Consider the following 288,358-nt stretch of genomic DNA (forward strand, 5'->3'; position numbering starts at 1 on the left):
AGTAGTTGTGGCTTGCGGGCTCTAGAGTGCAGGCTCAGTAGTTGTGGTACATGGGCCTAGTTGCTCTGTGGCATGTGGGATCCTCCCAGACCAGGGTTCGAACCTGTGTCTGCTGCATTGTCAGACAGATTCTTAACCACTGCACCATGGGGGAAGTCTGAGGGGTATAGTTTTCTATGTTTGTTTTAGTTATATTGCCTAGAGGTGATGTTTTTATCCCAGCTATTTCACTGAATTTCATGTTCTTTAAGTATTTCAGGAAAAAGAAAGTTTTTCTTCCTTTTACTGATTATTTCATTGGTGAGAGAAATGATACATTTTTGAGTTATAATTATATACATGTTATATATTTAAAATGCTTTGGGATAGAAGGTTTTATGGAAATTATATTCTTAAAAATTTTAACTTTTCTACCCATTTGTTCTCACTGTCTATTAGAAAGTATTTTTTTCATATAGATTTATTTTTGAAAGTTGAAAAAAAACGTTCAAAATTTCCCATTTTTCCTAGATGTTTCATGGAACAGTCACAGAAGAGCTAACCAATCATAGAGAATGGAGTCACTATAATGAAAATATAATAGAAGATCAAAAAGATTTTGTTTTTGTGAAGTTCAGTGGCCTTCATTTAAAATCTATGGAAAGTTTTCAATCTTGTATCTCTCTTAGAGTGTGCATCTTCTCAAACAATTTTATTACAGATATTCGTCCACTTCAGAGTTGTATAAAATTAGTCAAACTTGATCTCCATGGAAATCACGTAAGCAATAGCCGTTTCAGTTATCTGCATATAAATGAAGTTGATACTTAATAAGCACTTATGTTATCTATGTACAGTATTTCTCCCAGGTAGTCTTATATGTGAAATATAAACAATTCAAAACTAAATAAAAAATATATATAAGCACAAAAATTTTAAGTATAAGCAAACATTTTTTATTTAAAATATCTAGACCAACAGTATGTGATTTGGTTTACTTCTTAAATCCATAGTCTTAAGACTGCTTCTTGACTTCTTAATTTTTTAATGATGTATAATTGACATATAGTATTACATTAATTTCAGGTATAAAACATAATGGTTCAATATTTGTGTATATTGCAAAATGATCACAATAAGTCAAGTTAACATCCATCACCAAAGAGTTACAATTTTTTCCTTGTGATGAGAACTTTTAATATCTGCTTTCTTAGCAACTTTCAAATATATAATCCAGTATTATTAACTGTACTCACCCTGCTGTATATTATATCCCCAGGACTCATTTATTTTATAACTGAAAATTTGTATCTTTTCAGCAACTTCACCATTTCACCCACCCCCTCTGTCTTTGAATCACCAATGAGTTCTCTGTATCTAAGTTTGGTTTTTGTTTGTTTGCTTTTTTAAATTCCACATGAGTTAGATCGTGTGGTACTTGTCTTTTTCTGTCTGACTTATTTCATTTTGCATAATGCTCTCAACATCCACCATTTTGTTTCAAATGGCATGATTTCATTCTTTTTTATGAGTCAGCAGTACTCCACTGTGTATACACACAAGATTTTCTTTACTTATTCATCTATAGATAGACACTTAGTTTGCTTCCACATCTTGGCTATTATAAATAATGGTGCAGTGAACATGGGGATGTATGTGTCTTTTTGAGCTGGTGTTTTCATTTCCTTGAAATAAATTCCTGGAGGTAGAATTGCTGGATCATATGGAAGCTTTATTTTGAATTTTTTTTTTTTTTATTGCAGTACGCTGTTGTGGTCTCTCCCGTTGTGGAGCACAGGCTCCAGACACGCAGGCTCAGCGGCCTTGGCTCAAGGGCCTACCCGCTCTGTGGCATGTGGGATCTTACCGGACCGGGGCACGAACCTGTGTCCCCTGCATTGGCAGGTGGACTCTCAACCCCTGTGCCACCAGGGAAGCCCTTTATTTTGCATTTTTTGAGGAACCTCCTTGCTGTTTTCATAGTGGCTGCACCAATTTACAATTGCACAAACACTGCACATGGTTCCCTTTTCTCCTCATCCTTGCCAACTTGTTATTTCTTGTCTTTTTGATAATAGCTATTCTAATAGGTTTGAGGTGACTGAATTTGTGGTTTTAATATGCATTTCCCTGATGATTGGTGATGTTGAGTATCTTTTCATGTACCTGTTGGCCATTGGATGTCTTCTTTGGAAAAACATTAACTTAGATCCTCTTCCCATTTTTTAGTTGGATTGTTTGGGTTTTTGCTATTGTGTGAATTCTTTATGTATTTTGGATATTAGCCCCTTCTCAGATATGATTTGCAAATATTTTCCCCCATTCAGTAGGTTGCCTTTTTTTTGGTAAGATTTATTTATTTTTGGCTGCGTTGGGTCTTTGGTTGCGGCACACGAGATCTTTGTTGAGCATGTGGGATCTTTCATTGTGGTACGTGGGCTCCAGAGCACATGGGCCTGTAGTTTGTGGCACATAAGCTCTCTAGTTGAGGTGCGCGAGCTCAGTATTTGTGGCATGCAGGTTTAGTTGCCCCGCGGCATGCGGGATCTTAGTTCCCTGGCCAGGGATCGAACCCACGTGCCCTGCATTGTAAGGTGGATTCTTTAGCACTGGACCACCAAGGAAGTCCCAGTTGCCTTTTCATTTCATTGATGGTTTCCTTTACTGTGCAGAAGCTTTTTAGTTTGACATCATCTCACTTGCTCAGCTTTGGTTTTTTTAGCCTTTGCTTTTGGTGTCAAATCAAAAAAAAATATTGCCAAGACCCATGTCAAGGAGCTTACCACCAATGTTTTCTTCTAGGTGTTTTATGGTTTCAGATTTTGTGTTCAAGTCTTTAATCCATTTCGAGTTAATTTTTGTGTGTAGCATAAGATAGTGGTCAAGTTTCATTCTTTCACAAGTGTCTGTCCAGTTTTCCCAACACAATTTATTGACAAGACTCTTCTTTTCCCTTGTATACTCTTGGTTCCTTTTTTGTAAATCAATTGAACATATATGTGTTGGTTTATTTCTGGGCTATCTTTCTGTTCTATTGACCTATGTGTTTGTTTGTTTGTTTTTAAATACCAGTACCATACTGGTTTTTTTTTTTTTTACTATAGCTTTGTAATATCCTTGAATTCAGGAAGTGTGAGGGCTCCAGCTTTGTTCTTTCTCAAGATCATTTTGCCTATTTGAGGTTTTCTGTAATTTCATACAAATGTTAGGATTATTTGTTCTATTTATGTGAAAAATGCCACTGAAATTTTGGTATGGCTTGTGTTGAATCTGTAGATTGCTTTGGGTAGTATCAACGTTTTAACAATATTAGTTCTTGCAATTCACAAGCACAGAGTATCTTTCAATTTATTTATGTCTTCTTCAATTTCTTTTCAATATGTCTTATAGTTTTCAGTGTACATATCTTTCACATCCTTGGTTAAATATATTCCTAGGCATTTTATTCTTTTTGATGCAGTTGTGAGTGGGATTGTTTTATTAATTTCTCTTTCTGATAGTTAATACTTAATGTGTAGAAAGTCAACATAATTTTGTGTATTGATTTTGTATTCTGAAATGTTACTGATTTTATTTATTAGTTCTAATAAATAGTTTTGCGCAGTATTTAGGGTTTTCCATATACAGGCATACTGCATTTTATTGGGCATCATTTTATTGCACTTCACAGATACTGCATTTTTTATAAATTGAAGGTCTGTGGCAATCTCACATTATCAGATGATGGTTAGCATTTTTTAGCAATAAAGTGTTTTTTACTTATGTACATTGGTATTTTTAGACATAATGCTATTGCACACTTAATAGATTACCGTACAGTGTAAACAACTTTAATATGCAGTGGGAAACCAAAAAATTTTTGTGACTTGCTTTATTGCAATATTTGCTTTATTGCAGTGGCCTGGAACTCAACACACAAAATCTCTGAGGTATGCCTGTATATCATGTAATCTGCAAAAAGTGACAGTTTTACTTTTTCATTTCCAATTTGGTTGGCTTTTGTTCCTTCTTCTTGCCTAATTGCTCTGTCTAGGACTTCTAGCTTCCAGTGCTATGCTGAATAAAAGTGGTGAGAGCGGGCGTCCTTGTCTTACTCTTGCTCTTAGAGGAAAATATTTTATCTTTTCACCACTGAGATTGATGTCAGCTGTGAGCTTGTCAGATATGGCCTTTATTATGTTGAGGTACAGTCCCTCTATACCCAGCTTGTTGAAAGTTTTAATCATAAATGGATGTTGAATTTTTTTTTAACATCTTTATTGGGGCATAATTGCTTTACAATGGTGTTTTAGTTTCTGCTTTATAACAAAGTGAATCAGTTATACATATACATATGTTCCCATCTCTTCCCTCTTGCGTCTCCCTCCCTCCCACCCCTCCAGGCGGTCACAAAACACCGAGCCGATATCCCTGTGCCATGCGCCTGCTTCCCACTAGCTATCTACCTTACGTTTGTTAGTGTATATATGTCCATGCCTCTCTCTTGCCCTATCACAGCTCACCCTTCCCCCTCCCCATATCCTCAAGTCCGTTCTCCAGTAGGTCTGTGTCTTTATTCCTGTCTTACCCCTAGGTTCTTCATGACATTTTTTTTTCTTAAATTCCATATATATATGTTAGCATAGGGTATTTGTTTTTCTCTTTCTGACCTACTTCACTCTGTATGACAGACTCTAGGTCTATCCACCTCATTACAAATAGCTCATTTTCATTTCTTTTTATGGCTGAGTAATATTCCATTGTATATATGTGCCACATCATCTTAATCCATTCATCCGATGATGGGCACTTAGGTTGTTTCCATCTCCGGGCTATTGTAAATAGAGCTGCAATGAACATTTTGGTACATGACTCTTTTTGAATTTTGGTTTTCTCAGGGTATATGCCCAGTAGTGGGATTGCTGGGTCATATGGTAGTTCTATTTGTAGTTTTTTAAGGAACCTCCATACTGTGCTCCACAGTGGCTGTACCAATTCACATCCCACCAGCAGTGCAAGAGTGTTCCCTTTTCTCCACACCCTCTCCAGCATTTATTGTTTCTAAATTTTTTGATGATGGCCATTTAGACTGGTGTGAGATGATATCTCATTGTAGTTTTGATTTGCATTTCTCTAATGATTAATGATGTTGAACATTCTTTCATGTGTTTGTTGGCAGTCTGTATATCTTCTTTGGAGAAATGTCTATTTAGGTCTTCTGCCCATTTTTGGATTGGGTTGTTTTTTTTTTTTGTTATTGAGCTGCATGAGCTGTTTGTAAATTTTGGAAACTGATCCTTTGTCAGTTGCTTCATTTGCAAATATTTTCTCCCATTCTGAGGGTTGTCTTTTGTGGATGTTGAATTTTGTCAAATACTTTTTCTATATCTATTGTGATGATCGTATGATATTTATCCTTCATTTTGTTAATGTGGAGTATCACTATAACATTGATTGATTTAACCCCTTAAGTTTTTCATGTAAGGAAAATATTTTATAAAAGTTTAAAGAGTTTGCTTATTACAAAGGGACTTTTATTGAATGGAGTATATATGTTTGTTTATTTAATTACACTAGTAATTACAGATACCTAGTGTATTTTGCTTTACCCCAGTCATCATTTGGGTAATTAGAAATTCTGTTTTTGCTTACTAATGAGAAATTTGCCATTTGGGAAAATATTGACCTATAGAAGATGTTTAATATTTTTCCTTTTTCAGTGTAATTCATGGAAAATTTATATTTGTATTTAACATATTATTATTAATGATATTTCAGATCAAGAGTCTACCAGATACCAGATTTTGGAGTGGATTGAAGAACCTAAAACTTCTCTATCTACATGACAATGGGCTTGCAAAGTTAAAGAATGTATGTATGTTATCTGCTTGTCCAAGCCTCATTGCCCTCACTATGTTTGATTGTCCAGTAAGCCTTAAAAAAGGATATAGACATGTTCTTGTCAACAGTATATGGTCTCTCAAAGCACTGGATCATCATGTGATTTCTGATGAAGAAATAATTCAGAGCTGGCATCTTCCTGAAAGATTCCAAACATATAACCACCGACTTTTCTTTAATTTCTGCCCTGCTTTGAAAAAGGTAATTGGCTTCATTACGGTTTCATTTTAAATAAATGTATAGAAGTAAAATTTTAGCTTCTAAATTCTTTACCTAAATTATATAAACCAGTATTTGTTATCATTTACATAAAATATAGTAAACTAGTGAATATATTAGGAATGTCTTATAACTAAAAAATTATAAAAGCCTATATGCCTACTGCTAAAAATTATTGAGTTTAGGATTATCAATTGTAGAGAAACAAATATTTGACTTTTTTGGGTCTCCATTATGTTTCGATAGCTTTAAGGAGGTATAGCTTACATACTGTATACTTCACCCATCTTACATGTATGATTCCATAATCTTGGTAAATTAACAGTGCTGTATAACTATCTTCACAATCCAGTGTTAGAAATTCCCACCACTCTACCAGTTTCCTTCCTTCCCATCTGCAGTTAATCCCCACTCCCAACTTGGTTCTAGGTAACCATTGATCTCTTTTCTGTCTCTATTAATTTGTTTTTCTAAATATTTTATAAAAATGGAATCATAGAATATGTAGTCTTTATCACCTGCCTTCTTTCACCTAGGGTGGTGTGTTTGAGCCTTATTCATGTTGTAGCATGTATCAGTAGTTTGTTCCTTTTGATTGCTGAGTATTATTCCATTATGTGAATATATTACATTTTCTTTGTTCATTCACCAATGGACATTTGGATTATTTCTAGTTTTTGTTATTATGAAAATGCTGCTGTAAACACCTACTTACATGTCTTTGTGTAGACATATATTTTCATTTTCTTTGGGTAGATACTTAGGAGTGCAGTTGCTGGGATGTATGGTAAGTTTATGTTTAACTTTTTAAGAAACTGAATTGTTTTCTAAAAAGTGTAAACCACTGATGCATGAAGTTTCCATTTTCTGTATGTCCTTGCAAACAGTATTTTCTGTCTTTTGCACTATAGACATTCTAGTAGGTGTAAAGGGTATTTCACAATGGTTTTAATTTGTATATCTCTAAAAAGTAATGATGATGATAAACATCTTTTCATCTCCTTATTAACTATGCATATATCTTCTTTGGTCCAATGTCTATACAAATTTTTTGCCCATTTTTAAAGTGGGTGTTTGTCTCATTATTGATTTGTAACAGCAGATATCTGGGTATAAGTCCTCTATCAGATAGAAGAATTGCAAATATTTTCTCCTAGACTATAGCTTGTCTTTTCATTTTCTTAATGGTCTTTTTTGAAGCAAAAAGTTTTGAGTTTTATGAAGTCCAATTTAGAATTTTTTGTTTTATGGATCATGCTTTTGGTGTTATATCTAAGAACTCTGCCTAATTCAGGGCTAAAAAATTTTTCTTTTATGTTCTAAAATTTTAATAATTATATCTCTGAAATTTATATCTATTTTTGATCTTGAATGAATTTTTTTACATGGTGTGAAGTAAGAGTCTAAGTTCATTTTTTGCATGTGGATATTCAATTATACCAGCCCCATTCCCCCAGTGAATTGCCTTGATATTTTTTGTTAAAGATCAGTTGGCCATAAATGTAAGCATTTATTTCTAGACTCTCAGTTATATTCCGGTGGTCTATATAGCTGTCCTTATGGCAGTACTACACAGTCTTGATTACTGTAGCTTTGTAGTTAAGTTTCAAAATAGGAAAGTGTGAGTTCTCCAACTTTGCTCTTCTTTTTCAATATTGCTTTGGCTATTCAGGGTTCCTTGCATTTACAAATGAATTTTAGGATCAGCTTGTCAGTTTCTACAATGATTCCTGCTGGGATAGTGATAAGTATTCCATTGAATTTACAGATCAATTTGTGGAGAATTACCATCATTATAATAGTATTCTTGTCCTTGAACATGAACTGTCATTTTATTTAAGTACTCTTTAATTCTGTCAGTTTTGTTGTTTTCAGTGTACAAGTCTTTCACTTAATTTTATAAAATTTATTTCTATGCATTTTATTTATTTTTGTGATATTATGAATGGAATCATTTATTAATTTCATTTTGGATTGTTTTTTATTAGCATATAGAAATACAATTAAAATTTTATTTAATCTGATATTCTGCCACTTTGCTATTCTCATTTCTTAGTTTTAGAAGTTTTTGGTTGACTCAGAATATTTGTTTTTTAATTGAAAGTGGATCTGTTTTTTTTTTTCCATATTTGAATGATTCCATTAGGAAATAGTTTATTTTTTTTCAATGTTTAATTCCAGGCATTTGATTATTATTTGGATTTTTAATGGAAGAGGATAAAATATTCAATTTCTAAATAGTTAACATGGTGACATTACATGTTCAAATCACCATTGTATGTTGACTTTTAAAATGTTGAAAGAAGTATTTGGGAAATTTGATATCTAGTTGGAGGTTACAAAATACTTAAATGGATAGACAAAAATAGAAGAAAACATGCTTCATGTCATATGAATATTAGAGCAAATAAGTCATGTAAGTATTCAAAATCAGTGGTTAATTCTGAAGGTGTTAGACAAGTCAGGTACATGATATAGAAAGTAAAGATGTATGTTTCAGAACAGTGCTTATAATATGTTGTAAGTATATATAATTCTACATATATAAACATTGAATATTGATGAAAAATCTAAAAGCATTTGAATATTAATCACATCTGAAAGGATATATAAACAATAAACAGTGATTATACATGGGAAGGCTGGAGATTAGAAAGTTGAAAGACTTTTTATAGCTGCATATGATTCTTTAAAAATTATGAGTATATTAATGATTCTATAATAATAGTTTAAAAAACGTAGGGAAATATAAAACAAGGCAGTATTTAAGTATGGTATCTTAACCAGGGCTCTAAAGGAAGAATTTCATTTAGGTATTCTAGTTGTGTGGTATGGTGTAATCAAAGGTAGGAACAGACATGACCCTTTTAAGGACAATCAAAATGACTGAGTTTTGTATAAGGAATTAGTTGGAAATTAGAGACGGGGGGGGGAGTACTGAAAAGAATCTTGGATGATATACTAAGGAGTTTAGACTTCTTAATAAATGTTATGAAGAGCTGTTGAAGTAGTTTGAGTAGGAAATTAAAAGACGTTCTGTCATAGTTGGTATCTATGAATAACTTGTTTTTATAAATAAAAAGTTTTTTTAAAAGAGATTAATCCAGATTTTACTAGCAGATTAATGGGGATTAAGAGACAGATGAGGGCAGAGAGACCAATTATTGTAGGCCAGAAATGATGTGATTAGGGTTGATACAGGAAGATAGCAGTGGCAAAGAATAAAGAAGACAGCATAAAGTAGAGGACAGACACTCTAGAAGCCATTGTGTCAGGCACTTCATGTATTTTATTCCTTCATTCCTTTATCAAATATGTATTGAGCACCTAATATGTGAGAGGGATTATTTTGGATTCTGTGGTAAATAATACTGACAAAGGTCCTGCTCTCATGAACTCCAGTGGAAACACATAGGGAATAAACTTGTAAGCAAAAAACAGTCAATCAGTCAACCATAGAATGTCAGATAGTGTTAATTTCTAAATAAAATAAAATGGTAACATAAGATGAAACGGGTAGAGATTTAGGCTAATACTTCAGCTAGGGTAGATGGGGAAGGACTTTCTGAAAAGTGTTTTATCTATTCATCATATCCTTTGATTTGGAAAGGTATTACTCTTATTTTATGGAAGAAAATTAAATATAGTGGGGTTTAGGAACTTATCTAAGACATCTAGACAGTCATGAAGGTGAGATTTCAGGTCTGTCTTGGTCTTAGTCCTACAATCAACATTACATTACAAAGGACCAGTACAAAGATTTGGCAAGATTTTTTAAAAAAATTGATTGAATGCAATAGGAGAAGAATAAGTGAAGAAAGACTCCTCTGGCATTTTGAACTTTGGGAATCAGTAATCAGGGAAATAAATAACCTAGTTAACAGAAATGGTGGCATTTGAAGAGTTTTGGTAGAAAGTTAAGTTTGGTCATGTTTATTTGAGGCAGGATATTGATATTGAGATATCAGCCAGGCATTGGAAATGAAGAAATAAAAATCAGAAATAGTGTTCTAGGTCTAAGATGTAAATCCAATAGTCATTTGCTCGAGCTCATAGTTGAAGCCAAGCTGTCACACAAAAATGTAGGGATCAATAAAGTCTAAGAGCTAAGGACAGAGCCTTAGAGTGCAGTCTCATTTTGTGCATAGAAAGCAGTGGAAATAATGAGGAAAACAGAGATTGATCCAATGACATAGGGGGAAAAACAGCGGCATGGTTTATTACCACTTAAGAGAAAAGAGTGATTTAAAATAGAATAATGTTTTTAAAGAGCCAATAAAAGGTAGCACTGATGCAAAACTATTTTGAAAGTCTTTTTGATAGTGAAGAGGTTATTACATCTTTGGAATTTCACTAACTTGTAGGGGTATATATGAAATTGTAATGGTTAATACGTGATTGCCAAGTATAGAAACTTTTCTGAGAAAATTTTGGACAAAGGAAACATAATGTCTTAACTGTAGACAATAAGATTAATGGAAAGCCTTAAAAAAAAGTGACATGATACTATAATGTATTTTTAAGCTGAGGGAAATTAGTTTTAATTTTTTAAAAAGAGGTTAAAAAGGGAATAATTGAAGAAAAATGTTGTGGAGAAAGCATTAATATAATGCATCACAACTGGAGTAAGCCTGAAAAAGATATAGGTACACCAAATTCCAGAAAAATTTTTATGAGTTGTAGAGATTTAAAGAAATCTATTTGAATAAAAGTTTTTCAGTTTACCTATAAATTTTTATTCATTATTTTTGATAGAAGCAATGTTCTTTTGGTTATTCGTTGATTATTGAAAGATTTTATTTAATTTATAGCAGTATAAACAAACACTTGAGAAAGTAATAAATGACAACCTATGGGGATATTTATTTAGTAGTGTTTGAAATACATTTTCAAAACATTTAGTTCCACTTATTGAGTATAAGAACGTTATGAAAACTGAACAATTATAATGAACCTCATAATAGTTCACACAATTTTTTCAGTAAGTATTATTCTTTTATCAGAAGGGCATGGACGTAGAAATTTAAGAAGTCTATGTTCATTCTAAAAGAACAAATTAATGTGATTAAAACTTGTGCCTGTTCCCTGGTGGCGCAGTGGTTGAGAGTCCACCTGCCGATGCAGGGGACACGGGTTTGTGCCCCGGTCCGGGAAGATCCCATATGTCATGGAATGGCTGGGCCCATGAACCATGGCCGCTGAGCCTGCGTGTCTGGAGCCTGTGCTCCGTAACGGGAGAGGCCGCAACAGTGAGAAGCCCACATACCGAAAAAAAAACAAAAACAAAAAACTTGTGCCCAGAAGAGGAGCTTCAAGATGGCGGAAGAGTAAGACATGGAGATCACCTTCCTACCCACAAATACATTAGAAATACATCTACATGTGGAACAACTCCTACAGAACACCTGCTGAACGCTGGCAGAAGACCTCAGACCTCCGAAAAGGCAAGAAACTCCCCACGTACCTGGGTAGGGCAAAAGAAAAAAGAAAAAACAGAGACAAAATAGGGACAGGGCCTGCACCAGTGGGAGGAAGCTGTGAAGGAGGAAAGGTTTCCACACACTAGGAAGCCCCTTTGCGGGCAGAGACTGCGGGTGGCTTCACAGCCGCGGAGGAGAGCGCAGCAACAGGGGTGCGGAGGGCAAAGCGGAGAGATTCCTGCACAGAGGATTGGTGCCGACCAGCATTCACCAGTCCAAGAGGCTTGTCTGCTCACCCGCCGGGATGGGTGGGGGCTGGGAGCTGACACTCAGGCTTCGGTCGGATCCCAGGGAGAGGACTGGGGTTGGCTGCATGAACACAGTCTGAAGGGGGCTAGTGCACCACAGCTAGCCGGGAGGGAGTCCAGGATAAAGTCTGGAGCTGCCGAAAAGACAAGAGACATTTTCTTGCCTCTTTGTTTCCTGGTATGGGAGGAGAGGGGATTAAGAGCACCGCTTAAAGGAGCTCCAGAGACGGGCGTGAGCTGCGGATATCAGCGTGGACCCCAGAGATGGGCATGAGATGCTAAGGCTGCTGCTGCAGCAAATAAGAAGCCTGTTTGCAAGTACAGGTCACTATCCACACCATCCCTCCCAGGAGCCTGTGCAGCCTGCCACTGCCAGGGTCCCGTGCTCCAGGGGCAGCTTCCCCTGGAGAACGCATGGCGTGCCTCAGGCTGGTGCAACGTCACGCCGGCCTCTGCCACCAGAAGCTCGCCCCGCACTCCATAACCCACCCTCTACCCAGCCCGAGGGAGCCAGAGCCCCCGAAGCTGCTGCTTCTTTAACACCGTCCTGTCTGAGCGAAGAATAGATGCCCTCAGGTGACCTACACACAGAGGCAGATCCAAATCCAAAGCTGAACCCCAGGAGCTGTGCGAAGAAAGAAGAGAAAGGGAAATTTCTCCCAGCAGCCTCAGGAGCAGTGGATTAAATCTACACAATCAACTTGATGTACCCTGAATCTGTGGAATACCTGAGTAGACAATGAATCATCCCAAATTGAGGAGCTGGACTTTGGGAGCAACAATATATATATATTTTTCACTTTTTCTCCTTTTGTGAGTGTGTATGTGTATGCTTCTGTGTGTGATTTTGTCTGTATAGCTTTGCTTTTACCATTTGTGCTCAGGTTCTGTCTGTCCAGTTTATTTTTTATTTATTTATTTAAAAAGTTTTAATAATTATTTCTTATTTTTTATTTTAATAACTTTATTTTACTTTATTTTATTTTTTTAATCTTCTTTCTTTCTTTCTTTCTTTCTTTCTTTCTTTCTTTCTTTCTTTCTTTCTTTCTTTCTTTCTTTCTTTTTCTTTCTTTCTTTCCTTCTTTTCTCCCTTTTATTCTGAGCTGTGTGGAGGAGAGGCTGTTGGTGCTCCAGCCAGGCATCAGGGCTGTGCCACTGAGGTGGGAGATCCAAGTTCAGGACACTGATCCACAAGAGACCTCCCAGCTCCACGTAATATCAAATGGTGAAAATCTCCCAGAGATCTCCGTCTCAATGCCAAGACCCAGCTCCACTCAACGACGAACAAGTTACAGTGCTGGACACCCTATGCAAACACCTAGGAACACAACCCCATCCACAGCACAGAGGCTGCCTAAAATCACGATAAGGCAACTGACACCCCAAAACACACCACCAGGCTTGGACATACCCACCAGAAAGACAAGATCCAGCCTCATCCACCAGAACACAGGCACTAATCCCCTCCACCAGGAAGCCTACACAACACACTGAACCAAACTTAGCCACTGGGGACAGACACCAAAAACAACACAAACTGCGAACCTGCAGTCTGCGAAAAAAAGACGCCAAACACAGTAAGTTAAGCAAAATGAGAAGACAGAGAAACACACAGCAGATGAAGGAGCAAGGCAAAAACCCACCAGACCTAACAAATGAAGAGGAAATAGGTAGTCTATCTGAAAAAGAATTCAGAATAATGATAGTAAAGATGATCCAAAATCTTGGAAATAGAATGGAGAAAATAAAAGAAACGTTTAACAAGTACCTAGAAGAACAAAAGAGCAAACAAACACTGATGAACAAAACAATAAATGAAATTAAAAATTCTCTAGAAGGGATCAGTAGTAGAATAACTGAGGCAGAAAAACGGATAAGTGATCTGGAAGATAAAATAGTGGAAATAACTACTGCAGAGCAGAATAAAGAAAAAAGAATAAAAAGAATTGAGGACAGTCTCAGAGACCTCTGGGACAACATTAAACACACCAACATTCGAATTATAGGGGTCTCAGAAGAAGAAGAGAAAAATAAAGGGACTGAGAAAATATTTGAACAGATGATAATTGAAAACTTCCCTAATGTGGGAAAGAAAATAGTTAATGAAGTCCAGGAAGTGCAGAGAGTCCCATACAGGATAAATCCAAGGAGAAACATACCAAGACACATATTAATCAAACTGTCAAATATTAAAATCAAAGAAAAAATATTAAAAGCAGCAAGGAAAAAACAACAAATAAAACATAAGGGAATCCCCATAAGGTTAACAGCTGATCTTTCAGCAGAAACTCGGCAAGCTAGAAGGGAGTGGCAGGGCATATTAAAAGTGAAGAAGGAGAAAAACCTTCAACCAAGATTACTCTACCCAGCAAGGATCTCATTCAGACTCGATGGAGAAATTAAAACCTTTACAGACAAGCAAAAGCTAAGAGAATTCAGCACCACCAAACCAGCTTTACAACAAATACTAAAGGAACTTCTCCAGGCAGGAAACACAAGAGAAGGAAAAGACCTACAATAATAAACCAAATACAATTTAAGAAAATGGTAATTGGAACATACATATCGATAATTACCTTAAATATAAATGGATTAAATGCTCCCACCAAAAGACACAGATTGGCTGAAACGATACAAACACAAGACCCATATATATGCTGTCTACAAGAGATCCACTTCAGCCCTAGGGACACATACAGACAGAAAGTGAGGGGATGGAAAAAGATATTCCATGCAAATGGAAATCAAAAGAAAGCTGGAGTATCAACTCTCATATCAGACAAAATAGACTTTAAAACAAAGACTATTATAAGAGACAGAGAAAGACACTACATAATGATCAAGGGGTCAATTCAAGAAGAAGATATAACAATTGGAAATATTTATGCACCCAGAATAGGAGCACCTCAATACATAAGGCAAATACTAATAGCGATAAAGGGGAAATCGACAGTAACACATTCATAGTAGGGGACTTTAACACCCTACTTTCACCAATGGACAGGTCATCCAAAATGAAAATAAATAAGGAAACACAAGCTTTAAATGGTACATTAAACAAGATGGACTTCATTGATATTTATAGGACATTCCATCCAAAAACAACAGAATACACATTCTTCTCAAGCGCTCATGGAACATTCTCCAGGATAGATCATATCTTGGGTCACAAATCAAGCCATGGTAAATTTAAGCAAATTGAAATCATATCCTGTATCTTTTCTTACCACAATGCTATGAGACTAGATACCAATTTCAGGAAAAAAAAATCTGTAAGCAATACAAACACATGGAGGCTAAACAACACACTACTTAATAACCAAGAAATCACTGAAGAAATCAAAGAGCAAATCAAAAAATACGTAGAAACAAATGACAATGAAAACACGACAACCCAAAACCTATGGGATGCAGCAAAACCAGTTCTAAGAGGGAAGTTTATAGCAATAAATCCTACCTTAGGAAATAAGAAACCTCTCAAATAAACTACCTAACCTTACACCTAAAGCAATTAGAGAAGAACAAAACAACCCCAAAGGTAGCAGAAGGAAAGAAATCATAAAGATCAGATCAGAAATAAATGAAAAAGAAATGAAGGAAATAACAGCAAAGATCAATAAAACTAAAAGCTGGTTCTTTGAGAAGATAAAAAAATGGATAAACCATTAGCCAGACTCAACAAGAAAAAAAGGGAGAAGACTCAAATCAATAAAATTAGAAATGAAAAAGGAGAAGTAACAACTGACACTGCAGAAATACAAAGGATCATGAGAGATTACGACAAGCAATTGTATGCCAATAAAGTGGACAACCTGGAAGAAATGGACAAATTCTTAGAAATGCACAACCTTCTGAGACTGAACCAGGAAAAAGTAGAAAATATGAACAGACGAATCAGAAGCACTGAAATTGAAACTGTGATTAAAAATCTTCCAACAAACAAAAGCCCAGGACCAGATGGCTGCACAGACGAATTCTATCAAACATTTAGAGGAGAGCTAACACCTATCCTTCTCGAACTCTTCCAAAATATAGCAGAGGGAGGAACACTCCCCAACTCATTCTACAAGGCCACCATCACCATGATACCAAAACCAAAGATATCACAAAGAAAGAAAACTACAGGCCAATATCATTGATGAACATAGATGCATAAATCCTCAACAAAATACTAGGAAACAGAATCCAACACCACATTTAAAGGATCATACACTATAATCAATGGGGTTTATCCCAGGAATGCAAGGATTCTTCAATATACGCAAATCAATCAGTGTGATAAAGCATATTAACCAATTGCAGGAGAAAAACCATATGATCATCTCAATAGATGCAGAAAAAAAAACTTTTGACAAAATTCAACACCCACTTATGATAAAAACACTCCAGAAAATAGGTGTAGAAGGAATTTACCTCAACATAATAAAGGCCATATATGAGAAACCCACAGCTAACATTGTTCTTAATGGTGAAAAACTGAAACCATTTCCTCTAAGATCTGGAACAAGACAAGGTTGCCCACTCTCACCACTATTATTCAACATAGTTTTGAAAGTTTTAGCCACAGCAATCAGAGAAGAAAAAGAAATAGAAGGATTCCAAATCGGAAAAGAAGAAGTAAAGCTGTCACTGTTTGCAGGTGAGATTATACTATAAATAGAGAATCCTAAAGATGCTACTAGAAAATTACTAGAGCTAATCAATGAATTTGGTAAAGTAGCAGGATACAAAATTAATGCACAGAAATCTTTTGCATTCCTATACACTAATGATGAAATATCTGAAAGAGAAATTAAGGAAACACTCCCATTTACCACTGCAACAAAAAGAATAAAATACCTGGGAATAAATCTACCTAAGGAGACAAAAGACCTGTATGTAGAAAATTATAAGACACTGATGAAAGAAATTAAAGATGTTACAAACAGATGGAGAGATATACCATGTTCTTGGATTGGAAGAATCAACGTTTTGAGAATGACTCTACTACCCAAAGCAATCTACAGATTCAATGCAATCCCTATCAAACTACCACTGGCATTTTTCACAGAACTAGAGCAAAAAATTTTACAATTTGTATGGAAACACAAAAGACCCCGAATAGCAAAAGCAATCTTGAGAAAGAAAAACGGAGCTGGAGGAATCAGGCTCCCTGACTTTAGACTATACTACAAAGCTACAGTAATCAAGACAGTATGGTACTGGCACAGGAACAGAAATATAGGTCAATGGAACAGGATAGAAACCCCAGAGATAAACCCACGCACATATGGTCACCTTATCTTTGATAAAGGAGGCAAGACTATACAGTGGAGAAATGACAGCCTCTTCAATAAATGCTGCTGGGAAAACTGGACAGGTACATGTAAAAGAATGAAATTAGAACACTCCCTAACACCATACACAAAAATAAGCTCAAAATGGACTAAAGACCTAAATGTAAGGCCAGACACCATCAAACTCTTAGAGGGAAACATAGGCAGAGCACTCCATGAGATAAATCACAGCAAGATTCTCTTTGACCCACCTCCTAGGGAAATGGAAATAAAAACAAAAATAAATAAATGGGACCTAATGAAACTTCAAAGCTTTTGCACAGCAAGGTAACCCATAAACAAGATGAGAAGACAACTCTGAGAATGGGAGAAAATATTTGCAAATGAAGCAGCTGATAAAGGATGAATCTCCCAAATTTACAAACAGCTCATGCAGCTCAATATCAAAAAAACAAACAACCCAATCCAAAAATGGGCAGAAGACCTAAATAGACATTTTCCAAAGAAGATATACAGATTGCCAACAGACACATGAAAGAATGCTCAACATCATTAATTGTTAGAGAAATGCAACTCAAAACTACAATGAGATAACTTCTCACAGCAGTCAGAATGGTCATCATCAAAAAATCTACAAACAATAAATGCTGGAGAGGGTGTGGAGAAAAGGGAACCCTCTTGCACTGTTGGTTGGAATGTAAATTGATACAGCCACTATGGAGAACAGTATGGGTGTTCCTTAAAAAACTACAAATAGAACTACCACACAACCCAGCAATCCCACTACTGGGCATATACCTTGAGAAAACCATAAATTAAAGAGTCATGTACCAAAATGTTCATTGCAGCTCTATTTACAATAGCTAGAACATGGAAACAACCTAAATGCCCATCAACCGATGAAAGAATAATTAAGATGTGATACATATATACAATGGAATATTACTGAGCCATAAAAAGGAATGAAACTGAGTTATTTGTTGTGAGGCGGATGGACCTAGAGACTGTCATACAGAGTGAAGTAAGTGAGAAAGAGAAAAACAAATACCCTATGCTAACACATACATATGGAATCTAAAAAAAAAAAAAAGCTCATGAGGAACCTTGGGGCAAGACGGGAATAAAGATGCAGACCTACTCGAAAATGAACTGTAGGATACGGGGAGGGGAGAGGGTAAGCTGGGACAAAGTGAGAGAGTGGCATGGACATATATACACTACCAAACGTAAAACAGATAGCTAGTGTGAAGCAGCCACATAGCACGTGGAGATCAGCTCAGTGCTTTGTGACCACCTAGAGGGGTGGGATAGGGAGGGTGGGAGGGATGGAGATGCAAGAGGGAAGAGACATGGGGATATATGCATATGTATAACTGATTCACTTTGTTGTTAAGCAGAAACTAACACACCATTGTAAAGCAGTTATACTCCAATAAAGATGTTAAAAACAAACAAACAAAAAACTTGTGCCCTATAACACAATGAAGCTGTCTAGAAGGAACCTGTTTATTCTTAACTGTGACATATAATTTATAGACTTTGGTTTTTTGGTGTCTAATTGGAAATTACTTATATCTTGAAGAAATGGGAAAACACAAGTACTTCTTCACTATATGAAACCAAAGTAGCTAGAAATTTGAAGTGCTTTTTAATCTAAAAATCTAAAAACATATAGTAGGGGATATATAGTTATAATTTTAAGATAGGAGTGATCTGGGCAAGGAATCAGTGCTATCAATTGGCATTGTTTTTTGATTGCATGTAATAGAAAGCAAGCTAAATGGATTTTATTTTTGTTGTGAAACAAAGAATTTAGAGGTAGGCAGTCCTTCTGTGTAGCTTCTCAAGGAAGTTGTGAAGGACCAAGCTTTATTCTAGCTTCCTGCTATGTATCTTTAACAAATGAACATTTTCCCTCATAGGAAGTGAGCTTTTTCATGTCCAGGCATGTGCTTACATCAGGCGGAAGGGGATTGTTAGGAACACAAAGCACATGTTAGCTAAGTCTACCTTTTTGTATTAGGAAAAGAGTAGCTCCTCTAGGTATTCCACCTGAAAGACTTCTACCACCAGAACTAGATCACATGGCTAGCATGAGAGAAGAGAATCTTCTATGATGAGTATTTTTACTTGGGCATATTTAATTCTTAAACAAAACCAATGTTCTATTTTTGTTGTTTTGTTTTATTTTTTAAATTTTATTGAAGTGTAGCTGATTTCCAATGTCATGTCAGTTTCAGGTATACAGTACAGCGATACAGTTATAGATACTGTATACAGTATGTATTTATATATATGTATAAATGTATATTCTTTTTCAGATTCTTTTCCCTTATTTCAAAATGTTGATTATAGTTCTCTGTGCTATACAGTAGGTCATTGTTGGTTATCTTTTCTACACATAGAAGTGAGTATATGTTAATCCCAACCTCCGATCCTCCCTCTTTCCCCATTGGTAACCATAAGTTTGTTTTCTTTATCTGTGTTTCATTTTCTTTGTTTTCTTTTTGTATTTTTTTTGTAAATAAGTTCATTTTTTTTTATTTTTTAAGATTGCACACATAAGCAGTGTATTTGTCTTTCTGTGTCTTACTCTGTCTGGCTTACTTTACTTACTTTACTTAGTATGATAACTTGTAGGTCCATTCATGTTGCTACAACTGGCATGATTTCATTCTTTTTTTATGGCTGAATAATATTCTACTGTATGCATGCATATATATATATATATATATATACACACACACACACACATACACACACCATATCTTATTCACTCATCTGTCAATGGAAATTTAGGTTGCTTCCATGTCTTGGCTGTTGAAAATAATCCTGCAGTGAACATTGGGGTGCATGTACCTTTTCAAATTATGGTTTTCTCCAGATATATGTCCAGGAGTGGGATTGCAGGAGCATCTGGTAGCTCTATTTTTAGTGGTTTAAGGAACCTCTATATTGTTCTCCATAGTGGCTGTATCAATTTATATTTCCATCAACAGTGTAGGAGGGTTCCTTTTCCTCCACACCAACTCCAGCATTTACTATTTGTAGACACTTTGATGATGGCCCTTCTGACCACAGTGAGATGATACCTCATTGTAGTTTTGATCTGCATTTCTTTAATAATTAGTGATGTTGGGCATTTTTTCATGTGCCTGTTGGCCATCTGTATGTCTTCTTGGGAGAAATGTCTATTTAGGTCTTCTGCACATTTTTTGATTGGGTTGTTTGGGGTTTTTTTTGATATTAAGGTATATGAGCTGTTTGTATATTTTGGAGATTAATCCCTTGTCGGTCACATCATTTTCAAATATTTTCTCCCATTCTGTAGGTTGTCTTTTCATTTTGTTTATGGTTTCCTATGCTGTGCACAAGCTCTTAAGTTTAATTAGGTCCGTTTTGTTTATTTTTGTTTTTATCTCCATTGCTCTAGGAGATGTATCTAAAAAGATATTGCTGTGATTTATGTCAAAGAATATTCTGCCTGTGTTTTCTTCTAGGAGTTCTTTGGTTTTACACATACCTTTTTGATCCATTCTGAGTTGATTTTTGTATATGGTGTTAGAGAATATTCTAATTTCATTCTTTTACATGTAGCTGTCCAGTTTTCCCAGCATCACTTATAGAAGAGACTATCTTTTTTCCATTGTATATTCTTGCCTTCTTTGTTGTAGATTAATTGACCATAGGTGCTTGGGTTTACTTTTGGGCTTTCTATCTTGTTCCATTGATCTATATGTCTATTTTTGTGCCTGTACCATACTGTTTTGATTACTGTAACTTTGTAGTAGAGTTTGAGGCCACGGAGCCTGATTCCTCCAGCTCTGCTCTTCTTTCTCAAGATTGTTTTGGCTATTCAGGGTCTTTTGTGTTTCCATACAAATTTTTAAAATTTTTGTTAAAATTCTATGAAAAATACCTTTGGTAATTTAATAGGGATTACATAGAATCTGTAGATTGCCTTGGGTAGTATAGTTATTTCAGCAGTATTGATTCTTCCAATCCTAGGACATGGTATATGTTTCCATCTGTCTGTGCTGTTTTCATTTTCTTTCATCAGCGTAGTATAGTTTTGGGAGTACATGTCTTTTGCTTCTTTAGGTAGGTTTATTCCTAGGTATTTTATTCTTTTTGATGCAGTGGTGAATGGGATTCTTTCCTTGATTTCTTTTTCTGATCTTTCATTGTTAGTGTAAAGAAATGCAACAGATTTCTGTGTATTAATTTTGTATCCTGCCTGCAACTTTGTCAGATTCATTGATGAGCTCTAGTAGTTTTCTGATAGCATCTTTAGGATTTTCTATGTATAGTGTCATTTCATCTTTAAAGAGTGACAGTTTTACTTCTTCTTTTCCAGTTTGGTTTCCTTTTATATCTTTTTCTTCTGTGATTGCCTTGGCTAGGACTTCCAAAGCTATGTTGAATAAAGTTGGGAAGAATGAGCATCCTTGTCTTGTTCCTGATATTAAAGGAAATGCTGTCAGCTTTTCCCTGTTGAATATGATATTAGCTGTGGGTTTGTCATATATGGCATTTATTATGTTCAGGCATGTTCTCTTTTTGCCCACATTCTGGAGAGTTTTTATAATAAATGGATGTTGAATTTTGTCAGAAGTTTTTTTTTATTGAGATTATCATATGGTTTTTATTCTTCAATTTGTTAATGTGGTGTATCACACTTATTGATTTGTGGATATTGAAAAATCCTTGCATCCCTGGGATAAATCCCACTTGATCATGGTGTAAGATTCTTTTAATATATTGTTGGCTTCTGTTTGCTAGTATTTTGTTGAGGATTTTTGCTTCTATTTTCATCAGTGATAATTGTCCTGTAATTTTCTTTTTTTGTGATATCTTTGTCTGTTTTGGGTATCAGGGTGATGGTGGCCTCTTAGAATGAGTTTGGAAGTGTTCCTTTCTCTGCAATATTTTGCAATAGTTTGGGAAGAATAGATATTAACTCTTCTCTAAATGTTTGCTGGAATTCATCTGTGAAGTCATCTGGTCCTGGACTTTGGTTTGTTGGGAGTTTTCCGATCACAGATTCAGTTTTAGTACTTGTAATTGGTCTGTTCATATATTTTATTTCTTCCTGGTTCAGTCTTGGGAGATTGTGCCTTTCTAAGAATTTGTCCATTTCTTCTAATTATCCATTTTATTGGCATATAATTGCTTGTAGTAGTCTCTTATGATCCTTTGCATTTCTGTGGTGTTGGTTTTAACTTTTCCTTTTTCATTTCTGATTTTATTGATTTGGGCTCTTTGGCTTTTTTTCTTGGTGAGTCTGGTGAAAGGTTTATCAATTCTTTTTTATCTTTTGAACGAACTAGCTTTTAGTTTTTTTGATCTTTTCTATTTTTTTTAACATCTTTATTGGAGTATAATTGCTTTACAATGGTATGTTAGTTTCAGCTTCACAACAAAATGAATCAGTTATATATATACATATGTTCCCATATCTCTTCCCGCTTGCGTCTCCCTCCCTCCCACCCTCCCTATCCCACCCCTCCAGGCGGTCACAAAGCACCGAGCTGATCTCCCTGTGCTATGTGGCTGCTTCCCACTAGCTATCTACTTTACGTTTGGTAGTGTATACATGTCCATGCCTCTCTCTCGCTTTGTCACAGTTTTCCCTTCCCCCTCCCCATATCCTCAAGTCCATTCTCCAGTAAGTCTGTGTCTTTATTCCTGTTTTACCCCTAGGTTCTTCATGACATATTTTTTTCTTAAATTCCATATATATGTGTTAGCATAAGGTATTTGTCTCTCTCTTTCTGACTTACTTCACTCTGTAGGACAGACTCTAGGTCTATCCACCTCATTACAAATAGCTCAATTTCATTTCTTTTTATGGCTGAGTAATATACCATTGTATATATGTGCCACATCTTCTTAATCCATTCATCCGATGATGGACACTTAGGTTGTTTCTATCTCCGGGCTATTGTAAATAGAGCTGCAATGAACATTTTGGTACATGATTCTTTTTGAATTATGGTTTTCTCAGGGTATATGCCCAGTAGTGGGATTGCTGGGTCATATGGTAGTTCTATTTGTAGTCTTTTAAGGAACCTCCATACTGTTCTCCACAGTGGCTGTATCAATTTACATTCCCACCAAGAGTGTAAGAGGGTTCCCTTTTCTCCACACCCTCTCCAGCATTTATTGTTTCTAGATTTTTTGATGATGGCCATTTTGACTGGTGTGAGATGATATCTCATTGTAGTTTTGATTTGCATTTCTCTAATGATTAGTGATGTTGAGCATTCTTTCATGTGTTTGTTGGCAATCTGTATATCTTCTTTGGATAAATGTCTGTTTAGGTCTTCTGTGCATTTTTGGATTGGGTTTTTTGTTATTAAGCTGCATGAGCTGCTTAAATTTTGGAGATTAATCCTTTGTCAGTTGCTTCATTTGCAAATATTTTCTCCCATTCTGAGGGTTGTCTTTTGGTCTTGTTTATGGTTTCCTTTGCTGTGCAAAAGCTTTGAAGTTTCATTAGGTCCCATTTGTTTATTTTTGTTTTTATTTCCATTTCTCTAGGAGGTGGGTCAAAGAGGATCTTGCTGTGATTTATGTCATAGAGTGTTCTTACTATGTTTTCCTCTAAGAGTTTGATAGTGTCTGGCCTTACATTTAGGTCTTTAATCCATTTTGAGCTTATTTTTGTGTATGGTGTTAGGGAGTGATCTAATCTCATACTTTTACATGTAGCTGTCCAGTTTTCCCAGCACCACTTATTGAAGAGGCTGTACTTTCTCCACTGTACATTCCTGCCTCCTTTATCAAAGATAAGGTGAGCATATGTGCGTGGGTTTATCTCTGGGCTTTCAACCCTGTTCCATTGATCTATATTTCTGTTTTTGTAACAGTACCATACTGTCTTGATGACTGTAGCTTTGTAGTATAGTCTGAAGTCAGGAAGCCTGATTTCTCCAGCTCCGTTTTTCATTCTCAAGATTGCTTTTGCTATTCGGGGTCTTTTGTGTTTCCATACAAATTGTGAAATTTTTTGTTCTAGTTCTGTGAAAAATGCCAGTGGTAGTTTGATAGGTATTGCATTGAATCTGTAGATTGCTTTGGGTAGTAGAGTCATTTTCACAATGTTGATTCTTCCAATCCAAGAACATGGTATACCTCTCCATCTATTTGTATCATCTTTAATTTCTTTCATCAGTGTCTTATAATTTTCTGCATACAGGTCTTTTGTCTCCTTAGGTAGGTTTATTCCTAGATATTTTATTCTTTTTTGTTGCATGGTAAATGGGAGTGTTTTCTTGATTTCACTTTCAGATTTTTCATCCTTAGTGTATAGGAATGCCAGAGATTTCTGTGCATTAGTTTTGTATCCTGCTACTTTACCAAATTCATTGATTAGCTCTAGTAGTTTTCTGGTAGCATCTTTAGGATTCTCTATGTATAGTATCATGTCATGTGCAAATAGTGACAGCTTTACTTCTTCTTTTCCGATTTGGATTCCTTTTATTTCCTTTTCTTCTCTGATTGCTGTGGCTAAAACTTCCAAAACTATGTTGAATAAGAGTGGTGAGAGTGGGCAGCCTTGTGTTTTTCCTGATCTTAGTGGAAATGCTTTCAGTTTTTCACCATTGAGGACAATGTTGGCTGTGGGTTTGTCATATATGGCCTTTATTATGTTGAGGAAAGTTCCCTCTATGCCTACTTCCTGCAGGGTTTTTATCATAAATGGGTGTTGAATTTTGTCAAAAGCTTTCTCTGCATCTATTGAGATGATCATATGGTTTTCTCCTTCAGTTTGTTAATATGGTGTATCACGTTGATTGATTTGTGTATATTGAAGTATCCTTGCATTCCTGGAATAAACCCCACTTGATCATGGTGTATGATCCATTTAATGTGCTGTTGGATTCTGTCTGCTACTATTTTGTTGAGGATTTTTGCATCTATGTTCATCAGTGATATTGGCCTGTAGTTTTCTTTCTTCATGACATCCTTGTCTGGTTTTGGTATCATGGTGATGGTGGCCTCGTAGAATGAGTTGGGGAGTGTTCCTCCCTCTGCTATATTTTGGAAGAGTTTGAGAAGGATAGGTGTTAGCTCTTCTCTAAATGTTTGTTAGAATTCGCCTGTGAAGCCATGTGGTCCTGGGCTTTTGTTTGTTGGAAGATTTTTAATCACAGTTTCAATTTCATTGCTTGTGATTGGTCTGTTCATATTTTCTATTTCTTCCTGATTCAGTCTTGGCAGTTTGTGCATTTCTAAGAATTTGTCCATTTCTTCCAGATTGTCCATTTTATTGGCATAGAGTTGCTTGTAGTAATCTCTCATGATATTTTTTATTTCTGCAGTGTCCGTTGTTACTTCTTCTTTTTCATTTCTAATTCTATTTATTTGAGTCTTCTCTCTTTTTTTCTTGATGAGTCTGGCTCATGGTTTATCTATTTTGTTTACCTTCTCAAAGAACCAGCTTTTAGTTTTATTTATCTTTGCTGTTGTTTCCTTCATTTCTTTTTCATTTATTTCTGATCTGATTTTTATGCTTTCTTTCCTTCTGCTTATTTTGGGTTTTGATGGTTCTTCTTTCTCTACTTGCTTTAGGTGTAACATTAGGTTGTTTATTTGAGATTTTTCTTATTACCTGATATGCAATTGTATTGCTATAAACTTCTTTCCTTCCACAGATTTTGAATTGTCATGTTTTCATTTTCATTTGTCTATGGGTATTTTTTGATTTCCTGTTGGATTTCTTCAGTGATTCGTTGTTTGTTTAGTAGCATATTGTTTAGCCTTCACTTTTGTATGGGTTTTTTTTCAGTTTTTTTTCTCATAGTTGATTTCTAATTTCACTTTTCTTAAATTTACTGAGGCTTGCTTTGTGGCTCAGCATGTGATCTATCTTGGAGAATGTTCCATTGTTCCATGTACACTTGAGAAGGATGTGTATTCTGCTGCTTTCTCCTTTTATGTTTTGTTAATATTTGCCTTATATATTGATGTGCTCCTATGTTGGATGCATATATATTTACAATTGTTATATCTTCTTGGATTGATCCCTTGATCATTATGTAGTGTCCTTTTTTGTGTGTTGTAACAGTCCTTATTTTAAAGTCTATTTTGTCTGATATGAATATTGCTACACCAGCTTTCTTTTTATTTCCATTTGTGTGGAATACCTTTTTCCATCCTGGCACTTTCAGTCTGTATGTGTCTCTAGATCTAAAGTGGGTTTCTTGTGGACAGCATATATGTGGATCTTGTTTTGTATCCATTCAGCCAGTCTTTGTCTTTTGGTTGGAGCATTTAAACCATTTACATTTAAGGTAATTATTGATATGTATGTTCTTATTTCCATTTTGTTAATTGTTTTGGATTTGCTTTTGTAGGCCTTCTTTTTCCCTTTCCATCCTCTTTTGTTCTCTTCTTGTGATTTGATGACTACCTTTAGTGTTTTGTTTGGATTCCTTTTTCTTTTTTGTGTGTATATCTATTATAGATTTTTGGTTTGCAGTTACCATGAAGTTTTGGTATAGCAGTCTATATATTGTTTTAAGTTGCTGATCTTTTAATTGCAAATGTATTTTAAATATCCTGCATTTGTACTCTCCTCCTCCCATGCCTACTGGTTTTGATATCATATATATGTGTGGATGATTTCCTGCCTTTAGTGTATGTTTGCCTTTACCATGAGATTTCCCATGTCGTAATTTTCTTCTTTCTAGTTGTGCCCTTTTATTTTCCACTTAGAGAAGTTTCTTTAGCATTTGTTGTAAAGCTGGTTTGGTGGTGCTGAATTCTTTTAGCTTTTGCTTCTCTGTAAAGCTTTTGATTTATCTGTCAAATCTGAATGAAAGCCTTGCTGGGTAGACTATTCTTGGTTGTAGGTTTTTCCCTTTCATCACTTTAAATGTATCATGCCACTTGCTTCTGGCCTGCAGTGTTTCTACTGAAAAATCAGCTGATAGTCTTATGGAGCGTCCCTTGTATGTTATTTGTTGCTTTTGCCTTGTTGCTTTTAAGATTTTCTCTTTGCCTTTAATTTTTTGTCAGTTTAATTACTGTGGGTCTTGGTGTTTTCCTACTTGGTTTAATCCTGTATGGGGCTCTATGTACTTCCTGGATTTAGGTGACTGTTTCCTTTCCCATGGTAGGGAAGTTTTTAGCTATTATGTCTTCAAATATTTTCTCAAGCCCTTTCTCTTCTCCTTCTAGGTCTTCTATAATGTGAATGTTGGTGTGTTTAATGTTATCACTTTTTTTTTCTTTTTTCTGTGCCATGGCAGTGATTTCCACCGTTCTGTCTTCCAGCTCACTTATCTGTTCCTCTGCCTCATTTATTGATTCCTTCTGTGTACTTTTCATTTCAGTTATTCATTTGTTCACCTTTGTTTGTTTGTTTTTTATGTATTCTAGCTCTTTGTTAAACATTTCTCATATATTCTCAGTTTGTGCCTCCATTCTTTTCCATAGTTCTTGGATCATCTTTATGATCATTACTCTGAAATCTTTCTCAGGTATATTGCCTGTCTCCACTTCACTTAGCTGTATTTTTGCTGTTTTTTCTTGCTTAGTCTGGACCATATTCCTTTGCTACCTCATTTTGTTTAAATTTCTAATTGTATTTTTATTTATGTAGTAGGTTATTTATGTTTCTCAGCCTTGGAGAAGTGTCCCTCTGGAGGGGATGTCCTAGCAGTACACTCCCTTCTTGTCACCCAAGGGCCAGGGACCAGTTGGTCCTGTGGTAGATTCTGATCTGTTTGCGGACTCAGTTCCACGGGCTGTGGGATTGTAGTTTTCTTCCTTCTGGTGTCTGCCCTCTCCTGGATGAGTATGGTCTAGAGCCATGTGCAGGCTTCCTAGCAGGAGGGGCCCATGCCTGCTGACTGGTGTATGAGTCTGGGTCTTGGCCCTCTGGTGGGCAGCACCATGTAAAGGAGCATGTCTAGAGGTGGCTGTGGGCTCAGGAAGTCTTTAGGTAGCCTCTCTATTGATGGGTGGGGCTGTGTTCCCACCCCATTGGTTGTTTGGCCTGAAGCGTCTCCACACGGGAGCCTATAGGCTGTTTGGTGAGGCTGGCTGTTTGTGTGAATGATTCAAGCAAAATATCTGTCTCCAGCAAGAGTTCATGCAGATGCACACTTCTCAATATGTCCACCCCAGCTTTTATGACCCCAGAGAGAGCCACAGCTGCCCCCCATCATCCCATGAGACCCTCCAAGACAAGCAGGTAGGTCTGTCCCAGGCTCCTATGGAGTCACGGCTTTTGCCCTAGGTGCTGGTGCACATAAGATCTTGTGTGCCCCCTCCAAGGGTAGAGTCTCTGTTTCCCCTAGTCCTGTGGAGCCCCTGCAGTCAAGCCCTGCTGGCCTTCAAAGGCAAATTCTCTTGGGGCTCCTCCTCCTGATGCCAGGCCTGTAGTCTGGGGAGCCTGACGTGTGGGAGAACTTCTGCAATATAATTATTCTCCAGTTTGTAGGTGCCACGCAAGTGGTATGAGATGTGATTATATCGCAAGTGCACCCCTCCTACCATCTCTTTTTGGTTTCTCCTTTATATCATTGGATGTAGAATATCTTTTTTTGGTAGGTTCCAGACTTTTTTATTGATAGTTGTCCAGCAGTTAGTTGTAATTTTGGTGTGCTTATGAGTGGAGGTGAGCTCAGTGTCCTTTTACTCCACCATCTTGTCCCAGGACCATCAATATTCTATTAATAAGGAGGAAAGGAATATAGATTCTTAGAAGGCAGTTAATACTTTCTGTCACATGGTGAAAAAATTGAAAACGCGGTACAGGATTGATATTCCAAGGTAGAGATATTTAGCTCAAACACTTAACGTCTCTTTATTCTTAATTCCAATGTAAATTTCAAAAGAAAACTAAAACTGCATATATAGACATATAGTATATATAATTACCAAATTAATATTTTTAAATGAATTCATGCTTGACTTAATAGAGTAATATAGATTACATAATATTTGTAAATATTTAAAATGGTTTTGCTTTCCAAAAAAAAAGATAAAAGAGAAAATACAGTCAATATGAAATACAAAAACATTGTAAGACAACATATCAAAAGTAATACTATAGGTGTAAAAACTATATATTTACATTTATGAATGTGATATACATATAAGTAAATGTACATCAATTATAATTTTATTATAAATAAATGTAAAAACCAAAATCAAGATGTTTATTAGCAATATCATGTCCAAAACCAAAGTAATGCAGTAAAAGTAAAATGCTAAGCAAATATATATTAATTGGAATAAAGCAAAAGACTTAACATTAATCTTAATGTAGGATTCAGTACACAAAACGTTAAGTGGAATAAATAGGAACTGTTTCAGTTGATATAAAAAATAACAGCTACAATAAAGTTATTTTTGTTTGGGCATTAATGTACAAAATTGTATTATACAAAATATATAACAGAAATATTTTTGGAAATGTAAGACTAGATAGATAAAAAATAGTATAGGGCCAACATAACATATTTATCTTAATAAATTATCGTATTCAAAGATAATCATACTGGGCTTCCCTGGTGGCGCAGGGGTTGAGAGTCTGCCTGCCGATGCAGGAGATACGGGTTCGTGCCCTGGTCCGGGAAGATCCCACATGCCGCGGAGCGACTGGGCCCGTGAGCCATGGCCGCTGAGCCTGCGCGTCTGGAGCCTGTGCTCCGCGATGGGAGAGGCCACAACAGTGAGAGGCCCGTGTAACGCAAAAAAAAAAAAAAAAAAAAGATAATCATACTGTCATGGGGATGAAATGTACAGCATGGGAATTATAGTCAATAATAATATAATATCTTTGTGTAGTGACAGATGATAACTTGACTAATTGTTATGATCATTTTGTAATGTATAGAAATATTGAATCACTACATGTGTACCAGGAATTAATATAGTGTTGTAGGTCAGTTATACTTCAGAAAACAAACTCATAGAAAAAGAGAGAGATTTGTGGTTACCAGAGGCAGGGGGCTTGGGGGAGAGGGAATTGGATGAAGGTGGTCACAGTGTACAAACTTCCATTTATAAGATAAATGAGTACTAGGAATGTAATGTACAACATGATTAATATAATTAACACTGCTTTATGTTATACATGTTATAAAAGTTGAGAGTAAATCCTAAGAATTCTCATCACAAGGGAAAATATTTTTTTCTTTTTCTTTTATTTTGAATCTATATGAAATGATGAATGTTCACAAACCTAATTTTGGTAGTCATTTTATGATGTACATAAGTCAAATAATTGTGCTGTACACGTTAAACTTATGCAGTGCTATATGTCAATTATATCTCAATAAAACTGGAGGAAAAAAAATAAGGGTACAGGATTTCACATCTGGGAAGACAGAGTAGATGTTTCTCTTGTAAAGTACTGCTCAATTCCCTGGACATTATATACATTATATAATTACTATTTATTATATAAGGTATTATATAATGTTATATATTATAGAAATTCCTTGGACATTATATACAGAACAAACATAAAAAGACTATGAGTAATGAAGAGCAGAAACTTGTTCATTAAACAAATGAACCTGAGGAATGAAAATGATGGAGTGAGTTTGCTGTTTTTGTTTTTTTTCCTTTATATATCCTAAAATTTTAGCTGAAGAAGGCAGTAACCCAGAACGGCCAAAGGGTGCAAACAAAAAAACAAAATACCAGAAATACAAATAGAAGTATCCTTTCTATCCAAACAACCAAGAAACATTCAGTTTAGTAAAACAGATAACTTTTAGTCAATAACCACAGAGAGAAAACTGGTCCTTCCTGCACCCATCCCAGTAAAGCCTGAATGGAGATCCTGGACTTCCATCCTTGTGAGGCTCTAATGAGGCAACCCAACACCTATTGGGTGGTGTCAGAGGAGTCCTAATGGAGATCAGGACTTTCACAGTTGCTCAGCTATAACAAGACTACACCCATAGCAGTGTCAATGAAGAGCACATAGAAGTTGAAACTCCCACCTACACACAGAAGTAACAATGAGCTCTCCTGCCCAGCTGGGGGTTAGTAGGGGCTTGAGTGGTGAGGAACTTGGACTTCTACCTCCCGCTTGAAGTAACATGATAATGACTCACATTTCCCCTGCTGGAACAGTGTCAGACAAAGCCAGCTAAAACAGAAATTTTAAATAACAATGAAAGTATTATAATACAGAAATATCTAGGTTTCAGGCAAAAGTCACTCAACATACAAAGAACTAGAAAGATCTTAAACTGTGTGAAAAGAGACAATCAATAGATGCCAGCACTGAGAAGATAGAATTGTTAAAATTATCTGATAAATTTTAAGTAGCCATGATAAAAATACTTCAATGAGCAATTATAAACATGCTTGAAACATGTACATATAGGAGGCCTCAGCAGAGTAACAGTAGCGGTAAAGAAACAAATGGTAATTTGAGAACTCAAAAATACAGTAACCAAAATAAAAAGCACAGTAAATGAACTAAACAGCAGAATGGAGGGGAAAGATGACATAATGAAGGAAAGGAAAGATAGAAATTACCCAATATGAATAACAGAGAGAAAAAAGACTGAAAAAAAAGAACAGATATTCCACGCAAATGGAAATATATTCCATGCAAATGGAAACATATTCCATGCAAATGGAAACTGAAAGAAAGCAAGTGTAGTTATAGTAGACAAAATAGACTGTAAGCTGAAGACTGTAATAAGAGACAAAGAAGTTCATTATATAATGATAAAAAGGTCAGTACAATAAGAGGTATAACATTTGTAAATATTTACATACCCAAAATAGGAACACTTAAATATATAAATATTAAGAAACTTGAAGGGAGAAATAGACCGCAATATAATAATAGTAAGGGACTTTAATATCTCACTTTCAACAATGGATAGATCATACAGACAGAAAATCAAAAAGAAAAATTGGACTTAATTGTTAGAGCAGATGGACTTAACAGACATAGGAATTCTATCCAAGAGCAGCAGAATACACATTCTCCTCAAGCAAACATAGAACATTCCCCAGGATAGATCATATGCTAGGCCACAAAATAAGCCTTAACAAATTTAAGAAGATGGAAATCATATTAGGTATTTTTTCTGACCATGATAGTATGTAACTAGAAATCAATTACAAGAAGAAAACTGGAAAATTCACAATTATGTGGAAATTAAACAACATACAACAGCCAATGGATTGAAGAAGAAATAAAAAATATATATCTTGAAACAAATGAAAATGGAATGACAGCATAACTTATGGGATACAGCAAAAGTTGTTTTGAGGGAAGTTTATAGTGGTAGATGCCTATGTTAAGAAAAAAAAAGAACTCAAATGAACAACCTAACTTTACACCTCAGGGAGCTAGAAATAAGAAGAACAAATTAAACCAAAGTTAGTAGAAGGAAGGAAATAAAGAAAGATCAGGTGGAAATAAACAGAATAGAGACTAAAAAGACAACAGAAAAATAAGTGAAACTAAGAGGTTTTTTTTTTTTTTGGAAAAGATAAACAAAATAGACCAACCCTTTGTTAGACTTAAGAAAAGAGAGAGGACCTAAGTGAGTAAAATTAGAAATGAAAAAGGAGACATCAAAATTGATACCACACAAATACAGAGGATTATAAGAGACTGCTATGAACAATTATATGTTAACATATTGGACAACTTAGAAGAAATGGATAAATTCCTAGAAACATACAACCTACTAAGACTGAATCATTAAGAAATAGAAAATTTTAACAGACTGATTACTAGTAGGGAGATTGAGTCAGTAATCAAAAACCTCCCAACAAAGAAAAGTTTAGAACCAGATGGCTTTACTGGTGAATTCTACCAAACATTTAAACAAGAATTAATACCAATTTTTCTCACACTTTTCAAAAGAATAGAAGCTAAGCAGACACTTCCAAACTCATTTTACAAGGCCAACATTACTCTGAAACCAAAACCAGTTGAGGACACTACAAGAAAAGAAAATTACAGACCAATATCCCTGATGAACATGGATGCAAAAACCCTCAACAAAATATTAGCAAACCAAGTTCACCAATACATTAAAATGATATACACCATGATGAAGTGGGATTTATCCCTGGGATAAAAATATCCCTAACAAATGTAAGCATAAAAATCTATAACAAAATATTAGCACATACAATACAGCAATATGTAAAAATAAGTATATACCGTGAGCAAGTGGGACTTATTCCAGGTATGCAAGGCTGGTTCAATATTTGAAAAATCATTTAATATAATTCACCATATCAAAAGACTAAATTATATATATATATATAAAATATCATATCAATTCATGGAAAAAAAACATTTGACAAAATTCAACATCCATTCATCGTTAAAAAACTCAGAAAAATAGGTAGAGAGGGATCTTCCTCTTCTTTATAAAGAACATCAAGATAAAACCTACAATCAACATTATGCTTAATGGTAAAAGACTGAATGTTTTCTCCCCAATACTGGGAGCGAAGCAAAGATACCTGTTCTCATTTCTCTTGTCAACATGCTGCTGGAAAGTCTAGCTAGTGCAATAAAGTAAGAAAAGGAAATAAAAAACATACAGATGAGAAAAGAAGAAATAAAACTATTTGCAGATGAAATGATCACGTATGTGGAAAATACCACAGAATCTACCAAAAAAATCTCTTAGAACTAAAAAGTGAGCTTAGCAAGGCTGCAGGGTTCCAGGTAAACAAACAAAAATCAATCATATTTCTATGTACTAAAAATGAATACCTGGTCACCAAAATTAAATATATAATGTCATTTATAGTCACTCAAAAGTGAAATACTTAGGTGTAAATCTAACAAAATATGAACAGAACCTGATGGATAAAATATAGCCTTTTCAATAAATGTTACTTGGAACAATTGCGCGCGCGCGCGCACACACACACACACACACACACACACACACACACACAAATGAGCCTCAATGTAAGTTTCACAGCTCATACAAAAATTAACTCAAAATAGATCTTGGAGTTAAATGTAAAACTTAAAACTAAAATCTTTTAGGAAAACAAAACTGAAAGAAACCTTTGAGATCTAGGACGCGGCAAAGACTTAGACGTGATGCTAAAAGCACAGTGTTTAAAAAGAAAAAATGGTAAAGTGTACTTCATCAAACTAAAAAAATATATATATGTGCTCTGTAAAAGACCCTGTTAAGTGAATGAAAAGATAAGCTCAGAGTTGGGAAAAGTATTTGGAAGTGAACATTTTTTAAATGATAATAGGTACTTCAAGTGGTGGAAATTTGTGTAAAGTTTTTGTTCTTGTCTATGCTTTTCTTCTTTTCTAAAAAATTTATTGTGTTTTATTATTATGGTTCTAAATTTTATTTTGTTATCTAATGTTGCTTGATTCAGGTGAATTTTTTTTTTTTGATTTGTGAATTGACTATAGTGTGTTCCCAAAGTGTTTACCAGTGATCCTTAGAAATAGTTATAAAATAATAAAAAATCTTCCTAGCTTTTGTGGGGAGTTTCACACAGGTACTCACCATTTCATGTGACTGTTAAAGTGAATATATTACAGATGGAATAAAGAAGTGAAAACTGCATGTGTTAATTCTATTTTAAATAAATACTTGTGGGATTAGTATGATTTACATTTTTCAATTATGCTGAGAAAATCTGTGTCAAATTAGGAAATTCTGATACAAAAAAAACAAATGGAATAGAAAAAGGTAGACTTTAGGGACTAGATACATATAAAAGAAATAAAAACATGGAAAAAATAAAGAAAAAATTAAATACGTACAAATGTACTGAGAATATCAGATTAATTGGAAATCTCTTTATGTAATTACATGCAGTCTGAATGGAACGTAGTTTTAGATTTTTTTTTAAAGTACTCTTCCTGTTGGAACACAAAATACTCTCTTCCATCTGAGTCATTTTTACAAAAGTCTTTTCTTTTGAAATGCCTCATTATGCTTTATACCAGGGTTAACAGTAGCCCTATTTTCATCCCAGGGTTACAATAGCAAGTGGTAGAGTATAGATATTTCATTATTCTATCATCTGTTTTGTTGATTCTTGATAGTGTTTTGCCTAAGCATGCGTTGTCCTTCGTTAAGCTTTTACTACAATTCTTTAATTCCTTTCATTGGATTGAAAATATTAGTACTAATCATCTTTTATAGTTAATTTATTAATTTTTAAATTTTACATTATGTTAGTTTGGATAAATTGCTTAGTATATTCCTCTACTAATTTTTTAAGTATCAAATAAGGTATACAGAAGTCCTTAAACTGTTGACAGATAACGTTGTTTGGATGCTTGGAATGTTTTAGCACTGTTCTAAGTGCTTTACAAATATTTTCTCACAAAAACCCAGTGAGGTTATCTCTGTTTTACAGATGATGAATAGGGGACAGATGGGTTACTTACCCTAGATCACATAGCTAGCAAGTGGTAGAACTGGAATTTAAACCCAGGCAGTTTTTCTCCAGAGTCATCACTCACATAGTGGAGGAAATGCATTACTTTCCCTTAGAAAGTAGATACATCCATTTGTCCTCAGATATCAAATGGTTATGCCATTTTTTCAAGTTTGCAGTGATATCTTTATTGGCATTTTACTGGATAATTGTTCTAGGACATCATAAAACTTGAGTATTGTCTTGAGGTTACTTGTTTTCTGGCAGGGACACTAACTCCACCCACAGCTGATGATTATTCGTTTATCTCTTTAAAGAGATGAGTTATTCACACATTGGTGGGAAGCAGGACTCTGCTGTAAACTGCAGTGTGAGCTTAATGGTTCTCTGCTGGTGAGAACTGCAGCATCTGACCAGGACCACTTAAACCTAGTCATCTAAATTCCCTCCTGTATTCTTCTCCCTCCCTTCTTACTTATGCAATCAACCTCCCTGCTCCCAAACTACTATAGGGGAGCAAAAATAATTTTCTCTCTACTCTTCTGAGTTCTTGGCTGAGACCCCTGTAATATAAGACAGATTACAAGAGAAAAACAAACAGAAGTTTACTAACATTTATACCTCATGTATACTGAGAAGATACCCAGGGAAAAATGAGTAACTCCCCGAGGTGAGAATTCATGCTTATATACCATCTAAATAAGGAAAGGGAGGGAGGGTGTAGGCCTCTTATGAGCAAGTAAATTATTATTATTTTTTTTGGTACGTGGGCCTCTCACTGTTGTGGCCTCTCCCGCTGCGGAGCACAGGCTCCAGACGCGCAGGCTCAGCGGCCATGGCTCATGGGCCCAGCCGCTCCGTGGCATGTGGGATCTTCCCAGACTGGGGCACGAACCCGTGTCCCCTGCATCAGCAGGTGGACTCTCAACCACTGCACCACCAGGGAAGCCCCTATGATATAATCTTTTGTTTAAATGTTATCCTTTACTGGTTTCTGGTATAGTTGTGATTTCCTGTAATTTTATGGGTTTTTTTTTTTCATCACATTTGATCTCATGGTGTGTGTGTGTGCATGTGTGTGTATGTTTTTGTTTAGGGTAACAGGCTGAGGGTGGGGCAAAGTCCAGGGGACTAGGGGAAGGAGAGAGAATCTTAACCAAAGTTTGGTTAACAAGCGTTTTATTCCGACTGCTCAGTATAGACAAAGCAGTTAAACTAATCATTAGCAGGCAAAGAATGTGAATTTAGAAAGTCTGTGTCAGGGCCTTGTCAAAGACGAACAAGAGGGACGTTCATGGGTACAATCTAAGTAATATGGTGGAAGCGTTCTTCTTTGTATAAAACCATTTCCTGAAATAAAGGGTTAAGGAGATTTCTTAACCTTCAGTGTTTTCCAGGATCACAGGGCTCAGATAAAATTCACCATTGCCAAGTGTGACAAATAAGTTATTAACACAGGATAATATTGTAGAAGGATATTAAACTCAGATCAATGTCAAGAAAGGCTTCTTGGAGGAAAGAACTGAGTCTCCAAAAGACTAAGATAGTAAGATAAGTAATTGAGAAGGGCAGTCAAGAAACTGGAATGGCATGCAAAAAGCATTGAGGTTTGATTATCAGGTAGTTTTCAGGAATGCAAGTGGTTGAATATTGCCAGAATGGAAGGTATTATATATAGGGTGAAGGAAGATGAGATTGAGAAGGTAAGAAGGGACTAGATCAAGGATTTTGTGTGCCAAGTCAAGAAATTTGTAATTAATCTTTCAATCATATACCAGCAAAAATGCCATATCATCATATCATATCATTGCATTTTGAAAAGTTCGTTCTAGCAATAGTGCATATTATGATTTGAAGGGAGTAGGGAGTAGGGATTATTTCAGATATCAGGACATTTTTAGTAAGTTAGAGAAGTGATAAAGACATGCAATAAAGCAATGGTAGAGAACAGAAGAAAATGTAGAGATCAGATGCTTAGGATGTTGAATATATTGGATCTAGCAATATTTGGATATGAAGAAGTGAAAGAGAAAGATAGCCTGGGATGGTTCTAGGGTTTCTGGGTTAGGTTCATATGGGCAATAGCACCATCCACTAAGAGCATGTGAGAAAGCAGGTTAGGGAAGAAGATTCATGTTTGGGCAAGTTGAGTTTACAGGAATATCTTGTTTTATTGCACTTCACTTTACTGTACTTCACACATAATTCATTTATCACAAATTGAAGGTTTGTGGCAACCCTGCATGGAGCAAGTTTATAAGTGCCATTTTTTTTGACAGCATTTACTCACTTCATGTCTCTGTGTTACATTTTGGTAATTCTCACAATATTTCAAATGTTTTCATTATTATTATATTTGTTATTAGGATCTGTGATTAGTGATTTTTGATGTTTCTACCGTAGAAAGATTACAACTTGCTGAAGGCCCTGATGATGGTTAGCTTTATTAGCAATAAAATATTTTTTAAATTAAGGCATGTACATTGTTTTTTTAGACAATGCTATTGCACACTTAATAGACTACATTATAGTGTAAACATAATTTTTATATGTACTGGGAAACCAAAATATTCATGTGAGTTGCTGTATTTCAATATTCCCTTGTTTGTGGTGGTCTGGAACTCAATCTGCAGTATCTCCAAGGTAAGCCTGTAATTGGATAATCAGTATGACCATATTGTTCTGTAGCTCCAGAGAGAGTTCCTGCTTAAAGTGAGAAATCTGAGAGATAGCAGGACATAGGTGAGTGTTGGAGCTGTGGATTTGGTTGCAGTCATCTGGACAGTGTGTTCAGATTGAAAAAAGACAAAATGGAGAAAATCCTTTCAGTGTGACATTAAGTAGGGTATGGATAGGTCTTTAAAAAGTCCAGAAGTAAACATTAGTTATAGGAAAACCCAAGAGTGTGGTGTATAGAAGCCAAGGGAAGTGCTTCAATGAGAAATGTCCAATGATAATTTTGTAAAAGTATTAGATAGGATGATAGGGATAGACGTCAGTGGATTGAGATACAGGAAGAGAGAAGGTGGGACAGCAAATATGGAATTCTGTTTCAAGGACTCTTAATAAAAGTTAGATACAAAGGATGGAGGGTTGGGATGTGTATGATTATTTGTGTGTGTGCATTTTACAGATGGGTGAGACTACATCATATTTATAGGTGAGACATAGGGACAGTAGCAGGGAAGTAATTGAAAACAGGGAGATTAAACTTAACCATGATGGAGAGCCAATCTTGGACAGGAAGTGAGATACTTCTTGATTTAAGATTAAGTAGAAGTTGCTTCTATTCAGTTTAGATATATAAGAGTTAAGTGGGAATATAGTTAAATTTGTAGGGAAGGGAGGAGTGTTAGTTGATAAAGTTCAGACTTGATAGTCCTATATTCTCTATGAGAAGGAAGCAAGATGTTTAGTTAGTGCTAGGGAAAAGGCTTTATAGAGAATAGTACTGAAGGTTTACAGTAGCTCCTGTTGGAAACAGAAGCAAGCCAGGGCCAAAAGTAAAGGATTTGCTAATTAGCAATGAATGTTTGTAAGTATAAATCTGAAGTAGTATTAATCTACAAGGCTTTGTGATTTTTTTTTTGGAGCTGATTAAGTGTATATGTAGTAAAGGTATATTTTTTTTAAACATGATGGGGTTGATAATTTTCAGAGTAGGTACCTTACAAAGAAATGTGTTAGGTTTTTAATGCATAATTTTTACATTCAAGACATAACTAGAGTGGCTTTTTCTAGCCAGTCAGATGATCAGTAGGATATGAGGAGTCTATGATCCCCCAAAAAAATTTGCAGGAACAATAATCTTAGAGATAATTTCTTTAAAGGCAATATAGAATATCTTTCGCCAGGGGAATGTGCTGTCTTCCAGTAAAAGTGTGCAACATTCTAGTTAAGATGCCACAAAGTTTTGAACTACTGTAAGTTGTTTTATAAATCCATCATGCATCAGTTTCCTCTGTGATGATCCACAGAATACTTTTAGAGTTTCATTGGATGTCTATTCATGCCATTATCTTTCAGAGATCAATGTGATTATGGGCAAAATTTTATAACTATGATAGCAGATTGTGAGAAGAATCTAGAATGGAGAAAGTTATCCTCATTGATCTTGCATTTTTTTTGTAGAGAATTAAAATTATTTGGTGCTACTAATTCTTGGTCTTCTGATCTAATAAAAATAGATATGAAAATAGATTTATTATTTAACTGTTATGTGTATAATAAGATACCCATGAATGTTTTAATAGTTTATACCATCAGACTACCAAGTTAAACTATCTTTTGGAAATACTTTCATGAGCTATAAATATTAAATATATTTTCTTTATACAGGGATCAACCTATGAGAATGAAATTGATAATATCAAAGTTATTATTTCAAAAATTAATGAAATTCTGGCTCATAACTCGCCAGTTTTGATTGTTCAAAGATGGATACGTGGTTTCTTAGTTAGGAAAAAAGTGAGGTATGTTTTATTTTCTTCACTATTTGAATATTAAAAGATGATAAAAAGACATTTCTCTAATATATGCTTTTTTGTATTCCCTGTCAAAATGGTACTTTATAGACTATTTAAACTAATTTTTAGGAACACACCACAGATTCTATAGTAATATAATATTCAGCATAATCAAAATTTGATTCTCTTATTTTTTCTTTTAAATTGACCATATAAATAACTAATCATTAAAGTTTTTATTAATCATTGAGTAATTCTGATAGTTATTTTAAATTAAACTTAAAGACATTAGTCAAAAATATATATTACATTTCTCTCATGTAATGGGATATAATAGAAATATAAGCCATGTACAACATGAGAGAAATATAAACCATATATATATATATGTGTATGTATATATATATATATGAGGATTTTGCATTTTGTTTGAATATGAAGATAGTTTTGCCAAAACATCTGGTACCACATCAGTCTACATTACCCTTTGATTAATGCTTTTTCCTCTCTCTTTGTTCCTTACATCCCTTTCGGGTAGCTGACATTTTACAAACAGAGGAAAACTTTTCCTATAAGAATCTCTTAACATTGTACTTGGGGAGATAAGATAGGATACTCTGTCATCAATTTATTTTAGTCATGACAAACATCAAACATATGAAAAAAGAAATGAACATTCTCTTATAGTTTATTCTCAGATACTAAATGGGAGAATTCATAAGATAGAAATAGAACATGGCCCTGAAATATAGGTAGGATTAAATAGATCTGGAGCTGGCAAATAGACATTCCCTGAGAAAGAAAGATTAGGACATTTCACTGAAATGATATTCAACATTCTGTGGTAAGACAGAGGGTATGTTCTTATGTGTTAGCCTGCATGTGCTAAATCATAGATGGCAATAGCCCTGATTAAGAGAGATAGTATGAGAGAAAAAACTGAACATAATATAGTGCCTGCAACTTCTGAGGATGAGGTTCCATATACTTTTCAAACCAAGGTCAAAGTGTGAGAGAGAGTGGGTTCATCAGTGGGGGAAAAGTAAAGTGATTTGGAATAAAAGATGTGAAAAGAATCAGGCAATTGCTAACAGGTACGTATTTATTTAAAATATTATTTCTATCTCATATGTTCCATTTAAATTAAGTATGCATTTTCTGTGAAATAAACATCTAATTAAAGGGATTTGTCTTTAGTTTATGCCCCTGGGACTGAGTTTTTCTCTCTTAGAATCAAATTTCCTTTGATATTCCTGTAACATGAGATAAAAACTTTGTACATGGAAACAATATCTGAAAATTCAGCATGCATGAAAAGAATTTGAATGAGCTTTGTGGAGAGAAATGTCAGTAGTAATAATATGTCACAGTGGTTCAATACAGACTGACTTGAATTCTTTTTCTCTTTAAAATGCTGTTCCATTAGGCACATTACTTAACTACTCTGGGCCTGAATTTCCTCATATGTTACATGGTAGAGAGCAGGGACTAATAGCAGTACTTAGTTCGCTGCTTGCTTATGAGAATTGAGATCATGAATATAAAGCACATAGCATCTGGCAAATGTGGATATTACATTCTTATTAGCTGCTATTTAAAAAATATTATTATTGCTGTTCTTCTACCTTATGCTCTCTGCATTATATGATTTTATGGGAAACTTACTCTTTCCTTGGATTTCTTGCTCCTTTCCAATTACATTTACCACAGCATGCGCAGAGCAATCTTTCAAAATTATAAACCTAATCTTATTCACCAACCTAAAAATCCTCAAGTTGCTCTCAATTTGTTTAGGGATAACTATTGTCATATTTGCCCCTGCAATGTTTATCACATACTTTCATTATCAACACTTACAATACTGAATTGAAGTTGTCTGCATAATTATCTATATCTCCAAATGTACTACATACTCTGTATCTATAGTATATAACAGAGTGCTTGACACATGTTAAATGCTCAAAAAATATTTGCTGAATTGATGAATATATTAATAAATAGAGAGACTGTGCAAGGTAGAATAAGAAAAATATTTCTGGATTCATTTGTGGAAAAGCAAAAACAGGAACATCTAAGAAACATGCAAAACTGCCCTGAGAGGTGCCTGTGGATTCCTCCAACCTAAAGCTCCAAGTTAGTAGTCCTCTCATATGTCTATTTCTAGCAATGAGAAATGTCTTCCTAGGTGCAAATATTTTGTACTCTGCTGGAAATTTGTTCACTTAAACTGGTTGTAATTTTATATACAGCCTTGAAGTACTGTCTAAATTTAGAAAATTATTATGATTAATGCTGTTATCTTTTTTTTAACATCTTTATTGCTTTAAAATGTTGTGTTAGCTTCTGCTATATAACAAAATGAATCAGTTATATGTATATGGGGATATATGTATACATGATGCTGTATCTTTTGAAGTGGTATTATTCTAATGTAAATGATATGGTACAAGGGAGGCATACTTTTATTCTTAGAATGAAATATTAGGATCAGATTGGCAGCCTCCTAAACCTAAGTAAGGGTAACTACACTGAGGTCACAAGGAGGATTATTAGTTGGGTCAATGGGATGTAAAAAAAGGTAAAAGAATGGAAACAAACATTTATTGAATGTGTGGTGTATGCAAATTGGTATGCAAATACCATGTTAGGTATTTTAATCCACTTTATATCATTTAGTACAGCAGAGCTTTTGAGTTTGTCCTGTATTTTCTATCTTATGGATGAAGAATTAAGAATTTAAACTTGGTTGAGAGGTTGGGATATGTATCCAGTGGCAGACAGCTATGGTGTATTGGATATTTGTGGTCAGTTATAAAGAGATGAAACGGCGTATGTTAAATCTACAAGTGTTACGTTCTTTTGTTTAACATAGCCCAAACTCTGTGCTCTTTTTACTTCTATTTCTGAAGACCTGAAAACAGCTATTTTCCAAAGAGCCCTAGTATTTTTAGTAGGGAATGGTATTTAGGAACCAAGGTCTGGGCACTAAATGTGTTCATTGCTACTGGAGTGTCATGGTTCTTAGGCTATTTCAGCAGACAGAATAGAAAATGGATTTTTTAAATCATAAATTCAAATTTCTAATGCTAATCCAACACAGAAGGTTCTTCACTGCCTTCTTCTTTCCATATTACACTTCCCTTCTTCCACCATGTGAATTCTGGTTGCTAACATTATCAGTAATGTTACTCATTAGCTGAATGCTAATAAACACAAAATAGTTTCAGGATTACTATACATAAACTACTATCAACAAGAAACATTTAATAAAGTTAAAACGTGTTAAAGGATTTTTTTGTCTTTAGATTGGAGATATATAGTTAAAATAATTGTTTTTTAAAAAATAATTGTTGAATGGGTACTTAGTATAATCATAGTATATTAGTTCCTTATCTAATGATTTTATTTCTTTTTAATTTTTAAAATCTTTCTTATTTTCATCTTCCATTTCTCTTAGGGTATTTTCTGTTATGTTCATTATAATTATCCTTCTCCTAGGTTAGTATTTATTTATAAAATGAGTTTTAAATGTCTTATTCTGAGCCCTATCATGGCATTTCTAAATTAGTCTAATTCTAGTTTATGTGGTCTTGTATGTCTTTTATAATTTTCTTGACACCTTTTAGTTTACTTTTTAAAATAAGACTATTTTATTTTAGAGTAGTTTCAGTTACACAGAAAAATTAAGCAGGAGGTACAGAGATTTCCATTATACTCCCAGCCCCTGCCCATGCATAGCCTCCCCCATTATAAACATTCCCTATCAGAGTGGTACATTTTTTTTTTTAACTGATGAACTTACACTGACATACCATAATCACCCAAAATCTATAGTTTACAGTAAACTCTTCGTATTGAACATTCTGTGAGTTTGGACAAATGTACAATGACATATATCCATCATTATGGAATCACATTGTTTACTTTTACTGCCCCCTAAAATCCTCAGTCCTCTGCCTAGTCACCCCTATCCCCCTCTCTAACTCTGTCAACCACTCATCTTTTTATTGTCTCCATAGTTTTGCCTATTCCAGAATGTCATATAGTTAGAATCATATAGTATATACCCTTTTCAGATTGGCTTCTTTCATTTAGTAACATGGATTTAAGATTCCTCTGTGTATTTTCATAGCTTGATAAGATAATTTCATTTTAGAGCTGAATAATACTACATTGTCTGGATGTACCAGTTTCTTTATTCATATACCTCCTGAAAGATGTGTTGATTACTTCCATATTTTAGCATTTATTAATAAACCTGCTATAAACATCGATGTGCAGGTTTTTTTGTGGACAGTTTTCTGCATCTTTGGATAAATACCAAGGAGCACAATTGCTGGATTGTATGGTAAGATTTTGTTTAGTTTTATAAGAAATTGCCAAACTCTTTTCCAGTGGCTATACTATTTGCATGCCCACCAGCAATGAATGGGAGTTCCTATTGCTCCACATCTTCACCAGCATTTAGTGTTATTGTTCTGGATTTTGGCATGTGTGGTGGTATTTTATTGTTGTTTTAATTTGTATTTCACTGGTGATATATAATGTGGAGCATCTTTGCATATGCTTATTTGTCATCTATATATCTTTTTGGTGAGATGTCTGTTAAGGTATTGGCTTTTTAAAAAAAATGAGTTCTTTGTTTACTTCTTGTTGAGTTTTTTTTTTTTTCTTGTTGAGTTTTAAGAGTTCTTTGTATATTTTGAATAACAGTTCTTTTATAGATGCCTTTTTCAAAAATTTGCTCCTAGTCTATAGCTCATATTCTCATTCTCGTAACTTTGTCTTTTGTGGAGCAGAAGGTTTTTAATTTTAATGAAGCCGAGCTTGTCAATTCTTTCTTTCATGGATTATGTCTTTGGTGTTACATCTAAAAAGTCATTGCCAGACCCAAGGTCATCTAGGTTTTCTCCTATGTTATCTTCTAGGAGTTTTATAATTTTGCACTTTACATTTATGTAATAGATCCATTTTCGAGTTAATTTTCATGAAAGGAGTAATTTCTGTGTCTAGTTTTTTTGTGTATTCATGTTCTGCACATGACTATTTTAACATCATTGGTTGAAAAGACTATCTTTGCTCCATTGTATGGCCTTTGTTCCTTCATCAAAGATCAGTTGACTATATTTCTGTCTATTTCTGAGTTCTCTGTTCTGTTCCATTGATATATTCTTTTGCCAGTACCACAATGTCTTGATTACTGTAGCTTTATAGTAATCTCGAAGTTGGGTGGTATCTCAGTCCTCTAATTTGTCCTTTTCCTTCAACTGTCTTAGCTATTCTGGATTTTGTACCTCTCAATAGAAACTTTAGAATCAGTTTGTCAATACCTACACAATAACATGCTGGTATTCTGCTTGGTATTGCACTGAATATATAGATAAGTTGAGAAGAACTGATATCTTGTCTATATAAAATCTTCCTATCCATGAACATGGAATATCTCCTATTTATTTAGTTATTTGCTTTTGTTCCTCAGATTTTTTTAACATCTTTATTGGAGTATAATTGCTTTACAATTGTGTGTTAGTTTCTGCTTTATAACAAAGTGAATCAGCTATACATATACATATATCCGCATATAGAAAAGTTTTTAAAAAGTTCTCCTTGGGGCTTCCCTGGTGGTGCAGTGGTTGAGAGTCCGCCTGCCGATGCAGGGGACACGGGTTCGTGTCCCGGTCCGGGAAGATCCAACATGCCGCGGAGCGGCTGGGCCCGTGAGCCATGGCTGCTGAGCCTGCGCGTCCGGAGCCTGTGCTCCGCAACGGGAGAGGCCACAACAGTGAGAGGCCCGCATACTGCGCAAAAAAAAAAAAAAAAATCTCCTTGTGCCTAAGAAAATAATATACCTTATTGTGGATAGTTACAAAAATATAGAAAGCTACAAAGTTAGATTAAAATTTCCCTTACCTTATCATGCAGTGATAACCACTTTTTTCCCCCATTTTTAATTATTTTTTAACATCTTTACTGTAGTATAATTGCGGGGTTTTTTTTAACATCTTTATTAGAGTATAATTGCTTTACAATAGTGTGTCAGTTTCTGCTTTATGACAAAGTGAATCAGTTATACATATACATATGTCCCCATATCTCCCCCCTCTTGTGTCTCCCTCCCAACCTCCCTATCCCACCCTCTAGGTGGTCACAAAGCACCAAGCTGATCTCCCTGTGCTATGCGGCTACTTCCCACTAGCTATCTGTTTCAGTAGTGTATATATGTCCATGCCACTCTCTCACTTTGTCCCAGCTTAATCTTCCCCCGCCCCATATCCTCAAGTCCATTCTCTACTAGGTCTGCATCTTTATTCCCATCTTGACCCTAGGTTCTTCTATTTTCTTTTTTTTTCTTTTTAGATTCCATATATATGTGTTAGCATACGGTATTTGTTTTTATCTTTCTGACTTACTGCACTCTATATGACAGTCTTTAGGTCCATCCACCTCACTACAAATAACTCAGTTTCGTTCCTTTTTATGGCTGAGTAATATTCCATTGTATATATGTGCCACATCTTCTTTATCCTTTCATCTGTTGATGGACATTTAGTTTGCTTCCACATCCTGGCTATTGTAAATAGGGCTGCAATGAACATTGTGGTACATAACTCTTTTTCAATTATGATTTTCTCAGTGTATATGCCCAGTAATGGGATTGCTGGGTCGTATGGTAGTTCTATTTGTAGTTTTTTAAGGAACCTCCATAATGTTCTCTATAGTGGCTCTATCAACTTACATTCCCACCAACAGTGCAAGAGGGTTCCCTTTTCTCCACACCCTCTCCAGCATTTATTGTTCGTAGATTTTTTGATGATGACCATTCTGACTGCTGTGAGATGATATCTCATTATAGTTTTGATTTGCATTTCTCTAATGATTAATGATGTTAAGCATTCTTTCATGTGTCTGTTGGCAATCTGTATATCTTCTTTGGAGAAATGTCTATTTAGGTCTTCTGCCCATTTTTGGATTGGGTTGTTTGTTTTTATGATATTGAGCTGCATGAGCTGCTTGTAAATTTTGGAGATTCATCCTTTGTCAGTTGCTTAATTTGCAAATATTTTCTCCCACTCTGAGGGTTGTCTTTTCGTTTTGTTTCCTTTGCTGTGCAAAAGCTTTTAAATTTCATTAGGTCCCTTTTGTTTGTTTTTGTTTCTATTTCCATTTCTCTAGGAGGTGGGTCAAAAAGGATCTTGCTGTGATTTATGTCATGGAGTGTTCCTATGATTTTCTTTAAGGGTTTTATAGTATCTGGCCTTACATTTAGGTCTTTAATCCATTTTGAGTTTACTTTTGTGTACAGTGTTAGAGAGTGTTCTAATTTCATTCTTTTATATGTAGCTGTCCAGTTTTCCCAGCACCACTTATTGAAGAGGCTGTCATTTCTCCACTGTATATTTTTCCCTCCTTTATCAAAGATAAGGTGACCATATGTGCATGGGTTTATCTCTGGACTTTCTATCCTGTTCCATTGATCTATATTTCTGTTTTTGTGCTAGTACCATACTGTCTTGATTACTGTAGCTTTGTAGTATAGTCTGAAGTCAGGGAGCCTGATTCCTCCAGCTCCATTTTTCTTTCTCAAGTTTGCTTTGGCTATTTCAGGTTTTTGGGGTTTCCATACAAATTGTGAAATTTTTGTTCTACTTCTGTGAAAAATGCCATTGGTAATTTGATAGGGATTGCATTGAATCTGTAGATTGCTTTGGGTAGTATAGTCATTTTCACAATGTTGATTCTTCCAAACCAGGAACATGGTATATCTCTCCATCTATTTGTATCATCTTTTAATTTCTTTGATCAGTGTCATAATTTTCTGCATACAGGTCTTTTGTCTCCTTAGATAGGTTTATTCCTAGGTATTTTATTCTCTTTGTTGCCATGGTAAATGGGAGTGGTTCCTTAACTTCTCTTTCAGATTTTTCATCATTCGTATATAGGAATGCAAAAGATTTATGTGCATTAATTTTGTATCCTGCTACTTTACCAAATTCATTGATTAGCTCTAGTAGTTTTCTGGTAGCATCTTTAGGATTCTCTGTGTAGAGTATCATGTCATGTGCAACCAGTGACAGCTTTACTTCTTCTTTTCCAATTTGAATTGCTTTTATTTCTTTTTCTTCTCTGATTGCTGTGGATAAAACTTCCAAAACTATGTTAAATAATAGTCATGAGAGTGAGCAACCTTGTCTTGTTCCTGATCTTAGTGGAAATGCTTTCAGTTTTTCACCATTGAGGATGATGTTGGCTGTGGGTTTGTCATATATGGCCTTTATTATGTTGAAGTAAGTTCCCTCTATGCCTACTTTCTGGAGGGCATATCTGGAGCGCATATCATAAATTAGTTCCCTCTATGCCTACTTTCTGGAGGGCATATCTGGAGGGCATATCATAAATTGGTGTTTAATTTTGTCAAAAGCTTTTTCTGCATCTGTTGAGATGATCATACGGTTTTTATTCTTCAGTTTCTTAATATGGTGTACCACATTGACTGATTCATGTATATTGAAGAATCCTTGCATTCCTGGGATAAACCCCACTGGATCATGGTTATGATCCTTTTAATGTGCCGTTGGATTCTGTTTCCTAGTATTTTGTTGAGGATTTTTGCATCCATGTTCATCAGTGATATTGGCCTGTAGGTTTCTTTTTTGACATCTTTGTCTGGTTTTTGTATCAGGGTTATAGTGGCCTCGTAGAATGAGTTTGGGAGTGTTCTTCCCTCTGCTGTCTTTTAGAGGGGTTTGAGAACAATAGGTATTAGCTCTTCTCTAAATATTTGATAGAATTTGCATGTGAAGCCATCTGGTCCTGGGCTTTTGTTTGTTGGAAGATTTTTAATCACAGTTTCAATTTCAGTGCTTGTGATTGGTCTGTTTATATTTTCTATTTCTTCCTGGTTCAGTCTCAGAAGGTTGTGCATTTCTAAGAATTTGTCCATTTCTTCCAGGTTGTCCACTTTATTGGCATACAATTGCTTGTCGTAATCTCTCATGATTCTTTGTATTTCTGCAGTGTCAGTTGTTACTTCTCCTTTTTCATTTCTAATTTTATTGATTTGAGTCTTCTCCCTTTTTTTCTTGTTGAGTCTGGCTAATGGTTTATCCATTTTTTTATCTTCTCAAAGAACCAGCTTTTAGTTTTATTGATCTTTGCTGTTATTTCCTTCATTTCTTTTTCATTTATTTCTGATCTGATCTTTATGATTTCTTTCCTTCTGCTACCTTTGGGGTTGTTTTGTTCTTCTTCTCTAATTGCTTTAGGTGTAAGTTTAGGTTGTTTATTTGAGAGGTTTCTTGTTTCTTAAGGTAGGATTGTATTGCTATACACTTCACTCTTAGAACTGCTTTTGCTGCATCCCGTAAGTTTTGGGTCGTCATGTCATTTGTTTCTAAGTATTTTTTGATTTCATCTTGGATTTCTTCAGTGATCTCTTGGTTATTAAGTAGTGTATTTTTAAGCCTCCATGTATTTATATTTTTTACAGATTTTTTTCCAATAATTGATATCTAGTTTCATACCATTGTGGTCAGAAAAGATACTTGATATGATTTCAATTTTCTTAAATTTACCAAGGCTTGATTTTTGTTGCAAGATATCACGTATCCTGGAGAATGTTCCATGAGCACTTGAGAAGAAAGTGTATTCTGTTGTTTTTGGATGGAATGTCCTATTAATATCAATTAAGTCCATCTTGTTTAATGTATTGTTTAAAGCTTGTGTTTCCTTATTTATTTTCATTTTGGATGATCTGTCCATTGGTGAAAGTGGGGTGTTAAAGTCCCCTACTATGATTGTGTTACTGTTGCTTTCCCTTTTATGGCTGTTTGCATTTGCCTTAGGGATTGAGGTGCTCTTATGTTGGGTGCATAAATATTTACAATTGTTATATCTTTTTCTTGGATTGACCCCTTGATCATTCTGTAGTGTCATTCTTTGTCTCTTGTAACAGTCTTTTTATAATGTGTATTTTGTGTGATATGAGAATTGCTACTCCAGCTTTCTTTTGATTTCCATTTTCATGGAATATCTTTTTCCATTCCCTCACTTTCAGTCTGTCTGTGTCCCTAGGTCTGAAGTGGGTCTCTTGTAGACAGCATATATATGGGTCTTGTGTTTGTATCCATTCAGCCAGTCTATGTTGGAGCATTTAATCTATTTACATTTACAGTAATTATTGATATGTATGTTCCTATTACCATTTTCTTAATTGTTTTGGGTTTGTTATTGAAGGTCTTTTCTTTCTCTTGTGTTTCCTGCCTACAGAAGTTCCTTTAGTATTTGTTGTAAAGCTGGTTTAGTGGTGCTGAATTCTCTTACATTTTGCTTGTCTGTAAAGGTTTCGATTTCTTCGTCGAATCTGAATGAGATCCCTGCTGGGTAGAGTAATCTTGGTTGTAGGTTTTTCCCTTCCATCACTTTAAATATGTCCTGCCAGTCCCTTCTGTCTTGCAGAGTTTCTGCTGAAAGATCAGCTGTTAACCTTATGGGGATTCCCTTGTATGTTATTTGTTGTTTTTCCCTTGCTACTTTACATATTTTTTCTTTGTATTTAATTTTTGATAGTTTGATTAATCGGTGTCATGGCGTGTTTCTTCTTGGATTTATCCTGTATGGGACTCTCTGCCCTTCCTGGACTTGATTAACTATTTCCTTTCCCATATTCAGGAAGTTTTCAACTATAATCTCTTCAGATAGTTTCCCAGTCCCTTTCTTTTTCTCTTTTTCTTCTGAGACCCCTATAGTTCAAATGTTGATGTGTTTAATGTTGTCCTTGAGGTCTCTGAGACTGTCCTCAATTCTTTTCATTCTTTTTTCTTTATTCCTCTCTGCAGTAGTTATTTCCACTATTTTATCTTCCTGGTCACTTATCCATTCTTCTGCCTCAGTTATTCTGCTATTGATTCATTCTAGAGAGTTTTTAATTTCATTTATTGTGTTGTTTATCATTATTTGTTTGCTCTTTAGTTCTTCTAGGTCCTTGTTAAATGGTTTTTGTATTTTCTTCATTCTGTTTCCAAGATTTTGTATCATCTTTACTATCATTATTCTGAATTCTTCTTCAGGTAGACTGACTATTTCCTCTTCATTTGTTTTGTTTGGTGGGTTTTTGCCTTGGTCCTTCATCTGCTGTGTGTTTCTCTGTGTTCTCATTTTGCTTAACTTCATGTGTTTGGGGTCTGCTTTTCACAGTCTGCAAGTTCGTAGTTCCCGTTGTTTTTGGTGTCTTCCCCCAGGGGCTATGTTGGTTCAGTGGGTTGTTTAGGCTTCCTGGTGGAGGGCACTAGTGCCTGTGTTCTGGTGGATGAGGCTGGATCTTGTCTTTCTTTTGGTCAGTTCCACGGCCGGTGGTGTGTTTTAGGGTGTCTGTGACCTTATTATGCTTTAAGGCAGACTTTCTGCTAGTGGGTGGTGTTGTGTTCCCATCCTTGTAATTGTTTGGCATAGGTGTTCAGCACTGTAGCTTGCTGGTCATTTAGTGGAGCTGGGTCTTGGCGTTGAGATGGAGATCTCTCGAATATTTTTGCTGTTTGATATTACGTGGAGCTGGGTAGTTTCCAGTGAACCAGTGTCCTGAACTCAGCTCTCCCACCTCAGAGGCACAGGCCTGACAGCCGGACAGAGCACCACGACCCTGTCAGCCACATTGAAAAAGCGAAAAAGGAAAAAAATATATATATATTGTTGCTCCCAAAGTCCACTGCCTCAATTTAGGATGATTCGTTGTCTATTCAGGTGTTCCACAGATGTGGGGTACATCAAGTTGATTGTGGAGATATAATCCGCTGCTCCTGAGGCTGCTGGGAGAAATTTCCCTTTCTCTTCTTTGTTCACACATCTCCTGGGGCTCAGCTTTGGATTTGGCCCCACCTCTGTGTGTAGGTCACCTGAGGGCATCTGTTCCTGCTCAGACAGGATGGGGTTAAAGGAGCAGCTGATTATGGGGCTCTGGCTCACTCAGGCCGTGGGGAGGGTTGGGTACAGAATGTGGGGCAAGCCTGTGTTAGGAGAGTCCAGCGTGACGTTGCAACAGCCTGTGGTGCTCCGTGTGTTCTCCCGGGAAAATTGTCCCTGGATCACGGGACCCTGGCAGTGGCGGGCTGCACAGACTTCAGGGAGGGGAGATGTTGATAGTGACCTGTGCTTGCACACAGGCTTCTTATTGGCTGCAGCAGCAGCCTTGGCGTCTCATGCTCACCTCTGAGATCCGCGCTGATTGCCGTGGTTCACGCCCGTCTCTGGAGCTCGTTTAAGCGGTGCCCTGTATCCCTTCCCCTCGTGCACCCCGAAACACAGAGGCAAGAAAAAGTCTATTTCTTCTTCGACAGTTCCATACTTTTTCCTGGACTCCCTCCTGGCTAGCTGTGGCGCACTAGCCCCCTTCAGGCTGTGTTCTCACAGGCAACCCCAGTCCTCTCCCTGGGATCCGACCTCCAAAGCTGGAGCCTCAGCTCCCAGCCCCCACCCGCCCCAGCGGGTGAGCAGAAAAGCCTTTCAGGCTGGTGAGTGCTGATTGGCACTGATCCTCTGTGCGGGAATCTCTTTGCCTTGCCCTCTGCAAGGCAAAGGGCTTGTAGTGCTCTCTGCTGTGGCTCCGAAGCTTCCCCCCTGCCACCCACTGTCTCTGCCAGTGAAGGGGCTTCCTAGTGTGTGGAAGCTTTTCCTCCTTCCCAGAGGGGCAGATCCCATCCCTATTCTTTTGTCTCTGCTTTTCCTTTTTTCTTTTGCCCTACCCAGATACGTGGGGGAGTTTCTTGGCTTTTGAGAGGTCTGAGCTCTTCTGCCAGTGTTCAGTAGGTGTTATAGGAGTTGTTCCACATGTAGATGTATTTCTGATGTATTTGTGGGGAGAAAGGTGATCTCCATGTCTTACTCTTCCACCATCTTGAAGGTTTCCTCTTTCTACATCATATTTTATATTTTTTTGTTTTCTGTATCCCTTAACTCTTTATTGTGGATATAGATAAATTTACTACTTTTCTCTTTTAACCTTCCTACTAGCTTTATAAGTGCTTGATTCACTACTTTTATTGCATGTTTGCCTTTACTGATAACATTCTTCCTTTCATAATTTTCATATTTCTAGTCCTGGTCTTTTCTGCTTAGAAAAGATCCTTTAGAAAAGATCCTTTAACATTTCTTTTAAAACTGGTTTGGTGATATTGAACTTTTTTAGCTTTTGCTTGTCTGCAAAAACTTTTTATTTTTTCTTCAAATCTGAATAAAGTCTTGACAGGTAGAGTATTCTTGGTTGTAGGGGTTTTCCTTTTATCACTTTGAATATATTGTGCTACCCTCTTCTGCCCTGCAAAGTTTTTGATGAAAAGTCAGCTGACAGTTTAATGGGAGTTCCCTTTTACTTCACTAGTTGCTTTTCTCTTGCTGCTTTTAGGATTGTCTCTCTGTCTTTAATTTTAGCAATTTTAACTATAATGTGTCTTGTTGTGGACCTCCTTGGATTCTCCTTATTTGGGACTCTGTGTTCTTCCTGGACCTGGATGTCTGTTTTCTTTCCCAAGTTAGGGAAATTTTCAACAATTATTTTTTTCAAATAAGTTCTCTGCCCTTTTCTCTATCTCTTTGCCTTCTGGGACCCTTATAATGTGAAAGTTATTATGCTTTATTTTTCCCAGAGTTCTTTTAACTATCCTCATTTTTTAAACTTCTTTTTTCCCCTTATTTTCTATTTAGCTTGGGTGATTTCCACTACTCTGTCTTTCAGTTTGCTGATCTGTTCCTCTGTGTCACTTAATCTACTGTTGATTTCTTCTAGTGTATTTTTTTTTTTTCGGTACGCGGGCCTCTCACTGTTGTGGCCTCTCCCGCTGCGGAGCACAGGCTCCGGACACACAGGCTCAGCGGCCATGGCTCACGGGCCCAGCCGCTCCGCGGCACGTGGGATCTTCCCGGACCGGGGCACGAACCTGTGTCCCCTGCATCAGCAGGCGGACTCTCAACCACTGCGCCACCAGGGAAGCCCTCTTCTAGTGTATTTTTACTTTTAGTTATTTTATTCTCCAGCTAGGTTTGGTTCTTTATGTTTTCCAAATCCTCATTAAAATTCTCACCATGTTCATCCATTCTTTTCTCAAGTTTGTTGAGCATCGTTATAATCATTACCTTGAATTCCTCAAGGTAGATTGCTTATTTCCATTCCGTTTAATTCTTTTTCTGAGGTTCTGCCTTGTTCCTTTGTTTGGAACATATTCTTTTGTCTCCTCATTTTGCCTAATTCTCTGTGTTTATTTCTATTTATTAGGTTGATTACATTTCCCAATCTTGGAGAAGTGGCCTTATGTGGGAGATGTCCTATGGGGCCCAGCAGCATACTCTCCTCTGGTCACCAGAGCTATATGCTCTAGGGGATGTCCCCTATGTGGGTTGCATGGGCCCTTCTAATGTGGTGGGGCTGACTACTATAGGTGTGCTGGCAGTTGGGGCTGGCACACGTAATAATAGGCTAGAGGGAGGACTTCATAATGGCTCTTGCCAGTGTTAATGTCCTTGTGGTAGAATGACCTCCCCAAAATGGCTACTGCCAGAGTCTTTGTCCCCATAAGGAATCCCAGTTGCCTCCTGCCTCTCTGGGAGGATCTCTAAGGTCAGTTAGTGGATCTGACCAAGCTCTTTTCAAATTACTGCGTTTGCACTGGCACTCAGAGCAATGTGTCTCTGTTTCCTACAGAGCAGAGTCTCTGTTTCCTACAGCCTTCAAGCTCTCCCATATGCAAGCCCCACTGGCCTTCAAAGCCAGACATTCTGGGGAATCATCTTTCCAGTGCAGGACCCATGGGCTAGGGAGTCCAATGTGGAGCTTGGACCCCTTGCTCCTTGGGGACAACCTCTGAAGTTGTTATTATCTTCTTATTTGTCAGTTACCTACTGGGGTTGGGGGTCTTGATTATATCACAGCTCTGCCCCTCCTACCCATCTCATTATGGTTGCTTCTTTATATCTTTAGTTGTAGAAAAACTTTTTTGCTAGTCTTTAGGTTGTTGTTATAGATAATTGCTCTATCAATAGTTGTAATTTTGGTGTGCCTGTGGGAAGAGGTGAGCTTAGGATCTTCCTACTCCATCTTGGCAACACACTGCAACCTCTGTTTTTAAATTTGTGCATTTAGACTATTAACTTTATAGTGATAATTGATACAGTTTGATTAATATCTGTCATATCCATTACTGTTTTTTATTTGTTGCCATTGTTTTCCTATTTTACATTCCACTTTTTTCTTCCTTTTGTGGTTTTAATTGATCATTTTATATGATTCCATTTTCTCTCCTTTCTTCGCATATTGGTTACCACTTTCTTCGTGTTTGCCCTAGAGATTGCAATATACATATATAGCTAATCCAAGCCCAGTTTCAAACACTATACAATTTCACAGGTAGTATTAGTATCATATAATAACAAAACAATCCTAATTCCCCCTTCCTGTCCCTTGTACCACTGACTTCAGTTATTTCACTGATACATACATTAGCATTTATATGTATGTATGCTGTATGTAGATGTGTATATATTATATATATATACATAATTGAATATATTGATGCTATTGTTTTGTACAAACTGTTACCTCTTAAGTATAAGAAAAATAAAGATTTTATTTTAACTTCACTTATTCCTTCTTTGATTCTCCTCCTTACTCTTTGTAAATGCAAGATAATGACTTATTTTTTTTCTCTCTAAAGAACTTCTTTTAACATTTCTTATACAGCAGTACTGGCAAAAAAATTCCCTAGGTTTTTGTCTTTATTTATTTTTCACTTTGAAAGATAATTTCATAGGGAATAGAATTGTAGGTTAGCAGATTTTTTCTCTCAATACTTTAAACATGTCACCCCATTTTCTTCTTGCTTGCATGATGTCTGTGAAGAAGTCATATATACTTCTTATCTTTATTCCTCTATAGGTAAGATTTTTCTCCCTTGACTTCTTTCTGATATGCTTTAGTCTGAAAATGATGTAAAGTTTCAGCATTTTTCCTGCTTTGTAAACTCTGATCTTCCTGGATCTGTGGTTTGTTGTCTGGCTTTAATTTGGAGAAATTCTCCATCATTATAGTTTCAAATATTTCTTCTTTTCATTTATCTCTTCTCCTTCTGGTCTTTCCATCACAGGTATGTTGCACCTTTATAGTTCCATAGCCCTTGCGTATCCTATCCTGCTTTTTTTGTCTTTGTTCTCTTTGCTTTTTTGTTTTCAAGTATTCTACTGATGTTCTTTCCTTAGCCATATCCAATCTAGTAATAAGCCCATTGTAGACATATTCATTTCTGTTGCAGTGTTTTGATCTCTAGCATTTCTTTTTGATTCTATCTTAGTTGTTTTCTCTCTCTGCTTACATTGCCCATCTATTCTTGTAAGCTGTGTGGTTTATCCATTAGAGGCTTTAGCATATTATTCATAATTGTTTTAAAAGTTCTGGTCTGATAATTCCAACTTCCCTGCCATGTGTTTCTGATCATTGTTCAGTTTCTTTAAATTGTGCTTTTTTTTCCTTTTGGTATGCCTTGTCATTTTTTTCTGATAGCTCGACATTATGTACCCGGTAAAAGGAACTGTTGAAAATCGGTCTTGGTTACTGATGCTGAGGTGTGGGGAGGGGTAGCATTCTATACTCCTATGATTAAGTTTTAGACTTGTAGTGAGTCTGTGAATGTGAACTATAAACTGACAAGAGCTTCTCATTTTTTTTTCTCCCCCCTTTGGTGTGACTGGATTGCTAGAGTGAGCTGGAGTTTAGTACAGCTGACCCTTGAACAACATGGGTTTGAAATGCATGGGTCCACGTATACACAGATTTCTTTCAATAAATACATACTCCAGTACTACATGATCTAATGTTTGTTGAATCTGTAGATGTGGAACTGTGGATATGGAGGGTTGACTTTATAAAGTTATATGTGGATTTTTGACTGTGTGAGAGGTTGATGCTTCTAACCCCCATGTTGTTCAAGGTTCAACTCTATTTCCTTTCTCTCATGTGGAAGGCTTGGGCCAGTTGCAGTTGGGTTTTCCCTTCTCCCAGGTCAGTCAGGCTCTGATAATACCCCAGTAGTTTAGGCTGTAGTTAATTACATTCACCTGAGGTCAGGCCTTGTTTAAAAAGAACAGAGTGCTCTGATATATTTCAAATTGTTTCATTTTCCCCTCCCACTTTTGGAAGCACAAGGAGATTTTTCTCTGATGTTTACTGTGGGAATCTGGTGGAACTCCTGGAGGTAAATCTCACAGTGCTGTGGCAGTCTCCTTATGACTGAGTACCCCTGGAGTTTTAAACTCTCAGTGTTGTGCACACTGAGCCTCCAGCAATTTGTCAATGACAGTTCAGATTTTCCTACCTTGTCACTGGTTTTGGTGGCAGTTTCCTCTTATGACTGTTTGCTCAGGTAATCTGTGATAATTTATATTCACCTGTCTCTCAAATCTTTAAGGCAACAGTGTGCCCTGTGTTCTCCTCTGTCTTAGAGATCCAAGAAATGTCATTGGTTTTTCAATCTATTCAGCTTTTTAGTTGTTGTTAGGACAGAATGACAGTTTCCAAGCTCCTAATATGCAGAACTGGACTTAAGTTTATTTTGAAATAATAGGTTATAGTTTTATCTTTTTTGCAGGCTTCACTGTCTGGCTTGCTTTTATTGTCTGTAGTGATGTTACTTTGCTTCTTGTTGTCTTTTTGCTTTATAATAACTCTATAATCTTTATGGCTTTAGATAGTGATCCTATTGTATTGCCCATTTTATGAGAAATTAGTTTTTAATCAACTTTAAGAAGCTTTTTTTCAGGTTCTAAATTTCTTTATTCTGTTCTTGTTTGTTGTGTGTGTGTGTGTGTGTGTGTGTGTGTGTGTGTGTGTAGTTTCCGGAAGTATCATGGCTTACTTTCTGAATTCTCTTTCTCTGGTCCCAAGCACTGCCTTTTTAATGCAGACTTTTTTTTTCCTCTCTATTTTTCTCCATTGTTTCTGTGCTGCTCAATTTTGGTTCTATCTTCAGGAGTTTCTTCTCAGTTTTGGGCTTTAACCTAGAGAAAAGCACTGGCTAATTAGTTTTGTGGGTTTATAGGCCCAGAATTCTCTAGGACCTTCAGATCTTACCACTGAACCCTTGTATTCACACACTATTAGAATATGCAAAACCCCACTAGGATTTAGCTTCTGTTGTTTTTAAAAAAAATTTCTTGAAGTATAGTTGATTTTGGCCATCATCAAAAAAATCTACAAACAATAAATGCTGGAGAGGGTGTGGAGAAAAGGAAACCTTCGTACACTGTTGGTGGGAATGTAAATTGGACAGCAACTATGGAGAACAATATGGAGGTTCCTTAAAAAACTAAAAATAGCTCTGTTCTTAAATTGTCTCTCCAAGCTTTCCAGGAAGTGTCTTTAGATTTTTTGTTTTATTTCTATCCATCACATGCATTGCTTTCATTTGTTTCCTACTGCATAATTGCTAATATCACAGTGGTCTGACAGATGTCAGTGGTTTTTCCGTATTCCTATAAATTTTAGATTTCCTGGGGATATCTTCTCACATAATGTTGTTATAGGTAATGAAAAAATTTTACTATCTAGTTGTTATATCTGTTTTTACATGGGAATATGGGTAGATTTAAAAAATATGTGACTGCCATGATTATTATTTCAGAGTGCCCTTGTAAAACATGAAGCTGGTTGACCAGCATCATTCACCAGGTATTTCTAATAAGCTAAATTTCTGTGACTTCCATATTTTAGATATGTATTAGCTGGATTTATTTCTTAAAAATATAAGAGGGTTGCAGAAATCAAATATCCTACAATTACAAGAAAGAATGATTAGAGTTACTTGGATATTTACATATCAAAAGAGTTACTTAAGGATATTTCAAAATAGCTGAATAGTATATGATATTGACTATAAAATAGTATATGTACAATATATACTAGTGTAGTATACTGTTAGTATATATATGCTATATACAAATAGTAAATAGAATAGATAAAAGGATCAAGAATAAGGATGGGACTTTCAGAAAGACAGGTTTCAGCTTGTCTTTTAAGAATAATATCTAACTATTATGATTGTCTGAATGGTATGGTTATAAATTTCTTTTGACATATAGTATTAAAGTAGGAATTTTCTGCATGCTAGTGTTGTAATAAACTGGGTTTTAGCAGAGATCACATATGTATAACATCCAACATCTTTTTTTTATATGTACAGATGGCACATGGTGCCAATTTTATTTGCAGATATGACAGCATTCCAAAGTTTACAAATTACACCTTTGCCACAGCCTTGGCTAAATCTTGAACTAGTGCAGAATCCAGCTGTGCTAGGGAGCTGATCTTAGCATGCTTAGATATCATATACTTGTTCTTGATAGTCATGTGCTTTATAAGCCCACAATTCAGCATGACTACGTTCTTAGCCAGGTGTTGCATAACAATAAGAAGGGATTCTTCAGTGTCTGAAAGGTAATGCTGTAGAATTGGTGTCCATTCACTATTATCAAGAATTTTCAGTGCTAAGCCAAATGTCCCATGGCAACCTGAGGAGGAAAGTGCACCATATGGTAGTCCAAAATAGTTCCATCAGATATGTATAAAAATAGGAAAATAATATGTGATCCTATTCAGACCAGGAGCAAAATACAGAGGCCTGTAGTCATCATTATTATATTAAAACTACTGAAAGCTTTATCTAATTTGATAATATTTTATTTAAAAGAAGAAACAATATATTTGTATGTTTTAGTCATAACTGGATTCAGTTCTGTGTAACAGAGACCTCCTAAAATAATGGTTTAAACTAGGAAAAAGTTTTATTTTTTATATTAGAGGAGTCCGTAGTCCAAGAAGTACAAAGTGTACTTTGTACAAGTGTGACTCTGCACAAAATCAGGACCCAAGTGTCCTTTTTATTCTATCTTCCTATCTTGTGTGTTCTAAGTTCACTTGTGTTTCAGAATGGCTGCCAAAGTTCCAATTGCTATATCTGGTTGCATGCTGGAAGGCTCATGCAGTACTGAATGGCAGAAAGGGCACATCACCACACTAAAACAGCAACTTTAATTAGCCTAATTGGGAATAAAGCATTTCCTCTTAACAGTTCCTTGGCCAGAATTTAGTAATATGGGCACACTGGCAACAAGGAATGCTAAGAAATAGGATCTTTTATCTGGCCATTTTGCTACTTGTGTGAAATTTGGCTTTTGTTACAAAGGCTAAAAGGGAGGATTTGAATTGGAAGGTAGTTAGCAGTTTCTACCACAGCATATTTGAAAGCAAAAGACAAAATTATAATTATTGCCTAATAGATCTAAATTCATATATAAAAAAGGAAGAAGTTTGGCATATCAAGGATCTAAGCATCTGTCTCATGAAGATAGAAAAGTAGCAGAAGTTATACCCAAAAAGAGTAAAAGGAAAGGAATAATAAAAATAGTGTCAGAAATAGATGAAATATAAAACAAGCATACAGTGAACATGAGAAAATGTGCATAAAAATCAATAAAGCCAAATGGACATATATACACTACCAAATGTAAAATAGATAGCTAGTGGGAAGCAGCTGCATAGCACAGGGAGATCAGCTCGGTGCTTTGTGACCACCTAGAGGGGTGAGATAGGGAGGGTGGGAGGGAGACATAAGAGGGAGGAAATATGGGGATATATGTATATATATAGCTGATTCACTTTGTTGTAAAGCAGAAACTAACACACCATTGTAAAGCAATTATACTCCAATAAAGATGTTAAAAAAATCAATAAAGCCAAGAATTGGTTATTTTCAAAGAGTAATAAATTGATAAAGCTCTAGCAAGACTGCTATAACAAAGAGATAGAGGAAAAAAATCAAATTACCATGATAAAGACCATCGCTGCAGCTTCACAGAAGTTAAAGGGAATACAATGAGTAACTTATGCCAAATAATTTCACAGTTTGTGTGAAATGGACAAATTCTTTGAAGAAACACAATTTTCAATCTGACAGAAGAAATAAAAATGCTGAATAGTCCTTCATACATTAAAGAAATTGAATCCATTATTAAAATCTTTCCCGCAAAGAGACTTCAGGTCTAGATGACTTTGCTGGTGAATTATCCTGCACATCTAAGGAACATATAACACCATCTTAACCAAAATTTCCGAAGAGTGAATAAGAATGCTTTTCATGTTTTGAGAAGTCAGCATAACATTAAAAGCAAAACCTGAAAAGGACCTTACAAGAAAGAAAATTGCAGGCCTGTCTTATGTATGCACATGTAAAAATTATTAAAAATATATTAGAAAATTAGATCTAGTGACATACAAAGTAGTTAATACCCTATAGCCAACATACGTTTGTTTGAAGAATAAAAAATTAGTTTAACATTAGAAAACGAATCACATAACAGAATATGAGTGGGGGAAAACACCTCAGTGCTTCTCACTTTGCCCAGTATCAGGTTAACTAAAATTTGTGTATATTTTGAATGAATGTGTCCTCATTTTTCAAGGTTCCAAAGTAACTGAGACTTGATCTCATCTAACTTGTGATAGGCAGAATTTCAAGATGGCCCATATGATCTTTGTTCCCTGGTGTTACTCCCACAATCATGTTATATTATGCAGCAGATGATATTTTGCAGATGTCATTAAGGTTCCTTACTCGTCAGTTGACCTTAAGATAGATTATCTGAGTGGGTCTAACCTAATCAAATGACCTCTTTAAAAACAAAGAGTGTTCTCTGGCTGATGGTGGAACAGGATATCAGAGAAAGTTGAAGCACAAGAAGGATTTGATGTACCGTTGCTATCTTAAAGGTGAAGGGGACCACATTTAAATGACATGAGAGTGACTTTATGAGCTAGGAGTGACCCTCCACCAATAACCAGCAAAAAAATGGAGACTTTAGTCCTATGCAAAAAAATTGGATTCTATCAACTACTTGAATGAGCTTAGAAGCAGATTTTTTCCAGATAAGAAAGAACCCAGACTGGCCACAAAGTTTGTGCAATTTGTTACTCAGTAATAGAAAAATAATATATAATAGAGTTGTGCAAAGTGAGATTATAGTTCTGGTATATGCAGGGTTTCATTAATGCAGTACCTTGTAAAGTGAGGTCTACCTGTATACAATCCTATCAATGTCTGCACCAAAATCATAAAATTCAACAGTCATTTAAGGTTTATATATATATATATATATATATATATATATATATATATATATATAGCAATCTAGGATTAGAAGGAAACTTTCTTAATCTATCAATACATATATTTTAACACATTTATTAATACTTAGTAGTGAAATATTGGAATTATTCCCCCTGAGGCCAGGAACAAAACAAGGGTGTCAACTATTAGCATTTTTATTTAGTACTGCAATGGTGAGCATAGATCAGTGGAACAAAGTAAGGAAAATAAAAAGGAAGTTAAAAGATTAGAAAGAAAATTGTAATTTCTTATAGATGTCATGATTTTGAATGTGCAAGCTAGTAAAATAATAATACAAAAACCAATAGTATTTAAATATATAATAACAATCACCAATTGGAAAATGAAATTAAAAGCTACCATTTATAGTAGTATAAAAGCCTCACCATTTGTTGGATTGGTCTTCCAGAGGCTGACACAAAAACAAGATTAGTTGTACAAGAAATTTATTGGGAGAAATACCTTTGACAAAGGAGGAAGGAGTAGGAATAGGCAGGGAGAAACCTTCACACTCTGATGATAATTTGACACCTGTGAAGGGAGAGAGACAATGGATTGGGCAGAAAGAGACTCAGTAACACAATTCTGAAGAAATTTAGGCCAGACCATTGGGGAATCCCTGAGCAAAACTTGAACGTTGGAGGAATCCTGCATCAGGCAGAAATGGGCCAGCACTAGTACAATACCTCAGTCATTGACTGGGAATAGCCTTGGCAAAAATGTAGTGATGGATCTAAAGAGGCAGCAGCTGGGGCTGTCAGTCAGCTGTGCTCCTCATAGTGGATTCTCTTCAAGGAGATCTGAGCGGCACACTTCCATGGCTGTCATAAACCACGGACTAAGGATACATGAAAGGAAAGGTGTGAATTACCTCTGAAAAGAAAGCTACCAAACATTACTGATAGAACAAGATGAAAATAAATATAAGAATATATCATTTTTATGATATTGGATGAGTCAATGTAATAAAGATGGCTGTTCTTTCTAAATTGATCTGTCTCTGCAGTGCATTCCTCAACAAAATTCTAGCAGTTTTCCTTTAATAACACATACTTTGAAAAATAATATTGTGTTGGCATTTCAATTTGCCTCTACTCACTCTCTAAATCCCATTAAACTGATAGTGTGAGAATTTAGAAAGGCAGAGGGCAAGAGAAGGGCAAAGAGAAAGAGAACAACAAAATTTTGCAAACTAGGAAGCAGATAGGTATGTATAACTGACTTTGCAGATCTTAGGAACCTGTAGCTAGAGATCAGAAATCTCTGGTCTTTAAGATGGCTACCTGATTTTGTCAATAAATTATATTGGAACACCGTCACACCCATTCTTTTATATATTGTCTATCAATGTGCTTTTAAGCTACAATGGAAAAGCTGAGTAGTTGAGATAGAGATTGTAGTACCCAGAAACCTAAAATTTTTACTGTCTGTATTTGGCTCTTTAAAGCAAAAGTTTGCCAACATCTGCTATAGCCTGTCCTGAAAGTATCAGAAGCCAAAGATTGAGGCTGATGCATACTGCAGAACCCAGGAATGATTAGGATTTAAAGATTCTAGGAACCTCTTGTAAATGCTCCTGCAAATAGGAGCATTTATTGAATCTCTGTTTTAGAATCAGTTAAACTCTCCTATTCCATTCTGAACTGAGATATTTAGTGTTTTATTTTAGAGATGAAAGTATAGCCATAATGCCTCTAAAATTATAAGCTAAAACAAATGAAATTAAAAAATGGAGATAAAAGAGTTTAAGGGGCTTTTTTTCCTCTATCAAACTTGATATATACTTTTTTGGGAATTCTAATTTTAGGCTGATAGATATTTTCCTTTAGCTCATTGAATATATTTTCATTATTTTTGGCTTCCATTGTTACTGTTGAAAAGTAAATTGTTAGGCTAATTGTTCCTTTACAGGTTATCTTCCTTTTCTCTCACTACATTTAAATCTAAGATATTTCTGTTGGTTTTCTGAAGATATTTACTTTGACAATTCTAAGAATCAATTTATTTTTATTTTACAATTTGATATTTGCTGGGCTGTGTGCATCTAAGGATTGGTTTCTCCTTTATCAATTCTAGATAATTTCCAGTCATCATTTTATTTATTGATAATCTCTTCAAAATATTTTTACTATATTCCTCATTTTTCTTATGGTGGGAAGTTACCTCTTTGCAATGGTGGTCTCTAAGTATATTAACAGGTAGACCACAGCAGAGGTCATCTTCACAGACTAATATGTTGGTATTTGGTAACACCTTTGGCTTAGGGTTTCTTCCTGTTGATTCCAAGGTCTTGTTGGGGAGGGTAATCAGGCCTCCACTGAGTTTTGTTCTGGATTTATTTTCTAATCTCTAGCTTAGTTTCTTCTCTGTTCTGTATTATGGGTAAGTTTTAGTAGTTCTTTTGTATTACAGGCTCTTAAATATTGCTTTGATTGTAAAATTCATATGTGAAACATGATCTTATTTCTCTTATAATTTACTTAGAATGCCTTATAATTGCATCCCATTGTTATTGCCAGCTGTAGTGGTGGAAAATTACCTAGATGCTATTATAACCTCCAAGTAAGTTACCAGGCAGGCCATTTCAGATGTCACAGAGTAAAAAGCCCAGAGATCAAATTAAGATACTTGAATTAGTTTATTTAATCTACTTAAAACATACAGCAAGAAGAAAGGGAGAAAAATGGAATAGATGTGAGTACAAGTGGGGTGAAGTGACCACACTATCTGAATCTTGCATTATGCAATGTTCATATGTCCTGTTTCTCACTATGTTCCCTCAGGCTTTCCCTGATGGTTAGGTTATAAGGACCAGAGTTGAGGATGAGTGAGGGTCTTCAACAGCCAGAAAATGATTTGAGCCAACACACTCTTGACATTTTAGAGAGATGTAGGAGCAAGCAAGTGTCCTTCACCTTAGCTATAAACTATGTAACTGATAACTTAGTAAGCAGTGATGAATTTTACTTTCATGTTTTGAGAATAGCATGCATGAGGTCATATTAGGTTGCTGATGGATGATTGATTTGGTGGGAGACACAACTGTCCATCTGAAAATGATGTGATAAATGCCTTATGAATGTTTTAAAATGTTATTTAGTCATTCCATACATTATTTCTTCCATTATATCAGTATTCTTCACACACCTATGCTTCATCTATTATATAATGTGTTTTTCAGGTTAGTACCTTACTTATTATGTATACCTAAGACGTCTTATGAATCTTATCTGTAGCTCTCATTTGCTAGTTCAGTATCTATACTTGGCATCTTACAAGCTTTGCTTGTTCTGCTTGCTTGTTCTCTTTCCCTTTAAAACATAATTGAATACTCTCAAATCATGCAACAAATACAAATTTACAATGTCTGTTAATCTTTCTTTTATAATTATTTCTATTTTACATCCTATAAGGAGGATCCTTAGATTAATCTTCCAGTTGAATAATTTTCTCCTCAGTGATATATAATCAATCTGCTACTTAATCTAGCCATTGAAATTTTAATTTTAATAGGTAGAAGTATTATTTGGTTCTCTTTCAGATTTTCGTATTGTTTTCTTAATAGCTCTTTCCTCATATTTTAAATTTCCCTTTATTTTGTAAAACATATTAAACATACTGATTTCATTGAGTAACTTATAATTCCAGTAGTTGCTATCTTTACAGATTTGATTTTACGGTCTGCTTTTACTGCGGATTTCACTTACCGTATGTCATTCCCTTCTGCGTTCTGTGATTTTGAGTGTGAACTCATATTCCTTGGAACTTTTTCTAAATTCTTTGACACTCTGTTATGAAGATTGGTTTTCCCATAGAGGATGTTTTGATTACTTTTAAGCGTATACTGGAACTTAAAAGGATCATCTCCAGTTTACAGATTACTCCGGTAGTCTGAATTTGGAATGAAAACCCAGGTGAGGAATAGATTGCTTTTAAAATTTTTCAGTGAAGATTGTTTTTCTTTCTTTCATGCAGGGACAAGGTAGGTCCAAGATGATAATTTTCTTCTTCTGGCAATTTGTAGAGTGAGGAGAATAATGATATTGGTGCACAGGAGGTGCATTTCATCTGATCCTAGATTTTTGTAAAGGTTTCTCATTATAATCTCCATCCTGATGAGACCCTAAGCACTTCTCTACATGTAATACTCAAGCCTACCAATAATACCAAAGGTCAAGATTATCTGAGTGAAGTAAATGTCCTGAGGTGGAAAGCTGGGTTCAGATCCACTTCTTGTTTCTTTGAACTGTTGCTTTAATTTGTGTTTAGATTCTAAGGAATATAAGAATTTTAAAAAACAAATAAAATTTTTAAAAAATAAATTGATCTAGGTTTCTGCATTATGAGAAAGATAATTGCCACATATTTTACCTCTCTACACTCTACTTACAATGAAAAGACTCTTATCAAGCATCCATTCTCATCCTTTCTATAGTCTTAAATCTAATTTATGTTTCTTAATAATATTAAAAATAAACTCACATAAATAAGCAATTATTGATAATTCCAGCAATGTTAACCACCTATTGTGAAATATTTTATAGTTGACAAGATTTAAGGAATAAAAATTTATATAAATAGAACCAATAGTCCTATGTATCATCAGCATTTTACTTGTCTCCTCTATATTTAACTCTTCCCCATTATGTACAGTGTGATTTGGGCTGATTTGACCATACACTTGACACCCAGATGAGTAATTTCTGATACATGGCAGTTTGTTTTATTAGAATTGTTTTGATTATCTTAATAAAAGAAGTAGAAGAAATTAAAGAATATCCAAGACAAACTAGTGTAAACAATAAAGGGATATATTGGTTTACATGAATGAACAGTCCTCAAGAAATTGATTTGGAATCCCCAATAAAACCTTAATTCTACCCTACCCCTGATATTACCCTTTGATATTTATACCAGTTTGAGCTTCTTGTTGTTATGTGTAAAAATAAGTTGATACTATAAAGAACAGGCTTCAAACTGTAAAACTGGCTAAACTGAGGTATGGAAGAGAATGAGGAGGAAAAATTATTTATCCTAAGCTGGCAAGTTGGTCATTCTTTTTGCGTCGTTAAGAAATAGTTGGTTAAACTTTTATTTATATTATACATTGACTTTTGCTTACAGAAGGTATGAAGTTGAGAGGATTAGTAGGAAAAAGTACCAGATACTGAAATATTTTGATTACTTCTGTGGTCCTATGTATCATCAGCATTTTGCTTGTCTCCTCTATATTTAACTCTAATAGTAGATTAGTTTAGGAAAGATACATAATTAACTTGAAATGTTAATTGTATATAATGAAATGTATATAAATGAAAGCAGTGCGGGAAGAAAATATGACTTTGCTAAGACGGGTCTTTTTCGCCCATGATCTGTAATTCAGTTTGATGAAATGTCTGTTAATCTGAGAGTCTGTCAATAGAAAAGATGATGTATTTACCCCAAGATAAACTTAGGACTTGGAAAGGTAAGAAACTAGAAGAAATTAGTACCTGCTATAAAGCAGTCTCTTCCTGACTCAAAGAATAGTAAACCTCACTAGGAAGATAGAGCCTTTGATTTGGTGATAAAACCATAAAGAAATATTAGTGGAACCCCAGGCAAAGCCCAGTTGAAGATACAAGTCATTAAACTTAGTCCTGTGGGAAGGGCGGAGCATAATGGTTTTATGCTGAAGAAAGATTTTTCTACATTGAGAAAGTTGTTTTCGGGGGTGGGCAGCGAAAATATGAACAGCTTACTAAGTGTTTAGGGGAATTAAGTGGCCAGATAAATCTAAAACTTTTCTGAAAATGTTGATTTTCTCAAGGCCTTTGGCACATCCAGTATTCCAGTTCTTATGACATAGTCTTCTGCTACAGTAACATCTTCCAGACATCCTTATAATTGCTCATCTCAAGGAGAGGGCAGTATTCAAGGGAGTGCCTGGATGAAAGCCCAGTGGAATGCTTTCAGCTTTACTGACCAGAGGATGAACTGTACTGCCCAGGCAAAAAGTCCTACCTATTCTCTTTTGGCAAGATATGATATATGTTATGGTCCAGTGACCACTTTATATTCATCTGTAGTCATTATGATTTTTATATACATTTATATATTGGGTAGGTAGGTTGGGGATGGATAATTGAGTATTAATCCAGAGTTGCTGGACCATGAATTACCAAGGATCCGGAACTTGGACCTAGATTCAATGTTAGGTGTGTTTTTGGATTCTTTCCTTTTGAAGGAGGGGTGCATATACTTCATCTAGACATTGCTGATTTGGTAGGTATGTGTATGAGAAGGAAATTGATATTGATTTCCAAAAAGGTAGATTTTAATGGACCTTCTTGTTATATACTTAACATCTACTCCACCACTCACCATTGTGAAGAGTAGGATAAATCAAACACTCAGATGTTAGAGGTGGGACCAGATTGTTCTGAGCCAGTTAGAGTAAATTTATGTCTTTTGCCACAGGGATTGGTAGGTTTACACAATCCAGTCCATACTAGTTCCCTGCTCATGGGAATTAATTTCTGTTTGACCCAAATGAGCATGAGGTACAAGCTTTTTGTTTTATTTTTGGTTTTGGTAATCATGTATCATCTATTATCTTTCTCCTGGATTATTGCTATGCTTATTTCTTTTCCAACATAAGATACACCTGCTTGGGGTAGAATTGACACGTGGAAGAAGGGTGAGCCAAGAAAACTTCAGAGGAATGGGGCTGAGTTCCAAACAAACCAAGCCTGGAGCCTTACCCCTGGATTTTTCAGTTTTGGTAGCCAGTAACTTCTCATTTGTGTTTAAGCCACCTTAACTTTGTAGTTTTCTGTTTCTTACAACCAAAAGCTGCTAATTGATAAGTATGTTTATTAGAAATATATTTTTTGAATTATTGAGTAGCATACAAATTATCTGCAGGGGCTTAATTCACTAGTAACTACTGTAAAATTAGCAAAATATGTCAAGTGTAGCTCTTATAGATAATTTTATTTAATTTTTAAAGATTGTAAGATGGAATAAATTGTTGCCACTTATAAAAGACCTGGACTACTGATTATAGCCATTGTCACATATTTTCAAAGTTGAAATTACTGAAACATTAAAAATCAAATGAAGTTAATTGCTGTTGCCCAATTTTGCCCCAGTTTTTCTTGAGAAAAACATTTTTGTTACTTTAATTCACTTGAAAGTAAAGTGTTTATTTTGTTAAAGCTGTGTCACATATATTTTATTTTTGTATCAATTATGCATACACTTTTTATTAAATCTTTAGGAGTTCTCATACTTTTACTTCATTTTCTGAATATCATGTTGGATATTGGAAAGCTCTCTTGAAATGACTAGCATTTTGACGACATTATTTTTACTTATGATGGTTATGTAGCAGTTTATGTTATTATCAAATATCAAATTATCTGGGTTTAAAATCATCAGTAATTTTAGAATCTTTGATGGTTGATAAAAGAAAATGAGTATATCAAAGGAGAAAAATTCTTATATAGAGAATTAAAAAAAAATTTCTCCTTATTTATACACTGAGAAACGTAGAAAGCTTTAGAGATTAAATGCCAGATCAAATTTGGTTTTTAATTTTTATTGGTCATAGGTGATTCTTATAAAGACTACCTCCTACCCTTTTTTTCACTTATTAGAAAATAAGGTAAAATTGTTTTGGCATAACCAGGTATCCTTAACTACAGTGAATTTTTTGGTATTATCCAAAGTTGGCAATGGATTACAGTTAGCAGACATGTGTTCAAGTTCTGGTTTGGCATTTTGTGCCAGACATTTTATGTAATCTATTTCATTTAATCCTGTAAACATTCCTATAAATAACTTCTGTGAGGTTATAAAACTAGTAAGTTATAGATACAGGACGCTAACTCTTACAGATCAGATCAAAATGAAGCGTTTTTATTATTCTGCTACCACTTGCTAGGATCTTAGAAAATAATATTTCAATGAAATTTTCATTTACAAATTATAGAATTATACTAGTGTACCTTATTTGTCTCATGGCATGATATCAGGTAGGACATACAATTATTAATTTTTATTTTTTGGCTCATTCTAAAAATATTTATTGAGTGCCTACTATATTTCCTCTTTGATTTCTTCAGTGATCACTTCGTTATTAAGTAGTGTATTGTTTAGCCTCCATGTGTTTGTATTTTTTACATATCTTTTCCTGTAATTGATATCTAGTCTCATGGCGTTGTGGTTGGAAAAGATACTTGATACAATTTCAATTTTCTTAAATTTACCAAGGCTTGATTTGTGACCCAAGATATGATCTATCCTGAAGAATGTTCCATGAGCACTTGAGAAAAATGTGTATTCTGGTGTTTTTGGATGGAGTGTCCTATAAATATCAATTAAGTCCATCTTGTTTAATGTATCATTTAAAGCTTGTGTTTCCTTATTTATTTTCATTTTGGATGATCTGTCCATTGGTGAAAGTGTGGTGTTAAAGTCCCCTACTATGAATGTGTTACCGTCGATTTCCCCTTTTATCGCTGTTAGTATTTGCCTTAGGGATTGAGGTGCTCCTATGTTGGGTGCATAAATATTTACAATTGTTATATCTTCTTCTTGGATCGACCCCTTGATCATTATGTAGTGTCCTTCTTTGTCTCTTCTAATAGTCTTTATTTTAAAGTCTATTTTGTCTGATATGAGAATTGCTACTCCAGCTTTCTTTTGGTTTCCATTTGCATGGAATATCTTTTTCCATCCCCTTACTTTCAGTCTGTATGTGTCTCTAGGTCTGAAGTGGGTCTTTTGTAGACAGCATATATATGGGTCTTGTGTTTGTATCGTTTCAGCCAATCTGTGTTTTTTGGTGGGAGCATTTAGTCCATTTACATTTAAAGTAATTATCGATATGTATGTTCCTATTCCCATTTTCTAAATTGTTTTGGGTTCATTATTATAGGTCTTTTCCTTCTCTTGTGTTTCTTGCTTAGAGAAGTTTCTTTAGTATTTGTTGTAAAGCTGGTTTGGTGGTGCTGAACTCTCTCAGCTTTTGCTTGTCTGTAAAGGTTTTAATTTCTCCATCAAATCTGAATGAGATCCTTGCTGGGTAGAGTAATCTTGGTTGCAGGTTTTTCTCCTTCATCACTTACAGTATGTCCTGCCACTCCCTTCTGGCTTGCAGAGTTTCTGCTGAGAGATCAGCTGTTAACCTTATTGAGTGCCTACTATAGGCTAGGCACTTTCTAGATCCTGAAGATACAACAGTGAACAAAACACTAAAAAATCACTGTTCTCATGGAGATTATAATCTAATGGAATTCTTATTTTCACATAATTGTATATAGTGGAACATGTTATATAATGGTACATTAACTATATATTACTTTACAAACATAACTTATAATGACTTTATTGTTAATAGATTTTTACTGAAATATACTTTTTCTATGTTTAAGGTTTTAAGTCTACTTTTATATTTGTTAGCTCACTCAATCCTCACAGTAATTATGTGACATAGATATAATTACTTGATAGATACTATAATAGAAACAATTGAGGATTCACTTAAAAGGTAGATAAAAAGAAAAGAAAGTACATGTTTAGATATTTACTATAAATTTAAAAAGATGAAAACTAGTCCATTATATTTTAGTAGTAGAATATCTCACAAAACTCTTTTCAAATTTATATAGGTATCATCACTCTCAGAGAGGTTGTAATATGTTTATGGTGGCTTTCTGGTTGTATCATGCTGAATAGCTCATGAGTTGTTACTTCTTCCATAAAATTATTGAAGCAATTACTTTTTTATCCTTCCTGCATAAAAATTTGCAATATTAGATTTTGTAGCACCTAGAGTTCTTGCAAATAACAGAAGTAACTCTAAATCACTTAGGCAATGATGTAATTTCTTGGAGGTTTATCCAGGAAGCTCACACAATGTTCAGGAAGCCACACAACTGGGCTTGAAAAATGAGCAGCAACGAGAAGACAGAACCAAGACTCCACCAGAGAAACAATTTACTCAGAGTGCTTCCATTTGTCTGTAATTACTAGCTACTTGTCACCCTGTTATTCTGTGGCAGCTGCTGACAACACTTTCATTGTCCTTGTGCTTTTGGATAATTCCCTAGAAAGTGAAAATCCAGGGAGAAAGCATTAAATTGTCTGAAGCTAGATAATATGACTATGTCTTAGCTCTTAGGAAAATGAAAAAGGGAATATCTTTTATTATCTTTTATATTAAGCCATCCATACATTGAAGATAATAATATATCAATATAGGAAGCCAGAATGGGAGGCTCTTCAGGTGCTGTGCACCTCTACTAAATGTACACTAAATTCATTTTATCTGTATAGCTATAGTATCATAATAGACAAGACTAATATGGGATCTCTAGAACATTTCTACAGCTTAAATTTAATTTACAGTGACTTCCCTGGTGGCTCAGTGGTTAAGAATCCGCCTGACAATGCAGGGGACACGGGTTCGATCCCTGGTCTGGGAAGATTCCTCATGCTGTGGAGCAACTAAGCCCATGCACCACAACTACTGAGCCTGCGCTCTAGAGCCCGCAAGCCACACTAATGAAGCCCATGTGCCTAGAGCCCATGCTCCACAACAAGAGAAACCACCACAATGAAAAGCCTGTGCACTGCAATTAAGAGTAACTCCTGCTCACTGCAACTAGAGAAAGCACCTGTGCAACAACGAAGACCCAACACAGTTATAAATAAATAAATAAATATGTATATTTTAAAAAAGTTTACAGTAAGTTTGTATATGTACTTATGTATCTATATTAAAATAAGTATATATGCACTTGTTTTCCATTCTCCCCTAGAAGTCTCTAAGGCAAAATGGGAGGAAAATGTGTATATGTATGTATTTATGGACATATATTTATGTTTCAGAATGTGATATAGATCAGGGGTTGGCGAAATACAGCCTGTAGGCAAAATCCAATATGGTTTATAAGCCAAGAAGAATGCTTTTTACTTTTTTAAAGAGTTGTGGAAAAAAATGAAGAATATGGGACAAACCAAATGTATACTGCAAAGCTTAAAATATTTGCTCTCTGGTTCTTTACAGAAAGTTTCTGACCCCTGTTATAGAAGGCTATGATGAAGATAAGGAGAAAACTTCTAATTTAATTAAGTTTATGATATGATGGATAATTTTGTTGCTGGTTTTTGTTATATATGTTACTGGTCTCTGAGTTGAATTTGAGGTGTGCTTGAACCTGTGTTCAAGAAAGCCAAAACATTTTTTCATAATTTTTAAGTTGGTAGAAAAATATCAGTTTAGTTTTCCTGAACTATAAAATCTATATAAAGCATAGAAGTGTGTCATGTTAAACAGGACTACAGAAATTTGTTCTAGGTAGATTCTGATCTGATAATTTAGGAATCTATATTGTTAATTACTCAGTAAATATTTGATATATGAATATTCTGGAATCATGCCAATATTTTGCAAATAACACTTCCTGTGAAAGAAAGAGATGCTGGTTATAATCTAGGGAATTAGACCATAGGTCAGGACTGGGTAGCCAATAGGTCCACCAAACTTAAGGGCACCTTGTTGGGGGAAATGAGAACAAACAAGATTTACTAACTGGAAGGCCCACAAACAGGGTAGGGAATAAATGGGTTGTAATTAATTCTGAAACCCAAACTTTGAATATTAACATCTATTAATGCATTCATTTTATGTACATTATTAATACTTCACTAGTTTTTAAAGGGATAAATTTATCAAATAGTATTCAACATAGTAATATTGCAATATATAGGAATCAGGAAATGATTATATCTTTTCAAATTATTCACATAAAAGATTTACTTTAAGTATAAGGATTTATAAGGTATTTAACATGATTTCATAATATAAAAGCATTATATGCAACTTTTAAGAACTATGTCTATTATTCAGATGGTAGTTACCTTCACTACTTGAAGAGTACATTTTGAGACCTCATATTGGAATTACAAGATGAAAAGTTATAATAGTCTATCATTTTGTTACAGTAAATTATGTAATTCTGAATACTGATTTTATTCAACAATGACTATTTATGTATAATTAAGTTAATTTCTACCTTAAAAACTAGGTATATTGAAGATAGTAGTAGCACAATTTCTTTTTAAAGAAAATTCTATTTTAAATGATAAATTTAAGTGAAAATTCCTATGAAAAATATTTAGTAAGGTGAATTTGCCAGATGTAGACAATTTAAAATAATATCTAACTTTGCATATGGTGGGTATCATTAATCATAATTTGTAAATTCAAGGTCATATTCAAGCCAATGTTATCTAAAATTTTCAGCTTTAAAATTAGCTTAGCTTAATGCTATCTTGGTACACAGATGTGCTTTCTTCTACTATTTGCAAACCAAAAATCATCATTGTTAAAATATTAGTAAAATATCAAGAACATTTCATTATTCAGTAAACAATTTTAATAATTTAATATCAATAAAATAGGTTGTGTCAGGTCTTATGTTCAACTTACTAAGTTGAATAATGGCTCTACTTAAGTTGTAAGAATTAGACTGAATCATTTTCTCTTTTTATTTCAAGTTTATGCAGAATAATTTTAATTGTACTAATACTTTACAAGATGTTTTTATTCCATTGAAACTCAGAATAAAAAACAGACTTTTTATTAGTCTTTTTAGAAACTAGTTTTCCATTTTGAGAAGTGATGTAAGACTCAGAATATTTTGCATGTTTTTTTCTTTCAAAATGAATGGACTTCTACATAGATACACAAACAAGCTTTATTGCCATCTCCTTGTCCGTATTAAACTCGGTAGCTGACTAATGGCATAGGGAGGTGGATAGACTCATTCAAACATCAAGTGGGTCTTTCTGCATTTAGAGAAGTAACAACACATCAATCAGCAGAATTCAAGAGGTATAATAAGAGCAGCATGACCTTGGTGCATGCCCTGATGATTCAAGCTATCATAGAAGGATCCCCTTTGTCTGCTTCCTCTTGTGGATTCAGATTAGTACAGTTCTGACTCTCTTAAGCAAATGTGTGTGGCCATTTGAGAAGCAAGTATGCTTTAAAAATATATAATTCAAAATAAATCACATGGGGAACATGGCACTTAAATTTAAGCTACTCTAACAGCCAGCTTTGTATCTGTGACCTATAGGCTTTGACTATTTCAGAGGACAGTCTATTAAACAAAGTCAGTCTCATTACAATGAAGTATTTCCTTGGGGTGGACTGGGCATAGATTAACTTTACTTGTAGAAAGTCAGAGAATACTTTCAGTAGGAGAGCATGCCTAAATTGAAGCTTTAATAATTTCTGAGGAATATGAATTTCCTTATTTCATTTAGTAGGATAGCTAAGAACTTGAGAAGCAGTATTTTTAATAGAGTAGAATGAGAATGCTTTAGAGGAAAAAGTAATTATTCTTAGTTTACTCTCTCCAGGATTAAATGATAAAACTCCATTTGAGTTTATATATTGGTTACCTTTGATAATGAAAACCATAGTGGACTAGGAAAATTTTTCACAAAGGAAGACAATGTGGCCCAAATTTTCCAAAATAATTTAGTATTGTTTGTTTAAGACTATAAATGGCTGAGGAAAGAATTTCTGGTCTCAATAGAAAACTCTAAAACTGAAAAGCAAAATAAGACTGGAAAAAAACCACAACAGATTATACAAGAACTGTGGGACAACTACAAAACGTATAACATACACCTAGTAAGAATCCCAGAAGGAGAAGAAAGAAAGAAAGGAACAGACATAATGTTTGCAACAAGCACAATGGAGAATTTCCCCCAATTAGTATCAAACACCACACCACAGATCCAAGAACATCAGAGGACAACACGCAAGATAAATGCTAAAAAACCTACACTTAGGTATATCATATTCAAACTAAGAAAAATCAAAAGAAATTTTAAAAATCCATAAAAAACCCAGAGGATAAATACATCTTACTATAGAGGTGCAAAGGTAAAAATTAAATTTGACTTTTCCTAGGAAACCATGCAATCAAGAAGAGAGTGGAGTGAAATATTCAAAGTAATGAGAGAAAAAAAAAATCAACCTAGAATTCTGGTCATTGCAAAATTATCCTTAAGAAGTGAAGGAAAATAAAAACTTTCTCAGACAAAAACTGAGAGAATTTGTTATAAGTAGACTTGAATTGCAAGAAATGAGAAGTTTTCTAGAGAGAAAGAAATGGTTTAGGTCAGAAACATAGCTACATAAAGAAAGGAAGAACATTTGAAAAGGAATAAGTGAAAGTAAAATAACTTTTTTAAAAAAATTGCGGTATAGTTGAATTGCAATATTATATAGGTTTCAGGTGTAAAACATAGTGATTCACAATTTTTAAATGTTATACTCCATTTATAGTTATTAGAAAATATTGGGTATATTCCCACTGTTGTAAAATGTATCCCTGTTATTTATTCTATATATAGTATTTTGTACCTCTTAATCCCCTACCCCTATCTTGCCCCTCCCCACTTTCCTCTCCTGGCTGATAACCACTAGTATGTTCTCCAAATCTGTGAGTCTGTTTCATTTTTGTTATATTCATTAGTTTGTTTTAATTTTTTAGATTCCACATATAAGTGATATCATACAGTATTTGTTTTTCTCTGTCTGACTTATTTCACTAAGCATGATACCCTCCAAGTCCATCTATATTGCTACAAGTGGCAAAATTTTATTCTTTTTTATAGTTGAGTCACATTCCATTATACACACACACACACACACACACACACACACACACACAAACACACCAGTCATCTGTTCTTCCTTATTCATTCATCTGTTGATGGAAACTTAGTTTGTTTCCATCTCTTGGTTATTGTAAATAATAGTACTATGAACATTGGAGTGCATGTATCTTTCTGAATTAGTGTTTTTGTTTGGCTATATAACCAGGAGTGGAATTACTGGATCATATGGTAGTTCTACTTTTAGTTTTTTGAGAAACCTCTGTACTGTTTTCCACAGTGGATGCGCCAATATAAATTCCCACCACCAGTGTACAAGTGTTACTTTTTCTCCACATCCTTGCCAATATTTGTTATCTGTGGTCTTTTTGATGATAGCCATTCTGAAAGTGTAAGGTGATATCATTGTGGTTTTTATTTGCACTTCTCTGGTGACTAAAAATGTTGAACATTGTTTCATGTGCCTATTGGCCATCTATATGTCTTCTATGGAAAAATGTCAATTCAGATCTGTTCATTTTTAATTGGGTTGTTTGATTTTTGATGTTAAGTTGTATGAGCTGTTTATATATTTTGGATGTTAACCCCTCATTGATCATATCATTTGCAAAAGTTTTCTCCCATTCAGTAGGTTTTCGTTTTGTTTTGTTTTGTTGATGGTTTCCTTTGCTGTGCAAAAAGTTTTAAGTTTAATTAGGTCTCATTTGTTTATTTATGCTTTTGTTTCCTTTGCCTTAGGAGACAGATCCAAAAAGATATTGCTATGATTTATTTTAAAGAGTGTTCTGCCTATATTTTCTTCTAGAAGTTTTATGGTTTCCAGTCTCATATTAAAGTCTTTAATCCATTTTGAGTTTATTTTTATATAGGATGTTAGAGAATGTTCTAATTTCATTCTTTTACATGTAGCTGTCCAGTTTTCCCAGCACGATTTGTTGAAGAGATGGTCTTTTCTCCATTGCATATTCTTGCCTCCTTTGTCATAGATTAATTGACCATAGGTATGTGGGTTTATTTCTGGGCTTTCTATCCTATTCCATTGATCTATATGTCTGTTTTGGGGCCAGTACCATTCTGTTTTGATTACTGTAGTTTTGCAGTATAGTCTGAAGTCAGGGAGCATGATTCCTCCAGATCCACTCTTCTTTCTCAAGATTGTTTTGGTATTCAGGGTCTTTTGTGTTTGCACACAAATTTTTAATTTTTTTGTTCCAGTTCTGTGAAAAAAGCCATTGGTATTTTGATAAGGATTGCATTGAATCTGTAGATTGCCTTGGGTAGTATGGTCATTTTAACAATACTACTTCTTCCAGTCCATGAATATGTTATACCTTTCCATCTGTTTGTGCCATCTTTAATATTTTTCATCAGTGTCTTATTGATTTCTGAGTACAGGTATTTTACCTGTTTTGGTAGGTTTATTCCTAGGTATTTTATTCTTTTTAGTATGACTGTAAGTGAGATTGTTTCCTTTCTCCTTTTGATAGTTTGTTGTTAGTGTATAGAAATGCAACTGATTTCTATATATTAATTTTGTATCCTGCAACTTTACCAGATTCACTGATGAGCTCTAGTAGCTTTTTGGTGGCATTTTTAGGGGTTTTTTTGTATGTAGTATCATGTCATCTGCAAAAAGTGACAGTTTTACTTCTTTTCCAATTGGGATTCTTTTTATTCAGTCCAAAAACAGCAGAATACACATTCTTTTCAAGTGCACATGGAACATTCTCCAGGATAGGTCACATGCTAACCACAAAGCAAGCCTTGGTAAATTTAATAAAATTAAAATGATATCAAGCATCTTTTCCAACCAGTGCTGTGAGACTGCAAACAACACAAACCCATGGAGGCTAAACAATATGCTTCTAAGCGATCAGTGAATCACTGAAGAAATCAAAGAAGAAATTAAAAAACACGTGGAGAGAAAGGAAAATGAAAACACAACTGTCCAAAGTGTATGGGATGCAGCAAAAGTAGTTGTAAGAGGGAAGTTTATAGCAATACAAACTTACCTCAGAAAACAAGAAAAATCTCAAATAACAACCTGACCTTACACTTAAATGAACTGGAAAAAGAACAATAGAACCTTAAGTTAGTAGAAAGAAAGAAAGCATAAAGATCAGAGTAGAAATACATAAAATAGAGATTAAAACAGTTTAAAAAAATCAATGAAACTAAGAGCTGGTTCTTTGAAAAGATAAACAAAATTGATCAACTTTTAGCCAGACTCATCAAGAAAAAAAATGAGAGGGCTCAAATCAGTAAAGTCAGAAATGAAAAAGGAGAAGTTAAAACCAATACCACAGAAACACAATGGATCATAAGAGACTACTTCAGGCACCTATATGCCAATGAAATGGACAACCTAGAATAAATGGACAAATTATTAGAAAGGCACAATCTCCCAGGACTGAACCAGGAAGAAATAGAAAATATGAACAGTTACAAGTGAGAAACAAATGAATCCATTATTATAGTGGGAGAAATCAACACTGGCTATCAGAAATAGATCCAGCAGGCAGAAAATCAGGAAAAACATAGTTCACCTCAACAACATCATCAGTCAACTGGATAAAAAGGACATTTATAGATTACTTCATTCAACAACAGGAGCAGAATCCACATTCATCTCAAGCTTACATGGAACATTCACCCAAATAGACCACATTCTGGGCCATAAAACACAACTTTAAAAGAATAGGAAGCATGCAGTGTTATGTTCTCAGACCCAGTGGAATGAAACAAGACATCAACAACAAATTTAGCTGGAAAATTCCAAATTACTTGAAGACTAAAAAACTTCTAACACTTCCAAATACCACATAGTTTAAAGAAGAAATCTCAGGAGAAATTTTAAAACATTTTTGGCTAAATGAAAGTTAAATCAGGACTTATCAAAATTTGTGGGATGCGGAGAAAGTAGGGCTTAGAGGGACATTTATAGGACTAAATGCATGTATTAGAAAAGAACAAATGTCTAAAACAGTCATGTAAGTTTCCACTTTAGGAAACTAGAAAAAAGAGCAAATTAAAATACAGAGAAACAAAATAATTAGAGCAGAAATCAATGAAATTAAAAAATAACATACTCTTGCCATATGATCGTTACCATATGCTTCTTGGTATTTACCCAAAGCAGTTGTAAATTTATGCCTACACAAAAACCTGTACATGGTTGTTATAGCAGTTTTATTCATAATAGCAAAAATTTGGAAGCAACCAGAACATCCTTTAGTAAGTGACTTGATGAATAAATAACATGTTGGATCCAGACAATAGAATAATTTTAGTGATAAAAAATGAGCTGTGAAACCATGAAAAGACATGGAGGAAACTTAAATGTATATTACTAAGTGAAAGAATTGAAAAGGCTAGATACTTTGTGGTTCAAACTATCTGACATTTTGGAAAAGGCAAAACTATGAAGATAGTACAGAGATCAGTGGTTCAGGGTTGACATGTGGGAGAGCTGAATAGGCAGAACACAGAGGATTTTTAGGGCAGTGAAATACTCAGTATCTCACATAATGATGATTACTTGTCATTATACATTTGTCCAAATCCACAGCATGTATACCACCAAGAGTGAACCTTAATGTAAACTATGGTCTTTGGATGACAGTGATGTGTCAATGTACGTTCTTCAATTGTAACATACTGTTCTGGTGAGAGATGTTAACAGGCTATGCATGTGTGGGAGCAAAGGGTATATAGGAATTCTCTATACCTTCCTCTCAGTTTTGTTGTGAACCTAATACTGCTCTAAAATGTAAAATTCGTTAGAAATAATTTTTAAAATTAACACAAAAATTTAGTACACAGTGGGTGTCACTAAAGATTTTGGTTTAAGGGATTACATGAATAGTAGCCAAACCTTACTTATTCCCTCCCTCCACTTTCCTTTTTCTTCCCTTGCTTCCTTCCTTAGCAGGTTGAAGTTATTATCTACCTTTTTAATAGCAATCGCAATTCCATACTTGTTAAGATTTTACATATATATCTTTAGAGTTTATTCAAAGTTGCTGATTATATGAAATCTGCAGTAGCAAATAGTATGCAAACTATTGTGTCTTGTTGGGTTTTGTTATTTAATAAAAAATAAAGTGTTACAAATCAAATTTGAATGAATACAAAATTTAAATATAGGATGTTTTTAAATTTTTGATCACTTTTCTCCTATAATTATGCTAGATATATGGCCTATTAAATATATATCATTTTTATTCTGATAATTATAAAGACCTTCCTGGCCCATAAGATCTGACAGTTGAAAACAAAAGAAATCATAAATGAAAGAAACAGTCATAAATTTACAGCATTTTAAAAATACTTAAGATTTTTTTTAACAATAACTGGACAACAATAAACTTAATTTAGTACTTGACACTAAGGTAAATAAGGATCCAGGGTGAAAACTGGAAAACGAGACTCTAAAATTTTCCTGTTCTAACTGTTTATGGTTTTGAGTTTCAGTATGAAAATGAACTAAAATGTTTCCCCCTTCAGCCTTAACTTCTGCTGAAGAGAGGAGACATAATGAAGTAGGATAAGATAATTTTTTTATTCACAATGAAGAAAAATAATGACGAAGAACAGGCTTCCCAACATGCCTCTTAGAATCTGACTAGAATAACCAAAGCAAAAGCAAAAACTGTGAGTAGTGAGTGGAGAAGGTAGATAGAACTCATTAATGCTGAAAATAAGGAACAATGCCAACCACATAACCAAAAATCCCGAGGAATTTTTGCCATCTCTAATATATATTGACTTAGATACATCTATTCTTCCTGGATGCCTGTGGAATTCTTTATTTTTGAAATTGCTGATAAGCCACCCACTAGAGTGCCAGAAAGCTGTCCTGCAAAGTTACTTACCGGTCTGCCAGAGAATCTCTCTGGGAGGTGAGAAGTGACCTGACCTAGAAATTGGGAGAACTGGTATGCCCTTGCTCCAGCTCTTGGTCCTTGAGTGAGCTGAATCTCTTCTGAGGCTCAAAACACAGGGACAGTAATGTTTGTGAGGACAGACTGAGATAATACCTGTTAGGTGCTCAGGAGTGATTGGTACATAGGCAGAGCTTTACAAATGTTAGTTCTTAGAAGTATTATGATTCTATGATTCCACAGTTTGCTGCTATTTTGTATTTAAATCACCATCTTTCTTATAACAGAACTGGCAAAGGAGTTAGATCCTGTAATTTTAAAAAGTCATCTTTCTTCCTGCTTCTAAGGTAATCCTGCTAAAGCAAATGCCTTTACAGTGAAACCTCCATATTACAAAGAATTTTCCATTCCTTTTATTAAAAAAAGAAGAATCCATCACTATCTGGCCTGCTGGCAAAACTCTCCCTGGAGTCGTACGAAGTATTGAGATATGTTCCCTCCTTTATTTTCTGGACGAGTTTGTGAAGGATTTTATTTTTTCCTTAAATGTTTGGTAGAATTCACCAATGAAGTCATCTTGGCCTGGGCTTTCCTTTATTGTAATATTTTAAATTACTAATTCAGTGGGGTTTTTTGGTTTTGTTTCTTTGGTTGTTATAAGTCTGTTTCATTTTTCTACTCCTTATTAAGTTAGGTTTGGAAATTTGTATCTTTTGGGGAATTTTTCCATTTCATCTAAATTGTCTACTTTTTGGACCTAATGCTGTTCCTAGAGTTCTCTTATGGCAATTCTAATTTCTGTAAGGTCAACAGTAATGTAGTTTCTTTTTTTTAAATAACTTATGACTTCTTTTCTTAGCGTAGCTAGAGATTTGCCTTTTTAAAAAATGTTTTCGAGAAATCATGTATTAGTTTCATTGGATTTCCCTATGTGTTTTCTAATTTTCTATTTCACTGACTTCCTCTCTAATCTTTATTTCCTTTCATTTTGCCTCCTGTGGGTTTGATTTACTCTTTTTTTCCCCCAAATTTCTTAAAGTGGAAGCTTCCTTTCTTTAAAAGAGCTCCACGTTCTTCCCCCTCCTTTGTGTTTTTATATATATCATATGTATATATACATACACACACATCTTTAAGAAGAAAATGCGTTTTTACCTTTTTTTTTTTTAATAATTCTATAGGTACAGTTGACCCTAGAACAACATGGGTGTGAACTGTGAAGGTCCACTTACGCATGGGTGTTTTTCAATAGTAAATACTTTAGTACTACAGTGATTTTAATTAGAATCCTGGTTTTGTAGAGACACTTGAAAATATGCTTTTAAATTTTCTGAGGGAATAAATGTCTTAGAATAGTCAAGAAACAACTAAAAAAGAACAGTTTTCCAAGCCATTATAATCAATATTTGGTCATTGGCACAGGTATAGAGAAATGAGATGAACAGAATAAAGGGTCCTAAAAAGTTCTGTATATGAAAGAGATCTTAACGAATGGAAGTAATACTTTAATATGGGAAAAGGATGGTTTATTTAATAATTGGTAATGGCAAAATTGGTTATCTTTCTGAACAAAACCATAATTGCTTCTCTGTTGCATGCCATATTAAAATATATATATTTCAGATGGGTTAAATATAAAACTTTAGAAGATAATTCAGTTGAATATTCTTATAACCTTATGGTGGGAGAGAAGCAAGCTGTAAACAGAGAAGTGTTTACATTAAAAAGGATGCACCAGGGACTTCCCTGGTGGTCCAGTGGTTAAAGAATCCACCTTCCAATGCAGGGGACGCGGGTTTGATCCCTGGTCAGGGAAATAAGATCCCATATGCTGTGGAGCAACTAAGCCCATGTGCCGCAACTACTGAGCCCACGCACTCTAGAGCCCATGTGCCACAACTAGAGAGGCCACGCACCACAACTACTGAGCCCATGTGCTCTCAGAGCCTGCATGCCACAACTAGAGAGAAGCCCACACACCGCAATGAAGAGCCCATATGCCTCAACAGAGATCCTGCATGCTGCAACTAAGACCCCATACAGCCAAAAAAAAACCAAAAAAAAAAACCCAAAAAAGAATGTGTCAGGATAAATCAGAAAATGTTAACATATAAAGAGCTCATACAAATAGTAGGACAAAGAAAAACAACTCAGATTTAAAAAATGGGTGGAAGATGTGAACAGACAGCTCATAAAAGAAACATAAGTTACCAACATAAATATGAAAAGATTATTAATCTCATTAATAGTCAAAGATATGCAAATTAAAGAAGCAATGAGATACCATTTTTTTCTAACAGATTGACAAAGGTTAAAAATTGTGATAATGTTTCTTATGAGGATTTAAGGATGAACCTAACATTGACAGATCATAATCACTCAAAGTCCATATGGTTCATACTTGGTGTTGTACATTGTATGTGTTTAGACAAATGTATAATAACATGTATCTATCATTATGGTGTCATACAGAGTATTTTCTCTGCCCTAAAACTCGTATCTGTTCAGCCTATTCATTGTCCCTGCCCCCTTCCCCATGATGGTTAATTTTATGTCTCAATTTGGCTAGACTATGATGCCCAACTGGTCTAGATATTGCTGTAAAGGTATTTTTTAGATGTGATTAACAGTTAAACCAGTAGACTTTGAGTGATGATTACCATTCATGTTGTGGATGGGTTTCATCTTGTTAGTTGAAGCCCTTAAGAACAAAGACTGCAATTTCCAGGTGAAGCATTTTGTTTCTAGACTACAAGGTAGAAACCCTGCCTGAGTTTCCAACCTGCAGATTCTGGACTCAAGACTCCAGCATCGGCTCTTCCCTGAATTTCCAGCCTGCTGACCTGCTTTACAGATTTTAGAGTTGTCAGGTCCCATTATTGCACGGACCAGTTCCTTAAAATCTCTCTCTCTCCTTGCCGTATATTTGTTCTGTTTCTCTGTTGAAGTTTGACTGATGCACTCTCACATCAGCAATAACACTTCTTGAAATTTCTACTTGAAAGATAAAGTGTGTGTGTGTATGTGTGTGTGAGAGGGAGAGAGGGAGGGAGATGGGAGAGGAGAGAGTTGTGAGGGGCAAGCTGGGAGCAAGATTGTGTTATTTGTAGTAAAAAAAAAAAAACCTAGAAAAACTTATGTATCCTTTGTTGAAAGTTTATGATTCAGAGATAGTATAAAATACTCTACAGTTGTTAAAAAATAACAGTTCTAAACTCTATTTAACAGAGATTTCAGTGATTATTAAGAGAAAAGCAAGTTACAAAGAAATATATATAGCAAAATCCAGTGTTTATAAAAAGCAAGGACAAGGGCTTCCCTGGTGGCGCAGTGGTTGAGAGTATGCCTGCCGATGCAGGGGACACGGGTTCGTGCCCCGGTCTGGGAAGATCCCACATGCCACGGAGCGGCTAGGCCCGTGAGCCATGGCCGCTGAGCCTGCGCGTCCGGAGCCTGTGCTCCGCAACGGGAGAGGCCACAACAGTGAGAGGCCCGCATACCGCACAAAAAAATAAAAAATAAATAAAAAAGAGCAAGGGCAAAAGTTTGTATCCATGTGAGGAAGGGAAAAATATACAACCAAATGTGTAGATGGGGGTTGGGCAATGGTGCGTAAGGAGAGGGAATGGTAAAGGCTGATAATCTGTGTCTGTGTGTGTATTTCTTTAAATGTATATATATAATTTTTTACAAAAATGATTGTATTTATACCTCTTATTTTATCTAACATGCTTGTTTTTATTTTCTGTAGTGTTGAATGTTATTGTATAAGAATTTTTAATAGCTAGATGTATTCTTTTAAATAGATATATTCTACTTAGGTGAGCTTTCCTGTTGGACATTAATATTGTTTTTATTTTCTCCAAATTATAAAAATTATAGGGATAAAAATCCATAAACATATATTTATGCATATTCATTATTATGTACTTAGAAGCAATTTCTGGGATTTGAATTGGCATATAAATGGATATATCAATTTCTATTTTTTATCATTTTATTACTAGTAGTAGTAATTGTCATACTATGTGATATTAATATTATGAATATAATAGCTGTTATTGTATTACTTCTGCTAGTAATATGACTATTGCTAATAAGTATAATAAAGAAGACCTTATTAAAATTTGCGTCATACTTTCTAGATGAGAATCTTATCATTAAGTAAACTTTATTTAATGTAATGAGCCACTTGGGTGAATGTGGTTGGAGGAAGTATTTAAAGACTGTGTCAACTACTAATATTTCTATGCATACATTTAACATCTATCTATATTTTTTCTCTCAACCACTGTAAAAGTTATCTGGAAAATTATAATTTATCATTGCTCCTGTATTAACTTCTCTTTATAATATCATATTTTGAGATATAAGTGTTCTAAAGATGATGACTATTTTTGTTTTACTGACTATAATGATTATTTTTTAATAATTTGATATACCTGATGAAGCCAGGTAACCAACAGGAAACTATAAGAAGTCAAACTTAACTTTTAAACAATCATCCTATAATTTTGTTATTTATAATACCTATGTTGAATTTTAAATTAGTAATTAATCTAATAATTTGTGTTGTTACTTAATCCCATAGAAAAGAATCACAATTTCTTTTCCTAACATTTCTTCTGGATCTTTGATCAGTGGGGAGGAGCATTGGATCTGGTGAATATATGTCTTCATTTTAGAAACTATTTATGGGGCCTTATGTTAGCTTTCTAGTCATCAGGTTTCAAGTCATTATAGTATTCCTTAATATATGATTCCAATTTTCCAGAGTTATAAAAGGACAGAGTGAATCATGTAAGTGGAATCATTCAGTATTTGTCTTTCTGTGACCAGTTTATATACTTAACATAATGTCCTCAAGATTCATATATGTTGCTGCATATTGCAAAATTTGCTTCTTTTTTAAGCCTAAATAATATTTTATTTTAGGCATATGTCACATTTTATTTATCCATTCTGCTGTTGATGGGCATTTAAGTGTTTCCACACCTGCTCAGGGAGACACTGAGAGCTAGACATTTTGTCTACTTGCTCTGTGCTGAACTGGGAGCAAGGGATATGGTGACTGCCAACCCAGATCTCCATCTCTACTCTCACTAGTCCCCAGGAAGCTAGGTTATGCCAGGTCTTATCAGCACTTAACTGTTAGCAAGTCAGAAGCCAGTACTTTGGGCAGCCCCAAAAAAATTGTGGCATTCTGTGGTTTCTGTCAACTTACTCAGTGGTGAGCCAGGGGAAAGGAATTATGGCATCTACCAACCCAAGCATCTGTCTCCATTCTCCTCCAGGTGGCTAGACTGTGTCAGACTGTCAGAGATCTGAGAATGGCAGGAGAGAAGCCAACCCTTTGAAGAGGTCCCTCGGAAAAGTTGGGGACACTGGATATATGAACTAGCTCTTTCCCTCCCCTCGAAGAAGCTGGGAGCTAGGAGTTCTCTTCTTGATCATATTGTACAGTGCCAGGGGTAGGGATTCTGAAGAAAGGATGTCCTGAATCTCACTACTTGCTTTGGTGAGCCTAGTTTCATGTTCACCAGGATGCATGAGCCTTTCAATCAGCTTGTGGATTTCTCACAATAGGAATTTGTCCCTGAATTGTTGCTGAAGTGGTGTGTTTGTTGGGGGGAAATGGGGGCCCAGGGCTTCTTCCTTGTCATCTTGCTGACCCGTTATGCATTTTAAATGTTTGAGACTTGCTTTTTCTTATCGTTTTTATTGTTATTTACTTTGATTCCTCTACTCTTTTAGAACATTCTTATTTACTTTAATGTCTGTTTCAAGGTTGAAACTTGGGGGGGGTGTCACAGATTCCTTTGAAAATCTGATGAAAGTTATAGGCATTATTTCCAGTGTAATCTATACATGCATACTCAAATAAAATGTGCTTACAATTTCACTGGGTTCAGTTCTAAGTTAAACTCTGGCATATACCATAACTTTTTTATTTTCACATTTTAGCCTTTAATCTTAGAAAATTAGAGTCAATGTGAATACTTCTGTGGACAACCACCCACCCCACCTTTCCTTGACTTCTTAAGATCTAGACCGTCTCACACTGTCCAAGAAGAATCTTGATGGTTTAATGAACCCATATGAAAGAGGCAAACCTAAGTTTTACAACCAACCCACATTTTTTTAAACTCATGAACTATTTTCTATTTTCTAATGAGAGTTTTTAAGGAGACGAGATGATTCAGGTCCTCTGGCCAGTAGTCAATAAGAAGACAGTTCCTAACTGGAAAATTACTTAGAGATCCTCAAGTAAAATTAAAATGGAATATAAGTATTAAGCAAATATTTTTGAACTGAAATAAGTGATCTCTTTAAAACTTACTTTTTAAGATTTTTCTCTTATAATTCGTATTATAAGGAAAAAGAGAATCTACTGCCAAGAATTTCCTCCAGTGTAAGTTCTATAAGACCAGGAACTCTGGAATTTTACAACATATTCCCAGAGTCTAGAGCAGTGCATTTTGAATAAGTGTTTGAGCAATAAATGAAAGAGTAAATGAATAAATAACTCTGATGAAAAGGAAACTGTGTTTTAATATCAACAGGTTGTGGAAATGATTTTTACCTCTTCTCAATCTATGGATCTACCTTATGTCATTATAAAAATAAGTCATTAAATAAGAAATTTTTTAAAACAAGAAAAATGTATTAAAAAGTAAAATTATATTTAAAATAGGAGCCATGTAAATTTAATAATCTAAGAGATCAAAAACATAAGATAATTTAATTTAAGATAAACCTAAATATTAACATCATTCACAGAAGTGTCTCATATCTTTTTGTTCCTTTCATACTCCTATACTACTTTTGTTGTATTGAGTAAATATTGTATAGTGTAACATTTAAATTTCTTTCATGATGTTTTAATTGTATAATTTTAGTTATTTTCTTGGTGTTTTTCTAGGGCTTAGAATATGCATCTGAACTTATTTATTTCAGGTATATAGTGACAAGTTTAGTGAGATATAAAAATGTTACTTTTGGGGCTTCCCTGGTTGGCACAGTGGCTGAGAGTCCACCTGCCGATGCAGGGGACACAGGTTCGTGCCCCGGTCCGGGAAGATCCCACATGCCGCGGAGCAGCTGCACCCCTGAGCCATGGCCGCTGAGGCTGTGCCTCCGGAGCCTGTGTTCTGCAACGGGAGAGGCCACAACAGTGAGAGGCCCGCATACTGCAAAAATAAATAAATAAAAATAAAAATGTCACTTCTGTATATGTTTATCACCTCTTCCAACTTTTTGTGCTATTAATGTTATACATATTACATATATATATGTTACAAACCCAAAAGTATATTATTACAATTATCACTTTATAAAGTGTTATGTCCTTTAAAGGAGCTAAGGCAAAAAAGAAGAACAAGTATATATTCATTGAGTTTGTTACATTGACAATACTATTTATCATATTTCTAGTTCTTTTCATTTTTTTCCTGTGGATTTAAATTACCATCTAGTATTATTTTATTACTCCAAAACAGCTTTGCTTCCACCTGCTGTCTTGTGCTATTATTGTCAAATACATTACATTTATACATGTTTTAGACAAAATACAATTATACAAATATTATATTATACAATTGCTTTTTAAATTAGTTAAGAGAAGAAACGAGTAGAAATTTGAATTTATATTGTTTTATAATTACACAATTTTTTACCAGCACTCTTTATTTTTTTCGTGGATTTAAATTACTGTTTGTGGTCACTAGCTTTAGACCTGAAGAACTTCCTTTAGTATTTCTTATACGGCATGTCTGTGGTTTAGATATAATTTTGAGTTGGTGCTTTTTTTGGGGTGGGGGGTGGTTTGGATATATGTTCAGAAGTGAAATTGCTGAGTCATGTCATAGTTCTGCTTTTAATTTTTTGAGGATTCTTAATACTGTTCTTTATAGTGGCTATATCAGTTTACAACCCCGCCAACAGTGCACAAGTCTTCCTTCCCTTCTGCATCCTTGGCAGCATTTGTTGTCTGTTGTCTTTTTGATGATGGCCATTCTAACAGGTATGAGGTGATACTGCATTGTGTTTTTGATTTGCATTTCCCTGATGATTAGTGATGTTAAGCATCTTTTCTTGTGTCTGTTGGCCATGTGGAATTCTTCTTTGGAAAAATGTCTGTTCAGGTCTTTTACCCATTTTTAAATTGGATTATTCATGTTTTGTTTGTTTCTGAGTTCTATGAGTTCTTTATATATTTTGGATATTAACCCCTTATCAGATATATGGCTTACAAATATTTTTTCACATTCTGTAGCTTGTCTTTTCATCTTGTTGCTTATTTCTTTTGCTTCACAGAAGCTTTTTAATTTGATGTAGTTCCACTTGTTTACTTTTGATTTTGTTGCTTGTACTACAGGTGTCATATCCAAAAAATCATTGCCAAGAACCATGCCAATGACCTTTTTCCTATGTCTACTTCCAAGGATTTCATGTCTTACATTTAAGTCTTTAATCCATTTTGAGTTAATTTTTGTGTATGCTGTAAGATAGTGGAGGAGTTTCATTCTTTCCATGTTGCTGTTTGGTTTTATCAATGCTGTTTATTGAAGAGACTGTCCTTTTACCATTGTTGATTCTTGGCTCCTTTGTCATAAATTAATTGACCCATATATGCACGGTTTTATTTCTGTGCTCCTCATTCTGTTTTGTTGATATATGGGCTTGTTTTTATGTCAATACAATACTGTTTTAATTACTATAACTTTGTAATATAGTTTGAAATCAGGGCATGTAATGCCTCCAGTGTTGTTCTTCTTTCTCAGGATTGCTTTGGCTATTTGGGTATATAGTGGCTCCATATAAATATTGGGATATTTTCCTACTTCTATGAAAAATGCCATTGTAATCTTGATAGGGATTTCATTGAATCTGTAGATGGCTTCTGGATGTATTGACATTTTAACAATATTCATTTTCCCAATCTATGAACATGGGATACTTCTCTATTTATTTGTGTCTTCAATTTCTTTCACTAATTATTGTTTCCAGAGTAGAAATCTTTCACCTCCTTAGTTAAGTTTAGTCCTGATATTTTATTGTTTTTGATGCTATTTTAAATGGGATGTTTTTCTCTATTTCTTTTCCATATAGTCGATAGTGGTAGAAACATTACTGATTTTTGAGTGTTAATTTTGTATCCTACAGTTGTACTGACTTTTTCAATTATATCTAACAGTTTTTTTTTAATGGAGTCTTTAAGATTTTCTGTATATAAAATCATGTCATCTGCAAATAGAGATAATTTTACCTCTTTTCCAACATTTTCCTATGTTTTCTTTTATTTCTTTTCTCTCGTTGTCTTGCCTGATTGCTCTGGCAAGGACTTCCAGTTCTATGTTGAGTAGGAGTGGTGAGAGTGGGCACCCTTATCTTACTCCTGATTCTAGAGGAAAATATTTCAGCTTTTCATGATTAAGTATGATAATAGCTGAGTGCTTATTATATATGGCCTTTATTGTGTTATATTCCTTCTATACCTAATTTGTTGAGAGTTTTTATCATGAACAGAAGTTGAATTTTGTCAAATGCTTTTTCTGTATCTCTTGAGATGATCATATGACTTTTTTCTTTCATTCTATTTATGCGATGGATCACATTTATTTGCATATGTTGAACCTTCTTTGCATTCCATGTATAAATCCCACTTGATCATGGTGAAAGATCTTTAACTGTGCTGCTAAATTCAGTTTGCTAATGTTTTATTGAGACTTTTTGCACCTATATTCAACAGGGATTGAACTGTAGTTTTCTTTTCTGTTAGTGTCCTTATTTGGCTTTGGTATCAGAGTAACGCTGGCCTCATAAAATGAGTCTGGGAGTGTTTCCTCCTCTTTGATTTTTTGGGAGAGTTTAAGAATAATTGGTGCTAATTCTTTAAATGTTTGGTAAAATTCACCAGTGAAGCCATCTGGTCCTGGGCTTCTCTTCATTGGGAGACATTTTATTACTGATTTGATCTCCTTATTGTTAATTGGTCTATTCAGACTTTCTGTTTATTCCTGATTTGTTTCGAGTAGTTGTGTTTCTAATAATTTTTCAGTTTCTTCTAAGTTGTCCAGTTTGTTGGCATATAGTTGTTCATAATGGTCTCTTATGATGTGTCATGTCTCTGTGGTATAAATTGTAATGTCTCATTTTTCATTTACAATTTTGTCAATTTGGGTCATTTCTCTTTTTTTTTTTCCCTTAGTCTAGCTAAAGCTTTGTGATTTTGTTTATATTTTCAAAGAAACAACTCTTAGGTTGGTTACATTTTCTGTTGTTTTCCTGTTCTCTATTTCATGTATTTCCTCTCTAATCTTTATTATTTTCTTCCTTCTTCTAACTTTGGGATCATTTTATTATTCTTTTTCTACTTTTTCTGCTAACTTTGGTCTCAATTTGTTCTGCTTTTTCTAAAGATAGGACTTGTTTTTTTAATTCAGTCAGCTATCTTATGTCTTTTGATTGGAGCATTTAGTCCATTGACATCTAAAGTAACTATTGATAGGTATGTACTTATTGCCATTTTATCACTTATTGATAGATATGTACTTATTGTCATTTTGTCACTTATTTTCTGGTTGCTTTTGTAGTTCTTCTCTGTTGTTTTCTTCTTCTATTAGTTTCTTCCCTATGAATTGATGATTTTCTTTAATTGAATGCTGTGTTCCTTTCTAGTTTTTGTGTATCTGTTGTAGGTTTTTGATTTATGGTTACCATGGGGTTCATATATGTTGACCTGTAACTATATCTATTTGTTTAAAATGGGTAGTCCTTTAAATTCAAACACATTCTAAAATATCTACACTTTTTACTCCCCTCCCACACATATTGTTTTTGATGTCATATATTATATCTTCATGTGTATCCTTTACTGACTATTGTAGTGATAGTTGATTTTACAATTTTTTGTTTTTAAATATTTGTACTAGCTTATTTAAGTGGTTGATTTTCATCCTTTACTATGTATTTGCCTTAACTAGTGGGATTTTTCCTTTATAGATTCTTTCTTCTTGTTATAGCCTTTTCTTTTCCACTTAGAAAAGATTCTTTAACATTTCTTTTAGGGTAGGTTTAGTATTAATGAACTCTTTATGTTTTTGCTTGTCTTTGGAAAGTTATCTTTCCACTTCTAAATGATAGTCATCCTGGGTAGTGTGTCCTAGGTTGCAGTTTTCCCCTTTCAGCACTTTGAATATATCATGCTACTCCCTTCTGGCCTGTAATTTTTTCTGCATAAAAATCAGCTGATAGCCTTATGAGGCTATCAGCTGATTTTTGAGGGTTCCCTTGTATATGACACTTTGTTTTTGTCTTGCTACCTTTAGAATCCTCTCTTTAACTTTTGTCATTTTAATTATGATATGTCCTGGTGTGGGTCTGTTTGGGTTCATCTTGTTTGTGACCCACTGTACTTACTGTACCTGGATATCTATTTCCTTCTTCATGTTTGGGAAGTTTTCAGTCATAATTTCATCAAATACATTTTCAACTCTCTTCTCTCTTTTTCTCAGATCCCTATCATGCAAATGTTGGTTTTTCTTTTAGTTTGTTTTTCATTTCAGTTACTGTATTTAGTTCTGATTGGTTCTTTTTTTATATTTCTAGTTCCTTGTTAAATTTTGCACTTTATTAATCTATAATTTTCTCTCATTTAGCATTCTTATTACTAATGGTTTGAGCTCTTTATCTGGTAAATTATTTCTTTCTGTTTCATTGGTTGTTTTTCAGGAGTTTTCTCTTACCTTTTCAATTGAAACAAAATTCCTTTATCTTCTCATTTTGCTTAACTTTCTCTGTCTCTATGAAATTAGGTGAAACAGTAACTTATTACAGTCCTGAAAGAATGTCCTTGTGTGGAAGCATTTCTCTACAGTCTGTGTGTGCCCAGTGGCCTTGATGGGAGAGCTAGATCTGACAATACTAGTCACATCTTTCCTCAAGGTGTGCTTGCAGCTATCACCTTAGTAGGAGGTGGGGCTGGAGAAGGAGTGGCTAGGTCCAGAGCCATGAGTGAGCTGGGGCTTTTCCTCTGCTCAGTGGCTGTCACCACCCTGTTGGGGGAAGGGGCCTGTCCCAAGCTGCTGGAGCAGAAGCCCTGGGGGTCATGTTCAAGCCGGCTCTGTCTGTTCCCATTAAATGTTTGCTCTTCCCACACCCAGCACCGGCACTCTCACCCCAGAGGGAAGCAATGATGGGGCAAGAGTGGCTAGCATGTGGGCTTGGTGTGGGTTAGGGCATAAGCTCTGGTGGTCCGGCCTTGGCAGGGACCTGGACTGTTTCCAATGCACTGCCTGTGTGAGCACCAGTAATGGTTGCCCCTGCTTTTCTCAGTTGCTGCTTTGTGTCTGAGTGTCCTTTGTCCCTCAGCCACAGAGCCCTTTCCCCAGTGTGGAGCTGCATCATGAGTGACCACTCTCCTTAGGTTGGTACACAGGCTAGGGCAGTTCCAGGAAATCAGCCAGCCACCCTGCAGTCTCAATGCACCCCCTCTGCACTGTTTCAGGAGCAAGGGAGTTTGTGCATACTCCTCACAAGCAGGCTTCCCACACCCCTGCTGTTAGTCCCACCGGCCCTGGAACCAGACAAGTGGGCTTGCCTTCCCAGTGTCGGACCCCAGGGCTGGGGTGCTCAATATGTGGCTCAAACTGCTCATTCCTCAGGGAGGGTCTCCATCTGTGTAGTATCTCTTTTCTCCTGAGTCTCCTCCCAGGGGCACAGGTCCTGACCTGATCACATCTCTTCCTTCCTACCTGATTCTGTGGGGATCTTTCTCACAGCTTTGGTTGTACAGGAATATTTCTTCCAGTCTCTGCTTACTTTTCAGTGAGGATTGTTCCACATGTAGATGTATTTTTGATGTGTTCGTTGGGGAGAGGTTATTTCCACATCCTCCTACTTCACCATCTTGATCTTCTCTGATCTCAAAGCCACTCTTCTGCTTAAAACTCTGCAGTAACTGTCCATCCCAGTGACCTTCCTGTTCTTCAAACATGCCAAGTGTGTTCTTGCCTCCCTAAGCATACTTCCACCTGGCCTTTTGTACTTGTCATTTGCTTTACTAGAATGTTTTTCTGAGATTCTCACTATAGCTTGTTTCCTCTTAGCAATACTATCCCAATCCAGCCTATGTGAAAAGCAATTCACTTATTATATATTTAGTGTTTTATTTCTATATTGTCTATCTCTACTTATTAGAGAATATAACATTCATGGTATTACAGACTTTCTTCTCTTCAGAGAGCACATAGTGGTCATTTTCAAAATACTACTTTTTCCTTGAAAATCCATTCTTTTCTTTTCTTTTAGCAGTTGAGTAACTACTAGAGATTTTGTTAACCAATTTTACTTGCAGCTAAATGTGTTCATCTGACTATGTTTTTGTTAGATTTGTAAGTGAACAGAATTAATGACTACAACTGCTGCTTCAAATACTTAAATGGTAACTATACCCCCTTTGTTTTCATGCCTTTCCCTTCCCATGGGCTGGAATGCATTAGTCATGTGGGTTAATAACAGTGTCTTTGAGTATGCTGAGGCAAGATTGAATTATTTTATGGAGCAGCGCTGCTCCACCAGTGTAGACTGCATGTGAGAAAAGTAAAATTCTGTCTTATTTGAACCAGTATAAGTTTTATTCTCAATATATTTCACCCTAACTAATTTGTAGATCATCAGTGAAAATATCTGAATGAAGGAATGAACAGGTGGAGCCCACTTTAAAAATCTGAGAAAGGGAAAAAATGCTTTCCTTGGTCATTTTTGTTTTTCCTTTGCTATTTAATAATGTAACAGTAAAGTTCCTACCTGTTTCATCATTTTAATTCAAATGATTTTGCTCTTTTATCACATATAATGAATATTATTGGTTTTTGGTAATTTGTCTTCATGATATTGAAGTAGTTTACTTTGATATCCTCTCTTACAAAAAATTTAAAATAAAGATTGGCTGCTGAATTTTATCCAATGTCTTTCTTCATCCATTTATATACTCTTACATTTTTCTCTTCATTAAATTGTTTATGTAATGAGCTTTTTAATACTTGGTCATAGTCTTATTATTCTTTGCTTACATTGCTGGATTCTTTTTATTAGCATTTAGAATTTTTGCATCTGTATTCAAAGATTATATTGGTATATGGTTTTCTTCTTATTGCCTTATTGGACTGAGTAGGACTTTGAGTACAATGTTGAATAGATAGGGTGAGAGATGTTATCCTTCCCTTGTTTTTGATCTTACAGAGCTAACATTTAGTATTTTACTATTGTGATATTCGTTTGTTGATGCCATTTATCTAGTAATATTTTGAATACATTAGGTTAAATAAAACGTAATACAGTCATCGCTTGCTATCTGCAAGAGATTGGTTCCAGGACCTGCTGCAGATACCAAAATCTTCAGATGCTCTAGTCCTTTACACTTGTCCGTGTGTACTTGCGGGTTCCGCAGTGTGGTGGGTTCAACCAATAACAGATAGTATAGTACTATTTTTACTGAAAAAAATTCATATATAAGTGAACTCACGCAGTTCACATTTGTGTTGTTCAAGGGTCAAATGTATTAAAATTAATCTCACCTATTTCTTTTTACTTTTTTCTTAGTGTGGCTAATAGAAAATTTTAAGTTACTTTATGACATGCATTATATTCTCTTGGACAGTACTGCTGTAAAGTAGTTTTCCTAGGTGGAAATAAGTTATTTCTTTACTGGAGAAGAAAGATAAAAAGAGTTTATATTTGTTAACATATTTCTATAGATAATTTAGTCATGTTCTCTCTGACATTATATTATAAAATGCATAGCCAGATGTAGTTACAGAATTGTTTGTGCATTCATGTCCCCAGAGATTTCTCAGCACTCATTCATCCCTTGATGAATGTTGATGAGCCAACCCTAATGCCTAGCTTTATATAGTAATAATATGAAAACAAATATTACATTAAGTTTACCACTATGTTTTGCAAGATGTAAGTGAACTCATAAGTAGTTTTCTTTTTTTTTTTTGCAAAAAAACTAAATGACCGTTCTCCCCCCCCCTTTATATTCAGCCACTTGTTCTTGTATAAAAAACATCAGGAAAAAACTATTAGTGAAAGTGAAAAAAAATGGATTTGCAAACACAAAGGATTTGAAGATAAGCTCTTTAAGGATCTCTTATTTCATCCTGGAACCAATATAACAGAAAAGCGTGCATGTTGGAAACATGTAAGTATAATTATTTTATTACTCTTCTTTGAAATATTTTTAAGACACTATAGTTATAGTTTATATTTTATTAGTGATAATTTCTTTAATCTCTTTTAAATGTCTTCCATTGTTAATATTATGCTTGAGATTTTCTTGATGTGATAAAAGTCATATAATGTAGAATAAATGTAATTTTTGTGGTGTATTAATCACTCTTAACAGAACCATTTTATAATTTATGCTTTATATATGTGTTTTCTCTTATTAATTATTGGAAGTAGTTATTAATAGTAATATAAAATATATTCTCAGTAGCTGAAAACATAAAGAAATATTTAGTTTATTAAAGGCTGATAATTATACATATAGTATAATATTCACTCAGTATTTTGTGCAAAATCATCTATTGCTTTAAGGACACAATAAAAATAGAAAGAAATGTATATTTATTGAGTACCTACTATGTACCAGGCACTGTGCTAGATATTTTGCATGTGGTATGTAATATATTCTTCACAATACTGTAAGAGGTATTTTTACCTCTTTTTTTATGATTAGGGAAGCTAAGGCTCATAGGGGTTGATTAACTTACCAAAAGCCAAACAGTTAAGTGACATTGGTAGGCCTTAACTCGAGATCATCTGACTCCAAAGTTTGTGCTTTTTTATTTTTAGAATTTTGTTTTGCTTTTACCATTAGGTAATGGTAAAAATGAAAACTCGGCATTATAGTATAATTAACTGGAATGAACTTTTTATAATTTATAAAGCACTGTGTTTGTCTGTAAACTCCTTCATATTTGCACCTGTACCTGAATAGCCTGAGCTACAAATGTTTCCATTACATTAACATAATTAGAAGGGAATACAAACTGTCCAGACTGACATTAGTCTGATTTCAATGTAATTGAGGACATGTGTTCTAGATATAGTACAGTAATGTCCTCAAGCCCTTAAATCCCACCAAAATTTATCCATTGAATAAAAACATAGGTTTAAAAGGCAAATGTATCTTATGCAAAACTTTTTCCTCATTAGCATGCAGGGCCAACTGTATTAATTTGCTCCAGATGATAGTATGCTCCATAAAGTTTATGTGAAGTGTCTTTTGCCCTCTTTGTAGAATATAAACATGTTGATTTCAGGCATGTCACCTACTTTTTATAAGCTTTATTTAGAGAAGACTTTCACTGATGTATACTGATATCCAAGTTGGATATGGGTATGTTGTTTACTGATAACCAATTTGGATATACTGATAGCCAACACCCATATATAAATGTAGATGTATATATACCTATCCATATATATGTATATTTGTATATATGTTGTGTCATGGCAAGTGACCATTATATATACATAAATAGGAATAATATATATTATAAATGTTATGTTATTTAATACTTAGGAAGTTACATGTAATATACCATTTCAAGATTTTGGAAGTATTTTGAATGTTATAAATCTTTTGCTAAAATATATTAATTATAAGGAGTTTTCTAAAGCTCTTTGATATTAGTAATTCTACTAACCACATCACTACTAATGTCATTTATTAAAAATTATTCTTTCATAGTCTATAAATATGTACATTTTCCTATGCTTTTTTCATTGTTTATAGCTACCATTCATACAACATTATGAAGTCTTCAAAGCTAACTTTCTTATAGTAACTGAAATAATTTTTCATTGTAAGATTCATCTTTGAATCTATTTCTTCTATATATAATTGTCATTCCATCTTCTGCTAGCCTCATTTTTAGTCTTCTCTTCAGCTCACTCAGTTGATATATTATTCTTTTATTATTTTTACTACTCACATGTCTAGTCTTTAGTGACTTGGAGCTTGATTTATTAGAAGCTATAGTGAGAGCAGTTAAGACTATAGAATACCTAAGAGAACCTAGGATCCAGAAAACATTAAAAGAGTTAGGGAGTAGGGAAAGGGGAGGGGTTGAGAAAATATCAGCATTTAATACTGGGAGTGCATTAGAGAAAGATACTGTGAGCAAAGTAATGTAAAGCTTAATCAAGAATGGAATTCGAGTTTCAGTAATTAGATAAAGCAATCGTTGTCTGAATCTGCTCCTGTTTGGGGATGAAACATGCTTGGTCTCCCAAGGGCTTAAAATTTCTGATATTAATGGTAATCTAAAATGGAAAGAACCAGAGGAGTGAGTTCAAGTCACATTCATTTAGGAAATACTGTGGTGCAAAGCCAGAAGTCCATATAAACATCCAGAGTTAATGGTGCAAAAATAAACTGTAAATGATATACAGAACCAAAAGTTAGAAGCCATGATGAAAGAATCTGATAAAAAACTGGATTGGAGTAGAAGACATTGAGGATCTAAAACAATTGCTAGGGATACTATTTATCCATGGCTTACAGATATTGGTCAGAGGTGGTTTTTCTTCTGTTATTGAATAGACTGACATAAATACAGAATTATGGTGGTCAATTAGATCAAACTTTAGGGACATTTGTATATTACTATGTGGGATTTTAGGGAAATCTAGATACTATTATGATGGGTTTTGCTGGGGCACCCAAGGCTATTTGAAATCTGCTTTTGCACAGTCAATCCTTTTACTCAAAAGTTACCAAGGAAAATATATGTACTGGGAGTAATAGCAAACAAAGCAGTTCCTAACTGAGGCTTTGGTCTAAAATTCCATTGCAAGATTTTAGTAACCTGGGCTAGACTATGAGATATTCTTTGTTACCCATGCTTTTTTATCTTGAATAGTTATTTCCTATATTGCAAACATGAATTTTAGAAGGGGTATAGTATGAAAGAAAGTCACACTCATTATAGCCAAAAGGACAGAGATTAAGAGAAGAGGAAAGAAATTTGCCATATATTTATCTCAGAGAAGATTAGTTGCCCTCTTTCCTCTTGCCTCCACACCCTCACATTTGAAGCTTCCTTAAGCTGGTTTAGTCATATGTTGTTAGGAAGGAAAGAAAGCATCTAAGAGGTAAGAAAGAGTGATGGCCAGGAACCCTTACTGTTATAACCTCATGGAAAGATAGAACAAATCTATGTGTTGTGGATCTCTGTTTTCTTTGACAGCCCACCTCCTAGAATCATGATCTAATTTTTTCTTAGGACTTGAGCAACACCCTCTTGCCTTGAAGCATTAATATTGGAATTTCACACCCTTTATCTTGACTCATCTTCTGGAGAGTGTGCATATGTTCTCCCTAGTTATCAATAGAATGAGGAAAAAGATCCATAGGGCAAGCCAGTCAATTTCTCTGGAAGAGATTTCTTACATTGAACCACTTCTAGTGCATTGAATGTTCACATCTTGTTCTCCTTTATGGCATTCTATAATTCCTGGAAACATAATATGGCAGTCATCTATACTAAAGTAAGATTTGCTTTAGAACTGATGATTTGGTTGAATTCTAAGATATTTTTATTGATTTTCCTTTGGTTCCAAAGATACATTTTTCTCATAACTAATATGGATGGAACTATATACATTCCATGTTGAATACCATTTTTGTAAAACAAAAAAGAGCAAAATATACTTGAAGATAATCCTCCTGTGAACCCTTTCCATTGATTACTATTAAATACATTTTCTTAAAGGTGTGTGTGTGTGTGTGTGTATATATATATATATATATATATATACACACACACACACACACACACACACACACACATACATACCTGAGGAACTGTTTGTCTTTTAATATATTATAATTTTTAATAAGGTTTCAAAAATATAAAGTAACTTTTTAATTGTACCACATATGCATTAAAAATACATGAAAATCACAATCATCAATCTGTTAATAGTGGTTATTTAAGAGGTAGAATGTTAGGTGATTATTCCTCTCTTTCTGACAATTTTGTATATTCTTTCTAATCAGAAATCATGTTTTGTTTATATAATAAAAACAAAGATTTGGCATTGTGGATAAAAACATTTTATCTCCATTTTTTATAATAAAAATATAGAAATATTGTCTTCAGGAACCTCTATTTTATGTTATATTCCACATTAGCAATTCTCTTTTCTTAGTTAATAAACATTATTTTTAGAGCACTTTTAGGTTCACAGCAAAATTAGCAGAAAGTATAGAGAGTCTCCATGTTACTCCCTGTCCCCACATATGTACAGTATCCATTATCCACATCCTGCACCACAATGGTATATTTGTTACAATCAAAGAACCTACATTGACACAGCATTATCACCCAAAGTCCAGTTTACATTAGGGTTCACTCTTGGTGTTGTACCTTCTATGGGTTTTGAGAAATACGTAATGACATATATCCACCATTACAATATTGTACAGAATAGTTTCACTGCCCTAAAAATCCTCTGTGTTCTGCCTATTCATCCTTATTTTCCCCTAACCTTTGGCAACCTATAATATTTTTACTGTCTCCATAGTTTTTCCTTTTCCAGAATGTCATATAGTTGGAATAATATAGTATGTAGCATGTGTAGCCTTTTTAGACTGGCTTCTTTCACTTAGTAATATGCATTTAAGTTTCCTCCATGTCTTTTCATGGCTTATTAACTCATTGCTTTTTAGAACTAAAGAATATTCCATTGTCTGGAGGTACAACAATTTATTTATCCATTCACCTATTGAATGACATCTTGGTTACTTACAAATTTTAGCAATTATGAACAAAGTGGGTATAAACATCCATGTGCAGGTTTTTGTGTGCACACAAATTTTCAACTTGTTTGGATAAATACAAGGACGCTTGATTGCTGGATTTTATGGTAGGAGGATGCTTAGTTTTGAAAAAAAAAATAACTGCAAAACTATCTTCCAAAGTAGTTGTACCATTTTGCATTTCCACTAGCAATGAATGAGGTTCTTGTTGCTCCACATTTTCACCAGCATTTGGTACTGGCAGTGTAAGTAGGTTTTGGCTATTCTAATAGGTATGCAATAGTATCTCATTGTTGCTTTAATTTGCAATTCCTTAATGACATATGATGACATCTTTTCAGATGTTTACTTGCCATCCGTATATCTTTTACTGGGGTATAGTTCTCTTTTTACTATTAAAAAAATGTAATGATTTATAATCACATGGCCTATGTGAGTAAGAGAGGAACGAGACGACTTTACCTTACTCAGGGCTGCTGCTTTGCACGTTGTATGAGTGCATTTACATCACAGTCTGTGTGGATGACATTCCCTGGAGTTGTGTGGAGCACAGCTTGCATGGCAGGGTGAAGTTGTGCTAATATTAATTTTACAAATCCAAGTTACTAATTATATTTGAGTTTGGGGTTTTTTGTGCCTACTTTGAATTCAGGTAAATAGGGGGGCAGGGAGAAAGAATAATCAGCTCCATAGTTTTAGAAGCCAAAAAATAATGAAACGACTTTTTCCCTCTTCTCTGTTTAGTTTAACAGTAGATGATACTAAGAAAGTATTGTGAGCATTGATCTCATATCAGATTCCGGAGATGTGGAATGGGTCACCTTATTTTATTATGTGGAGAGTTAAAAAGAAACTTACGGTTAGATATTTCATTTTTTTAACTTCAGTGTTTTGTGAAGAGTCTTTCCTTACACTGGAAAGTGGCCTTTATTATCAATGAGTTTCTGGGATGTTGTACTAACTTAGGAAAGTCTTAAGAAAAAAGCTTTGTAATGACATTCTTACACGCTCTTTGTTATTGCCTAACAGTCATTTTCAGGCCCCATCAGCAATACAGTTCATTTCAAATGGGTATTTTTTTGAATATTTAGAGTGTCCTTAGCACTGTAACAAATTCTAAGGCCTTGAAGATTGCCATAAAACAATTCCTATGCTGGAACTTGTAGGGAGAGGGGAAAGAAATAGGAATAACTTACTAGGTAGGGACTGATTATATAAAGTATGGAACTGAAAGGAGTATACAAATTCAACTACAGTTTAGTCAGTTGCCTACATCTAAGGATCTGATCAAAGGAGCTGGAGTTGTCCTGAGTATTAAGACTTATGGGAAATAATGGCTTTTAGGGTCAGGTAGAAGTATGAGATATTTATCAGAAGAGTCACTAAGGGCTAGCAGGTGCTAAGGGTAATTTAATTTAAGTTTAATTCACCTATGTTTTGGGGTCCAAAGAAGCAAAACTGATGACTTAAAAGTGAAGCTGTAGCTTTTTGACTTAATCAACACATAATGGGCTAACTTTATCCATTTAATAAAATTTTGCAGATGTTTACTAGGTGCTTTCTAAATATCAGGTCCCCTGCTTGTCACTGGCAGTAAAAATAAAATAAGTAAAGCCTGTCCCCTTTAATCAAAGATTTTACTGAGACTGCAAGGAGAAAACTTGGAGCTAAATGAATAAGATTAGGACAGAGGCATACAAGGGTAATACTAGACACCATTTGTGGCTGCTCAGATGCAAGGAGTGTGGCTAGCTGACAGCTCCAGCTGTTAGATTGTTCAGGGTCCACCTCTGCTTTCAAGTCGAGGTCACACTATTCTCTAGGCAGCCTTCAGGCAATTACTAAGTAAGGCAGTGTTACAAGGGCCTGGCCATTATTACTCATTGTTGGACCTTCAGATAGAGACAGACTTTGCTTCAGAGCTCCTGGTCGGTTGGCAGAAACTTGACTCTCCCTGCTTAATCCACTTCCTCCGTTTTCCTTTAAAGAGTATTACTTCCCAATAAACCTTTTGCACACTTAAATGTCTTGGTATCTCCTTTCTGGAAAAACCTGTGACACCATATATTATGCTTGACTCCATAGATATGGATAAGAAAATTTTTATAACCAAGCAATTTCAGAATTATTTTTAAAAAGCAGCAAGTGGATGCTAGATTAATACATAATCTGAGTTGTTCAACTGTGAGGGTTGCCAAGGTCAACAGAGAGATCACTAGGAAAATGAGAGAATTGAGCAGACAACTTATCTTATAGCATAACACATGTGGGAAAGGCATAGGGACAGGAACTATGAAGTTCTCATAGTACCTTTCAACAAATACTTTGTGAATTGAGGTGAATAAAGGAAAATTACGTGACTTAAACCTGAAATAGATAGAAATTAGGAAAAAAAATTATAAGGGAGGGGCTCCCCTGGTGGCGCAGTGGTTGAGAGTCCGCCTGCCGATGCAGGGGACACAGGTTCGTGCCCCGGTCTGGGAAGATCCCACATGCTGCGGAGAGGCTAGGCCCGTGAGCCATGGCCGCTGAGCCTGCGCGTCCAGAGCCTGTGCTCCGCAATGGGAGAGGCCGCAACAGTGAGAGGCCCACGTACCGAAAAAAAAAAAAATCATATGGGAGATACTTATAAATTATGCCAGATGGTAACTTTCTTGGCATCTTTTAACATCTTGAAAACCAATTCTGTTGGTCCCATGCACATACCTAAGAGCTGTAATATCAGTAACATACGATACACTGACTCTCTCCTAGGGGTCACAAGACAAATATAAATACAAATGTAAGTAAAAATTCCTTTATTCTTAATATTATTCAATAAAGTGTCCATTTTTCCTTTATTGAAACATATGTTTTTTGTAATCATAGTTCCATCTCAGCTGTTCACCCAGAACACTCATATATCTGCATGCTATCCTGACATTTTAGAACCAGTTAGAGGACAACTGGCACTGTAACCACAGAACTTTTTTTGTTAAAATACACAATGTGGAAGTTATCTTTTACTCTGTGTATAAAGATATTGTGTCTACATTTCCAAGGACTACAAGGAGTATTCCTGCCTGAATTATTTCATGCAGAGACTGGAAATCTACCTGGTACCCTTCAGCTTAGCTCTCTTCAGTATTCAAAGTTTCTCAGTCTTTTTGGGCAACTGACTCAGAGGTGAAGACTGATTTTATAACAGGAAGAAAACTGGATCAAATTTATGTCCTTCTGTCCTGCCTCATTTTCCAGACTGTAGGCACTTTGCCACTCCTTTTTAAGACAGGTTTTCTGGCATGATCATGGTTTTCATTCTGTGCTTCTGAAACCATATCCCTATTGCACATTTCCAGATAGCTGTCCTTTTGCTTATTCTTCTCCTTGCCTAGAAATAAAATAAATTTGCTGTAGGCCCCCCTCCTTGTAAGCTCCTGACCTATTACTGTAATTTCTCTTTCCATTATGCTCCAAGTTATTAATTTTCCCTTCTAAATGACATCCCATGGTTCATTTGCTCTTCCCTCTTATGTCAAAATTTGATAATGAATTTTAAAAATTTGTAAAAGTTAAATGATTTTGATTTGTAAAACTTAAACTCCTTTGGGAATGTCTAAACAAATAAGCTAACATAGTTTTATTAAGAAACATGCAGATTTAACTTACATCATACTTATCATTAATAAAAGATAACTTTTTTATGTTGACCACTTTTATTCTGTACTTGCTTTTGTTTATTTTCTTTTTCTTTATTTGTTCATATCCTTTGTTCATTGTTCTATTGGTATGGACTTGCTATATAGAATTTTACTCCATTTAACTTGGAAGGGACAATTTCAGTTAAATTTTCCCTTATCATATGTTCTTTCCAGTTTATCACTTGTGTATTAGTTTTATCTATAGTGTCTTTTGCTGTTCAGAAAATTAATTCTAATATGGTAAAACCAGTGAGTATTTGGGGTGTCTATTCTTCATAGAATGCTAAAAAATGTTCTTCACAGCTCTAGGCTTATAAAAAGATGAGTTATTTTATTCTGACATTTTTATGTTTTTATATTTTTACTTTTATATATCATTCCACTTGGAAATTATTTTAGTTTGGGGTTGTAGTAAGGATAAAACTACATATTTGAATGAAATACTGCCATTTGCAGCAATGTGGATGGACCTAGAGAATATTATGCTTAGTGAACTGTCAGAGAAATACAAATATTATATAATATCACTTATATGTGAAATCTGAAAAATAATAGAAATTGAAGTATATGAAAACAGAAATAGACTCACCATATAAAAGACAAATTTGTGGTTACCAGAGGGGAGAAGGGGAAAGGGAGAGGGACAAATTAGGGGTATGGGATTAACAGATACAGACTACTATATATAAAATAGATAAGCAATAAAGATATACTATTTAGCACAGGGAATTATACCCATTATCTTTTAATAACCTATAATGAAGTATAATCTGCAAAAATACTGAATCACTATGATCCACACCTTAAACTAACATATTATAAATTAACTGTACTTCAATTTTTTTAAAAAAATAATTAATTTTAGAGGAAAAGAAAAAAACTTTATATTTTTATATATAGTAAATTATTCCAACACCATTTGTTAATTATTATTCTACCAGGTATTTAAAATAGTACATTTATCACATGATAATCTCCTTGTATCTAATTATTCGAAAACAACATCATTTTAATATTTTAGCTATATGATGTTGATTTGTGATAAGGCAAACCAATTTTCATTATTATTGGCTATTTTTGTGTTTTATTTATTCAAATGAAGTTTAAAATCATTTTGTGTATTAAAAGGTATTTATTTTAATGGCACTGTATTTAGAAAGTGATTATGGGAGAATAGACATGTTATAATGTTGAGTCATTTGCTTAAGGACCTTTGTATATATTTCTATTTATTCAGTTATTTCTATGATTTTCACTGAGGTTGTGTAGTATTATTCACGTAGCTCTTGCACATTTAAGATTATTCCAAAAATAATACGTAAAACATAAAAACAGGGCTTCCCTGGTGGCACAGTGGTTGAGAGTCCGCCTGCCAATGCAGGGGACGCGGGTTCGTGCCCTGGTTCGGGAAGATCCCACATGCCGCGGAGCGGCTGGGCCCGTGAGCCATGGCCGTTGAGCCTGAGCGCCCGGAGCCTGTGCTCTGCAATGGGAGAGGCCACAGCAGTGAAAGGCCCCGCGTAAAAAAACAAAACAAAACAAAACATAAAAACAATTATTTTATGTTGAGACTTGAATTTTTTTTAAATTATAATTTCAGACTAGTATTTTTATAAATACTAGTGTTGATTTTTTTAGTCACTATCTTGTTATTTGAAATGATTTTTCAGTTTATTCTGTTAGATTGTCAAAGTATTCTTTAGAAAATGATCACTTTTCCTTTTCAACAATCATACTTTTTCCTATTTTTCTTGTTGAGTAGATTTCAAATTCAAGAATAATATTGGTGGTAAATGGGTATTCTTGTAATTCTTGTATTATTTCTGATTTTGATCCTAATACCACTATTATTTCATCTTGAAATATGATATTGCAAAATTTCTGGTAGGTACTCTTCATCATGTTAAGAAAGTATCTTAGTACTGAGATGTTGGATTAAATATAAAGCACACGTATTTGTTGAACATTATTACATGCCTTTTCTAATTCTATTGAGAGTCTTCATTTTTTTTTCTAGTATACTAAGGTAATGAATTAAATCAATATATCTTGTTATTTTGAACCGTGCTTGCATTCTTAAAACAGACCTTAGTCATTGTGTGTTTTTGTTTGAATGGGAATCACTCAGTTGGGATAGCTAATACTTATTTTAAGATTTTACCCTCTGTAATAATGAGTGAGGTTGTATTGTTTTCTTTTGGTGCCTGCTTTTTGAGGACAGTGGTCTGTCTTAAGACACTTTTTTCCTATGCTTTGAAACAATTTCAGGAATATAGGAATTAGGTATCTTTTGAATATTTACTAAGGAGCCTTGCCCATGCAATTGTCAAGTTCATATGACTTTTTAAATTGTCAAAGACTTGTAAATCTTTAACAACAAATTTGGTCATTTCTCATCATTATATGATTCAGATTTTAGGAATTCTTAAGTAGCCTTAGTAAACAAATTTTGAATGTAATTAAAATTGTCTCTTTTAACTAAATAATTTAAAAGTTATTACTTTGTATCATGTTTATCTTTATTTTCTCTTTCTGACTTTCCAGCATTTTTTTTTTTTTTTTTTTTTTGCGGTACGCGGGCCTCTCACTGTTGTGGCCTCTCCCGTTGCGGAGCACAGGCTCCGGACGCGCAGGCTCAGCAGCCATGGCTCATGGGCCCAGCTGCTCCACGGCATGTTGGATCTTCCCGTACCGGGGCACGAATCCGCGACCCCTGCATCGGCAGGCGGACTCTCAACCACTGCACCACCAGGGAAGCCCTCCAGCATTTTTATAGATATACTTTTAAGATATTTTTCACACTTATTTATTTGAATACATGATTTTCTCAATTTTTTTTCTGATTTCTAATGAACATTCAACATTATACCTTTATTTACCTTTCAGTGAAAATAATACTATATCCTATAGTTTTGAGAATAGTAGTCTCATTTTCATTATTTTCTTTCCCCCTCACATCCCCTTCCTCTCTGGCAAACACCTGTTTTCTGTATTTGTAACTCTTTTTCTGTTTTGTTGTGTTTATTCATTTACTTTGTTTTTTAGATTCCACATACAAGGGGAATCATACAGTACTTGTCTTTCTCTGACTTATTTCACTTAGCATATAACCCTAGAGGTCCATCCATGTCACAAATGGCAAGATTTTTCTTTTTTATGGCTGAGTAATAATCCATTCTGTGTGTGTGTATCTATATATAGATGTATAGATATCACATCTTCTTTAACCATACATCTATTAATGGACACTTAGGTTTCTCCCATATCTTGGCTATTGTAAATAATGCTGCAGTGAACAGAGTGGTGCATATATCTTTTCTAATTAGTGTTTTCACTTTCTTTGCTTAAATATCCAGGAGAGGAATTGCTGGATTGTATGGCAGTTCTATTTTTAATTTTTTGAGGAACCACCTTACTTTTTCCATAGCAGCTGTACCAATTTACATTTCCACCAACAGTGTATCAGGGTTTCCTTTTCTCCACATTCTCATCGACACTTGTTATCTGTTGTCTTTTTGATAATAGCTGTTTAGACAACTGCAAGGTGATATTTCATTGTGGTTTTGGTTTGCATTTTTGTGGTGATTAGTGATGTTGAACATCTTTTTATGTGTCTGTTGGCCATCTGTATATCTTTCTTGGAAAAAAATGTCTGTTCAAGTCCTCTACCCATTTTTAAAATGGGTTATTTGTTTTTTGATGTTGAGTTGTATGAGTTCTTTGTATATTTTTGATACTAATCCCTTATTAGATATATCATTTGCAAATATTTTTCCTATCTAGTAGGCAGCCTTTTCATTTTATTAACAGTTTCCTTTGCTGGGCAAAAACTTTTTAGTTTGCTGTAGTCCCATTTGTTTATTTTTGTTTCTGTTTCCCTTGCCTGAGGAGGCATAGCCAAAAAAGCATTCCTAAGTCCAATGTCAAAGAGCATACTGATTATAATTTCTTGTAGGATTTTTATTCCTACAAGTTTTCAGGTCTTATATTTAAGTCTTTAATCAATTTTGATTTTATTTTTGTATATAGATTGAGAAAGTAGTCTAGTTTGATTATTTTGCATGTAGCTCTCTACTTTTCCAAACACCATTCATTGAAGAGGTTTTTTTTCCCCATTGTATATTCTTGCCTCCTTTGTTTTAGTTAATTGACCATAAAGTATAGGTTCATTTCAGAGCTCTCTATTCTATCCCATTGACCTATAAGTTTTTTTTTTTTTTTTTGTGCCAGAACCATACTGTTTTGATTACTGTAGATTTGTAGTATAGGTTGAAATCAGTGTGTGTGACACCTCCAGCTTTGATCTTCTTCCTCAAGATTGTTTTGGCTACCCAGGGTCTTTTGTATTTCCATACAAATTTTAGAATTTTTTTTCAGTTTAGTGAAAAATGCCATGGATATTTTGATAGGAATTGCATTCAATCTGTAGATTGCTTTGGGTAGTATGATCATTTTAACAATATGAATTTTTCCAATCCATGAACAAGGTATATCTTTCATTTGTTTGTATTATCTTCAGTTTCTTTCATCAGAGTCTTACAATTTATCAAGTTTGTATAGATTTATTCCTAGGTATTTTATCATTTTTGATGTAATTGGAAATGGAATTGTTTTCTTAATTTCTCTTTCTGATAGATTACTGCTAGTGTATAGAAATGTAACAGATTTCTGTATACTAATTATGTATCCTTCAACTTTACTAATTCATTGATGAATTCTAATAGTTTTTTTTTTTTTTTTTCTTTTGCTGTACGTGGGCCTCTCACTGTTGTGGCCTCTCCTGTTGCGGAGCACAGGCTCCGGATGCACAGGCTCAGCGGCCATGGCTTACGGGCCTAGCTGCTCCACGGCATGTGGGATCTTTCTGGACTGGGGCACAAACCCATGTCCCCTGCATTGGCACGCAGACTCTCAACCACTGCGCCACCAGGGAAGCCCTCTAATAGTTTTTGTTTGTGGCATCTTTGGGATTTTCTCTATACTGTATCATGTTATATGCACACAGCCACTGTTTTATTTATTCCTTTCCAATTTGGATTACTTTTATTTATTTTTTTTTCTTGTCTGATTGCTATAACTCGTACTTATTCAAGTACTATGTTGCATAAAAGTGATGGGAGTGGGCATCCTTGTCTTTTCCCTCTTTTTAGAGGAAATGCTTTCAGCTTTTCACTGTTGAGTATGATGTTAGCTGTAGGCTTGTCATATATGCCCTTTATTATGTTGAGGAATGTTTCCTTTATACCCACTTCATTGAAAGTTTTTATCATAAATGGATATTGAATTTTGTCAAAAGCTTTTTCTGTATCAATTGAGATGATTATGTGATTTTTGTTCTTCAATTTGTTAATGTGGTGTATCACATTGATTGATTTGTGAATATTGAGTCATCCTTGCAACACTGGGATAAATCCCACTTGATCATGGTCTGTAATCTTTTCAATGTTGTTTAGTTTAGTTTGGTAACATTTTGTTTAGGATTTTTCCATCTTTGTTCATCAATGATATTGGCCTCTACTTTACTTTTTTTTGGTGTCTTTGTCTGGTTTTGGTATCAGGATGATGCTGGTATCATAGAATGGGTTCAGAAGCATTCCTTCCTCTACAATATTTTGGAATAGTTATAGAAGGATAGGTGTTAACTCTTCTTTAAATGTTTGGTGGAATTCACCTGTGAAGATTTCTGGTTCTGGACTTTTGTTTGTTGGGAGATTTTTTTTTTATTACTGATTCAATTTTATTACTGATAATTGGTTTATTCATGTTTTCTATTTCTTATAGATTCAGTCTTAGAAGATTGTACATTTCTAGGAATTGGTACATTTCTTATAGGTTGTCCAATTTATTAGTGTATAATTGTGCATAGTAGTATCTTGTGATCCTTTGTATTTCTGTGGTGTAGATTTTAACTTCTTTTTTCATTTTTAATTTTATTTATTTGGACCCTCCCTCTCTTTTTTTGTTGTTGAGTCTAACTGAAGATTTATCAATTTTGTTTATCTTTTCAAAGAAACAGCTCTTAGTTTCATTTATCTTTTCTATGTTTTTAGTCTCTCTTTCATTTATTTCTGATCTTTATTTTTTTTCTTTCCTTCTACTAACTCTGGGCTTTGTTCTTCTCTAACTGGTTCCTTTAGGTGTAGGTTTAGATTGTTTATTTAAGATTTTTCTTGTTTCCTGATGTAAGCTTATATTGCTGTAAACTTCCTTGTTAGAACTGTTTTTGCTGTGTCCCACAGATTTGTGATCATCATGTTTCCTTTTTTATTTTTCTCCAGGTATTTTTTAATTTCCTCTGTGCTTTCTTCAGTAACCCATTGGTTGTTTAGAGAATATTGTTTAGTCTCCATGTGTTTGTCTTTTTTGAAGCTTTTTTCTTGTAGTTAATTTCTTGTAGTTAATTTCTAATCTCATAGCATTATGGTCAGAAAAGATGCTTGATATGATTTCAATCCTCTTAAAATTATCGAGCTTTGTTTTGCATTCTAGAATGTGATCTATCCTGGGGAATGTTCCATGTGCACCTGAAAAAATGTGTATTCTGATGCTTTTGGATGGAATGTTCCATACACATCCATGAAGTCCATTGATCTAATGTGTTGTTTAAAGCAATTCTTGCCTTATTGATTTTCTGTCTGGATGATCTGTCCATTGATGTAAATAGGGTGTTAAAATCCCCTAATATTACTGTTTTACTGTCAATTTCTCCCTTTATCTTTGTTAATGTTTGCTTTATGCATTTAGGTACTCTTATTTTCATTATTTTCTAAATATTCTTTCCTTTTTCTCCCTTTCTCCTGACCCAAGAGAAATTGTGGAAAACAGTTATTTTTAGAATCTACTCTGTCACCTTGATATAATCTCCAAATTGTATTCCCTTACAGTTATGAGTATTTTTGTACATTTTGACGGGCCTTCTTATAATAAGTTCTATTTGTGAGGTGGTTTTTTATAGCTATTCTGTACAATACTGGTTCTTAAAGTGTAATCCAGGAACTGCTGTGGATGTTTGAAATCCTTTAAGGTTATCTCCAATGCCAAAATAATTTTAATAATAACACTAAGCATTATTAATTTTTTTCAGTCTCATTCTCTTATATCATGAAGCTTTCCCAGAGACTTCATGACTTGTAGGAGATTGATTGTATAAGCAAATGTGAAAACTTGCCTTCTACTAAGCCAGAAATTAAATACATTTGCAAAAATGTAAAATGCTCCCAATCTTTTTACTTTTTGAAATATAGTTCTGTTTTATAAAATTGTATAACTTCTGTGAACATGGAACAGATTTGCTATTCCTATTTCAAAATAAATTAATAAATATTTTAAACATTTATACTTTTAATTTCTAATACAGTAAATATTGAAAGATATAAACACATAAACAAAAGCTCTTTGAGGGTCTTATAATTTTTTAGAGTATAAAGGAATCCTGTAACCAAAAATTTGAGAGCCTGTGTTAAACATCAACTCTATCAGATGCAATTTTGTCATTTGTTTTTAAATGAAACTACATAATGATAAAGGAACACTTGAATTAGGTATGCTTTATATAAACCTATTAGTAGTAATGACCTAAATGTATTTCTAATTTTTTGTATGCTATGTCTTATGTGGCTGTAATGTAGTTACACATGGCTATAATTTTAGAGTGTATTTGCTGTCTACATAAAGATGCATTCTTACTAATTACCTAGAAATTTTGAGCCTAATGTTAGTTGCTCATGAGACTTATCTAGACATCATATATTTAATTAATGAGATTCCTTCTAAATCTCTTACTTATAATAGTTCACAAGACATGCATCTTTAAGTGACTGCACCAGTGTTATATTTTAAAGGCAGACTTTTGTCCTACATGTCATGGGTGTGTATCTAGAGAAAACTAGTGCAAAGTAAAGTGAAAAGTTCTATGAGAGTATTAAAAGAGAAGGAAGGGAGAGCATTAGTTAAAATTGGGAGTAATTGACCCCTAATGACAGTGACTTAAAACAGAAATTTGTTTTTCTCTCACATAAAAATCTGGAGATAGTGCATGGCTAGTATACCAGCTTTGCATCAAAACATTCTCAGAGTCCTTAACTCTTTCTACCCTGTTGCCCCACCATGCATGGCATCTATCCCCAGGGTCATTTTATGGTCCATGATGGCTTTTCCAGCTCCAGGCATTAGATCTTCAGTGTAACTAGAAGGAAAGAAGCGGGGATAAAGGAGGAGGGAGCAAAGGGGTTGTGTTCACTTTGTGGGAAGTTCTTGGAAGCCGACACTCAATATTCTGCTTACATCTGGTTGACTACAAATTAGGTGTTTGGCTACAGGAGGCTAAAAAATATAGTCTCATTCTGACCAGACACATGCCCAGCTAAAGCATGGCATTCTTTCATTGTACAGGAAGGTTTTAATGAATATTGAAGAACAATTTCAAACATTCTCATATATCCTTCCCAAACACAGAACACAAACCTCTGCCAAAGGAGAAAAACCTAAAGGCTATGCCACTGCTATATTCAGCTAAAATTTCAGCATCTCTGGGTGTGGCAGTGAGTGATGGTTGCTCCCCAATACCTTTTCTATCTTTCTTCCTCAGTGATAGAACTCCCATATTTTAGCTGCTTCAAATAATCTACATTTCCCAACTTTTCCTGAAAGTATATGTTGCCATGTATATTAGTTTTTTATTGCTGTTGTAACAAATTATCACAAATTTGGTAACATAAAACAACACAAATTTATTATCTTACAGTTCTAGAGACTAGGAATCTGAAATTAGTTTTACTAAAATCAAAGTGTTGGCAGGGCTGGTTCTTTCTGGAGGCACTAGAGGATCATCCATTATTTTGCCTTTTCTAGTTTCTGCAAACTGCCTGCCGTACATGGCTTATAACCTTTATCTCACATCACTCCAACTCCTTGCTTCCATTGATACAGCTCCTACTTCCTCTCTGATCGCCTGGCCCCCTCTTATAAGGGCTCTTGTGATTAAATCATATACTCTCCTTCCCCCAGATAATCAACTGATCTCAAGATCCTTAATCACATTTGTGAACCCTTTTTATCAATGTCTTATGGACTGAGTATTTGTGTCCTCCTGCACCCTAATTAAAGCCCTAATGCCCAGTGTGTGTGGTTATATTTGGAGATGGAACTTTAAGGAAATAATTAAGTTTAAAAAAGGTCATAAGGGTGAGGCACTGATCTGACAGGATTAGTGTCTTTATAAAAAGAGACACCGGAGAATGTATTCTCTCCCCCTACCTTCCATTCCATGCATGCACCAAGGAAAGGCCATGTGATGACACAGAGAAAAGGGGGCTGGCTCACTGCAAGCCAGGAAGAAAACACTCACCAGAAATCAAATCAGCTAGCATTTGATCCTAGACTTTCAGCTTTCAGAACTTTGAGAAAACAAATTTTTGTTGTTTAAGCCATCCAGTCTATAGTATTTTGTTATGTCAGCCTGAGTAGACTAACATATACGGTAACATTCACAGGGTTTTGGGGATTAGGGTGCAGACATCTAGGAAGGCCATTATTCAGTTTACCATACCACACCATGTCATGAGTGGAAGTATGATGTGGCTGATTCCAGGAAATTTCACTAAAAGACAGTTGGTAATGCCTTTGTTGTCTCTTTTCTCTGCCTTCCTCCAATCCTGTTACTTGGAACATGTATATCATGGCTGGAATTCCATATTAGACCATTAGAATGAAGGTACAGTTAGGGTGGTGGAGTGGAAAGCTGGAAGTATCCTAGATTGAAGCAAATTGTCATACTAGTTCTGGACTTCTTACAGTTGGATATTCATGTAAGATGGAAATAAATTCCTATCTTGAATAAGTCACCACTTGTTCATTTCTGGTCCAGCTCGGAAGAAGCTTGAAATTTGCCACTCCATCCTAACAACAACTAAAAAACTGAAAAAACTGAAAAGTCAACCCCTCTTTGATTTGTGAGAGAAGTAAGGTCACAGACAAAACACTGCCACCAAAAATTGAGAGACTGACAGGTAAATACAGAGAGCCACACTTACCAGAGCAGAAACCCACAAACTGAAACCACTGTTTGAACCAATGCTGTAGTAGACAAACTGAATTGTAATTGATGAATTCCTGGAGGCTCAATGTGGACAAGTCTGAGTAATAAAATCTCCAGGGTGACCCAGTTGCTGGTGGGAGGCGGGGGGGGATGGGGAGTGGGTCTCATACCCACTCTTTTGTAAGTTTACCTCCTGTAAATATGTGAGAAAAATCTCCATGTGCTTCAAGCAGGGAGAAGGGAAAAGGAACCATTTTGAAATAGGCCAGAGCATTCTGTTCTTCTTAACAAGGTCTGTCCTCAGCAGAAAACAGTTAACCAGAGCCTAACCTGCTGGGACTTTATCAGAGACTAACTGACCTAGGGGAAGAGAAATACCCAACTCCAGCCCACTCTAATCATCCAGTCCTACCTAAGGGAGGGAGAGTCTGAGAAGCATGTGTGGGGTTTGCAGTCCAGAGGCACAAGCTCCCTGAAAGACTGAAACCTAATCATGGGACTACACAATGCTTCCCCTCTACCCATATCTTACCACTACATTATTAAAAGCCTATTTATGGAAGTTTCTTTAATCTAGTACATCATACCTGCCATCAAGAAAAAATTACAAGTCATACTAATAGGCGAAATACAGAACTTGAAAAGACAGGACAAGCATCAGAACCAGACTAAGATGTGGCAGAGATGTAATTATCAGACCAGAAATTTAAAACAACTATGATTAATATGCTGAGGGATCTAATGTATAAAGTTGACAGCTTGAAAGAACAGGTGGCTAATGTAAACAGAGAGATGGAAATTCCATTAAAGAACCAAAAACTAATATTAGAGATTAAAAAAAAAATAAAAAACACCGTACAGAAAGTATGGCTGCCTTTAGTGGGCTTATTAGTGAACTGAACACTGAGGAAAGAATCTCTGAGTTTGGGGATATCTCAATAAAACATTCAAAATGAAAAACCAAACCAAAAAACTGGAAAAAAAGAATTAGAAAAACTTAGAACAGAATATCTAAGAACTGTAACACACATAATGGGGATACCAGAAAGAGAAGACAGAGAAGAGACAGAAATACCTGACACAAGAATGGCAGAGAAGTTCCCCAAATTAATGTCAGATATCAAACCACAGATCCAGAAAGCTCAGAGAACACCAAGCAGGATAAATGAAGAAAAAGCTACACTTAGGCATATTGTTTCAAACTACAGAAAATCACAGATAAAGAAAAAATCCTGAAAGAAGCCAAAAAATGCCTCATTTATAGAAGAGCAAAGACAAGAATTACATCTGCCTTCTCCTAAGAAGCCATGTAAACTGTTAGATAATGGGTGGAAAGTGTTGAGAGAAGGAACCCACCAACCTAAAATTCTGATCCTTGGGAAATTATCCTTCTAAAGTGAAGGAGAGATAGAGACTCACAGACAGAAGTTGAGGAAATTTGTTGCCAGCAGATCTGACTTACAGGAAATTTTAAAAGAAGTTCTTTAAAGAGAAGGAAAATTATATAAATCAGAAACTTAGATCTGTATAAAAAAGGAAAGAGCATCAGAGAAGGAATAAGTGGAGGTAATTAAAATTTTTAGTTTTTCTTTTCCTTAATTGATCTAACAAATAACGCTTTGTTCAAAATAACAATAGCAATAATGTATTCAATGATGTAAGCTTATATACATATATATTCACTTATGGCTGCTTATATATAAGTCTAACTAATGACAGTAGTGATACAAATCACAAGAGGGAAAAATTAAGACTATTTTATTATTAAAAGGCCCTCATGCTACCTGTGAAGCTGTATAGTGTTATTTAAAAGGGGACTTGGATGAGTTGGAAATTTATATTGCAAACTGTAGGGCAATGATTAAAAATGTTTTAAAGGGCTTCCCTGGTGGCGCAGTGGTTGAGAGTCTGCCTGCCGATGCAGGGGACACGGGTTCGTGCCCCGGTCTGGGAAGATCCCACATGCCGTGGAGCAGCTAGGCCTGTGAGCCATGGCTGCTGAGCCTGTGCATCCGGAGCCTGTGCTCCGCTATGGGAGAGGCCACAACAGTGAGATGCCCGTGTACCACACAAAAAGAAAAGTTTTAAAAAATGCATTAACTAATATGCTAAGAAATGAGAGAAAATGGAATCATATAAAATGCTCTATTAAAACTACAAAGATCAGAGGTAGTATAGAAGACAAAAATAAGAACAAAGAACAGAAGAAATGGAAAATAGAAACAAATAAGATAGATATTAATCTGACTATACAATAATCACTTTGAATAAATATCCAACTACATGTTGTATATAAGAAACTCACTTTAATTATTAAAGACACATAGATTAAAAATAAATGGTTGGGGAAGGATATACCATGCTAACACTAATCAAAAGGAAATGGAAATGGCTATATTAATTTCAGACACAGCAGACTTCAGAACAAGGAAAGTTATCAGGAATAAAGAGGAGCATTACACAACAGTAAAAATGTGTATTCTCCAAGGTGTTATGACAATCCTTAATATGTAGGCAACTAAAAAAAAGAATGTCAAAAATATGTGAGGCAAAAACTGGTAGAACTCCAAGGAGAAATAGATGAATCCACTATTATAGTTGGAGACTTCAACAACTGTCTATCAGAAATGGACAGATCCAGCCTGCAAAAAATCAGTAAGGACATCGTTGAACTCAGTGTCATCAATCAACTGGATAAAATGGACATCTACTTCTTGTAGCAACAGCAGAATCCACATTCATCTTAAGCTCACATGGAACATTCACCTAAATAGGCCACATTCTGGGCCATAAAACATACCTTAACACTTTTATAAGAACATAAATCATACAACATCTTTTCTCAGACCATAATGGAATGAAACTAGATAGCAGTAACAGAGTATAGCTGGAAAATCCCAAATTACTTAGAGATTAAACAACTTCTAACACTTCCAAATGACACATGGGTCAAAGAAATCTCAAGAGAAATTTAAAATATTTTGAACTAACTGAAAATGAAAACAACTTATCAAAATCTGTTGGATACAGCGAGAGCAGTTCTTGGAAATTTATAGCATTGAATGCATATATTAGAAAAGAAGAAAGATCTAAGGGCAATAATCTAAGCTTCCACTTTAGAAAACAGAGAAAAAAGGAAGAGCAACTTAAATCCAAATCAGAAAAAAATTAGTGAAAACTAGAGCAGAAATCAATGAAATTGAATATTTTATTACTCTCAGTGAAGCTTAATTTCAGTTGTTATACTAGTGGATGTCCAGTCTTCTTCACCTAAAAAAAAAAAAAAAAAGGTAACATTTCATGATCTAGCAACCTATAAGTTAAAATATAAAATATGCCCTCCACATACACAGTATATAAGGTGGCATAGAAACAGAATAACCATAATTAAAATTTCCCATTTGGAAAAGGGGAGTAAGAAGCAGAGTTGTCACTGGCCCCATAGCAGTTACCAAATCTATCTGACAGGAATAGTGAAAACTTTCTTCTTTCACAGTAGTGTAAGCACATCTGGAAATTCTTTGGATCTTCTCTGTGAAAAGATTTTATCTGTCCATAATCATTTATGATCACATCTGAAGTGGACTTCAGAGTATTTGTCCTTCTTGAGTGTAGAACAGTTTTATAGCCTTGAAAGATTTCAGGGCCTATGGGTTGCTTTAGAGACTGAAAAAACACAGGCATTTTCAGGCTGGACTTTAATTTCTTTGGCAACACATTTCCTTCAAAAACTTCATAGCCTTCTGACTTACCTGATTTCAGTAAGTTTTATGGTTAGGTAACTACAATGATCTTGTCTAAACATAGCTTATATTCCTGCAGACTCTGTTCTTTTACTTACTGGCTTTTGTTCTCGACTCTTTTTTCTCTTTTTTCAAATTAATATGATCTCCCATGGTTGGACTTTCTGAAACAAAAGGCTTTGGAGGGACGGGAAAATTCTTCATCTTATCTTTGCCTATAGACATTTAGACCTCCAGGTATCAATATTTCCACTTTGAAGCCCCTGTTGAAAATGTTTCAATTTGAGGAATAGAGCTGTTGACATTTTCATCTATCCAAGGCTTCAATTACTATAATCTCAGTAAACTTAAATTGAAGATTCCAGATTAGAGTACATGCCTTATAAAAGTTGTATTCTATTTCCATCTCTGATTCATGCTGGCTAGCTATGGCCAGATTTATATTTCTCATAAGACTTAAAGCTACCAAGGGGGAAAGGAGTGAGTGGGTGGGATGAATTGGGAGATTAGGGTTGACATATATGCAATGTTGATACCACGTATAAAATAAATAACTAAAGAGAACCTACTGTATAGCACAGGGAACTCTACTCAGTGCTCTGTGGTGACCTAAATAAGAAGGAAATCCAAAAAATAGGGAATATATGTATATGTACAGCTGATTCACTTTGCTGTATGGTAGAAACTAACACAACATTGTAAAGCAACTATACTCCAATAAAAATTAAAAAAAAAAAAGAAAGCTACAGGTAACATCTAACTCTTAAATTCAGATTTTGTTATATAATTTCCTCTAACGTCATAGCCTCAGTCAGCATATAGTCTGCCTTTCAAAGTGGAAATGTCTTGAAGCCATAATAACAGAGCTCATGAGCTCGTCAGCCTGCAATATCTTGAGTCCTTACCACCTGTTATGCAATATCCTGTACTAAAATAGTGCTGTATATTATACCTTTTATTTGTAGCATCCACCTCCAACTACCACATTAGTGTCAATTTAAGTTAAATTCAGCTCTGAGTAACAGAGATTCAAAATGTTACTAACTTAAACAATGTAGTAGTTTGTTCTCTCATATAGAATTCTAGAAGTAAACAGTTTAGGACTGATATGATGGCACCATTCCATGAAATATTTAGTGACTCATACTCTTTTTATCTTATGCTTCTCTGTGCATAGCCTCCATTCAGAGATCACTTCAAGATCCAAAATGACTGCCCTTGTTCAGCCAGCATATGTACTCCTCAGCTATCAAGGAAGAAGGAGTGAGGAGACTTGTAGATGTTTTTCAAGTAAAGTTCCTAAATGATGCCTCACAATATATCTTTGGCCAGAATTTGTCACATTGTTACATTAAACTACAAGGAAGTCTTAAAATATGTAGCTTTTATTTTGTGCAGAAATGTATCCAGACAAAAATCAAGGATTCTATTATGAAAGTGAAGAAGAACCAATATTGGGGAACAAATAGCCACCTTTGCTACAGAGCAGATATATAGAATACAAATGGAAAAGAAGGTAGAAAATAAGAAGTAAAGAAAGGAAGTATTTAATAAATGTAGAATATTATGATACAATATTATGAAATAAAATTAATACTTAAATGTCAGATGACATGCAGCTTTCCATCTGAATTAATATATTCACCTGATACAGTTAAAGCAAAGCTAAGTTCCATTGATGTCAAAAATCTTGTAATAGGATGTTTACTATTTATTACTAATGAACTTGCATTCTCTATGATCCTTCTTTTCTCTTCTACATATTTCATTTTTTGGTTTCTCCATGATTCTTTCTGAAATTTTTATTCAACTTCTCCTCCAGTTCAGTAATTCTCTTGTTAGCTGTGTCTAATCTGTCATTGGATCATCCATTTTCGTTCCTAATTGATATGGATTTAGTCTTCAGATTTCTAAGGCTTTTTTGGTTCTTTTCCAAACTTTCCTTTTTACATTTTCTGTTTTTGTTTTTTTTCTGTAGCTATGTCAAACTTGACTTTTCTTTTTTAAAACATAGCAAACAGAGTAACTCTATAGTCTGCATCAATTAATTTCAGTAACTTGGGTCTTTCGTACTGCTCACTATATTTGAAATGTTATTTGTGGGAATTTTGGACCCTTGAATGAAAATACTTTCCTCCAGATAATATTTTCATTGCTGTCACCAAGTACCACCAATACTGGGCCACCTGAAAGTTCAAAACTTGGGATTTTATGAATTATGAAGCTTTCATTTTAGTTTAGGGCTGTTCACTTATATTTCATCATGTAGCCCTTTGAGTTCCCAGTTGAATGTGGACAGCATCCTCTCCTTGAGTGGACATGGACTTTGATATTTGACTCCTGATCTCCTGAGCCACCAAACCTGTACTTTAGTTTAAAAGTTGTTTCTTCCTGATATCCAGGTAGTCTGAGAACAAAAGCTGCTTTGAGTGCTGGGCTTACCTCACTGGTGTCTTGCCTTCCAGACTTTCTTGATAAATCTTTCCTATTTTTCAAAAGACTTAAAAATTCTTTCATCTGGCATTTATAAACTTCAGAATTGGCCCAAATTTCTATTCTACCAATTGTGGATGCATCTTGACTCTCCATGTTTCCCTTCTGTTATTAAATAATTAGTACAGTTTTCTTTTGACCTGATAACCATCCTCTCTTTTTTCAAGTATGTTTTAAATCTCAAATCTGATTTACTTTATGTTGATTTTATAATTTAAAGTGTTAAATTTATTAGTCAGTGTTTCTTCTTCCTATCACTGCCATAACAGTCTGTATGTTGTACATTACTTTTTTTTTAAATTTATTTTTATATTTTATTTTTACTTTTGGCTGCATTGGGTCTTTGTTGCTGTGTGTGGGCTTTCTCTAGTTGTGGCGAGCGGGGGCTACTCTTCATTGCAGTGCATGGGCTTCTCATTGCAGTGGCTTCTCTTGTTGTGGAGCATGGGCTCTAGGCACGTGAGCTTCAGTAGTTGTGGCTCACGGGCTCTAGCGTGCAGTCTCAGTAGTTGTGGTGCATGGGCTTAGTTGCTCCATGGCATGTGGGATCTTCCTGGAAGAGGGCTTGAACCTGTGTCCCCTGCACTGGCAGGCAGATTCTTAACCACTGCGTCACCAGGGAAGCCCATGTATGTTGTACATTGCTTCTTGATATTGAGCAACTATTCTGTATTTGGGGGAATATGTACCTAATAATTGTCAGCACTCTTTTTTTTACAGGTGAATTCTAATAGCATTTTACCTCAGTTTTAAAAAAAATGGCTTTGTAGGTTTCTGTTTCTGTTCTAAGTAATATAACTTGAAACTTGATTCATTATGACTTTGTAAATGCCACTAAATTTTTTGTATTTAGGATTCAAAAAGAAATAAAACATATTAAAATTCTATTAATAAATTCAAAGGTTCTGAAAGTGTTATATGGTTAATTTTTGATAAATGTGTTGTTTTACACGGTTTAGTTATTTTATGCTTCAGTTTTAGCAAATGCTAAAAAAAAATTCTGCATGTCTATTTGGCTTTTTGTTTACATTGTTGAATTATCATGAAGAACAATACTTTACAGTTTTTTGAAAACTTGAAAACTAAATCACCTGGAAAATCAGGTCTCTTTCTATTTATTATTTTTTGGTACTTCACATTTTTGACATTTCATTAGAATTCTGACATTTCATTAGAATTCTGACAAGCACTACCAAAACTGTATTGTTAACTTCACAATATTTTTTTGTAACATCTTTACTGAGATATAACTTACATAACACAAAATTCATCCTTCTTAAGTACATAGTTCAGTGATTTTTAGTCTTTTTACAAACTTTTGCAACTATTATCACTATCTAATTCCACAACATTTTTATCAACCCCAAAAGAAATCCCCTACATATTAGCAGTATTCCCAACAGACCTTAACAACCATTAAGATATTTTCTATCTCTATGAGTGTGCCTATTCTGGGCATTTAATATAATTGGAAGATAAAATATGTGGTCTTTTGTGTATGGCTTCTGTCACTTAGCATATTTTTAGGATTTATCCATGTTGTAACGTGTATAAGTCCTTTATTCATTTTTATAACTGAATAATATTTCACTGTATGAATATACCATACTTTAAAATCCATTTATTACTTGGGTTGCTTCCAATTTATGACTGTTATTAATAATTCTGCTATGAACATCCATGTACAAATATTTGTGTAGACATACTTTTCAGTTTTATTGTGTATATATCTAGTAGTGAAATAACAGGATGATATGGTAATTCTATGTTTAACTTTTTGGGGAACTGCCAAACTGTTTTCCACAGCAGCTGTGCTATTTTGCATTTACATCATCAATGTATGAGAGTCCTAATTTCTTCAAATCCTCACCAACACTTATTATTTTCTGTATTTTTAATTATAGCCATCATAGTGAGTATGAAGTGGTACTTCACTGTGGTTTAGATTTGCATTTCCCTAGTGAGTAATAATGCTGAGAATCTTTTCATATATTTATTGGCCATTTGTATATCTTCTTTGGAGAGCTATCTATTCAAAAATCCTTTGATCATTTTATAATAAGTTGTTTTTTATTGTTGAATTATAAAAATTCCTTATATATTTTGATACAAGTCTCTTATCATACATATCATTTGAAAACATTTTCCTGTTTTGTGGGTTGTCTGTTCACTTTCTTAATGGTAAATTTTTAATTTTGATGAAATCCAATTTACATGGGTATTTTTGTCACACATTTTTCTTATGACATCTAAGAAACCATTTTCTAAACATTGTCTCAAAGATTTATTTTTATATATTTTTCTAAGAGTTTTATAAATTTAGCTCCTAAATTTAGGCAAATGGTTCATTTTGCACTAATCTTTATATAGTATGAGATAGAGGTTCAGAATCGTTCTTTTATATTGGATATCCAGTTGTCTAGCACCATTTTTTTTTTTGGAAGAAAAAAGAAAGAAAAAAAAATCCTCCTCTTATTGAATTATCTTGGTACCCTTGTGAGAACTTGATTGACCATTTGTAAAGATTTATTTATGGACTCTATTCCATTGATCTGTATATCTATCCCCCACAATCATTTTGTCATTCCAGAATTTTTATTATTTAAATAATATGCTACTGAAAAAAAAAGCCCAATATCTTAAGAATCTCTAGCAATGTAGTTTAACTATTGTGTTATACTTTAGATTTAAATCTATTAACCTCGAATTTGTGTTTGATGTCATCATACTCAAATTCAAAGATAAATCAACATGCAAACAAACTCCTCTCATGTGCACAAATGATATATTATTTACCTCCAAATTTTTGAAAAGTTTGCAGTTTTAAGATTCATGGATGGATAGATAATTTGATGTGGAGATAAGGTTTCTAAGAGTTGACAAGTGGAAAGAATATTCAAAGACCTTAGAGACAATTGATTTTTCCATCCATAGAACGTTTATTTATCCCATTGATAGACCACATGGTATATTGCAAATTTCGTGGCCTTCATAATCACAAAATCAACTTTGCCTGCAAACTTTAAATGTAATAGATATATACTGGCATAAATTTATACATATAAATAGGTATCAATATAACCATTTTTGATATGAGTGTTAAAACTTGGTTTTATTTTTTTGTTAATTTTTATTGGAGTATATTTGCTTTATAGTGTTTTGTTAGTTTCTGCTGTACAGCAAAGTGAATCAGTTATACATATACATATATCCACTCTTTTTTAGATTCCCTTCCCGTTTAGGTCACCACAGAGCATAAATTTCGAGTACTCTGCTCTAACTTCAGTGCTCAGCATACTATGGGAAAATCAAGAAGAGTGGAAATTTTCATTCTTTCAGAATTTGTTTTTCAGATGAGGTAATAGAATAATGACCAACACATCTATATAAATAAGCACCAAATATGTGATGGAACATATAAAAAAATGAATGTCAAAAAAGAAAAGATCAAGGGTCAGACTTAAAAAAAAAAACTATATGAACAAAGTTGTGGAGGTGAAAATTAGCTTTGAAAATGTGTGAATGGGAAAGAAACTATGAGAGGAATTGTGGAAACTGAAGTTGGATAGGGCCGTTAATGGACATTTTAATTTTCACTTGAGTGTTTAAAATGATTATTTAGCAAGAAAAATTCTCTCTATACATTTTAATACCATAGGCACAGTTACATACCTATCAAATTACTAAGAATTAACAAGTTACATTTGCTATTCAACTTGTGTAGGATAATGGGCAATCAGATGTTAAGATGAGTATCTAATTATTTTATTTATGATGTAAAGGAGAGAGTAAAGAGTGAAATTTTATAGCTATCAGGCTTAATTTTTCTATGTATTAAAATGTCACAGATAAAGGACAAGAGAATGTAGTAAGGTTTCCCGAGGCTAGATGAAAGAGCATAATAGAGACCATAGATTCCAGTAGTTTGTGGGCATTTTATAATTTTGTGTCAGTTTATCTTTTAACTGTTTCTTGCTTACTATTCTGTTGTACACAGTACACGTCAGCTGATTCAGTCTCTTCACCTTTCTCTTCAGTCTCCTGTTTGCCTCATGTTTTCCTTATGTAAATTAAGCATTATCTATTTATTTCACATCTGGCTAATTCATTTTCCCAGTTTCTTCACTATGCTTTCCAGTGAGCTCAACGTTCTGATAATATTTACATTTAAAAAAGTATCATGCAAATTGGAACTTTAACATGCATTTTATCTTGCAATTCATGGGAAATGATATATTAATTAAAGCAAAACTGGTTAGGCTAAGAAAGAATTTGGACTTGGCTGTTGGAGCAGTACAGGAGACAGAATGGTTATAGTGCTAGGAACTAACAAAGGAGGGTCAGTCTGGTAAGTAGCTTTATATCCAGTGAGCTCTATTCACTGTCCACATGGCTAGCAGCAAGTGACCAACTAATATGAAAAGTTGAGCAACATTGAAATTGGGTTAGGTTGAGAAAGAAAGCTGGTATTAATGAAGTCTGTTATTGAGTATCAAAGCCTAGACACTGTGCTCAATGACTGTTTTAAAAATAAAACTGGTACTAAAGACTGGATTGCTAGAATGGAGGCTTGGGAAATGGTCCAAGGTAGATGTCAAGGTAGAACTGGGAACATTTCAAAGGCAGAACAGAGTGGTGAAGGTTTCAGAATGACACAAAATACTAATTACCATAATTATGTGTTATGCTATGAGCAAAGGTAAATTAATAGGGAACTCCAAGTATTAGTCTGGAGACTAGTCTTATTGTTTTATAGACTTAGTCTTATTATCTCCTATCATAGTTAGGTCCTAGAATTGCAAGGAGAATGGAGTCTGTATGTTGGAGATTTAGTAGCTCCAAAGGAGGGAAAAGATGATTACAGAAATAGAGCATTATATCTTGCCAGCAGCTTTTCCTTCAGCAAAGAACCATTACTGCATACTGTGAAAGATTCTAGTATGAGAATTAAGCTCTGTAGAATTAACTATATTTGATCTTGGCTACTATGAATCAGTTAGCCAGTTATTGAGAGCAAAATTTCTTCTTTTTCAGCAATAGGGCTAATATATAAAAGCATTGCTATGTGTTCCCTCCAATTCACCTTCATTCCAGTACATTGCCTTCTTTCTACAATTACACCATCAGTCTCCATCTCAAAGTAGGCACTGAAATGCCTTTGTTCATTCACCTTAAATTAAGTTTTTGGTGTCAAGGCCAAAACCTCCTTCCTGGAATCTCATCTTTACTTCCTTTTGTTTAAGAATGAGATTATTCCTACAGTTGCACCTCTTTATTTCTCTCTTCAGCTTACAGCATTAAATAAAAGGATAAAGTCCCTGATATCATCCAGAACAAAGATTTTTTCTTTTTTAATGTAAGAGGAAATTAGTTTCTCTTAGTTGGAATATTGTTACTAGTATTTGTCTTACGCATATTTCTATTTAAATTTATTTATACCATACTGTATTATGTGAATGTCTTAACTCTAGGAATATAAGCCACTTTATGGCAGGTTGTAATTTAGTTGTTTTGCCACCTTTTACCTAGCATAGTCATATGCACATAGGAGGCACTCAACAAATATTTACTAATTTAAAATACTATTTGTTGCATTTGCAAGAAGTGTAATCCAAACTCTACTTATACTTTTTGAGTCATAATTTATAACTCATGGAGTCATTTTAGTATATTTTATGAAAATATTAATCCACTGTGCTAGTATGAAAAGAGTAGGTAATAGAATTCTGCTTATCATTGAGATCTTTGTATGGGAGCAGGAAGAATTAAGGTTATCACTGAAAGAAGATAGATTAAAATAAGATGCAAGACAAAAGTAAAATACAGAGTTCAAAGGGATCTTTCAAAGTTATGAACTATGCAGGTAAAACATTTTCTTGCTGGGCCTGTTACACTAGAACTTAGAACACCTTTCAAAGATAGAGAAGGAAAAGGGATTACCATACTGTGGTAATAAGAATAAAACTCATTATTCTGGAAATGCTATAGGCCAATGGTATAAACAAACTAAATTATATAGATAAATTAATTAATAGCAGATCCTTAATGGGATATTAAAGTAAATGAAAATGGTTTTGCTGGATAGCTTTAACTGTTCACAGTGTTTCTTTTTGCTACTATTATGGGTGGGATATTTGATTTAGGGGCAATTGATCTGACATACTATGCCAAGTCATTCTTTTCCGTAAATCTTAGGAATGCTGATGTAATTTTGAAAATGCTAGTTCAGAAACATCACTAGAATTTTATACAAGATCCACATGTTTTTAAGTTGGTGTATAATCTTTATGTGAGAAATTGTATATTTTCAATTACTAAATATTTATAGAAAATGCATATACTCATTTCATAAGAAAAATCTTAGGGGAGAGAAGAGGTAGAAGAATATTTTAAACTTATGCCTTTCCCTTTTAGTTTTAAGTTTTGAGTTCATTGAAATGTGAAAAACCTATCATTCATATTTTTAGGTTTCTTGCTATCATATAGAGAGCCATGATTATTAGAATTCATGAGCACCAAAAAGCAAATCTGGAGCTCACTGTCCTCAAGGCAAAATATAATGTTTGCTGATTATCGTTAGCTAATGGTACACCTCAAGAGTTTTTTTCCATCTTTAAACTTTATTACTGTATTTTTCTTCAGGGTAAAAAAAAATTATGGGTCAATTTTCACTGAAGTGGGCTGGATTTATGTATTCACCTCTCATCAGTGTCAAAAGGAATTGTGCCCATCATTCCCTGGACAACAGGATGAAAACCTGTCTCTGATTGGACACTAGGGATATCAGCTGTAAACACAAGATAAGTGTAAAGTTGAAAAGAGAAATATACTTAATAATTCATCCAAGCCAGCATAATTTAACGACTTGAAACTTGCATAAAACTGTTCACGAAATTATTTACTTCCTCATGCGAGAAAGCTAATATTACTATTTTTAAGTCCAGTGAAATGTACCAGCATAAAAAAAATTTGCTTTGCAAAGACTGCTAATGCAAAACTTTTCAAGCTGTCCATCTTTTTAAATAAAAAGATAATAAAATGACTATTCTTTACCACTTACTTAAAATGAATTTTCGTTTATTCAAGGTAAGAGAGAGTGGGTATTTCAATGTATTTTAATATTGTCTAAGCCTTGAGTGACAAAGATTTGTGTACTATGACTCACCTAGAAATTGACAGTATTGAATTTTTGCAAAACAAATTTAGGTACCATGACATGGAAAATATTAATTATTGAATCATATTGCTGCTCTCTGATCTATTTAAGATAATTTTAGAGATATTCCATCTAAGCATGGGTTTTGGTGATTATATCCACCTAGAAAGCCTGTGGAGACTCACAATAAATTGCAGGCATTTCTTTATATATAAGTTTTTGTTTAACAAAATATAAGGATTCTGACAATACCTACTTTATTAGCTTAAGAACTGAAAATAAGCCTGTTTGCATTTGAAAGTTTGGTAACTGCAGTTTTGAGTCATTTTATCCCGCCTCAGGAATGTTGGACTTCATGTAAATAATAAACATTTGGACCATGGCAGAAATATTTCCAATAAGAGCAGTAGGGCTGAGGTTGTTTAGGAAGCTGTGCTGGATACATTGTGAAGTTGGACAGACTATGATTTGTACTGAGGCTGTAGAACTTGCAGGCTGGCAACTCAGGGTCAGGTAAAGCACTTTATTGAACATCTCTATCTATCTATCTCCTAAGTGTGTGTACATATACTGTTTTATACACACACACATATGTATGCATATATATTATATAATCTATTTTTTGCTCAAAACAGTCCCTGCAGTTCCTGAGATATATGTGTCATTTGGAGGGAAGAAGTATAATTATACAGCATTAGAAACAGTTGTTTTAGTCCTTAGTCTAGTAATAAGAGCTTGTATGAAGCAACATTTACAAATATTCTGAATTCCACAAATGAGTATATTACTCCCAGTTGCGGAAGGCTAAATCCTCAATTCTAGAAAGTATTATCCAAGTAATTGTTACTGAGTCAATTTAATAGTTTATAAGTATGTATTTATAAAGCATATTTAAGTTGGTTATAATTTGCTTTACTTTAGAAACATGATTATATATATGGCTACTATGTTAATTTATTGAGATGTTTTCTTTATGGTAATATAAACCCCTCTTCAGATTCTAAACCAATTTAAACCATAAACTTTCTAAAATGCTAGATTTGCTTAAGGTGTATAGGTTAGAGATCAACCTAAAACATCATAAAATATTGGAGGTCTCTTTGTTCTTTTCTCCTCTTCTCATAAATATAAATATTGTTCAAATATACCTAGAAATATAGATTCTTGAGCTGTATATTTTATTGCTAAGGAAAAAAGGTTTTTTTTTCCTAGAAAATTATATTTCACTGCCCATCATTAAATTTTATACCAGCATGTGAGTGGTCTCATTTGGGGATTACTTAAGCAGTGTTAACTTATATTACTAATACATACTATATCCCTTTCATTTAAAAATGATTAGATTAAAAATTATTTATTTACCAAATAATTTACTAAATATTATTTTAATCAATTGAGTTAACATTTGAGGTTTAATAAAATGCACATTTTATCAGGAATGTGTTTAGCATTCAACCTGTGCTTTCTACTATGTTTTTCTCACTTTCAATGTCTTTATCTTGCTTCTCATGTTTTCTATATCTATATATAGGGTTAATCATTAAATTATGCCATATTTTGAGAAGTACAGAATTTAAATATTCACAAAATAATAACTTTGTACCTATGCCTAACATGGTGTCATGGATATAGCTGGCACTCAATACATATTTGTTGAAAAAAACTAATCAAATGTCTCAATCCTTTTTTGTTATTTGTGAGTTGATACTGCAACAGAGATTGAAGAATCCAGTCAAAGTGGTGCAGGGATATTGAGATAAGTAAACCATGGCCCCAGTCCTCAGAGAGAATAATTTCTTCTAAGGACGAAAAATGTACTTAACTATTATATAAGGTAGAACACAATAAGTGCTTGAAAGTTATGAACAAAATTGTATCGATTATGTAGAGTTACACTTTTTAAAATGTGATCCTTAGGCAAACAAGATACAGAATTATTTTCAATTATTACTATATAATATGTTGTCTATTAGACAATGTAAAAATATATTTTTAAAAGGATTATGAATAGAATTGCATTGTCATGTAAATAGTAATCAAATATATTTCTGGAGAGAATTTTCAAAGAAACATAAACTTGTATACTCCGAAATTTCTTCATGCCCTTTACTTTCATTACTCTGCCTACTATCAATTATTACTATTCATGAACTACTGTTGTGTTCTCTGAACTTGAAATTGTAACTTAGTCTAAACTCTGGAAGTTTGCAGCATCTCTTTTTTACTGGGTTTGACAACCACTACTACTAAGCAGTTGCTGTACTACCAGTGTCATATAGCAAAGAGTGAGCCTCAATGATTTACTCATTGGCACCTCTAATCTTGGTGAGGATAGAACTTAGACTTTAATCATTCTTAAACTGAGGAAGCATATCTTCCTATAATGCTTTTTTCCCACATGTTCTTTAACTGGACAATTGCAGCAAAATATAATTTCAGCCATCCTCATTTCCCGTGGCTACTTTTTTGTATAGAAGAGAAATGTCACATTTCTTTCTATATCTACTAGGTTTCTCCTGTATTTGTTTTTCCAGGTCATCCTTTGTGAATTCTCTTCCCCACATATCAAGAATATTATCACTTCACTTCTAGTCTTCATTGTTAAGATAAAGTAAGATTGGGATCAAATACAAAGTAGTAGCAATTTTTCAAATATCAGTTAAACCTGCCAGTTGCTTAAAGGGGACTATCTTAAAAAGTAACGTTTTCCTCATAAAATTTTTATCTTAAACCATTCCCCTTCCTCCATGGTTTTTCCTGTTAACTAGCACTTATTCTTTAAAGCAGAGATCAAGTGGACCTTGCAATACATGGATCACTATACATTAGCCTCCCCTCTGGTGAAGGCTTTGCTTGCTAAGTTAATGAGAGGGTGTGTAGTCAAACACTAGGGCTAACAGGTTTTCATTCAGACATAAAAGAACAGCTTTTTTTAGTTTCGTTTTTAGCATACTCCTAAAGTTATCTCTTTGAGTATTATATAGAAGACCTAAGATCTGGATTAGCACTTTTAAAGATGATGTCTTGACTGAGAAGAGGAAAGGCAACAGAAACAATAACAAAAACAACAAATGGGGTAGGATACCAAGGGGCTGGTGTCTTGGCTGTGATTCTAAAGAGGTTATTGGAATCATCCTTGAAATGGAGACTACTTACAATGAATAATATATAATATAGACAAAACAAACACTTGCTCGGGTATAGGATAGTATAGATAGTACAGGGATAAATAGATAACATAACAATGAGTCTCTGTTAACAATATGCTTTGATCAAAGACTTATAATTTCCTTTAAAGTCAAAGGACTCTGATTTGTATAATATATAATGTGAAAACAAAACCAAACAATCTTCAGAACACTAACTAGCCTAAGTTTAGAAACTCAAACCACTAAGGGTTGAAAAGGAATCTTGATTTTCAAAGACAGAAAATTTGAAATAAATTATTTACCCTTGGTCTAGAAAGGAGTTTGAGGAAATTGTTACCACTGTCACCACTCCTTAGTATTAAATGATAAATTATCATTTCTCTTTGGAGAATTAAATATCTACTCCAGTCATCCATCTGATATTTTACAACCATGTACGTGTTTGGTTTGTCAATTACAGGAAGCTCCATAGAAGCTGTCAATTACAGAAGCTCCATAGATAGTGTTTGGTTTGTCAATTACAGAAGCTCCATAGATCCTCAGTTAATCTATTCCAATTTTCAGTAGTACTCTGAGAATTTTTTTTTCTCATTATGATTGAATGATATTTAATCATATACAGATTATCTCTCCCTATTTCCATACCTCTTATAGATGATTTTTTCTTAGCTCCTCCACTCAATACCATCCTCCACTCAATACCATCAAAGAAGAGTTATTTCGTTGTCATTGTGATGTAGGTAGATAGAGACATGTGCCTGAATAAATACATAATTATTCATATCAGATGGTTATGTTTATTTTTTTTGTGGGTATTGAGAAATGATAAAGTAAAAGATGCTTCAGAAAATTTAGAGAATCTGTATTGATGTACATGATAAAGAGCTTAGAAGAAGGGAATAGGATAATTGTAAAGGGTTGCTCAGTGAAATGCTTTGGAGTATGAAACCATACTTTGGAGTATGAAACCATATGAAACCATAGAGTATGAAAAATATCAGGAATGAAAGAATAGAATATTGAAAAGTGTTATTTGGGGTAGAGTCCTTTAAAAATATAAGCTAGGAATTTATTTTAAAATTATGTCTAGTTGTTAGACGCTTTCCAACGAATGAAGTTTATATTATTTTATGTTAGCCAAAGTTCCTAAACCTTCACTCATTCCTTCTAGCACTTCTCTTCAGTACTATTCATTCAACATGTAACAAATAATTATTGAGTATCTGCTGAGTGCCAGGGGCCATTCCTGGCTTTGAGTAAACAAGATAAGCAAAGTCCTTAGCCCCTTGTGGACTAGATTCTGAGGAAAAAGAAAAAAAAAAAACAAGATGTAACCCTAGTAAACAAACAAATAAAATTGTGATAAATGTTATGAATTAAATATATAGTGTGCTGAAATAGGGAATAATAGGAGGATGCCCACTTCTCATAGGATTGTCACAGAATGTTTTTATCTGAGAAGATAATATTTACAATTAAGACCTAAAGGATGGGAAGCTACCCATGCAAAGTATAGGAAGGAGAGTGTTCTAGGCAGAGGGAAGAGCTTACACAAGGATCTGAGGTGTGAAGTAACTTGTTTTAGTTGAGTTGGGTTCAAGGGACTGAATGAAATCCAGTGTGGCATGAGTATAGTGAACAAAGTTGAGTAGCACAAGATGTGTTTGTGTAGTCAAGGGCTATATTTTGCTGGGTTTTTGTACCTCATAGTAAGAACTGAGCACCTTGGACAGCCATTATGGGATTTTAAAGCTAAAGAGAAACATGATCATATTTACCTTTTGACAAATATAAATATATCTTGTAACAGCTAGGGTTAAGGCAGAGACCAATAGGAAGCTATTTCTGTTTGGAAGGGATGATTATAGCTTACACTAGAGAAATAAAGTGAAAACAGAGAGAAGTGAACAGATTTGAAATAGATTCAGGAGGTAGAATTGCCAAGATTTGCTGATGACTTAGATAAAGTGTTTCAGAAAAAGGATAAAATAGAGATGAAATCCTAAATTTTTATGATTTGAATAAGATAATGGTACATTTTACAAGATGAGGAATATGGCAGTTGGAGGATGTGAGAAGCCTGGATCTCTTCTCTACACTAGATTTATACATGGCTTATTTACATAGGGCTTACTTTAAAAATAATTCAGTAGGTAGGTTCCTTTCTTTTCATGTTCCAGGTTATCTATAATCATCTGAAAATATGTTGCCCTGACCTGAAACAGTACTTCAGCTATGGTTCAGAAATGAAAATGGTAAGATTGCCATTTCCCTCATTCTAGATGGAATGCTTATACAGCATAAAGTCATCACAAAATGGACTTTTAATTTACTCTTAACTAAAATATTTTTTATCATTCATGTTTTTAAATATTATTGTAGTGATTAAATTCATTTTGCCCAACTGCAATATTTATTCCTATTAATATTCATCTATTCAATTTGACCCATTGCTCCAGTCTATTGATAATCTTTTAAATTTGTCCAGAATTAACTGATTTTGTTCTTTTACCACCCCCTTTGGAAATTTGATAAGCATTTTCTTTATATTTTTATTCACATAATTCATGTAACTATTGTCAGCACAGGGCTAAGAACATGTCCACATATCAAGACATTAAAGATCTCCCTTCAGGTTGGCATCATTTTATTAATCCTTACTCTTTTCCATGTGATAGCTCAACATCTTTGATCTCCACCTAATCATATTGTCTTTCGATAAGTAGTGAAAGTGTTTATCAAACATGTTGCTGAGATGCAGGTTTATCATATCAAGGATATTGGAACCTGAATTAATTCTGACCCTGTTAAAAATAAAATTATATCTGATGTAATTCATTTATTTTCAATATATATTGCTCCTTGGTGATTATTTCTTTTCCAAATGCTACCAAAAATCCTTTAAATGTTTTCCTAAATTATTGAAGACCAGTGTTACATTTAAGGCACTTTAGTTAATAGAATATCCTTTCTGTTATTGAAAACAAGATATTAGATTTTCTCCAGTGTTGTCATAACTTGTTTTCTCTGTCATTTTGAAGATCAGTCAATAAATGGGCACATCCTTTCTTTTTTTTCTTACAGTACATAAAGCAAACATCCCATTTTCTTTATGATGGCAGCTTGTATAAGCCTCAGTTCATTTAGGGCTTTAGACACTCTGATCATTTTTCTGTAGATTTGTTTCACTCTCACATATGCACCATTTGTCATGGTTCTTCTTTTATAAAAGCCAAGGAAGGGAAAGTTATTTTAAATGATGACAAACAATGATATGTGGATAGTATATAAAAACGGCTAAGTTGGCAAACTAAAGAAAATATATTTCTAAAAGGAACTAGCTAGCTACTGATTTGACTTGGAGGCTTTTAAATTTCATGATTCTGCAAATTAACTTTATTTGTGGTAGAGTCTGGATACTCAGATTTGACAGATAGATATATACCTTTTTAAATTTTTCCTTATTCCTTCGGTGGTGTAAAGAAATAAGTACTAGTGGAAACAATTGTTGAACATATCCTTTCATTCCACTTTCATTATTTTCTCATGAGGAGAATATAAGTGTGAGATTTAGAGCACAGAAAGGGTCCATTTCTATGATTGAAGTAGAATTTGAGGTGATTTTTTAACATATGATGAATTGCATTGTCAGGAGGGAAAGACAGAGAGTAGTTACCAAAATAGAGCAAAATTCATAGAAGTAAGAAGATATAAGAATGATATGGCCTGAAGAAGATTGATGGACAAATCTGAGGTTGAAAAAGCATTTAGAACTGATTATTACAGATTTTATTGAAAAACAGTGGTCTACATTTTTTGTCATATTTTAATAGTAAGATTTGAGCCCAAATGAAAATAGAAACAGCATTATTTAAAATAGTCATGTTTTGATAGTGTATTATTATATTTATTCTTGACAACCTAAAAAAAATTCTAAATATAGAGAGAATAGGTTAACTCAAAAGTAGCTATTTATTTGTCTTTCTAGCAAAAAGTAATATTTTTGTCATGTAAAGACTGAAAATAGTGTTGTGTAAGAGTTATAGTAAAGGATTTTTTAGAGAGGAATAAAAACAGATTCATTCCAGGGTGAGATAATACCTAGTACCTATCATGAGCATTAAAAAATATTGTTGCACAATGAGTCACTGCATAGAGACTATGTTTTCAAAAAATCAGTTAAAGGACATTACATATAAAATTTAAAAGATAAAAATAAGCTCAAGGGGGGCTTCCCTGGTGGCGCAGTGGTTGGGAGTCCGCCTGCCGATGCAGGGGACACGGGTTCGTGCCCCGGTCCGGGAGGATCCCACGTGCCGCGGAGCAGCTGGGCCCGTGAGCCATGGCTGCTGAGCCTGCGCGTCCGGAGTATGTGCTCCGCAACGGGAGAGGCCACAGCGGTGAGAGGCCCGCGTACCACAAAAAAATAAAAAAATAAGCTCAAGGATATTTAATTAAATATATCTGTATTATATGGTGTAGGAATTTGGGCATAAAATTGTAAGTACAGGAGACTAGGACACATATCCAAGTGTTTCTTCTAAATTGTAGAGTAAAGGAGGTTTGGATAAGTGGACAGTCAAGGCAGGGGAAATATGAAAAAAATTATGTTTAAAAATTCTATCAGCTATCACGTTAGAGAATTTATGTGACTTTTTCTCCCCTTGGATGAAGGTAATGCTATTCACTACAACTAGAAATAAGTATTAATAGGTTTAGAGGAAAGATATGACTTCAAATCTCTTGAGTATGTTGTGTCTGTGAGATTTTCCAGGGCAAAAGAACACAGCTCATGGTGGTTATGAGTATTACATAAATTAATTTCTATAAAGAGCTTAAAATACTGGCAAATGGTAAGCACTGTACAAGTATTCCATAAACAAATATACAGAACCAAGCACCTCAGAAAAGAGATCTATCTGAGGGTATATATTTGTGAATCTTCAGAATTTAGACCAGTGGTTCTCATCAAGGAAAGCATAATATCCTGGGAAAGTTTTTCCAAATACAAACATATGTCCCTTCCCAAGATTCTGATTTTTTTATTTCCTGTAGCAGACTGTTAGTTGCCTACAAATATGTCCTTCTCTTCTTTCTTGGTAACAGACCCACCATTTTACTCCAGGAAGTAAAGCACCTAGCTAAAAGCCTGCATTTCTTACCCTCTCCTTTTTAGCTGTGGGAGGTCAGTGAGTTATGAACAGAAATTATTGGAAGGGCCTCTGGGACAGTTTCTTAAGACACATGGCCTGTGCCCTTTTGTCCTTTTATCCTTTCCTCCATCTTGCTGACTGAAATATAGACATGGTGTTTGATGCTCTAGTAGCTATCTTGACTCATGAGTAAATCTTGAGACTGGAAGCCATGTAGATGATGCAGTAAGATAGAGATGATACATTTTGAAAGAGCCTGGATTCTTTATTGACCTGGTTCCTCTGTATCAATCCTGAATGGTCTGTGAAGAGAAAGAGAGATAACACAGTATCAATTATTAAAACATCCTCAACCAGTTTACAGACATTGTATAGTTTACATCTGACAGTGCCTCTGCTTTACACAAAGCTCCTTATCAATATTCTACTTATTATCCCTTCCACACATATCTGATCCATTTGTACTTTTAAGGCCTGTGATAATTCTGGCCCCATTTATTTCTACCTATTTTACTATCCTTTAATATTCTGTAAAATAATTGTGTCCCTCCTTTCTTACTCTGAATCTTCCATCAGCCTTCCTGGGCAACATTATCTTGCTTCTTTTCGTTTATTCCTTATTTCTCCTCCCCTCTGATTCCTTTTGTCATGGCACCCTCCTGACAGGTCCCCCTTCCCCTCAATTTCCCTTAGAATATTGTCCAAAGTATATCAATAACTCTTAATAGAAAGATAATTTATCAGAATCATACATAATGGAACTATTTTCATCTTTTCTTAACTCTGCCTACCTCACAGGTTTTTGCTGTTGTTTTTTAAATAAAAGTCAATTATGATAATGTGTTATAATACATGTGAGGGTTCTTTGAGAACTCTAAAACATATATGAGATATTATTATTGTTGTCATTGTTTTTATTTTGTTTCCACAGAATATACGTTCTCCTGTTGATTTAAAATATTCTAGTGAACAGAGAAAACATGTTTCTTCTATTTTATATGAATTAAAAACAGGAAAACCAAGACATCTCATTCAAAAAGGTTAGTTATATGAATTTAAAATTATATTTAATGAACATATTTTGATGAAGAGTAATTAAATTTGTTAGATGTTGGGCATGTTAATTTTGAACTATAAATATGAAATACATGTTGAGACTTCTAGATAAAATATTCATATCTCTTTCAATAGTTGTAAATATATATATGCAGAAAGTTGTTTCATGGATATGAAGGACTTGATTTTGAGTAGAAGTTGGGAATTAGGAGAAATAAGTATTAGCAAGAACCATATTGAATTGATAGTTTTGTTACCATATGGCTGTGCCAGTATGTTACCTCCTTCAGGAAATCTGTCAAGTATCAGATTAATTAATATAAATTATTTCAGTTAAAATGATATTAAATGTCCTTCAGGCTTTGCAGATAATTATTTTTTGTACACAAAAATACATTTTGTTGTTAATAAAATTTTGGTCATCATATGTGTACCTGTTTTTATTTTGTTTTTGCAGAATTTCTTCTGTTAAAATGTGTTATGATCAGATGACATTCTTTTCTTTACCTCTGTTCACAGAAGAATCATAAAAACAGTTTTGATAAGTTGAAGGTCTTAAAACTTTTCTCAAGGTTTCTCTTAAACCTTTTAAACATTATTTTGATAAGAACACTTAGTATGAGGTCTACGCTCTTAACAGATTTTTAAGTGCACAATACAGTATTGTTAGCTACAAGCACAGTGTTGTACAGCAGATCTCTAGGACTTTTCCGTCTTGTAAAACTGGAATTTTATAATCTTTAAACAGCAATTTCCCATTTTCCCCTCCCTCCATCCTTTTAATTCTGAAATATTTGATTTTTTTTTTCCTTTTTAAAAATTCATGGTAGTGTCTTTATCCTCATTGATTTTTTTTTCTTCTGTGTACGTGAGCTTGTCGAACTCTACCAGATCCTCATTTGTCAGACTTTATTATTTCCTCACTTCTTTATGAGGTTCATGTACTTTATATATTTCCTAAAGCTCTGCATCTTTTATTTAAAAGTAATTTTATTTTAATCCAGTTATTGAACTCCTAGGTTTATAAACCAAAATGAAATGAAGGAAAAATAATAGTCCCATGCTCCATACCTCCCCACTCACTCTTCTTGCTACCCCAAGACAATAATCATTTAATAATTATTAATGACTCTTCTGTTATTTACTTTTATATTTCCAAGTAATATGCTTATTCTTCTAAAATTTCTTTTTCAATTTTAGATATTATATACAATTTCTACTGTGAAAGATAGAGGTTTAATTATCTTATAAATCCTCCCTAATACACACTCTTAACATGTCCCTTCCTCTTTTCTCCCAATAGAATTATATTATCACTATTTGGGGGTTAATTAATTTTTATTATTTTTATTATTATGGCTATGTAAATACTACTCACAGCTGAATCACACAATATATTAGGCTATGTTTTCTTTCTTATACTATTTTTTTAAAAACTTGTTTGGAAACCTCATAAGAGTCAAACCTCCACTTATCACCAAGCACACCCACATATATCTATTTTCAAGATACTTCTGTTTGAGCCCTTAATTTGCTGATCAGGACTGCTTGCTTTCTAAACTTGTTCTTAACAGCTGTCATCTTGGTACATCATTTCAATTGTGATCCCGAGAATTCATTTGTTTCTATGCTGTGTTGTGACCGTTGTTTCCAGGATTCTATATCTTGTTCTTTCTTGGTTTATTTTCTTAAGTTAATGCTGCGCTTTCTTCTATTAGTTTACTGAGAAATTATATATAGAAGGTAAATTTTTTAAAACCTTGAAAATCTAAACATGTCTTTATGCTACATTTATGTTTAATTGATGATTTAACTGTGTAGAACCTTCAGAATTTTCTCAGAATTATTTTATTGTCTTCTAGCTTCCAGTGTTTCCTTTGAGAAGTCCATTGCCATTCATTTCTCAGTCTGATGTGTGTGAACTTCTGTTCATTGTTTTTCTCTTCTGACTAGAAACTTTCAGCATTTTATCTTTGTACTAGGTGTTCGTCAATTTCACAGTGATTTGGCTCAGCTATTTTTTTGTTTGCTTGTGTAGATTTTCTTTCAATTCAATTTATTGTGACTTTTTAATCTGAAATTTTATATCCCTCATTTATGTATGTTTCGCTTGTATTATTTTGATGGTAAATATATATAACACAGAACATACCATTTTAACCATCTTAACTGTGCATTAAGCATATTTATATTCTTGTGTAACCATCATGACCATCCTTTTGCAGAACCTTTTCATATGCTTCAACTGAAACACTATACCCATTAAACAATGACTCCCAAATTCTCCCCTCCTCCCAGCTCTTGGAAATCACCGTTCTACTTTCTGTTTCTAGAATTCCTATGGTTATGATTACTATGGGTATCTCATAAAAGCAGAATTATACAGTATTTGTCCTTTTGTGACTGGATTATTTTAGTTAGCATAAGGTCGTAAAAGTTCATCCATGTTGTAACATCTAAGATTTTTTTCTTTTTAAGGTTGAATAATATTCCATTATAAGTACCACATTCTTATCCATTCATTTGTCAATTGACCCTTGGGTTGCTTCTACATTTCAGCTATTGCGAATAATGCTGCTATGACATGGGTGTACAGATATCTCATTGAGACCCTGCTTTCAGCTGTTTCGTGTGTATACCCAGAGGTGGAACTTCAGGATCATATGATAATTTTATTTTACTTTTTTGAGGAACTACCGTACTTTTTTCCACAGTGGCTATAACATTCTACATTCTCAGTAATAGTGCACAAGAATTCGAATTTCACCACAAACTGACCAACACTGGTTATTTTGTGCTGTTGTTGTTGTTCTGTTATTATTGTTGTAGTAGTGGTAGCCATCCTAGTGGCTGTGAGGTCATATTTCATGGTGGTTTTGAGTTGCCTTTCCATAATCATTAGTGATGTTGAGCATCTTTTTTTTAACATCTTTAATGCAGTATAATTGTTTTACAATGGTGTGTTAGTTTCTGCTTTATAACAAAGTGAATCAGCTATACATATACATATATCCCCATATCTCCCCCCTCTTGCATCTCCGTCTCACACTCCCTTTCCCACCCCTCTAGTGGGACACAAAGCACTGAGCTGATCTCTCTGTGCTATGCGGCTACTTCCCACTAGCTATTTTACATTTGGTAGTGTATATATGTCCATGCCACTCTCTCACTTTGTCCCATCTTACCCTTCCTCCTCCCCATGTCCTCAAGTCCATTCTCTAGTAAGTCTGCATCTTTATTCCCGTCTTGCCCTTAGGTTCTTCAAGACCAATTTTTTTTTTTTTTTTTAGATTCCATATATATGTGTTAGCATACGGTATTTGCTTTTCTCTTTCTGATTTACTTCACTCTGTATGACAGAATCTAGGTCCATCCACCTCACTACAAATAACTCAATTTTGTTTCTTTCTATGACTGAGTAATAGTCCATTGTATATATGTGCCGCATCTTCTTTATCCATTCATCTGTCAATGGACACTTAGGTTGCTTCCATGTCCTGGCTATTGTAAATAGAGCTGCAGTGAACATTGTGGTACATGACTCTCTTTGAATTATGGTTTTCTCAGGGTATATGCCCACTAGTGGGATTGCTGGGTCATATGGTAGTTATATTTTTAGTTTTCTAAGGAAGCTCGATACTGTTCTCCATAGTGGCTGTATCAATTTACATTCCCACCAACAGTGCAAAAGGGTTCCCTTTTCTCCACAGCCTCTCCAGCATTTATCGTTTGTGGATTTTTTGATGATGGACATTCTGACTGGTGTGAGGTGATACCTCATTGTAGTTTTGATTTGCATTTCTCTAATGATTAGTGATGTTGAGCATCCTTTCATGTGTTTGTTGGCAATTGGTATATCTTCTTTATAGAATGTCTCTTTAGGTCTTCTGCCCATTTTTGAGTTGGGTTGTTTGTTTTTTTTGATATTCACCTGCATGAGCTGCTTGTATATTTTGGAGAAAACACCTTGTCAGTTGCTTCGTTTGCAAACATTTTCTCACATTCTGAGGGTTGTCTTTTCGTCTTGCTTATGGTTTCCTTTGCTGTGCAAAAGCTTTTAAGTTTCACTAGGTCCCATTTGTTCATTTTTGTTTTTTATTTCCCTTTCTCTAGGAGGTGGGTCAAACAGGACCTTGCTGTGATTTATGTCATAGAGTGTTCTGCCTATGTTTCCTCTAAGAGTCTTATACTGTCTGACCATACATTTAGGTCTTTAATCCATTTTAGTTTATTTTTGTGTATGGTGTTAGGGAATGTTCTAATTGCATTCTTTTACATGCAGCTGTCCAGTTTTCCCAGCACAACTTATTGAAGAGGCTGTCTTTTCTCCATTGTATATTCTTGCCTCCTTATCAAAGATAAGGTGCCCATATGTGCTTGGGTTTATCTATCAGCTTTCTATCCTGTTCCATTGATCTATATTTCTGTTTTTGTGCCAGTACCATACTGTCTTGATTACTGTAGCTTTGTAGTATAGTCTGAAGTCAGGGAGCCTGATTCCTCCATCACTGTTTTTCTCTCTCAAGATTGCTTTGGCTATTCTGGGTCTTTTGTGTTTCCATACAAATTGTGAAATTTTTTGTTCTAGTTCTGTAAAAAATGCCATTGTTAGTTTGATAGGGATTACATTGAATCTGTAGATTGCTTGGGTAGTACCATCATTTTCACAATGTTGATTCTTCCAATCCAAGAACATGGTATGTCTCTCCATCTGTTTGTATCAGCTTTAATTTTTTTCCACAGTGTCATAGTTTTCTGCATACGGGTCTTGTGTCTCCTTAGGTAGGTTTATTCCTAGGGATTTTATTCTTTTTGTTGCAATGGTAAATGGGAGTGTTTCCTTAATTTCTCTTTCAGATTTTTCATCATTCTTGTATAGAAATGCAAGATTTCTGTGCATAAATTTTGTATCCTGCTACTTTACCAAATTCATTGATTAGCTCTAGTAGTTTTCTGGTGGCATCTTTAGGATTCTCTATGTATAGTATCATGTCATCTGGAAACAGTGACAGTTTTATTTCTTCTTTTTCGATATGGGTTCCTTTTACTTCTTTTTCTTCTCTGATTGCTGTGGCTAAAACTTCCAAAACTACATTGAATAATAGTGCTGGAGTGGGCAACCTTGTCTTGTTCATGATTGTAGTGGAAATGGTTTCAATTTTTCACCATTGAGAATGATGTTGTCTGTGTGTTTGTCATATATGGCCTTTATTATGTTAAGGTAAGTTCCCTCTTTGGCTACTTTCTGGACGGTATTTATCATAAATGGGTGTTGAATTTTGTCAAAATCTTTTTCTGCATCTATTGGGTTTTCTGCATCTATCCGTATGGTTTTTCTCCTTCGAATTGTTAATACGGTTTATCACATTGGTTGTTTGTGTATATTAAAGGATCTTTCCATTCCTGGGATAAATCCCACTTGATCATGGTATACGATCCTTTTAATATGCTGTTGGATTCTGTCTCCTAGTATTTTGTTGAGGATTTTTGCACCTATGTGATATTGGCCTGTAGTTTTCTTTTTTTGTGACATCGTTTTTTGGTTTTGGTACAGGGTGATGGTGGGCTCGTAGAATGAATTTGGGAGTGTTTCTCCCTCTGCTATATTTTGGAAGAGTTTGAGAAGGATAGGTGTTAGCTCTTCTCTAAATATTTGATAGAATTTGCATGTGAAGCCATCAGGTCCTGGGCTTTTGTTTGTTGGAAGATTTTAAATCACAGTTTCAATTTCAGTGTTTGTGATTGGTCTGTTTATATTTTCTATTTCTTCCTGGTTCAGTCTCGGAAGGTTGTGCTTTTCTAAGAATTTGTCTGTTTCTTCCAGGTTATCCATTTTATTGGCATATAGTTGCTTGTAATAATCTCTCATGATCCTTTGTATTTTTGCAGTCAGTTGTTATTTCTCCTTTTTCATTTCTAATTCTTTTGATTTGAGTCTTCTCCCTTTTTTTCTTGATGAGTCTGGCTAATGGTTATCAATTTTTGTTTATCTTCTCAAAGAACCAGCTTTTAGTTTTATTGATATTTGCTATTGTTTCCTTCATTTCTTTTTCATTTATTTCTGATCTGATCTTTATGATTTCTTTCCTTCTGCTAACATTGGATTTTTTTTGTTCTTTCTCTAATTGCTTTAGGTGTAAGGTGAGTTTGTTTATTTGAGATGTTTCTTGAGGTAGGATTGTATTGCTATAAACATCCCTGTTAGAACTGCTTTTGATGCTTCCCATAGGTTTTGGTTTGTCGTGTTTTCATTGTCATTTGTTTCTAGGTATTTTTTGATTTCTTCTTTGTTTTCTTCAGTGATCTCTTTGTTATTTAGTAGTGTATTGTTTAGCCTCCATGTGTTTGTATTTTTTACAGATTTTTTCCTGAAATTGATATCTAGTCTCATAGCATTGTGGTTGGAATAGATACTTGATACGATTTAAATTTTCTTAAATTTACCAAGGCTTCATTTGTGACCCAAGATATGATCTATCCTGGAGTATGTTCCATGAGCACTTGAGAGGAGAGTGTATTCTGTTGGTTTTGGATGGAATGCGCTGGAAATGTCAGTTAAGTCCATCTTGTTTAATGTATCATTTAAAGCTTGTGTTTCCTTATTTATTTTCATTTTGGATGATCTGTCCATTGGTGAAAGTGGGGCGTTAAAGTCCCCTACTATGATTGTGTTACTTTCGATTTCCCCTTTTATGGCTGTTAGCATTTGCCTTATGTATTGAGGTGCTCCTATGTTGGGTGCATAAATATTTACAATTATTACATCTTCTTGGATTGATCCCTTGATCATTCTGTAGTGTCCTTTTTGTCTCTTGTAAGAAATAGTCTTTATTTTAAAGTCTATTTTGTCTGATATGAGAATTGCTACTCCAGCTTTCTTTTGATTTCCATTTGCATGGAATATCTTTTTCCAACCCCTCACTTTCAGTCTGTATGTGTCCCTGGGTCTGAAGTGGGTCTCTTGTAGACAGAATATATATGGGTCTTGTTTCTGTATCCATTCAGCCAGTCTGTGTCTTTTGGTTGGAGTATTTAATCCATTTTCATTTAAGGTAATTATCAATATGTATGTTTCTATGACCATTTTCTTAATTGTTTTGGGTTTGTTATTGTAGGTCTTTTCCTTCTCTTGTGTTTCCTGCCTTGAGAAGTTCCTTTAGCATTTGCTGTAAAGCTGGTTTGGTGGTACTGAATTCTCTTAGCTCTTCTTGTCCGTAAAGATTTTAATTTCTCCATCAAATCTGAATGAGATCCTTGCTGGGTAGAGTAATCTTGGTTGTAAGTTTTTCCTTCATCACTTTAAATATGTCCTGCCACTCCCTTCTGGACTGCAGAGTTTCTGCTGAAAGATCAGCAGTTAACCTTATGGGGATTCCCTTGTAAGTTATTTGTTGCTTTTCCCTTGGTGCTTTTAATATTTTTTCTTTGTGTCTGATTTTTGATAGTTTGATTAATACGTGTGTTGGCATGTTTCTCCTTGGATTTGTCCTCTATGGTACTCTCTGCACTTCCTGGACTTGATTAACTATTTCCTTTCCCATATTCAGGAAGTTTTCAACTATAATCTCTTCAGATAGTTTCTCAGTCCCTTTCTCTTTCTCTTCTTCTTCTGGAACTCCTATAATTTGAATGTTGGTGTGTTTAATTTTGTCCCTGAGGTCTCTGAGACTGTCCTCAATTCTTTTCATTCTTTTTTCTTTATTCTGCTCTGCGGTAGTTATTTCCACTATTTTATGGTCCAGGTCACTTATCCGTTCTTCTGCCTCACTTATTCTGCTACTTATTCCTTCTAGAGAATTTTTAATTTCATTTATTTTGTTGTTCATCCTTGTTTGTTTGCTCCTTAGTTCTTCTAGCCATGTTAAACGTTTCTTGTATTTTCTCCGTCCTATTTCCAAGATTTTGGATCATGTTTAGTATCGTTACTCTGAATTCTTTTTCACGTAGACTGCTTATTTCCTCTTCATTTGTTTGGTCTCGTGGGTTTTTACCTTGCTCCTTCCTCTGCTGTGTATTTCTCTGTCTTCTCATTTTCCTTAGTTTACTGTGTTTGGGGTCTCCTTTTTGCAGGATGCAGGTTCGTAATTCCCATTGTTTTTGGTGTCTGCCCCCAGTCACTAAGGTCGGTTCAGTGGGTTGTGTAGGCTTCCTGGTGGAGGGAATTGGTGTCTGTGTTTTGGTGGATGAGGCTGGATCTTGTCTTTCTGGTGGGCAGGACCACGTCTGGTGGTATGTTTTGGGGTGTCTGTGACCTTATTTTGATTTTAGGCATCCTCTCTGCTAATGGGTGGAGTTGTGTTCCTGTCTTGCTAGTTGTTTGGCATGGGCTGTCCAGCACTGTAGCTTCCTGGTCTTTGAGTGGAGCTGGGTCTAGTGTTGAGATGGAGATCTCTGGGAGAGCATTTGCCATTTGTTATTATGTGGAGCCATGAGGTCTCTGGCAGACCAATGTCGTGAACTCGGCTCTCCCACCTCAGAGGCTCACACCTGACACCTGGCCAGAGCACCAAGACCCTGTCAGCTGCAAGGCTCAGAAGAAAAGGGAGAAAAAAAAAAGAAAGAATGAAAGAAAGAAATAAAATCAAGTTATTAAAATAAGAAAAATATTATTAAATTAAAAAAATAAAAACATAATTAGAAAGAAAGAAAAAAGAAGAGAGCAACCAAACCAGAAAACAAATCCGCTAATAGATAACAAGTGCTAAAAACTGTATTAAAAGAAAAAAAAAAGAACTAAAAAGGACAGACAGAACTGTAAGACAAATAGTAAAAGCAAAGCTACACAGACAGAATCTCACAAAGAAGTATACGTATGCACACTCAAAAAAAGAGAAAAAGGAAAAAAATATTTTTTTTTTAAAAAAAGGAAAAGAGCAACCAAATCAATAAACAAATCTACCAGTGATAATAAGCTCTAAATACTAAACTAAGACAAACATAAAACCAGAAACAAATTATATGCAGAAAGCAAACCTGAAGTCTACAGTTGCTCCCAAAATCTGCCACCTCAATTTTGGGATGATTCGTTGTCTATTCAGGTATTCCACAGATGCAGAGTTCATCAAGTTTATTGTGGAGATTCAGTCCGATGCTCCTGAGGCTGCTGGGAGAGATTTCCCTTTCTCTTCTTTATTCGCACAGCTCCTTCGGTTCAGCTTTGGATTTGGCGCTGCCTCTTCATGTAGGTCGCCTGAGGGCATGTGTTCCCCACCCAGACAGAACAGGGTTAAAGTAGCAGCTGATTAGGTGGCTCTGGCTCACTCAAACCAGGGGGAGGGAGGGGTACAGAATGCAGGGCGAGCCTGTGGCTGTAGAGGCCAGCTTGACATTGCAACAGCCTGAGGCATGCTGTGTATTCTCCTGGGGAGGTTGTCCCTGGATCACAGGACCCTGGCAGTGGCTGGCTGCACAGGCTCCTTGGAGGGGAGGTGTGGTTAGTGACTTGTGGTTGCACACAGGCTCCTTGGTGGCTGCAAAAGCAGCCTTAGCATTTCATGCCCCTGTCTCTAGTGTCCACACTGATAACTGTGGCTTGCGGCTGTCTCTGGAGCTTGTTTAGGTTGTGGTCTGAATCCCCTCTCCTTGCGCACCCCGAAACAGTGGTCTCTTGCCTTAGTCAGTTCCAGGTATTTTCTTGGACTCCCTCCCAGCTAGCTGTGGTGCACTAGCCCCCTTCAGGCTGTGCTCACACAGCCAACCCCAGTCCTCTCCCTGGGATCTGACCTCTGAAGCCCAAGCCTCAGCTCTCAGCCCCACCCACCCCAGTGGGTGAGCGGACAAGCCTCTCAGGCTGGTGAGTGATGGTCAGTCCTGATCCTCTCTGTGGGGATCTCTCTGCTTTGCCCTCTAAGCCCCTGTTGCTGTGCTCTCCTCCATGGCTCTGAAGCTTCCCCCCCCAACCCCCCCCGTCTCTAACAGTGGAAGGGCTTCCTAGTGTGTGGAAACTTTTCCTCCTTCACAGCTCCCTCCCAGAGGTGCAGATACCATCCCTATTCTGTGTCTGATTTTTCTTTTTTCTTTTGCCCTACCCAGGTACATGGGGAGTTTCTTGCCTTTGGGGAAGTCTGAAGTCTTCTGCCTGTGTTCAGTAGGTGTTGTGTAGGCATTGTTCCACATGTAGGTGTATTTCTGATGTATTTGTGGGTAGGGAGGTGATCTCCACGTCTTACTCCTCCACCATCTTGAAGGTCCCTCCCTGGGTATCTTTTATTATGATTATCTACTGTATGTATATCTTCTTTGGAAAAATGTCTATTCATATCTTTTGCTCATTTCCTAATTGGATTGTTTGATATTTGTTGCTGGGTTGTATGATTTTTTATGTATTCTTGATATCAATCCTCTATCGGATATATGACTTACAAATATTTTCTCCCATGCTGTGGGTTGCCTTTTTACTTTTGATGCACAAGTTTTAAATTTTGATGAAGTACAGGCTATTTGTTTTTTTGTGTCATATGTGCTTTTGGTGTTATAACCAAGAGGTCATTGAACAATCCAATGTCATGAAGCATTTTGCCCTGTGTTTCCCTCTAAGAGTTTTATAGTTTTAGTTCTTATATTTAGACTGTTGATCCATTTGGGGTTAATTTTTGTATATGGTGTTAAGTAAGGAACCCACTTTTTTGCATATGGAATGGAGTTGAAAAGATTGTCCTTTCCCCATTGAATAGTTCTGATACCCATGTTGAAAGATATTTGACCAAGTGTGCAGTTTACATCTGGGCTCTTATTCTGTTTACATTGATCTGTATGTCTGTCTTTATATCAGGGCCACACTGTTTTGATTACCAAAGCTTTGTAGTAAGTTTTAAAATGGGGGTGTATGTGTGAGAACAATTGGATTTTGATAGGGATTGCATTGAATTCGTAGATTACTTTGAATAGAAGCTTAATAATATTAAGTCTTCAAGTTCATAAACACAGGATGTCTTTCCATTTATTTGTATCATATTTAATTTCTTTCAGCAACACGTTAAGGTTTCAGTGTACAGGCTGCTCACCTCCTTGGTTAAGTTTGTTCTATATATTTTAGTCTTGATACTATTATAAATGGAATTGTTTTCTTTATTTCCTTTTGGTATTCCTCACTGTTAATGTGTAGAAACACAAATGATATTTGCGTGTTAGCTTTGTATGCTGTAATTTTGCTAAATTTGTCTATTAATTCTGACAGAATTTTGTGAGTATGGGGTGTGTGTGTGTGTAAAATCTTTAGGGTTTTCTGCATATAGGATATGTACTCTATGAAGAGAAAAAATTTTATTTCTTCTTTTCTGATTTGCATGTGTTTTAATTCATTTCCTTGCCTAAATGCTCTGGATAGGAATTGAAGTACTACATTAAATACAATGATAAAAGTGGGCATCCTTTTCTTATTTCTAATCTCAGAGGAAAAATTTACAGTGTTTTGCATTGAATACGATGTTAGCTGTGCTTTTTTCTTATATACCATTATTATGTTGAGGTAGTTTCCTCCTATTCCCTGTTTGTTGGGTGTTTTTATCATCAAAGGGTGTTGAATTTTGTCAATTTTTTTCCTGAATTGATTAAGATAATTGTGTTTTTTTCCCTTCATTCTGTTAATGTATATTACATTGATTTTCATATATTGTGCCATTTTTTCAATCCAGGAATAAATCTCACTTGTTCTTGGTGTATAATATATATATTTTTTTTACATCTTTATTGGAGTATAATTGCTTTACAATGGTGTGTTAGTTTTGGCTTTATAACAAAGTGAATCAGTTATACATATACATATTTTCCCATATCTCTTCCCTCTTGCATCTCCCTCCCTCACACCTCCCTATCCCACCCCTCCAGGTGGTCACAAAGCACCGAGCTGATCTCCCTGTGCTATGCAGCTGCTTCCCACTAGCTGTCTACCTTACGTTTGGTAGTGTATATATGTGCATGCCTCTCTCTTGCTTTGTCACAGCTTATCCTTCCCCCTACCCATATCCTCAAGTCTATTCTCTAGTAGGTCTGTGTCTTTATTCCTGTCTTACCCCTAGGTGTTTCATGACATTTTTTTTTCCTTAAATTCCATATATATGTGTTAGTATACCGTATTTGTCTTTCTCTTTCTGACTTACTTCACTCTGTGTGACAGACTCTAGGTCTATCCACCTCATTACAAATAGCTCAATTTTGTTTCTTTTTATGGCTGAGTAATATACCATTGTATATATGTGCCACATCTTCTTTATCCATTCATACGATGACGGACACTTAGGTTGTTTCCATCTCTGGGCTATTGTAAATAGAGCTGCAATGAACATTTTGGTACATGACTCTTTTTGAATTATGGTTTTCTCAGGGTATATGCCCAGTAATGGGATGGCTGCGTCATATGGTAGTTCTATTTGTAGTTTTTTAAGGAACCTCCATACTGTTCTCCATAGTGGCTGTATCAATTTACATTCCCACCAACAGTGCAAGAGGGTTCCCTTTTCTCCACACCCTCTCCAGCATTTATCATTTCTAGATTTTTTGATGATGACCATTTTGACTGGTGTGAGATGATATCTCATTGTAGTTTTGATTTTCGTTTCTCTAATGATTAATGAAGTTGAGCATTCTTTCATGTGTTTGTTGGCAGTCTGTATATGTTTGGAGAAATGTCTATTTAGGTCTTCTGCCCATTTTTGGATTGGGTTGTTTGTTTTTTTGTTATTGAGCTGCATGAGCTGCTTATAAATTTTGGAGATTAATCCTTTGTCAGTTGCTTCATTTGCAAATATTTTCTCCCATTCTGAGAGTTGTCTTTTGGTCTTGTTAATGGTTTCCTTTGCTATGCAAAAGCTTTGAAGTTTCATTAGATCCCATTTGTTTATTTTTGTTTTTATTTCCATTTCTCTAGGAGGTGGGTCAAAAAGGATCTTGCTGTGATTTATGTCATAGAGTGTTCTGCCTATGTTTTCCTCTAAGAGTTTGATGGTTTCTAGCCTTACATTAAGGTCTTTAATCCATTTTGAGCTTATTTTTGTGTATGGTGTTAGGGAGTGATCTAATCTCATACTTTTACATGTACCTGTCCAGTTTTCCCAGCACCACTTATTGGAGAGACTGTCCTTTCTCCACTGTACATTCCTGCTTCCTTTATCAAAGATAAGGTGACCATATGTGCGTGGGTTAATCTCTGGGCTTTCTATCCTGTTCCATTGATCTATCTTTCTGTTTTTCTGCCAGTACCATACTGTCTTGATTACTGTAGCTTTGTAGTATAGTCTGAAGTCAGGGAGCCTGATTCCTCCAGCTCCGTTTTTCGTTCTCAAGATTGCTTTGGCTATTTGGGGTCTTTTGTGTTTCCATACAAATTGTGAAATTTTTTGTTCTAGTTCTGTGAAAAATACCAGTGGTAGTTTGATAGGGATTGCATTGAATCTGTAGATTGCTTTGTGTAGTAGAGTCATTTTCACAATGTTGATTCTTCTAATCCAAGAATGTGGTATATCTCTCCATCTATTTGTATCATCTTTAATTTCTTTCATCAATGTCTTATAATTTTCTGCATATAGGTCTTTTGTCTCCTTAGGTAGGTTTATTCCTAGATATTTTATTCTTTTTGTTGCAATGGTAAATGGGAGTGTTTTCTTCATTTTACTTTCAGATTTTTCATCATTCGTGTATAGGAATGCTAGAGATTTCTGTGCATTAATTTTGTATCCTGCTACTTTACCAAATTCATTGATTAGCTCTAGTAGTTTTCTGTTAGCATCTTTAGGAATCTCTATGTATAGTATCATGTCATCTGCAAACAGTGACAGCTTTACCTCTTCTTTTCCAATTTGGATTCCTTTTATTTCCTTTTCTTCTCTGATTGCTGTGGCTAAAACGTCCAAAACTATGTTGAATAATAGTGGTGAGAGTGGGCAACCTTGTCTTGTTCCTGATCTTAGTGGAAATGTTTTCAGTTTTTCACCATTGAGGATGATGTTGGCTGTGTGTTTGTCATATATGGCCTTTATTATGTTGAGGAAAGTTCCCTCTAGGCCTACTTTCTGGAGGGTTTTTATCATAAATGGGTGTTGAATTTTGTCAAAAGGTTTCTCTGCATCTGTTGAGATGATCATATGGTGTTTCTCCTTCAATTTGTTAATATGGTTTATCACATTGATTGTTTTGCATATATTGAAGAATCCTTGCATTCCTGGATTAAACCCCACTTGATCATGGTGTATGATCCTTTTAATGTGCTGTTGGATTCTGTTTGCTAGTATTTTGTTGAGGATTTTTGCATCTATGTTCATCAGTGATATTGGCCTGTAGTTTTCTTTCCTTGCGACATCCTTGTCTGGTTTTGGTATCAAGGTGATGGTGGCCTCGTAGAATAAGTTTGGGAGTGTTCCTCCCTCTGCTATATTTTGGAAGAGTTTGAGAAGGATAGGTGTTAGCTCTTCTCTAAATGTTTGATAGAATTCTCTTGTGAAGCCATGTGGTCCTGGGCTTTTGTTCGTTGGAAGATTTTTAATCACAGTTTCAATTTCAGTGCTTGTGATTGGCATGTTCATATTTTCTGTTTCTTCCTGATTCAGTCTTGGCAGGTTGTGCATTTCTAAGAATTTGTCCATTTCTTCCGGGTTGTCCATTTTATTGGCATAGAGTTGCTTGTAGTAATCTCTCATGGTCTTTTGTATTTCTGCAGTGTCCGTTGTTACATCTCCTATTTCATTTCTAATTCTATTGATTTGAGTCTTCGCCAGTTTTGTCTTGATGAGTCTGGCTAATGGTTTTTCCATTTTTTTTATCTTCTCAAAGAACCAACTTTTAGATTTATTGATCTTTGCTATTGTTTCCTTCATTTCTTTTTCATTTATTTCTGATCTGATTTTTATGATTTCTTTCCTTCTGCTAACTTTGGGGTTTTTTTTTTGTTCTTCTTTCTGTAATTGCTTTAGGTGCAAGGTTAGGTTGTTTATTCGAGATGTTTCCTATTTCTTACGGTAGGATGGTATTGCTATAAACTTCCCTCTTAGATCTGCTTTTGCTGCCTCCCATAGACTTTGGGTCATTGTGTCTCCATTGTCATTTGTTTCTAGGTATTTTTTTTTATTATCTCTTTGATTTCCTCAGTGATCACTTTGTAATTAAGTAGTGTATTGTTTAACCTCCATGTGTTTCTATTTTTTACATATCTTTTCCTGTAATTGATACCTAGTCTCATAGTGTTGTGGTCGGAAAAGATAGTTGAAACAATTTCAGTTTTCTTAAATTTACCAAGGCTTGACTTGTGACCCAAGATATGATCTTTCCTGGAGAATGTTCAATGAGCACTTGAGAAAAATGTGTATTCCGTTGTTCTTGGATGGAATGTCCTATAAATATCAATGAAGTCCATCTTGTTTAATGTATCATTTAAAGCTTGTGTTTCCTTATTTATTTTCATTTTGGATGATCTGTCAATTGTTGAAAGTAGGGTGTTAAAGTCCCCTACTATGAATGTGTTACTGTCGATTTCCCCTTTTATGGCTGTTAGTATTTGCCTTATGTATTGAGGTGCTCCCATGTTGGGTGAATAAATATTTACAATTGTTATATCTTCTTCTTGGATCGATCCCTTGACCATTATGTAATGTCCTTCTTTGTCTCTTCTAATAGTCTTTATTTTAAAATCTATTTTGTCTGATATGAGAATTGCTACTCCAGCTTTCTTTTGGTTTCCATTTGCATGAAATATCTTTTTCCATCCCCTTACTTTCAGTCTGTATGTGTCTCTATGTCTGAAGTGGGTCTCTTGTAGACAGCATATTTATGGGTCTTGTTTTTGTATCCATTCAGCCAGTCTGTGTCTTTTGGTTGGAGTATTTAATCCATTTACATTTAAGGTAATTATTGATATGTATGTTCCTATGACCATTTTCTTAATTGTTTTGGGTTCGTTATTGTAGGTCTTTTCCTTCTCTTGTGCTTCTTGCCTAGAGAAGTTCCTTTAGCAGTTGTTGTAAAGCTGGTTTGGTGGTGCTGAACTCTCTCAGCTTTTGCTTGTCTGTAAAGGTTTTAATTTCTCCATCAAATCTGAATGAGATCCTTGCTGGGTAGAGTAAGCTTGTTTGCAGGTTTTGCTCCTTCATCACTTTAAATATGTCCTGCCAGTCCCTTCTGGCTTGCAGAGTTTCTGCTGAAAGATCAGCTGTTAACCTTACGGGGATTCCCTTGTGTGTTATTTGTTGTTTTTCCCTTGCTGCTTTTAATATGTTTTCTTTTTATTTAATTTTTGACAGTTTGATTAATATGTGTCTTGGCATATTTCTCCTTGGATTTATCCTGTATGGGACTCTCTGTGCTTCCTGGACTTGATTAACTATTTCCTTTACCATATTAGGGAAGTTTTCAACTATAATCTCTTCAAATATCTTCTCAGTCCCTTTCTTTTTCTCTTCTTCTTCTGGAACCCCTATAATTCGAATGTTGGTGTGTTTAATGTTGTCCCAGAGGTCTCTGAGACTGTCTTCAGTTCTTTTCATTCTTTTTTCTTTATTCTGCTCTGCAGTAGTTATTTCCACTATTTTGTCTTCCAGGTCACTTATCCGTTCTTCTGCCTCAGTTATTCTGCTATTGATTTACTGCTAGAGTATTTTTAATTTTGTTTATTGTGTTGTTCATCGTTGTTTGTTTCAACTTTAGTTCTTCTAGGTCCTTGTTAAATGTTTCTTGCATTTTGTCCATTCTATTTCCAAGATTTTGGATCATCTTTACTATCATTATTCTGAATTCTTTTTCAAGTAGACTGCCTATTTTCTGTTCATTTGTTAGGTCTGGTGTGTTTTAGTCTTGCTCCTTCATCTGCTGTGTGTTTTTCTGTCTTCTCATTTTGCTTATCTTACTGTGTTTGGTGTCTCCTTTTTGCAGGCTTCAGGCTCGTAGTTCCCATTGTTGTTGGTGTCTGTCCCCAGTGGCTAAGGTTGGTTTAGTGGGTTGTGTAGGCTTCCTGGTGGAGGGGACTAGTGCCTATGTTCTGGTGGATGAGGCTGGATCTTGTCTTTCTGGTTGGCAGGTCTACGTCTGGTGGTGTGTTTTGGGGTGTCTGTGGACTTACTATGACTTTAGGCATCCTCTCTGCTAATGGGTGGGGTTGTGTTCCTGTCTTGCTAGTTGTTTGGCATAGGATGTCCAGAACTGTGGCTTGCTGGTCATTGAGTGAAGCTGGGTGCTGGTGTTAAGATGGAGATCTCTGGGAGATTTTTCCCCATTTGATATTATGTGGAGCTGGGAGGTCTCTTGTGGACCAGTGTCCTGAAGTTGGCTCTCCCACCTCAGAGGCACAGCACTGACTTCTGGCTGCAGCACCAAGAGCCTTTCATCCACACGTCTCAGAATAAAACGGAGAAAAAGTAGAAAGAAAGAGGTGGTAGAAGTAGAAAGAAAGAATTAGTAGAAGTAGAAAGAAAGAAAGAAAGAAGTAACGAATGAAAGAAAGAAAGAAAGGAGGCAGGGAGTGAGGGAGGGAGGGAGGAAGGAGGAAGGAGGGAAGGAAGGAAAAAAGAAAGAGAAAAATAAGATAAAGTAAAATAAAGATAAAATAAAATAAAGTTATTAAAATAAAAAATTAATTATTAAGAAAAAAATTTAAAAAAAAAGAAAAAGAAAAAAAAGGACGGATAGAACCCTAGGACAAATGGTGGAAGCAAAGCTATACAGTATAAACCTTGCTCTCAAAGTCCACCTCCTCAATCTGGGATGATTCGTTGTCTATTCATGTATCCCACAGATATCAAGTTGATTGTGGAGCTTTAATCCACTACTTCTGAGGCTGCTGGGAGAGATTTCCCTTTCTCTTCTTTGTTCTCACAGCTCCCAGTGGCTCAGCTTTGGATTTGGCCCCGCCTCTGCATGTAGGTCGCCGGAGGGCTTCTGTTCTTCGCTCAGACAGGACGAGGTTAAAGGAGCTGCTGATTCAGGGGCTCTGGCTCACTCAGGCCGGGGGAGAGGGAGGGGCACGGAGTGCGGGGCAAGCCTGCGGCGGCAGAGGCCAATATGACATTGCACCAGCCTGAGGCGCGCCGTGCGTTCTACTGGGGAAGTTGTCCCTGGATCCTGGGACCCTGGCAGTGGCGGGCTGGACAGGTTCCCTGGAAGCGGGATGTGGATGGTAACCTGTGCTCGCACACAGGCTTCTTGGTGGCGGCAGCATCAGCCTTTGCATCTTGTGCCCGTCTCTGGGGTCCTCGCTTTTAGCCGAGGCTCGCGCCCGTCTCTGGAGCTCCTTTAAGCAGCGCTCTTAGTCCCCTCTCCTCGCGCACCAGGAAACAAAGAGAGAAGAAAAAGTCTCTTGCCTCTTCGGCAGGTCCAGACTTTTCCCCAGACTCCCTCCTGGCTAGCTGTGGTTCACTAACGCCCTGCAGGCTGTCTTCACGCTGCCAACCCCAGTCCTCTCCCAGTGCTCCAACCAAAGCCGAAATTCAGCTCCGCCTGCCCTGAAGGGTGAGCAGACAAGCCTCTCAGACTGGTGAGTGCCAGTCGGCCCTGATCCTCTGTGCGAGAATCTTTCCGCTTTGCCCGCACCCCAGTGGCTGCGCTCTCTTCCGCGGCCCCGAAGCTTCCCCCTCCGCCACCCGCAGTCTCCGCCCACGAAGGGGCTTCCTAGTGTGTGGAAACCTTTTCTCCTTCACAGCTCCCTCCCACTGGTGCAGGTCCTATCCTTTTGTCTCTGTTTTTTCTTTTTTCTTTTGCCCTACCCAGGTACGTGGGGGATTTCTTGCCTTTTGTGAGGTCTGAGATCTTCTGCCAGCGTTCAGTAGGTGTTCTGTAAGAGTTGTCCCACGTGTAGATGTATTTCTGGTGTATCTGTGGGGAGGAAGGTGATCTCCGCATCTTACGCTTCCGCCATCTTCCCAGAAGCCTCCTCCATCATCATGGTTTAAACTGCTAGTGTTGGAGGGCCTCCTGCAGAGGCGGGGTGTGGCTGTGGCTCACCGTGGGTACAAGAACACTGGCAGCAGAAGTTCTGTCAAGTACTCCTTGGTGTGCGCCCTCCCAGAGTCTCGGTGTATAATATTTTTAATGTGCTGTTTAATTGAATTTTCTAGTATTTTGTTGAGGATTTTCACATCAGTATTCATAAGGGATATTCGTTTTCATTTCTTATAGTTTCTCTGTCTGGCTTAGGTATCAGGCTAATGTAACCTCGTAGGAGTTAGGAGGTAATCCTTGCTCTTCAATTTTTTTTTGATGAATTTGAGAAGGATTGCTGTTTATTTTTCTTCACTAGTAGAGCCATCTGGTCTTTGACTTTTTTTGGGAAAATGTTGGGAAGTTTTTGATTACTAATTCTGTTTCTTCATGATTTAATACTGGTAGGTGCATGTTTCTAGGAATTTGACCATTTCATCTAAGTTATCCAATTTATTTGAATACCGTTGTTTATAGTACTCTTTTATAATATTTTAAATTTTTCTAAAATTTTAATAATGTCCCCTTTGATTTCTGATTTTAGTTATTTGATCCTTATCTCTCTTTTTGCAGAACCAAATCTTGTTTTCAGTGACATTCTCTTGTTTTTATAATTCTATTTTGGTTATTTCTATTCTAATATTCATTATTTCCTTTCTTCTGCTAGCTTTAAGTTTAGTTTGTTCTTCTAGTTCCATAAAGTATAAAGTTAGATTGTTTATTTGAGACCTTTCTTCTTTTATAATGTAATCATTTACAGCCATACACTTGCTTCTTAGCACTGATTTTGCTGCATCCCATAAGTTTTAAAATATTGTGTATTCATTTTTGTTTATCTCAAGATATTTTATAATTTCCATTGTGATTTCTTCTTTGATTTATTGGCTGTTTAAGAGTGTGCCATTTAACTTTCACATATTTGTGAATTGTCCAGTTTTCCTTGTGCTGTTGATTTCTTTCATTTCCTTATGATTGGAAAGTATACTTGGTATGATTTTAATTTTAAAATTTATTAAAATTTGTCTTACAACCTAACATATTGCATATCCTGGATCATGCTCCATGTGTACTTGAGAAAACTGTATATTCTGCTGTTGTTGGTAGAGTGTTTTGAATATGTCTCTTAGGTCCAATTGGTCTATAGTTTTTTCAACTCCTTTGTTTACTTATTGATCTCTTTGTTGTTCTATCCTATATTGAAAGTGAGGCACTGAAGTCTCCTACTATTTAATGCAGAGATGTTTATTTCTGCTTTCAATTCTGTTAATGTTTGCATCATATATTTTGTAAATCTGATGTTTGGTGCATGTGTGTTTATAATTATTATATCTTCTTAGTGATCAACCCTTTTATTATATAATGTCTTTATTATATAATGTCCTTATTTTATTATATAATGTCTTTTTTGTCTTTATTTTATTATATAATATCCTTACTCATGGTCTACTGGCGAAGTGTTAATCTTATCTAAAATATACCTTCACAGAAGCATCTAGAATAATGTGTGACCAAATATCTGGGTACCATCGCCTAAACTGACACATAAAATTGACTATCAAAGATAGTTTTACTAAATACAGAATTTTCAGTTGACAGTTTTAAAATAATTATTCAGCACTTTAAATATATCATCCCACTGACTTCTGGATTATAAAGTTTCTGCTGATACATCTGCTTATTGTCGTATTGCAAATGCTTTGTATATGATGAGTCACTTTTCTCTTTTGGCTTTCAAGGTGCTCTCCTTGCTTTTGGCTTTTGACAGTTTATTTATAATGTCTTTCAGTATGGGTCTGATTTTATTTATCTTCCTTGGAGTTCACAGAGCTTCTTTGATTTGCAAATTTATGTATTTCCTCAAATTTGGGATGTTCAGCCATTATTTGTTCAAATAACCTCTCTGCTCCTTTCTCTCTTCTCCTTCTGGGTCTACCGTGATGCATATATCAGTGCATTTGATGGTATCTCATAAGTTTCTTAGTCTCTGTTCACTTATCTTCATTCTCTCTTCATTTTGTTTCTCAGACTCAATTATTTCAAATGGGCTGTCTTTAACTTTTGCTGATTCTGCTTGCTTTTTGTTAATGTCTACTTTTGAACCACTCCAGTGAACTTTTTCAATTTGGTTATTTTATTTTTCTGCCCCCCTGAATTCTGTTTGATTCTTTTTTATTATTTCTATGTCTTTGTTGATATTCTTATTTTATTCATATTTTTTTCCTTATTTTCTTTAGTTCTTTGTCTATATTTTTCTTTTGTCTCTTTGAGCAAATTTTAAAGCAGTTGTTTTAAAATCTTTGTCTAGTAAGGCTGATATATGTGTTTCTTCAGGGATGGTTTCAGGGGATTTATTTTTTGTCCTTTGAATGGGCCTTGTTTCCCTATTTCTTTTGTATGCCTTGTGATTGATTGTTGAAAATTAGACATTTGTAAAATAGCCACCTTTTCCAGTCTTTGCAGACTTGCATGGAAGATTATTATTATTTAGTGAACTCCTGAGCCTTGAGTTCAACTCAGGGTGAATGCTTAAGGTCGTCTTGGGTCTTTTCTGGGCAGGCAGTCTGTCTGGGTCAGTGTATGTGTGGCTTTTCATTTCTTTCAGTTTTTCCCAGGTACTTTGAAAAAAAATTATTGAAATATGGTTGATTTATAATGTGTTAATTTCAGGTATACAGCAAAGTGATTTAGTTATATATACATACATATATATATATATTCTTTTTTTACATTATTTCTATTATGGGTTATTATAATATATTGAGTATAGTTTCCTGCACTATACAGTAGGTTCTTGTTATCAATTTTATATATAGTAGTGTGTATATTTTAACTGCAAACTCCTAATTTATCCCTCCTCTCCCACCCTTTCCCCTTCGGTAACAATAAGTTTGTTTTCTATGTCTTTGAGTCTGTTTCTGTTTTGTAAATGAGTTCATTTGTATCACTGTTTTAGATTCCACATATAAGTAATATCATATGATATTTGTCTTTCTCCATCTGGCTTGCTTTACTTATGATAATCTCTAGGTCCATCCATGTTTCTACAAATGGCATTATTTCATTCTTTTGTTTGGCTGAGTAATATTCCATTATACACACACACACACACACACACACACACACACACACATATCACATCTTCTTTATCCATTCATTTATTGATGGACACTTGGGTTGCTTCCATGTCTTGGGTATTGTAAATTGTACTTCTGTGAACACTGGGATGCATGTATCTTTTCAAATTATGTCTTTCTGCAGATATATGCCTAGGAGTGGGATTGCTGGATCATATGGTAGCTCTATGTTTAGTTTTTTAAGGAACCTCCATACTGTTTTCCACAGTGGCTGTACCAATTTACGTTCAGACCAGCACTGTAGGAGGATTCCTTTTTCTCCATACCTTCTTCAGCATTTATTATTTATAGACTTTTTGATGTTGGCCACTCTGACCAGTGTGAGGTGATACCTCATGGTATTTTTGATTTGCATTTCTCTAATAATTATCAATGTTGAACATCTTTTCGTGTGTCGTTTGGCCATATGTATGTCTTCTTTGGAGAAATGTTTTTTTAGATCTTCTGCCCATTTTTGATTGGGTTGTTTGTTTCTTTTGATATTGAGCTGTATGAGCTGTTTGTATATTTTGGAGAGTAATCCCTTGTCAGTTGCATCATTTGCAAATATTTTCTCTGATTCTTTAGGTTGTCTTTTCCTTTTGTTTATGGTTTCCTTTCCTGTGCAAAAGCTTTTAAGTTTCATTAGGTCCCATTTGTTTATTGTTGTTTTATGTCCCCTGGTGAAATGTCTTAATTTCCCAAAGGTTTCTTGCCAGCTTTATTTTGGGGCCCTAGATTTTTCTATTGTATTTCTCAGTCCACATTGTTTTCCCCCTGGGGTCTGTGGATCAGCAGTTCCCTGCAGTTTTTATGGTGCTCACTACTATTTCTTTGGTTTCTAGCCTGGAGTCTAAACTGTATTTCCATTTCTCTTCTGAGCCTTGGATCAGGTGAGACACACACCAGTCCTCCTTCAGCCCAGAAACAGGCTAGAACATTCCAAACAAGTTCTACTCTGTTCATTCCATCCTAAGGAAGAGAAACTAAAAATGGGCTGATTCCTCCTGACTGTGCTTCACCACCCTGGGGTGGGGGTGGGAAACTGCAAGTAAAAATGCTATGAAATGTTTTGAATGTGTTTGTTTTTGTTTTTAATGTTTTGAATGTGGCTTTTTCCTGATTGGGTATTTGCTTAGTCGCTGTAAATCTTTGACTCATTTCCAAAGCTTCTATAAAGTTATTTTAGTCATTTTAGTTATTTTAGTTATTTTAGTCATTTTAGTTATTTTAGTCATTCTGTAGTGATTTCTACTTTTTATCACTTATTTTTCTACTTTTTATCACTTATTTCCTCATCTCTATTTATATTTATCCACTTTCGTGGGATATTTACTCATTTTTTTCTTCTAACTCTATTTTTTAAATTATGTAATAAAATTTCTAAAATACACACACACTGTTCTTAGTTCATAGATGCAATATCTTCTCTATATCTCTGAGGATATGAATATCATATAGATTTGTTTGTGTGTTTGTGGGTGGTTCTTCTGCATGCTATGTTCTGCTATTCTTCCAAGTTACTTTATTCTTAGAGATTTTCTAAAAAATTCTGCTAATCCTTCTTTGTTCACTCATATTTAAAAATGAGGGGCTTCCCTGGTGGCGCAGTGGTTGAGGGTCCACCTGCCAATGCAGGGGACACGGGTTCATGCCCCGGTCTGGGAAGATCCCACATGCCGTGGAGCGCCTGGGCCCGTGAGCCATGGCCGCTGAGCCTGCATGTCCAGAGCCTGTGCTCCGCAACGGGAGAGGCCACAACAGTGAGAGGCCCGTGTACGGCAAAAAAAAAAAAAAAAAAAAAAATGACCCAGCAATCCCACTCCTGGGCATATACCCGGAGAACACCATAATTCAAAAAGATACATGCATCCCAGTGTTCATTACAGTACTATTTACAACAGTCAGGACATGGAAGCAACCTAAATATCCATCAACAGAGGAATGGATAAAGAAGATGTGGTACATATATACAATGGAATATTACTTGGCCATAACAAAGAACAAAACAATGCCATTTACATCAACACGGATGGGCCTAGAGATTGTCATACTGAGTGAAGTAAGTCAGACACGGATAGACAAATATCATATGATATCGCTTATATGTGGAAACTTAAAAAAATAAAAGAGTACAAATGAACTTATTTACTAAACAGAAGTAGAGTCACAGATGTAGAAAATAAACTTATGGCTGCCAGGGGATAAGGAGGGGAGGGATAAATTGGGAGATTGGAACTGACATATACACACTACTATATATAAAATAGATAACTAATAATAACCTGCTATATAGCACAGGGAATGCTACTCAGTACTCTGTAATGGCCTATAGGGGGAAAGAATCTAAAAAAAAACAAGTGGATATATGTATATGTATAACTGATTCACTTTGCTGTACTAACACAACACTATAAATCAACTATAGTCCAATAAAAATTTTAAAAATAAAAGTGAATAAGAAAAAAAGATAAGGTTCTAAAATGCCACTTAGATACTCTGTTCATACATATGGTTGGGTTTTATTGATTTGTGAGCTCTAATGTAGGATAATTAATTGGGGAATAAATAGTCTTTATTCAAGGACCTGTAATATGTGGTTTCTTTGAAAGTTGACTGTTCCAATATCTTGCCTGTGATATTTGAGTAACTGTCACTGTTCTCAGCAAAACTTGGCATGAGGAGTTTCATTTCCCAGTTTTCAGTCAGGTACCCCTGAATCCTTAGCTGTCCTTGATGTCCCTGAATGCAGAATCTCTCTGGTTTAACTTTTCTGGAGGATGAATTTTAGTCTCCCGTCAGGACAAAAGGGTGGAGGAGTCACTTGGTTATATATGGTTGCCGAACGATCTGTTGACCTAATTATGCCTTTCAAACAATTATTTAAACCATGTTTCAAATTCCCTGCCTTTTTAGTGTTCTGTATTGTGAATCAGCTTTCTTCTTCTTTGTTTCCTTGCATTAAATTTAAACTTTATAATATCTGTTGTCTGTTACCTTTCATTCATCTGCTTTCCAGCTTCCAAATGTTTTTTTTTGGTGTCACTGCTATTTTATTTCTTTCTGTCTCATTGTCTTTACATGTTCTTTTCTTTTTGATTATGATACTGGGGTATAGGGAGGAAACAAAAAAACTTAATATGTTTAAACAATTTAACTCTTTCTTTTTTATCTGAAATCTATATTGATATTTTAAATTGAGCCAACTTGTATTCACATTTTATATTAAATATATGAAAGTAAGGAAAAGTAAGGAAAGGTAGGAAGGTGAAAAGGAGGGAATAGGGAGTTTTGGAGCACATATTCTGTTACAGACAAGGGATGTTTTAACCCTTGGAAAACATCACTTATAAATCATGCTGAATCCTGATTGACTTCCCTCTCAAGTGAATGCTTTGTGGAGCCACAATCAATGGATCATGAACATTAAAATGTGTTAACCATCTCAGTGCTAGATAATGTCACATTGTAACATTTAATTTAATTTTATTACTTCTCTTTTACAGATGAGGAAAGTGAGTCTAAAGAGCTAAGATAATTTATCCAAGGTCACATAATCCAAAAGTTTCAGAGCTGTACTAGTCCCAGGCTCTGTTTCCTGATCCAAAATCTAGTGCCCTTTCTGTTTCACTGTGATGTCTCCTAAGGACTGTAAATGTATCACTATGTAATAATTAAATCATATGTATGGAAATATGGTTGTATTAGATTAAGCTATCTGAATCTATGAAACCTAATAAAATCTGTCACTCCCTCTATCATTCCAAATATTGTGGACCCACCCATTTTATATAAAATTCTATTAATTATTTCCCATTTATTTTAATGTTTCTGATGTTTAAAAAAAGCCATGAGAGTTAAAGAGTATCTTACTTATCTAAAGTCATTATAATTAGAAGAATTAAAGTAAAAATAACATTCCCCCCATATTTATTTTATTTAAATCACAATTAACTTATACTTGCTTTAACAAATTGGTCAATTTTAAAGCAGCCAGAAATTGTACTGATGTTGCTTCAACAGTTTATTATTATTTTTTTAGCATGAGTTTTCATCAAGTCACTATTAAAAATTACTTTTATTTTCTTTAACCAAGTAGTATTTTCTGTTACTTTGCAATTATTACATTTTTCTATTTAGGATCATTTTAATCCGCTTTACCAATTTTTAAATAATAACATATTCAAATATATAGTTAAGGTCATACAGGATGAGAAATGCCTTTTCTTCTTAGCAGTGTTTCTCCTTCCTTCAGTATAAAGATTTCCTTTCAGAATGATTGGTATAATTTCTTTCTCTGACCATACTCAAATATGGGTTCAACAAACCTTAGTTTGGAAGATTAGGAAGTTTGGCAGTCTCCTCCTTTTACTATTTAGTTACTATTAAGTAAAACCATTGTGTTTGAGATGCAAACCTTTCTGGGCTACTTATTAATTTACTCTAAATTGAAAGGTGAGCAATTCTGAGAGTACTGAGTGGGAAGAGTGCTGTTGCAGTCCCATAGGAAGCAGCCTCTTTTAACTTTCATGATTTTCATAAGACGAATCCTTTTCAATCCCTGCTTCTACCTATTTTTTGGTGTTTGTAAAAAACTAGTTATGACAAATTCTTAAGTCCATTGGATCACACTTTTCATTGTTATCCAAATATTCTGTTTCTTTGCTGATTTTTCTTTTGTCTACTTAACCAAGAATTGAAAGAGATACGTTGAAATCTTCCACTAAAAATGTGAATTTGTTTGCTTCTCCTTAATTCTGTCAAATTTTGAAGTTATTTTATGAAGTACCCACATGATTATAATTGCTACATATTTTTGGTAAATTGAATCTTTTATTATTATATATTTATCTCATTTATTCCTGATAATGCTTTTTCCTCATACCCTCTATTGTCTGATATTAGTATAGCTGCTCAGGTGTATTTTGGATAAAATATTCCTAATATATTTTTTCATCTTTTCACTTTTGAATTTTTGTTTTATATATATATATATATATATATATATGTTATGAAAATAGGAAATTGTTGGTCCAGTTTCTGTACTCCATTTATTTTTACTATATTTATTGAGATAGTTGGGCCTATTTCTAGCTTCTGCATTTTTTTTCCAGTTTGTTCTGCCCTTTCTGTTTCTGCTTTTTTTCTTATTTTTCTTCATATTTGATATCTACATTTTTTTCTTCCCTTTGACTTTTTATTTTGAAATCATTTCAAATTACAGAAGTTACAAAATTTGCAAATTATTCCTAAATATCCTTCACCCGTCCCCCATATATTACATCTTATATAATCATAGCACAATTATCAAAACCAGAAATTTAATTAACATTCATACAATACTATCTTATCTGTGAACCATGTTCATGTTTTGCCAGTTATCTGACTAATATTCTATTTTTTGTCCAGGATCAAGTCCTATTATTGTTTAGGTTTTAGTTGTGTCATCATATATATACTCCTTATTTTCTATTTGATTTTATTAAAAAAAAACTTTTCTTAAGAAACGATAAATCTTATCAAGTAGTTGGTTTGACCTTACTTTCCATACCATTTGCAACTCCTAGGCTGCTTTTTCATCTTTTTTCATCTCACATTTCTTCAAAAGTGTTTAATATATGAGGCCATAGTAGAAAACCTTTTACCTTTTATCGTAGACAATAATTTTTTACCCTCACATTTGAACAATAAGTTGGCTAAATTTAAATTAATTAATTAATTAATTTTTGGTTGCGTCGGGTCTTAGTTGTGGCACACGGGATCTTCATTGAGGCATGCAGGATCTTTCATTGCAGCTTGCAGGCTTCTTTTTAGTTGTGGCATGTGGGCTTCTTTCTAGATGTGGTGTGTGGACTTCTCTCTAGTTTTGTCATGTGGGTTTTTCTCTCTCTAGTTGTGGCGTGCAGGCTCCAGGGCACATGGGCTCTGTAGTTATGACGCACAAGTTCCAGAGCATGTGGGCTTTGTAGTTTGCAGCATGCAGGCTCTCTAGTTGAGGCACACAAACTCAGTAGTTATGGCACACGGGCTTAGTTGCCCCACAGCATGTGGGATCTTAGTTCCCGGACCAGGGATCGAACGCATGTCCCCTGCATTGTAAGGCAGATTCTTTACCACTGGCCCACCAGGGAAGTACCATAAATTTTAAAGTCTATGTTTAAGATTATTTTCTTTCAATACAGATATACTTCATTTTTTTGCACTTTGCTTTATTGCACTTTGTAGATATGCATTTTTTACAAATTGAAGGCTTATGGCAATGTGCATCAAGCAAGTCTATTGGCAGTGTTTTTCCAACCACATTTTCTCTCTTTGTGTCTCTGTTTCACATTTTGGTAATTCTTGCAGTATTTGTAACTTTTTCATTATTATATTTGTTATGGTGATCTGTAATCAATGATATTTTATATTGCTATTATAATTGTTTTGGGGCACCACAAAGCATGTCCATAAAAGATGATTAATTTAATCAATAACTGTTATGCGTGTTCTGACTGCTCCACCAACCAGCCATTCCCCCATCTCTTGCCATCTGTTTGGGCCTCCCTTATTCCTTGAGACACAAAAATAGTGAAACTAGGCCAAGTAATAACCCTACAATGGCCTCAAAGTGTTCAAGTGAAAGGAAGAGTCATACATTTTTCACTTTAAATCAAAAGCTAGAAATGGGGGCTTCCCTGGTGGTGCAGTGGTTGAGAATCTGCCTGCCAATGCAGGGGACACGGTTTCAAGCCCTGGTCTGGGAAGATTCCACATGCCACGGAGCAACTAGGCCTGTGATCCACAACTACTGAGCCTGCACATCTGGAGCCCGTGCTCCGCAACAAGAGAGGCCACAATAGTGAGAGGCCTGCGCACCACGATGAAGAGTGGCCCCCGCTCGCCTCAACTAGAGAAAGCCCTCACACAGAAACGAAGACCCAACACAGCCAAAAATAAATAAATTTAAAAAAAAAAAAGCTAGAAATGATTAAGCTTATTGAGAAAGGCAAGTCAAAAGCTGGGCATCTTGCACCAAACAGTTAGCCAAGTTGTAAATGCAAAGGACAAATTCTTGAAGGAAGTTAAAAGTGCTACTCCAGTGAACACATGAATAATAAGAAAGCAAAACATTCTTATTACTGATATTGAGAACGTTTTAGTGGTCTGGATAGAAAATCAAGCCAGCCACAACATTCCCTTAAGCCAAAGCTTAATCCAGAGCAAGACCCTAACTCTCTTCAATCCTATGAATGATGAGAGAGCTGAGGAAGCTGCAGAAGAAAAGTTTGAAGCTAGCAGTTTGGTTTAGGAGATTGAAGGAAAGAAGCCATCTCCATAATATAAAAGTGCAAGGTGAAACACCAAGTGCTGATATAGAAGCTGCACCAAGTTATCCAGAAGATCTAGCCAAGATAATTAATGAAAGTGCCTACACTAAACAACAGGTTTTTAATGTAGACAAAACAGCCTTATATTGGAAGAAGACGCCATTGAGGACTTTCATAGTTAGAGAGGAAAAGTCAATGTTTGGTTTCAAAGGACTCTCTTGTTATGGGCTAATGCAGCTGGGAATTTTAAGTTGAAGCCAATGCTCATTTACCATTCTGAAAATCCTAGGGTCCTTAGAATTATGCTAAATCTTCTCTGTCTGTGTTCTATTAATGGAACAATAAAGCCTAGATGACAGCACATCTCTTTACAACATGGTTTCCTGAATATTAAACCCACTGTTTAGACCTACCACTTAGAAAAAAAGATTTCTTTCAAAACATTACTGCTCATTGAAAATGAAACTGCTCATCCAATAGTTCAGATGGAGATATGTGATCAGATTAATGTTTCTCTCATGCCTACTAACACAATATCCATTCTGCAGTCCATTGATCAAGGAGTAATTTCTACTTTCAAGTCTTATTTTAAGAAATATATTTTGTACAGCTATAGCTGCCGTAAATAGCGATTCCTCTGATGGATCTGTGCGAAGTAAATTGAAAACCTTCTGGAAAGGATTCACCATTGTAGATGCTGTTAAGAACATTCATGATTTATGGGAGGAGATCAAAATACCAACACTAATAGGGATTTGAAAGAAGTTGATTCCAACCCTCATGGATGACTTTGAGGAGTTCAAGACTTCAGTGGAGGAAGTAACTGCAGATGTGGTGGGAATACCAAAAGAATTAGAAGTGGAGGCTGAACATGTAACTGAACTGCTTCAATCTCATGATAAAACTTTAACAAATGAGGAGTTGCATCTTATAGATGAGCTAAGTGGTTTCTTGAGATGGAATCTACTCCTGGTGAAGATGCTGTGAACATTGTTGAAATCACCACAGAGGATTTAGAATATTACATAAACTTAGTTGACAAAGTAGTGGCAGGGTTTCAGAGGATTGACTTTAATTTTGAAAGTTCTACTATGGGTAAAATGCTATAAAACAGCATTGCATGCTACAGAGAAATTGTTTGTGAAAGGAAGAGTGGATTGATGAGGTAAATTTCATTACTGTCTTATTTTAAGAAATTGCCACAATCACCCTGATGTTCAGCAACTACCACACTTCAGCCAGCAGCCATCAACGTCAGGGCAAGATCTCCCAAGACTTGCTGAAATCTCAGATGATGGTTAGCAGTTTTTAGTAATAAAGTACTTTTAATTAAGGTATATACATTTTTCAACATAAGACTATTGCACACTTAATAGAATATACTATAGTGTAAATATAATTTGCATCCACTGGAAAACCAAAAAAATGTGTGGGTCTCACTTTATTGCTATATTTACTTTATCATGGTGGTCTGGAATTGAACTTGTAGTATCTCTGAATTATGCCTGTATTTCAAAACTATCACTCCATTGTCTTCTTGCATTCAGTGTTGCTGTTGAGAAATCTGATATCATTTTATTCTTATTCCTTTAGAATCTTTTAAAGTTGTCTCTCTGTCTTTGGTCTTTAAATTTCACTACAATATGGTTATATTATATATATATTTATTTATTTTTACTCTTTCTTATACTTAGCATATCTTACATTTATTTCTTCACATATTTTCTCCTCTCCATTTTTATTTTTCTCGCCTTCTGGGACACCAGTTACCTAAGCACTTTTACTTCTCTTCTCTGTATCTTTCAGTTTCTTTTAAATTTTGTATCTCTTCATCCTTCCCAGACTTCTTTTGGGAAAATTGCTCAGTCTGATCTTTAAACTCATGAATTATTCTTTAGTAACATCCATTTTACTGTTTGTATCGTCTACCTAACTAAGATTTTCACTTATATCCTTTATTACTAATTTTTCTCATTCTTGTTTTATATTGCTTTTTATTCCCTTTTCTTTTTTTTGGTAAGTTCAATATAATTATTTGAAATTTTTATTCTAATTTTGCTTCTTGTAGCATCTGTTGTCCAGATTGTTATCTTTTTCTTGATACAGTTTTATTTTAACCTGTGAGAACATATTCCCAGAGATTCTCTGATATCTCAATGCTTATCCTTCTTTACAAAGGCTATATTCCAGTTACGTATACAGTGCTACTTATAATTCCAAGAACATGACACTGTGCCTTTGCTTATGTTTTTTCCTCCAACTGAAATGTATCCATTTTTGCCTGTTGAAACCCACTTGTTCTGCAATACCTTGATTACATTTGTTTTCTCCACGAAGCTTTTGTTCTCCTCAATAATTACAATTAATGCTTCATCTTACACATCTCATAATACTCTATATGTACTTTTGTAAAATTTTTATTTATTTAATTAATTTATTTGTGGCTGCTTTGGGTCTCATTGCTGCACATGGGCCTTCTCTAGTTGTGGCGAGTGGAGACTACTCTTCGTTCTGGTACATAGGCTTCTCATTACAGTGGTTTCTCTTGCTGCAGAGCATGGGCTCAGTAGTTGTGGCTTGTGGGCTGTAGAGCATAGGCTCTGGAGTTGTGGCACATGAGCTTAGTTGCTCCACAGCATGTGGGATCTTCCCAGACCAGGGCTCAAACCTGTGTCCCAGCATTGGCAGGCAGATTCTTAACCACTGCTCCACCAGGGAACTCCTATATGTACTTTTTATTATGATTGTTTTTGGCAAATTTCCCCCTGCCAAAATATGAATTTATTGAAAATAATGACTGGGTTTTCTTTCTCTCTGTCTTCCCTAACATTTGGCAGTGTATCGTACCCACACAGAGTATTCTTAAGTGATCTTGATCAATGTATAAATGAAAACTATCTTTATCTGAGAGAGGTAAATTGCATGGCAACAAGTAAGCAAATGGATAAACATAATGTGGGGAAGCAAACTATCCACAAGGGTAATATATGATTTTTAATGTTTAATTAGAAATAACATATAATTATGTCATACTGTGGTTTTTCTGATCCTTATATTGTTACTATAAGACCAGCCAGAATAATTCATAGTTTATACATGCTGAGTATTGAAACTCCTACATGGGACCATGTTTCCCTGTTTACTTTCTCACCATGACATTTCAAGTTGCCAAAACTTTTAAAATATTTATCAGATAAACAAATATATTAATGAATGAAGCACCCATGGCTATTTGTACCATGACTATGTGTCTCACTTTTGCTCTGGAAAGTTTCAATTAGTGCCTGGTGTAATTATTAGTAATAATGCCTTTCAGTCTTGAACATGTCCCAAATTGAATGATATATTATATGATTACATAAGTTATGTGTCATTCTCACTTTCTCTCATCCATAGGCCAATTTAAAACTTTACTAATAATTTCAAGGTTACAAATAATCAAGAGGCTCAGATGAAGTGGGAGAGATCTGGGACGTTGGGGTGGCTTTCCAGGTTCTTTCTTCCCTTGAAGCATTTGCATGTATGGCCCAGCAAAATAGATGAAATCTCTAGTGAGGTTTATGGGTTTACCTCACACAGAGGCAAGTGTTTCCATTATGAAATATTTCTACTTTATATTTCAGAAAGTTGTATAGTTTCTATGACATTCTCCAGAGAGTGTAACCTCATACATTCTAGGTTTATTTAATACAAACAGTCCTTTAGCCAGGCACCATCCTGCTAAGGTCATTCAATAGATAAGGTGTCTTCCTCCTAGAAAATATCATTGCCCATTTTTTTTTTTCTGGAGTTCCAGATGGCATGGGAATTAGACCAGATCATCTGCATTCTTTCCTTTCCCCATGGGCACCTTATAAACAGAATGAATGGGTCACTGTTCGGATACTTTAACTCCTTCCTCCCACACCTCCCACAGGTTTTGAAATTTAGAGAGTATTTTATTACACTTAGATTTTTTAAAACTACACTTTAGGTTATTACTACATATATATTTTTTTAACAGCTCTAGGTATTCAAAATCCAACAGTAAACAAGGCATGTAAAACCCTACCCTCATGGAACTAGGATATTAGTGGTAGACATGATATTACATGTGTCAGTGGAACTTCTGTAAGATTATGAAGTTAAAAAGCCCTACCTGTAACATATGAAAAAGGATATATACTACATTGTTTCATTTATATTAGCAAATAAATCAGTCAAATTATACATGACAGCGTAACTGCTGATTGTTTTTTATATTATCCAATATTCCTTTTACTAATTACTAGCTTGTAATAAATATATGCTTTATCTTATTTAACTTAAATTAAACCTATAATCACTTCTAGTTTTTATTTTATATTGCTTAACCAAATATTTTATTTTTTCTTTGTGAAATACTGCAGGTCAGATTTTTTAAAGAGACACGATGCTTCACAAATACCTGTTCTATCTAGTATTTTGAGTTTTTTCCATGGTTAGAAATTAAACATAAATTTCTTGATTTATACTGAAAGAGTATGGCATACCAGACAGACATTGCAACCCTACAAGTGTGTGTTAGTGTTTTCTTAACCCTCTATTATAAGTATAGCTGAAAGATGGGACAATTCTATACAGTTATTTCAGACAGCATTTATATTTCAGGTACAGTTATGAGGAAGCAAATTCAGATATTTTTCAGAAAGTACCAGCTGTTATATAAAAGACATTTCTGAGAACAAAACTGCTATTTCCAATTCAGAATATAAGGTCACAGGGTTAATTATTTGACGGTCATTATATCCAAGTGCCTGTGATCAGATTTATACAACTTTCAGTTATTTTACCTCCATTATATACTTTGTCTTTCTAGATCCACTTATGAGTCTGCAATGAAGAGTCTAAAGGATATTTTATGGTTTCCATTGAAACACATTACATTTTCTGCCTCCAACATTTTTCTTCCAAATTCATCCAATTTATCATATCTTGCTGATTTCAATCCATTTGTGCTTTAAGCAATTTGAACAGTGCTTTTTTTTTTCTTTTCTCCCAAATTGTTTGCTGGAATGACTGAATTTTAGTCCAGGATATAAAGCAGTATCAACTAAATTACTTCAGATGAGTAATTAGAGTATACTCATGCATATAAAACTAGAAACCTTTGTTGCCAGATATAAAATTCAAAGAAAACAAAAATATATTTTATATCAGTATAATAATTCACATTGCTTTTCAAGTATATTTAATATTCTTACTACCAAGAACGGAGAGGGAGAAGGTTAAATTCAAATGAAAGTAAGTATAGCTTGATGGAAAGAAAATAGGTTTTTGAGTCAGATATATTTGGATTTACTTTCTGATTCTAAGTGACAATACCATATATTCCATATACTCTCCTACATTGCCCAGTTTCCCACGCACTTAGGATTTATGTGATTATTTCCGTCTACTTGATGGTGAGCAAAAGTGAAACTTAATCACTTCAGAGTAGAAGCAATTAAGAGCATCATTCTCTTTCCCTGCTTGTAGATCTTGGAGGCCATGTGTTCCATTAGCATATCTGAAAGGTACTACTGACACACATTGGTTCTTAGATGAGAAATAGATAAATCTTTACTGTGCTAAGCTACTGTGTTTATAGAGATAGAGATTAAGGTTAATTATGCTGATAAATACAGAAATTGATACCATAGCAAAACCTTAAATATTGTCTCATCTTAGTGACCAGATGCAAAAACTGATAGAGACTAGAAAAAATGGCGATCTAAGTTTTGTAGTAGCAAAGCATTTCCCTGTTATAACTTGGAAGGCAAACTATGTGTCTACTAACTTATGGCTTTAGGGAAAAAAGTTGAAAAACAGAGTATTGATTCTGGACTGTGTTTGGCAAATTACCCTATAGAAAGAAAGAAGATCTCAGCAAAGTAGCTGGTTTTCAAAGCAAAATAAAAGAGAATGGAGAGTTCAGAAATTTAGGGCTTTGCACCTATGGAACATCTGTCTGCTTCTATAATCCCAAATAGTAAAACAAAACAGGAGATTTAATAAGGCTTTGAGACAAAGGCCCAAGCCTCTTACTTGAAAATGGTGACTTAGGACAGAGATTAGATTAAGTGTGTGGGCTTCCCACCTGTTGTTGCAGATAGCTTCATAGTAACTTCCATTAATTGCTAGAGAGATTGGAAGAAAGTAAGAAAAAAAAAAAAACAAAAAACAGATCTGAGGGCTACGTATGACTCCAAAAGACTTCTAAATGTGACTACTGGCACATGGAACGGACAGAAGGAAATAGATCAACATCTGAAATTTTAATGCAGAGGTATTACCAGAGTATCTTAGTCTGAAGTATCTTTGATCATCCAAGACTTAAATATACACTTGAGTCTCCAATCTTTAGCAAGCAAGCAGGAAATACACTGAGAAAGCTTTTGTAGCCTCCAAAGTAGGCAATTTGCCCCACCTGAGATATGGCCAAGGAGGATAATGAAAGACAGAACTCCTCACAAAAAGCAGTATCAGGACTAATCCAGGAACCATCCACACCTAAAGGTAGGAGAGCTTCACAAAGGGTACCAGTGACTAGTGTGTGCCTCCAGTTCTTCCCATTTGTAGTTGATTTTTCCCTATACCAGTATGTATATTCAGTATGTGTATGGATGGGTGGGGCAGGAGGCAGATGACTTGTCTTTGTAATTCATTAGTCTTTAGACAAAACTTTATCCAGACCTGATTAATAGACTGTTGCACACATCTAGAGATGCTGAACTTGATGGGACTTTCAATTTTTTTTCTTCAGGAGTATATTTTATATTTAGGAAAAAAGGGGATCAAAGGATCTGTGGTGACCTCTGACAATGGTTTTGTGCTTACAAAATATTCCACTTGTTTCTGTACAGTTCCCAGCTTCTCTCGAAGTTTGATTGGGGCCATAAAATTTAGTTCTAGTCAGTAGATTGCCATTCGAAGTAAGTACGTTACTTCTGGGATAAGGTAGTTAAGCACACCATTCCCTCACTTTTTTTCCTTCAAAGTCCTTGGAGAGCTCATGTTTCAGATGGTCTCGCTACACTGTAGAAGAGGGGGGTCCCATCTAATTTAGATTTACATGAGCAAAAAATCAACCTTTGTTAACCATTAGATTTTAAGTTTTATCTGCTAGTGTTAATTATTCTAACTATAGTATTGCATCTTATTTAGTCAAAAGGGTATAATAAAAGGATGTACTAAAAAGGTATTCCACAAGTGTGCTATAAAAATTAATTAATAACAGATGTGTATAGTACTTGGCATAAGGCTGAGCACATGGCATAAAGTCAGTCACACAGTAAAATATCTAGCATGTAGTAAATGTTCAATAGATGTTAGCTGCTGCTGTTATTGTTTCTGTTGTTATTGTTAGACCTCATATGCCGATAGACCTGAGATTTTATCTATGAAATTTCTCTGTGGTTTCACCAAGAAATTTATCCATTGCATAAAATATTTTTGAGAATTTACCAAGATAGGTGGTAAATGATAGAGGCCCATAGGGGATTACTGAGTACAAATTATGTCAATTAAATCTAATTTCCATTTTTATGTATTAAAACAATAGATAGATAATTTCTATACAGTCTATCTTGATTTCAGGCATATCTTTGAATTAAAGAGATTCTCATAAGAACATTCTGGATAAAGTGGAAAATATTTAGACATAGGTACAGTTTTTTCTAATACTTAACAACAATTATAAATGAATCAGTATTAACTTGGAGTTATATTTTTAATGGAATAGCTTGGTACCCCCTCTTTATTTCACTATTTTTAGGAAAGACCTAGTATAAAGTATAAACATCATGATTATATATTTCATGAGGCTGGAAGAGTTAGCTAATATCCAATGAAAGAATAGGATTATGAATATTGAGACTGAAACAATAAGCTCAATCCCATAAAATAATATTTTATAAGAATAGGTATAAATTTTTCACCTAAAAAAACTATTTAAACACAGACTAAAGGATACATGGCTTAAAGCAAATTCATGTGATATAGAGTTAGACTTTCAGTTGCCCTCAATCTTATTATGAATGGAGAGTGTATTCTGTGCCTGTTCAATAGCTGGTAGATCTTTGGTTTTATATATTATGGCATTTAGAATGAAAGAAAAGCCTATCGTTACACTCTAATGACAGGACTCTTACACCAGTACTTGGTGTTCAGATTATGGTTCACCCTTTAAAAGCATCATAACCAACGGAAGATCATTTAGGGAAGTATAATTATGATGCTGTGGGGCTTGGAATTAAGCAAGGGATGACTTTCTTGATACGAAAACTTTCTTAAAATTAGAGAAGCTTAAAATTAAAATGAACTACTTCAAGAATTAGTGACATCCTTCAATGAAAGTATGCAAGCAAAAGCTGGGATAAGCATTTGCTGAGAGTATATGAAGAAGACAGCAAAATTAATTGGCTGGTTTGTAGTGCCATCTATTTTGTCATAGTTTGTAATTCTTTGGTTGTAAATACATTGTCTTTAGGTTGCTACTGTAATATCAGACACTGTAGGCCAGCAGTTCTTTCTGGAGGTCTACAAAGTTTAAATTATTTTCATGATAATAGTAAGACATTATTTGTCCTTTACACTTTCATTCTCTCATAGGTAGAGTTTTCCAGAGGCTACATATGTGATGATAGCATCACTGACTTTAACATGTAATGACTTTTTTATTCTTAAATTAATAATTTATAAAATTCTGTTTTAATTTATAATATGGTATAAATTTAAAAAGCTCTTCAAAGTTCTCAATTTTTAAAGGTATAAAGTGATACTCTGAATAAGAAGTTGATCTAGGTGCTCTGACTACAGAATCAAAATTCCTGATTTCATGGGGTTTACATTCTAAAGCAGGAATATAGACAACAAACAAATGAATGGATAAAGTAGATGTGGCACATATGTACAATGGAATATTACTCAGCTATAAAAAGAAACAAAACTGAGTTATTTGTAACGAGGTAGATGGACCTAAAGTCTGTCATACAGAATGAAGTAAGTCAGAAAGAGAAAAACAAATACCGTATGCTAACACATATATATGGAATCTAAAAAAGAAAAATGGTACTGATGAACCTAGCGGCAGGGCAGGAATAAAGATGTAGACATAGAGAATGGACCTGAGGACACAGGGATGGGGGAGGGGGAAGCTGGGGTGAAGTGAGAGTAGCATCGACATATATATACTACTGAATGGAAAATAGCTAGTGGGAAGCAGCAGCATAGCACAGGGAAATCAGCTCCGTGCTTTGCAATGACCTAGAGGGATGGGGTAAGGAGGGTGGGAGGGAGACACAAGAGGGAGGGGATATGGGGATATATGTATGCATATGGCTGATTCACTTTGTCGTACAACAGAAACTAATACAGTATTGTGAAGCAATTATACTCCAGTAAAGATCTATGTTAAAAAATGGTAGTAAGTAATATGAATTAAAAATAGAAATCTGATAGAGAGTTTAGGGAAGGGTGATGGGGTACTTTAGGTAACACAACCTTCTTTATATGTCAGTCTGCTTTAGAAAAGTAAGGTCGCTTCTGAAGAGATAGTACTTGTTCTGTGATGAAAAGGAAAGATCCATGTGAACGTTGTAGTATGCCAAAAAGTATGCCAAGCAAAGGCAACAACAAAAGTTATAAAATAGGAACAAGCTTCATATATTTGAGGATCAAAATGAAGTCCTATGAACCTAGTGTATAGTGAGTGAAGAATGATAAATTTGGCTAAATGGGAAGAGGCTTGTAAGTAACCCGAATATTAGAACTCAGACCTACCCTGTTGTACTCCTCTTCATAGTTATCTTTAAATATAACCTTTTCTAGCCATATTCATAAAGGAAAAAAATTACATTCACAGCCCCAACAACCCCCAAGCAAAATAATATGTGGCAAAAGCCTAGAGTCACACTGCAAGTTTAATAAAGTCGAAATCCTATGTAGAAGGGGGACTTCCAGAGAGGACTGTCAGACCCTCTCTCCAGCAAAACCACCATTTAACTGGTGAAAATTATAAAAAGCAATCATTTAAAGTCCCTGTAAATTATCCAAAGGACATATAGCAAATGGAGAACATTCATTCAAGAAAATCTACTAAATCTCAGTAAAAAGAGTGAGAGTTTGTGGCATGTGAGCCATGACCTGCTTCTTTGCCCACTTCAGTTTTGCTCCAAGTTAAAGAAACAGAACCTCTACCTAGGATACTCTACTCTGGACAGATGAGGCTGAAAAAAGTGTTCTTTTTTCCTTCAGTTCCTAGTGTAGGGCTACAGTTATACCCTGGAGGGGTAGGCTGTTGGCATTTCTCCCTCCCCTAGCCCTATGTTGCAGAAGCTCTATTCCAGTCTGACAAAGACAGAAGACCCCTACCCTCTCCTAGCCTAGAGTGGAAGCTCTACCTCAGGCATGGAAGGGTGAGAAAACTGGGACTAGATTACCCCTACTCCAGCTTCCACTTAGGTCAGAGCTTCCATACAGGGAGGGGCAAACAAATAGACCAGAGGCTACCACTTTTCTTTCCATGTGTCTGCTCATAGAGCAGGACTATCATTCCAGTAGAAACAGGCCCCTGCCCTCACCCCACCTTCTATGTAGTGGAACAGAAGTTCTGCCTAGGAGGTGAAGCAGACCATAAGGATGAAGAGTTCTGGAGCTCTGACTAAAATGATTGAGTTTATCTGAAACAGTTGGAAAATTCCATGCCAAAGGACATTGTTTAAAGCAATGGATATTTTGGTGGAGAGCAATAAGAGGGTGTTGATAGTTCCATGAAACTGGTAGCAACAAGTGAAGTGACAGAACACCCAGAAGTTTAACAGGGATACCATGGGAAATGACAGCAAAGAATACTCCTAGGATCACAGTCAACCTTGAGGATCAAGAAGTTCTGTGCACATGCTCAGGAGCAATCAGAACAGTTTTCAATGAGAAACAGTGAGCAGAAACCTCTGGAGGAACCAATGCCAGAGTAGGAAAACCTGAAATAATTAATGGATTGCTAGAGGCACAATGTGGGAAAGTCTGAGAGATAAAAGTGACAAGGGGACCCAGCCATTAAGGGACCCCCACATTTTTGTGAGTTTTACCTCCTGGAGTTTTAAATAAGTTCTCACAGTAAATATTGGAGAAATACACTTTCAGGCTTCTCACAAAGAGAGGGTGAAAGGAATCACTTTGAAATACACAGGAGCATTCTATTCTTCCTAACAACAAGGTCTGCCCTTAAGAGAAACTGTATAACAAGAGCCTAAACTACTGAGGTTTAATCAGAGCCTAACTGATTTGAAAGAAAATACCTACCTAACCAAAGCCAAGTCTAGCTTTCCACATGGAAGATGGGAAATACAACTACTATCTAGCATTCCTATCCCACTTAAGGGAGGAGTTGACTGAAAACACATGTGAAGTTTATAGTCCAGAGGCAAGGCTCACTAAAACACTGAGACCTAATAATAGGACCATAGAATGCTTCCCTTCCCTGACACCTTACTGCAAACATTAATGAAGGCCTATTTACAGCAATGCATTTTACCCACTACATCCTGTCCACTATCAGGAAAAAACTATAAGACATAAAATAACACAACTTGAATAGATAGGGCAAAGATCAGAATTAGACTCAGGTATGGTAGGGCTGTTGCAATTATCAGGCCAGAATTTAAAACAACTATGATTAATATGCTAAGGAATCTAATGGATAAAGTAGACAGCATGAAAGAACAGATGGCCTATGTAAGGAGAGAGATGAAAATTCTAAGAAAGAACTGAAAGCAAATACTAGAGATGAAAAACACCTTAACAGTAATGAAGAATGTCTTTGATGGGCTTATTAGTAGACAGAGCAGACTTTAGACAATGGAAAGTTATCAGGCATAAATAGAGGCATTAAATAACAATAAGGGGTCATTTCTCCAAGAAGACATAGCAGTCCTTAACATTTATGTGCCTAACAACAGAGCATCAAAATATGTGAGGCAAAAACTGAAAAAACCAGCAAAGAGAAATAGATGAATTCACTGTAATAGTTGAAGACTTCAACACCTGTCTATCAGAATTGGACAGATCCAGCAGGCAGAAAATCTGTAAGGACATAGTTGAACCCCAAACACTATCAAACTACTGGGTATAAGGAATATCTATAGACTACTTCATGTAACAACAGCAGAATACCCATTCTTCTTAAGCTCACATGGAACATTCACCAAGATAGAACATGTCCTGGGCCATTAAAAACACTAAAATTTAAAAGAATAGGAATCATACAATATCTGCTTTCAGACCACAATGGAATGAAACTAGATACCAATAACAGAAAGATAGCTGGAAAATCCCAAAATACTTGGAAATTAAATAAAATGTTTCTAAATAATATATAAGCCAAAGAAGATCTCAAGAGAAAATTTAAATATGTAAATAAATGAAAATACAACTTACCAAAATTACTGGGATACAGCAAAATCAGGGTTTAGAGGGAAATTTAGAGCATTGAATGCATATTTTAGAGTAGGAGAAAGATCTAAATGCAATAATTTAATCTCCCACCTTAAGAAACTAGAGAAATAAGACGAATTTATAGTTCAAAGTAAGAGAAGAAAACAGATAATAAAATTTAGAGCAGAAATAAATGAAATTGAAAACAAGAAATCAATAGAGAATATCAACAAAAAAAAAATTGGCTCTGAAAATATATATAAAATTGATAAGCCTCTAGGAAAGCTAATTAAGAGAAAGAGAAAGGCCACAGTTTTACTAATATCAGATATTTATAAAGAGGCGATATCACTTCTGATCCCATGGTCATTAAAAGGCTAATAAATGAATAAAAAACTTTATGCCCACAAATTTGATAGTCAAGATGAAATGAATCAATTTCTGAAAGACAAAATCTTCCAAAATTCATACAAGAAGAAATCGAAAATCAAACAGGCCTATATCTATTAAAGAAATTGAATCAATAATTAATAACATTCCAAATCATAAAGCAACAGACCTAGATGGATTTATTGGTCAATTCTACCAAGGATTTAAGAAGGAAATCACACTTATTCTCTACAGTTTATTTCACAAGATATAAGCAGAGGGAATAATTTTTAACTAATTTTATGAGGCCAAAATTACCCTTGTAAGAAAATCAGAAAAAGATATTGCAAGGAAAGAAAACTACAGACCAATGTATTCCATAAACATAGATGTAAAAATTCTCAACAAAATATTGCCATATTGAATCCACTGATGAATGAAAAGAAACATAACCATGACTAAGTGGGATTTACACCAGGTATCCAAACCTGGTTCAACATACAAAAATCAAATAACATAATCAATTACATGAACAGGCTAAGAAAGAAAAATCATGTGACCACTCAATACAGTAAAATCATTTGACAAAATCCAACACACATTGATGATAAAAACTCAAAGTAAACTAGGAAACGGGAACTTCCTCAACTTGGGAAAGAATACAAAAGTCTATAGCTAACTTCATGCTTAATGGCAAGAAGCTAGAAATTTTTTTTGTTTTTTAATGAAAATCAGAATGGACTTTTTTCCTTTTTTTGTTGAAGTATAGTTGATGTACAGTATTATATAATTTAGAGGTGTACAATATAGTGATTCACAATTGTTAAAGGTTATACTCCATTTAGAGTTATTGTAAATTTTTGGCTGTATTTCCTGTATTGTACAATGAATCATTGTAGCTAATTTTATACATTATAGTTTGTACCTCTTAATCTCCTACCCCTTTGTTGCCCCTCCCCCCTTCCCTCTCCTAATTGGTAACCACTAGTTTGTTCTCTATATCTGTGAGTCTATTTCTTTTTTTGTTATTTTCACTAGTTTCTTCTATTGTTTAGGTTCCACAAATAAGTGATATCATTCTGTATTTGTCTTTCTCTGACTTATTTCACTTAGCATAATACCCTCCAGGTCCATTCATGTTGTTACAAATGACAAAATTTCATTCTTTGTAATGGCTGAGTAGTATTCCATCATATATATACTACTACTTCTTTTTTTATAAATCTTTATTGAATTTGTTACAATATCGCTTCTGTTTTGGTTTTTTTTGGCCACGAGGCATGGCATGTGGGATCTTAGCTCCCTCACCAAGGATTGAACCCACACCCCCTTCATTGGAAGGCAATGTCTTAACCACTGGACTGCCAGGGAAGTCCCATTACTACTTATTTACCATTTATTTACCAGGGAAGTCCTATTACTACTTATTTACCATTCATCTGTTGATGGACACTTAGGTTTCTTCCATGTCTTGTAAATAATAATGCTATGAACATTGGAGTGCATATATCTTTTCAAATTCATGTTTGTTTGTTTGTTTTAATATAAACCCAGGGGTGGAATTGCTGGTTCATATAACAGTTCTAATTTTAGTTCTTTGAGAAACCTTCATACTGTTTTCCACAGTGGCTGCACCAATTTACATTCCTGCCAACAGTGTACAAGGGCTCCCTTTTCTCCACATCCTTGCCAACATTTATTATTTGTGTGTTTGTTTTTTTTTTTTTTTGATGCTAGCTATTCTAACAGGTGTGAGGTTATATGTCATTGTGGTTTAGATTTGCATTTCCCTGATGATTAGCGATGTTGCACATCTATTCATATGCCCATTGCCCATCATTGACCATCTGTGTGCCTTCTTTGGAAAAATGTCTATTAAGGTCTTCTGCCTATTTTTAAGTGGTTGTTTGCTTTTATTGATGTTGAGTTGTATGAGATGTTTATATATTTTGGATATTAACCTGTTATTGGTCATAACATTTCCAAACATTTTCTTCCATTCAGTAGATTGTATTTTCATTTCATCAGTGTTGCCTTTGCTATGCAAAAGCTTTTAAGTTGAATTAGGTCCAGTCTGTTTTGCTTTTACTTCCTTTGCTTTAGGAGGCAGATCCAAAACACTATTGTTGTGATTTATGTCAAAGAGTGTCCTGCCTATGCTTTCCTCTAGGAGTTTTATGGTTCTCAGTCTTACAATTAGGTCTTTAATCCATTTTGAGTTTATTTTTGTATATGCTGTGGGAGAATGTTCTAATTTTATTCTTTTACATGTATCTGTCCAGTTTTCCCAGCACTACTTATTGAAAAAACGTTTTTTCCTCCATTGTATATTCTTGTCTCCTTTGTTGTAGATTAATTGACCGTGGTGTGTGGGTTGATTTCTGGGCTCCTGATTCTGTTCCATTGATTTTTGTGTCTGTTTTTTGCCAGTACCATACTGTTTTGATTACTGTAGCTTTGTAATATAGTCAGAAGTCAGGGACCGTGATTTCTCCAGCTCTGTGTTCCTTTCTCAATATTGTTTTGGCTATTTGTGGTCTTTTGTGTTTGCACACAAATTTTAAAATTATTTGTCCTTGTTCTGTGAAGAATGCCACTGGTATTTTGATAGAGATTGTATTGAATCTGTAGGTTGCCTTGGGTATTATGGTCTTTTTAACAATATTAGATCTTCCCATCCAAGGACATGTTATATCTTTCCATCTGTTTTTGTTGTCTTCAACTTCTTTTATCACTGTCTTATGGTTTTCTGTGTACAGGTCTTTTACCTCCTTAAGTAGGTTTATTCCTAGGTATTTTATTCTTTTTGATGCAATGGAAAATGAGATTGCTTTCTTGATTTATCTTTCTGATCTTCTGTTGTTAGTGTACAGAAATGCAACAGAGTTCTGTGTATTATTTTTGTATCCTGCAACTTTAATGAATTCACTGATGAGCTCTAGTAGTTTTCTGGTGATATCTTTAGGATGTTCTATATATACTATCATGTCATCTGCAGACAGTGACAGTTTTACTTCCTTTCCAATTTGGATTATTTTTATTTCTTTTCTTTTTTTTTTGTTTTGTCTGATTGTTGTGGCTAGGACTTCCTATTTTATGTTGAATAAAAGTGGCAAGAGTGGGCATCCTGCTCTTGTTCCCGATGTTAGAGAAGATGCTTTTAGCTTTTTACTGCTGAATATGTTAGCTGTGGGTTTGTCTTATATGAACTTTATTATGTTGAGGTAGGTTCTCCCTGTGCCCACTTTCTGGAGAGTTTTTATCACAAATTTATGTTAAACTTTGTCAAAAGCTTTTTCTGCATCTATTGAGATAATCATATGATTTTTATTCCTCAGTTTCTTAGTGTGGTGTATCACATTGATTGATTTGTGAATACTGAAAAATCCTTGTATTCCTGGGATAAATCTCACTTGATCTTGGTGTATGGTCCTTTTAATGTAGTGTTTGATTTGGTTTGCTAGTATTTTTTTTGAATTTTATTTTATTTTTAAGGAGCAGGTTCATATTAGTTATCTATTTTATACAAATCAGTGTATATATGTCAAGCCCAATCCCTCAATTCATCCCATCACCCACCCCCCACTTTTCCCCCTTGGTGTCCATATGTTTGTTCTCTACATCTGTGTCTCTATTTCTGCCTTGCAAACTGGTTCATCTGTACCATTTTTCTAGGTTCCACATATATGCGTTAATATACGATATTTGTTTTTCTCTTTCTTACTTCACTCTGTATGACAGTCTCTAGGTCCATCCACATCTCTACAAATGACCCAATTTTGTTCCTTTTTATAGCTGAGTAATATTCCATTGTATATATGTACAACATCTTTTTTATCCATTCCTCTGTTGATGGACATTTAGGTTGCTTCCATGACTTGGTTATTGAAAATAGTGCTGCAATGAACATTGGGGTGCATGTGCCTTTTTGAATTATGGTTTTCTCTGGGCACATGCCCAGTAGTGGGATTGCTGGGTCATATGGTAATTCTATTTTTAGTTTTTTAAGGAACCTCCATACTGTTCTCCATAGTGGCTGTATCAATTTACATTCCCAGCAACAGTGCAAGAGGGTTCCCTTTCCTCCACACCCACTCCAGCACTTGTTGTTTGTAGATTTTCTGATGATGCCCATTCTAACTGGTATGAGGTGCTACCTCATTGTGGTTTGATTTCCATTTCTCTAATAATTAGTGATGCTGAGCAGCTTTTCATGTGCCTCTTGGCCATCTGTATGTCTTCTTTGGAGAGATGTCTATTTAGGTCTTCTGCCCATTTTTGGATTGGGTTGTTTGGTTTTTAATATTGAGCTACCTGAGTTGTTTATATATTTTGGAGATTAATCCTTTGTCTGTTGATTCATTTTCAAATATTTTCTTCCATTCTGAGGGTTGTCTTTTTGTCTTGTTTGTAGTTTCCTTTGCTGTGAAAAAGCTTTTAAGTTTCATTAGGTCCCATTTATATTTTTTTGTTTTCATTTCCATCACTCTAGGAGGTGAGTCAAAAAAGATATTGCAGTGATTTATGTCAAAGTGTGTTATTCCTATGTTTTCCTCTAAGAGTTTTATAGTGTTCAGTCTTACATTTAGGTCTTTAATCCATTTTGAGTTTATTTTTGTGTGTGGTGTTAGTAAGTGTTCTAATTTCATTCTTTTACATGTAGCTGTCCAGTTTTCCCTGCACCACTTAGTGAAGAGACTGTCTTTTCTCCATTGTATATCCTTGCCTCTTTTGTCATAGATTAGTTGACCATAGGTGCATGGGTTTATCTCTGGGCTTTCTATCCTGTTCCATTGTTCTGTATTTCTGTTTTTGTGCCAGTACCATATTATCTTGATTACTGTAGCTTTGTAGTATAGTCTGAAGTCAGGGAGTCTGATTCCTCCAGCTCCGTTTTTTTCCCTCAAGATTGCTTTGGCTATTTGGGGTCTTTTGTGTCTCCATGCAAATTTTAAGGTTATTTTTCTAGTTTTGTAAAAAAAAGCCATTGGTAATTTGATAGGGATTGCACTGAATCTGTAGATTTTTCTTTGGGTATTATAGTCATTTTCACAATACTGATTATTCCTATATTTCCAGAACCCCAGGTTAGGAAGCCTGACGTGGGGCTCCGAACCTTCACTCCAGTGGGTGGACTTCTGTGGTATAATCGTTCTCCAGTTTGTGAGTCACCCACCCAGCGGTTATGGGATTTGATTTTATTGTGATCGTGCCCCTCTTACCATCTTATTGTGGTTTCTCCTTTGTCTTTGGATGTGCATTATCTTTTTTGGTGAGTTCCAGTGTCTTCTTATTGATAATTGTTCAGCAGTTAATGGCGATTCCGGTGCTCTCACAAGAGGGAGTGAGCACATGTCCTTCTACTCCGCCATCTTGAACCGAGCACCAGTTTGCTAGTATTTTTGTTGATAATTTTTACATTTATGTTTGTAAGTGACAATGACTTATAATTTTCTTTTTTCATAATATCTTTGTTTGGTTTTGGTATCAGGGTGATACTGGCCTCATAGAATGAGTTTGGAAATGTTCCTTCCTCTGAAATTTTTTGGAATAGTTTGAGAAGGATCGGTATAACTCTTCTCTAAATGTCTAGTACAGTTCATCTGTGAAGCCATCTGGTCCTGGACTTTTGTGTGTGTGTGTGTGTGTGTGGTACACAGGCCTCTCACTGTTGTGGCCTCTCCCGTTGTGGAGCACAGGCTCTGGACATGCAGGCTCAGCGGCCATGGCTCATGGGCACAGACACTCCGCTGCATGCGGGATCTTCCCAGACCGGGACACGAACCCGTGTCCCCTGTATTGGCAGGTGGACTCTCAACCACTGCGCCACCAGGGAAGCCCCTGGTCCTGGACTTTTGTCTGTTGGGAGTTTTTTAATTACTGATTCAATTTCATTACTAGTAATTGGTCTGTTCATATTTTCTATTTCTTCCTGGTTAAGTCTTGGAAGATTGTACCTTTCTAAGAACTTGTCCATTTCTTCCAGGTTGTCCATTTTATTGGCATGTAGTGCTTGTAGTTGTCTCTTATGATCTTCTGTATTTCTGTTGGGTCAGTTGTAACTTCTCCATTTTCGTTTCTGATTTTATCAGTTTGGGCCCTCTTTTTTCTTGATGAGTTTAGTTAAAGGTTAATCAATTTTGTTTATCTTTTCAATGAACTATCTTTTAGTTTCATTGATCTTTTCTATTGTGTTCTTCCTCTCTATTTCGTTTATTTCTGCGCTGATCTTTATGATTTATTTCCTTCTACTAACTTTCAGTTTTGTTTATTCTTCTTTCTCTAATTCCTTTAGATGTAAGATTAGGTTGTTTATTTGAGATTTTTCTTATTTCCTGAGGTAAGCTTGTATTGCTCTAAACTTCCCTCTTAGAACTGTTTTTGCTGCATCCCATAGATTTTGGAATGGTGTGCACTTGAAAAGAATGTGTATTCTGCTGCTTTTGGATGGAATGTTCTATATATATCAATTAAGTTCAGTTGGTCTAATGCATCATTTAAGGCCAGTGTTTCCTTATTGATTTTCTGTCTGGAAATCTGTCCATTGATATAAGTGGGGTGTTTAAGTCCCCTACTATTATTGTGTTACTCTTGATATATCCCTTTATGCCTATTTATATTTGATTTATATATTTAGGTGCTCCTATGTTGGATGCACATATATATACAATTGTTATATCTTCTTGGATTGATCCCTTGATCATTATGTAGTGTCCTTCTTTGTCTCTTGTAACAGTCTTTATTTTATTGTCAATTTTGTCTGGTATAAGTTGCTACCTTGGCTTTCTTTTGATTTCCATTTTCATGGAATACCTTTATTCATCTCCTCACTTTCAGTCTCTTTGTGCCTTTAGACCTGAAGTGAGTCTCCTCTAGTCAGTGTATATATGAGTCTTGTTGTCATATGCATTCAGCCATTTAGTTTTTCTTACAAAGATCAGAAACAAGGCAAGGATATTCCCTCTCATCACTGCATTTCTACATCACTCTGGAAATTGTAGTTAATGCTGTAATACAAGAAAAGGAAATGAAATATAAACATGTTAAGGAAGAAGAAATAAAATTTTGTTTGCAAATAACATTATTTTCTATGCATAAATGTTTTCCTTAAAGGCTCTCCTGGAACTATTAAGTGATTATAGCAAGGTTAAATGGTAAAAAGTTAATGTACAAATTCTATCAATTTCCTACATACCAGCAATTAAGAAGTGGAATTTGAAAAGAAAAACTTACTATTCACCTTAACAAACCCCCCCAAGTGAAATAGATAAAATCTAAATCTGAATTTATCTATCTATCTATCTATCTACATGCATATATTATATACAGTATCTTGGTGAGGAAAACTATAAAACTAGGGTGGACAATATCAAAGAATTAAATAATTGGAGAGATATTCTGTTTTCATAGATAGGGAGACACAATATTACCAATATTCCAACTTGATCTACAATTTTAAAACAATACCAATTATGATCTCAGCAAATCATTTTGCACATTGGGTGTTGTTCCATAGCCTAATATATGGTCTATTCTGGAGAATGTGGCCACTTGAGAAGAATATGTATTCTGTCATTGGGTGGTCTGTTAGGTCTGATTAACTTATAGTGTTGGTGAAGCCTTCTATATCCTTGTAGATCTTCTGCACTGCTCATTTATTTTTAGTGCTGAATAATATTGCATTGTGTATATGTTCCTAGTCTACTTATCCATTCACGTATGAAAGGCATCTTGGTTACTTCCAAGTTTGTCAATTACGAATAAAGTTGCTATAAATATCCATGTGCAGGTTTTTGTGTGGACATAAGTTTTCAATTAATTTGGTTAAATACCGGAGATCATGATTACTGGATCATATGGTAAGACAATGTTTTGTTTTGTAAGAACCTGCCAAACTGTCTTCCAAAGTAGCTGTACCGTTTTGTATTTCTACCAGCAATGAATGAGATTTCCTGTTGCTCCATATACCCCCCCAGCATCTGGTATTGTCATTGTTTTGGATTTTCACAGTTCTAATAGAGTGTACTATATCTCTTTGTTGCTTTCATTTGCAATTCCTTAATGATATATGCTGTTGAATATCTTCATATGTTTATTTGCCAACTATGTATCTTCTCAGGTGAGGTGTCTGTTTTTATCTATGCCAATTTTATTAATTAGATTGCTTGTTTTCTTATTGTTGAGTTTTAGGAGCTCTTTCTATATCTTGGATACTAGCCCTTTATCTGATATGTCTTTTGCAAATGTTTCCTCTAAGTTTGTGGCTTGTCTTCTCATTCTATTGATGTCATCTTTCTCAGAGCAGAATTTTAATTTTAATAAAGTGCAGTATATCAATTTTTCCTTTCAAAGATTGTGCCTTTGATGCTGCATCTATAAAGCCATTGCTATACCCAAGGTAATCTAGGTTTTCTTCTGTATTTTCATCTAAGAATTCAGCCAGGAACAGAATTAGTTGGATTTCTGAAATGGCATATCCTAGTATTTCAGAAAGTAATTTTAAGCTTACTTAAGGTTTAGGTCCATGACCCATTTTGAGTTGATTTTTGTAAAGGCCATAAAATCTGTGTCTAGGTTCATTTTTTTGCATGTGGATGTCCAGTTGATCCAGCATCACTTGTTGAAAAGACTAGTTTGCTCCATTGTATTGCCTTTGCTTCTTTGTTAACGATTAGTTTACTATATTTATGTGGGTCTATTTCTAGGCTCTTCATTCTGTTCCATTGGTCTGTTTTTCTATTCTTCCTCAATACCACACTGTCTTGATTACTGTAATTGCACACTTTAAAAAGATATATTCTTTGGTATGTGAATTATATCTCAATAAACATGTCATTTGAAAATATAGTGAACAAATAAATGGATAAACAATTACCTTTAAACTAAAAATTAATTGCAAATCTGGATTAATATCAGTTTTAAGATTTACACAATCTAGAATTTTGTTTTGTTTGAAAATAGTCAGGTGTGACAGATATTTGAGGCGAAGAATTGTAGTTCAAGTATATTATAAAGAGAGAAAAGCTCCAGAAGGGATTTGTAATTATTGTATAATAAAAGGTTAATCAAAATTTATTATCTCAGATAGAGATAATAAATGTGTATTGGCTCACAGTGTATTCTGATTAATTGCAGCACTCTTCCTACAGTGCTGTTTTTAGATTCTGAGACAACAGCTAGGAGTGTGGAAAAAAAGGCCTTTGTGTAAATGAAATGTCTGTCATCATCAAGGAAGTGAGAATTTGTAGAGTTCAAAGTGAAATTTATAGCTTAGATAATAAAACCTAGATTTAAAAACTTTTTCCAATGTGACAAACATTTTTCACTCAATCCTCACAGCTTATCTGTAAAGTAGGCAGTTTTGTTCTTCCATTTTATAGATGAAGAAACTGTGGCCTTGGAAGTTAAATATCTTGTTTAAAGTTACTTTCTGAAATACTAGGATATGGCATTTCAGAAATCCAGCTAATTTTGTTCTTGGTTTTATTCGCCTAATCACTATCCAGCAGTGATTCTTACTGTCCAATGGTCCAAAATCAACAGAATGGAAAAGGCAAACCATTTTTTCAGTAGAGTTGGACTAGTATGATCTGTGTGGTCAGTGTGGTCCAAGTTGAATGCATATTTGACAGGATATTAGGTTGAGAAGTTTAGATCTTCAAATTAAGATCCTGCTGTTGGAGCAAAAATAGACGGAGGCATCATGTTCCTTAGAAGATTACAGAAATGGTGGACCTGGGTAAAGGAAAATAATATAATCATCAAAAGACTGGTTCATTGTAATTCAGGAACCTATAGAAAGTTTGACCTTAATACTGAGCCAACATTTGCCCAGGGGGAAATTTATTTTGGTTTTCACTGTTTATGGCTAGGCATGGAATTTTTTGAATATTTTGTTCTATCTAAAATTACCAGATAAGTAGAAGTTTCTAAAATTATACAAAAGGCAAACTTAAAAAGGAAAGAAGTCATAAAGCTGCAATTGAGTTCTTTGGAATAATGAAACTCATCACAAAAGACCACATATTTATGATCTCATTTGTAATAAATGTCCAGTATATATAAATCTATAGGAATGTAAGGTAGATAAGTCATTGCCTAGGTGTGGTGAGGTGGTGGAGGCTGGGGGCTGGAGAGTGACTCTAATGGTTGTAGCATTTCTTTTTGGCATAATAAAAATATTCTAAATCTAGATTGTGGTGATGGTTGCAGAACTCTGAATATATTAGAATCATTGTATGGTACACTTTAATGGTTTAATGGTTAATTTTCACGGTATATTAAATATATCTCAGTAAAGATCTTGAAAAAGTTACAGATAAACATTTTTAAAACATGTGGATGTCAGCAATGGTGATGTTTATCTGAGATGTTGCTGTCATTAACAGGAGCAATTGAAACAACACTGAAATCAAAACAATGATTTGTAAGCAACCTTATTAGTTGATGATCAAGTAACAATATTTTAAGTATTTTACATATTAGTATGTAAGGTGCTTATAAATTTGTATTGTACTGCTATCACTTTCAAGGGATTGTTTTTGGAAATTATAGGTTTTTGTGGTTAACTTGTAATACATTACAATTTTTCCCATGTAGAATATAGACAAATAGGCTCCTGTATAGTAGTTTCACACAGAATGTCTAGTTTTCAGAAATACATTAATGGTATTAAGTGGAAAGATAATTTCTCTGCATCTTTCTAACTTTCTATCCTATTGCAGTCAGTTTCCAATATAACTCTGTTACATGTGAGATATACAGTTTTTTGTAACCTTCAATTATGATGATGATCTTGGATCATATCTTAGGCCATTTATACCACATTTTGTGCATATATGTAATGGGATGGGGTAGTGGAAGACCTCAGACACTTTTGTATTGTTACAAAGAAAATTCATCTTGGAAGAAAATGGCCACTGTCACTGTAATTTCAGTGACATTTATGTGCCTAAATCAGGGAAAACTCAGTGCATGATAGAAGTTGTCTCTGCTTTTTTCTTTACATTTACTTTCTTTGTCCTTTCCTTCCTATTCTTTGCTTCACCAGAACTCAAAGCTGACTCAAAGCCTATTTACCACACAAGGCCATCTACTTGTGCTGAGATGTCATACACTTTGTTGAAAAGATCAACTGCTTCAGATCCATTTTTGAGCATTCATATCATAGCTACACTGAAGTCTTAGACCACTTGTTTCTTCACAGGTGGCTCATAAATGTATAATACATTTAGAATAACCAGATAAGCTCCATTGACCACAAATGTTACTGGCTTCTGTGTTCCTGTGAGTGCTAAAGGTTCATGTGACAGTAAAACTTTTGAGATAATTGAAAATAAATTGATTATAATGTGGTCTAGTTGTTTTGCTCTTAAATAGAGAAGTTAATATGAAGTACAAATATAAGGATAATTTCTTTTTATCAAATATTTATTTTTCATATGGTAAACTATATCTAAACAAATTGTGTTGCCCTTCGTTGAATAATTCAGTTTGTGGGAATTGTAGCTGTACTTCAAAATTACCAGGTGTTCTTAAATAAAAAGTATACAAAGATGTCATTTTCCTCAATTTTTACCTGAGTATTATTAGTAATCATGTAAACAGAAGCAAATAGTATGAGTTCAAAATGATCTTCTTATTTTTAGGATAAAATATTTTAAATGACATTGTATTAACAGAAAATGATTTTTTTAGATAAAGAATTTAAATGCGCCGTTAGTGAAACATTAGCTCGTGTTTGAGTATGAAAGCTATGAACTTCAAAAAGATTAACGCATATAAGAATATTTAATCTAGGTCATAAAATCTGATTTTTCTCCTGTAGTTCTTGTCTCAACACATGGCATCACCATCCATTCAGTCCCTCAATCCAAAATGCTAGCATTCATCCTTGGTTGTATTTTTTTCCCCCTCTCCTCTGTGATCTGATTTGTCATCAAGCCTTATTGGCTTTGCCTTTAAAGCATATCCTAAATCTTTCCTCTCCTGTGCAACTTCATTGCTTTCACTCTAGCCCTACCTGCCGTCAAATCTTATTTGGGCCTCTATGGTAGCCTTTAAAACAGTTTCCCTCCTTTATTCTCTCGCGGTCCACATTCACATCCATTTTCTTCATGGTGAAATCACACATCATATCACTCACCTACTTAAATGGCTCTAAATCTCAGAATAATATCCAAACTTTTTTCCTGTGGCCTACAATGTTCCATTTAATCTGGTTCCTGCCGTACTTCTCTGACCACATCTCACACCACCCTCCTTTTGCTCACTGAGGTCTAGAAAAAATGGCTTTCTTTCTGTATCCCTAACAGACCATGTGTTCCTGCCTATTATTTTTTCAGTAGCTTCTCATTTCTCCTGGAATACTCTTTTCCCCAAAATTTTCCCACTGAATATTCCTTATTATCTTTCAGATTTGAGATGAAATTGAATTTCCTTTAAGAAATCTTTCTTGTCTACCTAATATAATTACTAGACTTGCTGTCATTTTAACCTGATTGATTTTCATCAGAGCACTTATTCCTTGATATTTTCTTGTTTATGATTTTATCTGTCTTTTCCCACTAGAAGTTCCATAAGACTGTGTCTTTCATAATGCATCACCTCCCTTGTCTACAAAAGTGTCTTACACATAGCAAATGTTCAATGCTAAGTATACATTTTTCATATATATTATATTTGTTATCTGATTGCTACATTTAACAGCAAAAAACTTTTTTATTAAAGAAAGATTGAAAATATCCATAGAAACCAAATAATTCTAAAACAATTAAAAAGGAAGATAAAATTTAGAGGAAAAATTAAGAAAATTAAGAACTGGAAGGAGTTTGAATAAGAAATTTTACACTTGTTCCTGAATTTCAACTGAATTTTCAAGCTACTGAAATACGAATGGATGGATGGAAGAATGGATAGATAGATGAATTAATAGATGAATAAATCAAAATGACTCTAGGAAGCTTGAAGCTATTAAGGTCTTCATTGAGACTATATGTAATTTTAAGTAGCTGCCATTGGGAGAAATTGGTATCTATTACATTAATAAAACACTGAAATTGAGAGTTGAGATGTGAGCCTGGATAAATGCTCACAGAGTCTTGGACTTACTAGGTAAATTATCCAAAAAGAAATTAAAATAGAAGAATAGTTAACATATCAGAATGAATTATAATAGAAATCAAATAGATATTAATAATTTAGTAATGAGAAAAAAGAGAAAAATGAACTCTAATATGACCACAAGTAACAATTAAAAATCCTAAATATCTACATTACAGTGAACTGTATATAGTCTCTGAAGATTCTATGAGGTTTCTGACATTTCTATTTGTTGATTTATACTTTGAAGCTTGTATCATTGGATCTTATCATAAAATTGGGTCATTTCGAGGTTGATATCCTAAAAATTACTTAAAGGGACTTATTTAAATAACACTTAAGGTCTAGCTGTTCTGGCTACTCTAATTGCTGCACTGAAACTTGACAATATCTTTTGGTCTCTGCATACTTAAACTGAAGAAAAATATAAAAGAAAGGGTGAAAGCAAGGAGGAAATACATCTATCATTGTTTGCATTGTAGACACTAGTTAAATTCAAAGTGGGGAGGTGCATTTTGTGGATTAGGCCTAACTCTGTACTTTTATAAAAAGAATTATTTTGTTCTGGTAAGAACTCTTAACATGAAATCTACCCTCTTAACACATTTTAAGTGTACAATACAGTATGTTGACTACTGATACCATGTTGAAAAGCAGATCTCTAGAGCTTACTCATCTTGTTTAACTGAAACTTTATGCCAGTTGATTAGTAACTCCCCATTTCCTTCTCCCCAGCCCTTGGCAACGGCATTCCACTTGATTCTATGAATTTGACTCTTTTAGATACCTCATATAAATGGAATCATGCAGTATATGTCTTTCTGAGACTGGCTTATTTCAGTTAGAATAATGTCCTCAAGGCTCATTTATGTTGTCCCATATTGCAGAATTTCCTTTTTTTTTAAGGCTGAGTATATTTTATATTCTATTCTATGTATATGTCACATTTTCTTTAGCCATTCATCTGTTACAGACATTTGTTTCCACATTTTCGTTATTGTGAATAATGCTGCAATGAAATAGGAGTGCTAATATTTCTTCAAGATCCTGATTTCAGTTCTTTCTGGCAAATATCCAGAAATTGGATTTCTGGATCATATGGGGTAGTTCTATTTTGAATTTTTTAAGAACCTCCATACTGTTTTCCATAGTGGCTGCATTGCCACCAACAGTGTGCAAGGGTTCCAATTTCTCCATATCCTTACCAACACTTGTCTTTTGCTGTTTTGACCCTGACAGGTATGAGGTAATATCTCATTGTGGTTTTGACTTACATTTTCCTGATGACTAGTGACATTGAACCTTTTTTTTTTTTTTTTGGCCTTTCACTACCCGCTACGTGCTTTTTTTGTAAATTTTTATTGGAGTATAGTCGATTTACAATGTAGTATTAGTTTCCGCTGCACAGCAAAGTGAATCAGTTATACATATATCCACTCTTTTTTAGATTCTTTTCCATATAGGTCATTACAGAGTATTGTGAAGAGTTCCCTGTGCTATACAGCAGGTACTTATTAGTTATTTATTTTATATATAATAGTGTGTATATGTCAGTCCTAATCTCCCAATTTATCCCTCCCCCTCCAAACATTTTTTAATATGTCTGTTGGCCATTTTGTATATCTTCTTTGGAGAAATATCTATTCATGTCTTTAGTCTATTTTAAAAATTGTAATATTAATTTTTTTACTATTGAGTTTTAGGAGTTTCTTATTTATTTTGGAGATTAAACCTGTATCAAACATATAATTTGCAAATATGTTTTTCCCATTCCATAGGTTGCCTTTTTACTCTGTTGATTGTTTGCTTTGTGCAGAAGCTTTTTAGTTTGATGTAATCTCATTTTTCTATTTTTGCTTTTGTTGCCTGTGCTTTTGGTGTCATATCCATTAAATCATTGTCAAGACTGATGTCATGACATTTCTCCTATATTTTCTTCTAGGAGTTTTAGTGTTTCACGTCCTATATTTAAGTCTTTAGTCTGTTTTGAGTGATTTTTTTGTGTTTAATATGAGATAAGATTTCAATTTTATTTTTTTGCATGTAGAGATCCAGTTTTCCTTACAAGGTTTATTTAAGAGACTATCCTTTCTCCCTAGTATATTCTTGGCACCTTTGTTAAAGATCAGTTGACTGTATATGCACGGATTTATTTCTGGGCTCTATTCTATTCTCCATTTGTTAAAAGTCTTTCTGCCAGTGCACTAGTGTTTGTATTACTGTAGCTTTGTAATATATTTTGAAATCATGGAGTGTGATGCTTCTAGCTATGTTCTTTCTCAAGGTTGATTTGGCAATTTGTGGTCTTTTGTGCTTTCATATCAATTGTAGAATTGTTCTTTTTCTATTTCTGTAAACAATGCCATTAGGATTTTGATAGGGATTGAACTGAATTTGTAGATTGCTTTGTGTAGTATGGACATTTTAACAATATTCTTCTGGTCCTTGAACATGAGATATCTTTCTGTGTATTTGTGTCTTCATTTTCTTTCATCAATGTCTTAATGTTTTCAGTGTAGAGATTTCTCACCTGCTTTGTTAAATCTATTTCTTAGTATTTCATTGTTTTAATGCTATTATAAATGTGACTGATTTATTAATTTCTTTTTCACATAGTTTGTCATTAGTGTATAGAAATGAAACTGATTTGTGTATGTTGATTTTGTATCCTGTGACTTTACTGGATTACTCAGTTCTAATCATTTGTGTGTGTGTGGTGGTGGGGGGGTCTTTAGAGTTTTCTAGATACAGAATCATGTCTTCTGCAAATAGGGAAAATTTAACTTCTCCCTTTCTGATTTTAGATGCCTTTTATTTCTTTTTCTTCTCTAATTACTCTGGCTAGGACTTCCAGTACTATTTTGGACAGGATGACATCCTTACTTTGTTCCTGATATTAGAGGAAAAATTGTGGGAGTTTATTACCCCTAGACCTGCCTTACAAGAAAATGGCTAAAGCGAGTTCTTCAAGTTGAAAGAAAAGAATGCTAAAAAGCAACATGATAAACTAACTATGTACTTTTAAAATAAGTACTAAGACATTTTAAGACACTAAGACAGAGAGCTATTTTATGCCCTCTATTATCTACCAAAACAGTATTAAACATTTCATCATTTTGTGTGTGTGTTCACTCCTTTTAGCCCTCTGCTTAAGAAATAGCAAAAGAAAGAGAAAACAAAGAAACAGAAAAGCTTCTGAGTATATTTGGACCCTGAGTGTTTTTTGCTTTTTATTTTTTAAAGTGGGGTGATGTGTTAGATATAAAAGACTTCCTTGCAATGGAGTTTCTCTAAGTGTGAAGGTCTTTAGGCCATTTTACTACATATTTTGGAACAGAAATCATTGGCAGGCATGACATCCAAATGTGACTCCATAATTTTATTAAAGGATTGCTTAATGGACAGATTCCTTTCCATTTTTTGTAGCAGCATTAAAGAAAAAAAAAAAAAACCTAGCATGAATTTTGCTTGGGTTTCAAATTTTCATGTTATTTGCTTAATAGCTACAATTTGTTAAACATCTCGTTTTATATGGAGGAAGCATAAATAATAATTTAATGGTGAGTGTTAAAGAGCTTCTTGTCATTTAAAAATTCAACCAGGGGTTTCTGAGAACACCTATGTGTGTACCCAGTCATGATTCTGATACCCTGCTCTTGTCTTTCAGGTTAAGTGTGCAACTAGAAACTATGTTAATACCTTATTTTCTTCAATCTTATGACAGTTCTTTAAATCAATGGCCAAGTAATTGTCCTTTTTAAGCCTGTAATTCAAGTAGCCAGTTCTAATTTTTTTTCTGAAAAAAATTGTTATACAAAGGAGGAGCGTTAAATAGAGTTATATAAATTATTTTCTTATGTGACTCAGCAGTTTAGGTAAAGGATTAACTCCATAACAGTGTCAAGCAATGTTTAGGAAATATGCAACAATCTATCTCTAGGCATTTTCCTATGGTAAGTTTGGGTCAGAGATGCAGTACCAAAACTTCCTCATGTCATGTTTTTCCTTTTCTATTTGAACTGTGTTTTGACAGTTTGTTTGCAATATTTTATGTCAATGCCCTTCATATTCAAAGGTGTTGCCCCTTATAGTATTGCTTGCCTTATATATATTAGATAGGTGACCTTCAGGCCTTTTCATTTGGATTATATTTATTGTCAGTTCCCTAATTCACAAAAAAGAATGCCATTTTGGGGCCTATTGTTACTGACAAGTTCTTACTGGATATCAAGTCACTCCAGGTTATATAGAAGCTGCTCAGATCACCAATCTGCCTCACAGATTTGCACTTGTATATAAGTGACTTTTGTGATTATTATTTTTGTCTTGTAATAATATAAAAGAAGCAGGGAAAATGTCACCAATACAAACCTGTTATACATGTAGACCTTATACTTGCTTGTATGGAAAGTTCACTTTGCAACCTCCTAGATTATTATAGTCACTGTTTGGCTCTTAATGCTGTCAGCTGGATCTAATAAAGAACCTTGATGCCATTGTCAGGTAATACACAGGTGAAGCAAAAATGCTGTTAAGCGGAAAAAAAGATGTCAGTAGAAGGGAAAAATGGAAAAGAAAGAATAAGTTAACATGATGAGGAAAGTATATATCAGATAATTCAAATTGGTCATCCCTCTGCTATACTTAAATCTTGTAGTGGAACTCTTGACTTCCTTATAAAACACAAACTGTCTCTGAGAAAAATTAATACATTTAAAAGTCATTTCACATGTATTTTTTAAATTCTAGTTTTGTATATAATACTTATATTTAATAAATAGTTGAATTTTTTAAATTGTATACCAAAAATGCAGAACACTATGCTAACTGTAGTAGAGGATATAAAGATATATATAATATATCCCCTATCCTTTAAAAACTAAAACTTACTAAAAGAGTTAAGATGCGCAGCTATAGCACAAGCAGAATTCTTTATGAACTATCTGAGTGGATTTTGTCCCACTGCTATAAGACAGTGCTTCCAGTTATGGCACAAATCAATAATAATAATATTTGTAAAGTGTGCTAGGTTAAAATGAGAGAGAGTTTGTAATTAGTAGAAAATTTATTGTTTAAATTATCTAATTACAGTAATAAAAATAGAATATAAAATATTAGATATCAAATTTTGAGTTTATATAAAACTTATAAATAATGTCTTTAAAACCATCTCATTGTTGGACTTGAGCTTGAATTCCATGAACATAAAATATTTACACAAGATGCAGTGATTTTTAAAATATGTCCACAAATCCACTGATACTCTTCCCTTCAAAAAGTGGAGCCTAATTCTCCTCCCCTTGTGGGGTGGACTTAGGGACTTAAATATAAAGAATAGAATATGGCAAAAGAGATGATATGTGACTCATAAGACTCATCACAGAAGATATTTTGTCCTGCTCTGGGCTCTCTGTTAGATCACTTGATCAGGGGAAAGTCAGCTGCCATGTCAGAAGAACACATATGTATACCAAGTAGTTATTTTGAAAGACCCACAGCAAGGAACTGAGTCCTTCAACCAACAGCCAGTAAGAAACTTAGACCTTTGTCAATAGTCAGGTGAACGAGCAGACTTGGAATGGAATCCTCCAACTGCAGTCAAGCCTTTGGATGCCTGCAACCCTGGCTGACATCTTAATTATAATATCATTGGGAAACTCTGAGCCTCAGCCACCCAGCTAGACTACTCTTGCATTTTTACCCTAAAGAAACTGAAATAATAAAAGTTTATTGTTTTAAAGCCTTTATGTTTTAGAGTAATTCGTTAAGTAGCAATAGGTATTTAATATACCAAGTTTTAATTATAATCATTTTTAAGTCTTCATTGTCTCCAATAACAAGTAATTTAGGCTGAATAACTGATAAAAATATAAAACTTTTTACAGTCATTCAGACATTTCCAATAGTTGAAAGATTCTGTGCAAGAATTTATTTTCCCATTTCTTTCATTGACAAGTATAACCTTGATTGTATGTGTGTGAAAATGTGAATGGACTTCAAATCTAATTGAATTTTTATATCATCCTATATTTCAAAATTATGATGAAACTCTAATTTACAGAAGAAAAGCCATTCTGCTTCTAGGAAGTATGTCATTAAAAATGTTTATCAACCAAAAATGGATTGAAGTATCTGATATATGTGTATAGTCAGCCCTCCATATCTGACAGTTCCACATCTTCAGATTTAACCAACTCGATCTAAGATATTCAGAAAAAAATTTCCAGAAAGTTTGAAAAAACAAAATTTGAATTTGCTACTCACAGGCAACTATTTACATAGCATTTACCTTGTGTTAGGTATTTTAAGTAATCTATAGATGATTCAGGAGTACGTGCATAGGTTATATTCAAATACTACACCGTTTTACGTAAGGGACATGAGCATCAACCCATTGTGGATACGGAGGGATGACTATAGTCTGGATTTGAGAGCCACTACCCCAGATCAGCCGCACCTTGGGCTATGTGCCATATTAAGCACCTATTTCATGAGTCTCTTGTCAATAGTAAATAGCACCACACACAGTAACTCACTGCTCAAGTACATTTTCAAGTGATAGAAAGCCTCCTGAGCCCCGTTCTATTGCCATGACTGTAGAGTAGTGTCAGATCACACTTGACTCCAAAGGCTCTAGCTAAAATTTATGGCAAAGGGGTGCCTAGAGGCTGTAGTAACTCCACTCTCCACAAGGGTGATCAGTGTCTCTGGGCACTCCGTTATTCATTAACAGCTCACTAGTATGCCACATCACACCAGCTGGGGAACTGTGCTTAGAAATTCAGAAGAGAGAGTACTCCTTTTGTATTGGTCTTCTCGTGCTTCAATAATAAAATGCTACAGAATGGGGAGCTTAAACAACAGAAATTTATCTTCTCACAGTTCCGGAGGCTGGAAATCCAAGATCAGGGTGCTAGCATGGTCATTTTTAGGGAGGCCTCTCATTCTGGCTTGTACACGCCAGACATCTTGCTGTGTGCTTATGTGGCCATTTTAGTCTGTGTGCATGGAGAGGTGGAGAAAGTAAGCTGTCTGGTATCTCTTTTAAGGACATTAATCTTATTAGATCAGGACCATTTTACTTGTTTTCTGCTCTGGTTTGTTATGTCTTCAGTTTTTGTTTCTCTGTTTCTTTTTTTCCTGTTTTTTTGATTATTCAAATATATTTTATAATCCATTTTAATTTATCTGTTGGATTTTTCATTGAACCTCTTCACCTTATGTATTTATTTTCTCTAGGGATTATAATATAAATCCTTAATTTAGCACAATCTACTTAATATTGTACCACTTCACAGAGACTACAGAAAGGAGGAGCCTAAATGGCAGGTGTGGTTGCATGAGTTGTGTATTTTATATGAAGTGCTATCTTTCATGAAAAAATTTTCATTAATAGTATGTGTTTTGGGTTATATTGTTGGCATTGCAAATGTTACATAATCCTCTGGATTCTGTTATAAGAATGTTGACTTTTTTTAAACACACTCTTAAAAACTACTTGCTTTTGAACATTCTCCAGAGTCCTCAGGATTGTTTTGTTTTGTTTTTTGTTTTTTGCCAGATGTTAGGTAGATGTTAGGATCTTACTTCAACAGTTGACTACTTCTTTAAGCCTCAGTTCCTTTATCTGAAAATGGGGATAAAAATAGTACAGTACTTACCTCATAAGATTGGTAAGAGGACTAAATGAGATAATTTGTTTAAAGGACTCAGAACAATTTGACATGTAGCAACCATTCAGTAAATATTAACTGTATTGTTATGATTGGTGATCAGTAATATCTTTCTTATGAGGTAATCAATATTAAAGTAAATGATAAATTGTAGTTGGAAGATTATATTAGGTAAGTAAACAAGTATAAAAGCATACAAGGCTTTATAGGCCATGACAAGTAATTTGAATTTTATCATGAAGGCATATGGAAGCCATAGATCTTTAAAGACACAATTTCAAGAGATTATTATGGCTTCATCACTGTGTGGGAAATTGTGTGTTGGGAAACGCAGAGACTACTTAAGAAGACATTGCAAATAGTCAAAGTAAGAGTTGATAGAAACCTGAATTAGGGTGATAGCAAGGAAATGGAAGAACAGAATCAGTTAATCTGAGCTATGTTTTTGAGGTAAACTCTACAAGACTGATCGATAATATGAATAAACTATTAGGTGTTATTTGTTGAGATAAAGGGCTGATTTTAGAGGGAATTAATTATTGGTAGCAACTGAGATCTTTTGAATGTGTTTTGAATGTGCCAAGTTTGAAAAATACCTATAAGACTTCCAAGTGGAAATGATAAATTTGAAAGTTATCAGCATAGAGATTGATATTTAAAGCCATGAACGTGATTCACTTCAGAGGAGAAAATAGAGATGGGAAGGGGACCTAGTATCAAGTCCTCAACAACTCCAGAAATTTGGTGAAAAGAAAGAGTCTGAAAACAAAACTAAGAAGAAGTCATCAGAAAGCTGGAAGAAAAATCAGGAGAGCTTTAAACAACATAGGGGGAAAAAAGAGATATCTTCAGGATATCAGGAGAGCTTTAGAGAATCTGGAAATCAGAAAATATGAAAAAAAAAGATTTCAAGGAGGAGAAATGATCAGCTGTGTTAAATGCCATTGAGAGTTCAAGAAAGATTAGAACAGAAAAAATGTGTCCCTTGTATTTATCACCATAGAAGCTTTTGTTAGGGAGAGTTTCAACAGGTGGGTGAGTGCAGTAGAGTTGAAATCCATATATAAATAAAAAATTGATAAATTGAAAAATTAATAAAAGGTGAATAAAAGGACATAGTACAGGGAGACAACTCTCACAGTAGTTTTCACTCTGAAATCAAACAGGAAAAATGGAATAGTAGCTAGAGGGCAATGAGGGTCAAGGGAGTCTTGTTGTTCTTGCATTGGTGGTGGTAGAGGTGGTTATGGTAGTTTAAACATGGCTGTGAATGATCCAGTAGTGAGGGGATGATAAAGGAGAGAGTTAAGATAATTGCAGAAGCGAAGCTAAAGGGGGATGGGACCAAAGCACATGTAAAGAATTTGGCCTCTGCTGAAAGGGATGCTTCCTTCATTGTATCAGGGTAGAAGAAGATGCATGAATATACAGACAAGTTTATAAATTTGGTTATGGAAATATGAGAACATTTCCATCACTTGACTTCTGTTTTTACTATAATGAATGAGATGAATTATAAAGTCCTGAAACAAAATATACATACAAAGAAGGCTTTCCTGTATGTTCTGTGTTAACTGTCCAGTGGATGGTGAGGAGTGTGATAAAATGCTTTGCTGTATTTTCCCCAGTCATGACTAAATTATGTGGCTATTTGAACACTATGCCATTGATGGAATTAAAGAGATAAGATAAACTCCTTGTTTTCCATATCAAATATAATGAAAAAAACAATAACATATTGTTCTTACTCTTTGTCAGGCCCTGCTCTAATAATTATATATTATACTTTATCAGGCTTTTTTCATTTTATTAATTCACTTAATCCTGTTAGAACCCTATAAATTGGGTATTAGAACCCTATAAATTGGGTATTATCATCTTATCAGACTGAAGCCCAGAGAATTGAATAACTTGCCTACACTTAGTAAATAGTAGAACTAGATTCAAATCCAGCCAAATTGTCTCCAGATTTTAGGCTTTCACCACTATGCAAAGGACATTGATCTTGAGCAACAGATTCACTCGTTCATTCATCTACTCATCCATCCAACAAATATATTTATTGGCATTTACTATTTAGTTAAGCCCACTACCCCCCTAAAAAGAAAACCCTACTCTCTGCAAAATACTAAGAATGGAGGATGAAAAAAAAAAAGAAAAGTACAGTCCCTACCACTAAGGAAATTATATCTAGCTTGCTACTATGGCAAAGAATTACTACATAGAGCTTTAATATAAATGAAATGTGTGGTAAATTCTATAAGGAAGGAAGTGATATGAGAATTTAAAAACTATCCACTCTTATTTAAAGAATAAAGAAAAGTGACATGTGAAGAGACCTTGAAAAATGCATAGAATGTGAACTTACGTAAATAGGGAAAACAACATACTGGACAAAACATTAAATAACATAAGCAAAAGCCCAAAGATGGAAAGATGTGGCAGATGTATGGGGGGGAAAAATGGAGCTCTTCTCCTATAATATAGGATCCTAAGCTTAACTGTAAAGGACCATGAAGGTTTTGTTTTCCTTCGTCTGGGTGGAAGGCATGACATGATTAGAGTCCTAGTTTTAAAAGATGAATTGTATAGCAGTGAGTGATATCTTGAAGCAGAGAAGGAAACTGGGAGGTTTTTAAAAGTGCTAATGGGATTATGTTCAAGCAACCACTGAGAAAAATGTCAATCATCAGCCAAAAAGTAATTATAGTTAGTATACACAATGAAGTACAGCTTCTATCTTCAAAGAGCCTCCAGTTTCACCAAGGAGGCAAGACTTACTTACATTAAACTATTAAGGGACAAACGTATATATATTGGTAACTGTGATGTTGTGATTTATAACAAGAAAGATATATTTGGTCCTTGTCCCCAGTTCTGGCATAGAGCTCCTGACACTTCCTAAGTGATGAGAGCAGAGCAACAAAGACGTCTTTTGTTATGTTAGTGAGGTGACTTTTGGAACTCATCTAAGGATGAGGGCTGGTTTCCAGGGGAATCAACCACATGATTAGAGGGTTAGAACTTTCAATCCCAAACCTGACCTCTGGGGAGGGAAGAGTAGCTGGATTGAGTTCAGTTTTCAAAGGCCAGTGATTTGATCAATCACACCTGCGTAACGAAGCCTCCATAAAACTCCAAAAGGACTGGGTGCAGAGAGCTTCCAGATTGGTGAACACATGGAGATTCAGGGGGAGTGATGTGCTTAGAGAGAGAGCATGGCAGCTTCTCACCCTTTTCCAGTCCTTTGCCCTATGCATCTCTTCCCTCTGGTTGTTCCTGAGTTATATCCTTTTATAACAAACCAGTAATTTACTAACTTAACTGTTTGTCTGAGTTCTGTGAGCTGCTCTAGCAAATTAATTGATACCAAGGAGAGGGTTGTTGGAACCTCCAATCTATAGCTGGTTGGTCAGAAGCACACATGATAAGATGGACTTGTTGCAGGAAATGGGGTGCAAGAGAATGGTCACATCCCAGGTCTTGGGCAAGTCCTTGGGACAGACCGCCAAGTGAGGTTCCTTGGATTTGCACAGGAAAGCATTCAAGAGCGAGCAGAAATAGAGTGAAAGCAGAATTATTCAGAGAGAGATACACTCCATAGACAGTGTGGGCTGTCTCAGAAGGCAAGAGGCCCCAGGATATAGGGTTGTTAGCTTTATGGGCTGGGTAATATCATAGGCTAACAAGTGGGAGGATTATTCCAACTAATTTGGGGAAGGGGCAGCGATTTCCAAGAATTAGGCCACTGCCCACTTTTTGGCCTTTTATGGTTAGCCTAGGAACTGTCATGGCACCTGTGGGAGTGTCATTTAGCATGCTGATGTATTACAGTGAGCGTATAATGAGGCTCAAGATATACTGCTTTTTTTTTTTTTTTTTTTTTTTTGCGGTACGCGGACCTCTCACTGCTGTGGCCTCTCCCGCTGCGGAGCACAGGCTCCGGACACGCAGCCTCAGCGGCCATGGCTCACGGGCCCAGCCGCTCTGCGGCATGTGGGATCCTCCCAGACCTAGGGCACGAACCCGTGTCCCCTGCATCGGCAGGCGGACTCTCAACCACTGCGCCACCAGGGAAGCCCCTGGAAGTCCAGTCTTAAGCCATCTTGGGCCTAGTAGGTTCTAACCAGTTTTTGTGTATCCTCATGTACTGTGGCATTCTTTTAAAGGTTGTGCCCTGCCCCCTTCCCTCCTATCTTAGACTTGCAATTAGCATCCAAAGAGAAGGGGGAGGGCAGGATGGTAGGACTGAGCTCTTAACCTGTGGAATCTGATCCTATCTCCAGGTAGGTAGTATCAGAATTAAGTTGAATTGTAGGACACCCAGCTTGTGTCAGAGCATCCTTTGGTGGTATGAGAAAACTCCCTCACTCCACACAAAGCAGAACCTTTAGGAACATTTTAGTGTTGTGTTTTCTATCCCTGATCTTTTATTCTTAACCAGGTTTCCCATGTCAAGGTTTACACATAAAATTAAATTTACCCATAAGAGTACCTTTTCTAGGTAGTTGTTCCAGACCACACCCTGTTTACTCTAGACTTGAAATTCTGGCTTTCATTCCTCTGAGTCTCTAGTGCCTTGCTTTGGACTCAAACTCTTAATGCTTTATATTTGGACACTTCGGCTTTCACTTGCTAGCCTTGTTTTTCTACTTTGCTCTAGGCTCTGCTTCCTTTTCTACTGTTAATATTCCTGTGGCCTCAAGTGAAAATCCTACCTGTTCACTTCTTTCCTACTGCCTGACTAGCCCACAGGTTCTGCCCTTCTTCATGGTCACCTTGACTTCCATAAATGTTCCACCATCAGATTTGGCATTATGACATATAAAAACTTTAAGAGAGTCTTCTAATAGAAGATTAAAAGATTAGAAAAGATGAAACCCTCATAGACTAGAGTTAGCAGAGATTCAATTTCAATAGAGAGAGGGACTCAGTCAAACACGGGAAACATATTTTCTGAAGATTAATAAGCATTCTTTTTTTACCTGTATTTGCCACCTGGTCCTAAATTCATCAACTGGTTTGTCAGAAAATAAATAATGAACAACAATGTGATTCAGGTTTTTATATTGGATAGCTTGGCTCTGATAACAAATAAACCCAGAAACATATATTGATCAAATATAATTACCTTTTATTTCTGGCTTCCATAAGAGTCCAAGTTGGATAATCCTGGTCAGCGAGTACTTTTTCAAGCAGGGATTCAGGGAGCCAGAGTCCTTCTACCTTGTAGATCTACCATCTTCTAGCACTTTATCCTAATCTCTGTGCAGTGGGTCAGAAGAAGAAAGAAAATATAGAGGAAGCACATTTGTTTCTTAATAGCCTTGGACCAGAAATGACACATATAACTTTTGCTGACAATGTCCTAGAGAAGACTTAGTCTCACAGCCACACATAATAGCAAAGGAGGCTGAGAGATTTCATTTCTTTGAGTATCCAATGAAGGGAAAAGCAATTTTTAAGGCAGCTATTAGTTTCCACCAGAGTTAAGAAAAATAAGGTAAAATGAATTACAAAGTCCTTTGCAAATATGAGATAATAATAACTATATGTAAAAATAATACGTATGATTAAGTAATAAGTATAAGGTAAAATGCTGCTATTGAGTCAGTGCAAGTTAAATAATTGTGAGAGATAATAAAGGAAATATAGGAATCAGTGCATTTCTTTGTTAAAATATTCCAATAGTGATTTTTCTCTCCAAAAATCACGATTAAATCACAAATTGAAAGGGAATATCAGTTGGGAAAAATGCCCCTTAATAAAGTAAATAACAGGTTCTTGTCAATTTTATTAATGTGGCTTTCAAAACAATTGGGACAGAAAATAAACTGTGCTTAACACTTGTATAATGGATTATATTTGTCTGCTGTGTGATGTAGGTCAGAAAGAGTCTGAAGATAAAATTAAGGATGAAGAATTGGATGTCGGTTTTAGGATATCAGTGTTCAAACTACCAGTACATACTTCAGATTCACTGAGGTATACTGCATTATTGAAAGCAAAAGAACAAGATTATTTTCCTATGTATACCAAGCCACTTTCTACCACTCATCAAAAACCAGTAATTAAAATAAAAGACATGCTGTTGGAGAAGAGTGTAAGAAGAGAGTTTCTTACAACACAAAGAACTGGTATGAAACTCCAAGCACTTTATGATATTGATAAATATTGCTCAGAACAAAAGAAGCAGGCAAGCTATAAAAATAAAGTAACAGCTGTAAGCATGGCACAAGTGGCCAAAGAACGAGTTAGAATAACTATTCAAGAAAATTTAAATAAGAAAATACATGCTACACATAAACTAACTGCAAGAGATAATAAGACCATTCAGAATGGTTTACAACGACTTCGGCAGGACAGATCCAACTACCTTGAGAAAGTAAAAAAGAGGAGAGTCCTGTTTCTGGAAGAAAAACAACAAAAGGCTAAAGACCGTTTATTAATTCAAAACTTAAATAATGAGCGCACTCTTTTGACCAAAGCAATGACTAAAATTGACAGATTGAAGAAGAAGCAGGCTGTCTTAAAAGAGAAGAGCCTAATTGTTCAGCAAAAACTGGCAACTGAAAAATATCAAAAGGATTTACTTAAACAAATGAAGGAAATTAGGTAAGTACAGTTTTGATATAATAGAAGCTTTTACGTTGCTGGGGAGGAAAAAATTTTCCTCTGCCTTCTAGGTTCTCCTGGCTGGTTTAAGAACTAAATGGATGTGAGACAGATTAACAGGAGAAAATCAAACAAAAGTTTAATAACATCTACACGTGGGAGAGACCCAGGAAAACTGAGTAACTCCCCCAAGTAGCTGAAGCCATCACCTTAAATACCATCTTCAGCTAAAGACAAAAGGAGGTGTTGAGGATGGAGAACCAATTATGAGAGGTTACCAGGAAAAGCACAGTAAACAAGGGTAAGGTTGTCATAGAGATCTGTCACCTGTCTTCTCCATCAAGTTTCTAGAGGTTTGGTCATCCTCTTCCTCAGCTTATAGAGTTGTAAAATAGCTCAAAGAGATGAAAAGACACAGATAATTCTAAAGGGTACACCAGACAGGACCCCCAGTAATTTTATTTTACCCTTTTTTACCCTTGTGTGTCTTTCACACAGTTATTTTTTTCTTTTTTTTTTTCCTTCTGATATTAGATTGAAGCTTATCAGCCAGTTTTATCCTGGTTATATTTTAAGTGACCAAACTGTGAATACGTATGTTTAAGGCTTATCTAGAAATACTTAAAGATCATTATAACTGCTTATTTCATTTACATTTTAAAATGCTATTGTTTAAAAAAAGTAGTCTGTACTAGAAAGGAGTGTAAAATAGGAAGAAAGCATTTGTCTTTTCCTAGCGATAAGCAAATTTAAAACTATTTACTGAGGTACTTTATATAATATCTTTTTAAGTATGAAAAATATATTTTTCTCCTCCAAAATTTAAAAACATTTTCCTTAATGTATACTTTGTGTGTGTGTGTGTGTGTGTGTGTGAGAGAGAGAGAGAGAGAGAGAGAGAGAGAGAGAGAGAGAGAGAGAGAGAGGGAAAGATTTTGGAAATAATTTTTTTATAATTTAATGGAAAATATATATTTTGGAAAAGAGAATGAAAGCTAGTCTGGTATATCAAAATGTAAGTCTAGCACAAATCAATGTTAAAGAAAATTTTTAAGCAGCTTAGTTTTATTACAGCAAATTGAATGTCTGGCCATCATTAATCTGTAGAGGATACAGAGTCAAGTGAGCTTCGTAATGTGTATTAACTGAATTATCTTCTCTTGTAAGCTGCTGCACAGATATTATCCTTGAGAGTACACAGGAATAAGGCAATGTTCTGGTTATGTCAATAATGTATCCTAAAAGGCATTACTGAGTTTTATTATAAATGTTTTCAAATAAAGATTATCAATGTGCAGAAGAGCTGTGACTCAAAAAAGTAAAATCTGTCTAGAGACTTCAGAAGTTTCTCAATTCTTTTTCTGCCATTTGATTCTTCATTAACGTATCAAACACTTCACCTAAAAGCATTCTGGTGAATCTCAATAACTAGTGAAGTCATTACTGAGAATATAACTTCCTGATCCTGCTCTGGAATGAGGAAAAATGAATGAAGAAAGGGGAACCATAAAGCTCTAGTTTAGGAAATTGATAAAATACCCATAGGAGTGTTTAAGAATGAATTAAAAAGAGACTTTAAAATGAAAGAATTTCTATATCAGGTAAAAGCTGGTCATAAGTTTCCCCAAATATTCTTGTCCCTACTTGAAAAAAGTGATGACACTGCTCAGGGCAGAACAGCATCGTGTACATTTTGAAGTAGAGTATCATTTAGCTTGGAAGATCTGGCACCTAAGGCAGTTATCCAATTACATCATCTTCTTCTTGTCCTTATTTTTGTCATCAATTGACCTTCTTGACTACTACCCTCTTCATTCCCTGTGGTCCTTATATCCTGATATATAAAGCTTTTCTTTATCCAGCTTCTGCCGTTATCACTGTTAACTTCCAAATTCAGAAGAACAACCCTCCCAATTGCCTAACCTAAACACTTTTGGATCCCAGAACCCTTTAAACTCATTTCCATAGACATATAAATGCCACCTCATCACTTGGAACTGCACCACCTCTTAAATTTTAAACTCATATATTTACTTATGGCTAAAATCTTTATCTTTTCAACTCTTCTTTTCCTTTACTTTCACCACATGTATTCTTCAAATATATTGTGGCACTCATCCCTCAAATAACCTTTCTTATAGACTTTCTAGTGTAGCTTCCAGGGTTCTTTAATTCGATTATTCTTTTTTCCATTTCACCCAGTGTCTCTGATGTCTTTTTCTTTCATTGCCTCCACCATACTAACCGCCTCAGCCCCTACCTTGGAACAATCCAATTATCTATCTTCATTTTTTGTATTCAGGTAAAAATGGCTAGAAGACATCAGTGACTTGTAGATTTATGCTGATATCAATTCTATGGCCTCCAACTTTAGCTGCTCCCTCAGGTGCTTGCTCTTTCTCCCATTACCTACAAAAGTGATTTTAAACCTCATCAACTATAGAGCTTCCTATGCACATACAACCTCTGACCTTTCCTTCTCAACAAGTCACTCTGTCCCAAAGGAATTTTAGGCCTTCAAGCTTGAATTTGTTCAATTTTCCAATTCCCTATCTATAAAATTCTACATATCCTATATTTATCCTCATTTCCTTTTCTACTGTCTCAGGATTAGGTTCCCATTTTCCTGTTAAGAGCTAATAATCCCTCTGTTTTTGCTCTTAGTAAGCCTGGAAGTGGGTAATGCAAGACCTCTGTGCTAGGCAGAATTATGGCCCCCAAGAAGATACCATGCCCTGATCCCTAGGACTAAAAATAGGATAAGAGATGGTGGAGGAGGGGAAATTTCCCCTCTTTCCCCTATTAGTTCCTTTGGCTGGCAAGTAAAATAGCATAAGGCAGATTAACAGGAGAAAATCAAATGTATTACATGTGCAAAGGGAATCCATGTAAGTATGAAGTATTCCAAAGTCAGCAAGGCAAGGTACGGTATATATATACTCTGGACTAAGGAGAAGAAGGTGAGGGTCTGAGGCTTTAAGGGGAAGTAAGGTTATTCACAGGAAGAACAAAAATAGTTAATGTTTGGTAAAAACATGTTTGCTGGGCCATCCTAAGACAATAAGTCACTTTGATCAAATGGGCTTTGCTAGGTTCCTCCCTGTCTACAATGCCTAATACTTTACTATAGTAACTATGGTGACAGCTTCTTCCTGACACAGGCCCCCTATTTTAATTTCATTTAGGCAGTAAGGGGGAAGTTCAAAGGTTCTTTGGGGCCTGGATCGTTTTTTAGCTCAAAATAATTCGCATTCCAGAGTGGCATATCTTCGGGAAGCCTGCCCTTGTCCCCATCAATACTACACTCATGGATATGCTACCTTAAATGGCAAAGGGACTCTGCACATGTAATTGAGGGTTGACCTTAAAATAGGAAGATTATTCTGGATTATTCAGATGGGGGCAGCATATTGCATGAGCCTTGAAATGCAGAGGCAGGAGAGAAAGTCAGAGGGAGTCAAAGTAGGAGAAAGACTTGACATGACACGGCTTACCTAAAGATGAAGGGAGCCATGTAGAAAAAGTGAGAAGGAAATGAATTCTGACAACAACCAGCAATCTTGGAAAGAGGACCTCAAGACCTGGATGAGAACCGTGGCCCTGGCTGACACCTTGATTTCAGTCTTGTAAGAACCCAAGTAGAAAATCCAGCTGAGCCATGCTGTTCCTGGACTTCTGACCCATGGAAATTATGAGATAATACATGGTGGTTGTTGTAAGCCAATACATTTTATAATAGTTTGTTTTATAGCAATAGGAAAATACAGACTCTTTTTTTCTCCTTTCTTACGATTGCTTTGTTATTCCAGGACCTTTGCATTTCCATGTACAATTAGCTTTTAAAACATTCAAATTACCTAAAGTTAATACATTTAAAATAAATGGTAATCTAAATTTAATCACATATATATTTAAAATAATTTAAATGTTAATTTCTACCCCAAAATCTCTTCACATATTAATTTGGGGAGAACTGACATCTTAGTAATATTGTCTTCCAATCCTTGAACACGATATAACTCTCCATTAATTTAAATTTTCTTTAACTTTTTTTCAGCAATATTTTATCATATTCAGGTATAGGCCTTGCATGCTTTTTATTAAACTTACGTCAAAGTATTTATTTTTTGAGGGTATAGTAAATGGAATTTCTTAATTTCATTTTCCAGTTGTTCGATTCTGGTATATATAAATATTGATATAATAGATTATTATGTTTTTCACTCTTCAATTCTTTTAAATAGTTTGTTTTTTAAATTTTGTCCAAGTTTATAATTGTTATCTGTAGGAGGGCTATTTCAATAAATGTCTTAGACTGAATTAGTACCATTAATTAATTACATGTGCAAGGTCTATTTTTCTGTGACTTCTACTCTGTTGCATGTCCACACATGACTGCTCTCCAGAGCTCCTATTTCAAACGAGTTGTAGCTAATTTTCATTGAGTGATTATTAAATACCAGCCTTCCTCTAAGGATTTTAAATGTATTAGCTCATTTACTCCCTACTAAACCCTATGAGTTGGATTGTCCCTTCTTAAAGCTGAAGAAATGATGCATGTAGAGCTTAAATAACTTGTCCAAAGATCAATCAGTAAATTGCAGATCTGTATTTCAAATCCAAGCAGAATGGTTTCACTATGTGTACTCCTAACCATAAGCCATTGTTTCTTTGTATTCAACTCCCTAGGCATTTCCATATAGATAGCCAGGCTCTTTAAATTCAGTATTACCAAAATAAAATTCTAATCTTTCTTCCCATCTGGCTGCTCTTAAGTTCCCTATCCTGATGAATGCCACTGTTATCCATACAACAAAATAAATTATTAAATGTTAGGTACTCCTCTAAGGATTTTAAATGTATTAACTCATTTAGTCCTTTACTAAACCCCATGAGTTGAATTATTCCCTTTTTAAAGATGAAGAAAATGAGATAGAGAGAACTTAAGTAACTTGTCCAAAATCACATAGTCAATAAGTTGCAGACTTTCTAGACTTAGGCCTCTCTTCCACTCCCTAAGTCCACATTTCTGAGTATACTTAAATACAAATAAATATATGTATTTCATTTATATGTTCATATACCTTTATTTCTCTTTACTTTCTATAAGCTTCTCAAAATTATATCATGTCTTATTTATCTTTATGTTTCCAGGATCTAGGGATAGTGCCAAGCACTATAATACATAACTCTTGAATGAATGAGGATGAATGAATGAATTTTCCTAAGGCCCATGACATTTCTCAGGTTTGCCAGAGTAACCTGGTTCACCTTTCTCTAACTTAATAAGAGTCTGCTAGGTATACCATAACAAAATACCACAGACTGGGTAACCTAAGCAACAGAAATTTGTCTTCTCAAGTTCTGGAGACTAGAAGTCCAAGATGGAGGTGTGTTGTCAGGTTTGGTTTCTCCTGAGGCCTCTCTCCTTGGTTTGAAGATGCCTGCCTTCTCACTGTGTCCTCACATGGCCTTTGTTCTGTGTATACACATCCTTGGTGTTCCTTCATCTTCTCATAAGGACACCTCTAAAAGGCCTTTCTCCAAATACGGTCACATTCTAAGATACTGTGGGTTAGGATTTCAACATTTGAATTTGTGGAGGTCATACTTCAGTCCATAGTAGAGTCCTAGAAAGAGCTTGGATTTAGTGAGGCTTAAGTAAAAGTTCTGCAAGTCATGGCATAGTTTGGTTAGATGCCTCTTTGGGAATCTAAGCCAGCATTTGTAAAAATTCTAAGCCAGCATTTGTAAAAATTCTCAGTTATAGCTAATAGAAAACTTAGAAATATTAGCCCAAGATGAATATTATTTAATGATATAATGATATTTTAAGCAATAAGTGGAGTTCTATCTTTTTCCCATTTGGTATATATCTATTTTGAAGACATTTAATTAACAATTAGATTGATTGTTATGGTTTTAGTCATTTAAAAGTATCTTATTCTGTTACCTTACTTTTTTCTTCTTAGGGCTCAAGAAATATATAAAGGACACTGTGAAGAAAAGATTGTTAATGATATAATTGCCTTTCAAAAAGCTTGTGAAGGATTTCAAGATACTAAAACAAAAGCTGCAATTGTGAAAAAGAATTTAATCCTTAAAGTTCCCAATGGAATGACAAAGTGAACCAATGCCAGATCACATTCTATGGTCATTTTGATTTATGGCCATTATTTTTAGTTAAAGCACTTTGAAATAATACTATAAAAGAAGATGTACTCTATGTCACAAGATGGATTTGTATGTAAATCTTCTAAAAATATAAAGAGTGATTAAAATGTTTCTCTTCTCGATCATAATTTAACCTAAATCATGTTGAGTTGGCTCACCTAAAGGTTCCTTACATATCCAGATATCCAAGGAACAATGAAAAGTGATTTAATTTATTGCAGGAAATACTGCAAAGGCATTGCTTGTATTGTTTCATATCCTGAGTACAGCAATTTGTAAGCCATTCTCAGTTTCTCTGGCAACCTTAGAATAGTAATTTCAGCCCCAGCTATTGACTTTTATTAAGACACTGTGTTCTTTGATTAGTTTCTTTGCCTGCTTTCATATATTTAATTATATTTCCTGTTTATTTTGTTAAAACAATTTCTTTTTTCAAAATAAAAGTTTCACCATTATATTGGTGACTCATGTTCTTATAAAAATTTAGAAAATATAAATTGTAAAAGGGAAATTAAACATTCTTATTAACTTCCTAGAAGATTGTAAGGTTTTTGTATATTTACTTTCAATGTGTTTGCCTTTACATATATGGGGGGCAGAGAGGAGAAATAGAGAGAGAAAGGATGCATGTAATTGAGTAATTGTGATCATAAAGTATTCAGAAATGGTATATATTCATTTTAAGTCTATTTAATACATATTCATGGTGTAGAATTTGAAAAATAAAGAACAATATAAAAAGATACAAAAATTCTTTGTAAAATTTTAGTCGATTTTCAATAGTATTTTCAATCTAGAAAGATAAATGTCTCACTTATTATGACACTGCTCACTTAATACAATGTAACTAATGCCATTCAAAATTTCTCTTTAATACTCATCAGTTATATATGCAAGTTTTTAAGTGTTTCTTTTTAAAATTCTCTAATTTTATTAGTCTATGGTAAATTTCCCAAAATTAAATATTTTACAACAGCAGTTGTTCATTGTGCTTCTATGCTGGACTGCTAAAAAATGCTAGTAGCATTTTCCTTATGTTCTGTAAAATAATAGCTGTCTATTTAAATCCATGGTATCAATTCTCCCTTTTCTTGTTAATTTGCAGATAACTAATGAGCAAGTCGTATTGGTATTTCTAATTATTCTTCAAAAAGAACAAAGGGGGATACAGTGAAGTGGTAAAAGTATGACAGATGTAGATTTCCATAACAAATTAGATAATCTCTCTGTTACCCCATTTTTCTGTTCTGTATTTGGAAATAATACATATATTTTTGGGATTTAATTAAAAATAATAGTCCATGTCATGTAGCATTGTTATGAGACTTGAATGAGAAAAACACAAAAAGCAACATACTGCATTCCACAGAGTAGGCACTTAATAAAGGTAAGTGTGTAGTAGTGGATGCAGAAGTCTTTTCTGTGTACTTATAGGAGGATTTGTCAACTATCTAAGAGCTGAGGGACGCTTTCTCAAGGAATGGTAGAATTTTTTGTATTATATATTTGAATATAATTCATTCATTCAGTCAATACCTTTATTTACTATTTGTTGCCCTTTTTATATGTTCCCATTCCATACTACAGATCTTTTGTAATCTTTATCACACAACAGGTAATCAATAATTTCCTTGCTAGTTTCCGCCCAACTGTGAGCTTATTTAAGGCAAAGACAATTTTACTCATCTCTGTATTTCTATTACTTTGTACTAATGCAGATATTATATTACACACAACGCTTTTTCTGTTTATAGCTCTGTTTTCCTATTTATGTGTGGTCCCAGGTCAATCTCATGACTTTTACTGCTGCTTGCTGTTTATGTTTTGAAGAATCAAAAATCTGTATCTCTAGGTTATATCTTAAATTTCATATATCTCCTATATTTCCAAATGCATGCTAGATACCTCTACTTTGAATGCATGAAATCTTTTAAAAAATCATACATTGAAATTGAATTTATTATTATTTTTTACTATTTCCCTCCCTTTCCAATCTTGCTTCTCTTTCTATATTCCCAACTTCCCTAGGTTCATAACCATCTAAAGTTTCCCATATTAAAATTTTAGAATATACCTTTGACTTCTTTCTTTTACCTCACCACATATTAAATATGAAGCCCAAAAATTCAATTTGTAGAAGGTCTCTTTGGCAGAGACTGGCTAGCTTTTCACCAAACCTGTTTTCTGTTTCTTCAGGACACAAATAGCCCATATTTTCCAGCCTCCTTACTCAGTTAATCAAGGCAAAGGACTGAATTTTGACCAATGGAATCTGGGTAAAAGTGATTGGCAGCCCTTCCAGGTATATACCATGCACTGTCCTCCATTATTTTTCCTCTTCTTTTGCCACCTTGGAAAACACATGTTAAAGATGGCTGAGCCACAAGATGAAAAGAGTCTGGGTTCCCAAATCATTGCTTGTAGTGTGATCAAGAACACATGTTTTGTTCCTTGGCAAACTTTTTCACTGAGGACAAGACAGTAAATATTTTAAGCTTTGTGGACCATATGGTATATGTTGCAACTACTCAATTCCATGTTGTGGCACAAAAGCAGCCATAGATAAGATGAAAAAAAAAAATGAGTGTGCTTGTGTTGCAGTAAAAATTTATTTACAAAAACAGGAGGTTTGTCGGATTTGGCCAATGGGTGGTGATAGTTTCCCGACCCTTAATATAGATAGTTGGGCTTGCAATTTTTTAGACCTTATATATGCAAGGGTGCTAGATTCTTCTAACCCAATGCAAATGTTAAACATAACCAACTTCTCAAATAAATAACTACTTACAACATTTCTTATGCAAATAAGGTTATCCTAAAGTATTTTTACAGATTAAAATAACTTTGTTTACATATGCTAATAATACTGAAGTATTTCAAAATAAATCATCATTGAAACCAATGTACAAACACCAGGACAAAATTTGCTTAAATAGGAAAGTGCTATACTGAAGTCAAGGTTAACAGGAAGAAGTAGCAGCAGGTTACACTAAAAAAGAGGGTGATGGAAAAAAAAGGGGATTAGAGCCAAAGAGGTGACATACCGTGAGCACTTTCTTCGAATAGTCATATACTGTTAGAAGAAAAGATTTTTTCCTAGCGTTTCCTTAACAGAAGCAGTGACCACTATAGGCCTGAAGCAGTATCCAGAGATTACAGCAGCAGCATCTCATCTTAGAAGAAAATTAAGAGGTCACTTAGCAAGCTTTTCCTCTTTATCTTTCTTAGAACCAAGGTTAAATTTGTATTTTCTGTCTGATAATCAATCCACTAGTCCAAGCTCTATAATAATAGAGTGCAATGATTAAGAGCACAGGCTTTGGAATCAGAAAGACCTGAGCTTAAATTCTTTGGAAGTTCAATAGAAATTTCAGTTTCTTCATTCATAAATGAGATGATGTATGTAAAGTGTTTAGGATATTACTACATCACGGTAAGCACTCAGTTCATGGCAGCATACTTACATACAAAGGCAGTAGAGATTTCATGGGTTCATAAGAAATGACTTATTCTCTTTAAATTCACCTAGTGTCTTTTTGATACCTTTGTATTGTGTTTTGAAAGAAATATTTCCTAAAATTGCATTTTTATCTGCCAGCAGGAGTGAGCCTTGGAATTACAGAAGCTAAAAAGACCTATCTAAAGTCATTTGCTGGGAAGGTTAAAGGGATGGACAAGACAAAAGCAAGAGAAAGGAGCCATTATGCAAATATACGTTCATTCACATAATCATGCAAGGGCAAGCATAGTAAGAGACTCTCAAAATGTTCCCAGATAAAAGTTTTATTCCTATTATTTGGCTAGTCTGCGTGTTATTTTGACTATTTATTACTAACTACAATAATTTGTTATTGGTTACACAATATAAAAAGATGTATTTTGTAACATCAATAACCTAAAATGTAAGGGGGTAAGTATAGTTTCAGTATGCTATCAAAGTTAAGTTGTTATCATGTTAATATGTTAGCATAGGATGTTATAACTTTAACACATTTTATGTAAACCTCATGGTAACCACAAAGGAAAAACCTGTAGTAGATACACAAAAGATTAAAGTAAAGAAATCAAAGTATACCACCACAAGAAGTCATCAAATCAAAAAGTAAGACAGCAAGAGAAGAAGATAGGAACAGAGAAATTGCAAAACAGTTAGTAAACAGTTAACAAAATGGCAATAGTAAGACCTTAACTATCAACAATTACTTTAAATGTAAATGGATTAAATTCTCCAATCAAGAAATAGAATAACTGAATGTATTAAAAAATAAGATCCAGTGATACTGATGCCTACAAGAGACTCACTTTAGCTTTAAGGATACACATAGGCTCAAAGTGAGGGGATAGGAAAAGATATTGCAAGCAAATGGTAACCATAGAGAGCAGGGGTAGCTATACTTATATCAGACGAAATACACTTTAGGCTAAAAATGGTGACAAAAGACAACAAGGTCATTATATAATGATAAGGGTCAATTCACAACAAGATAAGGTGGTAAATATTTATGCATCTAACACTGAAGCACCTAAGTATATATATAAAAAATACTAACAGAAGTAAAAGAAGAAATAAACAACAGTACAATAATAGAGCACTTTCATACTTGACTCACACAATGGAAAAGTCATCAGACAGACAATTAATAAAGAAACAATGCATTTGAATATTTTAGACAAGATGGACCTGGAAGACATACATAGAATATTCCTTTGAACAGCAGCAGAATTCTTCTCCAGCATATAAAGAAAACTCTCCAGGACAGATCATATGTTGGGCCACAAAACCTATCTCAACAAATTCAAGAAGATAGAAATCGTGTCAAGTATCTTTTCCAAACACAATGCTATGAAACTCGAAATCAATAGTGGGAGTAGAATAGGAAGTCATATTTCCCCATAACAACTAGCCAAAATGGATTACCATTCTCTCTCAGACTCTCTCTCCCTCTATCTCCATGTATGTGTGTATTATGTATTATGCATGTATGTATCTATCTGTCTGACAGTTGGAGAGCTGTAGTTGCAAGGAAAAGTGTAGGCACTGAATTCTTAATAGGGAGGACCCCTTCCTAGGCGAGTAGAAATGCCAAAATCTGGGCATGGGTAGGCTGAGACTTGGACTCGTCAGGCAGAGAGATTTTACTGGATTAATTTAAAATTTATAAATTTATAGTTTCATAATTTATAAATTTACAAAGATTTTTGGGTTGGTATAATGGATTAGAATCTTTAAAACCCTCAAATGCAGAGTTAGTTCTCCTTGCTGAATTTCTCCAGTGGAACTTCTGCTGAGTTTTTAGTAATTCAGGAAGCTGGAAGGCTGTGCTTGAAAGCAGAGAGAGAGAGAGAAAGAGAGAGAGAGATGTGTAACCTTCATGGTTAGATTCCAAAGACCTGCTAGAATGAGGAATTGGTAATATACATATGGTTGCTTTCACCCTCAAAACCACAGAACAAAAAAATACTAAAGCTGCAATAGGTCCCCCATCCTACTCAATCCCTAATTGGATAGAAGTGATCAATTCCTTGCTTTTAGCAGCCTGGAAGGTCTTGCCCTCTTTAAGGGAAAACAAAATGTACTCCATTCTCTCAAGTTGTTTTAAACATAGTGTCTTACATACAATAAAGAAATCTGTGAGACACATGAGTACATAGGAAAATATGACCACAGATGCCCCAGATGTTGCAATCAGTAGACAAGAACTTTATGTAAAATGTTTCATAAATATTTTTAAAATTAGAGGAAAAAATCAACCAAATGGATTAAAAGATGGAGAATTTTAACAGGGACATAAAATCTCTAAAAGAGAACCAAGTCAATTTCTAGAAGTTAAAAATGCCATATAATAAATTAAGAATTTATTGGGTGGGTTTATTAGCATGCTGGGCAGAGCAGAAAGAACTTGAAGACAGTCAAGAGAAATTAGAAATTACCCAAAATAGAGCACACAAAGGGGAAAATATATATATATATATATATATGAAATATTTGAGGCTTTCTCATCTAGAAGTAATTCAAAGTGAACAAAGAATATTGAGAAATGGAGAATTCATAACAAATACTTTTTTACTTGTTTCATATCTGTCTTACAAATAATTACTGAAAGCCATGTAAGTGTTACTGGTGTTACTGGTTACTGGCGTTTAAGTGTTACCCATGTTAGTCCCCTCCACTGCCTTTGAATGTCAGTATTTTCAGATTGCTTATGTCTAAAATCAGCACAGAAAGTTTTTCTCAATTAAACTGAGATAGTAATATATATTGTATATTATATATAAATGTACATTTATATATGTAAATTTATGTGTGTGTGTATGTGTATATATATATATATATATATATATATATATATATATATATATATAAAATTAGTTTCCCTACTCCACTCTTCTAGCCAGTTCATTTTTAAAAGTTTCTTAGAATTCTGTTTCACTCTTTCATAGAATGACTCTTGCCTTCTGTGCAGATTCTAGACTTAATCAGGATAATTTCTTATCTTTCTACCCATAGACAGACACAGATTCCATGTATGTGCAGGCATATACACAATAAAAAAATTAAAGAACAATATTTGATCTCTGCCCAGAATTCTCTCTTTAGAAGTGCTATCAAATTCCCTGATTTGCTTCTAGTATTTATCTTTTACTAGTATTCTTGGTTACTTATGTTCCAATCATGCTGAATACCAATGGTTCTTAAAAATGCCATGATTTTCTGCTTTCCGCCTTTGATATCAGTATTTCTCCCTCCCAGCTGGTATGCTCCATATCACAAATACTAGCAGAATAATTTCTCAAGATATCTAATACCCCAATAATGTGGTCTATGAAAATTTGCCTGATTATTTCAATTAGATATATTTTACACCTTCTGAACCACGATAGTACTTAAAATATTGTATTTCAATTATAAAAGCAATATCATTTTTGAAAAGTAGAGAATACATTAAAACTTATAAAATAAAATTAATAGCATTTAAAAGGCTGCAACCTGTAGATAATCACTGTTAACATTTTGGAGTCTTTCATTTCAGATTTAGGTGTGTATGTGTGTCCTTTTCACCAATCTCTCTTCCCTGCTTCCCACCCAACCCCTCCACCCCACTCTACCACTTTCTGGGTCACTGATACATGACTGTTAGCTGAGCTCTTCTTGTCTTTGGCCTCACACATACCCCTGTGGTAACTAGGTCTAATATGGGTTAATATCAGCATCACCCAACACACCCAAGCATATCCTCTCTCTGATCAACTGTTTATTGTAATTCATGTATCATAAGTGGATGAATATACAGAGTCATTCAGCAGAATGAAGTGTAAATAGCAGTACTTGCACATATTGGGAAAGAGTTGTCCCATTTTTATGCTGCTACAGATCCTGAGTTTGAACCAGGAGGAAGAAGTGATAGGGGAATAATCTATCTTCCTACCTTATTTTAGGAAAGTGGAGTTTTTTCAGCTGATGAGGCAAAGTACTGATAGACTAGAGAATGTTTTTCTCAGTTTGGTGGGCATTTAACCTTTTTTTAAAAAAAAAAAAAATCTGTATCTCAACACCCTTCTTATATTTGCAGACAACCCTCCCACTTTGTGGGCTTTTAGGGAATAAGCAGGCCTGTCTACCACAGTGGAGGGAGTCATATATTTTAACTATGGCCTCATAAATACATACGGAAATAAAGATTAGAGCTTCTACTCAGATCATTTTCGTTGTTGTGTCATGAACATATTTTTATAGTTTAATTGGTATCTTTTTTTCTTCCTCTCCATTTCCCCTAGTGCATATGTGTAATATTAATGTAATTATAATAGGCCTAAAGAGGAAGGGACATTATACAGTGATCCTGAGTTCCGAGTAGGATATAGCAACTAATGAGACTTTGGATTGTTTCCCTTATAGAAATGGATGTATGGGATTTTTTTTGTTGAATAAAGAATATTTGTATTAGAATTGAGTCACTTTTGGGGGGAATGAGAAGTGTTAGCGTCAGAAGAAAGGTGTAGCTGGGTATTTGTCAAGTTCTTTTTTGCGTTTTTGTCTCTATATCATCTGAATACCCTTTTTCAGGGGACATACTCTTGGTTAGATCATGCTTTAAGCTATGGACCTGTGTCCCAACACAAAATTTAGAAGGATCAAATAATTGTCACCCCAACTTCTGCCAGCCATTTGATGCTCATGCTAGTACTTTTCATCCTGAAAAAGTGGTACAAAGACCAAAGACCATTAAGAGGTCATTCACAGTGGCATTAAGAGTTCAATAGTGACAGCATCAAATTTCCAGCATTAGAAAACCAAAAGTTGATCATTTCTGTGGCGTTGTCCAGCCTGGACTACTGCTACCTAGCCTCCTTTGGTTTTTGCTCATTTTTCTGAGCTCAGTCCCCAGATTTCTCCTGTTGGTATGAGTTACCTAATATCCTTCCACTGAGTACATTTATTGTTTCACTAGCAATGTTGTCAGTTGCATGCAAGAATAAGAAAAATTCTAATACACTTAGTTGATCTCAACAAACCTTAATTTTCAAGTGTAAATGATTTCTTTTCTGAAAGTGGCACAGTAGGCTTTTTGTCTTAATCATTTGTCAAATGTTTATAATAGCCAATCATGGAGATTTTAAATGTAGTGAATGTAAAACACCCAGAACAGTGCCAGGGCCATAAGAAATGCTATAATAATGTTATTAATTATTATATTAATTTATATTTGCATTAATAAATGATTATTGTTAATCATTTTCAGTGCTGTAACTTTTCAGCTTTTGGGGAAATTGGAAGGGAATGCATCAGAGGCTGGTAATGAGAAGACACATGTTAAAAGTCAATCATGGTACTTTGAGGCTACAGCCCTGTGACACTCATCTTCCCTTGTATTATGATCATCTGTCTTCTTGTTTAACATCTCCAGTTAGGTTATAAGATCCTTGGGGCCAGGAATGTGTATCACCATTTTTCTGTTCCCAGCTGTCTCTAGCAGAGTCCTGTACACTATAGGTGGTTCTCAGTGCTCATTCACTGATGTCTTCCTCAGCTGTGATTTAGTGTGTGTTCACCTTGATAACTAAGTTGAAAGATTCTTCTTAAAGTCTACATCCAAAAAAAGAACAGAAAAACTGCTTATATATATTTATTTTTATTATAAGTGTGTGTACTGAAATATACATGTCAATTCTGTGAAATCAGATTTCTATTACCTCCTAAGACACTCCAATGGCATCACCTTTAAAATCAGATTTCTATTACCTCCTATGACACTCCAGTGGCATCACCTTTAAAACTATCACTAATAATCTTCTATTGGTTAAATCAGCAATTTTTAGTCCTTATTTTTCTGGAATTTGTGGAAGCATTGGATAATATTGATTTCTTCCTCTTTGCTACATCTTTTTACACCTCAACTTCCATGATACCATGTTCATATTCTTCCTTACTCTTTGACCTTTTTTTGCACTCCTATTGCTTTTTCCTTAAATGTTGTTGTTCCTCATCCTTCCGTCTACAATTTTTTTCTCAGTCCATATTTGTTTTCTGATTGACAGAATGCAGGGCCATAGTTTATGGTATAGCTTATATTCTAACAGGTCCTAAAAGCATCGCTCCTGAGCTCCAGATATATTTCTAACCATCCACTGCATATGTTTACTTGGATGTCCTCCACAGAACTCAAACTCAACATGCTATGAACTAAAATAACTTTCTGTTTTGAACCTATCCTATGGGTCATCCCAAACATCCTTCTTTACCTCATACCTTATATAATCAAATCTTGTCCATGTTCTTATTTAGGCTTTCAAAACTCTCCATCTGTGACTCTCCAATGGCAATGTTTAATTCTTACTAATTCTTTCCTCAAATCTGCCTCGCATATCCTTCTAAAATGCAAATCTACTCTTTGGTTGTGTCTCCATTGTTATAGGATGAAGTCAAAACCCTTTTCATTTAGCAGAAAAAAAAATCCTTAATGACCTTGCCAACCCCTGCCTTTCTAGCCAACTCTCAATCCCAATGTTCCAGCCATTTGACTATTCACAATTCTCAAATTCCTTTGTCTTAATTTCCCTTATCCTCTTTTCTGCTTGGAGAATTTCTGATTGATCTTTTAGAGTTGAAGGGTATCTCTGCAAGAGTTTTCCTACAGTGCTTCTGTGCATGCCTCCATTATAATATTTATTACGTGGCATTACAAAAAAATTGATTACATACTGTTCCACCCATTTGACTAGTATTATATTTAATTTTGTATCCCAGTGCTAAGAAAATAGTATATTTTTTATTTTTCTCTGTATACTATTTAGTCCTTGGAATAGTTTCAAGAACAAAGGATTGTCCTTTAAGATATTTGTTTTTATTAAAATCTTCTCACCTGTGAAGGGGCAACAGATTGATGAATATAATTTACAGACTGATAAAATTGAGATAATGTCATTAAGTACCACTAAAATTTCAAGAAGTAAACTCTCATCTGCCTTATTCTTTGAATTAACCATCTCAACTGTTCTGGTGAGGAATCAACTTTTAGGTTAAAAGCCCCATTTATAGTAATTTCAAAAACCTCCTACTCTCCCTTTTTCCCACATTTAGAGGGAAAAAACAAACTTGAAAGCTGACTTTTTTTTTTAGAATTTTGCTTCTTCTAAAAATGTGACTCTTTAGATAAAGAAGAAGAGTGATTATGAGAGTTTAAACAAAGAATGAAGTACTTTATCATAGCTTTGGAAAGAGTTCCTAACACACTACCTGCATGCATAATTGTTAACTATACTTTTCCTGGCCTCCTCTCTCCTCTCCTGCTGCCATTCTGCTAGCCAGAATACAGACTGCAGTTAGGCTCCCTATGAAAATGACAGCCACGATCATGCCACTACTCTCATGATACACAAAGTAAAGTGCGTTGCAAAAGATGAAAGCCACCTGCTTATCATACAAACATTGGTTTTCTTATATTTGAAGGGCCAGGGAGTGCTAGCTCCAAAAAAATCATCAGCACAGGCTTTTAATTGTTCAGGTAATTTGCCTCAGAGTACAATATGTGGCCTTGGAGATAAGCTGAGCCTCATGAAAATGGATGACTTGTGTGTCAGAAATCTGTAGACACTGGCCTTGTTTACCTGATACTGGCCTGTGGTAAAGGTCTCTATTATAAAGTCACCTTAATATATGGCAAAAAAGAACACAACACATCATAAAATATACTTACTGTGTGTGCTCTTAAGTCTGTGGGTGTATGTATGTGTTTCCATTTGAACATAAGCAGTGCCAGTCTATATGTGCAAATGAGAGCTACTGAAAATAACTGAAGCTAGGAAAAGCAGTGGTTAAAACACTCAGCCAAAGGAACTATCTCTTGGGTTTAATTGCCTAAAAGGGAAATATATACATGATACTTTCCCAGACCATGAGGAGAAAAGGCCTTTTTATCTACTTTACTTTAGGAGAGTGAGATATATACCTGATGAAAACGGAAGCATAATGCCTAGTGCCAGGTAAGAGGTACTTTTTCATATAGTTTACTTTTGGAGAGAGTGACAATACCTGGTGAAAACAGATAACACCTAGTGCTAGATAAGAAGTGTAATATAAAAGACCAGGTAGGGCTGGATCCAGGTTTTTATTGGTCCTGAAACTTACTCAACTTGAGAGAATCCTCTTTTAGAAAAATTATCTGAAACTACAAATATAAAGTTAGGCAAAAGACCTTGGAAGGGGCCTATAAAACAATGGGTACTAAAATTTAAAAGTCCCTTTGTCTTCAGTATAACTCTTCCTCCACAGACTGGAAACCTGGAAATCTCTTGATGAGGAAGGAAAGAATCCTTGAGAAAATGTGACTGTCAGAGCTACAGAACCTTCTTTCATACTCTCATGAATAGAGATGGTCACCAACCAGGTGAGAAATGAATGTTGTATTTGTATAATATGCAATACTTCTGAATTGATATGCATAGTTTCTAGAAGTCAAGACTTATTTGAAATATAACCTTTGTATTTCATATCAGCACTTCCTCTATCATTTCAGGATAATCTCTTCATGCTGTTTGACCTGAAATAGTCAGGCTAGGGTGACAGACCCTCCAGTCTCAGTGGCTTAGTCCTACTTAGTTCATTTCTCACTGATACTACATGTCCAATGGGCCTGAGGAAGGCATCACCATTTTATAGCTTCAGCATCTGTTACACATGATCTCCAAGGCTGCTATGGCAAGGAAAGGGAGCATAGTGGAAAGAACATAGTCCAACAGCCCATAAATTTCTTGGCTCCAAAGTGATATATGTCACATTTGCTTTTAGCCCTTTGTCCAGAAATTTTCACATGGACTTGCCTAACACAAGGGCTTTGAGAAATGCTGGGGAGCAGATAAAATGTTTTGGGACATGCACAGCCATACTCACCTATAGTATGGAGAATATTTGGGCATTCTTTTTAACTGCTAATTCCAAGGAGACTTCATTTCTGATATTTACACATATATGGAAACTTAAGATCTATGCCATATATATTTAATAATTAGAATAGTAATTGGTATATAAAGAGTCCTTAAAAATATTTTTTAAATAAACGAGTGAATGAAGGAATAAATGAATGAATGCAGATCATTCACAGTGACTCTAATTCCTGTAAGGCTCAAAAAGCAAGCATGTGTTCCTAAAATGTACATCAAGTAAGTCCTAATACTATAACTTTGCATTGCTGCTGCCTCTTCTTCTTCTCCCTCCTCCTCCCCCTTCTTCTTCCTCTTCTTCTTCTTCCTCCTCCTCCTCCTTCTTCTTCCTCTTCTTCTTCCTTCTTCTTCTTCTTCTTCTTCTTCTTCTTCTTCTTCTTCTTCTTCTTCTTCTTCTTCTTCTTCTTCTTCTTCTCCTTCTCCTTCTCCTTCTCCTTCTCCTTCTCCTTCTCCTTCTCCTTCTCCTTCTCCTTCTCCTTCTCCTTCTCCTTCTCCTTCTCCTTCTCCTTCTCCTTCTCCTTCTTCTTCTTCTTCTTCTTCTTTCTCCTGCTTCTTCTTCTTCTCTTTCTTCTTCTTCTTTCTATATCTCTTTTCAAGTCTGACCTGATTGTGGCTTTTAATAAATAAAATTTTTTGCATTTCAAAAATCTTATATTCTGTCAAGTGAGCCAGGTTTAGAAAAGAATTTGAACTCAGAATTCTTACTAGGAATGATATATTTTTAAACAAAAAAACTGACCTTGAGAAATTAAATGTCAAGAAAAGCAAAGATAGGTCCAGGGAGAATTTGACTGTCAGCTACAGATCGACTTGTCACTCGCCTCAGAAGGAGCTGAGAAGGAAAACTAAGAAAATAGGAGTTTTCTTTAAAGAGGGAAATTATCTAAATTCAATGAATGTTTCCATGATTATTTTATTAATGATATTTGTTTTGAGTGATATATAGATTTTTTTACTTCTTATGATTGTTATTTAAACATACTTTCACATTCTGTATTTTTTCCTTTGAAATATTACTAATATCTTTTCTTTGTCATGCAATTTTACAACTTAGCAACATTTAAAGTGAATTTATTTCTATTAGAATATATTTTGTATGATGAGTTGAATAATATAGTTTATTGCATTATAGCACTATTTGAGGGATATTATTTTACCTTTTACCTCCCACTGGCTTAAGTCTGGTACTGTCCTAAAATATTGTGTATGTGTGTTTTTTCCACTCCATTTTCACTACTACTTTCTGGAGAATTGTAAGATACAGCAGGGTTCACCTGATTTTGCCTTTCCTTTCTCCTATAAATTACAGGCAATAACTCTGTTCTAAAGTACTGAGTTTTCTTTGAAAAGACTAGCTTGCCCCCTTATTTCATGGTGTCTGAGTCCATCACTAACCAAGAGCCTTGGGAAACTATTTTCACTAATGGAGTCAGTACTCCCCAGTGTAGTTAATTTCACTCTTATGGTCAGAATGAGTTAATGTTCTTTGCTACCAGGGTGTAACGTAGACACTGAGGAGAAGATGATAGTCTGTGTTTTTCCAAATGGACATCTTTACAAGTCATTAACAATTTATCTCCCAGAAGTTTTCCTTTAGTTTTTTTTTTTTTTTTTCCCTCCAGAAACTGTAAATTTACACAATATGCAACCATCACTCTTTGGATAGGGCATTTCAACAGATTTGATTTTCTTATATATTTTTGCCTTTCAAACAACTTGATGGGTTGTTTCATTAATCTCTTGGTCTCCCTGCCTCTCCTCTATCTGACATCACTAGCAGAAGGCAGAATTGCTCAGATATAAAGAGACAGACTCCAACTGCAAATATATTACAAACATAGCAAACAAAGATACTTTTTGATTATTGGATGGTAAAAGTTGGGTAAACTCCATCTATTATTTAATGTAACTGTTATTAAATATAGGTTTTCATAATTTGGAATTATGCTATATAAACTGTAGATAGCTATTTAAATACACTGTGACCTAGTGATTGTGGTTTTCACATTTATTCAAAAAATATATTTTGAATACCTACTTCATGCCATAAAAGCTGGGGAGAAGATGGAGGGCAAAATAAGACAATCTTTGTTCTCAAAATATATATAAATAATTACTTTTAGGATACTACATATTTAGGGTTACATGTAAAAAATACATAAAGTTTTCATAATTATACTATGCTGCTATTCTTCTAACCTTCACACAAAAAACCTTTATGAAGCCTTTGCAGGCAAACGTTATCTAACTTTACTTGGTATGTATTAGAGTCAACCCATAGCAATTAATCAATCAATTCAATTGTCAAGAAACAAATCTTTACTGAGCTCCCACCATAAGCAGTATATTGTGCTTGACCAGTGATGAATGCAAAGAATTAAAAGGCAATGCCCACTCTTTGCTCAAAGAATTAAAAAATAATATTTGGTCAGATTAAAAATGCACATGAGATAGTAATTTACAATAAAAATGAACATGTGATACATCCCAATCGATTCATACAGAAATGTACACTGGGCATTCCCATTTGAAAGTTTGGTAGATACCTCAAGCTATAACCAAAGGTACTCTCAACTCCTCCTCCATCCGACAAATGCTGCTCTTCCCCAGGGCCCCACCATCCAAAGCAGACACCAAGGTATCATCCTAGATCCAACTGCTCCACTGTCCCCCTCTTTTCCCTGTATCTAGTAACCTATAGGCCATTTCTATTTAACATCTTTAAAATCTATTTCTTAAAGCAAAGTACGTTTTGCCTTCACTAGTTCAGACACTCATCATCTTTGTCTTGGATATACTGCAGAGAAGTCACTTAACTTCTCTCCTTAATTCTCTTCTTCTTCTAGCTTTTCTATCTCCAAACCTCAGGCACATCAACATTTCTAAAGTATAAATCTAGACTCACTTAGCTAAAAATAAACCGTTAATTCCTCCTCATTGCCTTAAGATTAATGTCTAGGCAACTTAGCCTGGCACACAAAGCCCTTTGAGATGTGCTTCCTCCTTCTGCCTCTAGCTCGCCACCAGCATCTACTACACTGTTCTCCAGTCACACGCAGCCACTCTAAAGATGGTGCCTCTTTTTTCCGGCAGTGTTCTAGCCTACCACCTACTTGTTTTGGCTTAGCCATATTCAGAATTGAGAGATAGCCTATGTATACACCTCCCTCGGAAAATTTTCCTTCTCACTTTACCCTTCCTACTCCCATTCTGAGTCTGGTGTCCCTTCCATATGTGCATATGACCCTAATCATGGCTGTGATTATTTTTTATGACATAGTGCTGTATTTGTCCATTGCCTTTCTTCCCATAGGCTGTAAGATTCTTGAGGGTAGAGACCTGTCCTCTCATCACTTTCTCATCAGCAACCCACACAGTGCCTGATATATAATGAGCACTTGGTAAACATTTGTTGAGTTGAATCAATAAATACCCTGGACACTCAGGAGAGTGAGCAGTTACCTTAGATATAATGACTTATTGGAAATAAAACCAGGTAAGATGCACAAGACCCAGCAGACATTGTCTGTCAGGCACAGAAACTGCTCAATTAATACTAATCCCCTTTCCCTAGAATTATCTATTAAAAATTGATTGCAATTACATGAATGATGATGAGAAAGAGGAGCTTTATAAATTGGAAACTGTCTAAGTCTCAGTTTCAAAAGGTATTGTTGGGATTAAAGGGAGTTTAGGGATTAAAGAATGTGTGAGGAGGGAAGGAAGGGAAGGTCTGAAAGTGGAGCTGGTGGATTAGACAGCCAGTCACTGACTGTAGCCAGAAGCATGGCTGGAGAGGCTGGGTCCCACACAGAAGTTCAAGAAGTTGCAGTGCCTGGTGGTGGTGCTGGTGTCATCCAGTGAGGTGACAACATACAGTTCAGCCCAGGAAGAAAGGTGCAAAAGAAAGAGGAGGAGATAATGAAAAATTGGCTGAGGTCAGAGAGTAGACATAGGCAATATAGCAGGGAGAAATAGTTGAGAAAATTAGATTGGCCAGGTAAAGAAGCTTGAGAGGCCATGTGGGGAAATGGGAAAAGTTTGGACTTTGGAGTTAGAATAATTTGTTTTCATTCCAGACTCTGCCATTATTATCTATATGACCTAACTAAATACTTAATTTCTCTAAGCCTCAGTTCCTCATGTGGAAAATGGGGATAAACCTTGTAGGCAGGGTTGTCATGAGGATTAAGTGAAATGATGTATGTAAAGCTCCCCAGCTTGGCATTTATTAGGCATTCTGTAAAATTTAATTACCACGTTATCTTTGTAGATCCTTGGGTCTTTCATGGCCCTTTTGATATCTATTGCTCTTAATAGTACTAACAATGGAATCCCAATGAAATTTTTTTAAGCAAAGAATGAGAGACATTTCTCTATGACAGTTGAACTGGCACTTGAAAATATTGCTCTTTAAATACTTGTAATATGTTTCTCTAGGGTATCTTACCTTTCCAGGAGTGTATATGAATTTCATTAGACTGCACATTCATTGAGGGCAGAAGCTAAGTATCTATCTACTTATAACTTTCCACAGTACTTAATGCAATCTGATATCATGCACACAGTTGACAGTTGATGAATGTAGTTAACAGCAGCAACTGTATCAATTCCTGTCTCATACTACCTATAAGCTTCCCAAACTGGAAATGAGCAAAAACGGGAGGGGAGAGAAAAAAGCATTTTATGTACCTGAAATGAATTTACCAACTATGAAAAATAGCTAAAACAGGTGAACAATATGAAGTAAACTGTATAAATTCAAGTTTGAAAAGGCAACACTTGAATAAACATAAAAATAACTGGTATTGTTTGCTTTTAACCTTAGCTAAATGGCTAGGCTAGAAATGATCACAAGAACATTTTTCAGATGAACTCGTACTTGAAATTGTAACAGTATCCATGATAATTTTCATTTTCAGAAGGTCACAGTGGTACATTTTTCATACAGTTAAAAAAATCAACAATCTTATTGTTAAAAGTAAATCTGCAAGACTTAAATAATGATCTGTTTTCTCATCAATTGTTTTATCTCCATTGTATGCAAAACTAGATCATTCAGAGGGGTCTCATTTGTCTTGAGCTTTTTGGCATAATTGGCCAAATACAGAGGCTTTGTAGGCATATTTAAAATGGAAACCAATAGCACAATGATATATAGGATTTTTTCTCAATTTTAATGATGTGAAAAAAGTCTTCTATGAATAAAGAATTGATTTGTTTGAACATTATTCAAAAATAGAGAAAGGAAAAACTGGGACTCTGGAGCAATTAAAATCAGATTAGTCACTACTACAATGTACTTTGTCATCCATATAATATCATTTTGTTCCTTCATTAAGAGAGTAAATATGGACATATACCAGTGATTCTTCTTTGGTCATTTCTGGTGTCTTGAGTCGTAATCAACTTACTTTAACTCTGGCATGTCATCGCTGAACCAGCAAACTTGTAGCTCTTACAGATTTAATTTACCTTTTTAGGTGATAGGACCATCTATATTAGTGTCAAGAAAATAAAGAAGGAATAGATTCACTTTCCAAGAAAACAGCAAAGAGGAGACACAACACGAGAAAATCAATAAAGGGCCACTGAATCAGATGAATGGGTAAAACAAAACAAAACAACCCAAAAAACAAAACCTTAAAATATGCTTCTTAAACTGACTTTAAAATTTTTGGCTACTTTAAAAATCCTTTTTAAATTGAAATCAAACAACACACGCAGACCATAGCTTTCATGGGATCTGCTTTGCCCAGAAGGTGGTGGAGGCCCAGTGCAACAAGTGAGAGTCACTGTAGCTGTAAGGAATGTGACTTGAAGAACAACAAACACTTCTCCTCAAGAGACCTCTTTCCTGCCTTTATCTCTGAACTTTGCAACTCAGAGTTGAATTAAAATTGAAATTTCATTAAAGTTTTGAATATTGACTACCATTAACAATGGAAGGATAAAAGCATGGTAGATAAGATTATGGGTTCAAATCCTGGGTCCACTATTTGCTGAGTGTAGCCTCCATCACTTTACAAATACCGATCTGGTTTGTGTTCCCAGAGTACAGAAAATGTGCCTGGTATAAAATATATTTTTTGAATGACAATAAGTGACCAAACGTTCTCATCTGTAAGATGATTACAGCATTTCTCATAGACTTATTGAGAGACTTAAGTGAGATCATGTATATTAAATGCTTTATTCAGGGTCTGCAACATAGTAAGCACTTAATAAACATGAGTTGTTATCATAATGAGAATGGTGATCTTCATCATTATCTACCTACTAAGGCACTCATATTTCTTCTTAAAAGAATGGAGCAAACCGTATTGTTCATTGAGATTCACTTGACAAATTACCAATACTGTTTTACATGGATACTCATTACCAGTTGAGTACTCACTCATTGAAGTACCGTCCATACATGTAATGTTATTGGATTTATAGAGTCCAGGATTTCTACTGATATAAAGGCTAAAAACAGCCTGGCAGGTTTCTACCATTTTCCTAAACAGAAGCCCATGTCCTAAGGGTGATATTAATTCAGCCTACTGAATAGGAGACATAAAATGGAAGGTTTCTTCTTGGTGGGGGGTGGGGGTGTATTTTTTTTTATCTTTTTCATGCATTTTTAATTGAAGTATAGTTGATTTACAGTATTTCAGGTGTACAGCAAAGTGATTCAGTTATATATTCTTTTTCAGATTTCCACTATAGGTTATTATAAGATATCAAATATAGTTCCCTGTGCTATACAGTAGGTCCTTGTTTACCTATTTTATATATGGTAGTGTGTATCTGTTAATCCCAAGTCCCTAATTTATCCCTTCCCCCGCTTTCCCCTGTGGTAACCATGAGTTTGTTTTCTATGTCTGTGAGTCTATTTGTGTTTTGTAAATAAGTTCCTTTGTATCATTTTTTAAGATTACACATATAAATGGTATCATATGATATTTGTCTTTGTCTGACTTCACTTCATGATAATCTCTAGGTCCATCCATATTGCTGCAAATGGCATTATTTTATCCTTCCTTTATGGCTGAGTAATTATATATTTTATATATATATATATATATATATATATATATATATATATATATATATAATATAAAATGGAAGCTTTTGAAGCCAGAAAAACTGGAGCTTCATGTACCCAAATTATCAGCCCCATAACCACCCATGTTCCACTAGAAAGTCCAGCTCTAGAGACTTCTTGGGACCATTGTTTTCACGTCATTATAAGATCTGGTCCTAGAACATGTGTTGAGAGGACTCTTTCTCGGGCAAGATATTAATGAGTGCAGAATGCAAGCTATTCATTCAGACTTTGCTATCCTTTCTTGGTCCTGGGAATACGTTTAGAGGTATGCCTTCTACCAGTGTTGTTCAGGAAAAAAATGGTGTGGTACCTTACACACAGCGTATGCTCAATAACGTTTTTGTTAAATGGAATTACCCCCTTGTCACCTTTAAATTTTACTTCCTCGGAGGATAATTCCATCTCAGACTCAGTCAGGTCCTTTTTTTGTATTTTCGTAGCACCCTTTATTTCCTCATAGACTTTTCACAGTGTTGATGAATAAATTATTAATTGTAGTTATTTACCTAATATCTGTTTTTCTAAAGATTCATGAAGGCAGTTACTGTACCTGTCTTACTGACCACTGTTCCTGCACCTAGCACAGCCAACTATAGACACTCAGGATATTTTATATGTGGGTGAAAATTGCTTAACCAATTACTGCATCATTCTGCAGTTACAGGAACTAAATTTTATTCCACTGTCCCATGCAGCCTGTTCAGTTACTCTATTTATATCTCATAATATATTAGATCTCTGTGTATATATTACTTACACCCAGCAGGACAAACTTTGGCCTACATTTTATTCAATGGAAGAATCCTTCTCCTCCCACCCCCCACCGCCTCATAAAGGAATATTTTGAGAGTTAATCTTGCAGTTAACACATTTTCCAGAGTCCTCTTTTCTTTCTTTTCTCTTTTGCTACTCACCTTTTGGTCATTTTCCTGATCATTAATACTTTAACTTGAAGTTGCTTTGTGGAATTTGTTAGTAGAGGTTTAGGCAAGGGAGTGATTTGTAGATTTAGCTATCTTTGCTATTATCTACATTCTGCTATCTTAGATAATCAAGAATTGAGTGTACATCTGGGAGAATGATTCCGAAAAGAATCTCGTGAGTTTTCCTAATGGCAAACTTAGATTAAATTAAAAAGCTGGTAAATGCAACCTTAACAGATATTTGATTCCTTTAGTTAGATCAATATTTTTCTGGCTGTTATTATCATATCTCTGTATTGGAAACCAAAATCTAAGAAACTTTATTTTTGAGAGACAAATAATCAGCTTTAGTAGTGTGTAAAGTGGAGATATTAGATAATAAGTTATTCAGAATTCTATTGAATTTTTCATACAGTTTATTCACAGAATAAAAATGTGTTATAGTAATTGTAAGTTACCTTAAATTAAATCTGCTCCCATCCATCCTAACTAAAATAGAAGAACAAGTTTCTTTCTCTTTGTTTTCTGTGGAGAGTCAAAAGGAGAAATGTATGCCCTTAAAAAGCTGAGTTGCTCCAAATGGGAGTTTCTTTATCTTTGTTATCTTTCTACATGGTACAAAAAATTAGCTTGTCCCTAAGCAATCGTGTTGTAATTAGTCAATAATGACAATTAAACAAGGGTCCTACTCTCACTTCAATATTTCATTCCTCCAACAAAATGATTTGCAGAGTTAGTTTAATGGAGCGCTGTCACCAGATTAATGGTCTCTCTTTGAAACTGTGTCAGCCTCTTGACTAGACATGCACGTGCTTTTGATAGGCATTCTGGCATATAGTTATAAGAAACCTACTAGCTTGAGTGGGAAGCAGCTGCATAGCACAGGGAGATCAGCTAGGTGCTTTGTGACCACCTAGAGGGGTGGGATAGGGAGGTTGGGAGGGAGGAAGATGCAAGAGGGAAGAGATATGGGGACATATGTATATGCATAACTGATTCATTTTGTTATAAAGCAGAAACTAACACACCGTTGTGAAGCAATTATACTCCAATAAAGATGTTAAAAAAAAAAAAAGAAACAACCTACAGTGTTATATTTCTCTGAAGCATTCAAAACGTGTGCTTTGTTTGCAATAATACACCAAATTATCACATTTGCGCTTCTTTTTTTTTTAACACCTTTATTGGAATATAATTGCTTTACAATGCTAAGTTAGTTTCTGCTGTATAACAAAGTGAATCAGCTATACATATACATATATCCCCATATCCTCTCCCTCTTGCATCTCCCTCCCACCCTCCCTATCTCACCCCTCTACATGGTTACAAAGCATCAAGCTGATCTCTCTGTGCTATTGTGTTACATTTGATAGTGTATATATGTCAATGCCACTCTCTCACTTCATCCCATCTTACACTTGCCCCTCTCCGTGTCCTCAAATCCATTCTCTTCGTCTGCGTCTTTATTCCTGCCCTGCCCCTATGTTCATCAGAACCTTTTTTTTTTCTAGAATCCATATATATGTGTTAGCATTCGATATTTGTTCTTCTCTTTCTGACTTACTTCACTCTGTATGACAGACTCTAGGTCCATCCACCTCACTACAAATAACTCAATTTCATTTCTTTTTATGGCTGAGTAATATTCCATTGTATGTATGTGCCACATCTTCTTTCTGCATTCATCTGTCGATGGACACTTAGGTTGCTTCCATGTCCTGGCTATTGTAAATAGTGCTGCAATAAACATTGTGGTACATGTCTCTTTGAATTATGGTTTTTCTCAAGGGATATGCCCAGTAGTGGGATTGCTGGGTCGTATGGTAGTTCTATTTTTAGTATTTTTTTTTTTTTGCAGTACACGGGCCTCTCACTGCTGTGGCCCCTCCCGTCGCAGAGCACAGGCTCCGGACGCGCAGGCCCAGCGGCCATGGCTCACGGGCCCAGCTGCTCCGCGGCACGTGGGATCCTCCCGGACCAGGGCACGAACCCACGTCCCCTGCATCGGCAGGCAGACTCCCAACCACTGCGCCATCAGGGAAGCCCTATTTTTAGTTTTTTAAGGAACCTCCATACTGTTCTCCATAGTGGCTGTATCAATTTACATTCCCACCAACAGTGCAAGAGGGTTCCCTTTTATCCACACCCTCTCCAGAATTTATTGTTTGTGGATTTTTGGATGATGGCCATTATGACTGGTGTGAGGTGATACCTCATTGTAATTTTGATTTTCATTGCTCTAATAATTAGTAATGTTGAGCATCCTTTCATGTGTTTGTTGGCATTCTGTATATCTTCTTTGGAGAAACATCTTTTTAGGTCTTCTGCCCATTTTTGGATTGGTTTTTTTGGTTTTTTGATATTGAGCTGCATGATCTGCTTGTATATTTTGGAGATTAATCCTTTGTCAGTTGCTTCATTTGCAAATATTTTCTCCCATTCTGAGGGCTGTCTTTTGGTCTTGTTTATGGTTTCCTTTGCTGTGCATAAGCCTTTAAGTTTCATTAGGTCCCCTTTGTTTATTTTTATTTCCATTTCTCTAGGAGGTGGGTCAACAAGGATCTTGCTGTGATTTATGTCATAGAGTGTTCCTCCTATGTTTTCCTCTAAGAGTTTTATGGTGTCTGGCCATACATTTAGGTCTTTAATCCATTTTGAGCTTTTTTGTGTGTATGGTGTTAGGAAGTGTTCTAATTTCATTCTTTTGCATGTAGCTGTCCAATTTTCCCAGCACCACTTATTGAAGAGGCTGTCTTTTCTCCATTGTATATTCTTGCCTCCTTTATCAAAGATAAGGTGACCATATGTGTGTGGGTTGTGCTTCTTTATTTTACAAAAAAATGTGCTAGCTTTTTGTTTTGTTTTCATTCTTGCAAGGTGACATGAAGTATTATAAAGAGCTATGCATGATTCCAGTTTGGCAAGGTAGGAGAATAAGATCATTTAAAGTACAGTATTTTTCTCCCCCTTAAAAAAAAAAAAAAATTCACACTTTTCTTTCCAGTGAGTGGCGGATATTTGTGTCTGTGTGAATTAAACTCGATTTGCAAAACAAAAGAGTTCTATTTTATGAACAAAAGCTTCACTTCTCTACTCTTTTTTTAATATCTCAAAATACCTGTCGTCTTTAACAAATTTCCTTACATGTCAAGCACTTCAGTGTTCTGAAGCAAAGCACTGGAGCATTTCTTGTGCTGGAAAGGCTTACCTTATAAGAGAGACATGTTTTAGCCATACATTTTGGCATCCAAGCCTCTCAAATCTGGCCACCTTATAATGAAGTACTTTGGGGAACATCAGCAACTAACTCTATCTGGATGGAGTCCAACATGAGTTTATTTTACGTAAAATGTTACTTCTTTGTATCTGTTAACTTTAGAGCAACATTCCAGTGTATTCAGATTAGTGAAAATTATTCTCTAAAAATGAGTTTGGGAACAGTTCTACTCACAGAAGAAAATATTGACAGAAAACAAACATATATCTTTTTCTGAATAATTTTGTTATTTTACTAATTCACCCATGCAGAAAAAATTTACTGAACACTTACTATGTGAATGCACTGCTAGGTGTTAGAATAGTGAACAAGTTAAGATATGATGCTGACCCTCAAGGAATTTAGAGAGCGGTTGAGAAAACAGAGGAGTACACAGGTAACTATAAGAGAGTGATAAGTGCTGCAATGAGTTAAGTACTGAGTTCTACTGTAGTACTTGATGGTAGAGGAGGGCAGCATCTCATCTGGCCTTTGGAAATTTAGGAACATTTTATGCAAGGATTAAGGGCTTAGCTGAGTTAGTCACATGAAGAGATGATATGGAAAGAGTATTCCAGGTAGAAACAAAAGCAAGAGCAATGACCTGAAGGACAAAGATAGCAGAGTGAATTGAACTAATTGAAATTCATTTTTTAAAAGGCCTGAAAGGTATTATCAGAATTTGGGACTTTATCCTAAGAGCAGCTGCAAGATAATGTAGGATTTTGAGGACAGGAGTGACATAATTAAGTGGGTGATTTAGAAAGATCATTCTGCGTGTAAAGTGGAGAATGGGTTTGAAGGGGACAAGATTGGAAGCCCATTAGGAAGTTGTTAAAAATAATCTAGGCAGAATATTGTGAGGTTTTAATTTAGGCAATAGAAAACTGGAGTATGAGACAGTTGAAGAGACATTACAGTTCCAGTGTCTATCTCGCCACCTCTCTTTGTGTATTGTGAGTTAGCTAGAGGTTTTGCCTATACCTCTACTAATAATAGAATGCCTAGACTTCTAGATTCCTTAGAACCCTTGATATTAGAAAATGACACCTGGCTAGGAATTTAATGAGCGGTTGCTGAAACAACTGCTGGAGGAGAATGGACAGAAGATTTATTTGTGGATATGAATAGTGTCATCTCAATCCTGCTGCAAAAGGCAACACAAAGGAAATCCTAGAAAGGAGGTCTTTGTCTTTGAAAATTAAAGTTCAACTGATACCAAAAGAAAAGACAACAAAAACAAGTGGGATGACATCAAACTAAAAGCTTCTGCACAGGAAAGGATCATCAACAAAATGAAAAATCAACCTATGGAATGGAAGAGAGTATTTGTAAATGATATATCTAGTAAGTGGTTAATATTCAACATATATAAAGAACCTATACGAAATTATAGCCAACTGGTTAGCAGTGAGGGTGGCCCTCTGGACACCTGAACTCGTGGGTACTGCTTGTAGTGAAGTCTTGTGGAAGGCTGTGCCCTTAACCTGTGGGGTTTGGCCTACTTTGGGTAGTATAAATCATAAAAATTTAAGATGAAAGCATTATTAAAAATGAAGAGGTTCACAATATAATTTTAATACTATAGTCCTCAGAAAAATATAAACAGTCTAGTAGAATAGCCTTAAAATTCAGGGAGCAAAATTGGTAGAACAAGATACATTTAAAAAAATTCATCATCATAGTGGGAGACACTAATGTATGTATATTAATTGATGGGTCAGACAGAGAAAAAAGTTAGTAATGGTATAAACGTGGACAACATAATTAACAATGAACAATTTTGATTTCTCTACTTAGCACCCAATAACTAGAAAATGCACATTTTCAAGCATACATGAAGTGTTTAAAAATTGTGTGTTCAACCATGAAGAAAGTCTTAACAAATTTCCCCCCAAAATGGCCTTTTATATATAGCTCATGAAAAACTGAGGCTATGCCCTTTAGTCTGTAGAATGTACACTTTTATCTGTGTTCCTTTTTCAAGTAAGAGGCATCTGGTACCGTAAATAAAATTGCTTGAGGCAATGGAATCCCCTTCTAATACATGTAATTGTGGGACCCATGAACAACCAGGGAACTGTTGAAGTTTGGCCCCTGTGGCCTGTCAACTTGATTTTGGTAGTTCCTTGTCAATGTATGTATGTATATGTGCCCATGTGCATGTGATTTACTGCCTGAATTGACCGTATTCTCAACTCCAACTCCTTAGTTTGGTTGGATCTTTCCCTTGATTATCTATCCCTTGACCTACTTGGAAGGCTGCTGGCATGGTTATTTCAGTAATTAATCTTATGGGAAGTCTCATCAATGCTGCTGAACAGTATAATGAACCTCAATATGCACAAATGTAATATTAACATATAGTCTGAGGGTGTTGTTCTTTATCTTTCTTTAACAGAGGTATAATTTGTTTCAAGACTGCTTCGATTGATCTTACAGTGATTCAAAAAAATTAATTGCAAGATGAAATCCATTTGAAGGTTGAAAAATGATTCTGAAACCATGACAAAAGTCTTGAGCCCTTCCCTTTAAAGAAAAAAAGTTTTTTGATATACAGTGCTATACAGTACTTTGTATCAGTGCTTAAACTTTAATGTGCATATATATTACCTAATGATCTTGTTAAAATGCAGATTCTGTTCAAGTGGGTGTGGGGAGAAGCCTAAGATTCTGCATTTCTAACAAGTTTCCAAATGATACTGGTACTGCTAGTCTACACACCATACTTTTTGCATCAGAGCTCTATGTTATACTGAACTTTACTACCCTGTTCAATGTATGTAATGATTTGACTTGCTCAGATATTTAACCCCGAATCATTTAAAAATATTTTACCAACTAAAAAATGTTTTTGAGAAAATCTGAGACAAAAGAGTATTTAAACATGGTGGATCAATATATAATGCATACAGAACATGAATATCTGTTGTTAAGTCTGTTATATATTTGAGAAGACCATCTTTTCAGCAAGTATGCTCGCATAATTTTGTGGAAGCAACACTATTTGTATTGACTTGATTATGTACCACTTACCGGTAGATGGCAGTACATATTCAATCTTAAGGAAAGAGAGTTTGATAATAAAAACAGAGTAGCCCCTAACATTCAGGTAGTCCTTCTATAAGTGCTCCCCAGACCCAAAGATGGAATGCAGAACTCTTATTTGCAAAATTATATTTATTTGGTATAAATATTTACCTTTACTCAGCTTGAATTTTAATACACATTTTTATGTCAGAGAGTCATAAAATCATACCTATGAGGTCAGATGGAAAAATAAAGTCAGGAGTCTATTAGATATTTAGTTCACATTTGTGTATGGGGTGTGTTGGGGGAGAGTAATTTTCTTTTAAAGTAGGTATAATATAAAAAACAAAACTGGAAGAAAGAAGAGACTTTTTGGAAAGGATTATTGCAACGGGGGAAAGGGTCTATTATAATAGGGGGATGGGGACTATTGCAATGAGCCATGAGATTTGCAAGCATTCAAAAATTAGTCAGACAGCGTTTTGTCTTTTATAGGGAAAAATAAACAAGGCTAGAAAAAACAGAATGTGGGGAAGTGGGATGAAAGTGTGGATCAGAGAGTGTGTTACTCTAACGCTGCCTATTCTCAGGCTGGATTCTTAAGGAGTTTTATGCTGGCTCAGGTCAAAGTTCAGAGGCCTGCAGGAAGGAGAGAGGCTTAACCAAACTTTGCTTAATAAGCATTCTGTTCTGATTGATCAGTGGAGACAAGCAGTTCAGCTAATCATTAGTAAGTCAAAGAGAGGGATTTTGTTTGGCTTTGTCATAGGTAACCAAGGGGAGCATCCATTATTCTTACCTAACTCACATGGGGAAAGTTTCTTTGCAGTAAACCACTGCCTGGAACAAAAAAAGATGTTCTGTTTGTTTGTTTTTAAACATTTCTGTTTTCTAGAATCACTGGATTCTGATAAAGTTCAACATTGTCATAGGTAAAATGTTTTAATAAGGGATTGAAGAAAACCCAGAGGATTTATTTTGATAATAATTTATTCTATAAATATTTATTGGGTATTCAAGCAATGGGTAGATGTGGCCTCTTGTCCTTAAAGAGCCATGTATGTTATAATTTAAAATGCTCCCCAAAGATCTTGCTGCATATCCAATGATGAGCACCTGGATAATTATCCAGGTAATATGAAAAAATGGCTTGATTTTTTTCCTAAACAGTCTATGTTCATAAGTCAAAGTAGGTGCTTAATAAATGTTTGTCAGATAAATGAATGGATTCTGCAATAAACATATCATTACATATTTATATATTGGTCCGGACTAAATAAGAATTGACTTAAAACTTGATTTTTCCAAAATGTCTCATTGTTGCTTATGGACAAAATCTTCTAGGTGTTTTCTATAAAGTCTAAATGTTGTTTTTCAGGGTACACATACATATTTTTTTGTAAGTTTACACAGTCTAATTATTCTATCTTTCTAGAGGTATGATATGACTTATCTTTTTCATTTAAAAACCTAAGGTTTATGGACATAAACTGAAAGAATGAAGGAATATTTCAAGCCCTGTCCCTAAAATCAGGATATCAAAAAGAACCTTGCCCTCCATCTACTTATGAAGGGGTTGTGGTTTCCAGTGGAGAATTAAGGGCTGGGAATCATCATTTGTATCTAGACACTTAATAAGTTTTTTCATATAATATCCCTAACAGCTTTGCAGGATCATTGGGTTCTGATAAAGTTCTATAACAAAATTCTTTTAGATTTAAGGTACTTTTCCAAGTTCACATACTGTGACAAAACACAAAGGTGGCAGAGAGGATTTTGAGAAAATTCATTTAGTCAAAATTTGTTATTGAATAATTACTTTGTTCCAGGAATAGGACCATGTGTTGAGAAGTGCAAGACTAAATAAAAAGTGGTCCCTGCCCTTGAATATTTATCAAGTGATGGAGGTACCAGGATAGCGTTCTGTCTGAGTACAGGGGGAGCAACAGAGAGGAGTGGTTAATTCTTTGAAGGAGGGAGGTGGCCATCAAGAAAGACTAGATGAGGCCTAGATGTTCTCCACAAATTTGAATCCCTACTTCCACAGTATGAAGTTGGTGCTGAGAGGAGAGTCTGTAGCCGGGGACTGCATTTTCCAGTCTCCCTCGTATCCAGATGAGGCCATGTGTTCTCACCAGTGAGGACCTTGTCCAACAAAAGGTGAGCAGAAGTGATGTGTGCCACTTCTGGACTGGGCTTCTCCACTCTTCTCCCTGCTTCTTCTGACTGGTGGTAGAGAACTCTGAGGCTCCAGTGGAGGATGTAGCCACTAGATGGAAAAAATCTGGGTCCCTGAATCAGAGTATGGAAAAAGGCCACCTGTCAGATAGGAATACTATTATGTGGGTGAAAAATAAAATTATGTTATTTTAAGCCATTGAACTTTTGGGGCGTACTTGCTACAGCAGTTATTATCACTCTAATTACTATAGCAGTTGCTCCTAAATTGAGTTATGACAAGCTGAATGACATGGGTCAAATAATTTTAAATTGCAAGGAACCTTATACATCTCTTGCAGTTTTCATTTTATATAGCAAGATATATGCTTACCAAAGACCCAAAGACACACAGCTAATTAATGATGAACTTAGGTCTAGAATATTGTGTCCTTTTTTTTGTATGCCATGACATTTTTATATAACTCTTATGAAAATCACCCAATTTAAATTTATAAATTGACTTTAAGTCCATTTCTTTATATTGAGTCATCTAAGAAAAACTTTTCATGGTTTTTCCTATAATCATTTTCTCTATGGTTGAAGTCAGCTATTTTTCATTCAAATATCTTAGTTTTAAGCCAAGATGTATAATTTATTGAACAGTTTCACATTTGTTTTATTTAATCTGAATTATCTTAAAATATAACCCACATCTATTGTATCTTTCCTGAAATAAGGAGATCCCAGAACTGCTTGGGAGAAAGAATTCTAGTCTAGACATGAAAATTATACTCAACTTAAACATCTGTGGTATACTTATAGATGTCTCTGCAATAGTCCTGACCAACCTGAATTTCTATGAAAAATGGTTGCTAACTAATTATCTCCATCTAGGAACATGGTAGAATTGTACTTCACGATCTCCTTGTTGGTGGGTGGGGACCATAACCAGTTTTATTCAATGAGTTGCGAATGGAAGCAACATGTGTAACTTCCATGAGGCAGCTAGTGCCAAAACACTTTTTTTCCTCTGGCACAGAGATAAGCAATGCTCGCAACTATGGCTGCTCTATCAGCCCTTGTCTTTGAATGAAGGTGTTAAGTCCCCCTCCTAACCCATAGTGAAACTGTAGGAGGAACGACAGGTAGAACTTTGTTGTTTTAAGCCTTTGGAATTTTTAGGTAATTTCTGCAGCATAATCTACCCTATCTTGACTGAAATAATGGCACTTCTGACATTATGAGTATGACCTTGAAAAATTCATTAAATCTCTTGAATTTCAAGCCTGCAATTTGGAAATTAATTGTTACTTGGAGACTAAATTAGGTAATGTTTGTAGAAAATACTAGAGTAGGAGTCAGAAAGTCTGAGTTTTGCTGTCTACTCTGCCACTAACTTGTATAACTTTAGGAATTTATGCCGCCTTTCATTTATTCACAAAAAGTTTATTAAGTACCTATGGTGATAACACACTAGAAGACAAAGATGAATAAAACATAGCTCTTGTCTTCACAGGAGCTCACTCACAGGCTACATGGGACAGACAGGTGTAAACAAACACAGAAATGTGTTAAGAGCTATAGAGGAGGTAAATGCAGGTTATTTAATGTGAGGCCCAGGGGAGACTATTGGATAAACTGCAGGGGAGTAAGGACAGGCATCCCAGAGAACACATTTCACCTTGAATCTCTTCATTAGAAGAAGTGGCATTTTTAGCAGGAGAAATAAGTGAAAAGATGTGAAAATATTTTAAATAAAAAGGCAATCATTTTTCTTCCTTCTCTCTCTAACACTCACATGCCTAACCCCTGTTTTTTGTTTTTCGCTTTTTGTTTTTCTGGACAGGAGCATGCAATGGATGGTTCTAATGTTTGTAAAGGTATCCTAATGGCCTACTTTTAAAGATCCAATAATCCTTTGGGCATTCTCTGGGACTTATAAAAAGAATGTACAAAGAAGGTAAATTTGCTCTTTTAAGATTCAGTTCTACATAAATTGTGACCAGGGGAAAATAGTGCAGGCCTTTTGCATATAGAAAAAACTTGCTTTAACGTGGTTTTAGACTCATTTCTAATGTTCTTATAAAGGGCTTTTTTGTGTGTGTACATGTCTCAATAGTTACCTACCCCAAAACTACAGGAAGAATTAGGAGGTATATTGGTACCTCACACCGTGATGGCGATCTTAAAGGAATATACATGATGTGACAAAACATTCCTTGGAGTTTTCTAATGCACTCCCTGGACTGTACTGCTGAAGCCTCATGTTTCTAAAGCTAGAGCAACTTCAGTGTTTAGGGATGGGTTAGAGTATTCTGGTGGGAAGGGGGCAGGGGTAGGGTGGGATGAATACTAACCCTGGGATGCGCTGAAGAATGCAGTTCCTTCAAAGAGAGAGAGGAGGAATGTCAGGATGGGAAAGCAATTCTAGGAACAAAGGAATTAAGGATTCTTTTTCCTTGAACACAAGGAACAATCATGCATAGCATCTAGATTTGTTTACCTTCATTTTAATTCTTCTAGTTATCAACACTGCAGTAAAGTCTGTTACATACATAAGACTTTTTGTCTTGATTCTTGTGGAGAATTACGGGATGGGCCCATAAAGGAAGGAGTGTCTGTCCCCATATCACCTTCCACTGCAGCTAGCACTGCAGTGGCAGCACTATATAGAAGATCATCCTGGAACATCAGTTGTTACCCAGCCATAGAGTGAATGATGACCAGAACTAGAGCTGAGAGCAGTAGGGAAAATCATATCTCATATGACAGCAACAGCCAAGGGATGACTCAGGATCAGATACAAGACATACTCACTTTCCCCCAAATATACTAGAGAAAGGGAGGCTAACATTCTATGTTTACAATATGAAAGTACCTGTCATATTTGGGTAAACGTTAATACTTCTTTGTGGCTATAGCACAGGATCTGTGGGATGGTAGACCAAAAACATACATAAGCAGGAAAGGGAGGTAAAACATATGACAGATCACATTGAGGAGAGCTAATGGGTTCAATGTTAGTTCCATTAGGTAGTGGAAAGTTACTGATAATTTTAGTCAAGGAAAATTGTAATAAGATTTGTGTTTTGTAACAATTCTTCAGGAAATGTATTGAAGATAGATCAAAATAAGGAGTAAGTGGGAGCCTAATACAGAGACGAACAGAATTTTGCTGTTGAATTTGCAGTGTCTGGTGCAGTATGTGTCTGGCAGAAGCTGCACAGACATACTTGTGGCATGAAAGAATGGAGACAATGATGAGGACCTAAAATACCTCTGTGGCTATGAGTTAGTGAGGTGTGTGTTTAAGATTCAAAAATAAAGAGCAATTGGATCACTGATTGGATGTGGGATTAAGATGACCCAGATTTCTGGCTTAGATGAATTCTGTTGACTTTAACCAAAAAAGGGAAATCAGGGAAAATAATTTTGCTTAATTGGAGCTTAACTTTGCCTACTTGGAGCTTACATTCCCTTATTTTTTATATAAGGAAGACAAACTAAGTTGTCAAATAACTCCAACATTAATGATTCGATGATTCTAAAACATTTAGTGAAAGAAAGTGAACTACTGTGAAAGAAGCGATTATTGGTAGTAATGTTGGCTCCCAACAATTCACTATTATACCAGGGGCCCAGTTATTGCTGAATAAAGATGATTACTTGCAGGCTCTTGCTTGACCTTTTCTTTTTTAACAGTCTAGTTGTCTTGCCCATTGTTTGTTTGTTTTCAGAGAGCATCATACACTTTACATTTCTGCTTAGACTTATGAACTCCTGTGACTTCAGTCCATTTTGGCTTCTTTTGATTTATTTATAATGTCTTTCTTTAGACTCTCCTTTTTAAAAAAAAAATCATTAAGTGCACACCTGTGTTTTGATCCTGATTTTATTTCTATCTACTTTTTGTTCACTTTGAATTACTTACCTGTTCTTAAGATAGTAGCAATTCTACTTGACCTGGCATTATCTGAAAATGCAGTGGTTTTACTCTTAAATATATCCTTGAAATCATTTATAAAGAGAAATGCTTACCACTTCCATAGTAACAATAAGCAGTCAGAAAATAAAATACTACTAATAATTTTAAAATTCCATTTGCAGTAACAAATAATGTAAAACATGTAGGAATAACTTGAATGAGAAATGCATGTACTATTTTACTGAGAGTCATGAAAGAATGCTTCAGTAAATGAGTATACCATATTTCTGGTTGATAAGTCTGAGTACTGTTAAAATGTCAGCTTGTCTAAACTTATATTGCAAGTTTAATATAATTAAAATCAAGCTCCAATTAGTTATTTTTTTTTGCCTTGACAAAAATATTTTAAACTTCTTATAGAACAATGCTCAGAAATACATAACACAAAAGAAAAATGTGGAACTTATATTACAATGATTAAAAAGTATATAACTAGACAAGAATGTAAGGTGTCTTAGTTTGGAGGCTCTAGAGGCAGAACATGTGATGAGTATTCGTGTACAAATAATTTATACAGGGAATGTGCTCAGGAGAAACCTACAAGGGAGGAGGGAAGCTATCGCTAGGGAAAGAAATTAAGCAAGGTTGTAGTTTAGATTATGTGCTTTCATTGGGACAGTATCACCCTGAAGGGAGTGAAAATTGGTTATTGGGATAGGGGTGAAAGATATTACAGAGGGGTGTATCCCTCCAAAGGACCATAGTACATAAACAGATAGTTGATAGATGATCTACCTGTGGTTTCAAAATTTCATGGGGGTAAGTGATTAGGAACAAAACTGTCTATAAAGGCTCTTTAGGGGGACAATAATGAAAAACAAAGGGCTGACAAACAATGTTTTAGATGAAGTTTAGTCTCAAATAAATTCCTGGGAAGATCTCTGAAGTGTAAATTGAACCAAAGTTTTATTCTGTCTCAAGGCAAGGGAGCCTCATCCCATCAGTCATTGGATATGGGTCACCCTTGGAGGGAAGGAGCATAATTCCCAGACACCTTTTGGTGAGGCAGGTCACGACTGAAGACCCATCCTGTGAGAGACTGGCCTGTGTGAGCTATTAGCAGTAACATCCATAGCAGCTGGGGGATGGGCACACTGAACAGTGCCTACTACAGAGGGAAGAGGTTAAGTAGTCATTATTTTCACACAACATAATACTTTGCATAGAAAGCCATAAAATTCAACAAACTACTAGAACTAAGAAGAGAGTCCTGAAGGAGGCTGGATATAAGATTAACATACAGAAATAAGCATTCCTCTATAGAGCCAGAAACAACCAGAAAAACTAATGGAAAGTAAGATTCTATTTTCAACAAGCAACAATAATTCTGATGTATCTAAAAATAAATTTAAGAGTTTATGCACACAATTTGGGGGAAAACTTTAAACTCTATTAAAGGACATAAAAGAAGACCTAGATAAAAGATATTGTGGGTGCTATTGTAAAGACTTTAATTATCTGCAAATAAATCATTACATTTAATGTGATTCCAATCAAAATCCTGATAGAGACTTTGTGAAAATCATGTGAAAATTGATTTTTAAAATTTATATATACTTGTATAAGTACTCAAAGAGTTTCTAAATGTCAACTGTAGCACTATTTAGAAAAGTAAAAAATTAAGAAACACCTAAGTGCCCAGAAATGAGAACTTACAAATAAATGAGAACACAGCCACATAATGGAATAGCCTATACAGCTATGAAAAATAAGTTGATCTATATTACTACTTTGGTGAAATGTCCAATATATATTTAGTGGAAAAAGCCAATTTTAGAATACACTTGTCTGTGAAAGTGGTTTTGGAATTGAATAATGGGTAGAGAGAGGATGGAAGAACTTTGAAGAACAAGACAGAAAATGCCTACATTGCCTTGAACAGACTGTTGGTAGAAATAGATTGTTAACATATCTGTTGGTGAGGGCTTAGAAGGACATTGAAAACGTATGTAACATGAGTTCTTTTTTTTCCCTTCCTTCCCTTCTTTCTCTCCCATCCTTCCCTCCCTCTCTTTCTCCCTTCCTCTCTCTCTCTTTTCTTTCCTTCCTCCCTCCTTCCCTTCTTTCTTTCTCTCTCTCTTCTTTCTTTCTTTCTCTTTTCCTTTCTCTCTCCCTCCCTTCCTCCCTCCCTCCACCCTTTCTTTCTCTCTCTCACTCTTTCTTTTTCTTTCTCCCTCCCTCCCTTCCTTCCTTCCTTCTTTCTTTCCTTCCTTCCTCCCTCCCTTCCTTCCTCCCTCCCTCCCTTCCTTCCTTCCTTCCTTCCTTCCTTCAATCCTTCTCTCTTTCTCTCTCTCTTCACCCAAATTTGAGGCCCTGGCTAGAAGACTTCCAGGTCTCCTTTTATGTAGCAGCTGATTCAGTCCACACCTCAACCACTTCCTTTATCAGGCACTTATATCTGAGCCACTATGCACCAGCTGTAATTACCACAGGGCCAGGTACCAGACAAGTAGGGACAGCCCATTTGCTCCGGAGCCTGAGAAATTATTCAAATTAGCTAATCCACGGGAAGCCTATGAAACCTAGCAAGCCTCACTCCACTTACCATACATAAGCATCCCCTACAGCTTCAGCTTGCTGTTACCTTCTCCCTGGTTGCAACCTTCTGAATGGCTGCATGGCAGCCTTCTCTCATTTAGAGCTGTAAGTAGAAAACAGTTCTGCCTTTCTCTTATTTTTTTTCTTTTTTTTTCCAATCATGGTGTATATTCTCAGCATGACAGCAGCAGAAGGAAACTTTCATAATCTGATAAAGTGTATCTTTAATAAACATATAAGCACAATTAATGGTACAAGAATGCTTCTCCCTGACATCTGGCACTTGACAAGGATGCTCTCCCTTGTATGTGTGTGTGTGTGTGAATATGTATTTTATTTTTTTTAATAGAAGTATAGTTGGTTTATAATATTATATTAGTTTCAGGAGTACAACCTAGTGATTCAATACTTTTATAGATTATACTCCACTTAAAGTTATTACAAAATAATGGCTGTTTCACTGTGCTGTACACTATATCCTTATTGCTTTTTAATTTTATACATAGTAGTTTATGTCTCTTAATCCCTTAACCTTATTTTGCCTCTCCCCAACCCCTCTTCTCACTAGTAACCACTAGTTTGTTCTCTAAATCTGTGAGTCTATTTCTGTTCTGTTGTGTAGATTCATTTGTTTTATTTTTTAGTTTCCACATATAAGTGATTACATAGAGTATATATCTTTTACTGTCTGACTTATTTCACTAAATATAATACCCTCCATCTATATTGTTGCAAATGACAGAATTTCATTCTTTTTATGGCTGAATAATATTCCATTGTATATGTATACCACATCTTCTTTATCTATTCACTTGTTGATGGACACTTGGGTTGTTTCCATATCTTGGCAATTGTAAATAATGCTGCTATGAACATTGCGGGGGGTACATGTATCTTTTTGAATTAGTGTTTTCATTTTCTTCAGATATATACCCAGCAGTGGAATTCCTGGATTGTATGGAAGTTCTGTTTCCAGGTTTTTGAGAAACCTCCATGCTGTTTTCCATAGTGCCTGAACCAATTTACATCCCCACCAACAGTGCACAAGGGTTCTCTTTTCTCCACATCCTCAACAACATTTGTTATTTTACACTTTTTGATGTTAGCCATTCTGACAGGTGTGAGGTAATATCTCATTGTGGTTTTGATTTGCATTTCTCTGATAATTAGTGATATTGAGCATCTTTTCATGTACCTGTTGGCCATCTGTATGTCTTCTTTGAAAAAAATGTCTATTCTGGTCTTTTGCCCATTTTTAAATTGGGTTGTTTGTTTTTATAATATTAAGTATTTTAATATTAAGTTGTCTGAGCTGTTTATTTATTTTCGCTATTAACCCCTTCTCAGTCATATCATTTGCAGATATTTCCTCCCATTCACTAGGTTGTCTTTTTGTTTTGTCAATGGCTTCCTTTGCTGTGCAAAAGCTTTTGAATTTAACTAGGTCCCATTTGTTTATTTTTGCTATTATTTATTTTGCCTTAGGAGACAGGTTCCTCCAAAATATTGCTATGATTTATGTCAAAGAGTGTTGTGCCTATATTCTCCTCCAGGAGTTTTATGATTTCAGGTCTTACATTTAGGTCTTTAATCCATTTTGAGTTTATTTTTGTATATGGTGTGAGGAAATGTTCTAATCTCATCCTTCTACATGTAGCTGTCCAGTGAGTTCTGCCTTTCTTCTATTCAAGTGTCAGTCTATTGTGTCTTGCCATCAAAATAACCTTAAAATCTAATAAAACAACATATTATTGGAAACTGGAGGAAAGGGGATCCTTTTTTATGTATGACAGAAAGGTTACCTGAATTGTGTTCCTTACTTGTAAATGATGAACTTGGATATTTAGCTGATATTTCTAAGCAAAGTATTGAAGATGAGGCTTGGTTTCTTCTTGCTGCTTTCAGTAATATGAGAGAGGAAGCAATAAATTGAGGAAACAACTATTAATCAAAAAAGAATCAGGTTTTGATGGTTTTGAAATTTTTCAGCCTATGTAGATTGTAAAAAAAAAAAAAAAAGCTACAGTTAGGAGATTCACTGTCAGAAAAGTGTGCTTTGAAGAAAAACCAAGGGTCTGGTTGGACAATCTTTTGTTAGTACCCCAGAAAGAACAACAAGTCACAGTATTCAGTCATACATAAGACTCTTTGAGGAGATTAGATGTGTGACTCATGGATTTCCTTTGACAACTTAGGAGGAGCCAAAAATATAGATGGAATAATCTAAGAAAGACCTGTGAAAAAGCTTCCTGTTTGATGGAATGAATCCCCATGTATACACTGAAAACCCACAAAGTTTTCAGACTATTGCAGCAGCAGAAATACTTCCAGCATTGCCCTAAAGGGATGGAGAGGAGATGAAATGAAGGAAGGCTGTTGGAGTCTCCAAATTCTATAAACAGTAAATAGGCTGAGGAAAACCACTTAGCTACAAACATGCTACCCTTCATGAAAAAGGAAGGATGAGTCATAGTGGAGCTGCTGGCCAAGAGGGGTGAGCCTCAAGTTGCAGAGGATTATTCCTAGGCTTTAAAATGTAATGGAGTTGGCTTTGTTGGATTTTGAAATTGAGATCAGTGACTTTTTTTCTCTTTTTCATTTTCTCTCCTTTTGAGTGAGGTTGTCTATAACTTTTATGCTATGCCTCTCCTACCATTATATTTTGGATGCCCCTAACTTGTTTTCTAGGAATATGTAAGAAATCAACTTAGATATTTAGCTGAGAATCTTTACAAGAAAAGTATTGAAGGTGTGTCCTGGTTTCTTCTTGCTGCTTATAGTAAAATGCAAGAGGAGAAAGAGATGATAGAAAAGAGAGATTTGAAGTTGTTACACTTTGATGATTGAGGAAGTAGCCAAAAAACAAGGAATAAAGAAAGAATCTAGAAGCTGAAAAAGGCAAGGAAACAGACTTTCTCCTCAGAATCTGCAGAAGGAAGATTTGTCGTAGATTAATTGACCATAAGTGTCTGGGTTTATTTCTGGGCTCTCTATTCTGTTCCATTGATCCATGTGTCTGTGTTTGTGCCAGTGTCATGATCTTTTGATTACTTTAGATTTGTAGTATAGTCTGAAGTCAGGGAGCATGATAATTCCAGCTTTGTTCATTTTTCTCAAGATTGTGCTTGCAATTCAGGGTCTTTTGTGGTTCCATATAAATTTTAGGATTATTTGTTCTAGTTCTGTGAAAAATGTGGATGGGCCTAGAGAGTATTATGCTTAACAAAATAAGTCAGACAGAAAGACAAATGCTCTATGTTATTACTTATATGTAAAAACTAAAACGAATGCATACAACAAAACAGAATCAAACTCACAGATACAGAAAACAAACTAGTGGTTACCAGTGGAATACGGGGTAGGAAAGGGCAAGATAGGGGTAGGGGATTAAGAGACACAAACTACTTTATATAAAATAAATAAGAAACAAAGATATATTGTAGAGCACAGGAAAATGTAGCCATTATTTTATAATAACTTTAAATGGAGTACAAGCTATAAAAATATTGAATCACTATATTGTACACCTGAAACTACTATAATATTGTAAATCAACTGTACATCAATAATAAAAGACAAAAACGTATTTTCTATGTGAATGAAGGGACTGACTAGTAATGTCTTTTCAGAATGGCAGAGGATTAGAATCTGATATCTAAGATTTTTCTAATCAGTTTGTGAAGGGTGATACACCAGCAGGATATGGCAACACTTGGGTCCACAAAGAGATATTGATGGAGGAAAAATATTACTTCTTCCTGACTCAGAATCTTATTATTTTTCTTTGAAACAAGTTAGTAGACTATGGTATGCAGAATTCTGTGATGGCCCCCAAGATTTCCACCAACTGGCATAAGAATCTTATATAGTCCTTTCCCCTTGAGCATGGCAGGACCTGAGAATATGATTTTACAGTTATTCTCTTGGTTAGATTGTGTTATACAAGGGTCTGTTTGCTTTGAGGAATTAAGGAACAATGTTGTGGCAGCTTGGCTAGGACCTGGCAGTGGCCTCTAGTAGCTGAGAGTGACTTACAGCCAACAGCCATCAAGAAATGGAAGTCTCAGTCCTAAAACTGCAGAAACTGAATTCTTCCAACAATTTGGAAGAGGACCATGAACTGCAGATGAGAACACAGCCCCAGCTGACACCTTTATTATACCCTGATAAGACATGGAGCAGAGGACCAGTCAAGCCTTACTTTGACCCCTGACATGTGGAAACTAAGATAATAAATTTGTGTTGCTTTTAACCACTAAATTTGTGGTTATTTGTTACACAGCAAAAGAAAACTAATACATGGGGTAAACTTAGGTATAATAGCCTCCTTTAAGAAAGAGTAGCTTGGCTTGGTGTACTCCTCTACTATCTACTAGTAGAGGCTGGTAATGAACTCGTACCCAGGGAATATCCCAGTCTCTAAATCTTTACCTTTTCAGTCTCCCCTACAAAGTCTGGAAGAACTAAGAGAAGACCATTATCGGGTACCAACTAGGTTTCAAGAACTATGGATATATGCTTTCTACCTTTTCCTCATTTTATTCTCAAAAATCCATGGAGAGGTAGGTACTAGGATCCCCATGTCTTAGAAGAGGAAGCAGACTCAGAATTATTTAGTAACTTGCAAAAGGCAGTGTAGATAGCAAAGGGCCTGACTCCCAGGACCCTGCTAACTTTTATTGTCTCCTCTCTGTTTATTAATATTATTTATACCTTTCCTAGGCATTCGCCTTTAATTCCTCAGCCATCCCTAGAAGAAACAATATCTATCTGTGGCTGATAAACTGGCAACCCAATCTGTCCATAATTATTTCATGTTTTTTGAGAATAGAGTGAAAAAAAGCACCTTTATTAATATATAGGAATAACTTGTATAATTACACAATTTACATAATGTTTTGCAAGGTGGGGATTATATTGTTAGTCATACTGGTAGTTGATTCAAAAGCACTTCCAAATATCAAGGCGAAACCTAACATAAAACTATTCAGCATGATATAAGGCAATTTCTCATCCAACATCTGCATTCCCAGTTACCTTGGGATTTTGTACTCCTTAAATTATCTTAGATTACACTCTGTACACTTACATGTTTTCTGAGGTTTATCTTCTTTAATATAAATAATGCCTGAAAATCATCAGTAACATTTCAGGGAAGCTCAGCACTGTAGAAGCAATTGGAGTCAAGAGGAAAGTTATCAGCCAGAATGAAAAGAGCTAAGAGATCACAGACATTAGCTGCATTCTCTCCTTAGAGAGCGCTTCATCAGAACAATACTCACACTGATGCCAAGATTAATGAAATTGCTAAATCTGGAACATGACGAAGACTTTGAATGTCATTTAATGAAGAAGCAGAAAAATATAGCTATTGGATATACACAAATGCTATCTATTACTTGATGGGGGATTGCCAATAATTTTATTTTATGAATGCATACTTTTAGGTACTCAATTTTTCCTGTAAACTATTTAGTTACTCTTCATATCGATGTGTCTAAAATGAACATGCTTGATATTTTCTTCATATTTACTAGAACATATCTTTTGCTTTTTCTTTATTATGGTACATTATATTTTGTGCTAAAATTATTCACCACTTTTCAGGAATTTGTATAGATAATGAAATGTCTTTTACTCCCATGTTTCTTATCTAAAGAGACTTGAGGTGTTACATAAGTCAACCTCACCCAACTAAGTCCCTCACCCTTATTATTACTAACACAAACCATGCCTTTTCAAACTCCAACCAGGCCTGCCATCTCTCCCCAATCTCAGACTCTTACAGAACGTTTGGAGAACACAAGAGGAGGATAATGGAGGAGAGACCAGAATATGTTAGACTACCAAGTGGGAAGGAACTTAAAACAATAAGCCCCATGTTTAGTTGCAGTGTTTAGAACTAAACACATATGTGAGTAAGGAGAGACAATATGACAATAAAAAGACCTAGACTGGGAATCAAGGGACCTGGATCTTAATCTTGATTCTGCAACACATTTAGCAAGGTAAACTGCCATAACAAAGAAACCATAAAACACAAGAGAATTATTTTCCTGTTTTTACTTAATAAGATTGCTCACATTATTGCCATTTTCAAATTAGCAGAAAAGGAGAACAAAAAAAACAAGGCAATAGACTTTGTGTTTAAAATAATGTGAAGTCATACATGTAATTTCCATTTACATCCCATTGGTTAAACCTAGTTATATAGTATGCTTCTCCCATGTTGTAAACCTCCAAGAGGCAACATTTGCATTGTATTTCATGATCATGATGCCCCCTGGTGTTGTGCAGAGTGGTGGCCCTGGCATGGTGGCTTCTACTGCAAGACAGGTGTAGTAGGCAGAATTGTGCTATCCGTAACCTTTGCCCTCTAATATTTCTCTAATGAATATGTTTAATTATATGTCAAAAGGGATATAATTAAAGTGACTAATCAGCTGAATTTAAGGTAAATAGATTATCCTAGATTATACAGTTGGGTCTAATATAAGCACAGGAACCATTAAAAGCAGAGATCTTTCTGTGGTTGAAACAGAAGGGAAGTCAGAGATTCAAAGCATGAGAAGAATTCAATGTGCCATTGTTGATTTGAAGATGAAGGGTTGTGTATTAAGGAAAGACAGACCTCAGTTTTAAAAATGACAAGGAACTGAATTCTGCCAACAATCTGAGACTAGAAGCAGATTCTTGCTCAGAGTCTTTGGTAAGAGCTTAGTCCAACCACCATCCCGATTTTGGCTTTGTGAGGCCCTGGGTCAATAATTCAGCTGAATCATCTGGACTTCTTGGCTACAGAACTGTGACAGATAATAAATGGGAGTTATTTTAAGCTGATAAATTTTGATAGCTTGTTATGGCAGCAATAGAAATCTAATTCAGGAAGTTTTGAAATATAGTCTCCAGCTATGAAGCCAAAATTCACTGCTAAAAGGGAAGAGGAGAGAATGTGTATTGGGGTTAATCAGCGGACTCTACAATAGCCACTGTTTGCAAGACTGTGGCTTCAGGTTATTCATCTGTGGAGGTTTGACCCAACCAGAGGATCTCTATGGTTCCCTTGCTGTTATATGTTGTCATGGCTACACTAAGGATAAAGTAAGGTCTGTCTTTCTATGCAGACTGCCCTGCACAGACTACTTGAGCATCTCATCTTCAGTTTGTCCATCTAGAAGCTTGCTTACTCTGGACAACTTGATTCTCCTCCTCCCTTTGCTTCAATACTCTACAAATCTGCATAAATGAAAAGGAAAAAAATAAGCAAAGATAAAAATAATGACATTAATGTCAATAATAGTAATTAAAACAATAAGAAGACTTTCCTAAGCTGAGTGAGTTGGTGTAATTTTTATGGACTCAAGGGTGCTCCGCTTCCAAAGAAAAGGTAGAATTTAGGGTGATATTATAAATGCAGAGGTGATTCCAATAAGATGATCAGCCTTCACTGCTGATTGCTAGCGTCTATGACAAAATCATTAGATGCAATAGTGGAAGAGAGAGACAAAGGCAGAGGGGGAAACAGGAGGAAAAGAGAAAGAAAAGAAGCTGCTTTAGACTTTCAATTTTTCTTTCAGAAATAGAAGGGAAAAGAAAAAAAAATTACATGCATACAGAGGAGTAGAATTGCAGTTATCAAAAGGAAAATGAAATTTGGATCAATCTCATTCCTTCTTTCCACTCCTCTTCCTTAAGCCTGGACTACCATGTTCATCACAATGAAAGTCACACGCACACACACACACACACACACACACACACACACACTTGCATATGCATGTGTTAGATTAAATTAAGAGCGGCAGAATATAGTAAATTGTCCATTAGATCTGATCCAGATTAGTCTTTGACTCCAAGGCATATAAGTCGTTTCTTATTTTCAGACTCAGGTGAGTCTGCTCTCAACAGCTGCCGGTTGAAGTCTAATGAATTCCCAGCATATGGTAACAAGTGATTAAACGATTGTATCTGAGGTTATGACCTTCCTCACCACTAGCTTTTGATTTTGCTTTTGTTCCATTTATGATCTTGCAAGATCTTAATTTCGTCCAATAAAGGTTTACTTAAGAACTGAAACTCATTAAACTCTGAAAGGATCAGGTGTACCTTCCCTATGAAATGCTAACTAAACTTCAAGTAATGCAATAAAGTAAAATTAAGCTTTTTTTTTTTTCCCCCAAATATCTTGGTAGTTGACAAGTTTGGAGTTCAGTTTGTTTGATTTTTCTTCCCAAGAATATGATGAGTCAGAAATTTCTGTAAGAAAACATGCTTTATATAGTTTAAGCTGAGCTCATCATTTAAGAATTGTGAAGAGTCTTGGGCTTTAAAAAGTTTAACTCTTTATTATTTTTAATATCTTTCCATAAAAAAGTCTCTTGTGACTTAGTTATAAGGTAGTAGAGTTTAGAAAAGATTTTTTTAAAAATCACTCTTCATATTTTTACTGGAGCTGGAACCAAATATCTGTGTAAAAACCACTGAAGAGGTCTTCTGTGAGTTGAATGGTGTTCCCCAAAAGATGTTGCACTCCAAGTACCTGTGAATGTGACCATATTGGGAAATAGATGATCAAGTTAAGATGAGGTCTAAGGTGGGCTCTATCCAATATGGTTGTGTTATCGCAAAAAGGGGAAATTTGGACTCAGAGATAGAGAGCCATACAGGGAAGATGATATAAAGACACAGGTAAAATATCATCTATAAATCAAAGCCTGAGACTACCAGAAGCTAGGAGAGAGGCATGGAACAGATGTACCCTCCCAGAAATCAACCCTGCTGACACCCTGATTTTGGACTTCTAGCATCCAGAATTATAACACAATAAATGTCCATTGTTTAAGCTACCTAGTTTGTGGTACTTTGTTATGGCAGCCCTGAGAAACTACCATAAGCTCCAAGCTTAACAGTTTCCTAGAAAGAAATCTATGCTACACAACAGAGAATGCAAGTTACCTCCATGGATACTTTCCTCTGGATAGTTCCTGAATGGATACTTTTTTTTCAGTAAAAGTAGACATAAAATGGAAATAATTAATATGTTCTTAAAATAGAGATGCTTAAAATTAAAAATAATGCTTAAATAAACTATCGATTGTCCCTAAGTTAATTTAAAAATACCATAGTTTTATTTTTCTAGAACTAAAAAGTTTATATGGAAAATAATTAAGCAAGTAAGAACAGCCTGAGAAACTCTGATAAAGAGGAGTCATGTAACAAATTACCACAAACTTGAAAGACTTAAAATGACAAAATGTACCATCTCACAGTTTCTGTAGGTCAGAAGTCTAGCTGTGACATAACTGGCTTCTCTGCTCAGGGTGTCACAGATTGAAATCAAGATGCTGGCTGGGCTGTCTTATCATCTGGAGCTTAGAGTCCCCTTCCAAGTTCCTTTGGGTCCTTGGCAGAATTCAGTTTCTTGCAGTTATAGCACTGAGGTCTCCATTTTCTTGCTCGCTGGGAGCTGGGGTTGGTCTCATTTTAAAAAGTTGCTTACATTCTTTGTCATGTGTCTCTGCCCTTTTTCAAATCTAGCCATGGAGTATTTTTTCTTGCTTAGAATTCCTTTCTTCAAGGTACCCACTCCACTCCTGCCCTCTGAGAGGCCTTTGTGGCCCATCTGCCCCCTCCCAGGGCCCATGGGAGCAGAGGGGGAAACTTCCCAGGGGGGAAAGAGCAGGCCCTCACCCCTCTCCCCTGAGCCCAGAGCCTGGCCCCTCCACTATTGCAGGGTACCCCAGACCCTGTGGGACTCTGGTGGAGGTCACAGGGCCTCATTTTGGGGGCAGCTGCCCACCTCCTACATGTCCATTTACACTCCCAACATGGTGATGCCACTGGTCCCACTGCCACCCACCTCCTGCCCCTGGTGGCCCCCTCAAACAGCACAGGCTATTGGGAGGTGGCCCCTGAAACCTGTGGTCCCCCAAGGCTGCTCTTGGGATCCAGACGCCCTCTTCCAGGGGGTGCCACCCAACAAAAGCATCTATGATGTGTGGGTTAGCCACTTCCGAGACCTGGCTGCCCCTACCCCAGGCTGGCTACTCTCCTGGTACAGCCTGTGAGGCTCCCAGGGCAGGGGCTGCTTTCCTCTTCCACCCTCTCCTGCTGCCCTTAGGCTTGTTGAGGGGAAACCAAGGTGTGTGTGGCTCTTGCAGCCCTGAGACACAAGGCATCAGCCGTGCTGAGTCTGCGTGTTTATTGGACACCCCAGAAGAGTTGTGGCCCAGCTGGGCACCACCCCTGCCCTGATGGTCAGTCATGCCTCTCCTATCCCCAGAGGCAAGGCTGGAAGGAGCAGGCCTCTGATTGGAGTAGCCCTTCCTGTCCCCTTCCTGGTCCCACCTTCTCCAGCCCTCTGTCCATCTATCCATCCATCCATCCCTCACCATCTGTCACTTCCCCTCCCTGGCTCCGGGCTGGGGGAGGGCCTAATGACAGCTCCAGCCTGAAGTCCTGTCCTCCCTCAACTGTTGCCTGGGAAGGAGGTAGTGCCTTTCGGGGGAGGGGACGGAGAATGGAAACCCTACGTGGTTTTGGTGGTGGTAGTGGGGAAGATAGCAGTAAAGGAACAGACCACATTTAAAAAAAAAAAGAATTCCTTTCTTCAAGAAGAGCCCCATCCCTTTTAAGGGTTTGCCTGATTAGGTCAGGCCCACCTAGGTGAACCTCTTTCTTAAGGTAACTGTGCCATATAACATGTTAATCATGGGAGTGATAATCCATCGTATACACAGGTCCCTCCCACACTCAGGGCCTGGGGGATTATATAAAGGTGTCGATCATCAGTGGTCATAGAATTCTACCTACCACAAAGCAAAGGTTATTAATTATAATACCATTTAGGACAGTGGAAATGCAGCTACAGAACAGAGTACTATGCAGGTGCAACAAAAAGCATAAAGGCATTTGGTTACAGAAAGACACATTATTAAATTAGAAAAATGTCAGAAGTAAAACAATAAAGGGTTATATTCATCTTTGTGTAAGAGTTGGAGAAAATAAGGTTTACACTTATTTATATCTCTGTTTGTTTAGATAAAGAAACTGAAAAAAGATCCAAGAGAGTTGTTAACTGTTGGGCAAGGTGGGGGGTTGGGCAATGGGGATGGAGGGGTGTGGGAGTAAAAGCTCTCTTTATACCATTTTGATTGTTGAACAATTCAAATATATTATCTATTAAAGCTAGAATTTAAAATTAAATGAAGCAAACATTTATTTCTACCTAGTATGTACAGACCCTTGCTGAGTGAGGAGTAAATCAATGAGTAAAGCACAGTTCCTGTTCTAAAGTAGCAGACAGTGTGGTAGTGGTCAAAAGGGAAATCCAGAATTGACCACAATTCAAATAAGGGAAATGTCATAGCAGAAAAATAAGAAAACTTTTTAGTGGGTTTTAAAGGAGAAAGTAATTGCACCAAGTGCCTGCATAACCTAGTTCTTTAGTTGGATATACCCTTTTGTCTGCTAGAAAGGGCAGTTTAGATCATTGTCTATTGATCCATGTAATTCAAACTTCCACACTTAAAGAACAAGAAGAAGCATTACATCCCTCAAATCTCATTAGGTATCATTACATCATTGATTTCCACATATTGATTGGAAGGCAATATACAGTTTACATGATTTAAAAAATAAGTTCTTGTAAAGCATTAGTGTGTGTGAAAGACATAAAATTGGATATGTTTCCTTTATTTTTGTTAAGATTGCTACACAAAGAGAGGTTGTTGGTAAATTGTAAACAAGACATGCTTATCAGATAATTAGACTATCTAAGCTTTCCTTTTCTACTTTAGACTATCATTACTTTAACCTGAATTTCTTCTTTAGTTATTTTAAAGTTCCCATATTCATTCATATTTTGAGAAATAGCAAAATAAGTCCACTGGATTTTCATGTGGCTTGCTCCTGCATTTCCCTCAAATCTCTGCTCACATATCAACTCCACAATGAGGGCCTCTCTAGCATAGCCTCACTTTCCTACCCCAAGTCCCTGTACTCTTACCCTGCTTTTTTTTTATAGCACTTTCCTTTGAAACTATTACATATATGTGCTTGCTTCTTTACTCTCTGGTCTCCTCCATCACAATGTGTCATCCATGAACAAAAAAGGGGCTTTGTTCTGTTTGTAGTTGTATTCAGCACAAATAGAACAGTGTTTGGCTTGGTGCATTAAAAAAATTCATATTGAATGAATAAATAACCAATTTAGAGAAGAATAAACTCTACTTAACATGCTCAAATTAGTTATGTTAATTCTTGCTTTACCTTTTTTAAAGGAAGTTTCAGGCAAATATTAAAAGAACTAAAGCTCAGTGCACCCTCTCTGCTTTACCAGAAGCTGCCCCTTTCTGGAAGTGGCATAAGGACAGTTATCAGGCCACTGCAAATATCCAAGAGGAATAAGGTGTCAGTTTGCCTTTAATGCAGTGTGATATAATTAAAAATAACTTTGGTTTTTGTCCCCAGTTCCTGGCACAGAGCTCCTTGCAATTTACTGTTGGGAATGCTCACAAGGTGACTCTTGGTGGGCCCCTAGATAGTTTCAGGATGGGGTTTTGTCCCCAGAAAAACCAAATGCATGATTAGAGTGTTAGAACGTTCAGTCCCAGCCCCAGCTTTGGGGGATCAGAAAGGGGCTAGAGATTGAGTTCAATAATTAATTGCCAGTGATTTAATTGCCCACATAATGAAACCTGAATTTATTGTTAATAACAGGAGTCAGGGTGCTTTCCAGGTTGGTGAATACATCACTGTGCTGGGAGGCTGGTGTGCCCAGAGAGGGCATGGGCTCTGTACCACCTCCTCCTATACTTTGCCTTGTGCATCTCTTCCATTTGGCTGTTCCTGAGTTATCTTTTATAATAAACTGGTTTTTGTAAGTAAAGTGCTTTACTGAATTGTGGTGAGTCATTCTACTGAATTATCAAACCTGAAGATGAAGTTGTGATGACCCTTGAATTTGTAATCATCTGGGCAAAAGTGTGGGTAGCCTGGGCACCCTATTTTCAGCGGGCTTGTGGGGCTGAGCCCGTAACCTGTGGGGTCTGTGCTAACTCTGGGTAGTTAGTATACGAATTGAATTGAATTGTTGAACCCCAGTTGGTGTCAGAGAATTAGAGAATTGGTCGGTGTTAGAGAAGAAACTGTTTCGTTTTTAGAAAACGCCACACATGCAGGCAACTTCAGTCTCTGTGAGTGGTTTCTCTTGGAGCATCTCCTCAATTGTCTGTGGAAACACCGTCTTCTGATTGCATTCTTTCTCTTAGTGGGTAACTGCTACTTGGAGAAATTCCTCAAACTCCCTAGACTTTTACTTGAATAGGTAGACGGGGAGTTATGTAGGAATGATGGTTCGGTAAGTCCTGGGGGCACATTTTTGGTGACTTTCTTTTGAGTGAACTTTGAGGTTTTAGCTGCAATTCCAAAACAACATAAAATGTTCCGATCTCCATCCTGAAATGAACAAATTAATAGTTAAATTTCTTATTATACATATTTGCTTGACTTTAACTTTGTGAGGACTTTGTAAATGACTTTTACTTAAGAGAGTGTCAAAATCCATCCTAGGACCAACTAGATTTCTGGCTGATATTTGAAAGATAACTCTTAGATTCTCTAATTATTATCTTTGGAATTCTTGAAACTGACCATAAATTATAATTAACTCACAATTAAAGACAAATATATTTTGACATACATATATATCTGTGTCATATATATTTGTAAAATAATTACAAAAATAAAATCTATTGACAAGCTAGAAATATAACCAAAATTTGGGATTATATAGTAATTCTAACTGGATGTTAAATTGACCTCTTATCATTTTGGAAGCAAATATAAAATAGGTATCATACTGTTACTTAAGTTTTTTTTTGTCTTAATAATATTATAAGAGACTTGCTCTCCTTCACCAGAATTGACAGATACCCTAATGGAATTTTAAGCCTGATTCTTTTTGTAAGATGTGCTGAAGACAAGGAGGAAAATATTCATTAATGCCAGTTTTTCAGAAGGAAAAGAGGAAAATAATAATAACAACATTACCATAAAAGAGGGCTTAATACAATCCAGCAATTACACAAAGAACTTTATATATATATATATATATATATATATATATATATATATATGATCAAATTTGATATTCATAGCAACTCTGTGAGGTACAGATGAGAAATCTCATTTTGCAGAGGTTTATGAAAATTATGCAATTTTCCCAAGGTCCCACTAGTTGACAGTAGTCAGAACTAGGTTGAGGAACAGGTCTTTTTTACTCAGTTTCTTTTGAGGTCATGTTCCACTTCAAGTATATCCTCATTTGGTTTTTCATTTTTTTATAGTAAAATCTCTTGAGTTATCCATTTGTATTCTCTGTATTCCTCCACTTTCATCATTCCTTCAACTCATGTTAATCTGACCTCCATGGCTACCACTCTACTAAAATTGTTCATCATGTTTTGTATCTAATAACCATTATCTTGCCAAAGTGAGTAGTCCACTTTGGTCTCTCTTCATTTTACTAGATTTCAACAGCATTTGTCATAGTAGATGACGGCCTCCTCCTTGGAATTTTTTCTTCTTCTGGATTCTATGGTAATACATTTTGTTGGCTTTCATTTTCCCTCATGACTTCTGCTTCTCTTCCACTGTCTTCAATGCCTTTGCACAATTTTAAATATTGGTGTGTCATACATCTTTTTTGTGGGTACCATTTTTTTTTTCCATTTTCAGTCTCTACTCTTTTGTTAGGTGATTTCATCCAATTTTATGGCTTTAAATTCAATCTCTCTGCTGGTGAATCCTAAGTCTATTATTTTCACCTCAATCTCTTCTTTAAACACCAGGCTCATGGACCAACCCTCTATGAATTATCTACTTGGGTACTTAATAAGTATCTCAATTATTAAGTATCCAAAGCAGAGGTCTTGGTCCTCCATCCCAACTGAATTGTTCCCTAATCTTTCCCATCTGAGCGAATGTCATTACTATTTAGTAGCTCAACCCCAAAACATAGGAGTCAATCTTTTTTCCTCTCTTTTCCTCACCTCTGACAAACATTTGAAAGTTCTATAGACTCTTCCTTTAAAATCTCCTAAAATTGTCCACTCTTTTATTTCTCCAGTGCTACCATTTAGTGTCATGTTGACAAATAAAATGGCCTCTTTAGTGATTTCAGTATTTCCATTCTGTTCCCCTCCTCCTTAACCTGTGTCTCTACTAAACCAGTCTTTACAGAGTATGTGTAGGACATTTGGAATCACATTCGATCTCTCATCTCTTTAAAATCTCCAGTTACACACAATTACACTTATAATAAAACCCAAGCTCTTAGTTTACAAAGCTCTCAATGATCCAGTCCCTGCTAATCTCTCTGCCCTTATTTTATGCTCGCCTGCCTGGAATGCTTTGACTGCATTTTGAATGGCTGGTTCCTCTTTACTATGCAGTTTTATTTTAAATATCTCCTCCTCAGAAAAATGTTTTTCTGATCATTCAGTTTGAAATAACTCCATGTCACATCACACTTTTATTTTCATCATAGAGCACTTGTCACTTATTCATGTTGTTGTTTGTTTGTTTTTTCTGTTTCTCCAGTCCAATATAAGCTCCATGAGAAGATGGGTCATATCTGTTTGTTCTTTGCTATATTTACAGTGTTAGCAAAGGTCTTGGAAAATAGTAGGCTCTTAATAAATGCTCATTGAATGAGTATATGAATGATCAGATAAATGATTATCCTTCATGTGTATTGTAGAAAAAAGTTTGAGAACTGCTTGAAATAGAAGGATATTTAAATTGATTAAAATTTTAAATTATAATTTTAAAATGGATTTCATTAATTTTAGGTAACCTAATCTAGGTTAAGAAAGAATTGCACAGAAAACCTGCTAAGGAACCAGCTGTAAAAAACAGAAAACAATGAATTGCACTTATACTATTGATTACTTTTATGCAGATAAATGCTTCTAATGAGCTTTGAGTAATTCTTTTAAATCAGATAAATATTTCCCCTGTAATCCTTTTTCATACTCTTCTTTGGCTTTGAAAGTTGACTTTTTTAATCCTTCAAATTTACAAGGATACAATTTACTAGTCTATGACTGAATAATTATACATTTTTAATTAGCAGAGTCTGAAATAATGTAATTCCTGTAATGGCAATGAAATTTTAAAATATAGAATTTCATGGCATGTTATTCATTCTTACAGTTCATAATGAACTGTCATCTTTTGGTGACACTATAATTTTCCTACCTTATAAAAAAATTGATTAAAATTCTCTCAGAGTATCTCCCTTCCTGATTTCCTTCCACAAATATGTATTGATCACCAATTATGTGCCAGACATTAGATTTGATACTATGTATACAATGATGGGCTATACAGAGATCTTGAGCTTAAAATACATGTGCCTCTACTCTATTTGGGACAAAATTATAAGCAAGAGGCAATAACTAGTATGATGAAAGATTAAAAGGCTTAAATAAAGATGCTATATAAAAAGGGGCTTTAATCCTTAGTGAGAGTAATGTCATAGATATAATCCTAAAAGAAATGACACCAATTTCGAGACTTTAAGGCTATTAAATAAATGTTTTCCAGGTAATATGGAAAGGGAAGAATGTTTTTAACAGGTGGTCCCAAGTTTAAAGGCTTAGAAGTCAGAGAGAATGATAGAACATAGAGCATTAGGGAAACTCAAGGCAGTTTATCATGGATCTAGCTTAGAATATGAGTGGAGTGCTGGCAATAGATGAGGCTGCAGATCTGAGGCAAGGTCAAATTAACAGGATCTTAAGATATATCTCAGGGCTGGATATAGAAAGGTAAATGTGGGGCTCTGTTGTCTCTTCGCTGTGATTTTTTTGCAACTCACATACCAAGCTGACTCATTTTCATCATCTCTAATGTTAATAATACAGTAGAAATGCTCTTAAAAAGTTAAAGTGATCAATCACAAAAAGTGATGTATACAGACTTAAGCATTTGATTATAACTTAAACACATACTCATTTGCCAATAGTTTGAGAAAGAATAAAAAACATTTATTTTAGTACAGCTCTGCTGATTGGGCTTCTGTGAGGTCTTGCATAAACCATACCCACTACGTTTCTTCTATGATTTTCAGCCTTAGTTTCTTTAAAAGGAGTGAGAACTTAGACACTTGGGAAGTAGTCTGTTTACAATATTTCTCTATTTTTATTTTATTTTTGTTTTTAAAGTGGTTACACAAACATATAATTTCACAGATTTTCTTTTTATTGACCCATCTTTATTCAACTCCCTAAATATTCTACTTAATGTTTATAGAAAACAACTTTCTTTCTTAAGGAATTTTTTTTGGTTTACAAGTTATTAAAATAACATAATTTCAAAATAATGACAACTGACCTTAAAATGTTGAGAATCCACCTCAGGTGATTAGCATAAAACTCAAACTCTGGATGAAGAAAAAGCATTCTTCAGTACTCTTTAGTATTAAAGAGTGCCCTGGTGGTTACAAGCATTCAGTGTTTGATGAACATTGTTCAGTATGTTTCAGGGAGGAGGTGGAGAATGTCAAATGATTAGAGAATGCTTTATGTGAAAGATGTTTAAGAAGAAGGTTTTTTGTAATAGCATCTACCTTATAAAGTTTATGGAAGGTTTAATAGATTGCAAGAAAACAACTAATAGCGTGCCAGAGGCATAGTAAATGTTTAAGACATACTATTTCCACTTTGTATTTAGTATTATTTATCTCTTAATAAGAGAGATTAAACAGCTTTATTTTGGTATTTGTTTCTAGGCCAATACTAGCCCATACCATGCCTCTGAGGGAATTAGGAGAAGCACTCCATCAGAGCAGGTGAAGTCCTTCAAGCCCATGGTTTCTGAAAGGAGAACACTTCTGTGTGAATTAGAAAAACATGTTACTTCTTCCAGAAGCATGTCTTGGCCTGTGAACTAGATGTCAGTCTCCTCTTGTCCTCTTAGCTGGATGCCTTTGTGTGGTTAACAATGGCAGAATCCTCCATTGCAGGTCTGGATCACAACCCCAGGCCTGCTGAAATGAAAGTATTCATGTTCCAGGGCAGCTCAGGGTTTGTGAACTGATCTGCTGAGGTCAGGTGATCCAGCCTTTCCTGGTATCAGAAAGAGAAATCCTTGCTCCCTTCAGGTGACCAAATCTATTCTTCTCTTTTCATATCTTTGCAACTAGTTTGTGTATTTCCATCCGTATATTCACTGGAAGTTCACATTGGTGAGGGAGGCTCTTTATCTCTGCCTTGGATGGAAAGGATGCAGATTGAGTGTAGATGAGGGAAGACTCTCCAGCTAACATAAAAGTACATCCATAATGCATGATACTTCTCCTCTAAACAGGATGACAGAAGAAAAGACAAATGTGGATTAAATGTCAGCTTCCCATATATTTCTTCCTTGGATGGAGAACTGAATAGCTTAATCCTACATAGTCTATAGCATAAACCAAGGCAGAATTTGCTTTGGCTTGGAGAGAACTACCCAACCTTTTGGTCCCTGAAGTGTTGCAGATTTCATGAGGCAAAATACATTTAATTTTACATAACTTAAACTTGGGGATTCAGCCATGCTCCTTTCTGGATTTCCTGCTAATACTCCATTCAGACTTATAAAATATCAAGTGAGATATTTTTATCACTTGGAAACAGCATGCACATGAAATGGCAGGTTAGTTGAATTCTTACTTGAGCTTAAATGATTTTCTCCCCAGTACTCTGGGTATAAACAAATATCCTTCAATTGGAGATGTACATTTCTTCATTGAGCCCTTCTTTTGCTGAGTACTCTGATTCATAATGGGGTTCTATTCACTGGGGTTTATTCATGATTAAGACAGACATGTTGAAGGACATGACAGATATGAAGAACAGACAGTTGTTTGCTCTGCAAAATTTTCAAGGAATTGGGAGGCTTAGTAACAGGTGCTATAAACCATGGTAAAGGGATGAAATATGTTGACTCTAAAGGGGCTGGCTTGCCTTATGACTATGGGAAGACTTTCAATCACCTTAGGGAAGGCCATTAGCAAAGATGAAAATAACATGGGATTTTCTGATAAACACAGGATTGTTAAAAGCCATCAGTAAAAACAAAAGGGATATATATTTTAGCTGGATTTAAAGTAAAATATTTGTTTTTTTAACTTTAAAAATGCCAAGAAAATAGATACTCCACACACCATTTTTAAGTTTTTACCTTTATCTTGTTTCCAGTCTTATCTTTTCTCAGTTTCTCATATTTCCAATTTTATTCTTTCACAAAATATTTCCTAATCTGCTTATCCAGAAGTAATGCTATCTTGGTCTCTGAATGCTCTCTCTTAAGATACTGATGTTTTCTAACTTAATTAGATTAATGTGTATATATCTTAGCTTTCCTACTAAGTTGTAAGATTCTTGAAGGCAGGACCAGTGCCTCACAAAGACATCGCCTTTGGAGAATGTTCCGCAAAATTTGGAGTATAAATGAATGAGTGAATATCTGTTGTAGAACATGATCACAGCATTTTAGATGCCAGCTTCTGAGCACTGTGAAGATAAAAGGCTCCAGGGCAAGTGTATCATATCTGACATAACATTTTAGGAAACCTTAAAAATGTCTTTAAAAAAAAGAAAGCAATGTTAAAAATAACATAAGGCTTGTGTTTTAACAAAACATGATGACAACTGAAACTCATTAAGCTTAATATCAATGTGAAATGACAGAACTTGGGATGGAACTGTTAAACCAGTCCTCTGTTAAGATTTTTAAGGTATCCTAGCCTCTGGCAGAGGTAGGAACAAGTTGGTAGATTGTAGGAAAAAAAAAACATAGAAATATGTTGCAGGCACATAGGAATCAGTTATACTTGCAGTGTACTAAATTGAAGGGTTGACCCTAAATTTATTAACGCTGCTTTGCAAGAAGTGTGTATTTCATTAAAAATAGGTAGGAGAAAAAGTACCCATGTCAGTTTGATCATTTTTGGTCAAGAATCATCTCATCTCTCTTATGATTAAAATATTGCAGTTGAGTCATTTATGTATCACCATTGCTGGTCAGATAACTTTTACAGGAGATTAAAGAAATTCTCTCTTTCTAGCCTCATGTTAATAGCTCAACTCTCTTATCGAGGAGACTCACAAATGATGGAAAGATCTAACTGAATTTCATTTTAATGAAGACTACTTAGTTGCAAAAACAGAAGTAAATCAAACTAGTGTAAAAAAGGAGGAAATGCTTATTAACTGGACACAGGTGTGTCCCATGGAGCACGATGGCAGAAAGTATACTTGACACTGCAGTAGGATGAAAATATGAATTGTCAGGCTCAGGTAGAAACTTTCTTGATCTTTCTTTTTATGGAACTCATGGTCTCTCATCATGGCTTCCCCTTTCAAGTCTATTTGATTTTTCTCTTTCTGCTTCTCCGTGAATATAATGGAAGATCATTTCCTTACAGCTGCCAAATTTAGCTGTTCTCAATTCAACTAACTAGCAGAAACCATCTATCCCTCATTAAAACAAACTTCTGAGAGAGATAATGTTAATGGTCCAGCTTAGTACACACCTTGTCCAATCAAATATGATCAGGCAGTGTCAGATACTGCAAATTTGGCTGCCGAGGCTCGTTCCTTTGGAGAGAAGTAGAGTTCTCACTGAAGGGGGGGGTGGTCACTGTGTTTGAGAGAGAATTTAACAAATATTTTCTATTCCTATTTACCTTCAGATGAGGGCACCAAGAAATAGGGAAATAATTCTTAAATGGGGCAACAGAGCTGAAAGTTAGCTGTCACTGTAAACTGTTCCCAAGTGCATAATACTTGAGTGCATGGGAATGTATAAAGCCTCCTGAAGCCTATATTCACACATCTCAGAAATTTGATAGAACACTCCCCAGCTTGCAAAATCTACCCATCTCACTAGCCTCCCTTCACTCAGGTGAAGAAAAGTTGTCAGAGATACAGAGACACATGTGGGGAGAATGCCACTTGATGATGGAGGCAGAGGTTGAAGTGCTGAAGCTGCAAGCTAAGGAATCACAAGGCTTGCTGGCCAGCCACCAGAAGCCAGAAAGATGCAAGGACAGATCCTCCCCAGCAGGTTTCAGAGGGAACATTGACCTACCATCACCTTGATTATGGACTTCCAGCCTCCAGAACTGTGAGACAATAAATTTATGTTGTTCTAAGCCACCCAATTTGTGGTACTGTGTTATGGCAACCCTAGGAAACTAAGACAATATGTAGTAGGAAAGGCTATAATCTCAGTCATTGCTGGCTCTGTGTAGTCATTTGTTAGATGTATCTCTTGAAGAATGGCTTTGGATATACCACTTCTCATAGTAGAACGACAAGAATTTGTGTGAGAGATGTAATCTAGGAGAATTGGATGAGAAAATAATATGGGAAATTGAAGGGAGTTGAAATAAACCAGCAAGATGGTAAAAGTCTGAGGCAATGGGGAGCGGGGAGAAAGCCAGAAAGAGAGTACTGGTGGCACTTTGAATAAGGGAGTGTCTAATACAGTTGATACTCATTACCCGTGGATTCTGTATTTTCAAATTTACCTACTTGCTAAAATTTATTTTGTAATCTCACTATCAACTCACAGTGCTTTTGTGGTCATTCCCAGACATGGCAGAGTAGCCAAAAAATTGAATCTTTGGACAAGCTCATTCCCAGCTGAGGTCAGTGAACAAGGAGCTACTCTTTTGCCTTGTTTCAGCTCTCAGGTCGTAAATGTGTTCTTTTTGCAGTGTATTTAGTGCCAAATTTTGGGACTTTTTTGGGTAATTTCTCTGTTTAAAATGTTCCCCAAGCATAGTGCTGAAGTGCTGTCTGGTTTTCCTAAGGGCAGAAAGGCTGTGATATGCTTTATGGAGAAAATACACATGCTAGATAAGCTTCAATCAGGTAGGCATCCTGTCAATCCTGTACAAGGAAGGATAAGAAGAGAGACTGCAACAACAATACTCTTAGAAGGTCACGACTAGTTTAGGATTCCTGTGGTTGCAAGATTTGACCGAGGTTAGTTTCACTCCAAGTGGCATGTTTTCATTCATCTATTTAAGAAACATTTTTTAAGTGCCTACTTTGTATCAATCACTATTATAGGCATTGAAAATACATCAGTGAATAAGCTGACCAGGTTCTTGTAATCATGGAGCTTACATTTCTATTGAATAGTCTGACAATAAACATATAAACAAAATGAATAAGGTAATAAGGTAAGAGTGAGTGGCAGGGATAAGTTTGGTGATGATCAGAGAAGCCCTATCTGAGGAAATGAGTTTTTAAACTTGGACCTGAAAGATGAGAAGAAGGCAGTCATAAGGAGACCTGCGTACAAAAACAATCCAGGCAGAGCCATCAACAAGGGCAAATGCCTTGAAGAAGAATAAACTTGATGTGCTCCAGGGACAAAGTGAAGGCCAGTGTGGCTAGAGTATACTGAATAAGGGGCACAGAGCAGGAGTTTAATTAAAAGAAATGGGCAGAAGCTGGGATACTGTAGGCTTTGAAAATGCTTTTTTTTTTTTTACTCTAATTGCAATAGGAAGTCATGGAAGGAAAGGGAATAGATGGGACTTGATATAAAAACTCCACTCGGTTTGTTTGGTGGAGAATGATGTTGGAGGGAGTCACTGAGAGGATGTAGTTGCTAGTTAAGCGGACCTGAGCAATCAGGCTCCTTACTCCCTCTCTTTTCCTTGGATGTACGCTCCGCCCACCGCTCCCACAGCTGGAGCTGTTTTCGAGGATGCAGCCTTAAGAGAGCAATGTGTTATTAAGACCATCTGGATGGTATACATGATTAAACCCAGCTAAGGCCTTTATAAGCTTTTAAGATTCTGGCAGGTGTATACAGAGATCTACTCATCTTGCAACCGCCCAAGACAAGCCTCATAAGTAAGTTCTCTTTTGCTTATTAAACCTGCCACCTACCAATCTGGAGTAACTGCCTCTTTCTTCGGTCTCTCCTTGCCCTCTGTGTATGGAGGCCAGTTTGTTAACCAAGAAATGGACTGTGGGGTAAGAGTGGTGAGAAAACAGGGAATGAGAGAAATCATTGGAGCTTATGGCAGATGTCCACGAGACAAATGATGGTGACTTGGACTAGAATTATAGCAATGGGGATGGGAGGAAACATTTGGATACACAGTATGTTTTAAAGATAAAGCTAATAGATATTGTTGATGGATTCGATCAGGAATTGAGAGAAATCTTGGGTATATAAGGGTATGGTTATGAAAAAGGCATCTTTTTAGGTGTTGCCAGAGTGAAGATGCAAGGATCTAACTCCTAATGGCCTCATGTCTGGGGAGCTCCCACAGAATCAGCCCTATGTGCCTAAAGTCAAGGCCCAGAGCCCTGAATGAAAGGAGCACAACGTAAGTCATAACAGAAATCTCTTCTCAGATTGTATGCTCCCAAAATACCCCTTTTCCCCTGATAACCACGTAGAACATGGGCTTTGTGATGGGCAGTATTCTACTTAGAATAGTTGTGTAATGTTTTGGTGTGACTCAGTTTAATATTGGACAACTCTGTAGGTGGGCAACCCACAAAACCTGTACTGAGAAACGTGTTACTCTGACTAAAAGCCTTCTTGCAGCTAGGCTTGTGAGTCTGATCCCTCCTGTAAATTAACCTCCTTATTGGCTCATTATCTCTATAGGGTAGAAGTGCTTCCTTCAGCCTCAATAGTGTTTGTTCCAAAGCCTTGATAGAGTAAATGAACTTCAGAACGAGATCTCCAGGGGTGAAAGGACCCATAGCTCTCTCAATCCTGGGGAATGAAACCTCTCTGTCTCTTTTCATGTCCCAAATGCTTAATTGCCAAAACATCTACGCTTCTAAGTTGAAGTCAATAAAAGTTTTCTCAGTGGGCTTCTTTTGAATGATCTTTTTCTTTTCTCCTCAATTCCCTTTTTATCTCTTCCTCGTTCCCCCTCTCCTTTTCTACCTGCTCCCCCTCCTCTTTTTATCTAAATTATGCTCCGCTAATGTGCTAGATGGGCTCCACCTGTGGGGTACAGTACTTAAATTGATCACACACACTGTTGGTCTCCTGTACTTTTCCAGGAAGCAAATCATACATTTCTTTTCTCAAACGGGGTTGCTGACTCCTTGTACATTCTATGTCTCTCAGGCTCTGAGGCATGCTGTTGAAACTGTTTAGCTTCACTATAACTACACCTGGTCAGTTGAGATTTCGTTGGTCTCTGAATCACGATGTGCTAGCAGGCCAGGTGGGGTAAGGACCGAGGGAGTCGCACTCAGGATGTTAGCTCTAAAAGGTAACTCGCTGATTATCAGACACTCAGTGTCTTCAAGAGAGAGCACCACCCGTATGCTCTCCAACAGGCACTCCCGATCCTTCATTTTCCAAAGCATGCAGCATGTGCCTCAGGACATGTTCTATAAGAAACAATCCCAAGGTCAATGCCTTTGGAAAATGCTACGTTAAATGAGTTATCAATGCTTTTAATAGCACTTCTTCAACTTCTAAGTTTTTAGAATTCCTGTATTATAAAGATGATGATCATAAAATCCCTTTAAGAAATAGCTCTTGGGGCAAGTACTCTATTCCCTGCTGTTCCTCAATTATCTAGTCACCTATGCCTTGTGGCAGAGTTAACTTTGAGGGTGCTCAAAAGAGCAGTAGTGAGGACAATAGAAGCAATTTAGACAGTTGATTCCTATTTTCCCTGTGGGTAGGCACCATGTGTTCCAAATGAAAGAGTCTCTCCCTCGAGGTACTTAAGTCATTTTAATTTTCTGAAAGTAGTTTAACAAGAAGGGGTTCCCCAAATGGAAAAATTTGACCTTGAGTGAGAACAAGGTTTATGGGTATGTGGTAATTGCCCAGGCTTTGAACTCTGACTCTGACTCCCTTTGATTTTGGCGTTGTTATTCTCTCATAGCAGAGAATATGGCTTAATTTCTTTAGCTTCTTTGTATCCCTAATAAATTTGCCCTGAGGACAGTAAGAATTGTTCTCTTTCTGGGATATGTTGAGAATTAAACTGTGGCATTGCACGAGGTTGTCCAGAAGTGAAAATGCAATGTTCGCATGCACAATATTCGTATCCACAACAATGTATGGTTGTGCCCTACAGGCCTTGGCTTATTCTGGTCACTATTTATTGTGTTTTGCTGCAAAAGTTCTTGTGCCTAAGGGCCAGCTGCTGATAAAGTACAGAAACAAAGTCAAATGTCTACTACCATCACATAAAGGAAGTGAAGAGAACTCATAATCTTATTGGATTTTCAAAACGAATGCTTCTAGAATAAAGCCCTAGGCAATGCAAAATATAATAAAGGATAAAACTGTCATGCAATTGACTTTACCATGGTTGCTTGCTCTACAGAGCAGTATCTTAGCCTCTGACTCAGGGGTTCTATTGGGTCTTGGAAGATACCCTGACTTCTTAGTTGATATGCTTTCTCATATACTTTCTCATCCAGAAACACTCAGACCTCTGTAGACAATCACGAGTTTTATTTGATTTTGTGCCAACAATTATAAGGTCATCTAGAGACAATTATATTCACTGCCTATAATGCCCAGTCAAAAGGCTGCTGTATTCCAGAAATCTCTGGAAGTTAGAAGTTACCAGAGAAAGCACTTCTTCATTTGTTAACATTATCCAACAAATATCAAGTGCCTCTGTGTGCAGACACTGTTCTTGGTACTTGGAATCTAGAAAAGCCAGGTATCTCTCAGTGCCATTTTATGACTTCATAATGCTACTGCACAAAGACTGGCTTTATCTGGAGAATCATTAAAGCAAACACTGACCTCAAAAGGGCTGAGGGACAGGGAAATCTACTGGTTTAAATTCAGTTATCTGAGAGGTTCTGTGCTATATAATAGCTATTTCATTTGTTTGGTTTTGAAATTAGATGTGGCTTCTTTACAACAAAACGTTACTTTCACATCTGTATTTGATCACTAACTGTAAGAAAATATAGTAGCCACCTCTTGGGATGATTTAGCCCACACTGATTCCCCTTCTGGATTACATGACTCTGACCTACTGGCCACAGTTTATTGATCTAGGATAAGAAATTTGACCCTTGGAGCTGTGTCAAGGTAATGGTAGTGCTCTAGACTCTAGAATAAAGATCCATGATTCCTTGCTATCCTGGTGTCTGGACCTGCCTGCTACCTCTTTAAACTGAATCTTAGTTACTTAGCTCTTCCTTTAATTGTAATATTATTAAATGTTATATTGTTAATATTAGCAGCTTTAGTATTTTAATGAATTCAATCTTTTGGCTTTATATACCAGAGATATTTGGATATTTTCCCCTTGAAACAAGAAGAATCCTTACTAGAAACAAGAAGAATCCTTACTAGATCAATTAATATTATAGAAACTTGTCCAACCACATTCTCTCACTTTAAACCAGTTCAATACACCTAACAGTAAGCACAAAGTTGATGACATTTCAGTTCCATTCGAGACAGTCCAGAATATTCCTTATGTTTGCTTCTAACCTCTCTTCTTTCTCATTACCACTGACAACTTACTGTTGTCTGAATATACTGTCTTTGGCCCTGAGCCTTTTCTTTAGACTTGTTGACTGATTCTGGGTTTCCTGGCTTGGCCTTCGTGATCTGTGTGCACATTAGTTCAGACTCCCTACTGATTCTCCCCACCCTTGACCATCTCCTATAGGATCAGTTACTCCAGCTTTAATACTTTAAAATCTAAACTCTGGCTCTAGTTGGTTTGGTCAGTGCAATGAATGGACTCACCCTGATTCTCCACAGGAGGATCTAGGGGAATATTTCAGTTGGTAGTAAAGGATCAATTACTAAATATTATGGTTTGTGGTTTGATATCTTGATATCACTTTTCCAGTTTTGTCCAATATACTAAAAAATAGTTTAAATTATGAATCAAACTTATAAGTGTGTCCTTTTGAACACAACAAAGTAGTCAGACTTGAAATCACCTCTGGTACTCTGTTGATTAACATGTCTGCTACTCATCCCACTTTAGGAAATATATTTCTTGAAGCAGTGGCCATGTCTGATATTTTCTCTATCCTGAGGGTCTGATACAAAATTTCTTTTGTATTTTGAAAAATAAATTTGTGTGTATGTTGGAAGACCAGTCAGAAAAATATTTTAAACTGAATTTTAACTACTTATCAATCACACCCTAGTTGACCTTAACCCAGTGCACCATTATGAAATTTCTGGTTTTACTATTATTCTCTCATTCCTATCTGTTCTATAACTATATTCCTTTGGGTCTGATAATATTTAGAATCTATATTAAATCTCTTAATTATATAAATTTAATCTATGAAAAGCAAGTTTTGGATGTACACATTTAATATTTTTAGAAAATTCTGGCGTTTTAAGACTTATCATGAGGAAGATGGTGCTGCAACTTAGAACTCAGGTTAAAAGTGGTTGATGTATTGGCTTTGAAACTTTGAAGAAATTTCAATAGATTTGACTCAGAAGAATCATTTCCTTTCAAGAAGTTTTAAGAAATATAATCCTCATACACAAATTAATACACTTAAGAAAATGGCCCCAAACTGGAAATATGAGTTCATATGATAGATAACATGTTTGTTAGGGTAAAACCACTGGTGTAAAAAGAACAAGAAAAGCCTTTCAAGAATAAATATAGTCATATACTTTTCACAAATACAGTTTGGAAAATAAATGATTTTGTACCAGTCTATTAAAAAAAATCTGAGAATTTTTATCAATGTGAAATGATAACAAGACTGATAAAACATCTGATACGACCATAAACTGGACTTTGATATTGAAATGTGGTTTCAATTCAGGGCCAAGCATTTGATTGCCAAGAGAGACTCTCCATATTTCTCTTTTTGTCTTCTGTAATGATCAGTGATGTTCCAAATAGTGGTTGTAGTGTTAGCCTCTCAGAGTGAGCACAGTAGGTACATGTAGTATTGGGGATTGTTACTGCAGCATAGCCTATCCTGACTGATACTGCAAGAATGTGGCAGAGGCAGGACTTGGGGTAGAAATGGAGAGTTTCATTTTGAATAAGCTAAGTCAAGTTATTTATGTACAGAGGTCCATTACAATCATAATTCTTAGGTAAAAGTGACACCACTTGTAAATGTAATGGAATTCATCCCTTTTTAGTTTTAGAGACTTGGACTAAACCAGGGTCACTAGGAAGGATCTGAAGTCACTTGCCCATGTAAATATAAGGTGGGAAGACTCTCAGAAACAATTTGATGTTGATAATGAGTATCTCGGTTTTACATTTCCGCTGTATGTCTCCATTGTATAATTTCAGCAAGCACATGAATTCAATCACTTGGGCACAGACACACTGACTGCTCAGAAAAATTTCCGAGGATTCTTCAATGCCTTTAGACAATAGCCTTTTGGAAATTGTTTTCAAGTTCAATTCTTTAATATTCTCTTCACAAATAATTTTTTGGTTGATACTTATCTGTTTTGTTGGATGACAGAGCATGAAGGGAACCTTTTATTGAGCTCAATGGCAGTTTGATCAAAGTATAATCTAATTTGGATGCATTGGCTCTGAACATTTTCTAGGAAGTAGAGAGGTGCCAGACATCCCCAGAGCTGCTCAGATGTAAAGTTTGATCAACAGGATCTAATGTGGAAAGAATGGACTCTGGAAATCAAATATCTGAACCAAAGTGTTGGTATTTTGCTGGGCGGATTAGCAAGTGCACACAACAAAGTGTTTAGGAACCTCTAATCTCACCTGATGTATTGATTCCTCACTGCATTTCCCCCTTGCATCCAAGGCTTCAGCATTTCTCCTCTTCATCCTTCCTGTGTATTTTACACTCACATTTCTATCCCTGTGCTTATGTTGTTACTTTACCTAGTATGATTGTTTCTTCTATTTTTTTCTTCACTTCTCAAACTCTTAATCATCCTTCAGATTCTGCTGAAAAATTCCCCTTCATTACACTTGTGTTAATGTGTTGGAGAATTTACTTGCACCTTTCCAGTTCCACAGTGTTTCTTTCATTCAGCAAGCTTCTTTGAATTCGGGAGGTCCACCTAATCACCTTTATATTTTCTGTTCCTTATAAGAGCCATCATAATGTTGTATATATATACATATAGATCTCCATAAATGTTTATTAAATTTAAATGGAATCACAACAAAATTTTCAATCTCTTCTCTCTCAAAAAATGTTTTATCTAAAGAACCAGGAGCTCAGCTTCTCTTGTACACCCTTTGTCCTCAATGTCATTCACTAGTTCATGAGAGAGGCCAAAGCAGAAAATTATGTTTTTCATATCTGTATAGTATTTTATATTTTTCAACATGAGCTCATGTATATGATTGCTTCTGGGGCTCCGAGCAGTCCTTGAAACAGGAAGGGCAAATGTTATTACTTCTAAGTATGAGATTAGAAATCTGAGAAAAATGGCCTGCTCATGTTCTCACCACTGGTCACCAGCCATGTCAGGACTCAAATTCTGGTCTCCTGACTGGTGGAGAACTGTCTTTTGCTCTTTCCTTTATCACACTTCATCCCCCTACAAGAATTCCTTGCAGTTCCAGCATGTTCCCCGTTTAGGGAGGGTCTCTCTAGTCCACATAGATTTATTGGGCAGAGTAAATAGGCCTGTGTCTGACCTGTGGCTGCCTCTGTGAGGCTCTCACTGCTCTGAGTGGGGAGCATGTTTCTTCTTTTAAAAAGTATGGATTGTTGCTTTGTTTTGCATGCCAGTGCACAGGGAGGCCATGTAGATGGTTTAACTTGATCAACAGCTCACCTCATTTTATCCCAAAGTCATTTGAATCTTTTCAAGTAAATGACCACTTGTTTGACTAAGTTAACTGGCCCAAATGAATGAAAAATTTGTTGAAGAACTTGGCAAGCTTGGAGTAGAATGTATAATAGTTAATCTGGTGAAAATCAGCATAGCTAACTGTATACTTAATAAATTCAAATATGAGTGATATATTTTCAAAAGAGAAAGTTAGTAGAAATAGGTTGAAAGCAGAGCTTTAATAAAATACCAGGCTCTTGGAGTATCCTAAGAATTGTACACATTAGTAAAATCTACAATAATTTTATACGTATGAAACTAAATGAGAAGATCTTTTAATCCAAAAAAGTTAGTTATATCAGGCATAATCTATAAACTAGTACATTATATCTACGCCATTATCTATACTAAATAAATACAAATTAGAAAGAATCATAAGAGGATCTCATCCATTCCATCAACATTTTTGATATTGTGGTATTGCTGAATCTTTAATCAGAGCTAGCAAGACCTTTAACAACTTGAATTTCTACATTTGTAAATGGGAAAAATATATTAATTATGCCACTTGGTTTTGAGAATCTAATGAAGCAATGTATGTGTAAGTACATTGTAAATCATTGTGGACTTCACAAGTTAATATTTTTAAATGATTCTTGGATACATTGTTGGTGATTTCTCTGTTAATAGTGGAATAGTTTATCCCCCATCTGGTTGTGACTTCATTTCTGCAGTTTGTAGGCAGTCCTGTGTCAATCCTTTCCTCAACTTCTGTTGCTTCTTTAGATGTTCAACAGATTAGTCATATGTTGAAGCTAACCCACACATAAATACACTGATTCATATATAATTTATTCCACATTACAGCTTATATTCTGTTATACACAATAATTTAATCTGTATAGTAAATCTATGATTCCTCTTACCTACCCATTTCAGACCAATTGATAGGAATGGCCTGCCTAAAAAATATTCCTAGGGCTAGAACAAAATTGAGCATTTCTGGTTTCCAGTAGTAAAATTGAAATATCATCCAAAAAATTCAAAGAGCTTCCTAGATTGAGAAACTTTTTATGAATCCTATTAGATAGTTCTCTCGCTCAACAGTTTCCTGTATAAAGTGCTATGTAAAACTCTCATGCCTTTCTTTTAAAGAAACTTTTGAGAAAGATCTGTATCATTCTTCAAAACTTCTAGAGTCAGACTATTATTTCTTAGAAGGGGATGTGGTATAGAGTCTGGACCATGCTGAATTGTTGAAAAGAGTTTAATACAATTCTTGGCATAAAGGAGACACTTGATGAATGGTAGTAATCACTATTATTGGTAGACACATTGAATTGTGTAGTTTCCTGAAATTTGATGTTTCCTTTATACCTTTGCAAATTTTATCCCTTCTGCCTACAGTGCCCTCCTTTACTTGTCTATCTCATATATTCATATATTTTCAACTTGCCCTTCAAGAACTATCTAAAGCACCTTCACTTCATTGGAATTGATCAGTTCCTCCTTTACCCCACAACACTTTCTTATATATTCCTCTCTTATCCAGCACTTACTATAATTCCCTGCAGCCATGAACACCAGCCTTGCTCACTACATGCAATGCTTGTGTTCATTATAGGAAGGATAGCCTCTAATTGGTTGACACTTTTAACAACTCATGTTCCTTTCTGCACTGGATAACAAGACTTTCATAGGTTGTTTTTTCTATGTATACAGTTATCTTTCCCTTTACAGCCTTGGATCCATAAGAGCTGAGCCCTGGCAGCAATCACCCTAGGCTTTCAAAGTTTTCTAGGGCTCCCTTCTAGGACCCATGGCCAGTCTCTGGCCTACAGAGGAGGGTGTATAGGAGTAACAGAACTCCAAGACAATAGAGAATCTGTCAACTATGCCAAGCAAAATAGCTAAAGAGACCTGAGCCTTAGAGGCAACCAATTAGCCTTGACTCCTTGGCCAGCATAACTTTAGATAATTAAGCTGCTTTTTGGTTATTTGTTGGCCAGCCAAGGGGTGCTTGGCTCCTTGACCAGATTGCATATAGCCAAAGTGATGATACATTCATTTGCCTGGAACAGTCTGATTTACACTTGTTGGATGGGAATGTAATTCTGAATAAGTGCCTTCTTTGACTCTTGAATGTGACATGGTTTTTATATTTCACCCTATATATAGGTAAATACCAGTAATAAGAAAGGTTAATTAGTCTCCCCATATATAATTGTCTAGGTGCCCCAATAAGCACCTGGGTTCTCTTCTATCATTTTTGTCCTGGTTCCCTTGGCTTCTGGATTAGTAGAAAGTTACAGGTGGTATTCACATCCTTCCCTTTCCTATTTTATGTCTTGACTGTCCTCAAGAGTCTTCTAAGCATGGTCAGTGACTAGCATCACAGGCATAATGGACAGAAATTTATCAATAGCTGAGAGAATGGGGTTTAATATATGAGTGTAGGCTGAGAGGTAAAAGTAATCCTCCTTAATCTTACCCGCCCTCAGAGGAAGATGCCCCTCTGCAAAACCAAGAGGTTAATTCTTGGTTTGGAGGTGGCTGAGTAGAGCTAGAAGTCACTGATAGGCCATACAGCTTTTCTGTTGCTGAAGGTGAATCCTCTTAAATCCCTTGGTAATGTTAGGGAAAGGACTGGTACTCATCCAACAATTAATGTAGCTTAGCAGGGTAGAGTAGAAAGTTAAGATTTCACCTTATTATATACTGCTGTAACTATAAGGCTTGGATCCCAGCTCCTGATCATGACAAAAGAGGATCTGGTTTATCCTCAATTAAGGAACTTAAAAGCCCCACAGCCCAAAGGCCAGGTTCCCTTTACCAGAGTCTTATGCCTGAACTGTTAGATCCCTGTCCTTCAAGAATGCATTTGACATACATCTGATTTAGATAGCCTTTTTATTTTAGTTAACACAGGAAGGTCACATCTGTCACACCCCCACACACTCTTTCTTTAGACTTTAGAACACAATCTCCAAAAGACTGTACATTCCCGTTTCTGATGTCACTCTTTTCCAACTTCTGAAACCATAATGATTTGTCCTCTGCAACTCACAGTGAACTTCAGAGAAATGTCTTCTATCCTCACCCTCTTGCTCCATAGGAAATCTACATCTCACCTGATGACACTACTTCCTTGAAGCCATTTCAAGTGGTAGCTGTTTTCTTTCCCACTCTCCTTGTACAGTACTGCCTGGGCAGGAGAAGGGAAACAAGTATGGTTTTCCTCCTTTTTCTCCTAGCTGCTTTTAGTTTACTCTCCTCCCTCTTATCTAAGTCCTCCCTCTTTGAATCTCATGCCATAAAATTATGCCAACCCAAACACCTTCTTGTTGTAGTCATCTTGTTTTTCTCGTCCTTGAAGACATTGTCTACAGACTGATAGTACTTTCTTTAACACACCATTATCATAATTTTGGAGGATATCATCATCCATGTAGAATGTTCTTTCAGTACTTTGAACTGTAATTTCTTTGAACTATTCTCCTCTAATTATCTTAATTTCCACCTACATTAGCTACTCACTCCTATGGGCAGAATGTACACATTGTCATACCATGACCTTAACTTCAAGCATTCAACTCTGTTCATCATCTCTTATTCTTCCAACTAATTATTTCTAGTAATCTAACTCCAGCAATAATTTTATGTCGCAAGGACATACAATTCATTGATTTTTACCACCTTTTCTCTACTCCTTATTTCCTCATGTCTTGACTACCCTCTGTTTTGAGTTTAAATGCCACAAACAATTACAGTAATCATTCTCTTATACATACTCCTAAATCTCTTGCCCCTTTCTTGCTTCATCATATTCACTTATCAAAATTATAATCTTCTTTAATTGCAAATTACTATCCTATAACTGAATGTTGCTGGAGAAAAAGACACAACCGTGCTGCGTGGTTTCACTTTAAATGCAGGACCACTAACCTAAAGCTAACTCTTAATGCTGTCTCACAGTTATACTAGATTTTTCTAATTCATTTATCCTTCAGCTCTTATATAATTATTTCTTACAATTTCTTCTCAAACAGTTAACATGCACTTCTTTATCCTCAATCTCAGTTTAAGACCTTGCTTCCATTTCATTGAGAATTTAATCAATCAGAAGAGAATTTCAGCAACTCCTACAACCTCATCTAAACATCCATCTGCATCAATCTTCTACCACTGTGGTTGAAATGCCTGGGTTCTGAGGAAGGGCTGACCCCTCCACCTATAGGGTAAATTTGCTCTTAACCTTTTGGTCTAATTGAGGATATTGCCCCAGCATTTTCCCTCTCTCTTGTATATTCAAACCTTCTCACTCCTACCCCTCCCAACTTTACCAGATATTTCTTACATGGAGAAATAATCTGTTATTTCTCCAAATTTTCTCTTTTAACCCATCTTAATCTCTGGCTACTTCTCCATTTCTCTCTTTTTCTTCACAGCAGATTTGTTCATAAGAATTCTGTGTACTCACTCTCTCCAGTTACTTTCTAGACATATTGCTTGAACCCACTTCAATAAGGCTCTTACTTTCATCTCTCCACTGAAGCTACTCTTGTCAAGGTCCCAGTGGCATCCACATTGCTAAACCCAGTGGTCAGTTCTCAGTCTTCATCCAGCTTAACTCATTAGTAGTATTTGGCAGAGCCAATCACTCCCTCCTGCATTAAATACTGTATTCACTTGGTTTCTAGTATCATTTACACTACTAGTTTTCCTTCTACTTCATTGGTTGTTTCTTGTTAGTCTTCTTTGCTGTCTACATCTTTTTGTCCTCTTTACATTAGGATGCTCTGTCCTTGAATCTTTATTCTATCTATACTCAGTCTTCAGTGATATCATGGCTCTAGTTCTCAATTATATGCTAATGACAGGCCTTATTGGTGTTATAGGGCATTAGAAGTTCTTGTCCCAATTCATCATATATGGACCAGCTGTAGAAGTCTTATTGAACTGTGATATCATGTTCTCTCTCTACTCAAAACACTCCAGTTGGCTTCCTATCTCATTCAGAGTAAATGTCCTTACAAAGGTCTTTGCATTCTCATTGCCTATCTAAACCTCATTTCCTACTCCTCTACCTCTCCTCCATTCTTCTTTGTATTTGCTGTTACTCTACCTGGAAAGCTCTTCCACCAGGTACCCATAAAATTTTCCATTTTCTGTCTTCAGCTTTTTTTTTCTTTTTTTTTTTTTTTTTGCAGTACACGGGCCTCTCACTGTTGTGGCCTCTCCCGTTGCAGAGCACAGGCTCTGGACGCGCAGGCTCAGCAGCCATGGCTCATGAGCTCAGCCGCTCTGTGGCATGTGGGATCTTCCCGGACCGGGGTACAAACCCGTGTCCCCTGCATTGGCAGGCAGACTGTCAACCACTGTGCCACCAGGGAAGCCCTGTCTTCAGCTTTTCACTTAAACATTACCTCTGTACTGAGGCAACTGCCTCAATGCTTCTTATTCCTTTTATATTCTCATAGTAATATATAATTACAAAAAAAATGAAATATTTTTCTTCCACTAGAACATGAAGATCAAGTGGGCAGGGGTATTTGTTTTCTCACAGATGTATCCCCATCACCTCTATACATGTTTGATGATTAAAGGAATAAATGGGCTATATATAAAGCAGAGATTGGTACTTAAATACCAATACTCTTGAGGTTTCTTTTATTCTTAACTGTTTTGATTCAAGGTAGACTGGATCATTACTTACAGCCCTTCTATATTAAGAAAAATTTGTTATAAGTTTAGAAAATAGCATGTGATTCTTCAGGGTGATGGAACTAATACAATTGTTAAGGCATTAACATTACTAAATATTGTAGCTGTATTACTTGGGGAGTACAGGATAGAGGAATTTGAAAGAAAAATTTGGAAGTTTCTGTGGTAGTCAATAGGACAAAAAAACATTTAAAGACTCTTTATAACAGGAAGCATGAATGGCTATAGTACATATTTGGGGGAAGGTCCTGGGTCTGTTCTCATCACAACTTTTGCAAAGACTGTTCTGAGAAACTTTGGCATGTAATTTAATTTTGTGCATATATGATCTATGGTTATAAAGCCTATGTAAAAGTATAAAACACACTTCAGTCATATAAATTTAAATTTTAATTAAAAATTAGTATAATTAGCAGAAGCAAGAAGAACTACAATCCTGCAGCCTGTGGGACAAAAACCACATTCACAGAAAGATAGACAAGATGAAAAAGCAGAGGACTATGTACCAGATGAAGGAACAAGATAAAACCCCAGAAAAACAACTAAATGAAGTGGAGAGAGGCAACCTTCCAGAAAAATAATTCAGAATAATGATAGTGAAGATGATCCAGGACCTCGGAAAAACAATGGAGGCAAAGACAGAGAAGATGCAAGAAATGTTTAACAAAGACCTAGAAGAATTAAAGAACAAACAAATAGAGATAAGCAATACAATAACTGAAATGAAAACTACACTAGAAGTAATCAATAGCATAATAACTGAGGCAGAAGAACAGATAAGTGACCTGGAAGACAGAATGGTGGAATTCACTGCTATGGAACAGAATAAAGAAAAAAGAATGAAAAGAAATGAAGACAGCCTAAGAGACCTCTGGGGCAACATTAAACACAACAACATTTGCATTATAGGGGTCCCAGAAGGAGAAGAGAGAGAGAAACGACCCGAGAAAATATTTGAAGAGATTGTAGTCAAAAACTTCCCTAACATGGGAAAGGAAATAGCCACCCAAGTCCAGGAAGTGCAGTGAATCCCATACAGGATAAAACTAAGGAGAAACACGCTGAGACACATAGTAATCAAATTGGCAAAAATTAAAGACCAAGAAAAATTATTGAAAGCAGCAAGGGAAAAATGACAAATAACATACAAGGGAAATCCCATAAGGTTAACAGCTGATTTCTCAGCAGAAACTCTACAAGCCAGAAGGGAGTGGCATGATATACTTAAAGTGATGAAAGGGAAGAACCTACAAGCAAGATTACTCTACCCAGCAAGGATCTCATTCAGATTCAATGGAGAAATCAAAAGCTTTACAGATAAGCAAAAGCTAAGGGAATTCAGCACCACCAAACCAGCTCTACAACAAATGCTAAAGGAACTTCTCTAAGTGGGAAACACAAGAGAAGAAAAGGACCTACAAAAACAAACCCCAAACAATTAAGAAAATGGTCATAGGAACATACATAATGATAATTACCTTAAACATGAATAGATTAAATGCTCCAACCAAAACAACACAGGCTTGCTGAATGGATACAAAAACAAGACCCATATATATGCTGTCTACAAGAGACCCACTTCAGACCTAGGGACACAAACAGACTGAAAGTGAAGAGATGGAAAAAGATATTCCATGCAAATGGAAATCAAAAGAAAGCTGGAGTAGCAATACTCATATCAGATAAAATAGACTTTAAAATAAAGAATGTTACAAGAGACAAGGAAGGACACTACGTAATGATCAAGGGATCAATCCAAGAAGAAGATATAACAATTATAAATATATATGCACCCAACATGGGAGCACCTCAATACATAAGGCAACTGCTAACAGCTGTAAAAGAGGAAACTGACATAACACAATAATAGTGGGGGACTTTAACACCTCACTTACACCAATGGACAGATCATCTAAAATGAAAATAAATAAGGAAACAGAAGCTTTAAGTGACACAATAGACCGGATAGATTTAGCTGATATTTGTAGGACATTCCATCCAAAAACAGCAGATTACACTTTCTTCTCAAGTGTGCATGGAACACTCTCCAGGATAGATCACATCTTGTGTCACAAATCAAACCTCAGTAAATTTAAGAAAATTGAAATCATATCAAGCATTTTTTCTGACCACAACACTAAGAAATTAGAAATGAATTACAGGGGAAAAAATGTAAAAAACACAAACACATGCAGGCTGAACACTACATTACTAAATAATCAAGAGATCACTGAAGAAACCAAAGAGGAAATCAAAAAATACCTAGAGACAAATGACAATGAAAACACTACAATCCAAAACCTATGGTATGCAGCAAAAGCAGTTCTAAGAGGGAAGTTTATAGCTATACAAGCCTACCTAAAGAAACAAGAAAAATCTCAAATAAATAATCTAACAGTACACCTAAAGGAACTAGAGAAGGAAGAACAAACAAAGCCCAATGTTAGCAGAAAGAAAGAAACCATAAAGATCAGAGCAGAAATAAATGAAATAGAAACAAAGCAAACAATAGCAAAGATCAATAAAACTAAAAGCTGGTTCTTTGAGAAGACAAACAAAATTGATAAACCATTAGCCAGACTCATCAAGAAAAAGAGGGAGAGGACTCAAATCAATTAAATTAGAAATGAAAAAGGAGAAGTTATGACACCACAGAAATACAAAGCATTCTAAGAGACTACTACAAGCAACTCTATGCCAATAAAATGGACCACATGGAAGAAATGGACAAATTCTTAGAAAGGTATAACTTTCCAAGACTGAACCAGGAAGAAATAGAAAATATGAACAGACCAATCACAAGTAATGAAATTGAAACTGTGATTAAAAGTCTTCCAACAAACAAAAGTCCAGGACCAGATGGCTTCACAGGTGAATTCTATCAAAAATTTAGAGAAGAGCTAACACCCATCTTCTCAAACTCTTCCAAAGAACTGTGGAAGAAGGAACACTCCCGAACTCAATCTATGAGGCCACCATCACCCTGATACCAAAACCAGACAAAGATACTACAAGAAGAGAAAATTAGACCAATATCAGTGATGAATATAGATGCAAAAATCCTCAACAAAATGCTAGCAAACAGAATCCAACATCACATTAAAAGGATCATACACCATGATCAAGTGGAATTTATCCCAGGGATGCAAGGATTCTGCAATGTATGCAAATCAATCAATGTGGTACACCATATTAACACACTGAAGAATAAAAACCATATGATAACCTCAGTAGATTCAGAAAAAGCTTTTGACAGAGTTCAACACCGATTTATGATAAAAACTCTCCAGAAAGTGGGTATAGAGGGAACCTACCTCAACATAATAAAGATCATATATGACAAATCCACAGCAAACATCATTCTCAATGTTGAAAAACTAAAAGGATTTCCTCTAAGATCAGGAAGAAGACAAGAATGTCCACTCCCACCGCTATTATTCAACATAGTTTTGGAAGTTTTAGCCACAGCAATCAGAAGAGAAAAAGAAATCCAAATTGGAAAAGAAGAAGTAAAACTGTCACTGTGTGCAGATGACATGATACTATACATAGAGAATCCTAAGGATGCCACCAGAAAACTACTAGAGCTAACCAATGAATTTGGTAAAGTTGCAGGATACAAAATTAATGCACAAAAATCTCTTGCATTCCTATACACTAATGATGAAAAGTCAGAAAGAGAAATTAAGGAAACACTGCCATTTACCATTGCAACAAAAAGAATAAAATACC

General features: G+C 35.3%; 1 protein-coding gene across 2 annotated transcripts; it reads left to right on the plus strand.

Annotated features, from left to right (window-relative positions):
- Positions 1 to 510: 510 nt before the first annotated feature.
- On the plus strand, positions 511 to 214,084 carry LRRIQ3 (leucine rich repeats and IQ motif containing 3). 2 transcript variants are annotated; one of them, XM_060142533.1, is made up of 7 exons: positions 511 to 759; positions 5,737 to 6,060; positions 39,808 to 39,941; positions 96,751 to 96,907; positions 137,881 to 137,989; positions 206,783 to 207,512; positions 213,485 to 214,084. In XM_060142533.1, exons 1-7 carry the CDS (start codon positions 511 to 513, stop codon positions 213,639 to 213,641), a joined length of 1,860 nt encoding a protein of 619 aa, XP_059998516.1. In that variant the 3' UTR covers positions 213,642 to 214,084. The 2 variants fall into 2 exon arrangements, with proteins under 2 accessions (XP_059998516.1, XP_059998517.1); XM_060142534.1 differs by having other exon boundaries at positions 206,783 to 207,034.
- Positions 214,085 to 288,358: the final 74,274 nt, after the last annotated feature.

Source organism: Lagenorhynchus albirostris, chromosome 2 (genome assembly GCF_949774975.1).
Source record: "Lagenorhynchus albirostris chromosome 2, mLagAlb1.1, whole genome shotgun sequence".
NCBI lineage: Eukaryota > Metazoa > Chordata > Mammalia > Artiodactyla > Delphinidae > Lagenorhynchus > Lagenorhynchus albirostris.

Coding starts and splice junctions, on each gene's coding strand:
- LRRIQ3 (XM_060142533.1), top strand. CDS start 511: ATGTTTCATGGAACAGTCACAGAAGAGCTAACCAATCATAGAGAATGG. Junction 39,942..96,750: donor TTAGTTAGGAAAAAAGTGAG/GTATGTTTTATT, acceptor CTTTATATTCAG/CCACTTGTTCTTGTATAAAA. Junction 96,908..137,880: donor AGCGTGCATGTTGGAAACAT/GTAAGTATAATT, acceptor TTGTTTCCACAG/AATATACGTTCTCCTGTTGA.